Genomic DNA, 288,358 nt, shown 5'->3' with positions numbered 1-288,358 from the left:
ATCCTGTGCTCTAAGCACATATAAAGCGTATTAGGATAATATGGAGAATAGAGACCCAAAGGCATTGGAGAGAAAAAAAGGCAGATAAGCGATTATGAAAGCAGTGGAATTCGAAAGGCTCAAACAAACAATGGCGTGATACACATGCAGAGAAAGGTACAGAATATGAAAGCAGTAAAAGTAGAAAGTATTGTAGCGTCCCAGCCAGGTTGAGGCCTTTTTGGTTTTAAGTGACTGTTCGGTCCGATTGAGGGAGTGTGGAGTACAGCACGGAAGACTGATAGCGGGGTATTGATTGATGTGGTAAGGGGGGGCGAGACGCAGGGGATGAGGGATTGAAGAGGGTGCTAAAAAGTTGTGTTTGGGGTTACGAAGTCAGCGATTGTTCAAGTAAAACTTTTGTGACCCTTTATCATGTCAGTCGCTACAGTATCAAAGAAAAGATAGAAAAGATCGCATTACCGCAAAACAAAAGGTGATTAACCATCAGAACCAGGTGTAATTGAAAAAAGAGCAGGAAAATCGAGGTCAGAAATAAAAGGCAAAGAGTAGACAACAAAGTCTTTTCGCATTCACATCATTCAATGCACAAAACGTGGATATACACAATAATACACCATACGCTATGAGAATCTGTGGTCCTGGAACAGTTAAAGCAACGACAAGTTGAATTTCAAAGAATACACAATTCGGTCAGGTGTATATTTATGATCATGGAGAAGCGATGCAAATTTTAACAGGCAAAAAGAAAGGTAATGTATATATTCCGCGAATAACATTACACACCAAAGGAGATTGTGATATGCCATTCGTATTAAAATGTTTACAGTTTACCGTGAGAAAAGCTTTTGCTATGACAATCAATAAATCACAGGGACAAACATTAGAAAAAGTTGGATTATTTATTAGACAAACAGAAACAATATGTGTCTCCAAAGAATATTGTTTTTAATGAAGTTTTTAAGTAAAAGTGCAAATAATGAAATTGAAACAATTCCAAAGAAAAAAAATGTAAATTGTATATACAATTAACCAAACACAGGGATTGGTGAGCAAAGTGAGCAGGGGGCAAAGCCTCCTAGTCTATTAAAGACTGGTAATAGAATACATTTTAAAATAGTGTTCCTCTCCTTTGTATTTCACTTGCCACAGCATCACCTGCCTTTTATGTATCTGTAGCATTCCTCCTGTACCACTGTCCAGTATCTCTTCAATTCCACCCGGCGGAGTAAATGCGAACATTAATTTTATTTAATTCTTTTCATTTTTATTACTATTTAATTTAATATTGTTTCTTTGTATCAGTATACTGCTGCTGGATTATGTGAATTTCCCCTTGGGATTAATAAAGTATCTATCTATCTATCTATCTATCTATCTATCTATCTATCTATCTATCTATCTATCTATCTATCTATCTATCTATCTATCTATCTTTGCCTGTCTTGACCTCTCTCACCATCTGTGTACATGCAGCATTCTTCCTCCATCTCTGCCAGATATCCTGTGTGTCTCAACCTCTTTTGCTTTTACATGTACCCTCAGTGTTCTTCCTATACCTTTACTCTGTATTCTCAAGTGTCTCAACCTCTCTTGTCTGACACTTCCTCTCTCACATTGCCATAAAGTCTGCTTTACAGACTGTCATTTCGAGGTGCCTTTCTCATCTCCCATTTGCTTTTTGACAACCAATGGTAGGCAGGAGGCCCCCATTACCCTCTGTGAAATTGTCATTTGTATTCTTATGGATATTTGTCACCTTTGAAGGCAACTCGGGTTGCTCCTCATTAGTATTTAGTGACCCAAAGTTGCCCTGTAAATTATTTGCTTTGTTATCACCAAAATACTCCATCTTAAGTTCTTATTTGTAAACATTAAAAAAATATCATCACAATCAGCATTTGAACTTTGCACCACTAAAGTAGGGTGGCACGGTGGTGTAATGGTAGTGCTGCTGCCTCGCAGTTAGGAGATCTGGGTTTGCATGTTCCCCCCATGTCTGCGTGGGTTTCCTCCGGGTGCTCCGGTTTCCTCCCACAGTCCAAAGACATGCAGGTTAGGTGCATTGGCGATCCTAAATTGTGCTTGGTGTGTGTGTGTTCTGCGGTGGGCTGGCTCCCTGCCCAGGATTTGTTCCTGCCTTACGCCCTTTGCTGGCTGGGATTGACTCCAGCAGACCCCCATGACCCTGTGTTAGGATATAGTGGGTTGGAAAATGACTGACTGACCACTAAAGTATCGTGTCATCATCTCTATCATTGAGCCATCAAAGCCAAATTGACCGATTCAATTGATTGTAGGAATGAACACATGTACTAACAAATTGTAAAACTTTATTATATAGCATACTGTCACATTTCACAGTACAGTACTTTCATTTATTTGTGTATTTATTTTGTCCAACATATTCCTCCATAAGCATGTGCTGTACAGCCTCGACTAGGGAAGGCTTTAACTCACAGTGAAAATACAGTATATGACATAAAAATACTAATAACAACAATTATTTTAATAAGGACAATGAACTTTCCATATAACAGAAAATTGGAATAACAAAGCTGAAGTCGTTGTCAACATTTGAATAAGTTAAATTACTGAGGAAGCCTTTTTGCTTATTTTGCACAACATAACCATTAAGGCAGAAATGCCACCGTTATTATTGTATTTCAGGTATCTTCTTTGCAGTCCTCCAATACTTTGCTTCATTAAATTTTTAAATGTTGGCAGCTGCCTCCACCTCATATTCAGTTCAGTAAATAGGATAATCCAATTTACATAGAAAACACAGAACAAACAAACCCAGCAAGTATTTATAAAACGACATTTAAAGGAATAAACGTCTCTCTTTAAACCAGCTTTAGCCTGGGTATTCCTAAATCCTGTGCCTTTCAAAGAAGTCGTATTGTTGTAACTGTGGCTGCCACTAAACACCTGCTCGTGTCCGCTTATTTCTGGTACTTTACGTGTCGGCGCCTTTTAGTCGTTGGGCTGATCAGACCGGAAGTGACGTAGGCAAGCGCCATATTGCGCTTTTACTCGAGGAGGATAGTGCGGCCTACACCGCAAGTCAAAGAAAACATGTAATGGATTTAAATGTTGAAGTAAACTGATTGTAATAAAAAAAAAAAAATACTCAAAGATACAATTACCATGTAGTGTAACAGCGAAAGAAAAAAATACCAGGTATGTTTTCTTATCTATACTTAGTATTTCAGTTTGTTTTAGAAGAAGTGTGCTTTGGGGAAAGACGGACTCGTTTATATTTAAAATTAGAAACAAACAAGCAGTCAGTTTCAGTTAATAGATTTTCTTGTAAAATGCGTTAAGACGAGAATTATGTCATTAAATAAGTTGTTGCCTGTTTTAACACTGAGGCAGATCAGTCATGCAAATGCAATGCGTTTTAAAGTATGGCGTTTTAATGGTAAGCCGTTTTTGTCAGTCGTTGATTGTTCTACAGTTTAAGCCGAGTTTCAGCTACATGTCTGTGGGCTGCTGTGTGCTGGCCACGCGTCCCCGATATTGTCCCCAGTGGGTGACTCTGTATCTGTCACGCATTCCCTATGATGCACGTGGCACAACTTCATTTCTGCAGTTTCTTTAACATTTTTATTTTCAGCAGGAAAGTGTTTAAACAAGACATTTGTGTGATTAGAGAAGGGGTGTCCTTCATTTGAAGCGTATCCCACACGTATAATTGGACGCTTTAATTTTTATTGTGGTATTTTACGTTTCCACTTTTGCACATCCATCTTTCATTTTCACATTTCAAAACAGCAACTCGATTTCATGCTAGGTTCTTTCATAGGTGACATGTTCGTCAGATTTGAGCATCCTTTTCCTCTATATCAGTTTGTCCCATACCCCCCGACAATGTTACTTTAAGTTTGTAGTGTGTAAGTTACGTCTTTTTTAAGACAGCCTTACTATTTTTTTTACTTTATTAGTAACACCAATGATTGCAAGAAAAAGAAGCGTCACAGTACAGTCTGTATTCAATAGGACGTTAGTAACCTCGTAAATGAAACGGGCAATACCATTTTTAGCTTTGCTCTCTCTTTATATTAAAAGCAGAATCAGAAGTATTTAGCACAGGGGTCTTCAACGCCAGTCCCGGAGCGTTACTCTTTCTTAATTAGTGATCAGTTTTGCTGTTAATTTACCATTTTTCCCTCTCATTTTAACTGACTCGTTTTTTTTATGATCCAGTCAATCAGCGCATGCTCCCAGCCTTCTGACTAGTTAATTTTTTTTTTCGTAAATGTGAGCCAAGTGGAGTGAGTTAGGTCAACCCCTAAACCGCCTTTAACCAGTTTCTTTTTTTTTTTTTTTAATTATTATTAATTTTATTGCAATCAAGCTTTTACAAAAAGAAAAATTGAGTTAAGAACGGATCGATCCCCAGCCCTGAGAGAGAGAGCAAGCCAAACGGCGTAAAATGTAAGGCTTGTAAACCTACCTAAATTAATAAATTCTCTGTGCTTCATGACCTTATTTTAAAATGTTACTAATTAGATCCTGTCATGTTTTGAAAAAAGTCTGAACGGATCCTCTGAGTATTTGATCTTTTCCAATTTCAAATAGTATAACACATCAGTTTCCCACTGACTTAAAAGAGGAGAGTTTGAGTTCTTCCAGTTTATCAGAATCAGTCTGTGTGCCAAGAGTGTAGTGAATGCAATCATAATTTGTTTGTCCTTCTCCACTTTAAGCCCCTCTGGAAGAACCCCAAACACAGCTGTTAATGGGTTAGGAGGGATTGTGAGTCCAAGGCTGTCTGAAAGGTAATTAAAAATTTTTGGTCCAGAATGATGTTAATTTGGTGCAGGCCCAGAACATGTGACCCAGTGAGGCTGGGACTTGGTTGCAACGTTCGCAGGTTGGATCATGCCCTGGAAACATTTTGGAGAGTTTTGGTCGAGACAGATGTGCTCGATATATAATTTTGAGTTGTATAATTGTATGCTTTGCGCATATGGGGCTCGAGTGAATTCTCTGCATTGCTATTTTCCACTCCTTTTCAGCATGGATGAGGGTGTAAGATGAGGAAAATCTGGAAGGTTCTGTTTATCAAAGTTCCTGATTTGAAGATAGTGAAAGAAATGTGTAGCTGGAATGTTAAATTTGGAATGTAATTGTTCATAGGATGCAAAGACGTTGTCTATATAAAGATCTCTAAGCAAGTTAATTCCAAATTTTTTCCAGATATTATAAACTGCATATGTTTGTGAAGGTTGAAAGAGGTGGTTCTCTTGCAGAGGTGCCACAGATAAAAGCTTCTCCATCTTAAAATGCTTTCTACATTGGTTCCAGATTTTAAGTGAGTGGAGCACAATTGGGTTATTAGTGTATTGCCGATAACGTGTGTTTATTGGAGCACAGAGCAAGAAAAAGAAAGAAGTACTGCAGGATTTTACTTCTATTGCGGTCCAAGCCTGTGTATGTTCTTCTATTTATGTCCAGGTTCTCTTTGTCTGTATATTTGCTGCCCAGTAATAAAACTGGAAGTTAGGTAGAGCCATGCCGCCTTCTGCCTTTTGTCTTTGTAGGGTTGCTCTTTTGATGCATGGATGTTTTGAATTCCAAATAAATGAGGTTATTGTTGAATCTAATTGCCTAAAAAATGATTTATTAATGTATATTGGAATGTTTTGAAATAAAAAAAAGGAGCTTAGGAAGAATATTCATCTTAACAGTGTTAATTCTTCCAGCTAGTGTGAGATGAAGGGTTGACCATCTATGCAAGTCTTGTTTAATTTTTTCCATGCAGACGGTGAAATTTTGTTGATATAGAGCTTTATGTTTACTTGTGATGTTTACCCTAGGTATTTAAACTGTTCTGCAATGATAAAAGGTAGGTTATCTAATCTAATATTATATGCTTGAGAATTCACTGGAAAGAGTACACTTTTATTCAGATTAATTCTGAGACCAGAGATCTTTTGAAATTCTGTGAGTGCTGCTAAGACTGCAGGCACAGAATTTTCTGGGTCATATATATAAAAAATACCATATCATCTGCATATAATGAGATTTTCTGTTCCAGTCCTTCTCTGCTAATCCCCTTTATCTGATCAGTATTTCGACAATGTATTGCCAGTGGTTCAATGGCAATCGCAAACAGCAGTGGTGATCAAGGGGCATCCTTGTCTAGTGCCACGTTCTAGTTTAAAGTAGTCTGAGCAAATGTTGTTGATGCAAACTGAAGCTTCTGGGTTAGTATACAGTAATTTAATCCATGCACAAATGTTCGGGCCAAACCCAAACTTCTCCAATGTAGTAAAAGGTATTTCCATTCAATCATGTCGAATGCTTTTTCTGCATCCAATGATAATAATATTTCTGGGGTGTTTGATTTAGTTGGTGAGTATATTACATTAAACAGGCGTCGAAGATTTGAAGATAAGTGTCGGCCCCTAATAAATCCAGTTTGGTCTTGTGATATTACAGAGGGGAGCACTTTCTCCATCCTTCTAGCTATGATTTTAGAGAGTATTTTAACGTTGTTATTCAGAAGTGAAATTGGTCTGTATGATGCACATTGTAATAACTTCCTTATTTTGTTTTAGACAAACAGTGATTAGTGCTTGACAAAAGGTTTGAGGAAGAGATTGGTTATCTCTGGCTTCTGTAAATGTTGCTAATAGGAGGGAGCTAGCTGAGCGGAGAATTTCTTGTAAAATTCTGCAGGGTAGCCATCAGGGCCTGCTGCTTTCCCGCCTTGGAGTGACTTTATAGCATCTAGTAATTCTGATAACGCCAGAGGTTTATCAAGTTCCTCCACACTAAAAGCGTATATTTTTGGTATCTGTAATGTATCCAGAAATGCATTAGATTTTGTGTTGTCTTCTTTAAACTCAGTAGTATATAGGGATTTATAGTAGTCTGAAAGTGTGCATCATATTTTTGTGTTCAACGATTTTATCTCGGTTTGTGTGGGTGATTACCGAGATTGCGTTGCGCACTTCTTGCTTGTGAATTTGTTGAGCTAAAAGCTTATTAGCTTCTCTCCATGTTCATAGTAATGATGTCTGGATTTGTAGATTAGTTGTTCAGTTTCTTTAGTTGTCAAGAGGTTTAATTCCGAATGTAGAGCCTGCCTTTTCCTATGTAGAGTCTCGCTTGGTAGTCTGGCGTGTTCATCTATTTTAGTAATTTCGCTTTTTATCTCTGCTACTTTCTTGGGTTTGGATTTATATCTGTGGGAAAGATATGAGATACAGTAATCCCTTGCTATCTCGTGCTTCGACTTTCGCGGCTTCACTCTATCGCGGATTTTATATGAAAGCATAACTAAATATATAACGCAGATTTTTCGCTGCTTCGCGGGTTCTGCGGACAATGTGTCTTTTTACTTCCTGTACATGCTTCCTCAGTTGGTTTGCCCAGTTGCTTTCATACAAGGGACGCTATTGGCGGATGACTGTGAAGCTAACCAATCAGAGCATGCAGTTAAGTTCCTGCGTGCTGAATGCAGTGTTAACCAGGAAGTCTCGTCTCACTCATTCAGCATCAACATTTTTCGCTGGTAAAGAGTTGTGCTCTTTTGTGTTTATATTTGTGCATAGTCACGCCCTTCATTATGGCTCCAAAACGATCTGCTACTCCTTCAGGGGCCGTGCCAAAGCGCAAACGGAAGATGTTAACGATTGCCGAAAAGGTAAACGTTTTGGATTTGTTGAAGGCTACGATTCTTTTTATTTAAAAAGTAGGAAAGGAATATAAGATCTACGGCCGCAGTGTCCTTTTAACCAGGGTGCAAAACGAGTTGTAAGTGGATGTAATAAGGCAGTAGTCTGGATGGAATCTGATTTAGGGATTTGGATTGAAGACTGCCAGAAGAAGAACAACAGCAGTGCTACACAATTGCCTGAAGTGGCTCCTTTGGAAGAGCTGTAACGCTCTCCTTTGTTGTGCAGTAAAATTAAACTCATTGTTATCGGACAAGTCATCGTGTGTCTTTGTTGGTGAGTAACCATAATTAATTTTCTTCTTACAGTACTTAGTACATGTACGTACGTTTAGTGTCACTGTACACACATTTACTGTATACTATTTTTCTTGCATTGTACGTATTTATTGCTGGTGGCCTGTCTCGTAATGGCTGTAACATATGTGATATTGGAGACACTCAATATCTTTAAAATAATATTTAGGTTTTACTGTATATAAACTGTGTTTATATACATAATTTCAATGAATCTTACCTAATATCTAAGAGAATACAAAGGGATTATGCTGTATAACTGTGCGGGGAATATTTATAAACAGTGTGGGAGAGTTTATAAGGGCTTAAAATATATAAAAATAACCATACAAACATATGGTTTCTACTTCGCGGATTTTCACCTATCGTGTGGGGGGGTCTGGAACGCAAACCCCGCGATCGAGGAGGGATTACTGTAATCTGTCCTCTTAAGAAGGCCTTAAGAGTTTCCCAGAGTATTCCTGAAGAGATCTCGGGTGATGTATTTGTCTCTAGAAAGAATTTGATTTGTTTGGATATAAATTCCGTACAATTCTCGTCAGCTAATAGAAGCGGGTTGAGGCGCCATCTGCGGGGTGAGTGTATGGGGCTTAGTAATTTTAGCTCCAAGATCATAGGTGCATGGTCAGAAATAACAGTAGCATCGTATTTGCAAGATTTAATCATAGGCAAGAAGTTATTGTCTATTAAGAAGTAATCAATCCTTGAGTAGCAATGATGTACTGGTGAGTAGAAAGAATATGTTCTTGAATTTGGGTTTAAAAACCTCCAGGGGTCTGATAAGTTGTGATCAGTTATAAACTTTGTAATTATCTTTGCGGTGTTAGATGCCGTTCCCCCTGTGGAGGAAGTCCTATCTAAAAGTGGATTTAGAACACAATTAAAGTCCCCAGCCATTATAACTTTGAGTGTTCAGATTGGGGATGGATGCAAATAAATTTTGTATAAATTCCTTATCATCAACATTAGGTGCATAAACATTTATCAAAATCATTTTACAGTTAGATAAGTCTCCCATGACCATTACATATCTCCCTTCAGGATCCAATACTACATCTGATGCTACAAATGGTACTGTTTTATGTATGAGAATTCCCACACCTCTAGTTTTCTTCGTAAAACTAGAATGGAACATTTGGCCAGTCCAGTCTTTTTGCAGCCGGAACTGATCCTTGCTTAGCAAGTGGGTCTCCTGTTTTAACCCTTTTCTTAATTAGATTCCAATTAATATAACTAAACCTGTTATTTAATTTCATGCCATGGTGTGGACATTCAGTGGACACTGTCAATGTTTTGTGGACCTGAGCAGATTAACATTACTGATGCCATTACCATTTCTTTAGTTTCATATACTGCATGATGAACATGTTAGCTGGCCATGTGTTTGCTTGTTTTGTATCTCATTAATGAAAAAATAATTAAGTGTCTGAGTCTTAAATAGAAAGTCAATTAAAATTAAGGCAAAAAAGTTGAGTAGCGGTAATCACTTGATCACTGATTAAGGAACGGGTTAGAATGAAAACCTCCAGCAACAGTTGCAGTCTAGGACTGGAGTTGGAGACCCCTGGTTAAAAATGACTTACTATACTTTAATTGCAAAACATTTGATCTAATCAGTAATTCAGATTCCATCCATAATTCAAACCAGAGTACAGTATGATTCTGTTTATTTGGTTTATTATGTTGCTTGCTTAATTCTTTTTTTCCTCTCTCTCTTCTGCAAAGGAAGAGGTGAGCTAAAGGAGTAGAATGCAGAATTTCTTTGGAAGTTTTGCTTTTGAGAATTTAAAAATTATAAGTGTATATATTTTTGAGTATTTACTCATTTTACATATTTGGGCATATTGTTTTCAGTTTTTTATTTTGAACTTGGCTTTATGATTTAGATTCATTGTGCATAAAATATTAATAATAAAGAAGCAGTGAGTTATCAATATTTTCCTTTATATAATAATTAATAGTGTTCGTTTTAATGGGCTTTTCACATGACTTTCAGAATTTCTGCCCTCAACGTTTAGCCTGCCATTTATTAATGTTATCCCTGGAAATAACCAGATGATCTGGCTGAGTTGTGATTAATTCTCATTGAACTCCTCGGTCATACATGTGAATAATAATGGACTTTCAGTGTTGAATCATTGTTACAGCTTTCAGTGAAATTGTTTATACCATGAAACCTGTCTTTAAACATTGTTTGTCTTTGTGTATGTTCATTTTAACTGTAAGTGATTAACTATTTCATAGATGTTAATAGTTGTCGTTTGAAGCAACAAAGGGATATGAGCAAAGTGGAGCTTATGGTATTTATCTTTCAGAAAGCATTTGATAAGGTGCCAAATGAGAGGTTGATCATCAAACTAAAAGATGTTCAGGGTGATTACTTGCTTGTCAGTTCCCATAATACAGACGTTGACATATTTTTAAAAACTAAGTGCCAGTCCTAACTGGTCATCGCTTTGGCTGCTGAACATTGCAGTTGTAACTTGTGTAATTGGTAGGTCTGGAAATGGCTTGGCCTTCACCATTTTCAAAATAAAATCAGTGCACTAACTACCTAGATTTTTACGGTATGTTTTTAATATGACGTGTGATCTGAGATTTGTAAGATTTGCATTGGTAACAGATTTTCTTGTGTGGTGTACATTACTATGAAGAATAATTTATTGACCTTTATAGAGTCAAAGAAAGGCATGCTTTATCCTGCTCTGACTTAAGATTTGACTGGTAATTTTTACTGTTTATGCTTTTTTTTTCTAATTTTGAACAGCTAATTCACTGCCAATCATGACCACTGAATCCACATCTAAAGAGTATGAAGCATCGAGCCAAGCATGCAGGATTTTACCAACTGAGGCAAGCCATGTGAGTTAAAATGACACTCCACATTTTTAAACTAATTCAAACTTTGTTCCTCTCAGTACCAAGCCAAATCCCTCATGTGTAATGTAACACAGGTTGAGTATCCGTAATTCAGAATGATTCAGAATCCAAAATTTTTTCAGTACTGACATGATGCCACAAATGGAAGATTACACACCTGAGCCACTTTGAATATCAAATGAAGCACCAAGACACGAAAAACAAGCTTGTTTTAGGGAGCCACAGTTGAAATGTGCGATAAAAGCTGCTCGGGAGGAGAAGCTAGTGTCACATTTGAAAAGTGCTGCACGATACAGTTAAGTGGGAACATTGGTATGAGCAAAACATCAGCCTCTGTTTATTATTAATTATTGTCTTCACCAGACTTCTGTGCATTAGTTACTGTTTTTTTTTAAATATTTTTATGTACAGTAACCTTTTATAAAAACGGCATCATAGCTGGAAACTTAAAGCCTCCTATTGTTTGTACAAGACTGTAAGTTGGACATTTTAAAATGTTTCGCTTGCACTGTCATACCTTTTCAAATTTTTTTTTCTCACTCTGGTAAGACAGAAATTTCCTGTTAAATCTTCAATCTTAAATTTTTTAGCACAGTCTGTAACATCTTCACAGTAATTCTTTTAGAAGCTGAAGCTTTCAGGCTACTGGTTGATGGGCATGTGCTGCACTGCTTAACTTCTCCAGCAGTGTGTAATGTTTTGTTGACACAAAATATGTGTGCATGTTTCTAATGAATACAGTATGAGCTCAAGAGCAGTTATTTAATTTTTTTTTGTTCATTTTGTCTTAAATCAAGAACTAGTAGTAGTCTATTACTGTTGTTGCTAAAGCTTTCTCTGTTAACCTTTTATATTATTTAATCCAGGTTCAACCAAAAGCCTCTCTTCTTAAAATCTTGCGTGCTGCTGGTGCAAAAGAAGATATCTTCACATTGAAGGAGGTAATTTAAACTACAGTTTGAGTCTTTGTCTCCTTAGAAAAAAACTGGAAACTTCTAGTGTTGTGTTTTCATGATTGATAAGAATGAGAGCATACTTGTCAGAAATAATATGTAATGTGCAACTCTTCCAAAATATTAGCACATATAGTAAACCTTGGCAGTCATCCCATCAACTTTTAAAGGCTGCTTAAATCCAAACATTACTCTATTTTTGTAATCCAAAGTAGTCAAACAGGTAGAACCTGTGCAGTTGTTTATACTACAGAGTACTGGTAGGATAAATACTGGTTAGTAGTTCCTGTAGAACTCAACAGAAAAATAAAATGCAGATAAAAAATAATGGTATAATTTAGGGGTACAAAAGAGAGATTATGGTCTTTTATTTGAATTGTGAATTCCTCATTGGTGGTTTTGGGGGACATGTCTTCTAGATCTTTTAAATAATGTATTTCTCCATTTTTACAACCAAATTGATTAAATAGAAGCCTGGAAATGACTGACTTTGCAAACAAAATCTAGCCATATATACATTCATGTGACGTTTGTCTCCAAGCTGATGGACTAGAAGAAAGACTAAGAAAAATGTGAATGAAAGTAATACTCTAATGCCTGGCAACTTCCAGCTAATTTCTCACGGTCTTGTAATCTGTATAATAGAATGTTTGCTTTTTGCATTAAATTTTATTATTATTATTAGCAATAATAGTGTGACAATTATGAATTTATTTAGCTCATTGCCTACTTGAATGCAGCTTAATGTGCTTTGCACAGGATACCAGATTCCTTGAGGTAATATATAAAGATAAAACAAACTTATTAGATTTGGAGTAACTGAAAAGCTGCTAATAATTTTCCCTATTTACTTGAAAAGTGATGGTGATGGTCATTAGCTTATTTTACTTTAACAGTAGCTATAGCAAATTCTGTGTTAAGAAATTTTCTAAAATGAAATGTAACACAGGAGGAAATACAAATTCTCTACATTTAACAATATAAACAGGTGTATTAATCAAGTGTTTTCATTACAGGTTATGCATTACCTTGGACAGTACATTATGCTAAAACAGCTGTATGACCAGCAGAAGCAACACTTGGTACATTGTGACGATGACCCTCTTGGTGATCTTCTGGAAGTTGAAAGCTTCTCTGTCAAAAACCCCAGGTGAGTGCTGTCTCCCCAACCTAGTCTGCTGTGTAGGTCGTTTTAGGTTTATAGCGTTAGGGTCTTTACTTGCCACAGCACATATTTTTCCTATAATTTGCATAGAGCATAGCAAAAGCAGCAGAGACAGTGCAAGGGATACTAAGATAACTGGGTCTGTACAGAATTTTATGAAAAGTCAGTAGCTCCAAAAGCAAATATTTTACGAGGACAAATATGTTAATTTATCCCTGCTATACAAGAGTGCAGTGTCCATTCCAATTTTTCTTCCAAGTCCCCTTTTTGTATCAATCACAACAAATTGAACTTCTTCGCATTTGTTGTAAGTTATAGTTGCTGTTATATTATTGTTACTCATAACAAGCCATAACTAATATCTAAACCATGTAAAGAATACAGCTAAAGTCATACTGAGTCTTGACCATTATCATCAGCTACTCAACACAACAAAGCTAAGTTTTGATTTTGGGAGGTGTGGTGGTTATCTAATACTTGCTCGGTGTAATAATATTCTGACATTGTCAAATCTGTGAGGTGATTTACTGTTAGACTCGCAAAGAATTGCTTGCCATAGTCAATCACATTCTGTTTACCTGACTTATCTGTGCTACAGTTCCTTTACAGTGTAGTTGATCATCTCTACATCATTAAATATTGTTCCTACTATTAGTGTGCTTCTAGCAAACTATGCACATGCCGCCATTGTTTGATATATCCAAGCTGTTGTTTTTGATTTGCACGATCTGCAGACCAAGTGTATTAAATTGCAGTTCTTGACAAGCAATCTCATAAACTACATTAAGCCTCACTTTCTTTGAAGTTTTTTTTTTTTTTCAACATTGTTTCCTTTGGGCATTAAACATGGAAATGGATAAATGGCACACTTTTATTAATTTCATACCCTTTTGACAGTTTTGAGCCTTTGATTTTTGTTGTGTTTTCTTAGTCCAATATTCAGACTGAGAGTTGTTTGCTCAATTTGCATGTTTAGAACAAAAGAAATGATGCATTGTTTTCTGCATCATATCTGAGCCATGCACACTCCAGTAGCAATGTTGGGTTTTTCTAGACTTTATAGGAGTTCAGTTTGTAATTTACTCATTGTGTTGCATGTTAAATGTGACAGCTCTTTCAGAACAATGCCCTTGAAAGCTGCTGATGATAGTTTTAGCCCCTCTCTGCACCGTTGTTACATACCAACATATCTATCACAAATATGCATTTTTTTAATGTCATCAGAAGAATGCATTATGCTTAATTTAAAAAAAACACATCAGATGTGAAATCATGGAGATTCTGGATGTTAAGCATTAAAATATGAATTTGTTTACATAAAAGTTTTCAAAAAACATAAGATTATAGGAATGTATTATATGAAATACTCTTCACACATGATCTTTGGTGGGCTATGGTTTACATGCTTGCAGTCCTGCAGCTACAATAATAAAAGTAAGCAGAATTCACTGCAGTGAATGATAAGATCACAGTGGGTTATTGCTACATTTTGCATATGAAATATAATGTTTAAATACTTGTACAATGCTTGACAATGATTGAATTGTAATGGCACAGATGAAGATAGACATTTCCCTGAACCTTCACATTTGTCAGTTTTTGGCCATGCTGTTTTTTGTGTAATTGAAGATTTTTTTTCTTCATCTGCAAAAACTATATAAATTGTGTCTGAAGTTGTGCATGTAACATTTATATGTAAGTAAACATTTTTGGACATGCTTATTGACAAATGATTTTTTTTTTTAGTCCAATCTATGAGATGTTGAAGAAGAATCTGACTGTGTTAAGTTTTACAGGTAAGTTCTGTACCTTTCTGCTCTTTTTTTTTTTTCTTGTCTTTAAAGGTATACAAAGATTAAATACTGATCACTGAAAATTTGAAACCTTCATTGGTAAAGTATATATCAAAGTTTTCATTTTGGTTTCCATAGGGTTTGTTGTCAGGAAACATTTGGCAATACACAGCTATTTTAACTTTTTTGTGTCTGCCTTTCAGCCAGTTGGACTGTGTTTAGGTAAATTAAAGAAGGAGCATCTTTTATTTGTGTGTGTTCACTAAAAGTTTTCTGTTCAAGTCTGTTTGGTGCCAGAGTCATTTGTATGTGTTTTAATTTACGTGTGAATAAAAAGACACAGTTTTACAATAATGAGCGTTAATTTTAGATTTAAGTTATGCTCACAAGTGGTGGTCTGAATTTTTTTCCTTGAGGAGCGTGTAGAAAAAATGTGTTGCAGTGTTTACTGTTTTTTAACTACACATTATTTGTTAAGACTCAAGTCAGTACATTGGTTAAGGTTAGAGTTGAGTGCAGAAATTGTCGCTTCTGCCTTGGTTGGTTGGCTTTTTGGAACATTTTGTTCAGTTGTATTTAGCATGGTTTGTAGTGTAGTTTACACAGATGACTATAGAAATCAAAGTGTAGTGCAGTATTTCTGTCTTTTTTGAATTTTTTGGTTTCATTTGATATTTATCCATTTTGCATACTAAGAATCCTGTGTCATCCCTCATTTTGTCTCTTTGTTTGCAAATCATTCAAATTTTGCATGTAGGTTGCCACTGGAAAAACTTAATATGGGCTGTATGACATTTCAGAAGCTTCTCTAAGGTTGTAATGGACAAAAACTGCACATTATTGTAAAATGTTAAAAAAAAGTTAAAATCCAGGCTACATGGCAATTTAAAAATGTTTCTTTGGGAATAGTGGTGGTTGTGGCATATGGGATTGGGATCAAAAAAATGTATCACTCTTGATACTGCTAAGTCAGAGTTCACAAAAATTTGCTTGCATGTTGCTGTTAATTTACTTAAAATCTGAACATTAAGGCTTTGACACAAGGGACAGCCAGCAATAACATAAGGGGTCAACATTACTTAAATTAAGCAAAAAAAAAAAAATCCTTCTTAACAGAATATACAAAGGCAAAGGTAGTGTGTTTTTAATTGATTCCTACCTGTATTATGGATACATACTTTATCGGACTCCAAGCTGTTAAACAAATAAACAAAGCTCACTGAGTAAAGACCGTTTTCTTTTAATAGTAAAAACTAGACCAGAATTTTGTTTAATATATTAGCGATACCAGCAAGCATATAAGTATCCTTTTCAGTTTCAAAGTCTGTATTTGCCTTTTACCACACTTAGCAATCTTGTTTCACAAACTTTGATTTGATTTACAGTCATAATATAAACATAATTTATTTGTATGCTTCTAAATAGCTTAATTTTGTTGCCAATGAAATGCAATGTATACTTTGTTGTTCACCAACATGTCTTTACTGTACCCACTTCTACCAAAAAATGAAAAGCATAAGCTGCAGTCCGTACAGTACACGGGATCTGATAATTGTTTAAAAGTTAAACACCTTTCAGGTTTTATCCAGATACTAATTAGGTACTACATTTGTTTTGTTACTACTGCTTTCCAGTTTTTATGTACATAAGTCAGTTAAGATGAATGGCATTGTTAGTAAGATGATGAAAATCTTTGAAATTTAAATTAAGCCAACTTTAAAAGTTGTACCAAGCCCAGTTTCCGCCTGATAAATACCACATACAATATTGCACATTTCACTGCTCATTAAAAATATGGTTTGTTTTTTGGTTATTCTGCAAAAACATATGAAACTGTTACTAATTTCGTTGACTTTTTTTAGTTGCAGAATAGGTTATGAGGTTAAGTTGCAGTCGTGTAGAATACGGTTAGATTATGGTTTTTGCAGTGCCCTAGCCAAAAGTGGTTTTCTAGACATTTTAGAAACGTTTGCCTTCTGCCTAATCTTGTCGGCGAGGTATTCTGTTCCATGGAATAATGTATCTATATACAAAATATGCATGAAAACCCAGTAATAACGGCTAATAAATTGAACTTGCTGTTCAAAGTAAAATGACTATGTGCTTCTGTCTATTAAGCATTCATGTATGCTGTGGTGCCTGTTGATGCTCATTCTGCAAGATACAATTCTAAAAAAACAAATCATGTCCCTTAATGCAGCTGTTAAAACATAGATGACTGTTACATGGCAGTGTGAAGTGTTACCTCAAAGCATGACAGCAACTATAAATTGTCATTTTACTTAAGATAATACATGATGAAAAAAGAACAGTGGAACATCTTTTTGAACTTAAATATATGCCTTCCTAAATAATCAAGTACAGTTATGCTACTTTGCTTGTAATCTTTCTTATTTCCGCATTATGAAACATCAGATATTATTATAGCTGTAGTGTTAGGCAAAGTGGAACATGCTTATGCTACAGTACAAAAACAAACTGGAGAAAGGCCAACTCCTCTTGCTGGTTTAGCTACTTTTTTGAAGCCAGAACAGATAATCTTGAACACAATGTCAGGGGATGGATCGTTGATTTTCTCTAATAATTATTACATAAAATACTTGAGTCAAAGGTTTGACTTAATTTATTTCTTACTGTTATCTTTTGGGTTTAGTATTTTGAGCTTACTTTTCTTATTTCCTATAGTTTAATTTCCATCGAAATTCTTGACTGTCAAATACTGCACACTAAAAATTTAGTTGGAAGAGATCAGTCTCTGAATGTTTGTCATTTGAAGCCAGGTTCAATCACACCATATAGCAGTAACTGTGAACTTAACACAAAAATAAACTGGCACAGAAGTTAAATGCTTCTGTAAATCTTGTGTTTTGGGCTTTCCTATACTCTTCACTAATAGTATAATTGTATTGGTACATTATTATGTGGTTAGAATTATATTGCAGAAACGTAATTTATTTGAAGATATAAATCTATATGTCAGCCTTGCATGGCTTCATTGTCAGGCTCACCAAACCCCTGAGTTTAGGTCAAGCTGATTCAGAGAATGGATGGATGGATAACTTGATTGTGAGACACCAGAAGGTGAAATAAGGTTTACTTTGCTGTTTTAAAACGGATGAACTCAAAGACTAGACCAACAAATGCAGTGTACGTTTATGATGAGTAGTATATGGATAGTCTTCAGTTACTTTATTTATTTTGCTGCTGTCATTGTTTAGTTGAAGAGGATTGGCTGTGTATATGACAGAGTGCTTAGTTTTAAAATTGTACTAGAATAGGAAAGTTGAGTGGATTGATGTGTTTGGTAATGTTAAAGATAGCTGCCACAAGGCAATCTGATGATGTGAAGGATTATGCTGTGAGACGTGTAATTATGGGGAAGGTATTTTTTTTTTCTTTTGTTTCTGTCTCATACGAAATGCAGACGCTGCAAAGACTCTTTCTGTCGCCAAGGATTCAAATCATGAGGCTACGAGTGAAGATCCTGGGCAGGTAAAACCCTAGTATGGTGGTTCAGAGGGGCAGCGTTTTTAACATTTTTCTCCCATAATTTGTTTGTTTACTTTTTATTCCCTGCCAATGAAGATATCATATTGGTACATTTCAGTGTAAAACTGGAAAACTTACTGAATGGTCCGTAGAACCATGTTTAAGGATAACACACAAGAGTTAATAGTTATATACACTAGTAAAATAACATGGATGTTTTTGTTGTTTTTTTTTTTGTGATTGTCACTTGTGGCGAGTACAGAACATTTTCCCTTGCATGTGCTAATTAGTCTTGTCACTAAATAAACCTCTCTGCTCAGCATTAACTGTTTTTTTTTTTCTGGCAGCCTGTATGGTATCTAGTGCCATTTTTATCCTGTATAATAGCAAGAAAGTTTTAACTACATATTTCAGGCATAGTTATACACTGATTAACACATTTGTTCAAGGGTCCTGTGATAAGTTCCAGAACCTGGTCATTCACTTACAAGTTCTTCTACTGTCTGTGTTTTTCTCCAGGTACCCCAGTTTTCCTCCAAAATCTCTCTCAGGCCTTGTTTTATCCCTTCAGCAATACACCATTACTTTGAAACGTGTAAACATACAATTATGTTCTGTGCACTGCCAAGAATTCTATGGAAATGGAGTTTGAAGTGTGTATAAACGTAACGTTTGTAAAATAAGTTTTTCTGATAATATAGTTTGATTTTTTTCCATTTTTGATACTTCATTTAAATCTGCATATAAGTTAGGTCTGGGTGATTATGAAAATAATGATGGGAGACCATAAACGCTGCCCTTCTAGAGCCACCTGTACAGAGTGGCACCTTCTCTGTACCACCCCATTTCCTGGGCTGTTTTGGTGGTGTTTTCTAGAAATTATCTGCAATTCTGCAAGAAAACCACCAGGGGGCCCTAAGATTATGGGGGAAACAGAGTCCCTGTCTCTGTTTTATTTTTCAGAGTTCTCTTCTCTGCTTCGCTCAGACCAGAGGACGTAGCAATTTTCACTCCAGTTACTGACTCTGCAGCATATGTTTCTTTGGACTTTGGTCCTTTCCACTCCCCTTCTGCTTATTTGTGCTGTCTCTTATTCTCTCTCAGTGTTTCTGAAAAACAAGAAAAAATATTAACGGTATGATGTTATCACTTTTAAATAATACAACTCATAATCAGAGGCTAATGCTTAATTTCAGCATTTTTAAATGTCAAATGTATGTACGTGTTAGTCTACTTTTTGTAACCTGTTAAACCGGCATGTTTTGGAGTTTTTGGATTTTGAATATTTGTCTTGCAGATTAGAGTCAAGTTAATTATTTTTAAGATGTTCTCCTGAGAAATTAACTAACACTGAATACTTTAAGTGGTACCTCCATATAGTAAATTTACATTGTAGGTCTTATGATGGACCTAGAATCTTTTTTTTGGACCAGGCCAGCTTATAATTGCTGTCATGCAATTGAGACTCTGGAACATAATCATTATTTAATAAATTAGTACTTTTTATTTTTGGTGATGATTTATGCACAAATCTTTTTTTCTTTCCCTTTGCCTGCACGTGTGGCCCCTTGCTGCTTCACACAAGAGTCAGTGAGCTGGAGTTAAACTGCTGTGTCCTCCGCATTGTTCCTCTTGAGCTTATTTTCATTAATATTGTTCGTCTTTTTCTTCTTTTCCATCTTGACGCAGAGGGGATCACAGATCTTTGTGGATACCTCTGCTCACTTGACATCGGCTGAAATCATTCCACAGCAAGTTATATCACAGCGTAGGTGTAGAGAGTCTGATGGAGGTAAGAGAATTTTTTCAGTTATTGTGGGCATTGAAACACTAGTAACAGTTTTGTTATCAGGAAGCTGCAACACAAACCTAGGAATCTGTTCATTGACAATGTTAATAGAGAATAGTTGTCTTATCTTTTGTGTAACTTACTATTTTTATTATTCATCTAGCATATAAATGTGTTCAGAGTAAATTGAAAAAGAAATGAATGCGATTGGTGCAGTGTTACAGAACAGAATATGCTTCATTTAGGGTCCCATGATGGTCAGCACGAGTCCCAACGTAAAAGGCCAAAGATAGACGTTTCTTTAGAAGAATGGGATTTGTCCGGTTTACCCTGGTGGTTTCTAGGGAATCTCCACTACAGTTACAGCCAGAAGAGCAACGGTTCTACAGATTTACAAACCAATCAGGTACAGACGTTTCTTATTAATGAACTGAAAATTTAATGGGAAGTGGCTTTGCAAACCCATTTTTAGTGGTAACAGAATCCTCCTAAATTGTAAAATTAAAAGTGTAACATTTAAAACGAGTGGCTTTCATATTCTGCATCATTTTAAATGTGTATTGTAGTCTTGCAGACTAGAAAACTGATTTGATTAGTCATACTTCAACTTGTAACCATAACCCTTAGCTGTACAAATCATTTTTAAAATTTTAATGGGTTTATACATCACTTGACTTAATTTTTAATTTACCAGGATGAAGCCACTGTCATAGTGTCGGACGCTACTGATGATCTGTGTTTCCTTAATGACAAAGAATATGATCCAAATGATAAACAGGTGAAGGATAAACAGCTTGCCAAGGACGAGATTGAGGAAGATGTCGGAAAAGAGGCAAGTTCTAAATACTGTATTATTGTTTTAAATTGCGGCTACTCTAATACTTAATGGCCACCTTAGTCACAGGTCTTAATTTCTGTTTGTTGGTCAGAGATTATTTTCCATCTTGTAATAATCCTATATTTTATTATACTCCTTTCCAATTCCTGTATGATCTTTCTGGTTTATATGTGTGAATTAACTCCTTAGAGCAAGTATGTTGGCTTTTCATTCTGTGCCTAATGGGTCTCTTGTATTTTTGTAGAATATGGATAAAAACAGCAGGGTTTGTTGTGTTGCACTTAAACTGCATATCCTCTGCATCGACTGTTAAATTAGCCCTTCGTTAGATTGACAATTACCAAACTGGTCATTTGCAGATAAGTACACAACATCTTTTAGCTGTTCTTGAATGATTAGGCCTGCCCATCCTAATTTGTGCATTTCTTATTATGTACATATTGCACTTTAATACATGTAGATGAAAAATATAGCACAAATGAAATGCTTAGAAAATTAGTAGATAAGTGGATTTATTTAAATTTAAAGATCGGTTGTTAAAAAGTCATTAATTGGTGTTGGAGGGTGGCAACATGTTGAGAGAGTGGCAGCTGGAGTCTGAAAATGTCTTAACTTTAATTTAAACTGCTAAATGTAGAGAATTAATACCGTAGGGTTAGTGAACTGGAAAAGTGTGTTATAAAACCATTTAATGTTGATCTAAAAACAACCCCTTTAACTTTTAAGTTGCCTTTTTACGTCTCAATTCGAGAATTTGCATTCTTTACAGGCTACCTGTTCTACTCTTTACTGACTGTTTGTTACTTTGTACAGGAGGAATCCATTTTTGAAAATGACGTCCAAGACGATACTCAGTACTTCAATACTGATAAAGAACAATTTACAGAGGTGTGTGTGTGTATTCCCCAAGTATTCCTCCTTTCTCTAATTTATATAGAGGCGTAGTCAAAGTACCTAGAAAAAAGCTATATTGCATGCTTCTGAAGTTTCTCTAGTGTCAAATTGAGAAACACTGTCCGTACTATTGGTTGGATTGTATAGAAGTACTACACCTTCCCTTTGTTTCCTGCATGTACGTCTAAAATCTGCTTGTCTCACACTGTTTAAGTACTTCCTAGAGCCTGGGTAAATGTTTTGTTTTATGTGCTGTGATGTGTCCCTCTTAACTTCAAGCTCTCATTAGCTGTTGAAGGTTGCTGGTCTTGAATGTTGTTTGTCAAGCTAAGCCTGCATCTTCCGTAGCCTTTCAGTGGCTCAAGATGTAGCAGGTCACGTACCGCTTGCATCAACACTAACACTCATTACAGTACTCTCTTTTTCCTTAGGATTCTTGGCAGTGCACAGAGTGTCACATGCGCAATTCCTCAGTGCAACGGTACTGTGTACGCTGCTGGGCCCTTCAAAAGAACTGGTTTAAAGACTGCCCACGACTGCTGCGGGCAGTCTCTATTCCAGACATACCAGTCCGTAAAGATGAAGATTGTGGAATAGATATTCCTGACTGCCGCAGAACTGTGTCTGACCCTATTGTTCTTCCCTCACGCATTTCTCATAAACCAGAAGGTTTACACACAGAGCCTCCTGATTCTTCATTAAGTCTTAGCCAAACTTTACTTGGTGATTCCTTCAGCTTGGATATGATAGACGGTACTGAGGGTGACAGCCAGGACCTGTTGGAATTGGATCAAGGATACAAGGATAGACGTGAAGCTATACTGGAACCTTGCAGTTTATGCAGTGCCCGTCCCCGCAATGGTAACATCATCCATGGTCGCACCTCTCACTTGATCACTTGCTTCCCATGTGCCAAGAAACTGCATAAATCACGCAATCCCTGCCCAGGCTGTGGCCAAACCATTCAGAAGGTTATCAAAACATTCATTGCTTAGGCATGATGATGATGATGATGATGATTTTGCACAGTGTTTACCCCATCTCACTTTTCCTGCACTCTGTAATGAAGAGAGTCTTAAAATATATATATTTATGCAAATGTTAATTTTGTAGATACTAAATGATGTAAAATAAAAGGTCAAAAGTTGATATGCTGGAATGATATTTTGAAATTTCTTGGCTTTTTTATTTTAACTTCTAAGTGTATTGATTTACAAGCAGTTGGCACTTGAAGTTTTAAAGACGTGATGACTATTTTTTGAGGAAAACTAAAAGAGTGTGTACTTTATTTTTAAAAGAAACACTGATTTTGCAGTGTTCGTTTTATAATGCCAAGATGTGCTTACTTTTCAACGTCCAGTTGGAATTCACATGAAAATGTGTACTGTAAATGTGTTCAGTTTACTTCTTAATCACTGCCATTTTGTTTTGTTTTTTTATATATATATATTTAATTTGTCATTGTTATGTATTCACATTTAATAAAAAGACAGATTAAAATGGTGGATTCCCCCTTTTTTTAATATATTACTCATGGTTCAAAGGTTTGTCTTTTTCATAGCTCTTTAAGTGAGAGATGATTTTCCACTGAAGAGCTACAGTGCTATGATAAAGTGTTTGCGCCCTTCATGATTTATTTTTTTGTTTGTCACACTTAAATGTTTCAGATCATCAAATTTAAACAGTAGACAAAAACTAAGTAAACGCAAAATGCAGTTTTTAAGTGAATTTTATTTATTAAGGAAAAAAACTATCCACTACATGGCCCTATGTGAAAAAGTAATTGCCCCCCATTGTTAAATCATGAAGTAACTGAGGTTAATCACTTTTTTTTTTTTTTTTAGAAAGCGGAGTTCAATTTCATTAGCCGCATGTTTCCTTAAGAGGCATTAGCTCTCTTGGAAATGTGTTCTTTTGAAATTACGGCACATTAAGTAACCAAACAATATAGTAATATGACAGAAAAGGCGATATCCCTCCCATCGTGATTACGGTGGTACAAGAATCACATGAGAAAAATATACTTTAGCTTACATTTACTGACGGTTGACGCGGTTACAGACGGGAAGCATATGACAAAGACTTTATCCAGGTGGGAATCTGGATCAACACAGTCTGCCATTTTTCGTCACCACGCTGGGAGGTTTTTCGGAACTTTGCCGACATGTACTTCAAAGGGTGGCTGTTGTCCAAGCCTTTTATACTGCTGGTCTTCTCTGTTTCCAAACAAGGGCAGGAAAGGGCTGAACTCTACCTCCACAAAATACAGGAATAGCAAAAATGCCTACATGCCAGTTCTCATTCTCCCAACAAGGAAAGGAGATTTTGTACTGACAGAGGACAGAAATACTGAAATACTGTACTGTGTATAAGGCGACTATACGATCCTCCAGTTGTCTTTGGCTATCTAGTCTATGCTTGGTTGGCAATTCTAAATGCTGAGCCCCTATGTGCCAAACTTAGCATACAAATGTGAATGGAGACTTTTAACAGTGTTGTTCAGGTGTGTGACATAAAATATTAAAGAAAAATTTATTATAACACCACACAGCCAGGCCTGATTACTGCCAGACCCATTGAATCAAGAGATCACTTAAATAGAACCTGTCAGCCAATGTGCAGTAGGCCAAAAGATCCCAAAAAGGAAGACATTATGCCACGATCTGAAGGAATTCAGGAGAAGGTGAGAAACAAAGCAATTGACATCGATCAGCCTGGAAAAGGTTATAAAGCCATTTCTAAAGCTTTGGGACTCCAGTGAACCACAGTGAGAGCCATTATCCACAAATGGAGAAAACAGTAGTGAACCTTTCCAGGAGTGGCCGGCATACAAAAATTACCCCAAGAGCACAGCGACGACTCATCCAACAGGTGACTAAAGAGGCCAGAACAACACTTAAAGAACTGCAGGCCACACCTTTCCTTAGTTAAGGTCAGTGTTCATGACTCAACCATAAGAAAGAGACTGGCATGCATGGCAGAGTTCCAAGGCAAAAACCACTGCTGACCAAAAAGAACATAAAGGCTTGTCTCACTTTTGCCAAAAAAACATCTTGATGATCCCCAAGACTTTTGGGAAAATATTCTGTGGACTGATGAAACAAAAGTTTAACTTTTTGGAAGGTGTGCATCCCCGTTACATCTGGCGTAAAAGTAACACAGCATTTCAGAAAAAGAACATCATACCAACAGTGTGTTGGTAGTGTGATGGTCTGGGACTGCTTTGCTGCTTCAGGACCTGGACGACTTGCTGTGATTCATGGAACCATGAATTATGCTCTCTACCAAAAAATCCTGAAGGAGAATGTCTGGCCATCAGTTTGTGACCTGAAGCTGAAGTGCAGTTGGGTTCTGCAGCAGGACAATGATTCAAAACACACCAGGAAGTCCACCTCTGAATGGCTTAAAAAAACAAAATGAAGGTTTTTGGAGCGGCCTAGTCAAAGTCCTGCCTTAAATCCAATTGAGATGCTGTGGCATAACCCTAAAAAGCGGTTCATGCTCAGAAACCCTCCAATGTGGCTAAATTGAAACAATTCTGCAAAGAAGAGTGGGCCAAAATTCCTCCACAGCGATGTGAAAGAACCATTGCCAGTTATCTGCTGTTGTTGCTGCTGAGGGTGGCACAACCAGTTATTATGTTTAGGGGGCAATTACTTTTTCACACAGGGCCACGTAGGTTTGGGTAGTTTTTTTTTTTCCATAATAATTAAAATCATCACTTAAAAACTGCATTTTGTATTTACTTGGGTTATCTTTGTCTAATATTTAAATTTGTTTGATGATCTGAAACAATTAAGTGTGTCAAACATGCAAAAAAAAATAAATTGAGAAAGGGGCAAATACTTTTTTCATAGCATAGTATGCCACTGCACTTTTTTTGTATTCAGACACATTTGGTGAGCAAGCCCAGTGGGTCTGCAACAGGGGTTCTTAAACTTTTTAATCTGATCACCCAAATTTGAAAATTGGTACCATACTGAGGCCCAAGAAGAGGATCCTTATCATAACGACAGTGGAGTCATAAGCCGCTTTTCCACTGCATAGTACGGCACGACACGGTTCAGTACAGCTCACCTTGGTTCGGCTCAGTTCAGCTCGGTTTGCGTTTTGACTGCAGTTTAGTACCGCTTTAGAGTGGGCGGGATTATTCACGTGTCGTTATAGTTGCGCCGCCTCTACTGCTCGCTCTTCATTTTTTTTAACTTGTCCCTACAGTGTTTGTAAGTCCTATGGTAGCCGTGTGCGGCCAAGAGCTGAGCGACCTCCTGGAAATTTTTCATTCGCGTGCCCATCCAGCTCTCGCTGGATCCGCTCCTCGGCTACCAACGAGAGGAATGTCTGTACTTCCTCAACAGACCACGGAACAGCCATTTTTGGTTAAAACCAGTTCGAACCTTCGCGGGTCTGTTGTGTCTCGTGTCGCAAGTTCAGTGACGCAGTAATGAGGATTTTCTCCGGCCAATCAGTGACCAGCAGAGTTTACACGTCACATTTTGGTAACGGTTCGGCACGCTTGGAACCTCGGCTGAAGTGGTAATAAAAAAAGGACCAGGTACCAGGTACTGTTCCCAGTGGAAAGCCCCGCAAAAGTGAGCTGTACTGAACCGTGTCGTGCCGTACTATGCAGTGGAAAAGCGGCTATACAGAGAAATTTAACAATGGACAGAAAAAGCAAACGTTTTTGTTTCTATTTATGCATATTTCTTGCATGAATATTAATAAAAGAAAAATGTAAACAAGTGTATAAATAAAATAGTTCTCCATTTTCCAAACCTATTTATCCTGAGCTAGGCAGCTGGAGACTATCTCAGCAAGCGAAGGGCACAAGGCAGGAACGATCTCTGAACAGGCTGCATGACCATCAGAGGATGAACACACTAAACAGGGCAACTTTGCATTGCCAATCCAACTAACGTGTAGTATTTGTAATATTCTGATATTTCATTTTTTTTCTTTCAGTTTTTACTAACCTAAACTTTAAATTTTAACCTCTGACAGTTTACTGCCTGCCTTTTCAGCATGTTAGGTCATTCATTGCATTTCAGCTGATTACATTTGAAGAAAAACTGAGTCAGTGTACATTTATGTGCTTGGCAGTCATTTTATGCAAAGTGATACAACCAACAAATTCAACATAATCAAGTAAATGTCAGTCTGGGGACTCATTTACAGGACAAGGTGACAGAATTAATCATAACAAGTGAATAGCTCAGAACAAAACACAAACTAGTTACAATTCTTAGATTGCAAAACTTAATGGCAAATTAGACAAAAATTCCCCAAACGAGAGCCTGCAAACATGTCTTAGCCATATCGAGCGAGTCAGCAATTTGGTTGTAAGGATCTATAGTGGTGGGCGGCACGGTGGCACAGTGGTAGCGCTGCTGCCTCACAGTTAGGAGACCCGGGTTCGCTTTTTCTCCCCGTGTCTGCATGGGTTTCCTCCGGGCGCTCCGGTTTCCTCCCACAGTCCAAAGACATGCTGGTTAGGTGGATTGGCGACTCTAAATTGGCCCTAGTGTGTGCTTGGTGTGTGTCCTGTGGTGGGCTGGCACCCTGCCCAGGATTGGTTCCTGCCTTGTGCCCTGTGTTGGCTGGGATTGGCTCCAGCAGACCCCCATGACCCAGTGTTTGGATTCAGCGGGTTGGAAAATGGATGGATGGATCTATAGTGGTAGGCAAATGTTTGGACACCCTTGCTTAAAATGGCTGCTTTTCTATATATAATCCACCAAGACACCCGACCACGGTAGAAGCGAGGTGGCAGGGGGGTGTGTACAAAGGGTTGGGACGCAACCAGTGGGAGTGTATGAGTCGCACTTAGTGGGAATTCCACGGTTTGCAGCCCGAATGGGGTTCCAACGGCTTACCCACGCCGGGTAGACACACGCTCAATGTCATGCATAATTATGTATTGAATGCTAAACACTTCTGGAAAGACACGGTTGTCTAAAACGGGTTGGTGTGAGAATACAACAGTAAGCAAATGAAAAGATGGAACTCTGGAGAGAGCAAAATACAACACAATAGTGAACCCGCGGCATAACAAACGCCGCCTAATTATTTATTGATGGTTGAACACTTCTGGAAAGACACAGTTGTCTAAAAAGGGAGGGTTTGAGGATACAACAGAGAGTGAATGAAAAGATGGAACTCTGGAGAGAGCAACATATAATTGTCCGTGAGTGAAGAAGACGCATGTTTGTCGCGGATGCGAATTGCTGTATGTAGCATGTAAAACAGTTTGCTATGGTGCACGAGGTCATGCATCGTAAATGAGAAGTCGTTTTTTAAAGATTGCTTACTTCATTGTGTTTTAACCTCAGTTGTAAAGGATTGTTTTAAGGATCCCATGGGATATCCCTCGCAAACCATTTTACACGCTGCATATGGCGATTCACCTCCGCGAGAAACATGCCTCTATGAACAGTCAACGTGGCTCGGAGGTACATGAGGCCTCCACGACAGACAAATATAAATGACACTGTTCTTTCTGTGTCGCGTCCGAATTCGTGGGCGTGGCTCTGCGAGTTGTCGTCGTATCCAATGGTCTTGGAGTTGGTGGGTGTGGCTCCTCCCTGCGCGCCATAGGTGTCTTACTTGTCGGCAGCTTAGTGAATCCACACCCCTTCTGGCGTGTTTTCCATGGGTGTCTTGCCTTTCCATGGGTGTCTTGCCTTAGTGAATTATATATATAGATTTTTGTGTTTAGGGTCTGTGTGCATGCATGTATCTATGTATGTGTGTATTAATCTTAAAGTGCAATAGTAGGCCAACCCGGTAACGAACTTGATGAGTACACTTACCCCTGAAGAAAACAGATAAAGGGTAAGTAAAGGAAAATATCACGATAATACAACCTTCTTCTTCTTCTTGTTCCATCCGCACTGCACTCCGTGGGTTATCCCTGCATCTAGTTTTACCACTGATCCTAGATATTTAAATTTACCCAATCTTTTCAATAGCTCTCCCTGCAGGCTAACTTCTGAATTCTGATCATCATTAAACCTTATATATCCTGTCTTATTCTTATTTATCTTCAATCCTCTGTCTTCCAAAGCCCTTACCCATTCTTCCAACTTCCTTTGCACTTACTCTTTTCTGGTGCTTCACAACACAATGTCATCAGCCAAAAGCGTGCACCAAGGGGATTGGTCTTGTATCCTACGAGTCAATACATCCATAGCCAGATCAAAGACATAAGGACTTAAGGAAGACCCCTGGTGTGTCCCACTCTAACTGGGATCTTGTGTGTTACCCCAGTTCTCACTCCTTCATGCATATCCTGGACAAGTCCTCATATACTTCTCTGGTACTTCTTTCTCTGTCATGTACCTCAAGACCTTTTGATGTAGCCCAGAAGCCTTCTCCAAATCAATAAACACCATATGTTTTTCTTAGTGCTTCTCTATGAGCTGTTTCAAAGGAAAACAGTGCATCAGCTGTTCCTCTCCCTGACATAAAAGCAAACCGCTCCTCCCCTATGGGGGTCTCTTTCCTAAGTCTTCTCTTTTTAAATCTTTCCCAAATTTTCATAGTGTGTGCCATCAGCTTTATCCCTTTATAGTGTCCACAATCCTGAATGTCACTCTTCTGCTTATAAATGGGTACAATCACACTGTTCTTCCATTACTCTGGTGTTCTCTCCTGTTCATAGATCTTATGCATTAGATCCCACAACACATCTGCTCCCTCTTCTACTAAACTCTTCCACACTTCTTTTTTTTTTATCCAGTCCATTTTTCATTTGTTTCAGTGCCTCCCTTATTAAATCCTTCCTTATTTCTGGTACAAGCCCTTCATTTGAGACTCCATCCCCAAATACTACCGTTGGATTTTCTTCATTCAACAGCTTTTCATTGTACCTCTTCCATCTATTCTTGATCCTATCCTGCTTATTCAAGACCACACCTTGCTCATCTTTCACATGCTTTATCTGACTAAAATCCTTCCCAGCCTTGTTCCTAACCTTCATTATTCTAAACATCCTACTCTCTCCAATTTTCCATACACCTCCTGCAAAGCCTGTGCCTTGGCTCTTGCTACTGCCCTCTTGGTCTCCTTGTTTGTCTGTCTGTACATTTCTCTATCTTCCTTCTCCCCTGATTGGTACCATTTCTTACAAACAGATGCATAGAGAATTAATGCAGGAACACACTGCCGGACAAGAACTAAACACCTCTCATCTTGTGACAATGGAAGTGAAAAGCAATTTGTTTTGCATGGAGAAACACAAGATTCACTTCAAATTCAGTTTTGCAGGAAATATTTTGCTCAGCACTAAATGTGATTTATGTTTAAATAATAAAAATTGAGTTGTTTGCAGTTTAGCAGGACCTGATGGCTCTCATACATGCAGCATATAAACTAGATGTTTCTAGAAGGTCCGTATATACTGACAAAATTTTTTGACAAACAGTTCATCATTAATATGTGCTGTATGTACCGCAATGGCCAAAAATATTGGGACCTTTGCACTTTTTCTAAATAGCTTACATTTTAGTCTAAATTAATCAGATTTGTACATACTTCACTATTCATATTATTGAACTTTGGAATTCCATTCAGAAATAAACATATCTTTAATATCAAAAAATGAGACTGACAAAATTATTGACACCCTACACTTAATATTTGGTAGCACAACTACTGGGAAGAATAAGTGCACTGAAGAACTTCCTATAGCTTTCTAAATCTCTCTACTAACAGTTTAATACACACTACTTTTGCAAACTGCTCCAGCTCTCCTGGATTTGAAGGATGCCTTCTCCTAACTGCAGTTTTCAGATCTCTCCACAACTATTCAATGGGATTTAGACCCATTTAGCATTTTGTCTTCAACTATTCCTGAGTCCTTTCTGAATTTTGTTTTGGATTCTTTTCCATTTTCGATGTAGACCCAGGTTTCTGACAGTAGGTTCAATGTTGCACTGCTTGGTAATCTCCCGATTTCATGATGCCCTGCACAGACTCATGACATCCAGCTCCGGTGACAACAAGGCAGCCTCAAAACATGTTTGAGTGTATGAATGATCTTCATTTTGTTTTCAGTAAATAAAGAGTCTTACTTTACCATAAATTAATATTGTCTCATCTCTCCACAGGACATTCTACCAGAAGGATTTTGGTTCATTGAGGTGCATTTTGGGGAACTCCAGTTGGGCTTTCTTATGTTTGTCTGGCAGCAGTAGGCTCCTACCATCCAGCCCCCTTTTAGTGAATTGATGACAAATGGTGGGCCTTGAAACCTTGTGTGTGAAGATCAGCACTTGAATCCGTATGGAAATTGTTTGCAGTTCTTTCATCACAACTCACACAATCCTCTGCAAATCCTGGACCAATTCTTCTCTTGTGTTCACATCCAGAGACATTTTCTACAGTGCAGTGTCCCACAGACGTCTGGATAACCTTGCATTGAGTTAGGGCTGCCAACTGTCCTCATTTTCCCGGAAATGTCCTCATTTTTAATGTGCCATGGACTGTCTGGGAAGAATTTTGCCTCCTAAAATTTGAAAATCTCCATATCCATATCATTGATAAAAACTGAAAGCTGTACACCAATCAGCATTTGTGGAAGTAGTGTGCACACTTTTTTCCCAGAATCTTCACTTCCATTCCGGTAGTAAACAATGCAGATATTGACGAAAATAGTCAATGTCAGTCCAACTTGGCTTTTTCACTTCATCTTTTGCATTCAGCTTTATCTTCTTGTCGAGTAGACAGTTCATTAAAAATGTTGTTCCTTTCCTTAATTATTTGTAATCCTAATTCACCGTAACTAAGTGAATTTATTCAAAATTGAAATTACAATTTCACATTTTCTATGTGAGATTTTATTTTGATTCTTCTTTCAGCAGCTTCATTAGACAAGAAATTTCATACATCCAGGAACAGTCCATCGTATTTAAGTGCGAGTAAGTACTGCTTTGTAATATTTTAATGGAAAATATTGTTATTACCACCCATTGTTTCAAAATGGATTTATAATTGTAATAATTGAGTCAACTATTAAAGTTTCAGTTAATTAAAAAAAAATCACACATTTATTCTCTCATATAAATGCAATATATTTTTAGTTATCAGTTGATCAAGTAATAAATCACTTGGTCAAGTAATTTAATAATATTTTAATAATTCTTTCATTTACATAAATTCAGGAATACCCATTATGATGAAAAGAAAGTGCATCTTCATAGAATACTTGAACAACAAATATCCTTGTTTTTGAAAGGACAGAACAGATTCAATTAAAGGGCTAATGCTCCCAAGATTCAATTTCAATAGCATGCTATGTAAAGATTTCTATTTGTATTTATCCAAGAATCCAGATTAATGTATGTAGATAAATGCAAAAAACTAAATTGAAAAAAGTCAAATTATTTTCTATTTTACTTGAAGTGAATTTACCATGTGTATCATTTTTAAGTTTACCACAGATAAGCTATCCAAATAAGAATAGAAGGAATGAAGTACCCCTCCTCGAACCGCTACCTTATCGTGGTGGAGGGGTTTGCGTGTCCCAATGATCCTAGGAGCTCTGTTGTCTGGGGCTTTATGCTCCTGGTAGGGCCACCCAGGGCAAACTGGTCCTTAGTGAGGCATGAGACAAAAAGCGGTTCAGCAAACCTTCTATGATGAATTTCCCTCGTCCGGATGCGAGTCACCAGGGCCCACCTCTGGAGCCAGGCCTGGAGGTGGGGCTCGATGGCGAGCGCCTGGTGGCTGGGCCTGCACCCATGGGGCTCGGCCGGGCATTGTCCATAAAGGCAACGTGGGTCCCCCTTCCCATTGGCTCACCACCTATGGGAGGGGCCAATGAGGTCGGGTGCAGTGTGAGTTGGGTGGTAGCCGAAGGCGGGGACCTTGGCGGTCCGATCCTCGGCTACAGAAGCTGGCTCTTGGGACAAGGAATGTCACCTCTCTGAAGGGGAAGGAGCCTGATCTAGTGCGCAAGGTTGAGAGGTTTCAACTAGATATAGTCGGGCTCACCTCGACGAACAGTTTGGACTCTGGAACCAATCTCCTTGAGTTGGGCTGGACTCTCTACCACTCTGGAGTTGCCCCCGGTGAGAGGCGCCAAGCAGGTGTGGGCATACATTGCCCCCTGACTTGGAGCCTGTTCATTAGGGTTTACCCCGGTGGACGAGAGGGTAGCCTCCCTCTGCCTTCAGGTGGGGGGACGGGTCGTAACTGTTGTTTGTGCGTATGCGCCGAACTGCAGTTTGGAGTACCCACCCTTTGTGGAGTCCCTGGAGGGGGTGCTAGAGGGCATACAACTCCCTCGTTCTGCTGGGAGACTTCAATGCTCACGTGGGCAATGACAGTGAGACCTGGAAGGGCATGATTGGGAGGAATGGCCCCCCTGATCTGAACCCAAGCGGTGTTTTGTTATTGGACTTCTGTGCTCGTCACGGATTGTCCATAACGAACACCATGTTCAAGCATAGGGGTGTTCATATGTGCACTTGGCACCAGGACACCCTAGGCCTCAGTTTGATGATCGACTTTATGGTTGTGTCATTGGACTTGCGGCCACATGCCTTGGACACTCGGGTGAAGAGAGGGGTGGAGCTGTCAACTGATCACCACCTGGTAGTGAGTAGGCTTCGATGGTGGGGGAGGATGCTGTTCAGGCCTGGTAGGCCCAAACGTGTGGTGAGGGTCTGTTAGGAATGTCTAGTCCCCTGTCAGAAATAGCTTCAACTCCCACCTCCAGCAGAACTTCAACCACATCCCAAGGTGGGGGACAATGAGCCCGAATGGGCCATGTTCTGTGCCTTTATTGTTGAGGCGGCTGACCGGTGCTGTGGCTGTAAGGTGGTCGGTGCCTGTCGTGGCGGCAATCCCCGAACCCGTTGGTGGACACCGGCGGTGAGGGATGCTATCAAGCTGAAAAAGGAGTCCTAATAGGTACCGGCAGGCCAAGCAGAATGCGGCTTTGGTGGTTGCTGAAGCAAAAACTTGGGTGTGGGAGGAGTTTGGGGAGGCCATGGAGAACGACTTCCCGACAGCTTTGAGGAGATTCTGGTCCACCATCTGGCATCTCAGGAGGAGGAAGCAGTGCAGTGTCAAGACTGTATATGGTGGGAATGGTGCGCTGCTGACCTTGACTCGGGATGTTGTGGATCGGTGGGGGGAGTACTTCGAAGACCTCCTCAGTCCCATTAACATGTCTTCCAATGAGAAAGCAGAGCCCAGGGACTCGGAGGTGGGCTCCCCCATCTCTGGGACTGAGGTCACTGAGGTGGTTAAAAACTCCTTGTGGTTGTGGAACAGTGGACCAGCTCTACACCCTTAACAGGGTCCTGGAGGGTGCATGGGAGTTTGCACAACCAGTCTGCATGTGTTTTGTGGACTTGGAAAAGGCATTCGACCGTGTCCCTTGGGGAATCCTGTGGGGGGTACTCCAAGAGTATGGGGTAACGGACCCCCTGATAAGAGCTGTTCGGTCTCTGTACAACCGGTGTCAGAGCTTGGTCCGCATTGCCGGCAGTAAGTCGAACCCCTTTACAGTGAAAGTTGGACTCCGCCAGGGCTGCCCTTTGTCACCGATTATGTTCCTAACTTTTATGGACAGAATTTCTAGGCGCAGCCAGGGTGTTGAGGGGATCCAGTTTGGTGGGCTCAGGATTGGGTCACTGCTTTTTGCAGATGATGTTGTCCTGTTTGCTTCATCAGGCTGTGATCTTCAGCTCTCTCTGAATCGGTTCGCAGTTGAGTGTGAAGCGGCTGGGATGGGAATCAGTACCTCCAAATCCGAGACCATGGTCCTCGTGATCGACAGGCGGATCGGTGTGTCATGATGAAAAAGGAGATGTAAGGCAAAGCTCTCAATTTACCAGTCAATCTACGTTCCTACCCTCACTTATGGTCATGAGCTATGGGTAGTGATGAAAGAACAAGATCGCGAATACAAGCACCTGAAATGAGTTTCCTCCGCAGGGTGTCTGGGCTTTCCCTTAAAGATAAAATGAGAAGCTCAGTCATCCGAAGGGGCTCAGATTAGAGCCGCTGCTCCTCCGCATCGAGAGGAGTCAGATGAGGTGGCTCAGGCATCTGATCAGGATGCCTCCCTGGTGAGGTATTCCAGGCACGTCTAACTGGGAGGAGGCCCCGGGAAAGACCCAGGACACGCTGGCTGACCTGGGAGCACCTCGGGATTCCCCCAGAAGAGCTAGTAGAAGTGGCCAGGGAGAGGGAAGTCTGGTAATCTCTGCTCAAGCTGCTGCCCCTGTGACCTGATCTCGGATAAGCAGATGAGGATGGATGGATGGATGGATGGAATGAAGTATGTTAATTTAAGAGGCTTGACATATTCAACATGGTTAATGGGTTATTAGTTTGCCACTGACTGTGATTATGGCCATATTTGTAGTGATAAACTGTTACTAAAAGTTTCTATCATTTTAAAAAACCATAAGACATTATAAATGTGAATTATGACATCATAGGGAAAGGCGTCCTCAAAAGTCCTCATTTTTAGACCCAAATGTCCTCATTTCCAGAGAAAGAGAGTTGGCAGCCCTAAATAGAGTGGACACAGGGACATTAAGGTGTCCACAGATGGACTTGTAGCTTTGAAAATGTTTGTGCTTTGTTACAATTTTCTGTCTCACCAATTCACTTTTTTCTTTTCCCCTTTTTAGTGTGGTGCACACAGATGCAAAACAGCCCAACAAGGAACAGCTTTTCTTGATTTGAGACTGTTGAGTGTTTGCTTCTTATATTGAAGACACAAACAATGCATCACAATGAGTTTCCTTATAAAATTAATGGAGAATCACCGCCTTGAAATCCGTATACTGTAATTCTTACAACTTTTAAAAGGTGAAAATAATTATGTCCATTCTATTTTTTTATTCATGTGTGGATTAACTTTAAGCAAAATAAATAAATATGTGAATACCACGCCATTTTAATTTCAACAAATGTCTGTAAAAATTAATACATTATTTGAAAAAAGTGCAAAGGTGCCAGTATTTTTGGCCACAGCCAACTTGGTTTAAAGTTACTTGTGGACGCTGTCTTAATATCCCAACAAAGGATTTGTAATTTAATGTTATATATATAAATAATACTGTTCACTAGCATAGTAACATTTATCATTACTGATCAACAACACCTCAGTACAGACAAGTGGGACATTCTCTTAATCTTTATCACCTAATTTGTTGCTGACAGAATGGCAAGTCTGGATATCTCATCTTTGTTCATCAAATGAAAGCCTCTCTTTACTGTGAAGCAATTTTACCTTGAAGTTCACACTATTTAATCTACAATCATCTGGGGGGTGGTAGGATGTCAACATGAATTTGGACAAACAGGCTGACCTTTTTACTTTTTTATTGTGGGTGGTGGCAGCACTTCAAATTCTGAAACCAATATTTAGCCTGTCAAGTGTTGTCAACTTCTGAAAGTGTTTTCTCAGGATTTCTTCCTCATAAACAAGAATGGATTCGATCAAAGATCTGCACGAGTAGCAACAATCAATCTGAAGCAAGTATTCACAAACTGTAATATCCATCTGAATTGACAGATAGATAGAAACCTAAGAAATAACTAACAAAAAAACTCTTCTGAAACACACTCAATAATTACAGTAATAATAGACATCAGTTCTATCTTCATCCTGTGTTCCACTACTACCACCAGCTGGTCCACAGGATGTCCCATAACCGAGCCTGCATTTTAATCAGATTTTTGATTGTTGGAGCTTCTCTTGAAGTGATTTTGCTGGCCCAGCACACCACGGCACTGGCCATCAGAGTTGTATCAGTATTTCAGTATTTTAGTAGAAAAAGATCAGTCAAGGAAAATGTGAAGTCTGGAATCAGGAATAGGAATAGGAATTAAAAAATACCGACAGTGAAATAGCAGATGTGAGGAAGTAGATAACTTCCCAGTGATAGATAGGACTAATGGTGATGGTGCGAGGAACCTCATCAGAACTGGCCGATGTTAAGAGTGGTGTTCCACAGGGGTCAGTGCTAGGGCCGCTACTATTTTTAATATATATAAATGATTTAGATAGGAATATAAGTAACAACCTGGTAAAGTTTTCAGATGATACCAAGATATGTGGATTCGCAGATAAACTGGAATCTCTGAAATCATTATACAGAGACTTCAACAACACATAGGCTTGGGCAGACTTGTGGCAGATGAAATTTGACGTCAGTAAATGTAAATATTACATGTAGGAAGTAGAAATGTTAGGTTTGAATACACAATGTGAGGTCTGAAAACAGAAAATACACCTTATGAGAAGGATTTAGGACTTGTATTGGACTCTATGCTATCGACTTCCAGACAGTGTTCAGAAGACATTAAGAACACAAACAGAATGTTAGGTTATATAGCACCCTGATGTGTGGAGTACAAGTCACAGGAGGTTCTGCTCAACCTTTATAATGCACTGGTGAGGCCTCATCTGGAGTACTGCGTGTAGTTTTGGTCTCCAGGCTACAAAAAGGACATAGCAGCACTAGAAGAGTTCCAGAGAAGAGCAACTAGGCTGATTCAGGGGTAAAGGGGATGAATTATGAAGAAAGATTAGAAGAGCTGAGCCTTTACAGTATAAGCAAAAGAAGATTAAGAGGTGGCATGATTGAAGTGTTTAAAATTCTGAAGGGAATTAGTACAGTGGATCGAGACAGTGACTTTAAAATGAGTTCATCAAGAACAGGGACACAATTGTAAACTTGTTAATGGTAAATTTCACACAAACATGAGGAAGTTTTTCTTTATACAAAGAACGATAGACACTTGGAATAAGCTCAAGTAGCGTGGTAGACAGTAAGAATTTAGAGACTTTCAAAACTGGACTTAATATGTTTTTAGAAGAATTAAGTGAATAGGACTGGCGAGCTTTGTTAGGCTGAATGACCTGTTTTTATTTTTTTTTGTTCTAATATAAAGGATGTCATCTATATACAGTATATAAAATTCTTTTCGCGTTTGAAACGGAAATTACGTATGACCACAGAACATATTATAATACAGGAACTAATCACTTCATTTGTGGACGCCATTGTTATATTGTCTTTATGAATTGTTATTCTTTGTGAAAGAGTTACTTTACTGATATTGAAAAGAAGTAAACACAAACACGCCGATCTATCCCATAGAAGTGCGCCCCACGTCGCTCTCTCCCAGCCCTCCTCTCTGGACTCCAGTGCTGAGCCGTCTGCTGCCAGGCGCGTTCTGACAGAGAAGTTTTATTTATTCGTCCATGTGATTGTCACAGAAACTGCCACATTCTAACTTTTTTTTAATAAACAGTACTTGATAGAAGAAGAGATGAAGAAAACAGCTTTGCGTCTTTCTACTTTTTAACTGCACTGAGCTGTAAACAATGTGAAGATGACACCACTTTCAGTGGCGAGGTGTTGTGAGAACAAAGTAGGCGCTCGGAGGCGCGGAATGTCGGGCTGCTCCGTCAGGTCGAGAACTTCGCAGTTTCGGGCGGCGTCCTCTCTTCTCGCACTGTTTGTGACACTTCGAGTGCCCCGTCGGCTCCTGGGAGATTGGAAATCATTGCGAAAGAGTGTGATCAGTGCCATCGAAGCAAAATTCTCTTTGTAAATTGAGCTGCACGACTACTTACTGTCCCTTAAGGTGAGTTCAGGTCACTAAAACCCCGCATCATTCAAGGCTGCTTTGGTGATGAATTCTTTTAAGAACATGGACGGTTTACATCTAAGAAGATGCACCAACCTCTTTATGCTAAATTTTTTGACTCGGGAATTATTTGGACCTTCTGTCCATTAAGCATGGAAGGGCAGCGTCCACATTTCTCAGAATAATTTTTCTCTTAAATCACAGGCACGTAGTGCAAGGTTGTCAGGCAGAAATAATAATTTCTATACCACAGCAGTCGTGTAGCACCTTTCACAAGGGAACTCCTAACAAGAGATGATCCAAATACATTTAAGCTGCTGTTAGTGCTACTTATCTGTTGTGTTATAGCGCCTTTAAAATGTACTTTACCCGGAAGCACTCCAGTACTGCTCAATGTATCTTTACTTCATACATGTTAATGTTTTACTGTTTAATAATTTATATACTACAGTCTATTTTTTTCCCTTGCACCAAGTGGGCGAAGCCACTGGGTGATCAGCTAGTTACTCATAATAAAGGAGTGCAGTCCCCTAAGAAAAAAAACATTTTTTTCTTTCCTTTCATATATCGTTCCTCTGTGTTACAAGACCAGCCCAGCCTGTCACTGATGTGGACCCCTATAGCAGTGTGCCACTTCCATATCCACTCCCTGAATAGTGACCGGGCATAGGGGCTCTTTGGTATTATTATTATCATTAACCAGTTACTTGGTTTTGCTGATGCTGAGTTTCCAGTAATTCTCAAAGTCCTGTTCCTGTGTCCTCCACTCTGTCTAATCCTCCTCATCAATACACCCCATTAGTGCCGAATCATTAGAGAATTTCTGCAATCGACGTGACCTGCTGCTATATTTATAGTCCGAGATGTACAGGGTGAACATGACAGGACAGTTCCTTATGAAATTGTAAAGGCACTGTGGTATTGACTCATTCATATCCACATAGATTTTGCTGTTTTCAGGAAGTGAAAAACTCAAGAGGCATTCCCTAATTTTACATGATTGTCTCCTGGAAATTCCTCTTACATGTCCGGTTTTTTGTGTGTTTGTTAGATGTGTAACACACTGTGAACATGTAAGAAAACACACTTGTAGTATAACATTAAGGTGCATTCCGAGTCATGGTTAGCTGACTTGAAAGCTGGAGCATTTTTAAATTTTCTAGTCACTTGATCAAAGAGAGAGAGTTATCACAATTTTGTTTATTAAATATTTTTTATCACAATGAATAATATTACTGATAATAAAATGTAATACCGCATGTATGAGTCTTGTGCATAAAATTTGTTTTTTAATACCGTATCATGGGGCTGAAACAGATTCCAAGTCAAGTGATAAAAAGACTGATGTGCTCGTGTTAGATGTGGACACTAAGTGGCTAATTGTAGTTCACATTTGCTTAAATCAGCGGTTCTCAAACTTTCGTATTTCACACCCCCCTCCCCCCTCTTTTCTACCTGGAATAATTCTGCGCCCACTGCATAATATAAGATAGACTAGCAGACCTGGCGCGCTTCGCTGCACGTTTAACCGGCTAGTTTCGGCAGCGGATCGTGGTTTTTCCAATCTAGACGTCCTGTCTTTTTCAGATTATTTTAACCGCCTGGTTTCAGCAGCCAGTCGTCCTTTTGAAAATCTTGAAATCCTGTCTTCTTTAGATTCGTTTAACTGCCTGATTTTGTCAGCGAATCGTTTTCTTTCTAACGTAGAAGTCGTTTCTTGTTGCGGTGGTTTTGGCAGCCAAGCGCTTTTTTTCCAACCTAGAAGACCTCTCTTGGGATCCGTTTAATGGCCTCGTTGATTGCATGTCTTTCAAGGTAGTTTCAATATCCATTTCTTGCACGGAGTTTTCTCCCCTTTTATAAGTGACTGTGTAAGTACCGCGTGTACTAAACAGTAAATTAGTAAAGGAGAAAGGACTAAACACTAAGGAAAAAGAACGGCAAGACCACGCCAGCTGCGGAGCTCAGCTCGGAGCGAAATGATTTGAAGTGAATGAAATGACGTGAATGGGAGGGGAGATGATCACGTGACTCCCCTACCCGCCTTAACTCTTCATCCCTCCACAAACACACAAACACAGTCTCTCGCATCCCAACTCACCTTTATATCTACAGATGAGAATAACCCAAGGTACAACTAACGAAGGTATGATACTCGTGCGGTTTCGCGGTATCCTATCATTTTACTTCCATAAGATTTGCATGTGTTTGGCTAACTTCGGTGAAATATTTGCAATTTATTTTTTTGAAGTGCTTTAATACACTTTAATATATTGGCAGAATCTAATCAGTAATATTTTAAAATAAGCTCATAAAGCACAGAGAATTTATTAATTCAGGTATGTTTACAAGCCTTAAATTTCATGCCGTTTGGCTTGCTCTCTCTCAGGGGTGGGGATCGATTTGTCCTTAACTCAATTTTTCTTTTTGTAAAAACTTGATTGATTTGTATGGATTGCAATAAAATTAGTAATAAAAAAAAAAATAAATAAAGTGCTTTAATAACTCTTAAAATGCCTTGTGTGGTTTTTGGTAGTAATTCTAATCCCAAAAACAAAGAATAAATTATTTATTCTTATTTAATTATTTTTTATGTAAAGAAACGATCAAATATGTTTTAACTTTTAAAAATCTTGTAAACGAGGACACCGATGAAGTCAATCTGCGCGAGACGAACATATTTTCGTCCGACAAATATACGGCTGTTAGTTGTATCATGTAAATAACCCAATACGCAGTCAACTGTTTAACTCAATTTGGCAATATTGGCTACGCTGCCAATGTGGTGCATTCGTGCTGCATTATCACCTGATCTTCTGTTACCCGAATGTTTGCGACAGATACCGATACGTCTCGAACTTTCTGGATTGAAAATACGCGACTATAAAAGCAGCAGCAGCAGCGCCGCCGCTCGTCATAGAAACAAACTTCAACCAAACCTGGGCAGGCTGTGTACTTTAAAGCAGGCACATATTAGTCATTAGATATATGCCTTAGAAATGTTTTATTTTAATTTTAGTTATAATGCATTCGTTGTGATTATATGCTGGCAAATTTAAATTTGAAATAAAAATGTAAAAAATTAATTTTGATGTCTTGTTCATTTATTCGACGCCTCCCTTGTACAACTTCAGTGCACCCCAAGGGGGGTGCGCCCCACAGTTTGAGAACCGCTGGCTTAAATATAAAGTTTTTCTAAGAAGTAGTCAATGGAGATTTAAAGCCTGTGTTGTCTCAGGATAAACTGTTGGTAGAAAGCACCTCCAGTGTCAGAGAAATACTGAATCACTATCATCTTTAGATAATGCAGCTATGAGGCTGTAGCATAACGTGTCACTGAGATGTCCTTCATAAATTTCCACACAGATTAAGCTGCTTTTTTTTACTTTGCTGGACATGAGCATCATGTCACTTACCCATTTCAATTTCAAGGAGCAGAAGTGAAGGACAAGGCGGCACACGGCCGCAGAGATGAGCCATGGGATGGGGTGGAGGAAGAAGAAGACCGTTAGCTTTGAACGAAACCTACTGCTGCATTCTGGTACAATGAAGGTTAGGACTTACAGTACCTTCTATTGTGATGGATAAACAAGCAATTTCATTACTACTGTATTGAGTCAATAACATATCATTATTAGTGTATTGGATATAGCGGGTTGGATAATGGATGGATGGATGATTAAATACATAAATACACAGCTAACACTGAGCCATCCAACCCCAACAACTCCTGAACCCTTCACATCCCTTGTCCTGCCCCGAGGCCCATTTGCTTCAATGGCCCAAACTGCAGGAGGTTTCACTGTTCTGCTGTCAAGATTGTCTATCAAATTATTAAAAGGAAAATAAATATAAAAATATTATACAAGGGGGAGTAACTACTCTCAAGGTAAAATTGAAACAGTGAACTCATTTGGAGGTAAGGTTGCAGAGAATGTTTTCCAGTTTTCATGGAACATTTAAATGTGTACAGTGCACTGCATTTAAGATATCCCAATAAACATTGAACTGTCATTGAATACGTGTGCCAAATTTTAGTTCATGAGGACGGACAGACTGACAGACATGGCTATCACACTGGGTGCTTTCACATTCTACTTTAACGCACCTAAAAACAATTACAAAATATTGGATATCTAAACTCCCATTGAAGAGCGGAAAGGTCTTTTCTCAACTTTCTGTCTTTGTACCCCCAAGAACTTCAAGCTTTTGATATACTGTAATTCCAACTCTTGGTTAATTACTTCAGGCCTTGGTGGTTTTCTTTTTCTTTTAAAACCATTTTCTTTAAAGATCCATTCTCGCCATATCCTGGTATGAAATTATTGGTCATGGCTTCTACCGTCACTAGTAATACACAGTTGTGCTCATCATGCCCAATGTACCTTCATCTTCCTGTTTTTAGCTAAGAGAAGTGGACTTGGTGGTCTTCTGCTGCTGTAAGCCATCTTCTTCACAGTTTCACATGTTACATATTCAGAGATGGCCTTTTGTCATGGAGATCTGTTATCTGACTACTTGTGACTTTATGTGAGCTTGAATGAGTTTGTCTCGTCTTGTATGACCTCTCTCTATCTAAGTCACCAAAGTGTTGCTCACTGGATGTTTTCTGTTTATAAATCTTTCTCTGTAAACTCCAGTGTGTGAAAATCCCAGGAGGACAGGTGCCTCTGTGATGCTGGAACCCTCCATGTCTGACACCAACAGTAAAGTCATTTAGATGACATGTCTCACCCATTCTCATGTTCCGTCAAACTAAACATCTTGACCTTCTGACCTATGGGCACAAGGAAGGAGACAAGAAGTCCATCTCAGTCATTATAGACTCGTGTGGTGATGCCAAGTAATCTAAAAAAGACATCCTTGTCAGAGGACCAGTTCTTTACAAGACCCACTTACACACATTCTTACACTAACAAGGAGCCCGTTCAGAATCACAAATGATCTCACCCCGCTTTGAGATGAGGACAAAACCCCAGTGAAATTATGTGTTTCTTTACTACTGATCGCACCTTCTTGTGTTATGTCCTGAAATCTTCAGAAGATGGAGTCATGGTGTCTTCTTGCAGTTCAGTTACCCTAAAGATGGATTTTGTACAGCTGCGTTTTCAGGTCTCTATTTCTTGTAAATCCACAAGGTGGCACCAAATCTCCACTAAAAATGTTTTCAAAGCCAGACGGCTGGCATACAGAGCTACAGCCAAAATATTTTGGAAACCCCAAAATGTAACTTGAACAATGTTGGAAATATGCTGTTCAGCTACTTTTAAATGTGGTTAAATATTTATATCTCTTTAGTGATGATTTGAAGATGAAGAAGAAGAAGGGTATGAGTGCCACATGTTGTTATGTATGAAGTATAAAGTTTCTCACTTGTCACAGCACTCTTTATTTAAGGTCAGTAAATACAAAACCAACCAAAAAATGTGTGCACTCCTCACACGAGTCACTCAAACACACACTTGTCACTCAGCCATGCATTCATGTGCTTCTTATTACAAACATTAAGTCACCTAACAGTACATCTCTCTCTCTCGCAACAATATGTAACACAATGGCAGCTGCATACAAGAGTAAGGAGCACATCAGGAAAGCTTTGTTGTGTTTTCTGTTTAATAGAAGGAAGTTGTATAATTGAGTATATTCTTGGAGAGTAGTGATGTGTTGCATGTTGGTGGACGTGCAAGTAAGAATTTCACAACAAGAATTTCATGACAATACCACTGCTACTACTACTTCTACTACTGCTGCTACTTTGTACATAGAAGTATACTCAATAAACTAACAACTTCATATACTTAGGGTAGAATCTATAAGCGTATTTTAGATGAGGTGGTATGCTTTGGATTGTGGGCAATTCCTGTTTATCTCCACGAATTGCTCTTGCCATCACTCTAATACATAAATATTGTACCGAATGCACAGACGACGTTACATGATCTGCGGCAACGTATATAATACAGTGACAAACTTACATATGAAACGTTTAATTCAGAGACAATTTTAAATACCCATGATATTTACCATTATGTATAAAATAGTGTCCACTTTCCTGACCTGTGATCCCCAGCAGCATGTGTAATATATGGACAATAGTCCATTCCTATTATGAATAGCAACTGACTGTATATGCTATACTGACACCTCTGCATACTCATGATGTATAGCAGCCTATATAACACTCTCCGTATTGTCGCCTATACAGTATATATCTCACTGTTTTGTATAGCTATTCCCACCAATTATTATTCCCAAACAAATTATATGTGTATGTATGTGTGTGTGCATATATATACAATGTAGATAGGTGTGTGTGTGTGTGTGTGTGTATATATATATATATATATATATATATATATATATATATATATATATATATATATATATATATATACATACATACAAACATACACACAGGTATATATATGTATGTGTCTATATGTGTGTGTATAGCTTTGGTCACTGAGTGCAAGGGAAAAATAATAAAATGTAGTCTATAAGTTATTAAACAGTAAAACATTAACGTTTTAAGAAGTACAGGTACATTGAGCACTACTGGAGTGGTTGCGGGTAAACTACATTTTAAAGACTGTGTAACAAAACAGGTAAGTAACTAACAGCAGCTAAAATGTATATGGATCATCTCTCGGTAGTTGATCCCTTTTGAAAGGCGCTACACGACGGCTGTGGTATAGAAATGACATTTTCTATGTGAACGTTCAAATTTGTGCCTGTGGTAATGTGCCTTACCGGCAATTAAAGAAAATTAGTTTTATGTCCTCTGCAGTGTTAAGAGAGAAAGTCTTTGGTTTGGGATAAAAGGAAAAAAGGTGTAAACAAAGGAAAGTTGCCTTTTTCTTTTATATAGTATAGAGAGATGTGTTCGCTGACGGCATGATCGGCTTTTGGGGACAGTCGCGGTGGGTCTTGTGTAGACTGGTGAGACGTCCCCGCCATTAATCGGCTGTGATGGCACTGTCAGTCCTCCACTCCTGTGCATGTCTTCATAATCCGAGCTGAGGACCTCATAATCGTATACGTGCAAAAGAAAGTGCGAATCGCCTTAATATTATTTTGCCGCGGGGTCCCGTGTTTGCACTTGTCTGGGCTATAGCGCAGGGGGAGGATGAAAAAAATTAAAAGTGCTCACTTTGACTTAAGGCAGAAGCGCAGTCAGCGTCTCAAAGGCCGGCACAGCTATGCACGCGCTGGCTGCTCGACTTTTGCTGGGCAGGAGACCCCAGTTTTTGCAGACACGTTCATGATATCAAAAGTCTCAGCGCTCTTTGGAGGTCATTCATATATATATATATAGCAAAATACCCCGCCTCACAGCGGAGAAGTAGTGTGTTAAAGAAGTAATGAAAAAGAAAAGGAAACCTTTTAATAATAACGTAACATGATTGACATTGTCATGAGTGTTTCTGTCATATATATGCCTGCCTAAATAAGTCACCCTCGCTTTGCTCTTACTTTATTTACCGTTCATTTAATCATGGCTAAGGGCGGAAAAATTATAAAATGGAAGGAGGATGGCCTTACCAAAACAATTATTGATGGTGAATCGATTATTCATAAAGCTTGAATTGGTGATCTGTTTTTCTGTGTTAACCTTATATTTTTTTCATACTTCTTCTCAAACCAAGGGGGTGCGAGGGTAAAATGAATCGAGAAGAAAAGGAAACATTTTAAAAATAACGTAACGCGATTGTCAATGTAACCTTTTCTAAGTAGTGCCTGGAGGATTTAGAGTGTGGAGAAACTGTAGAGACAGCGTGTGTATTAACTTGTGGATTTTTCTGTGAGTATTTGGTGGCAGCATCACAAAGTTGGTTCCTGAAGACTGCGTTAGCTGCGGAGCTCAGCTCACAGCGAAATGAGGTGAATGGGAAGGGAGATGATGACGTGAGTCCCCCACCCGCCTTAACTGTCAATCCCCCCACAAAGACAGTCTCTCGGAATTTGCATAAGCACAGCCCTTCACCAGTAATTTTAACTTAGTTACAAAGTGATCAAAACTCTCTTTTATCCTGCGTCAATAAACTTGTATCCTGCATTACCCGTGGGCATGACAAACGCCAGCAGCAGCCTGTCTATGAGCTTAATTTAAACTTTAGGTTTACACCTTGCTTTGTTTGTGAAGTAGCTGTACTCATGAATACGGTTGTATGTGTGACTCGGTCGCTTCTTATTGTTTCGCTGCCTTCTCAATTGTATAATGCATGTTTTCTTCAGCGCTTTTTGGAGCTCTTCCTGGTTTTCTATGTACTGCGTTGACAGTCACGTGATTACGTGGGAGGCGTGATGATGTCACACGAAACTCTGCCCCCCCCACGACCATCGAGCTCAACTCCATTACATTATATGGAGAAAAATAGCTTCCAGTTATGACCATTACGCGTAGAATTTCGAAATGAAACCTGCCCAACTTTTGTAAGGAAGCTGTAAGGAATGAGCCTGTGAAATGTCAGCCTTCTACCTACACGGGAAGTTGGAGAATTAGTGATGAGTGAGTGAGTCAGTCAGTCAGTCAGTGAGGGCTTTGCCTTTTATTAGTATATATATATATATATATATATATATATATATATACAAACAATATTAAATTAAAGAGTAATAAAAATGCATGTAAAAGCAGACAACAACTTTAAATAATGTTAGCATTTACTCCCCCTCGGTTGGAAATGAAGAGTCGCACAGTGTGGGGGAGGAACGATCTCCTCAGCCTGTCAGTGAAGCTACTCCTCTGCCTGGAGATGATCCTGTTCAGTGGATGCAGTGGATTCTTCATGATTGACAGGAGTTTGCTTAGTGCCCGTCGCTCTGCCACAGATGTTAAACTGTCCAGCTTCATTCCTACAATAGAGCCTGTCTTCCTCACCAGTTTGTCCAGGCATGAGGCGTCCTTCTTCTTTATGCTGCCTCCCCAGCACACCACCACGTAGAAGAGGGCACTCGCCACAACCGTCTGGTAGAACATCTGCAGCATCTTATTGCAGATGTTGAAGGACGCCAACCTTCTCAGAAAGTATAGTCTGCTCTGACCTTTCTTACACAGAGCATCAGTATTGGCAGTCCAGTCCAATTTGTCATCCAGCTGCACTCCCAGATATTTAAAGGTCTGCACCCTCTGCACACAGTCACCTCTGATGATCACGGGGTCCATGAGGGGCCTGGACCTCCTAAAATCCACCACCAGCTCCTTGGTCTTGTTGATGTTAAGGTGTAAGTGGTTTGAGTCGCACCATTTAACAAAGTCTTTGATTAGCTTCCTGTACTCCTCCTCCTGCCCACTCCTGATGCAGCCCACAATAGCAGTGTCATCAGCGAACTTTTGCACGTGGCAGGACTCCGAGTCATATTGGAAGTCTGATGTATATACAGTAGATTGAACAGGACCGGAAAAGTACAGTCCCCTGCGGCGCCCCTGTGTTGCTGACCACAATGTCAGATCTGCAGTCTTTTTAAGTTTGCATGGCTTACGTATTACTGCTGACTATAACAGTGACTGTCCTGCTGTGGCAACCCCTAACGGGAGCAGCCGAAAGAAGAAGAAGGGATATTATAAGTAATATGATTTGTGACTTGTCAGTCAGTTTTATTTTTGTAAGTTTTAACAATTTATCATATCTGTAATCTGTTTTATTGTGTAACTTGCTATGGCTTACTGTGTAATAGTGTCACTCCTGTGAGGATTTGTGAGTGTGACCACTTTATGATGTTCATTTTCTCAGACCTTGTGTAAAACGGGTCGATTGTGTAGTAGTATCCTGTCAGCCGGTCTTGTTGTTTTAATTTGTTACAAATTGAAATTGTTTCATTTTATAGTACAGAACAGTTTCTACTTTCTAGTTTACGTTACATTTTAATCATCTTCTTTCCGAAAGTTTTCTTGGAAAAGTAAGCGCGTCCACATTTTAAATATATTTGTGTATGACTACTACTACCCATACCTCCCATATTCCATCCACACAATTTTTTTATAGTGATTTAAAAAGTGATTACAAATTTCATTAAGAGAGCCGGTTTATTTGTCACCGGCGTGACACCACTGCCCAGCGGCCCCTAGGATTTAGTTGTGAATGAATTACTACGAGTTATGGCAGACAGGAAGGGCTCACCTGAGGAAGCTGCACAGGGGCCTTCATCAAGCCAGCTACACCACTGCTAGTGGGGATTCAGAAAATATTCAGATTTTGGTAACCGTTTAGTTTAAGTACTGCAAAAATTCTCTTTTATGTAGCAAGACCTTAACAAAGGCTTCTTTTGGTCTTCATTGCACTTAGAAAACATCAGTAGATCATCTCTGTGCGGTGTGGCATATTGGCATGATGGTCAGATTGTTAATATGAAGGATTCACAGCTCTTATACTATATATATATATATATATAATCAAGACTACTCCAAAAGTGAAGTTATGTTAGTATAAGTCGCATTGCAGAGAGGAATAAACATTTTACTATTGTTTTATAAGTGATATGAAGACCCAAAGTGGTGGCTCTGAGGCTAGGGATCTGCACTGGCAATCGGAAGGTTGCTGGTTCAAATCCCATAAACGCCAATAGGGATTCTGCTCTGTTGAGCCCTTAACCTGCAATTGCTGAGCGCTTTGAGTAGTGAGAGAAATGCAAAGAATTATTATTAAAGTATTACGTGCATCTTTAATACATCTGCAAACCTTTCTGAAAATGTGTTTTCATTTTGTCATTATAGGAGATTGATGGACAAAATAGCAAATGCATCCAATTAAAATTAAATCTACAACTGTGGAAATATATCTACATGAATATTTACTGGAAATTTTTAAAATACAGTCACACTGAATAATTAGAAGTAAGCTCAGAAATTAGAATGTATAATATGATTAAGCACTGCAGTGGGCTGGCGCCCTGCCCGGGGTTTGTTTCCTGCCTTGCTCCCTGTGTTGGCTAGGATTGGCTCCAGCAGACCCCCGTGACCCTCTTGTTAGGATATAGCGGGTTGGATAATGGATGGATGAATATGATTAAGCACTTCTTTTAATTAAACATCAGTCTTACAAGACGTTATTATTTTTTAAAGTAGATTGTGATCTCACCTCTCTGCGTGTTCTCTGCATGTTCTCTGCATGTTCTCTGCATGTTCTCCCCGTGTCTGCGTGGTTTCCTCCCACAGTCCAAAGACATGCAGGTTAGGTGCATTGGCAATCCTAAATTGTCCCAAGTGTGTGCTTGGTGTGTGTGTGTGTGTGTGTGCACCCTGCCCGGGCTTTGTTTCCTGCCTTGTGCCCTGTGTTGGCTAGGATTGGCTCCAGCAGACCCCCATGACCCTGTGTTAAGATATAGTGGGCTGGATGATGACTGACTGACTGTAATCTCACCAAAACACACTGATATGCACAGAGTCTAACGTGTCACCTCTCCACCAATGTAAAATGACACCCTGAAAGCCAATGCCAAACACTGGGTGGAGGACTGACAGCAAGGAGGTATCACTGAAAACATACCAGATAATGTCTGCAAAATGCCAAGAGGTGCTAAATAATAACATAATGAATAAGGGCCATGGATGGGCATAACCTATTGTGGAGTGGGCTTGACTGAAGGGCAGTCGCACAAAGGTGGCCATTAGGTGTTGTCCATTAGCATAGCAGCCATGTCAAGGTATCTTAATTTCTGTTAAGTTGTGCTTGAAAATGCCTTTTCTGCAGATATGACACGGCTATTTATTATCTTTAATAAAAGTCTAAACTGAAACCAGAAGGCTTTTGGAATGTTTGCAATTTCCTGGCATTTAACATTATTGGTTTGGGATTGTATTCTATGACACAACACAGTAAATTGTGCAGAAAGTAAAGGGGCTGAATACTTTCTGAATGAGCCTTATCTCTGTAATGTTAATTTAGATTAAGCTAAGCAACTTGTAACTGTGTAATATTTAATGACATTTATGTGTACAGCTGACAATATTTATTTATACTGTATTTGTACAAATGAATATTTGCTCAGAGTGTCAATATAAGGGATTACAGTGGTAACTTTATGTAATATCAGTCAACACAAGTCCACGTTCTGCTTTAGTCTTCAGCAAATACCAGTGTTGTCTAATATACCCAACAGCCATACTTGAGTAAAAGTAGAGTTACCCATCTGAGATATTTTCCAAGTAAAAGTTAAATTTGCCCACAAGTAGCCTATTTAAGTAGAAGATATTAATTATACTTCAGTACAGGTAACTGCAGAAATCATCCATTGCTATCCAAAGCAGTTCTGTGGGAAATCTGGAGCCAGTCCTGCAAGGCAGGAATAATCCCTCAAAGGAATGCTAATCCACACACACACACGCACACACTCACACACACGCACACTCACACACACACACACACACACACACACACACACACACACACACACACACACACACACACACACACACACACACACACACACACACACACACACGCACATTGAAGCAAATTTGACATTGCCAGTCTACCTACTATCCATGATTTGGGATTGTGGGGGCAAACATAAGTGCCCAGAGACACAGAGAGACCACACAGGGAGGACCTATGATGATAACCCTGGTGTCCTTGTTGCGGTGTTACCACTGTGGCACCCTCTGTTTTAAATATAATCAAAAAAAATTCTTAGAATCTTTAAATATCACCACATTTTTTTTTGAGTGAGTTGCACTATGGTTACTCAAATAGAAGCCAAGTTACTGCAACTCGAGACAGTGACATTCAGCGTGAGCGAACATCTTAATGATTGTATCTTGATTTAGTGGGGTAGGCAACAGCCCTCCATTATTGAGCTAATCCATTCCTGAAAACTCCTTTGTAAAGTGAATTTTTGTAACGTGAACACCCAATTAGTATTAATTTAAATAGTAAATTTGTATCGTTCCATGTCCTAAAATGACTCCCATTTTTGTTCAGATAACACTAAACTACATGAAACTGACAGAAGTACTTTGTAAACATTAGTCATTAAATCAGTCCTTATTATGACATTGTCCTCCACTAAACAATGCTTAATAAAATGCTTTACCCAAACTTTAGCACTCTAGTCTCTGATTCAAAATTTCAGTTTTGCCTTTTGGTTTCTATTGGGATTTTCCAACTAGTTCATGATCTGATTTGGAGCCATGATGCCCAGGGTAACGTGAGAAGACACACGTGACAGGGCGAGTGACCCACACCAGATGATGGTATAAGTACAACTCGCTGCAGCCTGCAGGTCAGCTCTGCCATGACTATGGTGGCTGAACGCAGCGGATCCAACGTCCAGCCCCAGGCTACCATGAGGTGCACTTGTGTTAGCTACCGCAGCGCACATTTCAAAATTAAACTAGACTTTTCAGGTATGCAAATTTTCCTAAAGGAGGAAAGCCTGTATTTTAGATCATCTCTGTATATATAAAATCCAATGTCTGTCTGTCTGTCTGTCTGTCCACATTTCATGAGAGAACCACTTAACAGATTTTAATCGGGTTTTTTTCTAGAATTTTCTTGAACATTCCGATTGATTTTGCGACTTCTGTGTATAATAGTTCACTTGCAGTACTGATTTATTAGCGTGAATCGGAGAGACACGCAGTGGACCGAGGGGAGGGGGGCATGGCCCACCTCACTCACGGGCCAACCTCAAGGTGTAACTTACTTCCACTTAGCTAGCGAATGAGAGAACTACTTAACGGATTTAGACAGTTTTTTTAATATAATTTGCTTGAACATTCCAGTTGATTTTGCGACTTCTCTCTGTGAGCTACGAATCATACTTCACTTACAGGAGCGATATATTCACACTAATCCGAGACAGAGGCTGCTGGCTGAGGGACGGGGAAGCCGGGCAGGGCCTTCCTCACAGTCCTGTTTAACTACTACGTTGGCGGAGCTGCGGGGGACGGATAGTCTTATATATAGACATCTACGCATGGAAGTGTGTGTGTCTGTCTGTTCGGACCGGATGTGCGAGGCTACAGCATGAAGCTCAAATAAATGAAGTCTGTCACCAAAGTGAAACCAGTGAGGACAGTGAAACTCGCTTAGCCACTAATACACAAGCGAGGTGAGCAAAACGAAACCGCAGAGGAAAGAGAACCTCATTTAGCTGCCGATAGGCAATGGAGGCGACCACTTCGGGGAAACAAAACCGCCAAGGAAAGAGAACCTCACTTAGCCACTAATGCACATGATTGATTGAAGGGCTAGAATCCATGGTTTCTAGTTGAGTATAATATTGTGTGTATCGTGTGTCCTTTTGTTGTCTCATATAACATTGCAGTAACAAATGTGTCTAGCAAAATTTATCAGAGTAAAAGTAGACATTTGAGTTTGAAAATATAGTGAAATAAAAGTAGCCAGAAAATGTTATTCTCAAGAAAAGTAAAAATATTCTCAAAACGCAGTCAAGTACAATACCCACCAATCCTTCCCTGAACCAGTTTCATCCAGTCCTCGCTTGTGGTGTCCAGACTCAAATTGTCCTGAAGTGTCTGAGCACACCAGTGTCCAGCCACAGCTCATTCCTTGCATTTGCCTGACACCTCCACACTGTGGCCGCCTTCCATTTAATGCAGTTTCTCAAACTTACTTCTTCCTTTTCCAAAGAGACATTTTAGATGCATCATGTTATGCTAATGCGGTTACCATTCTTCCAACAAACTGCAGAAAATGGCTGTTTTTGCCTTCACTGCCATGATGTTTCCTGCCCAGATTTATTGACTGCTTCTTCTTTCAATAAGCTCTCTTGCTTTGTTCTTAATGGATACTTAAAAAGTCAATTTATGATGCAAATGATTTCTGCTTCCTATCTAAGTGTGACAAATGTGGAGCCCCTGGCACTTTCACCTTTTCAATCTACAACAACAACAACATTTATTTCTACAGCACATTTTCATTCAAATCATTTAGCTCAAGGTGCTTTATAATATGTTAAAGAAATAGTTACAAGCAAAGAAAAAAAAAGAATAAAAATAATGAATATGTATCCATAATCTAAATGGATTAGTTTTACCAAATGCCAGACTGAGACAGCAAAATGGTTTCCAGCAAATTGAGGAATTTTTAAAAGCTTCTTGAGACTCTTCTGGCAGACTGCAAGTGTAAATGTCTGTGAAGAATGTTTATTTGAAATGGCCATATGAATATAACCACTCACTGGGTACATGATTGATTTATAATCCACAAACAACTCAGTAAGAATCTCGATGGGACTAACGTGCGTCAGGGCCGGGATGTGTGGCCAGTGTGGATGCAAATAACCTGCTGAGGAGGCCAGGAAGAAAGACGAGTGTCTGGCTGTTCTTGTTATTGGAGTGCCAAGAAATTTCAAGTATTGAAGTACACTTTGTTAACCATATTGTGAAGTATGCCAACCTTGTCCCAAAACAAAGTTCTAATAGGTTTATTATTCAAAATAAACACGAGGGAGGGATAAACAGCTGGGGAACTGTTACAGAAAGTACAAAATAAAGAAGAATCTTGAGCCATCGATACGTGTGAAATTGAAACATGGCCGTCCTTTATTTATACCTATAGGTGGGGCCCCCAAGTGCCTTCTTTAAAGCATCATGGCAGACTGAAGACTAACAGAAGAGCTTCCTTTCATCAGCTAGGTTAATTTACATAACACATTTGAACAGTTTTTATTTAATCAGCCTTAGATAAATAGTATCCTCCAGAAATACATCTCTGAATTATGTATTATGTAAAGTCACAAACTTAGTTGAACATATTAAAAGTCCTAGGGTTAAGAAACAAGACTTCACATATTTAAACTGTTATCGGAGAACTAAACACAAAGTTAGATGTTACATACAGTATGTTCTCATTTTCTAATGTAACATATGCGGTGTCGCACTCGTGCGCTTAGAAGGCAGTTAACAAGATTTCTGGTACTAACGCCTCTCTGTCTTTTTCATCAGAACAAAAGAAGAAAAATAATCCCATGACCTCACCACTCAAACATCCAGATTCATAAGATGGCCGCCCAATGTCACTTCCACTTCTGACTCCTGATGATGACGTCACTTCCGTCCACCCATTACGATGTCATCTCCAGCCACATCATTTCTGTCAGCCATATTTTTCCGTATAAAAGCCATGTCACTATTACAATTTGTCAATTGCTTTTTGGGGTTTTTGATTATTTTTTCAAATATTTCTTTGTTACAGTGCATCTGGAAAGTACTCACAGCGCATCACTTTTTCCACATTTTGTTATGTTACAGCCTTATTCTAAAATGGTTTAAATTCATTTTTTTTCCTCAGAATTCTACACACAACACACCCCATAATGACAACGTCAAAAAACTTTACTTGAGGTTTTTGCAAATTTATTAGAAATAAATAAACTGAGAAAGCACATGTACATAAGTATTCACAGCCTTTGCCATGAAGCTCAAAATTGAGCTCAGGTGCATCCTGTTTCCCCTGATCATCGTTGAGATGTTTCTGCAGCTTAATTGGAGTCCACCTGGGGTCAATACAGTTGATTGGACATGATTTAGAAAGGCACACACCTGTCTATATAAGGTCCCACAGTTGACAGTTCATGTCAGAGCACAAACCAAGCATGAAGTCAAAGGAATTGTCTGTAGAGCTCCGAGACAGGATTGTCTCGAGGCACAAATCTGGGGAAGGTTACAGAAAAATCTGCTGCTTTGAAGGTCCCAATGAGCACAGTGGCCTCCATCATCCGTAAGTGTAAGAAGTTCAAAACCACCAGGACTCTTCCTAGAGCTGGCCGGCCATCTAAACTGAGCAATCGGGGGAAGAAGGGCCTTAGTCAGGGAGGTGACCAAGAGCCCGATGGTCACTCTGTCAGAGCTCCAGAGGTCCTCTGTGGAGAGAGGAGAACCTTCCAGAAGGACAACCATCTCTGCAGCAATCCACCAATCAGGCCTATATGGTAGAGTGGCCAGACGGAAGCCACTCCTTAGTAAAAGGCACATGGCAGCCCACCTGGAGTTTGCCAAAAGGCACCTGAAGGACTCTCAGACCATGAGAAACACAATTCTCTGGTCTGATGAGACAAAGATTGAAATCTTTGGTGTGAATGCCAGGCATCACGTTTGGAGGAAACCAGGCACCACTCATCACCAGGCCAATACCATCCCTACAGTGAAGCATGGTGGTGGCAGCATCATGCTGTGGGAATGTTTTTCAGCGGGTGGAACTGGGAGACTAGTCAGGATAAAGGAAAAGATGACTGCAGCAATGTACAGAGACATCCTGGATGAAAACCTGCTCCAGAGCGCTCTTGACCTCAGACTGGGGCGACGGTTCATCTTTCAGCAGGACAACGACCCTAAGCACACAGCCAAGATATCAAAGGAGTGGCTTCAGGACAACTCTGTGAATGTCCTTGAGTGGCCCAGCCAGAGCCCAGACTTGAATCTGATTGAACATCTCTGAAGAGATCTTAAAATGGCTGTGCACCGACGCTTCCCATCCAACCTGATGGAGCTTGAGAGGTGCTGCAAAGAGGAATGGGCGAAACTGGCCAAGGATAGGTGTGCCAAGCTTGTGGCATCATATTCAAAAAGACTTGAGGCTATAATTGCTGCCAAAGGTGCATCGACAAAGGCTGTGAATACTTATGTACAGTACATGTGATTTCTCAGCTTTTTTATTTTTAATAAATTTGCAAAAACCTCAAGTAAACTTTTTTCACATTGTCATTATGGGGTGTGTTGTGTGTAGAATTCTGAGGAAAAAAAATGAATTTAAACCATTTTAGAATAAGGCTGTAACATAACAAAATGTGGAAAAAGTGACGCTGTGAATACTTTCTGGATACTCTGTATGTCCGCTGGACATTATACGGGGACATTCCCCAACTGTTTTTGTTTTGTGGAGAATATTTATTTTATGACAGAGGGAACAAATGAAGTCAGAATGTCTTCATTTAACAAGCAGGTGTTTCAAACACTTTTTTTCTTTTCCCTTACAGAACACAAGCAAGCAAAGTTGTAGACATTGATGCTTCAGTCCGTGTCTACCCAGCGGGGAGGGTGGTCCTCTTACCCACTGCTCAATATGTAGTTCCATATCCATCGAAATAAAAATCCTCCTGCTTATGTCCACAATGAGAAGTCAAGCAAAATTACCTCTTTTATTGGCTAAACTAAACAGATTACAATATGCAAGCTTTTGAGGCAACTCAGGCCCTCAGGCCCCCCATTCTTGGTTGAAGAAAATAAAATAAATAAAATGTGAAAACTTCTGGGTGGTGAGTATTTTGTATTGATACTGTATGAAGTTAAATGTTGTTTCTATAGACAGATAGATAATTAGCACAAAGCTGACTACACACAAGCATATGTTTTGAACACCTAGTGGGCTAATCCAGGACTTTCTGTTTTTGTTTTCAATTCAATATGAAAATATTAATCATGTAAAGGTAATTGTGTTGTCTGCCCTTAAATGTGCTTGAATGTAATAACTCTTCCACAATCATTAAATGAATCAAATTCAAAACTGTCAATTTATTGTATAGAGTTGGAGCGTCATGAAATTCATCATTACATGCTCTGATGATCTTCTTTCCTCGGAAGCAACAAAGAAAAATGTTTTGTGCACTGTGAAATGTCATGGCAGGGCTTTACACCTTTGATGATGTCTTCACGTTGTGTTGTGTCCAGATTGTTAGTATTTGGCTGACACTTTTATCCAAGGTGACTGACAACATTTGGGATACAATTGGTTGTGTTTCTTTTGTTTTTCCGACTGGAGCACAGGCAGGTGGAGAGATTGGCTCAGGGTCACACCGTGACAGAGCGGGATTTGAATCATCAGCCTCAGGGTGTGAAGTCCAAAACCTTAACCTCTACACCGCACTGCCTAAGACCAGGACGTCAGCATATTCACTTTCATAGTTGAACCTGGAAACTATGGAAACGACTCTAGCAAGTTGTGTGGAAGAATAATTTTAGGGTAACATAGCATTCATCTTAAAGAAATAGCAAAATACCAGAAACCAGATAAAGGTCAAGTGAACAACAAAATGAACTGAAAGATGACTAAGAGATGACTAAGAAGTAAGCAGATGTCCTGTAAACCACCAGAATGGACAGTTGTTATATGCAGAGAAATTTCAGGGGTGGTGGCTCAACTCCAGGGTATAAAGAAGAACCAGAATATAATATAACATACTTTTATTTGATATTAGTCATTTGGGTGTAAACCAACGAACCAACCAGAGTCAAATATACAGTGTGAACGCGGCCCGGACACAGACAGGCAGACATGTTGTTTTCCACCACCACACGTTTATTTACAATATTTACAATAAGATCAAGTGCACACAAACAAACCCCAACACAGTCCTGGCCACACAATGCCTTCTCCTTCAGGCCGCCTCCACTCTCTCTCTCCTGCTTTGTCCTGCCTCCACCCGACTCCAGCCTCGAATGAAGGGAGACGGCCCCTTTTATATCATCCCGGACGCCATTTTGGAGCTGTAAGTTTACTCCTATGAGACATTTCCTGAGCTCATAGGGGATCACTTCATTTGGGTGCGTTTAATGTAGGGAAATTTTTGTTTTTGTTAAATATTTTCTTTGCTTCCTGGGTCATCCCAGCGTGGAGTTGGCATGTTCTCCCCATGTCTGCGTGGGTTTCCTTCGGGTACTCCGGTTTCCTCCCACAGTCTAAAGACATGCAGGTTAGGTGCACTGGCGATTCTAAATTGTCCCTAGTGTGTGCTTGGTGTGTGTGTGTGTGTTTGTGTGTGCCCTGCTGTGGGCTGGCATCCTGCCCCGGGTTTGTTTCCTGCCTTGCACCCTGTGTTGGCCGGGATTGGCTCCAGCAGACCCCTGTGACCCTGTAGTTAGGGTATAGTGGTTGGATAATGGATTGATGGATTTTCTATCCATGGTTGTTAAGTTGATCTTAAGGCGTTGTTATCTAATTTGATACGTTTGGAAAAATAATAGAAAAAAAGAGTTGAAAGATCTTGTAGATGTTCATTTAAATAAAGATTGAGTGTGAAGAGTTTGGGGTAAAGAGGGTCAGAGACTGCTTCTGGAGTTCAGGGTCAGCGTGCTGCTACACAGAAGAGACACTTAGTTGTATAAAGAAGGCACGGAGAAGGTCGTGGTGGTTACGGTGGCGCAGTGGTAGCCCTGCTGCCTCTAGGTTCACTTCCCGGGTCCTCCCTCTGTGGAGTTTGCATTAATATGAAATAGCAAAATAAATGAACTTAAAAAAAATTAAAATAGAGACCAGAGACAGAGTCCTGGTTGACCCACACATTTCCAGGGTTTCAAAGCCACTGACTCCAAATAACCACTTGGTGATTCCAGACCTTGAAAATGTAGGTACAGATGACCAATTATGGGAGTGGCACCATTTGTCTCCCCAGACCTCAGAAAGCCAAACATGTTCCATCCATATACAGTATGTGTATCTCTCAGATGGCTGATGCGGTTTTAGTGTTCAGATCTTGTCTTGTGTGGTTGGACATTTGCAGGCAGATAAATCAAGGCTTGGTTAGCACATCTGAACTTTTTGTGGTGTGGACTCTCACCTTTGACTAAAGAATGTTATTATCTAAAATTAGCATTGCATGCTTTCTCAAGCTGTGTCACTCCAAACTATTTGTTTTACGTTTTAAAAGTTTTGCTAGAACTGCCAATCTATCCATACAACCTTCTCTTATCCATCCTGCATAATCTACTTAAGAATTGTTGGGCTAGAGCATACTCTGGCAGCATTTGGCTCCAGGCAGAATGAGAAGGGTGCCAGTCTGTCACCTGGCACACACCCCCACATTCGATCACATGGGACCAGTTTATTGTGATCGAGGACTACCTAATTATCCAATAGCTTTCCTCCATGACATTCTACTTTAAATACCTGTTATGTGATTGCTCTCTTTGTCTGCAGTAATTACACAGAGGCATATCACAGGCCCACTATTTACCATCCATGCCTGAGTACGCACAAAGAGTAAAGGCACATCCATAGGGAGCTGAGCCATTCAGAGGAGGTTGTGAGAGGATGCTGCAGCCAAAGGTCTCCGCTGCTGACAGTGACCTTTTACTCTCCTGGCATCATTATAGTCTAAGTACTGATCACGCCAGCCCACTTGTTACAGGCATCTGGCAGTTACGAGAGATGATGAGAGTGCAGAGAGAGGGAGAACGAGATATGAGGATGTGCTGGATTATAGGTTTCCTTGTGGCAGATGGGCTGGACACCATTTCCTCTTCTGAAGAGAAAAAGAACCCAATGAAAATTGTAGTGGAGTTTAACGTCTGCTGGGCAGAACAGATGGATGGAAACACATTTCTGCCTGGTGGGCAGAACAGATGGCTAGAGACACATTTCTGCCTGGTGGGCAGATGAGAGGGGAAGAGAGTCATTGCTGGCTGGTTGGTAAGAAGACTTGTTACAGTCTGGTGTGCCGAGGATCCAGGGATTTGTTTAATTGTGACAAGCAGAAAAGCTCAGGTATGTATTGCTTTGTGGTGGGCAGAACTGGGGATTTGGGACACCTGCCATTTTGTGCTTACAGCACAGGTGGTCTCTTGTAAGCAAAGTACAGGAAACTGGGAATAGAGTTAAAGGTTACAGAGATGCCTAGCCAATGATGTGAGATCATTGGTTGCTGGTACATGTTATTGTATGTGCTCTGCCTAATGGTACAGCATGGTACAAAGTGACATGATACAGAAATGCCTGATCCTCTTATTAAGAGTAAGGCTAAGGGGGGCAAACAATGAGATTTAAGACCCCCTGCCTAACAGACGGCAGCACAAAGTCTCAGAATGTATGGATATATACCAAGCTACCCCTTTAAGATATCAAGCAGATTTGGCCATTTTAAGGCTCAGGGTGTAGAAAAGGTGACACCACTAGAGGGAGCTTTAACCTTATGTTTAAGGATGAAGTTTAAAGCTGCCGCGTGCCAGAAGTCTCGTGAATTCTCATGGCACAAGTGTCAGGAATATGAGTCAATTTCATAGTCATTTGGACTTCTTCTTCCTTCAGCTGCTCCCGTTAGGGGTTGCCACATCGGATCATCTCCTTCTATATCTTTCTGTCCTCTGCATCTTTTTCTGTTACACCCATCACCTGCACGTCCTCTCTCACCACATCCATAAACCTTCTCTTAGGCCTTCCTCTTTTTCTCTTCCCTGGCAGCTCTATCCTTAGCATCCTTCTCCCAATATACTCAGTATCTCGCCTCTGCACATGTCCAAACCAACTCACCTCTCTGACTTTGTCTCCCAACCGTCCAACTTGAGCTGACCCTCTAATGTACTCATTTCTAATCCTGTCCATCCTTGTCACACCCAATGCATATCTTAGCATTTTTAACTCTGCCACCTCCAGCTCTGTCTCCTGCTTTTTGGTCAGTGCCACCGTCTCCAACCCATATAACATAGCTGGTCTCACTACCGTCCTGTAGACCTTCCCTTTCACTCTTACTGATACCCGTCTGTCACAAATTACTCCTGACACTCTTCTCCACCCATTCCACCCTGCCTGCACTCTCTTTTCACCTCTCTTCCACAATCCCATTACTCTGTACTGTTGATCCCAAGTATTTAAACTCATCCACCTTCGCCAACTCTATTCCCTGCATCCTCACCATTCCACTGACCTCCCTCTCATTTACACACATGTATACTGTCTTGTTCCTACTGACCTTCATTCCTCTCCTCTCTAGAGCATATCTCCACCTCTCCAGGGTCTCCTCAAGCTGCTCCCTACTATCACTACAGATCACAATGTCATCAGCAAACATCACAGTCCATGGGGACTCCTGTCTAATCTCGTCTGTCAACCTGTCCATCACCATTGCAAATAAGAAACTTAGAGCCAATCCCTGATGCAATCCCACCTCCAACTTGAATGCATCCGTCACTCCTACCAGAGACCTCACCACGGTCATACTTCTCTTGTACATATCCTGTACAACTCTTACATACTTCTCTGCCACTCCCGACCTCCTCATACAATACCACAGCTCCTCTCGAGGCACCCTGTCATATGCTTTCTCCAGGTCCACAAAGACACAATGCAACTCCTTCTGGACCTTCTCTAAACTTTTCCATCAACATCCTCAGAGCAAACATCACATCTGTGGTGCTCTTTCTTGGCATGAAACCATACTGCTGCTCACTAATCATCACCTCACTTCTTAACCTAGCTCCCACTACTCTTTCCCATAACTTCATGCTGTGATTCATCAGTGTTATCCCTCTGTATTTACTAATTTCTCTTTTATTTATTTTTACATTTTGTAGGTGACATCTCTGAAACATTTTGAGTAACACATCATTATGATGCCATACGTTTCTAGGGCATGTGAAGCATGGCATGGCAAGTGATGTCTTGGAGATCGTACTACATAGTTATGGGTTTAACTATTTTTCATAGGTAAAACTTCATTTTCAGTTGCAATTCAATTTGCTTTTTGTACTTTGCTTGTTAAATGACTGCCAGCACGTCACCGTCACCAGAACATGGATCCAATGGGAGGAGAGTGCTAGGCCAGCCTATCATCTCAATGTGTAGATCTGGCTTCAACGTAAAGTGTATATAAAATAACTTCAGGGCTCCTAAACGTTTCAATTTGGTTCTTTTTGGTTTAATATTTTGACATAGATTCATCGCTACCTTACCTGATAGAGCTCTGCAGCCATCCTCCATCCTCACTGTATGTTGTCCTTCTTCATGTGGGAGTCTTTTTTCATGTGTACCCAAGCAAGAAGTCATTTGACATACCGTGAGTGGCTTTGCTGTGGGAAAGTGCTCACGTGTGGATGACGGCTGAGAAGTAAACATTGTTGGTAGGTGGAACTAACCAGAGCTGTTAGATCCTAGATAGTTTATCATTTGTTATTTGTTATCTTCAGTGTGAAATGTTAATGGAAAGCATTTTGCACGAGTCTCCTGCACAAAACATTAGTTAAGCCATTGCTCTAGAATGGTAGGTTGGCTGAGAGATGGTGAAAATCACATATCAGCAGTGTCTTAGGCTTTTGTCAGGGTAGAGCTGAGCAGAGTAGTGAGTAGTCAGCGTTTTGTTGTTCATTTTTCATATTCCAGACGTATTTGGCTTTTTAGCAAGCAGCCATCCCACATGCACTTCAGAACAAGTCATCCACCTAATGCTAAGCATTTTCAGGCCTGGCCAGTACTTGGATGGGAGACCAACCATGAAAAGCTTTGGTTGCTGCTAGAAGAGGTGTTGGTGTGGAAACATCCTTCTGATAAAACAGAGGTGCTGACTCTCTGTTTTCATTAAAGATCCTTGGACATTCTTCATAAAGAGTAGGGTGTATCCCGATGTCCTGGCTAAACTGCCCACCCCGACCTAGTCATTCTGGCCCAATAATCATCCCCAGTCTCTAACTGGTTACCTATCTCTCACCACTTCACCACCTGAGAGCTAATGTGTGGTGAGTGTACTGGCACAAAATGGCTGCCATCACATCATCCAGGTGGATGCTACACATTGGTGGTGGTTGAAGTGGCTCCTTGCTCACTTTGTGAAGTGCTTTGAGTAGTGAGGAGAACATTATATAAATGTAAAGAATTATTATTATTATTATTAAAATATAAACTATATAGCCATATTTGACTCTTTCAGCTTAAAGAGGTTTTTTGTAATCTGTGCTATATTTTAATATATGTTTGATTAATATTAGTTTTACTTTTTGTTGTAGTCACGTTGGAATAGGATTTTTTTTTTACCTGTTTCAAAAGCTTCTTTTTTGTTTCTCAATGCAGGTGTTTTTTGCAACCGTGACCTCAATAAACATCTCTATTTTCTTTGTAACATCTGTTTAGTGCCTCTGCTTTCTTTGGGTAAGACTGATCCATTCAGTTTTGAACTGCTGGCAGGGCTCAGTGTCAGTAGACTCTACCCTGTGCTCTGTGACACTTGATTTGTCCATTGATTCTTTAAGCTTTACTGACCCTCCCTGCTTGACATTTCGTGTGGATATCCTGAATAAACCAAACAAAGAAAGCCCACCTTCTCCCTCTACATTTGTCTATGAGACCATTACACCATGACTGAGAGCATATTGGGACGTGAGTACAGAATTGCCACCATACCTGGTCGACTGTAGCTGTTGTTATGGTTTGACCAGGGTTGTTTTCCTGGATTAAGGTTTTGGATGTTTATTTGTTAAATGTCTTTGGTTGTGTTCTGTATATATTTTGTTTAATTAATACGGTGTTACAGGGGGTCCTCAGGTTACAACGTTTCAACATACAACGTTTCGAGTTTACAACGCTCAATCCCATAAAAAGTTAAAAAAATGAGACATGAGAAGGAATAAAGGTAAGGATTTTTTTACACTATTTTTTTCTGTTACTACAGTACAGTGTACAGTACAGTATATTTATGTCCTTTTCCTTTTTCTGAGACTTAGATGTTTTAATGTTCTAGATTATGATTATGCAAATGTGTTAAGATAAGTAAGTGACAGGCTAGGGTGTGTTTCGACTTATACCAAAATTCGGGTTACATCACTGTTGTAGGAACGGAACTGTGTCATAATCCGAGGACCCCCTGTATTTATTTATTTTGTATTGTGTATTATGTTAAGTTTCTAAGTAGTGTTTTTTTGTTATCAACCCCACCCTCTTTATGTGGAGCCAAAGGAGGTGGTGCCACCTAATGATGCCCCAGTAAGAATTTAAGGAGAAGTTGAAGTTCTTATGTTAGTTTCTCCTTTGTTTCGTTTAAATGGATTTGGCTTTATTCAGAATATTACAGTATTTTTGTGTCTTCCCATGACACCATTTTGAAATTTGCACTTGTCACCATTTCTATGGGTTTGTATATGCAGTTGCAATGAAGTGACCTTCAGAGTTACGCATAAAAGATGGTGTCTTTGGCCAAAGGTTTTTCTACTGTTTTTTTCATCACTTCTTTTTCATATTGTGGACATTTACAGTAAATATTTTTGTGACCACTGCAAGCCTGAGTCTCATTACTGGAAGATTCAACCTGTGGGAGATGTCATCAAGTGCGCATCACAAGGCCACATGGGAATATGTATTCTTCATTGTTATTCTGTTGTTGTTTCACAGGAATGGCTTAGCTGTATATGTTTTTAAGATTCCCATTCCTTATTTCACTTTTTACTTTATGTCTCCTGTGATAAGAAGAGACTCCAAACATCATAAAGGTTTGGGGCAGCCACCCGTATAATATGTTTCCTGGCTGCAAAAAAGCTAAGAATAGTAAAACGAGTCCAAAAGAGAACTGCCTTCCGGAGGAAGGGAGTGGGTTTTTATAGTGAGTCTTAAGGAAATGACGGCGTCCTCGGGCCCGGGACAGAAAGTGACATGTTCTGAGCTCAGGCACCAGGTGGAATTTCCTGGGAAAGGTCTGCAGGAGACGTAGAAAGAGAGTCAGTGCACCCAGCCATCCCTGGGTGGATATGTTAATACCATTCTCTAAGCCCTTTAGCTGCCTCCTACTCGCACGTGTGTGACAATACGGAGTATAGAGAAACTATTGTTATCATCCAAAAATTCAATGTCGAGATTTTGTTGAATCTCGAATATTTTAGACCTCCCCGAGTCCAAAAATACCATTTTTGGAATTATGTCTGTGTGTCTATCTGTGTGTGTATGTAAAAATGATAAGCTGAGTACGCTTTCACTTAGGTCAACGAAATTTTGCATACAAGTATTAGGTACAAAACATAGATTTATATTTCCACTAACTTTATTCATGCAGCTGCAGAGTTATTCAACTTCACTTTTATAATAATAGTTCAATATAGTATTAATTTGATCTATCTATCTATCTATCTATCTATCTATCTATCTATCTATCTATCTATCTATCTATCTATCTATCTATCTATCTATCTATCTATATAACAGTAATTCTCTATCTATCTATCTATCTATCTATCTATCTATCTATCTATCTATCTATCTATCTATCTATCTATCTATCTATCTATCTATTGTCACAAAACGAGACATAGACAGATAAAGGTTTGGGGCAGCCACCCGTGTAATCTGGTATCCTGGCTGCAAAAGTCGTTTTTATCAAAATAACCAGCACTGAAGTGCATACAATGGAGTCGAAACGAGACTGAAGAAAAAGGGTTAAAGGGGCAGGTGTTTAAAGGGGAAGACAGGAAGTGAGATCATAAGGATCAAGCAAGTAGTCTTCAACCATTGGATCACAGCCAAACGTGACATCAGAGGGGCCGGAGCTGGTGTGGTCGATTTCCATTGGCTCGGTCCCGGAAGTGATGTCAGGAGAGCCAGCTGGAATCCCCCGGGATGGTCTACAGGCAAAGGAGAAAAAGAGTCAGTGTACTCTGCCACATCCCGGCATGCCTCCGAACTGCCTTCACTCAAGCCCTTTAGCTGCCCCTCATGCGCACGTGTGTGATACTATCTATCTATCTATCTATCTATCTATCTATCTATCTATCTATCTATCTATCTATCTATCTATCTATCTATCTATCTATCTATCTATCGCTCCAGGGCATCACAGATGTCGATGAGCAGACCCAAGATGAGCAATGGAGCTGACAGGGCTGGAGCAGCTACAGTTTATTTTCATTCACCATATTGGAGTTGTGCTGCTGCACCAGTTAGCATATCTCCCAGTTACAGTATCCTGGTTTCCAATCCCAGGCCTGAGGTTTCACATTGTCCAGTTCTGTGCATGCAGGTTAGATGACCGAGTGCTGTAGTGGACTGGCCCAATGTCCAGCGCTATGTCCTCTTTTACACCCTTTGGCTCCCTGTGACACTGAAGTGTGCTCGAGAATGTCATGTTATAGTAGAGGAGGCCTGAAATTTGCCTTCATTTATTAACCTTTTCTTCATAATGTTCTCATAAATAAATGTTCCACTTTCCACTGTAGTTGTTAGGCTAGTGGGCTCACATTTTCGGAGGTCTAATTACAAGCCTATGTTTCAGGCCAGTGTTGAAAGTTGTCAAAAACAGCAAAATGCCTGCCAGCCAAACACACTAACAGACTGGTGACAGATATGTGAAGACGGGCCCATGTGACCCTCTGAGGTGGGTGCTCGTCATCTCTCGCCGCCCCCTTGGCCGTCACTTTCCAGTCCATTAGAGCCAGTCGGGTCTAATTCCTCCTTACAGGTCATGTCATGTTGCCTTGCTGCACACGTACCTTCCCAGCCTGTTTCTTCAGAAAAAATCAATAGGCTGCACTAAAGAGATTTCACAATCAATTTTTCCATCATTATCCTACACAACTGTTTTTCCGGATTCAAAAAAAAAAAAACTATCGAGAAATGAGGGAGCTTCAGCTGCAGTTCACATCAGGAGGAATGTGACACTGGAAAGGACCCTTCAGCTTATGGACGTAGTGGGCTGTCAATAGAGAGACCCCATTAAAGTCAGGAAATCCGGAAGTGACATGGGATGGGAAAATGGAGAGCGATTTCTCTTCTAAATTTCCTTCCCTGCCTTGCTTACTCTATGTAAGTGGGCAGGCGGTCTGGTACAGGACAAGCACACATGCCATAGGAGGCTGGAAAGGACGGTGGTGGTACAGGAACGCTATGGGGGCTATCAATCCATTCCACTCATTGATTTTCATGGGTCTGTTTATTCCAATTCAAGGTCACAACAAGTCAGAACTTGGCAGGAATTAAGCCTGGCAGGAATGCCAATCCATCATAAGGAACAGTCAGGGCATACACCCTCAGGCTGTCATATTGGTAAAAGGAAACCTAATGAGCAAATCTGGCATAAGAGAGGCGAATGCACAAACTCTGAAAAATGAATGGCGAACCCTGGGGGTCGAAGGCACCCATGTGTCACCGCGCTTACCCGTGGTATTGACTTCATTTTCAAACTTGCTGACAGACTCAGAATATCATGATATGTAATTCTGGGCTAACATGGCCTACCAGATGAGAAGTGTGCTGTAAGTAAATGAGAAAGTGATCCTGGAGAAGTGGCTGCTGGAAGCAGAGCTGTTCCTCTTGAGATAGAAGGCTCAGTACGGTGCGGAAAGCAATGGCGCAATACATCTGAAGGGCACAGTCCCTGCCAGTGGACCATCCAGGCAGAGTGGAATTGGGTGAAAAGTCCCATTTGTGATAAAGTGGAAGGTGGGACAGTGGTTTAGCCCTCCTCACCCACAGTTAACGCATGTCCAGTGGGGTAAGCAGGGCTGTCTTTGCTTTGTTTCTCTTCTTTGTTCATTTTATTCTTCCCCTAGTCTTCTATCACTTGTATGTTATGTGGAATAAACAGCATATCATAAACAGCGAAACCATCCATTATCCAATCTGCTATATCTTAACACAGGGTGCAATGCAGGAAACAAATCCTGGGCAGGGTGCCAGCCCACTGCAGGGCACACACACACACCAAGCACACACTAAGGACAATTTTGGATCGCCAATGCACCTAACCTGCATGTCTTTGGACTGTGGGAGGAAACCACACAGACATGGGGAGAACATGTGAGCTCCATGCAGGGAGGACCTGGGAAGCAAACCCATGTCTCCTAACTGCAAGGCAGCAGCAGCACTACCACTGCGCCACCCACAGCTAAACCAACTTTCACAAAAGTTTGCATGTGTTTTGCTGTTGGCTAAATGTTGCATCAGAGAGAGGGCTGGCAAACACAACCGGTGCCGGCTTAGGGACTACAATTTCCATCAGGAGTGTTCTGGGGGTGCTAGGAAGACAAGGCCATCAGCAGCCAAAGCAGAACCTCATTCAGGAGCTCAGGTATGTACAGCGTTTTCTTCTCAACTAGTCTGGGTAACAAGTTTATTGTCATGTTGGGTTAAAGATTTTGCCTACGAGTGCGTCATTTTGTCTCATAGTGGGTTGCTGAATTTCCAAAACGCACTTTTTCCTGACTGATTTTCTTCTGAACCTTTTGCTGTGAAGGTATACTGTCCAAAAGGGGCGTTTTTTTTTCCAAACTCTTAAGGAGCTTTTTCTAGCTCCTTTGAATCCCATCAAAAACTTGCAAACCCCCAAAAACAGCCTTTTAAGTGAATTTCACGGTGGTGAAATTTTATGCAAAATGTCATTTTGAGTCGGCTTCATAAAACTGTATGCGAAAGGAAACTGGGCTGATTTGTTCACCACCACCTATTATTTTGTGACATTACATTGTAAGCAGGTTTATAAGATGGATGGATGGATGGATGGCTATTATACATAACTGGTGGGGCCAGACAAGGACAGCGGCCATTGCTTCGTGTTGGTCAAGCGTGCAGATAGGAGTTTCATTGCAATGTACAAGTGCCAGCAAAGGGAACCTTACACTATTGTACACGAGCATAACTTAACTAAGTGCATTAAAGATAAGCCGACAACAGAGTGAAATGCAATTTTTTGTGCATGTCATGTTGCTGTTCAGAAAATGGTAGAAAGAGAACAACCAAGGAGGTTGTTGGTAACCGACTGTGTGATGGTAGTCCATCAGTTTTATGATGAGAGTTGAGGAGCGGGCGCTGATACAGTGCATTGCCGCACCCACCACACGACAAACCAACTCAGGATCCCAGATTAGGACCCGAGTGCAGCCATGTGGCGGGTGACACCTCAGCACCACACTAGTTCAGATGGAGTGGGAACAGTGTGAGGTTTTTTATGGTGGCTGGAGTGCCACTGTACCCGCAGGTTTTTCCGTGCAGGTTGGAAGGCCTACATGCAGGGCTGGATGCAGATTAACGTCATACCCAGGACGGAGCAATTGAAGGTTATGGGCCTTGCTCAGGGGCCCAACAGAGTAGAGTCACTTTTGGCATTTACGGGATTCGAACTGGCAAACTTCCGATCACCAGTGCAGATCCCTAGCCTCAGAGTCACCACTCTGCCCTTTATGATGAGGCAGTAATAATTTTAGGCTTTGATGCCAACACAACTTTGTGATTTGTACCAATTTTAGGTCAATATAGAATGTATCAACAATGAATCTTCTTTATTTTATTGAATAATGTATCTGGTGATGGCTCCTATAATAATAAGGAGACCTGTAAAGATTTCTATGAACACCAATCCCCTCTGCCCCCCTAATATATTCAAATATTCAACATGCTGTCCAGTTTATTAATCTATTCATGAAGGCACAGTATGCCAGGGCATACAGAGATGTAATGTTTAATGTTCTTACCCATCAAGGAGTTATGGCAGTTCAGAACAAAGCAAAGCATGTTTGGGCCTGGCCAGTACTTGGATGGAAGACCATCCAAGAAAAGCTTGGGTTGCACTTGGAAGAGATGGTCTTGAAGCCATCAATGGGCATCTACACGTGGCATCTGTGTGTGGATCCCAATGCCCAAGTGCACATGAGATGTAAAACTGAGGTCCTGACCCTCTGTGGTCATAAAAAATCCCTGACATCTTTAATAAAAAAGAGTAGGGTGTCCACTGAAGTCCCTCACTGTCATTCTGGCCTCCTTCATCACCTAATGGCCAACGTGTGGTGAGTGTGCTGGTGCAAGAATGGCTGCCATCACATCATTCAGGCGGACACTGCATGTTGCTGCTGCTTGAAACGGCTTCCCTACTGTCTTGAAAAGCACTTTGAGTGTCTGGAAAATCGCTACTGCATATAAATGTAACTGTCTATCTATTTAAACCATTCAGTTTATTAATGTGGCATCAAACATCAATGTGTGTAAGCCAAAGAAGTAGCGTTTCTGATTCCAGCCCAGCAAGGACTTAATGGCAATTATGGAATCCAATCACACACAAGAACACATTCTTAGCTCATGAGAGCAGAGAAATTGATAGAGAGGTCGTGTAGATGATGGATGTGATGCCTGTAGTTCAGCCAGCAACGACAAAAGGGTCAACATTTAAAAACAAAGAAATATGTGGCTTCTTATTTTAACTCATTATACAAAGCATAGCTGTGCTGACTATCTAAGTTGGGTTGAAATCTTAATAATCAATGTATACCTCAGTGTTAACATTTGCAATGCACCGTCTATTGGAATGCATTTTGTAATGAATGTGGTATAAAATACTTTGCATTTATCATTCCCAAAGATGGCATATCACAAACATTTGTACTAATAAAATGTTTTACTACAAATATTTGTGATGTACCATCTGTTGGAATGACAAATGCAATGCAATATGGTTCTGTTATACTGTATATCATTTGGTATGGGATTCGTTAAAGTAGTTTTAATGTTTGTGATGCACCATCTGTTGAAATGACAAATACAATGCATTTTATTACTGCAAATGTTTGTAACGTGCCACCTGTTGAAATGACAAATGTAATACATGTCTCTTTTATATACCATTTAGTATGGGATTCGTAAAAACAGTATTAATGTTGATGCACCATCTGTTTAAATGATAAATGCAATACATTACTGCAAAGGTTTGTGATGCGCCATCTGTTGGAATTGGAAATGCAATATATATATATGTCTATTATATGCCATTTGGTATGGGGTCTGTCAAAGCAGTGTTAAGGTTTGTGCTGCTGCATCTGTTGAAATGACAATGCAATGCATTTTATTATTACAAATGTTTGTCATGTGCCACCTGTTGGAATAAAAGAGACATAGCAACTGGACAGACACACAGCTGCACACACATTTGTCATTTTATTAAGGTGGATACACAGACAGCACTGGTGACATCTGCTAGTTTTTAAATAAACTAATAATTTGGTTGCTGGTGCAATGCCTAGGGGATGCCCGCCTTTACAGATTGCCTAGACTTATACAAACACACACACCTGGAGTGAGAATACCAACCATCCAGTGCCGGTCGATGAGTGGCAAGGTCACCAAATCCCAGGCAGTTTGACTGATCAGCACTCTGCACATCACCACCCTTCTCTGTGGCTGTTTAACATTTTTATGGCGGCTCTCCATTTTCTCCTTTCATTCCAGTGCTGATTGTCATTTTGTTAAAGGCTTTCACAAGTAGTAGGAGGATTAAGCTGCCCATCTGTTTCACAAAAAGGATGAATGTAAATGACAGACGACTTTTCTTTGCAATTTATCATGGTCATTAAAATACATATATACAGTAAATACAGAATACATACTTTATACATATATACACAAATATAAAGTATATAGTTATATACTGTATATATACAAGACATATACTGTATACAGTATTTAACAACTCCCACGTCTTCTCCAAAAAAACACGTATAAGGGAGCACAAAACAGAAACGTCCCCCTGTGACATCCAGAGTGGAGTTTGGGGTACTGGGAGGATTGGACTGACATGTGATGGGCTCAGGCCCTACCATCAACTGCAGTGTGGGACCCTCAGTAAGTCGGGCCAGTGATTTGAATTTATACACTAATAAACCTATGGTTTTGTTTTTCTTGTAAACGGTTAACCATTAAAGGCGCTACGTAAGAATGGTTAGTTTATAGGCTTATAAGTTTATTATTGTCACATATAAAGAGTACAGTGAAATTCTTCCTTGCATGTGCTAATCAACGTGCAACACTTCCTTGCTGTTTGATCCTGGTCACATTTTTATTTTTGTAAAGTGCCCATTTGACTTGGTCAGATTCCTGCAAGCTGTGGTAATGAAAAATATATCACGTTGTCATTTTGTGTTAAAAACTATAACTCTTTGTTACTCCGTCTATTTAATTCCTGAACCTGCTTCGTGCATTAACAGGTTAATGGTGACTTGGAATTTATTACTTATTGTTTTTATTTGGTTGACGCCTTTATCCAAGGCAAGTTACATCATTTTTGAGAGAATGGTTGGCTACATTCCTATTGGCCCTCTAATTGGAGCACAGGTGGGTGAAGTGACATGCCCATGCTCACATAGTGGTGTCAGAAGTAGGACTTGAACCCACGACCTAAGTGTTCAAAGCCTTAACCACTATGCAACACTGTCCACATTTATCCTGGTAGCATCCTGATAACGGCAGTTACCAATTGCTGGACAGGATGTCAAGATAATGCTCACAGAGAAATGCCCACCAGATCAATTTAGTGTCACCAGGCATGTCTTTAGAATACTGAAAGAAGCGGAAGTTTCTGGAGAAAACTGACACAGATATGTGTGAAATCCACACAGACAGTGATTTGACAAAAATGTTATGAAGCAACCGCAATAACTACTACACCAGTTCCGAGTTTGTTTCCCCAAGTGTTCAAATAATAGGTGCACAGAAAACAACAGGTATGACGATTGTTTATGTCTGTTCATTTAAATAAAGTTCTGTATTTGCTCATCATGGTGCTGTAGAGTGGTAACATGTTACATGTTTGTCAGACACACAAGTAAGAATTTCAATGCACCCTGGACGTACTATTACAATATCTTTATGTTAACATTCTCCAAATTTGGTCCAAGTTCTTGCCAGGTTATGCAATATTTAGCCATAGGGTGGCAGCAGATAATACAAAAGCATCTTGACCACTTTTGAGGCACTCAACCATTCAGTGAGGAGGTCCAGTTCTGCTCCATCAATGTGTGTCAGTGTGCTCCTCAGTGTTTGACTCTTGGCCTGCATAGATCCTCTGTCTTAAAGTAGTCTTAACCTTTGTCCTGTCTGATCCTTCTTTCACAGCCACTTCTTTACACGTGTTTCACTTGCATACAATACGGTACAATTTATTTTTGTATAGCCCAAAATCACACAAGAAGTGCCGCTTCTAAGGTGATGTGCCTCATCATGTAAGATTTCTAGTTCCCTACAAAACATTTTGTCCTAAACTTCTTACAACCCCAGGACCTCACAGCTGTGTTGTTTTCTATTTATTGCCTGCAGCTTTACTCCAAACTAACAGTTCTACCACCTAAGCACCATGTGCTCACCTCTAAAGCTTGAATGGCAACATCCTTTGCATTCTCACAGTGGCAGGTTTCAGTTTTCAAAAGTGGCCACTTCTTCATAACCCCCCCGAGACCCCAGCAACCATTTACTCATCCCCAGAAGCTTAATTTTAATTTTCTTTTTGATCTTAGCAGCCTTGCCAATGTACAGTCTTGTCAAGCATCAGCATTGAGCCTTTGTTTAATTTAATAGAGAGGCTTGTTGGGGGATTGGAAATGGTGTACACTAGGGTGGGCTTTCTGTTTGGTTTTAAAAAAACTAAAAGAAATGTAGACAATGTAAATTTGGCAAACTTTATTATGGGGCAAAGTAAATTAGCCATTTGGAAAACCAGAAAGTATAAAATTGTAGGGAGTGGTTTGCAAGATCCAATTACGTTTTTTAAAATACTGTGCATTAGTCGCATTTTGATTGATTTTAATTTTTACAAATCCACAAAGAATCTTGACAAGTTTAAAACAATATGGTGTGTGAATAGTGTACTATGCGATTGTAATAATGAGGAACTGCGATTTATTTTTTAGGGTTTTTTTTTGGTTCAGTTGTGTTTTTTCAAAAAAAATAAAATTGAACATGAAAATGTATTTATAATAATATAATGTGTACGTTGTATATTTGACTGATTTTTTTTTGTCAATAAAGTTTGTTTTTAAAAATATCTATCTATCTATCTATCTATCTATTCTATCTATCTATCTATCTATCTATCTATCTATCTATCTATCTATCTAAAGGAGATAGTTACAACTGGCATACACAGTAGCTGTAAATTCTTTCAATAGTTAGCATCAATTGGGAACCCAGATACTGGGATTGAGGAGTGTAGCTCCAAAAATGGCTCATGAAGTGGACTATTTTAGTTTATCTCTCTTTACAAAGGACAATGAAAGGAGAAATGATCAGACAGAAGTTGCAGTGGGGATAGCCTCATGAAATGGCAGCTTTCATTTAGCAGTTTTATTACAGGTTTATAAAGGTACCACCATGATGATGAGACCAATGAAGGTGGGTCTTATTTAGAAATTTGGCAGTTCTTTTTCCTGCTCTCACCACTTTAGCAAGTTACTACCATAGAACCTGTCACTCTTCCTCAACGAAGGAATAATCATTCTTAAAGAAATACTCCACACAAAAATATTTCTTTCATATGTTACTTATCCCATGTAGTTTGTATTGGTGGCAAAGAACAATTTTTAATCTCATGTTTCCATGGAAAATGGAGATAAAAATGTTTCTGATAGAACAGAAGTCTATGGTGACCAGCGTTGGACAACAGCAAACAACCTTAAAATGTTCACGAAAAAAAAAATTCACATTACTTGTGTTACATAATTCACATGTGCAGACATCCAGTTCCAGGCTCACAACAACCCAAAAACTTGAATTTTTACTAAAATATTGTTAAATTGATTGATTGTATTGTTATCCTGTTTTCTTGTTTATTATGTTTCTACTGCTGTATGCATCTATATTTCATCTTGGGATTAATAAAGTTTATCTAACCTAATCTAAAAAACGTTTCCAGAAAACAGTTTTGTGAACTAAAACAGAATGCACTTCAATGTGAACGAGGATTTAATTGCACCCCCCTCATTAAACATGTATTCCTGTTGTTACACACGTGCGAGTAGGGGGATGTTGTGTGGACCAAGTAAAGGTAATTCCACGCCAGGCCAGGCGGGGGGTTAGGGGAGCAGAGTGCACTAAACCTTCTCCTGTTATCTCTTCAGACCAGTTCTGAACCAAGAACGTCACTTCCTGTTCCGGTGCCCAGAAGAACATCACTTCCGGTTCCGGCGCCTAGAAGAATGTCACTCCCGGTTCCGGTGCCAAGACTAATGCCAGGAGAACATCACTTCCGGTCACCCTACATCAATTCCGGTGACCATACATCACTTTCTGTATGAACACTTAAAACCACCATCTTTTACAACCTTGATCAGTTCTGTTTTGGACTCCATACTATTATCATCTCAATTTGAACTTAAACAATCCTTTGCAGCTAGGAATATTATGTGGTGGCTGCCCCAAACCTTTTTCTACGTGTGTCAAGTCTCTTCATTTTACAGTGGCATAGCTGGCAGGATGATGGCCTCCTGGAGAGAACGGAGGGTAAATATTAACCTAAGCTCGACACATGCTCATAGTCCAACAAAATATCAGATGGGTAAGTACCGCTCCCGAGTTGCCGAGTGGGCGTCAGTTGGGGCATGTCGGGGAAAGCTTGAGTATGTTTCGACCCATCATCATGTTAAAGGTCTGGGGAAAAATAGCCCCGGGAACCACAGACTAGAGCCAAGTGCGTCAGGGGACACCCTGGGTTCTTATTATGGCCTCCTGGGTGTGGGGACTGCCCCATCATATCCCACGAAGGGCAAGCCCTTTAATAAAGATGGGAGAAGACCAGGCTGGCAGATGAGAAACATAATGGCCTGGACATTTAACCCTGCTAAGGCAACCAAGAAACAGGCCGTGGCTTTATAGGGTGAGGTGGTTGGTTGGCTACAACCCCATGAAAAATCCAGCCACCAAATAGCGGAGCAGGTGGTCTGCGCTTTATTGCTCCGAAGCCTACCCGGGAAAATTGCCTAGTCGGCTTGGGAATATACTGATATTGTCTCGCTAATCGAGACAATAGATCACATGAAGGCGGAAACCGGCTTGGGAGGGTCAGAATGGGACTTGGGTGAACCTGGGCATGCTTGCGTCCCTAATACAGAGTTCCATGGCTATAATTCGAAGCATATTCGGGTGGACCCTGAGATGCGCCAGCAGGCCCTGTGAAGCAACGAAGGGGTCTGTGGAATGATGTGGGAGGAGGCATGGTGCGCTCTCGCTAATCCACTGGCTTGTTCGCATATGGGAGAAGTGCTAGTAAATGGAATTAAAGTAATTGCTTTATTTGATTCCGGCAGTAACATTTCTATTGTTGCCTGCCATCTAACATTACTGCGACAATGGTGTAAGAATAAGACCTGCATTACCTATATTCACGGGGACGTCCGGTATTACCGATCTGCCAACTGTTATATATGTCAGGACGGCACAGTGAAAAGAACTTTGAAGAGAGAGTTCAAGAGGGCGTGAACCCGCCGAGAGGTAAACGGGTGGGGTCTGCCCGGAGGATTCAACCCGGCGGGCCACACGGGTCGGCCGTCCCTGTGTCGGCAGATCCCTCCGCCCCCTCCATCCCCATCCCTCTGTGGTCGGGTGTGCGGGGTGGGGCGTGAGACTGCCGCCCGGTCGGGCTCGGCCCCTGCTAGGCGCAGTTCCTCCCCGGTGGTGCCCCGTGACTGGCTCCGGGTCGGCAGGGAAGGGCCAGGGGGAGAAGGTGTTAGAGCACCCCCCAGCTGCGAGCTGCCCGCCGCGCCCTGCCCGGTACCTCCCGTTCTGGCGCCTAGAAGAACGTCACTCCTGGTTCCGGCGTCAAGACTAATGCCAGGAGAACATCACCCTAGATCACTTCTGGTGACCATACATCACTTCCTGTATGACCACTTAAAACCTCCATCTTTTACAACCTTGATCAGTTCTGTTTTGGACTCTGTACTATTATCATCTCAATTTGAACTTAAAGAATCCTTTGCAACTAGGAATATTATGCGGGGGGCTGCCCCAAACCATTGTCTACGGGTGTCGAGTCTCTTCATTTTACATTATTACTGGAGCACCTCGGGATTATATGATGGCAGGCTGTGAAAGTTTTCCAAGTCAGTTGACCTTCTGCTTGGTGAACAAGTCTGTGGCATATTCTTCTCTTTAACTTTTACTCTTTTGTTGTTCTTGTCTCTCCGTGAACTTAGTGTCAGTATGATAAGAAAAGCGATATTACCCAATGAATACACTGTTACAAGGCTGGACTGTTGACCTTTGAATTGTGGGGTCTTCAGTTTAAGTGCTCTGTTTGTGTCTGAGAGCTCTCCATTTTCATTCATAAAGTCATTTTCCAGAAGTAACTTATTTAACAATATTTTACTCAAAATACTTGCATTAGGGACATCATAATCATACTACTGAATGACTTCACACGTGGTATACAGAACATGACTAACATGACATTTTTTCATGGTTGTTTTTATAATGTTTTTGTGCAATGTTGGTAACATTAGAATTTTCTTTTATCAGAAATTTGCTTATCTTCATTCTACATGAAAACATAAGATTACATTTTTTTCTTCACCATCACTATAAATGATATGAAGTGACATATAAGAAACCATTATTTTTGTTTAAGTTTTCCTTTCACATAAACTGAAATCTTATGGAGGCAGACATGCTTACAACAAGTTAGTTGCTATGCTGCCACACAGGTTTACTTAGAAGGTTCATTTCACTCTTAGCGCTACTGATGCTTGATCCTGACTCCTTATCACAATATTGTCTGGCATCCCAAAGGCCGTGCCTTTCATCATTGCCATTACCAAGGTGAGACATTGTCCTGGTAGATTTACATTCATTCTTAATTAAGTGCCACTCATAATATTGTAAACCTTCATACCATCTTTTAGCACCATGTCCTGACCCAGGATTTCAAAAAGATACGATTCGGGTCAAGAAGGGTGCAACTGGCTAGTAAATGATCACTCTGTGACCAGCTAGCCCTCATTGCCATGTCTGAGCAACTCACGTGTTTGATGTCAGTTAGCTTTGTGGCTCCTTAGTTTGCCCGTTCAGCTCTGTGGGTTGGCAGTGTGACTTACTCCACCAATGCCCGAAATTACAGCAGATATATTTTGTAATGGAAGAGCAGTCCATAGATACACATAAATGAAAAACAGCTGAAAATATAAAAAGCAATGGTTTCATTGAAAACTATAAACAGGCAAGTAAGGAATAAACAATGGAAAAACAGAAAACTTTTAAAATATATAACCAATCAGAACCTTCACTGTGGCCTTAGGCTCCTGTAGTTGATACATTCTGACACCACAAACCAGACCTCTCCCTCACCTATCCCTCCATTTTCCAGTATGTCTGGTGTCTTCTCTCAGTTCACCACCTGGCTGAGAACATCTGATGGTCACTTCTGGCCCTCTAATGTTCCCAAGATCAATGACTTCATGTTTAAAAGCTGCAGTGGGGTTCCACCAGTGGCCACCATCCAACGCTAAGGAAACACGCGGGCATCCTGCGGTATTCTGTGTCTACTTACAGCCATAAGTAAGAGAGATCAAGGGCCCTGTGCTGCTCTTGAGGTCCACAATGGTTACGTGGACATCTTTTATGACCCCCACTCCCTCTCTCTGCCTATTTCACTCCTTATGGTCCTCCACACAGAGACCCCCTTGAATCTGTTTGACCAAATCCCATGACAACTTGGACAATGGGCCACAAACTATAAAGTGTACATGAGATTTGCTAGTCATAATGTAACGACTCCCATTTCATCAAAAAGATAAATAACAACCAAGCCTAGTCATTCATTCCAAAAACCTTTTTTAATAATTGCTCAAAATAGAATTTAACACACAATCATCATCTAAATTTTCCTTGAAAGAGAGCAGGACATTGAGTTAGGAAATCCAGAATCTTTTATTTACAGCCATTAGATAGAAAATGTGGAGCAGAGAGCTGGAGGCTGGAACTAAGAGACAGAGACACACTGACCACATCATTTACAAAATAAAACAATGCAGGGACATGTTGGCACCAGGGACGTCACGCTGGGACATGTCGGCACCAGGAACATTGGTATAAAGAAGGAGCCGGCGTGGGGACGAGTCTGCTTGCCGGGCCGTGGCGTCCAATCTGCCTTTCATCATGCCGTCTGCTTTAGCTTCTTCTCTGGTTAAGCTTACACAGTGGCTGCCTTAATGACCTTTTTTATACCAGCTACTGAATTCCCTTCATTTTAAAAATCCATTTGTGTTAATGTTATGGGTTCTTTTGAGAGATGTAAAACAAAGACAAAAAAAAAACACACAATGCCCCAAGAGACTTTGCTCGAAGCGTGTAAAGATGGAGCCTAGAAAATAGAAACACAAAGAACAGAAGCCAAAAGCCTATAGAAATAAGTGCTGGGATCAAGAAAAAAAGTAAAATAAAGACAACAACACCTGACAGTCAATCCCGTAATTCAATATCGGCCTTATGTCCGGAAAAGCACACTATATAAATTTCTCCTTTCTCTTATCACTTTGAAAATCATCAATTAATATTGGACTTTCAGCTAATGGATCAGAGTAACTATGAGGTTGTCAGCCCATTTGCAGTGCCATTCCTTTTGTGTTTTCCTCTTAGTTGTCTTCCCCATTATCTAGCCAGTCCTGAAATCACACAGACGCTACCCATCCTTTATCAAGCTGGCGTAATCTAATAAAGGGTTGCAGGCAGGAAACAACCCTAGATAGGCGCACTCACCCTAGATGGGCCAATTTAGTGTCACCAATTAACCTAACCTGCAGTAAGAAACAGGAGAGGCCTGGCCTGGCACATCTTCATATAAACACTGGTGTGTCCATCCTTCCACTTTAGAAAAACATTTTGAATTAAGTCAGAAAAAATTTATCAAATGGCCTTCCGATCTGAAGGGCTGCTTGTCATGAGTTGACACTCAGATGAGGACAAGATGGAAAAAAGTAAAGGCAGTGGATGATGAACAGGATGGTCACCCTCCACATTCAATAGTTTTCTGCAGTCAGAGTGGACAAGGTATAACCAAATGAGACTATGGTGGAGTGTAGAGGGCAAAGAGCACGTCTTGGTTGTCCACACAGTTCATGTCATACTGGCAGCCATCTAAATTCTTTTGTTCACACTTACAATTCAAACATGTTTTGGCTGCCAGATCCCAACAGTAGGTGCACTTCTCCCTACAGTGCCACAACTTACCTTGAGTCAAGACTTGCACTGTCCTCCATAAATGAAGCTCAGGGAGATTCAAAAGCACACCTTTTAAACCCTCATGAACAGACACACCAGGGTGGTCCAGCTAAATTCAGGGTGTGAACACCAGAGCCTTTCTTGGTCTTTTTCCAGTTCTCAAGGACCACGAGATAGCAAAGCCATACTACTCAGATTTTAAATGACCACCTTCCCTGCCCATATAGAAACATGATGAAGCACAGCAAAATTGTGCCAAGTTGCGTGGCCTTTAACAAGTGTCACAACATGCTGGTCCTTGGCGGCGCCTGGGAAACGTCCTGACTGACCTGTTAGCCATCTTTCCAACAGGCTCTAATCCCTGATGTTGGAGTAATGGAAGATGGATGTGTCACTAGCAAATCAAAGGACATCTACACGCTAGAAATTTCAGAAAGGAACTCAGCAACCATCTTCATCCACTCACCAAAATCCAGCCAGGTAATCGTTTGGATGCGTCTCTCACTGCACTGTTTTTTCCCCTCTTTGTTCCTTTTAATCATAATAATAAACCTCACGTCTCACAGTCCATCCCATTATACCCTATGCACAAGAGCTATATATTTTTATATATATATGTATAAATATATATATATATATATATAAAGTTTTTCATGGCCAATTTCTTCATATGTTCTATCAATAAAAAAGTAAAATATAATGGCGCCTTTCTTCAGAATAATGTTTGTTCAGATGGACTCCTTCTAAAGTGAAGACTTTAGTTCTTTGTCACTCGCTCACAGACATGTTTATTTGTTTTTTTTTTTTTTTTTTTTTTTAACATCATCATATCAGCTTTGCCCAACTCATGAAGCTTCCGACTTGTTGTTCTGGTCAATAGAGATGTCCTTTTGGATCCTGTCACAAGTGTCACTCATTTTGGTGTCTTGTGCTGCATTCTGCCGCTCTGTTGGTGGTGGTGGTATGACCATGTGACAATCTGTGCTGGTGGAGTATAGCGGGCCGATGAGGGGCTTCTTTGGTCGTTCTATGTTTGGATCTGGCTCCTTAAATGCGGCCGGCATTTCCCCTTGACAGGCCTTGACAGCTAGCAGCAAGAGCAGAGCAAAAGCTGTCAGAAGAATGGCTGGAGTTAGATCAGGTGAAACGGGTGGGGCTGGGGCCTCTTTAGTCCTGAGGTATAGACAAGAGGTGTCGTTTGGACCAAGGTGGAGGCACACTTTATACAAAGTATCAGGCTGCAAGTGGGTGAGGTTGAATCCTTGGGTTCCTGCAAGGAGCCGAGTGCTGTGTAGATGGTTGTCCTCTAGACTTCCATTTGCGAGCCAAGAGAGCTTTGCAGATGGCACATTGCGATCGATGAACCATGATACTAGGGCATAACGAGAGGAGACCTCTTGTACTTCCATCTTTATGCTGCTGCTCATTCTCTTGTTGCTTACTGACAGGGTCTTTCTATAGCCATCCACTTTCACATTCACGCTGCGGGTATCTGCCCCCACGAGATTATGGGCCACACAAGTGTACAGGCCGGCATCATCTTGTACGACTCCATAGATTTCCAGAGTCCCTTCAGAATGGACCTGAAATCGTCCAACACTTGTAGAGGATGCGAGTTTGAGACCTGTCGGAGTGACCCAGTAGATGCTAGGTTCTGGTTCTGCTAATGCTCGACAGTGAAGAGTCAGGCTACCCCCTGGCCTCACCCGTATGTGAGAAGGGAAGGTTCCTGGAGCAATCAGAGGTAAGCAGCTGTCAGCCATTTCTCGAAAAGAGACTTCCTTCAATTTCCGAGACTTCAGCTCAGGTGGCTCAGAGCAAAATGTAGACTGGGGTTCGATGAAACGAACAGGTCTGTCGTCTTCTGCTCCAACCCAGCGAATCAGGCAGTCACAGCGTATTGGGTTGGTGTGCAAACTAATTTCCTGAAGGCTTGGTAAGGAGTGTATGGTCTGTCGGTGTAAGGCGCTCAAAGCATTGCTGTTCAGCATTAGGCTCTCCATGCTAGACAGATGCTGGAAGGCCCTTGGGTGGACATACGACAGGCGTGGATTATTGGTTATCTCCAGCTTTGTTAGCTCTGGCAAGTTCTCCAAGGCAAAGTACTCTATAGACACTAGCTCATCCATATTGTTAAGTCCAAGTTCTTTAAGATGAAGCATATTCTTAAAATCTCCAGGTAAGATCAACTGGATTGGGTTTTTGTTCAGGTCTAGAAACTTTAACCCTGGAACTTTCTCTAAGGCTTTTTTGGGTACTTTTGTAAGACGGTTGTCATAAAATGAAATGCTCTCTAAATTTGCCAGCCCTTCCAATGCCCATTCAGAAAGTTCCTTGAGGCCCATCCCAGCAAGTACAAGGCTGCGCAAGGAAAACAGGGGTTTGAAGTTCAGGTCTTGAATAACTTCTACTGGATTGCCTCCTATCATCAGAACCTCCAGTTGCGGTAGAGCATGAAACCAGCGGCGGTCAATGGAGCGAAGTCGATTGGAGTTGAGGTGAAGTCTTAAAAGGTTGTCCAAGCCTGAAAAGGCTCCCGGTGAAATGTTCCTCAGCTGATTGTGGTTGAGGTATAACTCCTGCAAACCTGGCAGACCCACGAAAGCTGAATCTGGCAGGTGCTTCAGTTGGTTCTCTTCTAGATGCAGACTCAACAACCTAGGCATGTTACTTATTCTCAGGTGACGAGCACTGAGAAAGCTGTTTTGAGAGAGATCTAGTTCAGTCAAGTTGGTGAGGCCCTGGAGCTCTGCTTCATCCAGCGAGCTTATCCGATTGCTTTGCAGACGAAGAGTCTGGGTCTCAGCAGGAAGGGCAGCAGGAAGGTGTGACAGAAGAAGGTCATTGCAGTCCACAGTGGGAGCTTCCCGGTAGACCGATCGAGGGGAATACCAGGGTTTAATCTGACACACACACTGGTATGGACAAGGTACTTTCCAGGGCACAGATTGGATGACCAATGCTCTGGCAAAACTCAAGACCAGGTAGGCTTGCAGCACTCTTTTTGCTTCTTTCATTTTTTTTATTTTTTAATTTCAATATAAATTAAAAGACCTGCATATATCGGAATTAATTTGTATACAGGTCTGCTTTTTCACTTGAATTGTCCAGACTGCTTTGTTTAAAATATTTTGTTCAAATATTCAGCTGACTGCTCTAGAGTCTGGTTGTTATGCTAAAACCACAGTGTACTAGGCACACACTGATATCCGGCTGCTCTTTTGGAGTTCCTTTTCAATTCACTGAAGTGACTTTTCTCTGCACTGTCAAACACAGAACTGTCAGATGCACTTTGATCTCTTTGATTCAAGGTTATTTCTGGAGTCTTGTAAAGTGTAAACTGTTGGTGAGGTTGTCACACAAATCTGTGTTTACTAAAGCACATAGAATAATACTGAAGAAAAAAACGTGTAAAATATTCTAATGGCGACATCCAATCATACGCTCCAATTATTTCAGCGGTCTTATGTGGAGCTCAGGTGAAAGCAGACATTTGCACGAGCACATTGTGTCCAGCTTGGGAAGCTCTATCATCACCCTGTCTTGGTGACCCCCTCAGGCTCTTTGTGCTGTTTTAAATCTCGTGGCTTTATGCAGGCTTTGACATCACTCAGCTCATGAACACACCTAGGAAAAAATGGAAGAAAACATAGCTGGTTAGAATCTTGTATCATGTTAAAATCAAAGCACTTAAAATTGTAAAAAAATGATATATGCAAACACACAAAGTCAGACAGTTGCACCACGTGAGAGGAATATATTTCAAAAAAGTCAAAAGCTCATCCGGTATAAACATTAATACACAGTAATACCTCTGTTTATGAATCATCTGAGAATGAAGCTACTTTATAACGAGTTGGCATAAAACATGCCATTGTGCTCATGCAACTTCAATACACATACTGTACATAGAATAGTCGTAATCTGTCCTTGATATTGTGCAAACTGCACTGGGGAAGTTACACATAAGTGCTTAGTTAGCTCACATGTACTGCAGTTTAAAAAATATTTTTATAAAGCATTATGATTACATATTTTGATTTGTCAACTGTCTTCAGTAACATCCAGTCATCTCTGTTTAGGTGTAAGCTCAAGAGATACACAGGTGGATGAGCTGATGGTACCCAGGATAATGGACAATCTGTCAGACAGACTACAGTTTGTGAGGTTCAAGGACTGTGAGCAACACTAGAGCACCGCAATCAACGGTCCGTTACTCTTACACCTCAGACTATAAATATAACACCAGATGATGTCATTTCTCAGATGATGCTGCACTTATTGGGGTTTATTGATAAGGAAGATGAGATAGAGAATAGGAGCTGGGTGGAGAACTTTGAGAACTGTCTACAACTCAACATCAGCAAAAACAAAAAACTGGTTACTGACTTTCACTGCACCAAACATCCTCTATGCCTGGTCATTATTCAGGAGGAGAATGTAGAGGTGGTTCACTCCTACAAGTACTTGAGGGTCCACATCAATGACAGGTTGGTCTCAGGACACAGAGGAACTATGTAAGAAAGGGCAGTGCATGCTCTTTTTCCTTAGGAGACTGTGTTCCTTTAATATGGGAAGTGACAACTCTATGATGGCCAGTGCTATCATCTGTACTGTGGTGTAATGAGCTGGTAACATCACTTTAAGAGAGGCCCACTAAATCAACATGCTAATTAAAAAAGCAGACTTAGTTATGTGACACACTCCGGACCCCCTGGTGGTAGTAGCAAGGGAAAAAATTAAAACAATACTATGTGTTATCATGAACAAAGCTGCACATCCACTAAGTGACACAATAACACTGAGGTCGTTCAGTCCACAATTTATACAGCAGAAGTGTGCCAGGAAACACTACTTGGGAGATTTTATAATCAACAGCAATACGCCTGCATAGTGCCTCACAATGAAAGTGACTGCCAAGACAGAGGTTTTCTATCTTTTTAATTTTCTTTCTTTATAGTCATTCTGGTGTATATTCAGACTATAGTCTATTTATTTATCTATCTGTCTATCTATCTATCATATGGTGCCTTATTTATCTATCTATGTAAGAGCTATTGTAAAAATTCAAATCTCCGCGTTTTAAATACACAAGATAGCATCCATTATTTATTCTCTTGTTTCCACAGCTTGTAATCTCACATTTATGAATTATAATCTGATTCATATTACTTATTACCTTCAACCATTGATATTCCATCAGGTTTTCCTTGGCATTACTTTGAGTAGGACAGAGAAGACTACTCTATCCCAAGCAATTGTTTCGGGCTTCTCAAAGGGAGGTGGCAGGAGCTACTGTGTCAGCAAAAATATAGAATTTCTCCAGCACTCTTTCCCCTGCAACTATGCCCAGTCTTGACCAAAGCCTTTTTTGAATAGGTTATACTTAAGAGTGAGTGACACAGAGAATAAATTAAAAAGTCAAGGAAAAGAACAGATAGGCTAGGCTTGTCACTAAAAGTTCTGATATCTGTCCAAAAAGGCTAGAGAGTGCTCAATGTCAGGACAACAAAAGTCAAAACAAAGTTAAAAAATAATGCAAAAATGCTCAGGCTGCTAACTTTCTTCCACTACAGACTTTAATTTGTTTGGCAGCAAACAGGATATGCTTTTTCAGCATGCGTGATGACTTCATCACATTTTATAAAAGGAGATATTTTTGTGAAAATCAGGATAGAAACAGGATAAAGTGACCAGAATGTAATACATTTCAGTGTTTTAGCAAAACACATTTGCAAAAACTAAAGCTGTTAGTTTTAGGACAAATGTGGCAATGGACTGGGGTAAGCTTTAAAGTGTGGAATCAGTTGAGGAGCAGCGGAGCAGGCTTATGTAAAATGCAGAACAAGTTCATCCTGGAATTTAAAAGCAGTAAGAAAAAATTCATTTAACTTTATTCTTCAATGCTGAACAAACAAAGAATGGACTGTTACCTAAACAACATAAATATTTGAACTCAAAAACTCCTTCTCAAAGCTAACAAGTGAATAAATGGATACATAAGTAAAAAGACAAACAGGCAGCTGCATGTTGCAAATTATTTGCCATTATTAATGCAGGGTAATTAAACTAGTTGTTATTTGCTGGTCTATTATTGTTTTATTTGACTAAATCTTTTATTGTGCAATAATAATTAAGGCTAATACAGGGATAGTTTCTTGCAATTGACAAGTTAACAGATTTCTTTACATTTTAATTAATAGCTGGTGAATAAAAGCACACCATGGGAATTGTTTATTATTCCGAGAGATCGTCTCATTCACTGCCAGCTCCTGTCAATAACAGCCCCTCGGATTGCACAGGCACTGATTCCAAATCAATACACTTACAGTATTTACTAAAACTCTGCCACTCTGCAAATCAAGCAGTGCTTCTTTAATGAGGAGGTACTTTTTGTTTGGTGAAATCCTCTGTCGGGTTATAGATGGACAGCCACATGAGAAATTAGCAGAATGCAGGCGGCTACAATTCAGGGCAAATCAGATAATCGCTGCATGCTGGTGCAATGCAAAACAGACTCGAGCTGGGGGTCCAGTGAGGTTAGCCTGGCTCTGCAGAATATAAAGAGTCTCTGAGCACCGTATCGGATACAATGTGGCTTTGGAGCCTAAAATGATTTGGTCTCTAAACGTAAAGGGTCATGAAAGGGATTGATCCATCTCCATTGCTACATCATCCCATGTGTTTTCTAGCCTGCACAGGACAGAATCACTTCTGCTCAAACTCTAACATCCTTCTGAAAGCCAAGGCGAGTCAGGGGCTTGTTTGGGCAGAGTGAGTGCTTATGGGAAAAAGAAAGGAAGGGCTGTAGGTTTGAAGAGCCTGCTGAACTGATTGCTCTGTCTTGTTTGGACAGTGTTGATAAGGTTAGAGGAACGATTTAAAGCTGCAGTGCTGCAGAAATGTTCTAAATATTGCAAGACAATTTCAATACAATTCAACACAATGCATCCTGTTAGAATAAAAACTGTAACATCAAAGGCTAAAATAAATGCCACTTAAATAGGCTTACATTAAGATGTGCGTATTGAATGATGACACTAAAAAGTTCTCTAAATTTGACTTCTTGTTGAAAAACTCTCCAACTTCAAGCATTGTGTGGATGGTAATTTTGCATTCTCTGAATATATTGATGTTGATAGATAGATAGATAGATAGATAGATAGATAGATAGATAGATAGATAGATAGATAGATAGATAGATAGATCTTTATTTGTCCCCATTAATGCATATATTTATGTATATATATTCCTAATATAACTTTATAGATTCAAATTTTACTTCAGTTTGGCATTCTATAAGATAGATAGATAGATAGATAGATAGATAGATAGATAGATAGATAGATAGATAGGACAAACCCCTGGTTGAGCTGTCTGTCTTTCAAAGGGCACACACTCCCACAATCATTTATATAATAAAAGTTTACAGTTCCCGTCATGTAATTGGTTGTCTTTTAAACAACTGCAAGCCTTTTGAGTGTTTGGAGCTTGGGAATTTGTGTCCGATAAACTGAAACGAAAAATGACAAAAATTTGCTAGAACAAGAATGCATTAATAGTTATCCTATAATTTAACCAACGACTCTGTTAACTTCCCTGCACATCCTAGAACATTTCTTCCAACATTATTAGAAACACTATTTATTTATTTATTTTACTTTGGGCCACTATAGTTATGCATTTTGCTTTACTTTCTTGGTATTTGTTCACTTGATGTATTGTTTACTTTGCGTTTTATATAACTTAATGGCATTTGCAATTTTTTAGCATTATATTTTGTGTTTATGCAATGCCATCTAGATGTCACATCAATAATGCAGAAGCCGTTACATATAAATAAGGAGTTCTTGCATCTCAGAATTATCCCTCCGTGGACAAACAGAAGACTTTCTTGTGGCTCATGGTAGTTCAAGTCAGGAAAGCTAATTTTGGTGTTTTGATGTTGACTTTGTATTCCTGACTATTACTTTGTCTCTCCTTTTTAATCTTCGGCTCGGTTTAATTTTGAATTCTCAGTTTTGACCCCCATTTAACTTAGTGTTGGGGTTTACTGTTTATTTCCTAGCCCTTGCTGCTCTAACAGTAACTAAGGCTAATTCTCACAGATTGCATACGTTGGTTGTTTGTTTTGCTGTCAGTTTCAAACAATGTGATGAAATGCTTCAGTCCTCATACACCTGAATAAGACAGCTGTAATCCCAGCTAATGGGCAGGTGTTACTAGTAAAGTGCTGAAAAGGAAATTAAAATCTAACATGGGTGGGGCATTATGGGCAGCAATATGACAGATGTATTTAAAGCCCTTGCCAATATTTTTAGTCAAAGTGGGTATAAGATATAATACACAGTCATACATCTGCATGACGCAGTATATCAAATAGTCAAACAAACTCAGCTTTAACCTGTCTTATGTATCACTTTGACATAACAAGCTGTCATTAACGTAGGCTTTTATTAAGATCAACAAGCCCTTGTTAGAATAGCAGATGAACATTGGCTTCTAAGACAAGTCACTGCGCCTTGCAGCGTTAACAGCACAAAGCATCAGAATGGCATCTTTTGATCTCAGTATAACCACTCTGTGTCCTATGAGTAATCCTGTGGTTGAGGGCTACATTCAGTCAGCTTGGGGATGACACATCTTGCCCTTCCAGTGTAATATCAAGTGTCAGTGATAGGATCACAGAGCTGTTGGCATGCCCACCTGCTCTCTGCTGACAGCTGGGATCATCAGAAGCTTGCCTTCTAGCCAGTGGTATACAGGCCACTTGATCAGTTTACAAAGGAAGGCCAAACCAATAAGTATAAGCATGACATTTCAAAAAGTGTGTCATTTATGCACATACAGAATGGATGGATACAGATAAAGTGAGAAACAAAGGTGGGCTTACCTTATACATACAATTCTCCTCTCTTTAATCCAACTCACAAGAGCACTATAACCTCTTTGCTTCTTCTAACCTTCCTGAGATCTACCCTCCATTATAATACTTCCCAAATTATGTTCACAGCTCCTTGTTATCTGGCATTTCATGTGTGGACTTATTGACCCCCAATAGTCATCCAACATTAGAATCCTTCTCATCTCTTTTTCTGAAACCACCTTTCCTGGAGAGGAACATACTGGCAACAGGCCAAGGCCGGTCAGCCCAGAATTCCCTGTGTACAGCCTCAAAGTCCAGCTTTTCCTGGGGTATTCCAAGAGATATAATCCATCCAGTGTTTTGTGGGTTTGTTGCAGAGTCTCCACCCAGTAGAACATGCTTGAAGTAGCTCTGAGAAAGCCACTCGGGAAGCATCATTATGACATGTCTTAACCACCTTAACTGGCTCCTCTCGGTCCAGAGGAGCACCAACTCTACTCCTAGGATCTCTCAAATCACTGGGTCAGCCATCCTGAGGAGATACCTAATTTCTGTTGCCTGCACTCCTGATTTCATTCTTTTTTGCCATTAACCACAACTCATGACCATAGGTAAGAACAGGGCTGAATATTGAGAGTTTTGCCTTTAGCCTCAGCTCCTGCTTTACCATCATTGCCCTGTACATTGCCTGAAGAGTATCTGCTGCCACTTCAATCCTCGCCTGTCACATTCCTTATTTCCATCATTTGTGAATAACATCTGGAGATACTTGAACTCCTCCATTAAGGGCAGTTGTTTTTCTCTCACAAAGAGCAATCCACTCTTTTCTTTAGAGATAACCATGAGCTCAGACTTGAAGGTGCTGATCCTCGTCCCAGCTACTTGAAATGTGGCAGCAAATCACTTGAAAACATGCAGAAGGTCATGGTTAGCCTTCTTAGAACTACAATGTTCTAGCCATAAGAGGAACAGCCTTTACTTTTGATTTGCTCTTAACAGCATGAAAGTTCTAGACTAATTCCGCAAGAATTTTTCATTGATTTGAAACTTTTATTGTATCTACATGCAATTTAAGTATTATTTGTGACACTAGCATGTCGTTTAAAACACACATTATAAAATTATCAAAATTATGTTTTTCCATCTTAAAAATGTTGGACGCTTAAGACATTTTTTAAATATGCAAGATACTTAGAAACTAATTCATCCATTAATTTCTAGTAAGACTGACTACTGCAATGCGCTATTCACTGGCTGTTCAAATGGTTCTTTATGTAGCTTTAGGTAATTTAAAATGCTGCTGCATGAATTAGTACAAGAACAAAACAATATGAACACATAACTCCAGTTTTCAAGTCCTTACACAGGCTACCAGTTAAGCTTAGGTCTGATTTCAAAATCTTCCTTTTAACTCATAAATTCTTAAACGGTCAAGGCCCTGCTTACTTCTTCAAGCTTATCATTACTTACAAACCAGAGTGCACATTGAGATCTGATGATGCCTGCCCCTAAGATTTAATAAAATAACAGTGGGAGGTCGAGCTTTCAGTTTCAGTGCCCTGAAGCTGTGGAATGATCTGTCCAGTAATATAAGAGATGTCCCTTCAATCTCAACTTTTAAATCCAGGATGAAGACTCACTAGTTTAGTCTAGCTACCATGACTAGTGCCACTGATTAGATGAGCATACTGCATCTCTGCTCGCTGGTCATTTCTACACAAGTAATGCAATATTTATAAACTGTTACTAACCGTTCTCTATTCTGATGATGAGAAAAGCCTATCAATTTTAGGAGTATTAGCAAACAGTTAACATGAATTCAAATGAGGAAGGCTGTGGTTTCACTAATATGCTGGAACTCTAAGAGGAAGCAGAAAAAGTCTACTGTCTTCCTTCGGGATGTTGAAGAGTGATATGTGTGTACCTCCGCACCATATGCTTGACTTGATACCCTTTGGCACTAAAAGTCACTCTGAACCTGCAACACAAGTTTGCTAGTTCTTTGACAGCATTTATGCCCGCTGTGCAAACAACTGCTTTAATAAAGAGCGAGATTTGTCTTTGTGAGGCTGAGTGGTCAACTCTAGGTCCTGTGACACATGTCACCCATACAGATGCAATACTGGGATGAAGAGAGGCTTTCACACCTCAAGAAACTGGGAGCCCTAGAAGATCTAAGCAGTAGAAGTTCAGGTTGTCACAGTGTATACATCAATTCATTCCACTATTTATAGAGACATGGGGCCCTTTATGGCCAACAGCTCAATTATTATGATTCCATTCACAGCACCCATTATGTTGCCATCACCAACTCTTCTGGACTGGTGCCTAGACTATCACAGACTGATACTGGGTCATTTTTTGCAGATGTGGTACCTTGAACTAGCAGTACTTGTATTGTACAGTGATGGGGTTTTATCTATTTCTAATAACACAATGTGCCCATTTCTAGTTACTATTTCGTTCCTTTACTGTGGTGTTGAATTCTTCATGTTAATTTATATTAAAGGTTAAGTATAAGAGGTTTTGGGTTTTTTTACCATTAGTGTAGAATTTTTAAATTGCTCATGATGATCACACACACAGCAAAAACCACAGTTTGGATGATGCGTTGCTTTGGCAGGAATGGGCATAACATGTAGCAAATGCATCAAGTCAAAATTTGAGGGCTTGTTGGAGGTAAGCTATTCAATAGCTTCTTTTTCTTCTTTCTTGTAAGGGCCAAGTGTGTGACTCGACATTTGCGTGATAGACATATGTGCGCCGACAAAATAGCACTGATTAAAACGCACCGTCAAAATTGTGCCGACAAAATCGTGAAAGTTTCATTTAATATGAATTACTAGTTTAAAGCATATATAATAATGTTTATTTTAGAAGTCAATATTATGAGACGCGGCATGCCATCAGCACGGCACGCAGATAGTCCTTAAGATCACGCCCTGCATATGTAGGAAGAATTGCAGCAAGGGCGTCCCACTCTCTTGGCCTCTCTCGCGATTTTGTCGTGCCGATTTTGTCGGCGCGCATTTGTCGAAAACCAGTTAGCGGGTTTGTCGGTGCTCATTTGTCTGTCACGGTTTTGTCTGGGCGCATATGTCTATCGCGCTTTTGTTGGTGAACCGGCCAAGTGATGCCACTTTGAGGACCACTGCTTCAGACAACCTCCCAAATCTGTAGCTCAGCTCTTTTTTAATAAGGTGAAGGAACGTCTTTAGCCTTCAGGGTGAAGTGACATGAGCAGTGTGAGTTCAATACTAAACCAGTGCAGTGGTTCACTGTCAATATTCCTACATTTTTTGAACATTTTATTATCCTTATACCAATTTTGAATATTAAGCCTTTAGGCTTTATGTAAATGATGTTAGAACTACTGTATATTAATATCTTTGTCCATCCAGTATTTGAAAAGCAAGAACTAGCACTATATGAGACAGCACTTATTGACTAAAACAAACAGTGTAAGAATTTTATATTAAGCAAAGGAAGTGAAACAAGTCATGGATGGACCGAATGAATCATCTCTTGATAATAAACCACTTAAAACCCTTATTTCTTAATCTAAAGACTTTAAACCAAACTAAACATATCAGGGAAACATTGATTATATGGTAGGAACCAGCACTGGACAGGACACCAGTACGTTAACTAGAAACACTAACTGCACCGTCAATTTTAAATCATCCAGTTTCCCTTTCACACATGTTTTGAGATTTGAGAGGAAAACAGGAGTATATGAACAAACACTCAGGCAGGAATGAGGAGAATGTGCAAATTCAAAGAAGACAGCAACCAGAAATTGCCCATTTTTTGTTATCTTACATTTGAGGAACATGTGTGAAGTTTGCTGATTTGTTTTTTTATCCTGTACATTATGAAGTAAAATCCATAAAACACTGTTGGGGGCTTTGAAAAAAACTACTTGATTTATAAATCCACACCTATCCTGACACTGAAAATTTTAAATGAAATGACTGAAACTGAATTGTCATATTGGATAGCCTTAGATGGGTACCAGAACCCTTTAACCTTCATCATCCTCATCATAAATGTGACTATATAAAATACGGTTTGATTAAGAGCAGAGTAGAGTCAGACAGGGACAAGGGTGTTTAGTATGACTCAACTCATATGCAAATGCAGGGAGACGGAGGGTGACGGATAAACAAGCAAATTATGAATGTTTCCAGAGTGCCATACGGAGGGTTATTTATTTTTTTAATGAGATGTGACAGCAGACTTGAGGTACTGACTGCCCAAGTATGCTCAACGTTGCTTTCTTTGCCTTGGATTCTTCGAAAAGCCCTCATTTACACAACATCATTTTTATCCCTGAGATCACTGACAGCCAGCAGCAGGTCTGCAGTAGGCAGGGACAGGCAGACACAGGTGGCGAGATGTCTTCTGGAATCATTTCCTGAACACTTAGCATGAAACACTGCCCTGCTATGAGCCACTTTTAACATGAGGTGAATAGGAATATTTCCCGGAACACTGTGCTTTGCGTGATAAATAATTTATTTCCAATATTTCTCTCTAATCTCCATCCCCATCTCTCCTGTATGGCTGGATAAATACAGAGGGGCCTTAAAACAGATGAAGATATATACAGCAGAAATAATTTTTGTCTCTTCCTTTTACAGCTTGTGTTTCTATTCATTTGGAGCCTGTAAACAAGGAGCTTGCTCTTCACCTTCTATCTGGCTTGCCGAGCAGCTCAATAAAGGCTGTGGTTGACATTAGAGTACAAGTGACAATGGAGTGTGTATGCCTTTCTAAAACAACCTGCAGTATGTGAACAGCAGGGCCATATACCATTCAAGGGTAAGCCTCCTGAATCTGTGATGGTCATGTATTTTTTTAATTTTTAAAAAGATAGTTTACCTTCTATTACTGATAGGACTTCCACCAGTCTCCAGTTATTTTTTCTTTAGAATTTTAATAAGCAATTGCCTTTATCCAAAGCTACTTACTTAAAAGTCGCAAATCAAACTGACTCTCTACTTCTCTAGTTGGAATTTTGGCAAATATGCTTAATTTCTGTCACTCATCTGGAGTTTCAGTGGTGGAGAATGAAATGGCCACCTTCTTTGGACACTGCTAATAGTCTAATAATTGTCTAACATGTTAACTAATTTCAGTGATGTCATCATAGCATCATTTTGTTTGAGAACATGATGTCATCAAATAAATGGTATATTGAAGACAGAGTAGTTTTGTTGCCCCCCATCTGTGATAAACACTTTGAAAAACAAATATGTTTAGCAGTTTTTTTTTATTTATTTTGACTTTGTTGTAAGAATTTTTCAGATTTGGACTATCAATATTTTTTTTGATTTCCTCCAGGTAGTTTTGCCAGCACCTCTTCAATTTAAAGTAGACAACTAACCTAACATATACATGTCTTTTGAATTAGGGAGGGAGAAACCTACATGGACACCAATGAAAAAGAAACTAATGTTTACTTTTGACAATATCGAAGAGAACTGGTCATGCAGGTCATGTTGTGCCTGTAAAGAACTTCTAGATATATGTTTTGACAGACTGCTTTTTTATCTATTGAGTAGCAGAGAACATTCATCCAAGTCAAAAAGGGTTCAGTATATCATAGTCTCTAAACAAAATCAAAGCTGTAATACGATTTCTTTTGAAAGTAGACTTGCTTAGACCTTCCCTTTATTTTCTAACAGAAAAGGGCAATTATATTTTATATACCAAAGCCATGATCTGAAATACCACGTGACACGTTCATCACATGCCTAGCAAGCATGTAGAAGTATAGCAGTCAGATGCAAAACAATGGCAGCTACAAAGAAAATAAGGAACAAATCAGGAACAAAAAGTGGTTGTACGTTTTCAGTTTCTCATTATGAAATTATGGAGAGCAGATTGTTGTGCAAATCCACTATCAATTTAAAACTGAAATTAAACACAATAACATGTACTTTCTATAGAAGAGTATTTGGGCCACAGAGAAGAAAAAATAATAGGGTCACAGTGAAAAAAAAGGGTCTATTTTGTGATTAGAAGTCAACATTTGAACTTTAATCTCGAAACTCTTACTTTAATCTCACAGCTTTTTTAATGATTAAAGATGAAATTTCAACTTTAACCTTAAAATTTCCACTTTAATCTTCTAGTTATATTTCATCATTAAAATAGAACATTGTAAACTTCATCAGTAAGGGGGTCATATCCCTGGTGCTCCCTGCCTGAAGTTTGCATGTTTTCCTGGTATGTTTCCTTAATGTGCTTAGGTTTCCTTCCAAAGACATGCAGGTTAGGTAATTTGGTGATGATAATTTAACACTATTGTGTATGTGTGTGTGTGTGTGTGTGTGTGTGTGTGTGCTTGCATTCTTCCTTCAATAAACTGGCAACCATTCCAGGGGTTGTTTCTGTTTCGTGTACAATGCTTGTTGGGAAAGGCGTGACTGTGGATGGATAGATGGAATAATTTAACATGTATAATGAAGATTTTTCACTGTTCCTTAAGAATTTTGTACACTCATTGTTCTAAGTTTATAGCTAGTTTTACTTTCACAAAGATGTTCATTGTGTGGTTATGTGGAAAAGAAAATGGAAGAATAGGACCTGGGGTTTGGCATGTTTGATAGAGACAGTACGCCTTCAATAAAGAATGCCTGCCCAGAGTAACATCCATTGAAATAAGAGTTCATGTCTCCAACCACAACCTCAGGAACCTAGCATTTACACATTACACATTATTTCAATTAAATCTTTGGGATATCCATTCATACATCCACCCTCTTGGAGCCTTGTCACACCTGCCACAAAAGTTCTCTGCATTGAATATACAGCTGTTTTTGTAATCACGTTTTAGAGATATTGTGGCAAGGTGTCCTGGGAATTTAATGTATGTTCTTCTGGATGGGCTTTCTTTATTACAGTCATACTGTGTCTATTAAACGTTCCAACACCCAATTCCCATGCTCCTGTTTTCTTTCTTCAGAGAGCTGTAATATCATGAATTTAATGTATTTTGTGTGTGATTGCTGCCTGCTACTCGTCTCAGAGCAAGAAGAAGCCTGTTTAAGAAGAACATTGCGATTAGCGAATGGGCCTGTGAGCAAATTTCGAAATAAAATTTAATCACAAAATAGACCTTTTCTTTTTTTTCACTGCGTTCCCAATTTTTTTTTCTCTGTGGTCCTAATATTCTTCCATAACTTTCTGAATCTACTGAAATGTGTAAAAACAATAAAATGAAAGTAAAAAAAATAATTGAGTGTGACATGGAGGTCGTTCAAGTACCATTACCTGTTGGCAACACAGGAAATTTACATGGTGTCCCTGTGTCATGTTTTCTCTCACAGTTCAAAGCTATGTTGACTCCAAAGTGACCCCTGTGAGAGAGGGACTAAGTCTGTCCCTTTTCCTGTTGTTGCTATGATCTTGATCAGGAACAGAATGAGGGTGAATGGATAAATGTCTAGGAATAAGCAAATTAATAATTTTTAAACCCCTTTTCACTTATTTAGTCATTTATAACTAAATACTAGGTGGGGCGTGATAGACATATTTTAACTTTTCTCTCAATGTTTTCAGTTCTCAGAAAGAAATGCCATTTCTCTATTCTGAAAACAACACTCTTCTCCTTCAGTTCTATTTGTTGATTATTGCATGGTGAGCGATTCCAAGCCTGCACTTTGATTAGAAGAAATAACAGGAATGTAGTTAGCGTGTCATGCACATGTGTAGTCAGAGATGCTTTAGATCAGGGGTATCCAACTCAAGGTGCACAGGCTGAATACAACCATTTGAGCTTTTTAAAGTGGTCCTTATCATTCAAAATATGTTACATATGGCCTGCTAGTACTGCTGGCTCTATCAAAAGACTCCCTTTAACATTCATTTCATATATAGATTATATCCATATATATTTTAACTGGATTACTTTTATACCTCAATTTAAAAGGTGTCTCTAGTGTCTGCTCATATTTATTTGTGTTGCTCAGCGCCATAGCTGCTGAAGTGTAGTTAGACTGGAAACTGACCCAGCAAGAAAACGTTAAAAGAAGGTGAAATACCCTACTTCCATAAAGAATTGGTTCTCGGGCAGGTCACCAGATGCTATCCCTTTCTGGGCAACCCATTTATATTATTTTGGTCCCAGAAGAGGTGGTGCTACTGATACCTGGTGGTGTTGGGGCTAGGCGTGTAGAAGCAAATGAGATATACACTTAGCCACAGCCGTGGGATAAACCAGCTTACCTGAGCCATTTAGCAGATCTCAAAGTGAGCATGCATGACAACAGAAACAATAGCTGTATCTGTTTGTTATAGTAGAGATGAGATAATATACGAGACAGCCTCATTCCCTTTATCAAATGCATCTGGTGAAAGGTTGTGCAGCACACTTACTGTAAAAGAGTCAAAAACTACATACATTCCAGCTCACCAGCATTTAACAAGTTCAGTAGATTTTGTGATTAAACAATCTGTAGTACAAAAAATGTTTTGATGAAGTAGTCAAAACTTGAGCAAAAGAAATGTATGTATTTATTTAAAGAGCTTATGTTAAAAAGCAAAATTTTTCCCTGGGGACAAAAAAACTTCCATTTATCTGTCTATCTAAAGGACATGCACGGACAAAGCACTGTTAAACTACTCAACTTTTAAGCAATTTGCAGTTGTAGTCTGAATTTACATAACTTTTGCGACTGGTGGACAGTTCTATCTATCTATCTATCTATCTATCTATCTATCTATCTATCTATCAAAAAGGCTTTATACTGTGTTCAATATTTCAGTGTGTATCATACTTTAAAATTGGTATCACAAAAAACTACTTGATAAGTAAAATTCATATTTATAATTAGAGCTCAAGAAACAGGAATAACTGAGTACAGTATAAAAAACACCTGTAAAATACATTAAGTTAATACATAGTGAAAACTGTAGCACAATTAATGATTATATAAAACAAATAAATTAATGTATATTTACATTTAAGCAGTGTTTTAGCTGTCAGTATCAATGAATTGTTTCAATATGCAGTAATATTATGGATAATTATTTCCATGATTTCCATAGATTCACAATGACTTAAAATATGTAAAGCCTGTAAAAATAATGAAATACAAAAATATAGAATCCAAGCATTATTATAAATTTCTGAAGAACCTCACACAGATTGGATTAGATAAAGTTTGTCAATCAAAAGGGGAAATTCACATGCATGCAGCAGCAGAAACATATAAAACAAGGACACTGACTCACAGGACTAATAACATAGCCAATCAATCAATCAATCAATGTATATTTTGCATAAGTTTCAAACTGAACTTAAAAAAGTATGTTGGGAATAAGCATTGAATTGCAGTAAGCGGAAAAGACTCCTGGGGTGCTTCTTAGCTTCTCCTGGAGGGGATGGATGGGATTTTTCATGATGCCATTCAATTTTGTCACCATCCCCTAACACTCTGAAATATTTTAATGAATGGAGCAACAAATAAAAGAATCCTGTTATAATTTGTTTACCACTAAACAAATGGCTTCCAAGCCAGAATTAGCAGCTTAGCCAAATACTGTTCTTTAACTGATATAATCTGTACTAATAAAAGGCAAAGCCCTCACTGACTCACTCACTCACTGACTCACTCACTCACTGACTCATCACTAATTCTCCAAGTTCCCGTGTAGGTAGAAGGCTGAAATTTGGCAGGCTCATTCCTTGCAGCTTACTTACAAAAGTTGGGCAGGTTTCATTTCGAAATTCTACACATAATGGTCATAACTGGAAGCTGTTTTTCTCCATTTACTGTAATGGAGTTGAGCTCGAAAGCTGTGGGGGGCGGAGTTTCGTGTGACATCATCACGCCTCCCACGTAATCATGCAGTACGTAGAAAACCAGGAAGAGCTCCAAAAAGCGCTGAAGAAAACATGCATTATATAATTGAGAAGGCAGCGAAACAATAAGAAGCAAGCGAGTGACATATACAACCATATTCATGAGTGCTGCTACTTCGGAAACAAAGCACGGTGTAAACCTAAAGTTTAAATTAAGTTCATAGACAGGCTGCCGCTGGCATTTGTAATTTAGTGCCTGCCCATATAAGGCCGTCCCGTCAGCGGCAATCCAATAGAAACACTGCCGCTAAATATTCACGGGTGAAGGACTGTGCTTATGCAAACGATTCGCGGGTGAAGGGCTGTGCTTATGCAAACGAAGATGAGATGGTCAGGGATACACTAGTGTTTGGCACAAACTCAGCGAAAGTGCGAGAAAAATGTTTAAGTGCCGGGTCGCGGAAGACACGCACAGGAGCAGAGGAGCGACAATGCCATCCCGGCCGGTTAATGGCAGGGCTGTCTCTCCAGTCTACACGAGACCCGCTGCGACGCTCCCCAAAAGGCACTCATATCGTCAGCGAAGACGTCTCTCTACACTTTGTAAAAGAAAAAGGCAAGTTTCCGTTCTTTACACCTTTTTTCCTTTTATCCCAAAATACAGCCTTTCTCTCCTAACACTGCAGAGGACACAAAGCAAAATTTCTTTAATTGCTGGTAATGCCGGTAAGGCACATTACCACAGGCAGAAATGTGGACGTTCACATAGAAAATGTAATTTCTATACCGCAGCCGTCGCGTAGCGCCTTTCAAAAGGGATCTACTACCGGGAGATGATCCATATACATTTTAGCTGCTGTTAGTACTACTTACCTGTTGTGTTATACCGTCTTTAAAATGTAGTTTAACCGACGCGCGCGTAGCTGTGCCGGCCTTTGAGACGCTGACTGCGCTTCTGCCTTAAATGAAAGTAAGCACCTTTAATTTTTTACTCCTTCCCCTGAGCTGTAGCCCAGACAACTGCAAACACGGGATCTCTTTTCTAGACCGCGGCAAACTAATATTATTACCACAGGCAGAAATTTGGACGTTCACATAGAAAATGTAATTTCTATACAACAGCCGTCCTGTAGCATCTTTCAAAAGGGATCTACTACCGACAGATGATCCATATACATTTTAGCTGCTGTTAGTACTACTTGCCTGTTGTGTTATACCATCTTTAAAATGTTGTTTACCCGAAACCACTCCAGTAGTGCTCAATGTATCTTTACTTCTCAAAACGTTAATGTTTTACTGTTTAATAACTTATAGACTACATTTTATTTTTTTCCCTTGCATTTAGTGAGCGAAGCCAATCGGTAATCAGCTATATATATATATATCCCTGCGTGGAGTTTGCATGCTCTCCCCGTGTCTGCGTGGGTTTCCTCCGGGCACTCCGGTTTCCTCCCACAATCCAAAGACATGCAGGTTAGGTGGATTGGCGATTCTGAATTGGCCCTAGTGTGTGCTTGGTGTGTGGGTGTGTTTGTGCATGTCCTGCGGTGGGTTGGCACCCTGCTCAGGATTGGTTCCTGCCTTGTGCCCTGTGTTGGCTGGGATTGGCTCCAGCAGACCCCCGTGACCCTGTGTTCGGATTCAGCGGGTTAGAAAATGGATGGATGGATGGGTATATGACAACAACACTCATAACAGTGACAAAACAATTACATTGACAATCATGTTACGTTATTTTTAAAATGTTTCCTTTTCTTTTTCATAACTTCTTTAACACAATACTTCTCCGCTGCGAAGCATAGGTATTTTGCTAGTTTAATCTAATATTAACAATGATGGAATTGTAGGTAATTACTGTATTAATTTTATCTGATATAAACAGTACAGTGTACTGTTTTTGATGGTTGCCCAATTGGAATTATAGTTAATTAATTGGCAAAATTTCTTTACTATGGCAGCATTTCTCCAACTCAGTCCAGGTTACTCCATGTGGCTGCAAGTGTCTATTTCCACCACTTCAACAACACTGAATGCAGAAAGGCTACAACTACTTTAGACTCAGTCCTACTAATGTGTTCACTAGTCAATAATGGAGAATGAAAAAGCTAAAAAAAGTGAATAAATAAACAATTCCTATGTAACATACATAAATGGTTCTTCAATTCTAATAAAACAATTATAGAACTTAGTTTTATTATTTGACCCTAAAACATAAAAATTGGAAAATAACAGCTTGCTTCATTAGGCTAGGAGTCCAATTAAAAATTACAAATTGGTTGGAACAAAAACCATAAAATGCAAACATGATATACATAAAAGGTAATACCTAAAAAAATAATGATAAAAAGGAAAAAATAACTATAAGCACATAAGACAAAGAGACCATTTAGTCTTTTGAGCTCATCCATTTAGTTAATGGTTAAGCAGTCCCAATATCTCATCCAGATATTTCTGAAAGGTTGTCTAAGTTACTATTGTAAAGACATGGCTTGGAAGACTTTTGGAATAACGAAATGCTTTCTGGCTTCAGTCTTAAATGCACCTCCCTTTAATTTCCACAGGTGAGCTCGCATACATGATTCACTGCTTAGTAGAAAGAATTTGGCTGGATTTACTTTACCAATCACTTTGAGAATTGTGAAGACTTGGATTAGGTCCCCACACAGTCTCCTCTGATTGAGAGTAAACAGGTTTAAATTCTTCAACCCTATCCAACCAAACCTTTCAATCATTACTTATTGCTATAACCTGACATGTAACATGATAAACAGAAAGAATTTGAATAACCAAAAATTTAGGAAAGTTTCTTTGATTCACTAACGGCACAGTGGTACAAATTTTAACACTGTTCCTTCATGTAGCCACTGTCATGGTTTGAATTCTGTGTCCAGCTGTCATCTGTGATGCTGCATATTCTCCATCTGCCTGTACTGGTTTTCCTTCCAAATCCCTAAAGGTGTGCTGGTTTGGTTAAATGGTGACTGCAAACTTGCTAAGCACCTTGTCAAAGGCTGTTACCTGGCTTGTGTCAAGTGCTGCTAGGATAGGCTCTGTTTGACACTGAGGTGGATTAAACAAGTCTTCGAATGTTGTGCTCTGTGCTTCATTAATAAGATGCTAGCCAACTTTGATAAACCCAGTTGAGCAGCTGTAGGTGAGTTTGTCAATTCAAAAAAAGGAGCGCAGTGAGCGGCACAGACTGCTCCTCCCTCTATTTATATGCTGTACAGTATGTGTTTCTGATAGAGTAATACTATGACCAATGAAGTTCACTTACAAAAGTTCTGATTCAAAACTCATAAACCCCAAGTCATGAGAATGATGCTCAAAAAAAAAACTGAGTAAATAAAGGATGGCCTATCTTGGTTCTGGTGTGCCACTGTGGCAGTAGACTTTTGCTGCAAGCAGTTTCTTAATTAGAAATCAATTCTGCTGGTTAATGGAACATGTCATTTAATCAGACGTTCTGCTCCATTGTCATTCTGCCGTGTCAGAAATTCCTGTCAGCGTGTATTTTACTTATCTGGGAAAATCAACAAAATGCTTCATGGACTGGAGAGAATTAGAACCTTTAATCCAATCTTTTTTTTTTTAACTTTTTGTTTCAAATAAGAACTACTTAATGATGAACACCCACAGGGTTTGAAATTTGAATGTTAAATTGCAGTAAAAGTGGAATTAGAAAAGAAATTACCCATTCATAAGGCAGAATCCAACCCTTAATAAGGATACCAGACCATCCCTGGCCAAGCTGGAGTTACCAGAACACTTAACATTCAAGGCTTTATGATATGGAAAGGCAACCTGAACACTCAAGAAAAAACTTGCACAGAAGTGACGACAGCGTGGAGACCCACATAGTGCCTATGCCGTTACTTGAAAGCAAGACTCTGGAGCTGTGTGGTAGCAGAAAAACTGCACAACATCCTACTCTACGAAATTAAAACTAGTATAATTTAATCAAGTGCCCTTAACTAATTTTGTGGATTTGCCGAAAAAGTATTGTTAAAAACTAACTGGCAGGACTTTCTTCTGTGACAGAATGAGAACAGGTACCAGCCTTCTAATTCAATAAAACATTTGATATTCAGCAAAAAGTTGTTTCTAACTACAATGCTACCAAAAACTTTAACCACTGTGTCCTGCTAGAAGCTGAATTTGAGACCCTCTCTCTAGAGAAACCCTGTTGACCACTTGCTGCTGATTGCTTCCTGGCACAGGAGGATGATGTATGATAAATCAAGTGCCATTGCCACTGCAAAGGATGCCCCGTGTGAAAGAAAAGATCTTCACCACTAGATAAATGCTACAGTTGGTAGGCGGCTTTAATGAAACCAGTAGGACATTTATCTGTGGTTCACACATCTTCAATTAAACAATCTTTTCATTGATAACTATTGCTGAATGAATGAATGAATGAAACTTCAATGCTAAGTGAAGTATGTGCAAAAGAACTTTGTGTTGTTATAACAGCCATAAATATAACAATAGTAATATAAAACAGACAACAATCACCACAACAGCATATGCAAATTACACAATGTTGGTCTCTTTACATATTTGCTCTATCACCATATGTCACAAAATCAATGGAGTTTATTTTTTGGAGTTAAGCAAGAAATTATATAGACCATAACACATATACAGTAATACTATCATATACTCTCATTTTGCAAATTATTATGAATGCTATACAAATACAGATCTTCCTTTTGTTCTGAAAACAGCCTCAATCCTTCGTGATTTTGGATGCATTCCTTTGAGATTCTGGATCATATTGATATGACTGCATCACACTATTTCTGCACAGCTGTCAGCTGCAAGTTCATGCTTTGAATGTCCTGTTCTACCACTTTCTAAACGTGTTCTGTTTAATTCAGATTTGTGAACTGTGAAGGACACTGAAGAACCCTGAACCTATTGTCATATTCATGAAAACAGTTTGAGACAACTATTGCTTACTGACACGATGCATTAACATGCAAGAAATATCCATTAGAAGATGAGTAAATTATGGCAATGAAGGGATGCACATGGTCTGCAACAATACTCACATAAGCCATGGCATTTAGGTGATGACTGATATAAACAGGTCTAAAGTGTGCCAAGAAAACTTTCCCCGCACAATTACACCACCACCACCACCACCAACCTGGGCAGCTTGTCTTTCCAGGGAGTTTAAAACAACCAGCCGCTCTTAGCTGTGTAAACTATCACATTATTCATGAGGATCCTGTAGAACAAAGTAGCCATTCAAAGGAGGACAGAATCACAATTAAATAAATATCCTCTACAGCAGGATGACAGAGTTTACAACAATCGATTGACTGATTCACACGTACACCACCTTGTACTTTAAAAGTTATCTCAAAGTACTTACAACTGACATATGTTTGCCGTAAGACTCACGACAAGATAAGTGACTCGCTAAAGGTCACCTGGTTAGCCCTTTGAGTTGAGCACCTTGGATTCATATAGACATTCTAATTGCACTGAGAGCCAATGAAGCTTCTCATTCTGTACCGTACACAACTTGGAGGAAGCTGGATTTACTTTATGGCACTTTGTCTTCCCTTAATTTGCAGAAGCTTCTTAAGTACTGAAACCTGAATGCTGTGATGGAAAGGGAGAGAATGGTGTGAACATTTCTGTGCACTAATGAGGTCACAGTTGAAAAGGAGATGCTGTAGTGGTTATCGGTGGCTTAAATTTGAAGCAACTTTGCGTGGGCAGTGTTTATAGCCTTTCCATTAAGGGTCTGTGTATAAAGAGAATTTGGAATGTGTTTTAATGTATTTTATTATGTGAGTTTGTCATGTTTAGGACAAAGCGTGGTAAACCTGATGTGTCTTGAAGATCACTGTTAACACTGTTATCAGCATTTAAGCTGAAACTTTGGAAATAAACTTGAACACAGAAAGAAGGAAAGTAAGAAAGAAAGAAAGACCTACCAGTTCCTCAAGTTTTTATTGTATTTCTCCTTAAACAGGTATCATCAAATTAATTTTTTAATCTCAATTCCCAGATATTGAGATGTTCAATCAATGTGTAAAGTGAACTGAGGAGCCACATAAGCAGTGTTCACTCTGAGTGGATAGATTTGAATCCCCAGCCCTACCCCCTAACCACCTTAGCTTACTGGCGAGGTCAAGATGGCCCTTTAAAATTCCACCCCATGCCTCCCGCTTCTAATGAAATGTGCTCCTTGCAGCTAATGCCTTCTTTTTGCAGATTCCTTAAAGTACACAGATAAGCCGTATAATTTGAATGCTTCCTGGGTCGTTTGAGGCCATTTAAAAAAATTGAAAAACAAGGGCATGACGTTATGTCAATTCTATTTCTATCATGCATGCACTTCTCTTAAGCAAATTGTTATTATTTTTTTTGTTCTCATTGATTTATTTTATTTAAGACAGTATTCTTAAAAAAGGTCCCAGGTTTTAAATGTGTTCCTTTGACTCATAATAGGAGGTGAACAACTGTCAAGTCAATTGCTTACGGAATATAATTCTGAAAGGGATCTTTTGTTCTACCGCTGCTTGCTAGGGTCCCATTGTTGACACTGAAACCATAATGCTACAGAGCGGAAATAATGAAAAGACTGATTGCAAAGCATTTTAAAACAAATGTGGTGAACGTCAAGGAATGTCATTGCACTTGCCCCTGTATGCTTTTTAGTCTGTAATGAGCTTCTATTTATGAGGTCAGTGCTTGCTTATAATAATGCCTTTTCCATTGTGCCTCTTATCATCTAAGCGTTCACTTTCGTGTCTGTCAGGCCAAGCATGTGTTAAATGTGGATTCACCTACTGTAGTTCCAGAGCTCTGATTTATTTTTTACTCTTTAAACAGAAACATTTATCTATGGAGTTGTTTCCATCATCTAAAATTCAGTCTGGCACAAGGCAAGTTGAAATTGTGAGTATGTTATCTTATTGGTGTAACAGAACAGTCATTGTGAAAATGCCATTTTAATAACTTTTACTAATCTACAGTATGTTTACATTTTTGTTATTTTTGGCTGTTTTGTTGATGGCATTCTGTTATTAACTTAAACACTTGGAATTATGGAGCTTTGAGTTGTTACTACTGTCTGTGTGACATGTGATGCATGAACTGCGTGACGTAAGAGTCACTGCTGCCATGCTATAAAAGTGTCAATGTACTATAAAAAGTATATGAATAGTATGAAAATAAAAAAAAAAACAAAGAGAGACTTGTGCTAAAGCAACTAATGAATATATATATATATTGTCTGATTGTAGTTTTGATTTGGTTTTTGTACAGACTCAGAAGAGACTGTAAAGAATTGAACAAATCTGTCAGAAGATGGGACATAGTCAAAATTCAAGCTGAGGTTGTAACCGAGAATCAAACTGATCTGTCATCTCGTAGGTCTTTGCCAGAAATAGGGTCTGAAAGCTAAGAAACTGTACAAAAGGAATCATATACTAACACTTTAGACTTTTAACCCAGTCGCAGATAATCTGGAAATGTATCTGCTGATCTTTATAATGTCACACAACAGACGTCATATGCTGCTCATTCTGGGGTCATTTTTGGATTGACTGCCATGAAAGTTAAAGATGTGCTAATGCAATGTAGTGGTGCCCACACCAAGACAAAGTGACATTGTTAAATAAATGGTAAAAATTCAAAATAAAGACTTCCAAAAATATAGCAATGTTATAATTCAAATGTAAAAATCCCCAAAATTGACCATATAAATCTTTGAAAAACACATTCAAAAAGGTACAAAAAATTGATGAAAAATGCCAATCATGACAGTTTTGTTCTTTGACTTCAAATTTAGTGTAGCCCTTTTCTTTGGTGATCATCTTAGCATTTTGTGTATTGACCTTAACAATCTACTTAACTATTCTTTTCTAAACCCCTACAGAAAGACCTCCCTTATTTTTTTTATTTTATAAACAAACTGTTTAAGAGGAATAACATAATATTTTTTAGGACACAATATTGACAAAACTTTCAAAACTGTGATTTCTGCTTTCACTTCTAATAAAAGTTTGCTCGACAGACTGATCCTCACTTGTCCAAAGTCAACAACTTCTATTTAGCATTTTTAATTGTTCTGCCACCTAAGAAGCACCTAACTAACTCATAACTCACTCTTTTTACATGGAAACAACTTTCTAGCTGGTCACATGATGGCTGTCCTCCTAAACTGCCCTCTCTTGGCACCAGCTGTTACAGTTCAGCCAAGGGTCATCTCCTGGCTTATGTTTAAATTCATTTTTATTGTCTTTTTGGTTCATGTTTTATCCTTTTAGTATTATTGCTTATGTTTATATTATTATTTGTTACATTATTTTTCTTTTGTCAGTTTTGACTATTTTTTAGATTCAATGTGCTAGAGTATTTCCTGCCTTGTTCCTTGTATTTTGTGGGCAGTTCCCTAAGAGATAGGACCACCTGTATGTTTCTGGTGAGGGACTACTCTCAGTCTTATTAAATCCATTGCAGTACATTGTATATATAGGGTGGTCCAGATCTAATTATGCTATTTTCATTACGCTATAACTTATTAAGTTTATTACAGAGAAAATCACCCGAAAAATCCTGGACCATCGAGAATTGTGGAAACTGACGACATGAAGAATTGTCTTCGTGATTAATTGGGATCGTCCCCGCATAAATCAAAGTCATCCAGACGATCTGGATCTGCATAATTAGATCTTGTACTTGGTGTTGATGAGTTCTCCTCTTTATGTTAATTGATACTCTTTATATTTTCTTTCTTTTTTAATTTTTTGGCAGTGTATATGGATTTTTGACTTCTGTTTAATGTATTGGGACTTGGGTACTGTGGATTGCCTTTCTAGCCAAATGGTTTTTGCCTTGTTTGGCACTTTTGAGCTTTTGTTCTTTATTATAATGAATCTTTTGATCATAAAAGTTCTTTGTTGCCCTTTTTGTGATCACCTGGGGGTTTACGGGGATCCTTCTTGTGGACTTTCACTTTATTTTTGTGATATTTATTGTTGTTTCAGCTCCCAGTTTTCATGCCTCCTCCTGTTGAAGCACGCAGATAGAGTTTGAGGCATGGCTAAACTAAGGTAGGCTATGCTGGCCAGACTAGTGAAGATCCTGGTCTAGTTCTGGGCAGAATCTGGGAGGCCTCACCTATTTTGTTTTAGAGGAAACTACAATGAAAACACCAGGGGCCTCATGTATAAATGGTGCGTACGCAAAGAAATGTTGCGTACGAACGTTTCAACGTAAGAAAATAAAAAGACACAGTAAGAAAATAAAATAAGTCAACATTAATTAACATAGAATAAGAGTAAGGTCCAATGGCCAGGGTGGACAGAAAAAAAAAAAAAACGGCTGGAGAAAAAAATAAAATCTGTAGGAATTCCAGACCATTAGACTGCCCAGTCCCCTCTGTAAACAGGTAAAAGACCTGTTTGATGACAACAGTCAAACCAAGTAACTCTGATTAAAATGCCTATCACTCATGCTGTGTTTTATGAGTAATTAGCCTGTAGCATTCTCTTAACATATTAAGACTGTCTGCCCCCAGGATTCTATTGGCATTGTGACTTGTATCACTCCTACTGGAGCTCATTTCCACCTTAATGTCCTGTTGTACTCTCCTGTAGTCTGTGATATAACATGCTGGATGTGCTAGCACATTTATAGTATGTTATATCATAATACGTGTCACTGATACTTCATTACAAACTCACAATCTAACATCACACCGATATTTGTTAATCATTATTAACTAATTACAGACATTACTACAGTACTGTGTAAAGAAGCAGTGAAACTGAACAGCTGTACATCCTGTCAAGGAACTACGGTACATGTATTAACGCAACCTGTGGAGCTCGCTCTACTGTATACGAGCAAAAACTGAAACCAAATTCCCTGAGAATAACTGGGCTCCAGATTTACAAACTAAATACATGCTTTTAATTAATGCACCAATAGACTACACATCTATGTGGTTTTTCATTTGTTTTGAGAAAAGAAATAACCATATGAGGTGATAAATGTTTAATGGCAGTTTTGAATTGACTGCTATTTATATTTCATAAGCCATGTTATGAGGGTTAGGAAGTAGACAGAAATTCAAAATTCTATGGTTAAATAAGTGAATAGTGTTTAATTGACGTGGTTAGAGCTGATCTTCAACTATTACCCCTTCAGGGTTTTGTTAAGCATCCTGTCTCATCTAATTCAGATGTAGGGTTTCAACAATTAACCCCTTAATTACTACTCCTGTCCTCAGGCTGTATATGCAGACTATCCCATTCCTTTTCTGCAATTACGATTGTGTGGAGAAAGCTGCAAGTGCTTTTTTCTTTCTTTCTTTCTTTATTTTAGGAAGAGCTGTAGGGGGCCCTCTAGAGGAATCTGGCAATTAGCTCAGTGTGTTTTATTAATTTGCTTAGCAAAGCACTCACATAAAGATAGCATGTTGTCAAGATGTGCAGAGTAATGAGCAGCTTCACCCCTCCAGAAGGAAAAAAAGCTCTGCAATTAGTACACCTAAGATGTCATCTGTCTCTACAGAAGCCTTCCTTTTATCCAGAGGTGATTCACTAGAGGCTGGGGGCTCAGTGTCTTTCATTACAATGGTATTTTGAAGCTCTGAATCCTAACACCTTACAGGAGTTGTTTTTTCTCTCTGGGGAATGGTTGCTAAGGGCTGGAATGGTCTGCATGGAAAAGGTGGATACACACCAATTATGAATCTGTTTGATCGATTAGCATTATGTTACAAATTAATGTGTGAAGCAGAGAGTAGGCAAAGGGCAATCTGTGCTGATGTGTTGCCATGGATGTCTATTTATGTAGAAGTTAGACTCAGAGGCTATAGAACTGGACTGTGAGGTACCAGGCTCTTTCACCAGTAGCTGTTATGATCTTATTCTGGTATATATTTTTTAGGAGACTTGTTAGTTAAATTTTGGTGCATTTTATTCTAGTCAATTAGGGTTTTCAAGTACAAGGATTTAGTTTCACCAGAAATCAAGTATTTTGACTTCTGAAATTTTATTTTGTACTGTTTTGACGGAATTTTGTTTTAGTTTTGGGTGCCATTAATTTGTGAACTCGCAGTTAAGACGCAGTTCTCAGGGGTGTCCTCAAAGGTTGTGACCTTTGACATTATTTCAATTAATATTATTTCCTCATCCTCAGATGGTAGATAGAATAAACTCTTGTTTGTGAATTGTCTTCTTTTATATTTACCAGGTTTTGACCTTTTTCTTGGTACTGTCAACTATGATTTTTGTTTAATCGTCTGGTTTTGTCAATTTAATTGTTTTTTGTTCTCACGATTATGATTCTAACTTTCTTGTTTGACTACACCTCATCTGTCTTTCAGCTAGTTTTCACTAGTAATACACTAACTCAGATTTTGACCACAGCAAGTCACTTACCTTGGCAAAGATTCAATTATATATATACAGTATATATATATATATATATATACACACATATATATAAAATCCAACATCTGTCTGTCTGCTTTTCATGACAGAACTACTTAACAGATTTAGTTTTTTTTTCTATAATTTATTTGAACATTCCTGTTGATTTTGTGACTTGTGTTATCGCAGTAAGCATCATAGTTTGGTTGTGCCACCAATTTATTTCCACAAATCCAGATGACAGGTTGTGGGCCATAAGGAGGGGGAAGAGGGACCTCAGGAGTAGGGAGGTGGGCGGGGCTATACTCATTCATGCGCCAGCCTCCATTCAAGTCGCTGTACCTCTCCCACATGTTGGAGCATACCTTGCCCCCGCTTAGCTAGTGAGACCTGTTTGTTCAGCAAACATTATCATCTAGGGATTATTACATAGTAACATTTGACGTTTTTGAGAGAGAGATCACAGCTACGTGTGTTTTAGAGGGTACCTGCTCATTGGCAGAGATATCAAGGCCACATGCTCTTCTCACCACACAGGGAACGCTCTCCCATCAGAGCTGAACATGATCAGATACAGTGGCAATGTTTGACGTTACAGCCTACAGAGATATCTTGCCAACTTTTTACATTTTTGGCAAAGAGATCACAGCCACATTCTTCACCTGACAGAAAAAACAAAAATATTATATATCAAGAGGCCCTCAGATATGAAAGCTACCAATATAAATTGTTCTCAATACAAATTATTACATTTTTTTTTTTTTATTGATTTTTAAAGTCTGTTCTGTTACACTACTATGTGGGCGGAGCCGCAGGGGACTGCTAGTATATGCAACCTGATTGCATAATTAGGAACCAGCCCTTGCCAATAACAGATCTTCTTTAATTTTATGGCTTTTTAGTATTTCATTCTTCAATGTCAGATCATTTTTATATTGTAATTTTTTTTTTCCTTTCCAGCATTATCATTCAAATGATTTGTAGCCTTAGTATTTCTCAGTCCACTTTTTTCAGTTCAGTTTCCTTCCAATTATATTATTAAATCAGATAGTTCATTATGAATAAACACAGTCGTCAATGAGAAACAGGTTAGATGGACATCTACTGGTTTCTTTGTAATTTGCATCTTATTGCTAATGGGGAGCAGTTAAACAATCAATTATGGGTGGGGAATATTAATAAGTGGGACAATTAAAATGAAGCACAGAAATGTTGCTTGAGCAATAAGTGCTTCATCAGCAATACTTGACTTCTCATTAAAAACTGGGTTAGCACAAAGACCTGCAGCCACTATGGCTCTCCAGGACCAACTTTACTGCTAATGAATTCAGAGCTGCCTGATCTTCAGAATTCTGTAGGATTTCTGACCAGAGCTCTTGCACCATATGCCTTCACTATGTCACTATTTCATATTGCTTTCGTCCCGTGTTAGCAGAGCAAGCTTTTCCATCTGCTGCTAAAGCTGGTTAAACATGTACAGTTTAAATTTTGTTTCTCAATCCTGAATACTGAAGCTGCCTGCATACCTTCAGAAACTCAGGCCTGGAATAATCTGAATGACTAATCCATGGTCTTTATTATGAAGCTTGTACCTGATGAACACAACAGCAACAGGAACTATAATGTCTTCTTAATTCCTGTAAGACTGATGCTGTTACGAATCTTACCTTAAAGCGGGTGATACATTACACCTACTGGTGTATGCACTAAGTTTAGTAGTCTAAGATTCTGTCATTAATTTTAGAACCTGCTTAAACAGATCAGGGTCCTAGCAGCATTAGATAGAAGGGAGGCACCAATTCCAGACCGGTAGCCAATGCACCACACAGCACCAGCCTTGAGACTCACTTAGACTGTTCACCTGGTGGTCTATATCTGCTGAAGAGTTTACTCAGGCTAAAACTCACCCTTTTCTCCCCAAAAAGATTAAAGAGCAGTGCTCTCTACCACTGTACCAAATGAGTTTTTCAATAGTGTAGCCTCCGGAGACAGATGTTCTGTAATCCCAATATTGTGAATTCAGGTCCTACAACTACAGCTGTCTCAGGAAGGACAAGTAGCTGAGAAGCAGTGTCACACTTTATGAATTCCTGAGCAGAGATGGAAACACATAAATCTGAGGACGTTCTAAGAAAGCAGGAGTACCTAGATAAAAACATCCATGGGCAAGAGTAGAATGAGAAAACTGAAGAGAGACTTTGTCCTGGACCTGAGTTTCGAACAATTACATTGCATTTACCATGACACTGCTTTATTTCAGTCAATATGGTCCTGTTTAGTATAATAAAACACCACCTATGTTTGAATTAAAAGAACAACGGCATAACTATGCATGTAAAATATCTTTCTATCTATTAATTATATACTGCCTCTCACATCTATTTATTATATTGTGCCATTCATATTTTTCTATCTATCTATCTGGTCATTCCACATGCTCTTCTGCTCCTCATCATAATGTTAATGCACATCTTAGCCTGTCCAGTACCAGCCCCATAGGACAAATCCAGCCTCCTTCTTCTTCTTTTGGCTGCTCCCGTTAACATTGCATATGTGGTGCTTTTTCTTGGCATGAAACCATACTGCTGCTCACTAATCATCACCTCACTTCTTAACCTAGCTTCCACTACTCTTTCCCATAACTTCATGCTGTGGCTCATCAATTTTATTCTCCTGTAGTTACTGCAGTCCTGCACATCCCCCTTATTCTTAGATATCACCACCAGTACACTTCTTCTCCACTCCTCAGGCATCCTCTCAGTTTCAAAGATTCCATTAAACAATCTGGTTAAAAACTCCACTGCCATCTCTCTCAGACACCTCCTTGCTTCCACAGGTATGTCATCTGGACCAACGGCCTTTCCATTTTTCATCCTCTTCATAGCTGTCCTTACTTCCTCCTTGCTAATCCATTGCTCTTACTGATTCACTATCTCCACATCATCCAACCTCTTCTCTCTCTGTTTGTCTTCATTCATCAGCCTCTCAAAGTACTCTTTCCATCTGCTCAACACACTCTCCTCGCTTGTGAGTATGTTTCCATCTTTATCCTTTATCACTCTAACCTGCTGCACATCTTTCCCAGCTTGGTTCCTCTGTCTAGCCAATCGGTACAGGTCCTTTTCTTCCTCCTTAGTGTCTAACCTCTCATACAACTCATCATACGCCTTTTCTTTAGCTTTCGCCACCTCTCTCTTCACCTTGTGCTTTATTTCCTTGTACTCTTGACTACTCTCTGCATCTTTCTGACTATCCCACTTCTTCTTTGCAATCCTCTTCCTCTGTATAGTCTCCTGTATTTCTTCATTCCACCACCCTTACTACATCTGCTGTAGTTTCCCAGCTGTCTGGTAACTCTTCACTGCCACCCAGTGCCTGTCTCACCTCTTCCCTAAACTCAATCTTGCAGTCTTCCTTTTTCAGCTTCCACCATTTGATCCTTGGCCCTCACTATCTTCCTCTTATTGATCTCCAACGTCCTCCTACAGACCACTATTCTATGCTGCTTATCTACACTTTCTCCTGCCACCACTTTGCAGTCTTCAATCTCCTTCAGATCAACTCTTCTGCAATGGATGTAATCTACCTGTGTGCATCTTCCTCCACTCTTGTATGTAACCCTATGATCCTCTCTCTTCTTAAAATATACATTCACCACAGCCATGACCATTCCTTTTGGCAAAATCCACTATCCTCTGACCTTCTTCATTCCTCTCCTTGACACCATACCTACCCATCACTTCCTCGTCTCCACTATTCCCTTCACCAACATGCCCATTGAAATCCACTCCAATCACCACTTTCTGTCCCTTGGGTACACTGTTCATCACTTCATCCAACTTACTCCAAAATTCTTCCTTCTCACCCATTGCCCACCCAACTTGCGGTGAATATGCACTAACAACATTCATCATCACACCTTCGATTTCCAGCTTCATAATCATTACTCTGCCTGACACTCTTTTCACCTCCAAAACACTGTTGACATACTGTTCCTTCAGAATAACTCCTACCCCATTTCTCCTCCCATCCACACCATGATAGAACAATTTGATTCCACCTCCAATCCACATGGCCTTACTCCCGTTCATTTAGTCTCTTGCACGCACAATATATCAACCTTCCTTCTCTCCATCATATATGCTAACTCTCTCCCCTTACCAGTCATACTGCCAACATTCAAAGTTCCTACCCTCAGTTCCACTCTCTTTACTTTCCTCCTCTCCTCCTGCCTCCGGACACGTCTCCCCACTATTCTTCTCCTTCATCGGCCAACAGTAGCCTATTTTCCGCCAGCACCCTGTTGGCTAACAGTACTGGTGGCGGTCATTGTTAACCCGGGGCTTGACCAACCCGGTATGGAAATTTGTATTGTTGTCCACATATTGATTTGGCAAAATTTTACACCAGATGCCTTTCCTGACGTAACCCACCCCTTTTATCCGGGCTTGGGACTGGCACGAAGAAACACACTGGTTTGTACATCCCCTGTCGCTGGGGATGCTATAATGTATTATATTCTTTCCACCATGCTACCTAATCTGATGCCAGCTTTCCCATTTTTACTGTGTTTCAAAACTTCAGCCCAAGACATCCATAGTCCCCTTATTCTTCCCATAACTTTACATATACATATGGAAGGGAACAGGTGCACAAATTTTATACTATACTTATCTCTGAATTTCCCAATCCTCTGCCAAGTTGCCCAGTTCCCCATTCTGCTAAAGCTTACACCAACACCATAATATCTGCACCCCCACCTCTGTAATATTCCAATAATGTGGTCTTCTGTCTACCAAATAACACATCCATAACATAAGTCAAATCCAAATCTTATTCTGCCTCTGTTAATAGAGTGCCCAGTCCTTGGCCACTTCCACTGTATTCCATAAATCTACATCATACAATCACTAGTTCTCTGATTTTTCTCATGTCTTGCATCCCAGTTTATGACTTAGCACACCCATAGAGCCATTCCCACTTTAATTCTATTCTATTATATACTTGCAGCCAGTCTGCCCAGTCCTATGCACTGGGCAGGCTTACCTTACCTGGGAACAAATTCACATTATAAGATTCACAGACCCCCACATTCTTAAAACATAACTCATCCCCCAACCTGTCTTGTGCTCTACCTACAGGACACATCCAACCTAAATTTTATTCTATCTTTATGATCTGGATACCTTTGGTGGCATCTCCAAGCTGCTTTGCCCCATTGCCTCAGAGGCAACTCATATGCCCACTATCTACGGGTCCTGATAGACTTGCTGGCGAGTACACACCCAGGACAGATGAGCTCCAGCAGCCAGGAGACATATCCAAAGTGCTCTAACATGGCAGAGCTGCCTTTATGCCTAAAATCGCTCTCGCTTATCTATAGTTAATGTACCATGGACATGAACATGAAATAGTGCGTTGACGATTATCCAATCATAGAAAACCTAAAACAATGCTCTCTGCCAATAAATGTGGGAGTGTCTGAGGCACATAGAGTTGCATCCACAGTAAAATCTTGAAGCAACGAATTAAAGGTCTGCCTCAAGTCACCTGCTTGGCAAAATATCAAGGGCTTACATAGACTCTCATTGGGCTTGTGTCCTTCACTCTGGAAATATAGGTATTCATACAGAATTTCTATATTTTTATTCACACAAAAATTAAACAAATGCAAGTCGGAACCAGTTTTTACTTGAATGTTGACATGCATTGACATGTTGCACATTGTGCAAATAATGAAATTTATTTCATGATTATTTCACATTACCTAATTCATTTAAGTAGAGTTTTTAAAATATTTGGAGTGGGGTGATCCCCAGCATCCTGCATTACAAACCAGCCTGCTGGGAAGTGAGACAGTTACCTGAAATGGCAACTTCATGAATGTGTTATTTGTTTGGGTGGGTTCTATTCAACACTGCCAGGTGTTGTGCTATAGATTCCTGGGTTAATTACAGTAGTGCACAGGCTCTTTATTAGTTAAGAATTATATAGTGAAGTTTTGCAAGACAATTGTCAAGTCAGTGCTGGCAACCTTGGGTACAAGGCAGGGAATATCCCTTCGCAGAGCATTGTTAATTCTCATTAAGTATGTAATATGCTAGATTATTCACTGAATCTACAATTTTAAGTTTGTGTCACTTGTATGACTTTGATGTGTGCTGGCTAGAGCAAAGGAATTATGTTGTAATGGCTAAAGTGCTGTGCTTTAATACTAAAGGCTAACTGTGATCCTCTGCAAATCATTTAACCTGCCTGCTCTCCAAGTATAAAAGACATCTGTAAACGAGGGCTATCAACTCGGATCATGTAGGCCTGCAGTGACTGCAGGTTTTTCGCTCCAGCTGCGTTCAAAACCAGTTACTGCTGCTAATAGAACATATTTATTTTGCCTTCATTTTAATCGACTTACCATTTAAGTTTCAGAGTCATTAATTGTTTTTTTTCCTTAATCAGCAGTCCGGCAATAATGAGTTGCCAAAGTTTAACAGATGACCAGCTAACTTGATTCCATTTGTAGCTAGGTGTCATTCATATAAAATGTATTAAAATATTTACAAATTAAGACAGTGAGTGGAACGAAAAATTTTCTGTTCTGGATTTTTAGGATTTTGGTTTGACACTCCTGCTGTCAACTGTTGTAATACATCTTGTAAACTGCCTTGAATAAAGATGTCAGCCTAATCTGCAAAAACAATAACAGAAAATGGTAATGATTAAGTATTTTAATGAATGTACCCAAAATAACATTTCTGACCATAGGAAGATTTGACCAGATTAAAAAAAACAATCAAGATCAAGACAGACATCACAGCAGAATATTTTTTGGGGGTAGAGCAGCTCGTCTTATTTTTAAAGTCAAATGACACCTGTCACCTTTCTGTGAATGGTGGATGGTGCTTTAAAGAGATTGACAGGTTATGAGAAACATAATAAATATAAAGACAAGTAGAACAATTGGCAGTAAGGGCAAAAATAAAAAGAGATGCTGCATGTGTGTGTGCCACTGTGTGCATTTTTAAAATCTTCACTTGATCTATTGCTGATTGACAATAAAATGAAATCAGCAAACTGATTTAAAACAGAGACAGTATTATGCTGGGAAGTGGTCTCTTTAGTGTGGACAACTGTCACATACTTAGGATTTTCAAGTGTGGGCTTGTACATCAGCACCTAATTTCATCACTGCTCCACAATTTATAGTAAGAAGCAGTAGTAATACTTAGAGTGTAGACTTGGGGGGCAGACATGATTCTCAAATTGGGGACACCTCGCCAAAATATTTAGTAGTGAATAGTGGAGAAATCCACCACTGAATACAGGGGGTTCTTCATAAAAACCCATCCTTAATTACTTCCAGTGTGTGTACTTTAAATGGCTGGGTTTATAGTGTCCTACAAAGCAAAAAAATATATAAAAAAAATATTTAAACAAATATATGTAAAATAACTATGATAAGACAGTGAGAGCAAAAGAAAGTGAGCAAATGCCTTTAACCTGACTGAAAATAAAAAAAAGCTACAATTGCTGTTATCAATTCAGGAGCTCAGCAGCACAAGGTAACTGAAACTTAATGATTAATAATTTGAATTTTGCAATGACCACACTCACAGAAGAGATAGACAGACATGCATATAGATATGTAGACAACTGCAGGTTCTTGAGTAGTGCTACTGTTGGCCATGATATCTTTCTATCATTTTGACTATTGCACTGCATGCTCCAGCAATTGTCATATAACATAAAAAACAGCAGAGTTAAGCATTGTGGTCTATGGATACACTATGTTAAAATCCTGCGGCTACATTCTGGCATATTATGTTTGCATTTCTAATTAGACAGTAATGTTAACTTACTTTAGTAATTAATTCTGAATAAGTCAGACGGTGGATGCTGTGCAGACTTGTCTGTAGTTGTGCTGGGGTGGTGTTTATCCTTATGCACATTTACTGATTCAGGTGATTTGAATGCTGAAATATTTATCTCAAGTGGCTCTTCGTTATTAGCTGTCTTGACTCAGTCCTATTGACTGGTTGTGACACAGCATTTACTTTGAATGCAGATTTTGCAATTCATATTTTTCAAACCTAGCTCCAAGTTCTTTTAACCTTTTATTGACTCTGACACTGTCATCAAAATTGAACAAATTAGGTTTATCCCTTGCAACGGGTTAAGTTTATTTTTAACACATGTAATTTATTCTCCATGCACACAACAATGATTTATATGTGTAATAGGGGTCTTTTCAGTAGTCATTTTTGGCTGTAGACAGTATACCATAATCAGAGGCTGGGCCTCTCTCGGATCACCATTTTTCTTTGCAGTTCAAAATCACCGTTCCCACTTTGAGCACCGCCTTCATGAAGCATTGCATTGGTTTAGAAATGTGACACTTAAAGATATATATAATTGTTCGCACCAATTTTTAATTACAATTAACTCATGGTTGTATCCATACATATATATTATATGTTTGAGTCTTTGAATGCAAACTAGGAGTTTAGTCATACAGTATCTTATAGAGCCTGCCAAAACATGACATACTAGAGAAGTCACATCTCAGCATACTGCCATTATAGACAAAGCCAGGTGCTGGTGAGCTTAGCTACCACATCTCAGTTACCTGTGCTGCAACTGAGTGGATAGCCAAATTTTTTTTTTTTTTTGGTGGCAACAGCTTGTGGAAAATAGTGCTATAAATAGACAGTCTATAGTTATGGCATCAAGAAAAAGGAATAAAGCTGAAGATGTTTTGAAATAACTAGATTTGTTACAAAGATAAATATTTTGATGATAATAACAGTGAACCTGTAGGTTCTCGTACTGTTGCAGATAGCTTCTCCGAAGGTGTCTCTTCACTACAAGACGACCAACTTGTCACGACTGTTAAGACAGCTCTACATTCTGCCACCCATTATGCACAAACAGTCACAAACTACAAAATGTGTTGTATTCAACAAGCCTGGAAAGCACAAAGTAAAGCGATATATTTGTGGTAAATGTTCATCTAAGCCTGCGCTATGGGTGGTGCCATGCTTCTAGGACTCTCATTCAAATGTAGACTTTTAGTCATTTTGCTGGTGAAAATAAAGTAATTAACAGTGTCTTTACATTTTTGATAGAGTTACCGTTGATAATTAAGCTTTTGCTTTCTAATATAATTCTCTACATTTTTTATGAGTTTTGATTGAGTTCATTATCATATATGTGCAGACCTGTACCGCAGCATCCTAGTAATAAATGGTCCAGCAGTCACTGTGTTAACAGAGTAAACCTTTCTGGTCCTTGCCTCTTGTTGCTAAACAATGTATTCCAGGTTGAACTTTGCTTTACCTTAAGAGATGGCATTATTTTCTGATCCATTAATTATTATTCAGATACCTATTTAAAAGCTTGGATTGTTGTACACCTATTTATAAAAACACTGTGCTTCATACATCATACGCACGTGCTGGCTCCATTGTACAGGCTTCCAGCTCACTTCAGAGTGGTGCAGTGATTAATGTTAAAGATGTGCACTTCAACCAAATCAGGTTCAGTTCCAGGCCCTGACTGTTATTTATGTGGAGTGACGGTGTCATTTTAAAGATTTTTTTATTTTTGGGTGATATGGCTTAATTGGTTAAAACATATTTTTAATAAGCAGGTCATTCTAGGATCAAGTATTAACAATATGTCCCAGAGTGTGTTTTTTATAAAATTTACCAGAAATGGCAACTTATTTTTCAAATGCTACATTACTTTGTAAAAACTGTGTATCCAAACTAATAGAAAAACATTTTAAGAAATGAGTACAGTATATATATTATTATATTAAGGAAAAAGGCAGCCTTCAAGAATAACTAACATATTTCCCAAAACACTTCCAAGCATGTTAAGCAAGTCTCATTCTGTTCTTTTCCAGTTTCAGGCTAAAGTAGGCATCAATAACTCATTGCAGCACAGTTTATTGCCTTATTCATAAAACCAATCCAGACAAATTAGCAATTGATTAGAGTCTATTCTCAATATAGGCAGGTTTTAATTGGCCCCAGAAGAGACCACATATGGTTCATGTGTTTTAAAGTAATGGCCAAAGGTCTTTGACGGACTCTTGTCTAGAGTTCAATAATTAACCCAGGGTGTTTATGTATGACAAAGCCTATTGATCATTTTTCTTGTTTTTTTTTTTTATAGGTAGCATTGTATTGATTTCTAGTAATATACACATATGTTTAAAGAAAATGGCTAAATCAAGGCATTCCCTTTTTCAGCTTCAACCAGGATCCATGTGTAGTGGAGTCTGGGCAGTCTCGTGGCCTGGGACCCCTACAGATTTTGTTTATTTTTTCTCCAGCCGTCTGGACTTTTTTTTTTGTTTTGTCTGTCCTCCCTGGCCATCGGACCTTACTTTTATTCTATGTTAATTCTTCATCACTTTGAGCTACATCATTTGTATGAAAACATGCTATATAAATAAACGTTGTTGTTGTAGTAATTCTTAGTTTCAGTTATTCAGAATATTATTTATGAGTATTCTGAAATATAGATAGATAGATCTTTATTTGTTCCCACGGTTAAATTCTGATGGTTTGAACATTTTTTTAAATGTTAAAACTGTGATTTCGTTAGTGCTATTTTGTATTTTTATTTTATTGTAAGTACTGCCATGTTCTTGATAGCAATAATGTTACGTTGCCAGTCATGTGGTTGCTGGCCTAGAGACAAATAATAACATTATTATGCAAACCTTTAAATGACTTGTTTACGCATTCATCTGAAAAATTTCCTATTTTAAAAGAGATTCCCATTTAGCGTTTCTGTCTTGGCAACAAGTCTGTTTCGAGTATTTACATTTACCAGTCATTTCTAAATTTTGCCAATCCTTGCTGTCATAATACTATGAATGCCGTAGGCACTCTGTTAGGCTCACACTATGTTTATTCCACCCTCTTCTATTACATGCTGTATGCAAAATCAAATAAAAGTTAACCTGAACTGCTATCTTGAGTCATAATTGCCAAGAGAGACCATAACCATGCATCCTGTTTTTGTCACACTGCTCTTAAGATGAGTCTGTCCACTAAGTGTGATTAACAAGATTTGTAATCTGCCATTTGTGGAATTCACCTATGAAACCTGAAAAAAATTGGGAGCCCTTTAAATATCAAATTACTGAGAAATTTTAAATTATTGTGGAAATTCTCTAAGCATTCTTATCTGATTGTTACCAAAGACATACCTTTCCTAACTTTCTTATTATCCATTGCTTTTTGTTAAAATAAATAAAAGTTTCTCATTTAAGATTTTTATTTGTTTTTGCAGAGATGTTAAAACTTCCTTGTATTCCAATATATGATGGCCTTAAACCAGTAGCTTCCCATTTTAATCACATTTATGTAGACCAACACTCATTGTTCTCTGTTAGTGGATCTACATTCAATGAGAAAGCCAAAGCAGTTATTAGTGCTGGTCACAAGCATAACAACTTTGTCCAAATTCAAGGAAGGGAAGAATAAGCTATTTATATTTTATAATTTGCCCTTTATTACGTGGTACAGAGATTAGTGATGTTGTAGTAGACTCAAATTACAGCTTGAGGAGTTTGTACATTCTTCCTGTGCTTGCCTACTGAGTATTCTGAGTGTCTAGTGAATTGGCTGTGTGAATGTAACTTGTTGTTGACTGGTGCCCCATTTAAGCTGGTTCCTGCTTTGTGCTCGATACTCCTGGAACAGATACTGGTTTCCCTTGGTGCTGAATTGTATAGTTGGAGTAGTAAATAAATAGATAAATCTTCACATTTCACTTATATCTTTATCCAAAACAACTTACAACATCTGAGACACAATTGGTTACACTTGCTTTTTTTTTTCATTTGGAGCATAGGTGGATGAAGTGATTTGTTCATGGTCACATAGTATACATAAGCAGGATTTGAACCCACATCCACAGGGATTGAGTGGCAAAGGTTTAACCACTAAGCCACACTACCTTCCTTTTATAGTGAGCAATGTCACAAAGAGTCTGGCAACCAAGTCAATTAAACAACACACTGCATATAGATAATGGCAGATGGGTACAATGTAATAAAGTAATATACTGTAAACGAGGTATCAAAAAGGCAAATTTAAAACGAAAGGTCAAATTAACTGTTTCAGATCAAAAGTAATCAAGATAAATTATGTTGCCCGACTTGATTGGAATTTTAGGAGTCCAGAAATGTTATACACAGAATTAGGAACCGACCTCTAGACGGGGAACCATAAGGCCAAATGAGAATTCATCAGGATTGAAAACTGAGGCTTCGGAACTGCGAGAGAAACAACGTATTCACAAGATCATATACAGTTGAGTATCAGACGGCAGCTTTGTAGCAGAGAATGTAAAAATCCAAACATGGCAACATTAGCTCCACAAATCTCATTGTTTTACCTGGTAAAACTTAAGCAAACTTTACTTGCATGTTTTAACGTTTCTTCTAAAAAGACTCAACAAACCCTCTGTTCTACAGCCCATTCATTTCAGCCAAAAAAGGACTATCTAAATGGCCTTAGTGGATATGTAAATAACTCTTAATTTGTAAAGAAGATTCTCCTTAGTGTTTTGCATGACAGACTGTTACCACATCTTAGTTTTGTAGTCAGAGGAATGCAGCCCTCACAGCACTTATCTCCTTAAATGCTTCTCTGTGCCCAGCTGCTTGGCATTATCATGCTTTGTTACCTGAGGTGGGATTTCCTCAGAATATGTAATCTGTTCTGATGGCACTATTTACTAGCCAATCGAATGCATCTTCTGCACAGTACCATTGCCCGGCAGGTGGAAAATGACTGGCATATTAATTCACTTGTACAAATCTGAGCCACCCAGTTTAAACAGGCATTAAAATGAAAATACAGAACTAGTAAGCATATCTGAAGCATGGAAGGTAGTCTTATTCCTGCAAGCCAGTGCCATATCTTCAATTCAAGACAGACAGGACTTCTGATGAAGATAGATGCAGAAATGAGCAGTACAGACAAACCTCCCTCCCATGTGATCGGCGTATTCTCATTACTATAAGAGCAGACAGCTAGCGATACTGCATTATTAATAAGACAGAGTAGTGCGGGTTAAGGGTGTAAGCTTGGTCTGCTTCAAGACATATAAAGGCTCACATGCATAAATTTGATTTTGTGAAGAAAAAATCTCTAAAAAAGAAAGAAATTCATTATGACATGGATTCAAGAGGACAAGTTGGCCTTTTTTTTAGCATTTTTTCAACATTCTAGATGCTTAGTTTGGCGGTACAAAGGCTAGGTTATGGGATAAAAACTGTACACTATGAAACAGTAATCTCTGGCTGATCAGATTTTAAAAATATTATTGTGGTAATGTGGGATAAATATTGTCAAAATCTAATTTTTAAATAATTCTTAGTTTCTCCTATGTAGAAAAGGAAACATTCCAAGGACCGAGTACCATAAATACAGTTACAGGTGTCTAAATTTAAGCATCGAAGCCCTGTAAAACAGGTGTTTATTTCTGGGTATACAGTATCTATGTTTGATCTTTTAATCAAAAGAAGGGATTTTGATGGATTTTCTTTGTAAGAGAAGCATGTACTTGGGAATCTCTTAAATTTCTATTTCTCCGTTTGGCTGCCATTATTAACTGAAGAATGCAAACGTGATTTTAAAGAAGATTAAATGTAAGTTTGTCCTGATTTCAATAGGGGAACACCAACGGGAATTCGACCAGGTCCAACAGATTACTTTCACTTGATATATCAAATTGAATATGAATGTCACTGTTGGGGTTAGGGTTTAGATTAGGAATGATGGTAGGGCTACGGTTAGGAATAGAGTTGGGGGTATTGAATTTGACATGGACATTCAGTCTCATAACGAAAAAGTGAGTAAAGAGAAAAAAGTCTGTCTATCTATCTATCTATCTATCTATCTATCTATCTATCTATCTATCCATCCATCCATCCATCCATCCATCCATCCATCCATCCATGGAGTCTATCACCAAAATAAATATTTCTCTAAATAAATAAATGGAATTGTCTAGGTGCGTCCATAAAAATACAACCAAATAAATCTTTTTTATTTTTTATCTCTTTGTGCTTCTTTGCTATCTATTATTTTTTACTATCTACTATTAATTCATTTTTAAGAATGATTAGAATTAGGTTTAGGTATATAAAGCTTTGAAATAGTAAGCTATTTATAAGACTCTCCTTTCCATGTGTTTATTAGATGAGTGATTGCACTCTCCAACCTACTCTTATTTTCACTTCATTTTTTCACCCCATGTTTTGTCTTCTTTATTTCTTTTTCATTCATAAGTTATTATTCTGAAGGTTGAGATCAGGGTTAATAAGTCTGAAAATAAGAAGATAGGTTAACTTAAAAGAGGAAAGTAATCAAAGCTAAAATTCAAGAAAAAAAAGGGATGAGAAGTCATCAGCAACATATTGCAAAAATCAAAATCTTTATTCGGTTTTCTAAGCCTTGTCAAATAATCAAAAGTAAAATCTAGTTTAGAATTGAAGTTAAAATTCTAAAAACACAATGATAATAGAATGTCTAGAAAACTGGTAATTGAACCAAATCATATATGGGTCTTTTATCTGTTATATGGGTCTGTTATTCAGTATATCATAGTTTGCCCAAATAAAGGCAATATTTACATGTAAGAGGTGAAAACCGGGAAAAAGAACAGAAGAACCAAAGAAACTCTTTCTATAAGAAGACAGTTTACAAAATGTAAGGAATTCCCTATGTGGAAATTGTATTATCAAAGATTAGTGCTTAGTGCCTCACAGCTAGTATGTCAAAAGTATAGCATTTATCTTGGAGGCTGAAGACTATGATGCCTCGATAAGGTATTGTCTCCACCTTCCATACATTGCTGAAGATGGGCATCAGCCAAAACTCTCCCCCAATACCCAGTGCTATCAGTGTTTGCCCAGTTTTTAATCAGAGCAGATTGCGTTTCAACTGGGTTTAAAAGGATGGATGGGTAAAATATGTCCTTTATCTCAAACATTTAATGATAGTATACATTATTTTGTGCTGAAATTGAGTTTTTGCCTGCAAAATGTGTGTTTTGATCTATTAATTTTTATTCTCATGATGGAAGCTTTGAGATCCATCTTTTCACAGTTGTCAGCACTTCGTCTTCACTGTATGAGATGCCCAAGTTTGAACTTCAGCCTGATCATTATTTTTTCATAAATGACTTATCATCTAAAGGATGGCACAGTGCATAATGTTGGTGCCTGGCTGAACCAACGTCTTTCCTTTAGCCTTAAATATTTTTCCAGGTGTTCTAGTTTTCCTTCCACATCCCCAAAGATTTTTGTGTTATGTTAAATGTCCACAGTGTGAGATGAGTGTGTGTGTTTGTGTGTGTTTCAGTGCTGCAGTGGAGTGGACAGATGCACTATTCTGGATGGTTCCTGCCTTATGTTAAGTGCTTTGGCTCTCTATGACCCTGAACTGGATTAACGAAGTTTGAAAAAGAATGCATATGTATGTTGTCCTTTCCCTCTTTACATTGGACAAATTCACGTTATTACAGAATTATATCATTAGATTATTGTTATTATTGTTGCATTAAAATGTAGATGTAATTCTTAATTTCTGAACAAAAATACAAATTAGTACATATTCACATTTTATAAATTACACGTGCTACATTTGACTTGAGCACATACAAATTATATGGAAGGAATTTTTGCTTAAATTCATATGCTATGAACGGAATGCACCATATTTGAGCAAAATGCTAATTTTGTAGAATTTTGCACATTATGTGGCTTGAATTCACTCTCTGGATAAAATGCCTTTCTGAGGTTTGCTGCAGTCTCCATAAAACTCTGATCCTGTAGTCAGGCGTTGTCTACCTTTGAATCTGCTCAGTCAATATTAGCTTCTTGCTTATCTGTGCCCTGAATCATCATGAAATTTTAAAAGGTAACATAAAGAGTTTTTTATAAGCTGTATTATGTCTCAGACAGCCCTTTTGGGGGTCATTTAGTCTGAGATTACCTTTATTCATTCTGTCAGACGTCTGTAGCATATTTATAGGTGGCACAAAGACTATACGGGAGAATTAAGCAAGGCACGCATGGCTACTTGGATTAGATTTAATCTGCTGTCACAGATCATGACAGAATGGTGCCACCTTAAACAAATCTGCTTCTTAAAGATTTCTGACAGACAGACCGGGTTGGGGGGGTTGAGGGAGATTGGAGTTGTTGGTGGCTACAGGGGACAAATAGAAAGCACATTTGTGCTTCAATAAAGCATTTTCAGTAGGACAGAATTTCAAAAACAATTATGAAAATGAGGACTGTACTAGTTGGTTCATACATACTAGTAAATTTAACACCCTGCAAAGGAAATTATATTGTTTTATTACTATTACTATCATTATTTAAAACATTTTGCTTCTAATTGGGATGTCATGATGGTGCAATAGCAGGTGTTGCTGCCTCACAGCTCTTGGGTCTTCTGTTCAGATCCCAGCTTGATCAATGTCTTTATGGAATTTGAATATTTTACTCTTGGCTGCAGGTAAAATTAATTGGAAAACTCTAAATTGACTCCACATAAAAGAGTGTGGCATGAAATGGAATGGCATGGCATCCTGTCCCAGCTTACTTTGCATCTTGTTGACAGTGCTGCCAGGATAGGCTCCTGCACCCCAAGGATTGTATTAAAAGAGTGAGAGAGAGCAAGAGAGGCTGGGAGCATGCACTGATACAGCACATTGCTGTACCCACCACACGATGAACCACCTCAGGATCCCAAATTAGATCCCGAGAGCAGCCGTGCAATGGATGACACCTCAGCACCACACTAGTCTGAATCGAATGGAACATTATGAAGTTTTTACTGTGGCTGAAATGCCAATCCTGCAACCAACCCTGCTACACAACAAATTTCAAATTTTCTTATTTCAATTTTCTGGATGAAAGTATTGTGAGCTCACCTCATTTTGACAACTGGGGGGTGTAGGGATACTGTTTAGACAAGGTGTGTTTGGCCACAATCCCTGCCCATCTTTGTCTTTTTCTTATTCTCGCATGTTACAATAAACTTGAGACACTGCACAAATAAGACTATCTCTTGCTTGTGTGGTCCAAAACACCTGCTTTCCTTCTTTCTGGTGATAAGGAGTGTATTGCTTTTTATCTGAGCACTAATTATCTGTTAACTTCGACAATCATCAATAAAATTAAACTTGTTTAATTATATGTTAACAAACTGTAGCGTGCTATAACTTAGTTTCTGGGATTGGAGGTCAAGGTTGTGTATTACAATTGTCCACGACTCACAAAAGATATGTAAATTAAGATTACAACTGCAAATTGCTTGAAAGTTGAGTAGTTTCACAGTGCTGTGTTCATGCACGTCCTGTAGATAGAGAGATAGAACTTTTTTTGTCCCCAGTGGGAAATTTGAATTTTAACAGAAGCTCTTTAAATAAATAAATACAGAAATCGGTAGATAAGTAAGTAAATAGATAAATATAAACACACTTTGTTCTGAACACAGGCTGGAATGACTATAAAGCAAGAAAATTCAAAAGAAAAAAAAAGTTCTGACTTAGCTGTCACAGTCCCAGTGAGACATTATGCAGACATGTTGCTGCTGGTATAAAGGAGCCCCCGTAGTGTTTTTTGACACATTTCTGCTGAATAATTCGTTGGCTGAAAGTCCTCAGTGTTACTGTGTCAGAGAGAGGATGTGCAGCATTGTTAATAACTATAACTAAACTGAGCTTGCTTTTTTAATTAGCCCGTTGATTCAGTGGGCCTCTCTTGAGGTGATGTTACCAGCCTAGCACACCACAGTGCAGAAAAGCGCACTGCACATCACAGATTTATAGAAAATGTGAAGGAAGTCACTTTCCACATTAAAGGAACCTATAATGTCACATATATAGACATGAGAGCATGGTGATTTTCTTACAGGGTCTGGCAGAAGGAGACATGAGGAAACGTTTAAGGATGTGCTGCTCATTTCCAGTCTTATTGTGGAGGATGAAGAATCACAAGAAAACTGATGTCACTTCCACTACAAAACCTGCTCTTCTGGTTGAACAATATAAATCAAGTCTTGTCACAGGAAGATGGCATTCATTTGTGAAAGAGTCCTCAATGAGCTCAACTCCAGAAGCCTTTTTTCAGCTTGTTCCTTTGACTGCCATTTCACCTTTTGCCATATTAAATGGGTTACCTGACTAAGACCTCAACCATTTTTTATGTTGACTTTGTGCATTATTTCACTGCATACAGTACTGTATATATATATGGATTGGATCATTCTCGTCATAAGTACAGAGTAAAATTACAATCTCAAATCACATATGACATTATTAATCTCTATCAAAAAATAAGGTACACCCTACTCTGTGTCCTCAGAAACACCCAGCACAGAAAATAAACCAAACCTGGACAGAATGCCAGATGATCTTGATTCACAGCCAATTTGGAATTAACCTAATGAGCAACTTAACATTTCCACTGCATCCACAAAACACAAGAGAAAATGGAAAGTAAACACTGATAAAAAATGAGATTAGAAAATAGGTTTCTGGAGTTGGGCAGAAGCACTGCTAATTACTTTGTCATGTCATATGCTATTTGTAACAAAGAGGGTTCACTACTACATCTCCAGACCTTTCAAAAGAAATGGAGACAAATCTACTTATTTTTTGAATACCTGCATTATTAACTTTTATGAGCCAATGAGTTAATCCCATTCAGAAAGAAGCTGTTTTTTTCAGCCTTCATTCATGAAAAAAACTGGACCCCAGAAATTACACTGAATTTTACTATGGCGGTATATATAGTAGTCTTTAACCTGCATGGATTCCTAAGTATTCTGTAGTCCTCATGACCCCATCAATCCTCATCTACTAGCAGTCAGAGCACTAAAGTGCAGCTTCATGAAACCAGGTCACCTCCAGAACCTGTGCCTCCCTGTTTAGCTATTGTCAGATCAAATCTATAGAAGTGAAATCACCTTATGGTATTCCCTTCAGATAGACAACTCAGTCCAGCAGATTAACAATTGTGCCATTCTGGTAGGTATAAATTAAACCTGTTATGTACAACAATCAGGCCACCTTTTAGATGACATTTTCCTACAGTGGAGGTTGGGTTTTGACCCCTTACACAAAATAATCTCCCACAAAAGCAGTTCACGCCAGTGAATGTGGGAGTGCATAAAACAAGTCTTTCAATTGATTAAGAGGTGGTGGTGGTGGTGCTGTGTACGTCCTACTGATTCATTAAGATTTAGAGACCTGCACTGAATTATGATAAATTATGCATCGCTGTGAATGACTTAATTATGACTAATGACTCATTATCAGCGAGGGTTTTGCCTAATGTGGGTCACAGAGACAAAGATTTTTCTAAGCGTTTATGTTTATTGCAGCATGTGGAAAACCGACAAAGACAGAATGCGTTTTACTCAGTTTTTCACAGTGGGAATGGTATAATAAGCTTTTTTGTTGTTTTTTTTTTTTAATTATAGAAGCAGATATGTAAAGTCTAGTCTTTCAGCACTCAAACAGGCTAGGTAACATCAGCATGCTTTGTTTATTAATTTTCTTTAGATCTTGAATCCTATCAACCCACAAGAACCCAATACTAAATTATTCCCTGTGTTATTGCAGCATCTCTATATGGTTTGCTTGTAGGCTTAAAACAGCAAGGTTGTAGCATGATGGTGCAGAAGTGGGTACTGTTGCTACCTCACCGCTACAGAGGGCTGGATCCAAATCCTGGACATTGTCATGGACTATAGGGAGTTCATCTGTTCTTATGAAAAAACTAGTTTTCCACACATATCTCAGTAAAGATGCATATTAGGCTATTGGTAAATTTAAATCCATGTTGTTGTGAGTGTGTGACAGTGCCCTGTAATGAAATAGTGCCCTATCCATGTTTAGAGGCCCCAGCTTTGGAATAGCCTTCCTCCAAACACTCAGGGCTTAGACACTGTATCAATATTTAAGTGTGATTAAAAAATACATTCATTTAGTCAAGTGCATAGTTAATTATTCCATGTCACTTTCCCTGAGATCACTACACAAGCACATGTATGTCAAAACCCTTCTAACACATCAAAGTGCAAGAAAAAGTGGGAGCTGGGCCATACAGAAGTTTGGCTGATTGGAAGATGGTGATGTTGCCTTTCTGTTGTTGCTTCCTTAGCAGTGGTGTATAGCTCCTTATGTCACTGAAGGGCTGCTGACCTAGGCTGCCATCTCAGTTCTCTAATAGCCAGGGATACCAGAGCCAACCAAGTATTGTACTCAAAAATATTAATCTTATGGAATGAATGGTCAACTCAAACGTTACTAACATACTCAGCCTTTATTCTCTCAAACTATCCTGGAATCTGCACTCTTGGGATCTTTTTAGAACATGCCAACCTATCCACCCGGGAGTGTGTGTTAAAGAACAGTGCAATTGCCAAAACCAGCAAAAGTCTCTTCTCAGCTCATCCCATCACAGACTTACAACTAAAACAATACAACGTCTAAGTGATGTAAACTATAACTAATATCTAGCTTTGAGAAGAGGACTACTTGCTGTCTTGTACTTACCTTATTTTTTGACAAACATTGCATGCCCAGCCTACCTAGAAAGGGGTTTCTCTTTGAACTGCTTCTCCCAAGATTGCTTCATTTTTTTGCTTCAAAGCTTTTATTTTTTTTCTTGTCTTCTTAATGATTCAAAGCTGAGGGGCTATCAGTTAAACAATGCCTGTTAATGCCCATTGATGCATTTTTGTGTGTTTTTATGCTATATAATGTACACTGATCAGCCACCTGTCTAATATTGTGTAGGTCCTCCTGATGCCGGTAAAAGTGCTGTCCTGTCCTGTTGTGACCTGTCGAGCACAAACTCCACAAAACCTGTAAAGTTGTCTTGTGGTATCTGGCACTACGACATTAGCATTAGATCTTTTTAAGTCCTGTAAGTTGCAAGGTGAGGACTTCATAGATTGGACTTGTTTATCCAGAGCATCTCGTAGATGCTTGGATTAAGATCTAGAGAATTTGGAGGCCAAGTCAACAACTTGAACTCTTTGTCATGTTCTTCAAACCATTCTGGAACATTTTTTTGCAGTGTGACAGGTCACATTATCCTGCTAAAAGAGGCTACAGTAATTAGAGAATACTTTTGCAATGAATTACGTTGTCTACAGCAGTCTGTAGGTAGGTATTACGTATCAAAGTAACATGAACATAAATGCAAATCGTTTCCCAGCAGAACACTGCCCGGAGCATCACACAGACACTGCCAACTTGATTTCTTCCCATAGTGCATCCTGCTGCCATTTCTTCTCCAGGTAAATAACGCACATGTACCCAGCTATCCACATGATCTAAAAAAAAAGTGACTCATCAGACCAGACCCTTTGTTCCATTGCTCCACGGTCAGGTTTTGATACTCATGTGCCCATTGTTGGTGTTTTTGACAGCAGACAAGGGTCAACATGCAAACTCAGACTGGTCTGTAGCTAATACACAGAGACATCTTTCTCTTACAGCCAGACTTAAGTTTTTCAGCTGTCGGTCCTACAGTAGCTCTTCTGTGGGATTGGACCACACAGGCTAGTCTTCTCTCACATCAATGAGCCTTGGGTACCCATGAGCCTGTCACCAGTTCACCAGTTGTCCTTCCCTTGGCCATTTTGGTTGGTACTAACCTCTAATTACTGAGAGCACCCTACAAGGCCTGCCATTTTGTAGATGTTCTGTTCCAATCATCTAGCCATCTACAATTTGGCCTTTGTCAAAGTTGCTTAGATCCTTACACTTCCTCATTTGTCCTGCTTCCACATCACCTTCAAGAACTGACTGTTCACTTGCTGCTTAATATATTCCACCCTTTGACATGTGACATTGTAATGAGATAACAAATATTTTTTCTTACCTGTTGGTGGTTTTAATGTTGAGGCTGATTTGTAAAAATAAATTGTTGCTGTTGTTTAGTTCCTTTAATTTGCCTGAAGTCACTTTGAATTCAACAAAGAAACATGAATGGAACAGCAATGTCCCTCTATACTTTTTCCAATACAGTCTCACACAGTTCTAAAGCCTGTTTAGGCACCTGCTAATGTAAGGCCTGAAATAATTTTGGAGGAGATACCAAGTTTATTATATTATACACACAGTCACTCCAGGCAACTATTGAATAGTCAGTGAAGCCAGCACAATGGCTGTAGACTGTGGACATAAACCAGAGTTTCTGGAGGAAACCGCTGGAAAATCACATTCCAGAAGTAGTTGTACCTGTGACGTGACCACTTGAGGCAAATGTGAACACATTCTTTAAATGAAAACTATAATCTCAGGAAATCCTATTTAAAGTTTATTCAAGAATTCATTAAGAATTATTTTAAATGATATACAAATGATACATGATATATCCTGAGACACCATTTTTTCCTGTCAATTTATGATCTTGTGTGTTGCACCTATGCCATTACTAGATCACACATAAAGTGTGAAACACATGACATCACCGAATCAATGGTATAAAGGTCAGTGTTTTTCTTGTTTTCCAAGATCATGGATATCCTCAGTGTTTTCCCTTTTCTTTTTTTATTATTTGTGTTAATTCAGAATCTACTTGAGTACAAATTAGGGTTTCGATTTGGTTTTGACTTTGAGTGTTTGACTTTCTGCTTACAAATGTATGCCCATTTTCGACTACAATTCATCTTTTAGTACTTTAAAATCACTGCCATGTCAACCATTACATGCAGTTCACTGCCAAAGGATTGTGGGAGATCAGAAATCGTGTTTCAGACTTGGGCCATTACATTAATTGTATAAGTGAATTTGCAGAAGATAAACAAACAAAAGTGCAGAAAAACAGGGCAATTTCAATCTTTGATAGATGTTCTACAAAGTAACTCACTTGTGTGCTCACCTAAAGAAACACTTTTGAGCTACTCCTCTCTAATGATACTGTGTCTGTGATGATTTAGATACACTTGTGCTGTTAAAAATCTTGTTACTTTTGCTTTATTAGAACATTATGCATATTTGTATAATAATTAACAGACATATGCAATTATGTTATTTTTCAAGCTGTGTTACAACTTTAATTTATAATGGAGCTAAAGAGGGGCTACGCCAGCATACATTTATAAAAAGAAACGAGTCTAATGTATCCAATGAAGGCACAACTGCTTGTTGTGTCCCTAATTTTCTTTTCTGATTATCTTCAAGCATGGCATTAAACTTTACTTATTTTTTTCATTAAACAAAAAACATGTCAATTTTTAAACCCTATTTTTCTAACACAGAACCTCAGTCTGTCTGTTTTTAAAATGCAGCTCTTAAAGCAGGGTCTGTCTCTGTTTGGATGCCGGTCCACCAAAATACTCAATCCACCACGCACTCACACCAATAATCAATTTATTTACATTATTCAAGCTAACAAGCAGGTCTTTGGGAATGAAGAAAAACCACACAAGGCACTGAAGGACCGGGCACTTTTAACAAAGACAGTAGTTAGGCTGTATATAATAAACCCAGGTCACTGAAACTGTGAGAAGGCAGCACTAAATACTGCACCACATGGCAACCTTTATCTTCATCAATTCACCATTCAATTTTCTTGACCTACAGTAGATTAAGAAAGTATTCATACCACTTCACTGTTTTCACACGTTGTTATGTTGCAGCCTATACTAATACAGTACACCCCCAAAATTCGTGGGGGTTACGTTCCTAGAGCACCCGCGAAATGTGAAAAACCGTGACTTTTGGATGTGGTTAAAAAATGCCTTTTAAATGCCTATTTTTATAGTTTCAACCCTAAATACAGTATGCCCCCAAAGCACTTTAATTTTGTTGCAAACTCAGCTTAATACATTAATACATTACCTAAAAACAGAATCTAAAGTTAAAACTGTATACTGTACAGTACTGTACTGTTATGTCTCCTGTGGTGCTAGAATGTAAAATAACAATGTTACCTCTATACGTACTGTAATTCATGCAAGTGCGTTTTCTTTGGTATGCGCTGTAGTTTTCTTTGTTATAAGTAGAGTAAATACATAATAATTTAATTTAATTAAAATACAGTAAAATGTATGGGTACTCACCAATGATGAATGATATTGATGATGATGATGAAGTAGCTGTGCAGTACGATGCACAGGATTTAAAACTCCTCGGGTGGTGCCTCTTCTTCAGGCGCTTCAGGAGGAGTCATATCTTTGTACAGGTCTTCTTCTGGTGGGGTTTCGTGCTGGCTTTTCTTTATAGGTTTCAGGAACATTATGATGGGAAGTTGCTACCTTGTCTCCTGTAGCGAACTGCTGGTACAATTTCCGTGCTTTCTCAGGGATGATGTTACCGTCCAAGGGGATATTCTTCCTGCAGTTGGTGATCCACAGTGCCAAGGCAGATTCCATCCTGACGATATTTTTATTCCTTACGGTCGTTACCTTTTTGGCACTATCACAGAAACTTACAGATAGGGTACTGCAGATTGCTGCTTCGTTCTTCTTTATGTAGCATACGGTGCTTTCATTAATGCCATAGTGGCGCGCAACAGCAGCATAACTTTTTAGTTCCTGGAGCAAATCCAGTAGTTCAACCTTCTCCTGAAGTGTTTTAAACTTCTTCTGGCACTTAGGCTCAGTTCCAGAATCCTTAGAAGGTGCAGGACGATTCAACGACATCGTGTGCGTTAAAGAATAACAAAACAATAACAAAATGGAAAACACGAGGATACTCAGCTAGAGACGCGTCACAAAGCTGCAGTCAGTCATCAGCAAGGAGAAATGAATAATGCCCTTGGATTCGCTACTTTCACCATTCCACACCACGCTTTCCTCAGAGGTGGTAAACCCACTCACCAGGAGACGCGTCACATGGCAGCAGTCAATCAACAGCAAGGAGAAATGAATAACGCTCTCGAATTGGCTACTTTCACCATCCCAAAACGCATTTCCATCAGCGATTGCTTCCTGTTCTCTCTACAGTACAGTATTGCCACGAAAAATGCCATAAAAAATTGCAGAGGGTATTTGTGCTTTCCACTAACAATTAATAGTTAGGTTCTAAGAAAAAATCCGCGAACGACTAAGTCCGCAAACCCTGAACCGTGACTTTGCGGGGATCTACTATACCATTTAAATTATTTTTTTCCTCACATCAAGCAATATCCTAAACAACAAAGTGAAAACAGTGTTTTAAAAATAATTATCAAATATAGTACAATTTAGTATTAATTAAAAATGGAAATATCTCATTTATTCAGTACTTTGAAGAACAGCATGAAGTCTTCTTGGGTATGTGGAGATGAGCCTCACACATCTGGATTTGGAAATTTTCTGCTGTTTTTCTCTTTAGAGCCTCAAGGAAACCGCCAGTAGACAGCTATTTTCAGGTCAACACAGAAATGTTTGATTCAGTTAAAGTCTGGTCTCTGGTCGAGCCACTTAAGAACATGCACAGAGTTAACCCTAAACTACTCCTGTGATGTCTTTGCTTTCTGCTAAGAGGTCACTGTCCTGTTGGAAGGTGAACCTTTGCCCCAGTGTGAGGTCCAACATGCTCTGCACACGGTTTCATTAAGGTTGTCTCGGTATGTTGCTCCATTCATATTGTTCTAATCTCTTCCGTTGAAAAACAACCCCACAACATGATGCTGCCACCACCATGCTTCAGTTCTGTAATGGTTTTGTGTGCTAATCTTGGTTTTATCTGACCGAAGAATGCTGTTTCTCACAGTTTGAGCGTCCTTTAGGTTCCTTTTTACAAACTCCAAGTGGGCTTCCACATATCTTTTGCTGAGGAGAGACCAAGATCAATGTTGCAGTAGTGGCTGTTCTTGTGGAAGTTTCTCCCATCTCCACAGAAATTCTCTGGAGCTCAGACAGAGTGACCATCTATAGACCTTCTACAGACAGATGTGTGCCTTTCCAAATCATGTCTAATCAAATGAAATGACCACAGGTGTGCTCCAAACAATGTGTAGAAAAATATCAATAAAGATCAATATGAATGTCTGAATATCTATGCCAATGTGATATTTCAGTTTTTTATTGGGTAATGAATTTGCAACATATTTCTAAAATCCTGTTCTCACTTTGTCTTTCTGGAGTATTGAATGCTCTTTGACTTGGGGGAAAAATAAATAATTTTAGCACAAGGCTGCAACATAACAAAATTTGAAAAAGTGAATACTTTGTGAATCCACTGTACTTATTCCAGTTTAGGCTCAATGGGTGCCAGAGTCCATCCCAGGAGCATAGAAAGAGATAGAAAATGGGACTCTAGTTCATCACAAGAAACACTGATGTGCACATTAAACCATCAATGTAACATGTATGTTTTTGTGATGTGTCTCCAAAAAAATGCACACAAATATGGGAAGACTATGTAAACTGGCCAGGCTGGTGTTTTCAGCATCAATTATTACTAGAAAGCCTTTGTAAAAGTTATGCTAATGCTTTCTTAAATTCTAACCAGAAAAGGAGCTACATAAAATTAACTTTGCCTTTACTTGTCTACTCGGATGTCTTTTAAGAATAACCAATAACAAAATCAGCTTGTCCCTGTTTCCCTACTAGTGAATCAATATAGCTGCCTGTAAAGAATATAAATTAACATATTATTCTTGTGCTTTTTAACAAATTATTTCATGAAATGACGTATACATGTCAAGAGATTTAACTAGTGTCCATTTAGCCCATTGCTATCTTTGAAGTCCTTCCCCATAATGGAATACGCACAGCATGCAAAAATAATTAGGGAGTGTCATTTTTTTGCCTCTAAATGTTTACTCAGCCTGGCATCGAGTATTCCTCTTGATGGCGCTTCATGTTAGCTGCGCATTCATGTCTTGTAGGAGCGAAACAGCGGTTGGGGGGTTGCCATGGTGACTGATGAATTCCGACAAGTGTGTGCAGAATCGCTTCTCTGAAATCTGCCTGCAAGTCCGCCTCTGCTCACCACTCTCTATTGGGTCAGGGCGGCTGTCACGGAGAGGTGGGTTTTCATAAATAGCTCTTTTCTTCCTTATTGGAAATGAAGCTTTGTGCACCTGAACCCTTTCCTAAAGTCTATACCACTCAGCTGGAAAGTCAAAAGCCACGTTCACCAATCTCTGATGCTTCTGTTATAGAAGGCGAGAGGGAGACTGGTGATTATTAGCTGTCCCAATGATGATCAGACATGGGTATGCATCACATCATTTTATTACTAAAGGAATATAAATACAGAGCAGACTAAAAATGTAAATACCTACCGCCAGTAACCATATACGTAGGCAGACTACATGCACTAGACTGGCATGCCTGCAGGAACATTCAGCACGCAGGTGTTAAAACATCAGGTGTGGCCTACTTGTATGATCAGAACTAAATAGACAAAGAAAAAACAATGAAGCAGCCCCTACTAAAATATTTTTGGTTTGGTTTTCACTATTGTATGTGGATAAATAAATTCTTAAAAATTTTTCATGCAAAAGCCTGCTACATTACAGCAAGAGTAATGATGCCCACATTCTACCACAACAAAAGTTGCTAATATGTCTGGTGTATTAAAAAGTGTGAGAGGAGTGCAGTGCAAATTCAATCTCAAAGATGCTTCCGGGCAAAGACAACAAAAGTATTTCAAAAGTTTCAATTGGAAACGTATCAGTCTGTTATGTTAAAATGATGGCACTGCTCCCAACAGATAATGACGGGAACTGCTCCAGCTGCAACCTTTTATGTCACCTTTGTGTCCAGTCCACATTGAAATTGTAAATATAAAATTTGCAGTTTGATCTTAGCTCAGGGAAAGCCAGGTCTGGTGTAAAGAGAAGACTTGGTATTTGTTAAAATAGCATATTTGTTACAGTTATTGTGGATAGATCTTTTTGTGGTATGTAAAGATGGTGTAGGAGGCCATGGTTAGTGCTGGCATCACGAGAATTAGTCAGTACCAGAGGTGGGTAGTAACAAGTTACATTTACTATGTTACATTTACTTGAGTAACTTTTTAAAAACATTGTACTTCTAAGAGTAGTTTTACTGCACCATACTTTTTACTTTTACTTGAGTACATTTGTGAAGAAGAAACGCTACTCTTACTCCACTACATTGGGCAACACTCGACTTGTTACTTTTTTCCATTTATATATCATATTTTTGCCAGAGAGAAGTCGCCAGTGGATCTACTGCATGTCTGTTTCACCAATCAGACGTAGCAACAATAATCACATGACTACGTTCTACAAATCAGACTTAGTAACAATAATCACATGACTCCGTTTCACCAATCACACATAGCCATTCAGTCACATGACCACACACAAACTTCCTGCATCTGCAGCCTGCGAGAGACTCCTGTTCACTGCTAAACGGTCACAGCTTCACTACAAGAACCTTGAGAAGCTTAACCATCACTTCACTGAGTGAAGAACAAACACGTTTTAACCAAACATGCACAGATAGTCATGGTAAAGTGAGACTTCTTGTACATGCACAAGCTGCCTTGTTCTAATGTTATTTTCTATCAGCTGTGCTATTTGGAGGGCAAGTGTGTGACGATACCGGTCCCCTACAGACTCCCTCTTTCCACATGGGAGTCTGCTGAACCCACACCGTAAATAGTTATGACTGAGATGAGCTGACATTTGAGGATAATTCACTGATGAGGCCAGAGGATGGTGGAAAATGTCCTCAAGTGCTTTTATTAAGCATCAGTCAAAACAAAAGTAAAATCAAATAAAGTGTCAATGGTGCAGTGTTCTAAAAACAGTACATATATAAATCCATAAAAATCATTGTGAAAAGTAAAGATAAAAAAAAATTAAAAATCTGTTAAAAATCTGAGGTTAAAATATAGACTAACTCCTCCTGATCTCAGCCCACCTCCTTCTCAGCTGACTTCCATCTTGGCTCTTTTCTTTTCTCCTTTTCTTTGATTCCCCCGTTCTTTTTTTTTGTGCTGACCCGTATATATACACTCCTGTCTCCGTGGGCCTTAATCACATGCTGCAGGAAGTCAATGAAGCAATTGAGGATGATCGCACCCACACGTGCAATTGTGCCGATGGAGAGTGACACGGCTTTATGGATTTGAAACTGGCCTGAGTTTTTTTTTTTTTGAAGCCGTGGAACCACTACACAACGAAGTGAATATACAGTATTATACTGTCAGTGTACAGTATATCTTGTCACTGTAAGTAGTTTGCACTGTTCAAACATACATGTTACCTACTGTAGGTATAGGCTTCAAAAGCTTTGTTGTGAAAAACTGAGATTTGGAACTTTGGGTTATTTGTGGACCTTTATTTTGTAAAGATGTTATTTATCTGTACTCATTTTTTTTATTTTATTATTTGGAAATAGCAGAATTTGCACATTATTTTATATTTTTGTCTGTCTTATTACAACATTTCTGAAAAATAAATCATTCATTATGTTCAAACAGTTAGTCAGTACTTGAGAAGTCTTTTCAGCAAATACTTTTTACTCTTCAGTAATTTTTTGGATGGCTACTTTTTACTTCCACTTGAGTAATATTATTTTGAAGTAATTCTACTCTTACTTGAGTACAACTTTTGGCTACTCTACCCACCTCTGGTCAGTACCAGAGAAAATCAGGCTGTAAGAGAAGAGGATTACACTGGCAATATACTTTCTTACAATTGTGCCAGGGGTATTAATGTTATAGTGGAAGGACTGTCATGGTGTTATCTTTGCTCAACAGGGAGACAGGCCCCTGTCCTTAAACTGTGTGATCCAAACATTGAAATGCTGACTGAATTCAACCATGTTACTGCTTAAGGTGATATGTTACATCATCCTGGTTAATGTCTATTAACTCAGCTTAATTCACTATGTTACCAACACTCTGAGCAATCATTCTTCCCTAGAATGCTGGTGACTCCAACCAGGGAACTTTGTAGGGAATAAACTTCTATTAGCTTGTTCCATATCAATGCCTTTAAAGGTAACCCTGTGGTATAATTGGGCAGATCTGACCACATCTTACTGCCACCTAAAAGCCTGTTATTGACAGCAGCAGCTCTCTTATTATCTAATCCTGAGGTTCTTATGCGTGTTTAGGGGATTGTTGTTTATGATCTATATATATTGTGATGGAAACTGGAGTGTCAGTGAGCCCCAAACCGCCAAACACAATCACAAAAAGAGTCCTGGATTCAAATAATGGTGTGTTTATTATACACATTTCTTCACAAAGTTGCAAAAGCATACAAACAAAATTTCTCTCTCCCTCTTTCTCGCTCCACAATACCTCTCTTCTTCTCACAGCATTGCCCTCCTCCAGTCGAATGCTGCTGTGCGTCCTCCCAGCTCTGACTCACCTAGATAAGGAAGAGCGGTCCCTTTTATTGAGGACCTTAGAGCACTGCCAGTGTCAGGCTCACTCCCCAATGGAAGTGCATCTCCGTGCAGTGCCCCCTTGTGTCAGGGATGTGGATCTAAAAAAGAAAGGGAAACCACACTGGAACAGTAGCACTGCTTTGATGCTGGGTGCCGCCAGTCTGCAAACCCGAGTGCAGAACTTGCATACGCCAGGGTATGAGCTACTGTGGAAATGTGCATGGCTTTACGCCAAGTTTAGGTTTTATACATTGCGATTTGAGTGTAGAAACATTTTTGTGTGTACGCACTGTTTATACATGAGGCTCCTGGTTGGGGTGCTCGTCCATCTGTGTACCTCCTACAATAATGCTAAAAGGTTGTCAGTTTATCATGCAAAAACTTGCTAAATACTGGGCCTTGAAACTTGATCGTGGTCTTAATCGTGATATTATGCCATGATATGTATAACACAATCAATGAACTGGACTAGCGAGTAATCTTGGATATGAAATTGGGCTTTGGGTCCAAGTGGCCAGTGGCAAGTGGAGGTGCAGTAGTACATTGTGGCTGACAGGGAAAGAACAGCTGCACAGGCATACTGTATTACCAACATGAAAAGAACCACAGGAAAGCAACTTGAAAAAGGTGATTAGATTATAGGAGGAAAAATATTTTTGATTTCAAATATATATTTAGATTGTATTTGATATCGAATTTGGCTTGTAGTGCACCTGAGATTAGTTCTGGGCCAGGGTTTAAAAACCCTTCTGACCCTAAAGCCAGTGAACACAGATTTAGAAGGAAAGCTGGACACTGCACAGGAGATCAGTGGTAGGGGAGCAACTGTACAGAATGTGAGAATGGAGTCTTGTGTGTCTACTGTGTGTCTTGTCTGTTTACTGACTTTATTGTAGGTAATCACGCTAGATAACACAGCCAGAATACAACAATCCTACAGCTGTTAGTGAGTGCCTACAGAGTCCCAGTAGATGTATTGTTGTCTTGTGTATTTGTTAATCTTGGCACATCATATCAAAATCGTCTCTTGTATTTATTATCACATACTATTACAATTACATATAAACTATTTAAAGCCACCTTGGGCTGCCTCAAGATATTCAGGGTTTGGAGAAGTCTTCATGATAACCCCCTGAGGGATCATGAGGAAAGTCTTAGAGAAAAAAGGACACCACAAACATCAGACACAAGTTTAATTAATACCTTTTCATACTATGCTGATGAGTAGCACAGTGAAATATATAATATTCAAGTAACGATGATTTATTTACCCCCAGTAAACCAATTAAAGTAAGAAAAATCAGGAGTGGTCTCCCTTAGACTTTCTCTTATACTCAGATATGGGGAGTAAACCGTAACACAATGATTATATTTTTATATTATGTACATTATAGAACCATCAACAACAAATCAAATAAAATTAGTAATATATTGAACAATTATTATAAAAGTAAAGTTGAATATATCGGATTCTGCAGCTGCATGAATTAAAGGTAAAGTACCACTTCCAGTTAATGGAAATAGCCCAAAATTTGATAGAAATCTATGTTTTGTACCTAAAATTTGAATGCAAAATTTGGTTGACCTATGTGAAAACATACTCTTCTTATCGTGTTTACATACACAAACACACATAGACAGACAAACAAACATAATTCCAAAAATGGTATTTTCAGACACAGGGAGGTCTAAAACATCGAGATTCATCAAAACCTCGAAACAGAATTTTTGAAGGATTCCAATACTTTCCCTATACTTTGTATACGAGATAGTAAAAATATCAGAAGTTTGAATGCTTTTACTGACAATCACACACAATTCTGGCCAATATAAGTCTTACTCATATTGGCTTTTTATTTTTAGCACTCAGCACATTACACCTGTTGGCAAAGAAGCTCTTTAACATGTCTTTCAGTGTGAAAATGGTCAGAAATCCAATTCTGGGGTTCTTGCACGCTAATGAGCCACAATCAGTGATTTCAGAGGTCCACGTTAGGCAGACTTCAAAAACTTAAAAGGCTGAACACTTATCCTTCTATCCATCCATCCATCCATCCATCTTCTGATTTGCTTAATCCAAATAAAGGTCAGCATTTGTCGCAAGCCTGGAAATAATCCTGAATGGGACAACATATTTCAAGTATATTTATATATATTAAAATAAAATTGCATCCCATCCCAAGCCCAAAAACAATTCTAGGGCTTAATAATTGATAGATAACCTATACTGATCCTCCTCTAATTTTCTCAACATGGTCTAAAATGCAAGAGTCTTTTGATCTTACACAGACTGTGCCCCTAGCTGCTCTTCTGACTATCAATCAGTCAGGGTTATTGTATGCAGTGAGCACCATTACAAGTTGTTTTATAAAGAACAAGGTGCTAATAAAACAGCACGCCTATTTTTACTAATTGGGCAATTAAGCGATAATCTCATTTATGGTTTTAAAACACTGCAGGTTGCTCTTTCCAAGAGGTCACATGCATAAAATAATGAAGAACAATGTAACTGCTTATATAGCTGAACAGGATTTTGACACTGCTTGGGTTACTTAATTGTGGAGTTTAGACATTACAGGCAGAAGCAGACACACGCTGGCTGTCCAGGGTGCACATACTAATTTGATCCTAAAAAGCTGGCATAATGCAAATGGAAGAGAGTGCACTTATTTGCTTTTTTAATTAATGTGTCACACACATTCATATTCATCTGCAGGAGGATATCACAAAACAAAGAAATACAGTACAGTTGAAAATACGGTTCTGTTCTAACACATTTTATTTATCATTATTAGTATAAAATGTTTTTTATTGTCAAGGCTTAAAACACATTATTATTACAGTGGGTCTTTGGGTTACGACACAGTTCCGTTCCTACAACAGGGATGTAACCCGAATTTTGGTGTAAGTCGAAACACACCCTAGCCTACACACTGGGAGGCACACTGTACTATGCTAACACATTTGCAAAATCATAATCTAGAACATAAACACACAACTAAGCCACAGAAAAGGGAAAAGGACATAAATATACTGTACTGTACACTGTACTGTAGTAACAAAAAAAATGAGTGTAAAAAAAAATCCTTACCTTTACTCCTTCTCACGTCTCAAATTTTTTTAGGTTTTTACGGGAGTAAGCGTTGTAAACTCGAAACGTCGTATGTCAAGACTTTGTACCCGAGGACCCCCTGTATTATTATTATAATACTAGCAAAATACCCGCACTTCGCAGCGGCGAAGTACTGCATTAAAATTTTTATTAAGAAGAAAATTAAACCTTTTTAAACTGTGGGAAAATATGCCAATAATTATTTGTTAAGGATCTCTTTGTATACCACGTTGTCAGTTCGGCCCTCCGGTTGTAATATGACCAAGCTGTGCGCTAAGCTTACTCTTGAGCATGTAACTTACAGTTGGCCATGTGAACAGTAATCTTGTCTCAAATCTCACAGCTTGGATTGCTGCTGTCATAATCGGTTTGAGTTTCATGGTTTGTTTCAATTACGACAGTATTTGCAGGACTTGTGTTGAAGAGACATTCGGCATCTGTCAAGCGTTGTTAAGCATACAACCGATTTCATCGATAACTTCACATCCAGCTTTTGAGAGTTTAAACATTCATAAACATCAAAGTGTCCACTACTGAAATCGTCACCTGTCAATCTAAGATGTTTAAGAGGCATTGGCGGTTGTCGAAAGGTGTAAAATATTTGGCCATTTCGGTACACTTGAAAGCGACAACCGAACAATTCAGCGGCAGCCATCAACTCACATGCAGAACCATAGGTGAAGGGCTTAAGCATTTCACTCTTCTAGTGCTCCTGTGTAGTATAATTATCTCCTGTACCGTCATCAGTCCACACCTTGAACCTGTCCCAGTCATTCAATACATAAGACACAATGTTCCTCCGGATATCAAGAGTGAGCCTGATATGGCCGTGCAATATGTAACAAAGAGAATGGAAAAGGTAGGTGGTATCTCCGGGCATGGAAACCACTTGGTAAGTGACAGTTCTTTGATCGATGGTGACCACCTCAATAGACATGTTAATGGGGGTACGGTTGGAATGATAAAGGAAATGGGTACCTGAACAATGTAAAGTAAGTCTAAAATACCTACACAATAACTATAATCGTAATAAATGAACAATAAAACAGCGGAGAAGCCGTGGATTAAATAAAAAGGTGGAAGTTATCAGTAGGGAGACGTGAATCCCGTGGCGAAGCAAGGAAGGGAATGTAGAGACCGGAGCAACGGATGGCCTTATATAGGCAGGCAGCCAACAACGTGGGAGGTGTTGGGATGGGGGACCCAACGCCGCCTCACACGGTGATCAAGCTGCAGGCTATGGACGTATATATAGTAGTAGTAGTATTAAGTAGGATTCAGTTAGCGTTGGGAACCCGTGTACCAAATTTCTTGAAGATGGGCCCATAAGTAACAAAGACTGTTGAAAATTTCAATATGGCGGCTGACAGTGGCATCATACCACTGAAATAAGTACGTACATTGGTTTCGGGTTAGCGCAGGGAAGCCGCCTACCAAATTTCGAGAAGATGGGGCCATAAATAAGAAAGTTCAACATGGCGGACGTTGTTGACCGTTATGACCATTACGCGTAGAATTTCGAAATGAAACCTGCTTAATTATAGTAAGTAAGGTGTAAGGAATGAGCCTGCCAAATTTCAACCTTCTACCTACACGGGAAGTTGGAGAATTATTGACGCTTGGAAAATTCAATATGGCGGCCGACAATGGCGTCATACCACCGAAATAAGTACGTACATCGGTTTTGGTTAGCGCAGGGAAGCCACCTACCAAATTTCGTGAAGATGGGGCCATAAATAAGAAAGTTCAACATGGCGGACGTTGTCGACCGTTATCGACCGTTATGACCGTTACATGTAGAATTTCGAAATGAAACCTGCTTAACTTTTGTAAGTAAGCTGTAAGGAATAAGCCTGCCAAATTTCAGCTTTGTACCTACATGGGAAGTTGGAGAATTAGTGATGAGTCAGTGAGTCAGTGAGTCAGTCAGTCAGTGAGGGCTTTGCCTTTTATTAGTATAGATAAAGTCTTTCCCTAATCAAGCCTTAACACACATTTTACTATAATGTGCATTTTTCACGTTTAAAGCTCATGACATATTATTATTATTATTATTATTATTACTGTTTGACTTTTTAACAGTTTATGGGTTCTTCGTTTTACATTTTATATTCTGTGGATTGCATTGTGACTATTTATCAAGTGAAACAGATAAAACTGTGAATGCTTCAAAAGTGGTGGAAATTTTAATTTATAGAGCAGTAAAAGCTTTTCTGTTTCCTCACAGGTGTTTGAATACCCTCGCGTGTAAGAATATTCCTTATACAAGGCACCTCTTTAATTAAATATTTACATAATAACAGTGAAAGCTTGACAAGACAGCATTACAGGGCTGCTGTTGTTGCTGCATAGCTTCTTGGTTTGCTGCTGCTGTTGCTGCCACTTGGTGGCAGAGGCACTATTAGATGTTTTGCCTGAAAGTTACAGAATGACTAAAATGATCATTTGGAAGGGCTGTTTTGTAATAGGAGGACTGGTATACGCTGTACATCAACAATGGAAAGGCTTTTCTTTTTCATTAAATAAGGAAAATGCTTTAATTTGAAAAAAAAAATTGAAAATGTGGTTTGGCATCACTGCCTGGGGACGTAACTTACATTAGCAGTACGTATGAGGTAAGCTGATTACAGAGCTTACTCAGATTAAAAGAAATGGAAATAAAAAGCCCTCGCAGAAGATCCGAGAGGAAGCACTGGAATGAAACATTTGAGATATGGCCTTCATGTCGACGCTGGAAGGCATTGGCATTGAAGCACCTTTGTTTGTCAAACAATGCTAACTCCCTCATGCTGAACAACCACAGGTCACTGCACATGTGGGCCTCAGTGTGCAGTGGTTAATGCATGACTACAGTGCAGCTACAGATTAATTCTGTTTTAATTTTTTTATAGCTTTGTTTAAGCTTAGTCTTAAGGGTTCCTCCTTCTTTTAATAAACCATCATGAGAAATGTGATAATGTGATAATTCTTACATTTTTAATAGGAACACACTAAGTGCTGCATGATGTTGTGTGATGACTCGTTTATCTGACTACGTGAGCATAACAAATTCACTCCTTTTCTGCTCAATTAGTCTTACTCTGCCGTGAAATGGTGAATTAATTTCCCTGTCTTTATAACCCTTGCAAGTCTCAGGCTATTCTCAGAACTTTAATGTGTTTATAAATAAACAATATGAATAATGCTGTTGCGGTGGATAACACTGCTGCCTCACGACTCCCGGGTCTTAGGTTCAAATTCACATTTACCATTCATTTCCATGTTTTTTCAAGTCCACACATGTTTTCTCTCTGTGTTCAATTCCCTTTCACAATCCAAAGATGTGTGTGTAAATGAATGAGGTTAAAATGTGTCTCTTAAAGAGTTAAGTATGAATTAGTGTGCATTAGTGTGCTCTGTCTAGCAGTCGGCGTTTGCTTTATGCCAGAGACAGCTGACTCTGTATTTAGAATAGGTGAGTTTAGAAAATAAATGAGGATTAAGTTAAAGAAGGTGTGTCAAAATGTGAGGAAATTTATATCTCTGTTTTAACCAATTAAACATTTCCTTTTTGCATCTGGAAAACACTCCTTTGATGTTTAAAACTACAGTGTGTGATTCAATAACTGCAAAACCCAAAATTTCAGCCTTCCATCACCCTCAGCAGTTTAACTTCTCAGTGTATTCAACAACTTTAATTGTGCAACACCATTACCTGACTCATAATATTAGCATTTTATCTTCTACAGGTAAACCAGTTCAGTTTCAACAGATCAACAGCTTGACATGTTCAAAAACATCAAAAGATTTTTGACAGCACATGAACTTTATTGTTTTATTACTGATCCTTATCCATAGATCAACAGTTTATTTTTTTCAGCAGTTTGCCCACTATGACAGTTTAATACACTTAAGAGTTCCTTTGTGTCAACATTTTATTTAAAAAATGGTCATCTTTAATATTGAATCTAGGTAGCATTTCAAGATGTCCACCAGGTCATCAGGACCACTGAAAGCTAAACAAGATGAACCATTTGTCCTTTTTCATCTAACTTGACAACTGAGCAAACCATAAACAATCATTTCAACATGTCACCTAGAATCATCATGTTAATGATACCCACAGTTTAAAAGCAAGAGTCCACCAACTGTACCTTCTCATTATAGTTAAAAGTATAACAGCAGCAACTTCAAGAGTTCAAAACCAATCTGAGAGTTGAACAAGTTCAACATCTGTCCATCGTCTTTTCATCTGTCAGGAGTCAACAGGTATGCAGTTGTGCTTATTTGAACTATAGTGACAGAGAGAGCCAAACAGTACATGATGTTACCTTAGTAAGCGCTGGCACTAACCTCACTAGTGAAAAGGAAACAGGGGCCAGAAAAAGTGATCAACATGGTTCTTCTTCATTCCTCCAAAACTATGAGGCCGGAGATTGCCATATTGCTAAATTGCATAAAAAAGCAGACAAAGACCACATACTAAAAATCAGAACAAAATCTGATGTGCCAAGCACATAACTTTCTCTACAGTTACAACATGCACACAGTATATCTGAGTTTACAAGAAATGTGTGAGATGTAATACCTCTTTAAAAGCTTAATTTCTGAATTTTGGAGTGAATCCAAACTTCACAAAAACTTACATAAGTACAATTTGATGAATGTTCTGAGCCACACTTTAGTTGAGTTGTTATCGGCTTTAAAAGCTTTGAACTTTAAATGTTGGAGGCAAAACACTTGAATCTCTACCAAATATTTATTGCAAATACACAAACATATATTTCCAAAAATGCCCAAAATATTATAAAAACATAAATGTAACCAATGTAAATCAATTTTTCACAAAAACAATGCTTCATCCATATATAAAGTTTAGAAAAAGGAGGAAAGAAAAATAATAAACAAAGAAACAGTAAGCAAAAAGCACACAGGAGGAAACATACAAGAAATCACAACCCTTCTGGGAACTTCACAAAGATGGCATTTAGGAATTCCAAGAAACATCTGAAGAAACTGGCAGCTTACTTGCTACCAGTGCTTAAAGTGATACAGTGAAACTCAATTGAAGAGATGAGATTGTAAGGGGGGGGGGCTCTCTGTGAATGTTCAAGTGGCAGGATACGGCAACATTCCTTTGAAGATCATAGTTAGTGATTGTCCGTGAAGATTCATGAAAAGGACTATAAAGAAGAGATGTCTCAGTGCCCCCAGAAACAACCCACTCTGCCAAGATGATAACAGTTAAAGAAGTAATGCAGACTTCTTTTTCTTTTTGTCTGATCACCATCGAGCATTCTTCTTGTTAGGGTAGACCTAGTACTTTCTTCACATTTACGAATATCCTTTCAATTACCCACTGGTGGCAGTACTCACTGGTTAGCTACAGAAAGGTAGTCTATGTTGAAACTGGAAGAGTTGCTGGTACTGTGTGATGCTGAGTACTGGCCCACTTAAGCACTGCTTGACACCATCTGCCTTTTTAATTGTTAATCGCTGGAACATGCCACTGAGAACACGGCAGAATTTCTGAGCACGTAGGCTCACAGGGTGTGCACACAAGCCTTGTAGCTGGGGTTGTGATGCTGCAAAAAATATGGACGGTAGCTGTAAAACACTAGTAGCATATAGTGAGTAAATAGATAAAGACCGGGCAAACACTGGTAGTTGTGAAGCATTATATCATCAGGAATTTACAAGTTTTGTTTCACCTGAATTTACTTAACCATGTTAGATTTTGATCTTCATAATATCTATTTTTATACTGCTTCTTCAATTCAAGTTTGAGGAAGCCAACAAACACAAGGCAGAGCCCAAGCCAAGAATGCACACCAGTTCATCATGGAGGAACACAGATGCAATCATAGAAACAATACTGGGGTGACCAAGCAACCCTGAGATCTTGACGACATGCTTAATAGACACTGAGCCTCTCACTGTGAGTTTACAATGTTGCGTGCAATATTGGTAAACCAGATCTATCCATAACCAAGACTGTTTAACCCTAGTGGTATGCTGATGTTGTGCAGAACACAAGCAGGCATGGGATTTGAAACTAGGATGCGGGACCTCTAAAGCAGCAGCAGCACCATTTACCTGTGCACCACCCACAAGCAGTTAAATGTTCATATGAAAAGTAATGAGAAAAGAAATGTCAAAATAATATGAAATACTGCCTAAGCCATGACAGTTGCTGTGTCATTGTGCAGCACTGCACTGATAAAGTGTTGTGAATGTGTACCTCTAAAAATGAACAGTAGACTATATGTCTACCTGGGTGTTCAAATGTCCACAACTAAATAAAAGGATAATACAGTAGATTAAGGTCTTTATGATCCTGAATTTAACTGAGCAGGTCTGATTTAAAAGTTTTAAACTATGAAAAAGCACGTTAACTTTGGCATGTAGTTTGTTCCATATTTTAGAGATGTTTGCTTCTATTTCTCAGGCCTGGCATTTTCATGTACACTTCATAAATGCATCTCAGGAACTGTCATGTACTATAAATATATTGGATTTGAAAGCATGTCTTTTTCTTTTTATAGCTTTTTGGTCTGTTAGAAAGAATGCTGACATACATAAGGGTGCCTCAGTGGAGAGTGGATGGCTAGACCGTGAATATAAGTTGACTGTGCATTTTACAATTGAAATTTACACCTTTTTCAGTGGAGTTAACTACACAGCACTTGGCGGATTTTGCCAGTTAGAGTGATATACACAACAGCTCTTCCCTATTTGACTTTCTTATTCAAAACTAAATAAAGTTTGTCTAAAGCATGGCCAAAAAGGTTTAAAACTCACTTTATTATGTCTACTTATTCATTTTCTAAACCAGTTAATCCAAGTTTAGGATTTGCATAGCTATCAACAAATACTGGACCAAACTGCAAAGAAAAGCAGGGGTCCAAGGCTGAGCTTAAAACCTATCGTGACTCAAAAAAAAAAAAATTAACCTGTATGTTTCACTTTTGAAGGCATCACATACTGTAAATATGTTATGAATCAGCAGTTTCCATGTGGTATAGTAACATGACACCTAATGAACCTCTGGTACATCTAATGGTCCTCCGGTCTCCAACAAGAAGACCAGCATTTGGGTGCTTTGAGCATAAATCCTACTTGTGTGATGTGGTTATGAAGCTCTGCTACTCTACTTGTTTGAATTATTTATTATGGTTAGCAAAGCTCCTTTCTTGTTTCATTCAGCAGATGACAGAATTTCTACTTCAGCGCCACAAGTGTGTTGTTTTTTCTTTGTCAAGTCCTGCCTCTCACTCCATGAGAAAGAGAGTGCTTTTCTCCCACCAGGATCTTGCAGGGTTGTTCTCTCACTTTCTTCCCATTGTGGAGCATGATGCTTTACAACAGTAGGGCAGCTCTCATTTCAGCTTTTCATAGTTGGTTTTGTAACTGTTTCCTGCAGTGTATGTTAATTAGCATGTAGTCTTTCCTGTGGCTGGGAGCTATTTTATTTATGCTCACATGAAAGCACTGCTTATTTGAAATGAATACTTAGATTCTGGTTCGAAATCTTAGACGTGCTGTGGTTGCAGCAGACTTCAGCAGGAAGCCTGAGCCCCATCGGCCGCCCTAGCGTGCGCGCAAGGGCGTATAATCGCCGCACCATCGGTCCCGCTCTCGGCGTGTGTTTTGTTCTCATTAAAGCTTCTGCCTGCTGCCTTTCTCTTTCTCTCTGATGGATGAAGTCTGATTGTACCGTTGCCCTCCATGGTAAATGCTCACTTTACCGACTGCAGTCTTGGCTGCTGTGTGCTTTAGTGATGAGAGGTTATCTCACCATGTCGTTATACGTTAACATTGGAAGGCTTCATTTAAATTTTTGTTGCACAAGACCACCTGTGGCGCATGTTGGTAACAAAGCAGGGAAGTTGTATGCTGCCAATGGCTGTCCTATGGAGAAGAAGGAAAATAGGCACTTTTGACTTGGTTATCAATTCAGTATACAAACTTAAAAGAAGGATTGCAGAGGCCAAAATTAAACTAAAGCTTTGTGCGTCAGAACAAAAAGTATTCCCGCTGTAAAATCTTCCCATCAAAGTTCTCTTTCAGTATTAACTGTTGCTCTTTCCCATGTCTTAACCTTTATATCTAAGCATTGCTTTACTGGTTGATGACTAGAATATGAACAAATATAAACTAAGATGCACTGTCTTCAACCTGTCACATTAAACAATCCCTGAAAAAGACACTATGCCACTCAGTAGCTATCATGCAGCCACATCATTTTTTTCTTGAAAGGGAGATGATGATTTAATCCATGAAAGACTCTTGGATTGAAGTTTTCTCTTACTGCCTTGCCACTACATTATGACTCCATGTGCAGGAAGCTGTGAAACTTCTGAACTGCCAGGTCTTTGTCTGTATTGCTTGCTACAGGAAAACAAAAATATTTCGAAGCAACCATGATGCACTTGAAACTGCCTGCCTGTTTAACCAGGACGTCCTAACGTCTGTGCCAGCAAATTCAAGTTAGAAAATGAGATAATGTATAATATTTAACTTTATATTTTTGTTCTCTGATAAAAGTTTACATATAAGATGTCTTATTTCTTTTAAACAAGTATCCATCCATGACACTTATTATTTTTAAATATTTTTGTAAATTTACGCAATCTATACTAATAAAAGGCAAAGCCCTCACTTACTCACTCACTCACTCACTCACTGACTCACTCATCACTAATTCTCCAACTTCCCGTGTGGGAAGAAGGCTGAAATTTGGCAGGCTTATTCCTTACAGCTTGCTTACAAAAGTTAAGCAGGTTTCATTTCGAAATTTTACATGTAACGGATGAGCCACAGGTGTTCCCGGCATTCCTCCTCTGGCCACGCCCCAGTGTGGCGGAAGTGCCGGCTGTCCTCCCGGCAGCTCTCTGGGCGCCGTCCTAATTCCCCCCAGCACTTCCGCCACACCAGGAAGCATTGGGGAGCCTCCTGGCAGTGACCACGGGCCCCTACAGGGTGGAGCTTCAATGCCCTGTACCTGTGGCCACCAGAGCAACCAGGAAGGCGGCCCCCACGTGATCCAGGGTGGGCTTAGACCCACATCTGGTCCCTCACGGCGTCCCGGCCGGGTCGTTGCCCCTGGCATCCCTGACAATACATATATACGTCCATAGCCTGCAGCTCGGTCACCGTGTGAGGCGGCGTTGGGTCCCCCATCCCAATGCCTCCCAAGTTGTTGGCTGCCTGCCTATATAAGGCCGTCCGTCACTTCAGTCTCTACATTCCCATCTTTGCTTCGCCATGGGATTCACGTCTCCCTGCTGATAACTGCAGCCTTTTTATTTGATCCACGGCTCCTCCGCTGTTTTATTGTTCGTTTATTACGATTATAGTTATTATGTAGGTATTTTTGACTTACTTTACATTGTTCAGGTACCCATTTCCTTTATCATTCCACCCGAGGTGATCACCATCGATCAAAGAACTGTCACTTACCGAGTGGTTCCCATGCCCGGAGATAGCACCTGCCTTTTCCATTCTCTGTGTTACATATTGCACGGCCATATCAGGCTCACTCTTGATATCCGGAGGAACATTGTGTCTTATGTAGTGAATGACTGGGACAGGTTCAAGCTTTGGACTGATGACGGTACAGGAGATAATTATACTACACAAGAGCACTATAAGAGTTTAATGCTTAAGCCCTTCACCTATGGTTCTGCATGTGAGTTGATGGCTGCCGCTGAATTGTTCGGTTGTCGTTTTCAAGTGTACCGAAATGGCCAAATATTTTACACCTTTTGACAACCGCCAATGCCTCTTAAACATCTTAGATTGACAGGTGACGATTTCAGTAGTGGACACTTTGATGTTTATGAATGTTTCAACTCTCAAAAGCTGGATGTGAAGTTATCGATGAAACAGGTTGTTTCATCGGTTTCACCGGTTGCTTAAAATGCTTGACAGATGCCGAATGCCACTTGAACACAACAAGTCCTACAAATACTTTTGTAATTGAAACAAACCATGAAACTCAAACCGATTATGACAGCAGCAATCAAAGCTGTGAAATCTGAAACAAGATTACTGTTCACATGGCCAACTGTACATTGCATGCTCAAGAGTAAGCTCAGCGTACAGTTTGGTCATATTACAACCGGAGGGCCGAACTGACAACGTGGTATACAAAGAGATCCTTAACAAATAATAATTGGTATATTTTCCCTCAGTTTAAAAAGGTTTAATTTTCTTCTTAATAAAAATTTTAAGGCAGTACTTCGCCGCTGCGAAGCGCGGGTATTTTGCTAGTACTAAATAAGGATGTGGGTTTCTGGACTTCACCATTTATCTTTATGCTGACTGGTACTTTGAAATGTTATGTAATCATTATATGCAAATGAACCTAGCTGATTAAAGGAAGCTTTCTATTAGATTTCTTCAGTCTACCATGCTGCATTAACAAGAGGATGTGGGACTCTACCAGTAGTAAGAGTTCATATATAATAATGACTCAAAGACCATTTTTTTAACTAAGCATTTTCCATAACACCTTTGTGGATTTTTCCAACTATCTCTCAACATGTGCATGTTGGATTGATTAGCAATTCAGAATTGACTCAACAGTATTTTTTAAGTGTGACCTGCGATGGACAAGTGCCTAGTGCTGGTTCCTGTTTTCTGCCTGGTGCTATGAAGATAGGTTCTGTCTTTCTGTGACCCATTACTGAAGTAAGTGAATTGAAGAATATATACAGTATCTGTATGTAAATGATGTATTCTTTGCCGAAGCAGAATCCTGTGGAGTTTCAAAAACGGCCATAGGTATAGACCAGCTCTTTCCCAATGTCTCCTCATATAAAATGGCTGAGAGAGTTAATTGGATTGTTAGTAAACCACAGTAATAATAGTAACGCCAACAGTTCTTATTCTTTTCTTAAAATGCTGACAATTTTCACATGGATGTAGTTTTAAGGGGGCGGCACGGTGGCGCAGCGCTGTTAGGAGACCTGGGTTTGCTTCCCGGGTCCGCCCTGCATGGAGTTTGCATATTCTCCCTGTGTCTGTGTGGGTTTCCTCCGGGTACTCCGGTTTCCTCCCACAGTCCAAAGACATGCAGGTTAGGTAGATTGGTGATTCTAAATTGTCCCTAATGTGTGTGTGTCCTGCGATGGGTTGGCGCCCTACCAGGGATTGGTTCCAGCCTTGCGCCCTGTGTTGGCTGGGATTGGCTCCAGCTGAACCCTCTGACCCTGTGTTCAGATTCAACAGGTTGGAAAATGGATGGATGGATGTAGTTTTAAGGGTCAGATGAATTGCCCTCTTCATTTCTGGCATTACAATAGCAAGGAACAGCGAGTGGAAATTAACTATTGACCATCTAGAGTTGGATAACTGCTGGGTTATTATGGGTGAAGATGAACCTCAAGTTCAATGGCCATACGTATATTAATGCATTAAAACTCTTAGATATCTCCCACAGAAATGTGGTAGGTGTACAATACAAACTAAAGCGAAAAAAGACAATGAATGCAACATCAGAATGTGGGAGAAAAGTGACTGTGCAGTATGGCTGTGGTCTTCAAAAATATTGGTGTCTTATATATGTCCTAAAAAGAAGAGAGATATCTATGCTTTGAGGTCCAGAGCTAAATAGTGTGAGGGATTGCCAGCCGTGTATCCCGGCCAACAACCCCAAACCGCCAGATGGAGCCATCCCTGCAACATGGAAGGGCCCCAAATTCCAGCAGGGCATCATTGAATTTGGAGTTTTTCACCACAGCCTTGCTGGATACCACCGGAGGACGCTGCAGGGAGGCCCAGGGACTTATACTTTCCTTATAGCCCGGAAGTATTTCACAATAGCGGAAACAGAAGAAATGATATACTTCTGGGCTGAAGAAAAAAAGAAGATTACCCGACCCGGAACTGAGGGCTCAGAAACACTTCCGGGTCGAGGAGTATAAAGGACTGTGGGAGATCCCAGACAGACGAGCTGAGTTGGGAGGCAGGGTGGCTAAGCGTCTGGGAGTTTGGAGGATTGGATTATTGTATTGTTTATTGAGTATTTGGGAGTGGAGGGTGCTTTGTGCACTTATTTATAATAATAAATATTATTATTGGACTTTTACCTGGTGTCTGACGTGGTGTCTCAGGGTACAAGGGTGCGAGAGAGCTGTAATCTGTCACAATAGGTACCCCACTAGTATGTAATTCAATCTGTGACTGGACACTCCACTGTGTACCTGTAGAGGTAGGTGAGCATAGACAGGGACATTAGGGCTTTGTTCAGATGCTAGCAGAAATATGTTGTATTTCCTTCTGGTGATGACTCCTAGAAATATAAAACTACTGATTCACTCCACAACATCCCTTCAGATGCTGGAAATATAAAATTGCTGATTCACTCCACAACATCCCTTCAGATGCTTATGAAAGAGAGGCTTGTGCAGGAACCATCCTTGATGATCAACTATCAGCAAATTTAGTTACGGGTCTGGAGCTATTCCTACCCATCAGGTCAACAGTGAGCAAGGGTTACATCAGTGTTCAGCCCACTACCTTACTGGGGCTCTTGTATTTAGGATCACTGTGGAGGAAGTAATGTTGATAATCTAAACATGCTGAGGTCTTCCAGTTAGAAATTCCAAAATCCAACTGCACACAGTGGTGCTACATCCTGAATTTAGCTTAGTAATCAGATACATGTATGATGGAACAACAACATTAAAGCTGTAATTTATAAATAGTACTATGTAGTTGTGACAGGATAATACAGTATAAGGTGCAATGGTTGTGAGCTGGTTGTGATCATGGCAAACTGTAGGTGGTCAAAACTATCTAGAAAATTCTTTTTAATATGTTCTAGCACCAGTCTCTCAAAGCATATGCATCACAACAGAATCAAAGGGCTCCGAGGTCCAGTCTCTGTTTCTCTTGTTTCCTTGTCCTAATCAATTTGTATACTATTGTACATTCTTAATATGGCCAAATACAAGTCAGTCCCCTTCTGGATGTGACCCAGATAACTGTACTTTTTCAGTCTATGCAAAAATTAGAAAATGAATGACTCAGCCCACTCGGCTTTCTAAAAGGAAGTAAAACTGAAAAGAATGATTCAAACATGCTAGGCTTGCATTGATTTTCTTTGTGCTATTGGAAGAAAATGAAGTTCCCTAGATGATGAGTGGGGTCAGAGTCAGATTGTATTCACCTATAGGGTGTTTGGGAGGGGTTGGTATTTGTTGTTGAAGAAGTCTTACAAGATTCTTATGTGAAATTGAGATGACCCACAGTTCTTGCTAATGCTTTACTTGTGTCCTTTTCTTCTTCCCTCCTGGTTTTTACACTTAACATTTCCTTCCTCTCTCTTTGCTTCCTATTTCTTTTTCTTGCATTCACAGTAGTAATTTGACCCATTCTCTGCATGTGCTTGCCATTTTTCTACCGGCTAACGTTTTTTCTACAAATAAGTTTAGTTTTGTCACATTCCGAAACAACTTTTGTGTGTTTTGAATAATTCATCTGCTCTCCCCCTAATTTTATATAATTAACATATTTGCATATTGCTTTATTAAAGTATTTGATGGACTAGTGCCCTATCCAGAGATTATTCCTGCCTTGTGTCCTATATTTGCTGAAGTAGGCTCCAGCTTCCCCACGTTCCTGCTCGGGATAAAGCGGGTTTAGAAGATGTATGGATGGAATATATTATGTGTGAATGAAGAAGGACTGCAAGGTTAGAGAGAGGGACCGAGCTCCCCAAGTATGTTGCCCTGGGTGGTCTCCCCCCAAACCAATAACTGGCCCTAGTTATGAGGCTTACCAAAAACAGCAATGTGCCACTCGCTTATGTTTCTGTCAAACAGCATCAGCACTGACGTACATGTCTTATGAACTCTGCATGTTTCATCAAATGTACCCATCTGTGCTTTTCTTTTTCTCTTGTTTTAATTTTCCCAATATAAAATGATTACTAACATTACATAAGGTGCCCCTTTTAAGAACAATTAAATCTTTTCAAGGCTTAGTGTTCCATTATACAGTATAATGGTCCTTGCAGGGCCACCACACAGAAAGTTCCTGCAACTGTCCTTTGGTGTGGGATGGTAACATTACTGCATCACTCAGGCTCATTTTATAACTCTGTTACAAAATCTGTATAACTCCTCTTTGCCTTAAAAATAAGGGCAACAGTAAAGAGGCCTTTCTTAAAGGAAACAAAGAAGGAAAGAGCAATTCCAGCATGTTAGACTTGCAAATGAGTTCACACAGCTACTGAGGCCAAAGAACATATTAAGATCCTTCTTGTGAGAGGACTCTTTTGAAAGAATAAAGCCTCTAGTTAAAAAGAATAGCTGACAATGTGATTACTGGTAATTATCTGAAAAATAATATTGCTTTGATTTTTCAGCAGCCAACAGATAAGTAAGGATTTTTTTTTCTATTTTGCTCTAGAACGATCATACATGTTACACTTTGCACTCCTACGTTATATTCAAAAAGATATGCTTCATTCTAATTTGAAATAAGACATTTCTTTGTACTCATATTCTACTGTAAATTAGTCTGGCATTATAGAGATTCTTGTAATGCAGCTAAGCTCTTTTCACCCAAGAACTGACCAGTACAAGTCTTTAAGTCAAATGGAACTAGCGGACCAAAATAATGTGTCAGGGGACGTGGAATATTATTATTTTTTTATTGTTTTCTCATGATAACAGAATAATTTTCTTGAGATCTCAAAAAATGAAACTTAACCTTTTCTCCTGACAAGCTTACTAACACATGACAACAATTGATAACAATTAATGGTAACTAGTGTTATATGGACACAAATGTAATGTAAAGTATTTGCATCATGCATTTCATTCAGTGGTGTTATCATTATGGAAGATTTTTTACATCAAACAGCTACAGCTAATGTAGTCACATTTGCAGTACTGGGATCTGATTACTTCTGGGCAGGCCCACTATACTCACTAACACCTCTAATGGAGTAAGCTGCAACAATTACAGTATAGGTTTACTATTATGGCATAATGAAATCAATTTACTCTGATGCCAAAGGACAAGAGCTTATCATACAGTAGCTGCCCATATGCAAAATATAATATAGCCCCCTTTGGTCTTCAGAGTGCTCTGCATCTTCTTTAAAGAATGCCCCAGGGTTCAAACATGACTGTACTTCATACACAAGATCTCTAGTGACTCACAATCTAGTCATCAAATGGTATCCAGTAAGGTATATGTTAATCTTCTGCATAATTATCTTTCAGAAACTTTTAGTTTTCTCTCAAGAAAATCCTTTTTCGTTACTTTGAGAAAATAAAGTTTCATTTACTTGAGAAAACAATTCCATTAACTCAAGAAAAAAAATACAAAAAAACTAATGATATTGTAAATAATCTCTCAGCTTCTGTACATTACTGGAGAGGCAATAAAGTATCTAATATTGTTAGTCAACTGGAATATGACTAACAATATTAGATACTTTATTACAAAGCATTTCTTGTTTTTTGTTTTTTGTTCCTGACCCAGCAGTTAATAAACAGAGGTAGGGTGAATTAAAGAAAGTAAACCAAATGACTCAATATGCAAGTTCTCTGTTAGGTGCATTTTCATGCTAAACAGCACTTGATTTCATAATGTTATAATAAAGGGTTGCAAGATACTAGGTATGAGGCAAATACCAACAATTTGGAAGATTCCACTTCTATGCTTGTCACATGCATCCACACTCATTTACAAAAAAAGTTGATTCAGATACAACTTAACAAACAGGGGTAATGCATAACATATGGATGGTCATTTGTTTCCAAGATTATGGCAATGTCAGGCACTAGAGCTAACTACTGCTCCATCATACCACTCTAGTGCATTTCTAAAAATTAAATATAAAATACAGTTTTTTTAAGTTTCAACATGGAAATCAGATTTAACTGATACACCAATACATAAATGCAGTTAAAACATTTTTGGAACTTTGTTACTTTGTACAGGGAGGCATAGTCAAATCAAACAGCATCAGTTGCGAGGCAGGAAGCAAACTTGAAATGACCATCAATCTACTGTAATGCACACATACACTGGGGTCATTTTGAGTTACCAATCAAAATAACAACATTTCTTTAGACTTTTGGAGGAAATTAGAGTTTCTTGACTAAACACACACAAACCCAGGGAGAATATGCAAGCGCCACAATGAGAAATCAAACACTGGGCTAGGAACCAAAGGGCCATGAAAGTACATGTACTCCTACCTTAACATTGTGCTGCAATTTACTCAGCTCCACTTAATCATTTTTAGTTCCCACAACTTAAAAAACATACTGAGATCATATTATTAAAGCCTCCTCAAATAAGCATAATCCAGTCCTTTTCAACACAATCTCCCAGGGTGTTTCACCATTATATAATTACCTTGGTCATGCCTTCACCTATCATTTTAATATCCAAAGATGAGGGATCTTTGGGGTCAAGTAATGAATGGAAGGGAGGGTAATGTTCTCTATAAGTAAGCATCTTTTCTTTCTTTTTCTCCTTTTTTCATCTACTGAAACTGCAGTCAGGGTAAGAAGCGGAGCCTCTTTTCCTTATTGGGATCCCTATGTATTGATCTGCTTGAACGTGATGAATGACCCCATCTCTCCATGGTGCTGACTGATACACTAAACCAACTCCTCATGCTCAATCTAGCCCAGGAAACATATGGTTCAGGCAATGGAGTTTAACTTTGATTAACTGATTCTTGTTGCCCAGTGCTGCAGACTGCCAGCCAGCAGACATTTTTTAGAATGCAGCTTGTTTATTTGGCCTCTCTTTCTCAGACCGAGTGCTACCTCAGCAGAAACTGTATGACAAAGTTAGCCTACAATCACCTAGTTTCTTTAAAAAATTTACATTACACAAGTTTTATTTTATATAGTGCAATTCATAGAATACAGCTTCTTGTACAACAGTGTTTTCAGAGAAGTATACCAAATACACATGCAAATTAAGAAAGTTGCTTCAGGTTTTGTAGTGACACATTGTCTGAAGCCATTGGACTGACAAAAAGTAGACACAGGAATTTTGGCCCATGTCAACTCAAAATTAGCTAGTGGTGGACCTCTTCTCTTGGCATCCCATGTCATGCCATCCCACTGATTCTCTTTCAGACTGAAATCTGGTCACTGTAAATGCCACTACATTAAGCTACACTCCCTGCTATCCTGTTTTTCTTAACTTTATGGCACATAGCATTAACCTACTGAAAAATCACACTGTTGCAATGAAAGGATGTACTTGATGTGTAAGTATCCAGATATCTCAACAGCTCTGTAATAATACCCATTACTCTCCCAGAATCCACCAGTGCTGAAATTATCGGATCTGTTTAATGTGTTTTCACTTTTAATTTTGTATTGTTCAGTTTTTAAATTTAATATTGTGTTTTAATCTTGTCAGACCTGTAAATTGCTTGATATTGGTACATACTGTGCCTAGCTGGGGTTGCAGTCTCCATCTATGGACTGGCTGAAGTATGCCTTGCTGCTTGTGATCAGAAAAATCCCCTAAAGATGAACATACAATTGGCAATGACCTCACTGTAGAACTGTGAAATAAATGCACTGGTCTATGGACTTTTGTTTGTATATTGAACTAAAAATTACAGTTGAACAAAAGTTAAACAGACCTTCTTTAGTAAAATATTTTATTGTTTTTAACATCTCTGGTTACTGAGGAGGAATGTATTGTTTTTAGTATTGCTGAAATTCTGGAAGAATGCATTCTTAGGAAGCATCAACCCCTTGGTAGATATAATACTCTTGATGTACATTTATAAAATGTAATTAATTAATCAAATGATTCCACATGCAGCTGACTCATGGATAGAGCATTCTGGGTTTGATGTCTTTAGATCAACTGGGTCTTATGTGAGTTTGTGCATAAATTAAGCCACTGATGGGCTAGCACATGGTCCAGGGCTGTTTCCTGTTTTGTCCCCTGTGGTCACCCAAAACCATGTAATGGATTAAGCAGATTGGGAAATGTAAGATTGATTATCCACTCTTTAACGTGGAAGAATGATAGAGGTTTATAAAATTACTCTCAATTTCACATATAATCATTCACTGTGTACAAAATTACCTTACACACTTAAAATGAATCAATTCAATAAACACAGAAATAACTTGCTCATACAAGTGAACAACTGGTAGAACTGCCATGAGTCACCTTCTGGTAACATGCTGAAAATGTCACAAATGAAGCTTAAAATTTTATTGTATTTAAGCAGTACATTCTGGTGGTTAAAGCAATGGACCATACAGTGCAAGATTAGCAACTTAATTCCTGCCTTTTCTTCACTAAGAGACCCTGAGCACTTCACTTGTCGGATCTTCAATTGTTAAAGCAAATGCATGAAATCCCTGTACTTGTATAGCATTATGTGATGGAGCCTGCTGTATGTACTAAGGTCCATCCATCTGCTTTCTGTACCCACTTTGTCGAGTTTATTGTTTTGGGGGTCAGTTTATTCTTGAGTAGCACCTGAGTACTGGTTCAGAGTGCTTATGCATTTTAACAATTATAATGCCTTAAGAATAAAGTGCAAAACCTCATTTGCACTCATAAACATGTTTATTTTTAAATATAACAAAATCACATCATATAAAGTACAAAGTGTAAGACGTGGGCAAAAGGAATGTCAATAATAAATACAATGTGGGAGACTCTGTGCTACAGGAAGCAACCTCTGAAAAGGATTTAGGTTATTATGTTGACACGAATTTTAATCACTTCAGTAATGTGCAGAAACTATTAAAAAGGTAAATAAAATGTTAGGTTATAACATAAAAACTGCTGAATGTAAATCAAGGGGTGTTATGCTCAGACTATATAATGTACTAGTGAGATGGCATCTGGAGTTTTGTGTGCAGTTCTGGTCATCACAGTACAAGAAAGATATAGCAGTACTTGAAGCACTTGAAGAGGAGAACAACCATTTGTCTCCCAAGATTTAAGGACATGTCCTACTCTGACAGACTCAGGAAATAAAACCTGTTTAGAATCGAGCAGAGGAGACTATGTGGGGACCTAATCCAGGTATTCAAAATTCTCAAACACACTGATAAAAGTATATTCCACCAAATGCTTTCAACTTAATGTCAAATCACATACTCAAGGATGCCAGTGGAAATTAAGGGGGTGCATTGAGGACTGAAGCCAGAAAGCACTCCTTTATGGAAAGAGTTGTGGGTATTTGGAACAAACTATCAAGAGAAATGTAGTTGAAGCAGAAACCTTGACAACCATTAAGAAGTGTCTGGATAAGAAATTGGGACAGCTTACCTACTGGCCAAACAAACAAACCTGATATTATTAACAGTCTCCTATCATTTGTCAAATTACTTATATTCTGTTTTTCAGTATATGAACTAAGATATACCCAGTCAACAACAGGTGAGAGAACAGAAGAGAAGAGGACATGATAGGACAGCAAAAACAGTAGTTAACAGCATTTATGAACAGGAGGAACCTCTGACGATCCTTTACAGCCGATGACTCAGAGTCACCTAATTTTTACGATATACTGTAAGAGGAGCACCCGAGTGCCTTGAGCAAATTCATGCTGACATGGGTAGAGAATGTGCAAACTCCACAAACACAAGCCATTTTTCAAATTTGGCATCCTTGAGTACAAATCCTTATGTCACCCTCTATAGAAAGGTGCTTCATAAATTCACGCGTTTGTGGCAGTTTATGTGGTACAGGGGAATTGAATGTTGAACCACAAGGTAGATACTTCAACCCTTGCATTCCATTCAATTGTGAAAGCTCCAAGTGATAAAATGCATTTGAACAAACTGTTCTATAGCTTACAAACAAGAAGGCACAACTAAAAAAATCATACTTTAGTTTGCATAGTTTAAACTTCAACTGAAACACCTGAATGTCAATCAATTCTCCTGCTTCTACTTCAACTATATTGAATAATAAAATAACAATCTGAAATCTGCTTACTCTAATTTAGGGTTGAAGAAGCCTAGATCTTCTTGTACCAGCTTCTAGATCAATGTAGGAGCAAACCATAGGTAAAATAATTATACTGTATAGCATGTAAATAACAGCACTGCATCTTGATCTTAAGTATTTGTCTCTGCCAAATGGGCACCTCTAATTGACATTTATTTTATAGCTAATGCTATCAGAATCAGAAGAGCAAAGTAAAATTCTATCATTCTGTAGTGGGAGATGAAGTAACTCACTCTAGGTAACATGATTAATCAGCCATAGCAAATGAACCAATATCCTTGTAGTCCCAGCCCAATACCTTAACCCACAATATACCTTTAAAAACTTGCCATTCTATTTAAACACCAATAACTTTGATTTTTCTTTTTGCAGCAGCAGCAGATAAAAAATATCCAAATGAGCAGTTGCTAGCATCTCCGTGGAAGACTTACTATAAAGTGGAAACGCAATCAAGATTTCTCAGTGCTCCACCTGCTCCCCCCAGGTGTCTGCTGATTTTCACGTTCGCTGAGCTCATTAATACCCTTTGGGGGCATAATAACAAGCTCGACTACATGTGCAAAGCCATCGATTTGCATTTGACGTCTTGCCACTGAGCATAGGACTTGTCATAATGGTCTCCATCTCCATTTTGGTCAAGATGACAGCTGTGAATCCAGCAGGCGTTGGAAAACAGCACAGTTTAATCAGCTGTTGCTCTGGCAGAGCCTCTCTGATGCTGCATATCCTTCAGCTGGCATGTAAGCAGGCCCATTGAGAATGGCCAGCATGTAGACCTGTTTGATCAGTGTAGGAATACAAGAAAGATAAATGAGCCTGCACATGTTCTTGTGCAACACTTGACTGTGGGATAAGGGATGGTTGACATATATTTTACTCCACAGTGTTGGGAGGAGGGAGAGAGACAGAATAAGATAGAGTAACCATGAGCAGAAGACAGAGTTCAGCTGAGAGCCTCCTAAATAAAGCCCCATGGTGATAAGAATCTCTATGGTGGATGTCTTGACTGGTTTGCGTCACATGCGTTCACTGAAGCTTTAGTGAGTCGAGCTCCTCTTAATAGCAGCCACCCTCCCTGTCCCCAGACATCCTGCCGACACTGACAGTCGGCCTCTAGAGGGTAATTAAGGCTCAGTGAGATAACAAGAAGCGGCACAGTTGCACTGATCTGGGGCTGTGCCTGACAAGCTTGCAGCCTACAGCTGCCCCAGGGCAGAAGCGGCCATTGCTTCTAATTAGCTTTTAATTAAAAGAATATGTAGTGTCCCCATGGCTAAGCAAGAAAAGCCTTTATTTGGGGGGGTTGTTTGGGCGGTTGCCAGTTCCAAGCCATTTTCATTCTTTCTTTTACTAATAGTCATCTAAAGAAACACACTTCTACTGGCCATAAAGGAGGAAATACTAGTTAAGTTAAATGAGGCACAGAAAGTACGGGGAAAGCAGGTGCATCCATGACAGTGTAGTTATTGAATTAATGAAGCTCAGGGTGTGAATATTGGGACACATTTGGAAATAATTTCAGCAATAGACAGACTAAAATGCTGTTTCATAAGGGGCTCAGAGGAAAGGATGACATCAGCAAAGGAAAATGATGATCAGCAGTGCATCCTCCGAGAGTGTGAAATCTGAGTATTAGTTTAATGAAAAAGGCGAAAGTTTTCAGAATCTCTAAACTGACTGCAAATTTTGACCTAGGCTATGAGGAAGCTATGTCACCATGAATTATCTGGCAAGACCTTATGTGAGTAGAACAAAATGACTGAGATTCAGCAAACAAGCGCCTCATCACACTAGGACAATAATGAGATAAAGGCTTACTAATCATTGAAAATTAGCAATGTGGTCATATGGGTAATTTTTCACCATGTTCTCCCCAAACAGACCTGGGATTCACCAAAACAAGCCAATAAGCCATAACACTCAGCTTCAAAAATGACAGTTTAAGGCCATTCTGGAATTACAAACATTGCAACTTCTTGGCATGTTTTACTTGTAACTTACTTGTTTACCTTAGTTGGCGATGTTAACACAACTGACTACTTTTTTAATGTTCACTTCCATCCACTTTTTCCCATTTGGTTTAGTACCACAATGATTACATTTCCTTCCATTGAGCACACAGAATCATCCAGAGCTTACAGACCATGGGAGTAGAGTGTGAATATCAGTAGTGGGGGTCTGCTTATGAAAGGCAGGTACATTTGAAATGAAGATCCACCTCTCCCCCTTATCCAATGGTCAAGAATCCTGTCTTTAATTCAAAGGTGCTGTATTGTGGAAGTATGCCTTTCCTGTTTATCTTCTTCTACTTCTTGTTTTACTTTTGGTTGGCAAACAACAGCTTGGTGCATTATGGAGTGTGGACCAGAATGCTCTAATTACAACTTTCTCTCACTCAACTTGCCATCCTTCAGGAACTGTAATATACACCGATAGCATACATCCCCTGATTTCTTCTGCAAATATCTTCCAAAATAAGATCAACTTTCAGTTTTGTTTATATTGAGTTTTTTGGAAGCAAGTATTAATAGTACTTTAGCAAAAAATGCATGCATTTTGAACATTCTGACAATAAAAAAAATGTTGTGGATTATATGACATGAGATACAGTATGTGAGAATTGTTATCATTTGCCTTTGTCCAAAGTTAGTCATTGTTTGTTCCCATTCAATTTGAATCTTCACTGTGTCCTTTCTCCATGCAAATGTGAAATGAATATTTTTTTCATGGCCACCACTACAAACTACATGAGGTAAGTAACATTTAAAAAAATATTTTTCGGTGGAGTACTCCTTTAATATTGGAAAAAGTGATGTGAGAAAAGGCTAAAAGGACAAAAGATTGAATAGACAGATTCATATTTTTTAATAAACAATACTGGCTTGTTTCTGCCTTCTTTCCAGAACGTTTGCTCTCCATTTTCCCTAAAATTACATGGATGGATGAATTTTACTTAAGGCTAACTGTTCCATCCATACATGGTTTAAAGGCTCTTGACATAGATTCAAATGCACTGTATTGTGAGAGTAACTGCCTAACTGCTCATGATCTTATAACGGCAAAGTGCAGGTTCTGAATGTGGATGGACAATTATTGGTTCTTTCCTTGCATCTAGATACTGTATCTCAAATTCTAAATGATCAATTTTCGTTGTGATGACCTTCATCAAGGTAATTTTGTAAATTTTTCTTTAAGACAATTAAACATTCAAGTTTATTTGAATCTTTACCATTTTTCTACTGCCCTGTATGATGGTGTAATTCACACTTAAATTCACATCTCCATTAAAGCACTCTTGGATGTATGTTGCCAAGAGGAAGGAACAATCCGAAAGAACTTCTGCTCCAAAGAAACAAACCCACTTCACCTCCTGTCCATCGCCCCATTGTTCGCTGAAAGTGGTTTTATTATGCAGTGTGTACCATAGATCATTGAAACGGCTTGTACTTCAATGGTAGAGATAAGTGAAACAAAGGCGCAAGTCAGCCAGGAACAAGAAAGCAGAGATATAATTCCCACAAGTATAGAAAATAAATCCAAGACTCTGTGGTAGAAAAAGACACAGTTTTCAGGAGGGGGAGTGGCATATGAGTGGCTATTAGACTTTCACTAAAGTTCATGCTGTGATTTCCATGTGTAAGGCAAGCTGGCCAAAAGTGAGTTAAAGAATGCCATGAGGAGACCTGCAGTCATACCAGAGGTGATGCTGAAGGTGTGTTAAATCATAGCTGAGCAAAGTGTAATTGTTTTCCCGATCAGTTAATGGATTTTGGTGATGCTAGAGGGGTATATACTTCCTCACTCAGAGTATAGCCAGTCACTGTTAGCTTAATGTTTCATGCTTTGGGTTTACACCTAGAATTAAATTATATTATGAGGTAAACAAACATGGGAAGAATGGATGAGGTGGGTCAGTCTTTACCAATTCTGAATAAAATTGCACAGATAGATATTTAACAGGTTGTAATCTCTTCACTCTTATATTTTAATTTAATTGCTCTTTATTTATATAAACTATCACACAACTCCTGGGGCCTGAGTTTAATTCCAGGGATGGTCTCACTGGGTATGAAATTGGCACACATGTTCCACAACTATGCCTGGGTTTTCTTAGGGTATTTCATCATCTTTCCATGTTTGCACAAAGGCTTGTGAAGTGGACGGTCAGTTAAACAATGGTCTGGCAGATATGAGTGTGAGAGTGTGTGTATGAGGAGACAGAGATCCTGTTTGGGTATTTTTCAATGATGGTAGGGAAAAGCAGGTTTAGACGATGATAGATATATTCTGAACAACATTACAGAAGATTTTTATGTACAGCACCACATATTTAACAGTATTCATATAATTACTATGGTCCACCTGAGACATTATTTCAAGCCCATTGTCTCCTTAGCCACCTGGCCACATTCCCAGGCCTACAATACTTTATGATGCTTCTTATTGCTAAAAGGTACAATAATAACAGCATGACTACATATGGAGACAATGATCTCTGAGTCATATCTGATCTGGTTGGCTTTCCTTAATTAGAGAGGCATGACAAACGCAGCTGGCCTTACTGCAGGCTCTATGACCAGTATTTCTAATTATCACAATTATGGTAGATAGGTGATGTATATAGGAAAGTCATACATTTGCATCTAAGAATTAACATAGTACAGAGTGAGAGGGCAGACACCAAAGATTATGCTGCTGTGATGCAACCATAAAAGTCTTCATGGTCTGACGGGCTCAGAGCTTTCAAGATTTATAACTCTTCTTTCATTTAGTATTGACTGGTACGGTCTTTCAAGGGAGAATCTCCAATATCTCTGATAGGTCTGAAGACTGATTGTCAGAAGATAATGTAAAAACTAAAGGCTATGAAGAGCAGGCACAGCAGGAAGATTTTACACAATGCCGGCCTGTCTCTGCATTTTTTAACATTTATGCTGCAAAATGTTAGAAGATTGTGTCTAACTGACAGATAAATAACTGTAATACATTTGGATTCCACAGTTGTGGGCATTTTAATCATAAAAAAGAGGAAAACAAACCAGTGAGTCTCAAACCTTTTTTAGATAAATGGACAGGTCTATTATCATTGGATAGTTCCTTGCGTGTTTTGAAAGTGAAGAGCTACATTCAGAAAGTTTGGAAAATGAATGTATGGTTTGTCCATCTGTAAACCACATGTACAGCTTTTTAGGTATCACCCTTCAGTTAGATCTAATCGAATTTTTTCTGAAGTGTACCTTGAAGTGGTCTCCTTGTAACCTTCAAATCTCAACTAAGCCTAACTTTGAACACATAATGTGAACAGCAATTGATGATCTACTGTTCTTGACACATTTTTTCCCTGTTACTTTATTTTGTGACATAATTCATTGAGGTAGCCACACCCTGAATGAGAGTTTCACATGGCGTAAATGCACTAAACAGTTACCTGAGCTAATTGATTATGTACTACATGTAGATGCTTGCCAAGGAGCATGACTTATATTACCAGATTATAGACCATATTAGGTTCATTGAAAAATGCACTTTAAACATTGCCATCCTCCTGTAATTTTCATAAATGTTATGAGTATATTGAGAATGGGCTGCTGACTATTCAAAACCCAGCCAACAACATTCCGGAGGCAAAAAAAGGTAGTTAATTGGGCAGAAGATATGGAAGATGGCAATCTGGTGCAAGTGCCATAATTACTGAAATAAGAATTTGGACAGTTCAGTAAGCACTGAACTATATAAGCATCTGATTCTGTCTTAGTGTACAGTGATAGTTTACTTAGATGGGCTTACTACAATCGTAAAAATAAAAAAGGATGGCTTTGACTACAAGGGGCATACTAACAACTAAGAAGTGAAAAATTATCAACAGGCCCAGTAAAACCTGTTTCGATGAAAGTTACTCAGGTTCCAACCAAAACAGAAAATTGCCATGATCTAACATTGAGTTTTGTGGCTGTGAAGACCTATGGTGTGTTTACAAGCTATATGAAATATCCCTTAATATAAGTTTACCAACATCAGAATCAAAATCAAAATCTAAACTGTTGTTGAAAAGGTTCATATCTTCATCAGGCAATAATTATTTTCAGGACGATAATGCATTACATCACAAGGCAAGGGACATCCAAGTTTATGTTTGCAAAAAACAAGGAGAAATTTACAATACTTTAAAACTTCATTGACTTTGTAAATTTTTTCATGCAACCTTCTATACTTAGTGAAATTGTCCATGTACCCACTTAACCCACTTAGTGAAATTCATCTTGTAGCCCCACACTTCCAGTAGATACAATACAATACAATTCAATTTATTTTTTGTATAGCCCAAAATCACACAAGGAGTGCCGCAATGGGCTTTAACAGACCCCCCCCTTTTGACAGCCCCCAGCCTTGACTCTCTAAGAATACAAGGAAAAACTCTCAGAAAAACCCTTGTAAGGAAAAAATGGAAGAAACCTTGGGAAGGGCAGTTGAAAGAGAGACCCCTTTCCAGGTGGGTTGGGTGTGCAGTGGGTGTCAAAGAAAAAGGGGGTAAATACAATACAATACACAGAATACAGCCCAGGTAATCCTCAGTATAATATATTACTGCAATAGAAATATTACAAGTACAGAGCAGAATTCAACAGTAGATGATATTACATAATACAATTTGGATTTATTCAGAATTATGATTTCACCATATAAATAAAATAGGAGAAATTCACTATATACTCCATCTCTGCCATAACCTTAGAAATTCTACATGTAGCTCCACTCCTTCACCGAATTAAATTTACTATTTAGCTTTATCCACACTAAATTAAATTTCCTATGTGGCTTCTTATCCAATAGGCACATTTCTGAATTAACACTTAACTAATTTGTCCATGCAACCTCTTCACAAGTGAAATTTACTTTGAGGCACCCCATTAAGTGAAATATGTAGTGTAACTCCATCTATTCACTGAGTTAAAATTTACACGTAGGACCCCTCACTAGATGGAACTCACCATGAAGCGCCTTCCCAACTAGTGGAAGATCACCATGTAATCTTGATTTCTATTAGCTGAAATTCATTAGGCAGTCCTTCCTCAACCAAGTAAAATTCTTTATTAGAACATTAGAACAATCGAGACAAGATCAAGTCATTCAGCCAAACTAAAAAAACATCAAGTCTACTTTTGAAAGTTCCTAAAGTCCTACTGTCTACCACACTACTTGGTAGCTTATTCTAAGTGTCTATGGTTCTCTGTGTAAAGAAAAAGTTCCTAATATTTCTGCAAAATTTACCCTTAACAAGATTCCAACTGTGTCTCTGTGTTCTTGATGAACTCAATTTTGAATAACAGTCTCAATTAAATGTATTAATTCTCTTCATAAGTTTAAACACTTCAATCATGTCTCCTCTTAATCTTCTTTTGCTTAAATTAAAAAGGCTCAGCTATTTTAGTCTTTCTTCATAATGCATCCCCTTTAGCCCTGGAATCAGCCTAGTCACTCTTCTCTGGACTTTTTCTAGTACACAGTACTCCAGATGAGGCCTCACCAGTGCTTTATAAAGCTTGAGCATAACATCCTTTGACTTGTACTCCACACATCGTGATATATAACCTAGCATTCTGTTAGCCTTCTTAATGGCTTCCGAACACAGTCTGGAAGTTGATAGTGTAGAGTCAACCATGACTACAAAATCCTTGTTATAAGGTGTACTTTTGATTTTGAGAACTCCTATTGTAAATTCAAACCTAACATTTTTACTTCCTATATATAATACACTAGCAAAATACCCGTGCTTCGCAGTGGAGAAGTAGTGTGTTAAAGAAGTAATGAAAAAGAAAAGGAAACATTTTAATAATAACGTAACATGATTGACAATGTAATTGTGTTGTCAATGTCATGAGTGTTGCTGGCATATATATATATATATATATATATATATATATATATATACACACACATATAAACATATATATACACATCATATATATATATATATATATATATATACATATACATATATACATATAAATTGCAATGAGTCTTTTACAGCACTCTGGAGGAATTTTGGCCCACTCATCTTTGCAGAATTGTTGTAATTCAGCTTTATTTGAGGGTTTTCTAGCATGAACCACCTTTTTAAGGTCATGCCATAGCATCTCAATTGGATTCAGGTCAGGACTTTGACTAGGCCACTCCAAAGTCTTCATTTTGTTTTTCTTCAGCCATTCAGAGGTGGATTTACTGGTGTGTTTTGGGTCATTGTCCTGTTGCAGCACCCAAGATCGCTTCAGCTTGAGTTGACGAACAGATGGCCGGACATTCTCCTTCAAGATTTTTTGGTGGACAGTAGAATTCATGGTTCCATCTATCACAGCAAGCCTTCCAGGTCCTGAAGCAGCAAAACAACCCCAGACCATCACACTACCACCACCATATTTTACTGTTGGTATGATGTTCTTTTACTGAAATGCTGTGTTCCTTTTACGCCAGATGTAACAGGACATTTGCCTTCCAAAAAGTTCAACTTTTGTCTCATCAGTGCACAAGGTATTTTCCCAAAAGTCTTGGCAATCATTGAGATGTTTCTTAGCAAAATTGAAATGAGCCCTAATGTTCTTTTTGCTTAATAGTGGTTTGCATCTTGGAAATCTGCCATGCAGGCCGTTTTTGCCCAGTCTATTTCTTATGGTGGAGTCGTGAACACTGACCTTAATTGAGGCAAGTGAGGCCTGCAGTTCTTTAGACGTTGTCCTGGGGTCTTTTGTGACCTCTCGGATGAGTCGTCTCTGCGCTCTTGGGGTAATTTTGGTCGGCCGGCCACTCCTGGGAAGGTTCACCACTGTTCCATGTTTTTGCCATTTGTGGGTAATGGCTCTTACTGTGGTTCGCTGGAGTCCCAAAGCTTTAGAAATGGCTTTATAACCTTTACCAGACTGATAGATCTCAATTACTTCTGTTCTCATTTGTTCCTGAATTTCTTTGTGTCTTTGTCTAGCTTTTGAGGTGCTTTTGGTCTACTTCTCTGTGTCAGGCAGCTCCTATTTAAGTGATTTCTTGATTGAAACAGGTGTGGCAGTAATCAGGCCTGGGGGTGACTACGGAAATTGAAATCAGGTGTGATACACCACAGTTAGGTTATTTTTTAACAAGGGGGCAATTACTTTTTCACAATGGGCCATGTAGGTTTGGATTTTTTCTCCCTAAATAATAAAAGCATCATTTAAAAACTGCATTTTGTGTTTACTTGTGTTATATTGGACTAATGGTTAAATGTGTTTGATGATCAGAAACATTTTGTGTGACAAACATGCAAAAGAATAAGAAATCAGGAAGGGGGCAAATAGTTTTTCACACCACTGTATATACATACATATACACATATACAAATATAGACATATATATTCATATATACAAATATATATATATATACACACACATACATACTGTATATATATACATATACATATACATATATACATGTATACACATATATATATACACACACACACACATATATATACAAATCTACATACTGTATATATCTACATATATATATATTAGGGGTGGGACTCGATTAAAAAAATTAATCTAATTAATTAGAGGCTGTGTAATAATTAATCTTGATTAATCGTATGTAATCACACATGAAAATTCGCCCCAAATCGCAAATGTTTTTTTAATTTAAAAGGGTTTTAGTAGAATCAAATAATAGACATGGACATGAATATTGTAAACTCGAGCTCTTTTAATTTCTGAAAAAATGCTTTTAAACTGCATTTCAATTCAAAACAGAAACAAAAATATCATCCCTGATTGGGCAGACTTTTTTTCAGAATGGTATTGTCTTTAAATAATAATAACCAAAATTTCAACATAAAGTGCAGTTTTTCTTCTTAAAAAAATAAGTCAGAAACATAAAAGGTAATTTGACCAGCTTCATCTTTAAACTCTGAGTAACCTTAGCCAAAATTATTTTGTACATTAGGCTAAAACAGTGTGATCATTGAACATTTTGTAATTAGAATTACTAACGGTCAAGATGATGAAGTCCAATGATCCCCAGTAAGAGCCACAAAGTCCGGTTTCTGTAATGCATCTAATTTTGCTTGCTTTTCAGTGTGCACAAAACCATGCTTTTATCAAGGCTTCCGTTGGGTAGTCTTTTGAAATGAAATTTGCCTCCGATCAGTCGTAGGAACGCGCTTTATTCCACCTCTAACATTTCTGTAGCTCTGATGTGTGCATCAATGTCATCGATGTACCAGGAAATCATGCACTGACAAAAGTTCCCCTTTGCTTGGAATTGAAAGTGTGATTAAATGCGTTATTTTTTTAACGCGTTATGGAGTACATGCATCGAAGCTTCTCAGCTGTGCTTGTGCTAAGAAAAGGAAACATTTTAAAAATAACGTAACATAATTCTGTGTTAACCGCATATTTTTTCATACGTCTCAAACCAAGGGGATGCAAAGATAAAATGAATCAGCAAGCGCACGTACATACTCAGTGCATCCCCTCTCGGGAATCGAACCTCAGATGTCGGCGCTAGAAGCAAAGCCTCTACCATTGCACCACGGCGTGTGACTTGTCTATTTGAGAGTATGTAGATCGTGGTATATATATACATATATACATATATATATATATACATATATATATATATATATACATATATATATATATACCCGCTTCACAGCGAGAAGTAGTGTGTTAAAGAAGTTATGAAAAAGAAAAGGGAACATTTTAAAAATAACGTAACATGATTGTCAATATACAGTGATTGTTTTGTGAGTGTTGCTGTCATCAAGGATTTGATTATCATTATTTCTTTCAATCAGGTTCGTATTTGTAGGATGTGTTGTGTTCAAGTTACATTCCGTGTTTGTCAATCGTTATAAAGATGACAGGTTTCATTCATTGATTCGTTTCTTACTGCATCAATAAATAGCTCGTCTTCCTCTTTATCTGGGACGTGACACACTGCATGCACAGGTTTTTTTTACACTGTCTTCCTTTAGCGGGACATTGACTTTTTCCACCGTGTGCTTTGTTTCCGCAGTAGCTGCACTTATGAATATGCTTGTATGTATCAGACGCTTCATATTTTTTTGCTGCCTTCTCAATTGTGTAATTCGGTTTTGTTCAGCACTTTTTGGAACTGTTGCTTTTGTCTGTGCACCGCGCCAGTTCACGTGAGCCGCCGGTGTACATGCATCAAGTTTCCCAGCTGTGCAGGTGCCATCTCGCAATGTCCACGGCTGTATTAAATGTTAGCTAAGACCCGGCACTTAAAAGTTTCTCTCGCAGTTTCGCTGAGTTTGTGCCAAACACCACCCTGACCATCTCATCTTCCTCTGCATAAGCACAGTTCTTCACCCGTGAATATTTAGCGGCAGTGTTTCCATTGGATTGCCGCTGACGGACGGCCTTATATGGGCAGGCACTAAATTACCACGGGCATCGAGCAGAAGTCTATTATAGTATATGGACGAAAAAATAGGTTCCAGTTATGACCATTACGCGTAGAATTTCGAAATGAAACCTGCCCAGCATTTGTAAGTAAGCTGTAAGGAATGAGCCTGCCAAATTTCAGCCTTCTACCTACACGGGAAGTTGGAGAATTAGTGATGAGTCAGTGAGTCAGTCAGTGAGTGAGTGAGTGAGTGAGTCAGTGAGGGCTTTGCCTTTTATTAGTATAGATTTACTGAAATTAAATTTCATTTGCTATAAATCTGCCCATGCTTATAATGCTGTGCAAGTCCCTCTGTAATGATACAACGTTGCAATGATACAACGGATTCCAGATTATCTGTCAGTCCACCTACTTTAGTATCATCTGAAAACATAGACTAGCTTGCTACTTCTATTCCTATCCAAATCATTTACATATATTAAAAATTGTGACCCCTGTGGAATACCTCTCTTAACGTCAGACAATCCTGGTAAGGTTCCTTGCATCATCTCCCTCTGTTTCCTGTGTTTGAGCCAATTTTGCACCCATCTACAAACATCACCCTGAACTCCTACTTCATTTAGTTTGATGCCCAACCTCTCATGTAGCACCTTATAAAATGCTTTCTGAAAACTCAGATAAATAATATCATATACTCCTGTTTGATTATACTCTTTAGTTGCTTCCTTATAGAATTCCAGAATGTTAGTAAAACATGACCTCCCTCGTCTGAACCTATGTTGTTTAGTAAAATTCCTCTTCTCTTGCCAGATGTTGCTCAATCTTGTCCTGAATAATTCCTACCATTTATTTTCTTATGACACATTCATGTAGATGTTCTGTAGATGTTCTGTCTTCCATGTAAAATTTTCTATGTAGATCTTAACTCTTCTGATGTAAATTCTCAATTTGGTTCACCCAGCACTAAAAAGAAAGTCACCAAGTGAACACCATATTATTCATTTCTCTATCACATGGAATTCACTATGAAGACCCTTGCCTTCAGTAACTGAAATTTACTACAAAGCACACACACACCCATATGAAATTCTAAATTAAGTTTTCTCTCACCCAGTTTGACTTTTGGTGCCCATCCATAGTTTGCTTCTCCCATGTGAATATGTATTCATAACTTTAATCTTTCTTTAGATCGTGAAGCAGAAATTAAACTCCATTTTTCCTCACCTCATACAGAGTATGCACAAGTTTGAATTCATGTATTTAATATTCATTTCCAAGTGTCTAAAAAATGTAATTACCATAAAATTAAGTGTGCCTTTTAAAAATGCTGTGTAAATACTAAACCATTAATAATAAGTGTAATAACAGGAGGAAGGAGAACATAAAACTTGGCACTTAAACTATATAATGTAAAAAGGCAATGAGCTGGATGTGCAGAAAAAATTAATACATCATCTTTATAGCATGAGGACTCCTCGCTGTGGAGGCCTGGAGCAAACAAACAGAGATGTACAAGACACTGAGAGGCGACTAGACACTGAAGCTCAAGAACAGAAGTTGGGAAATCATGGAATTGCACGGGACATTCCTTCATCCTCCAAGTGTCTGAGAATGGAGAGGATGATGGCGATGAACAGTTTAGCAGAATGTGTCTGTGCTGTTTATCAAACTAAAGTAGAGTCATGAAAGGTGATATGCATAGTTCCACAGTGAGAGGCATTTTGCCAAAATGATCTTGTATAAGACTTTAGTTCAAGAAAAAACACAACAAAACATTTAAAAATGACTGACTTCTAACAGCTCACAAATTTACCCCCACTTTAATTTTCTATACACTGCTTTGATTGGATTTTTATGTTAGTTGATGGCTTTGCATTTCTGAAATATGCAGTCTGTTCATCTGTCTATTATCAAATCCTTTTAACAGAGTTAAGGGCTGGGAAACTGGAACTTACAGAAGCAACATCAGGAGCATGGCTGGAACCAGCCTGATGGAGCACGCTCGTGCACACACTCATGTAAAGCCAGTTCAAAATCACGTATCAACTGAATGAAGAACACTTTAGAATGTGTTAAGAAAACAAGACTAATGGTGAAACCTATGCAGTCACAGGAAATATGTGTAAACTCCACATAGGCAGTGACAGAACGCTATGCCAAACTCAGGGCTCTGAAAGTGTGAGGAGGCATCACTAACCACTGTTCTACCATGCTTTTCAGGTGTCATTAAAATTAATTGAAGTTTACATTTCATTTCATTTCACTTATGAATTAGTATTTACTTTGCTAATTTTTGTGTCACTATGCATCACTGCATAGGGAAATAAGGGTAAACAATCACCAAAACCACTTCATTACCCCAAGCAGTTCTTTTTTCCTCTTCACCTAATTTTTTCAGAATGGTGTTAAGATACTGTATTAGGGTCCAGTGAACCTAATTCAGTGCAGTACATGGCATAACTTTACTATCTGTTGAGTGCAATGTGGAGTCACCCAGAATCTTTAAACAGCAGAAAAAACAAAATACCCCTAAAATGACAACCCCGGAACCAGACATGAACCCATGCTTCTGATGCTGCGTATCAGTACCCTACAAGTTGGCCTTGTCACTCAGGATCTTGCATCCAAATAAATATTTTACATGTGATCGTTTCCCTCTTAATAAAGCCGTTTCAGACGACATTAAGTGATCATGAGTTTGCTCTCTCTGCCTATTGCAGCTGGCTTTGGACACTAAAATCCCACTGGTGTGCCAGTAACAGTTACCACTGTGGATAATTTAAAATGATGTGGCAGGATTTTCATACTAGACTTGACCACCACTCTGCACTACTGACTACTCACAATGTGCACCAGATTAATGTTGTGTCAGCTAATACTGTGTAGAAAAGCAATATTAATGTGTGTGTGAATGGCATTGGGATGACAAATAGCATGAAGAGTACCAACACCAAGTAATATTATTAAAGCTGCTTAGACCAATTCAGAGTCTATGCCAGAAGCATAGGGTATAAAAGAGGAACCAGCTCTAGACTGTGTATCAGTCCATGGCAAAGACCACTAACTCACACTTCTAGCCCACTTTAGAGTTACCAATCAGTATAACAGCGCGATGAAACAGGCTTTCAAAATTGATGGTGGGATGAATAAATGTTTTATTTATATCTGCCTAAACGTGGATTGTAGAGATGCTGTACATTTTTCTGTAAACACAAGACTTGCCGAAAAATATTTTTACACAAATTTTCTTGCGTATAAAAGCCACTTTTTTGTACATTATAGCCTGATTACCTACAGGAGCTACACAGTTTGTTCCACTTTTGAATAATATTGCTGGTTTGCAAGTTGACGACAAGCATAGCAGTCTGATGGATGCTCTTCAGTACACATCTAAGTGATTCAAAACAACCCAGATTTTTTATTGCAAAAAATGAGAATAATTAAGAGGAAAGAAAGGGTAACTCAACAAATATTTCTTCTTTCTTTTCTATGCGTGAGACAGATGGCTCCTCAGATCTCTCTGTGTTGATATGCAAATGTTAGCAGTTCAGGAATAATTACCAAAAGGGAACAAACACAGCGGCTAATTCATCATCAAGGATAGAAATCTCAGCGCATACGCATTGTTCTCCAAAGGGAGACGCTCCTGGCGCATGTGGCCACATCTCCTGATACTGTCACCAGGACTTTCAGAGTTCTGTAAGAATCTCAGCATTGCTCCTTTATCTCTCACACACATAAATACAAGAGCTGTTGTTCTTTTTTTTCTTACTTACTTTCCTTTTGCCAAAAAAAGTTCTAAAACTGAGGAAAACTACACTTTGTAATTACATGGCCGGAAATATAGACTGTTAGGTTAAGCATTGGCCTGTTATAAGTGACTGTATGTGAGTGTGTTCAGCAATAAATTGGTATCCAGCCAAGTTCTTGCATGTGCGCAATGCACCCAAGTCTCCCTCTCCTAGTGACGTCAATGGCAAAATGTGTTCATAAAAAGGATAAATGGATGAAACTGGACATGTCAAGTGCCTACTCCTTTACATGATTTTGTATAGTTACACTTTATACATGGAAATTCACTCAAAAGAGGCCCCGAATATTCTGTAATAACTCTTGCTAGGACGATGCAATCCGGACGAAACAATGTGCAATGTGCTCCTCAATATATGGAACTTCGAACAAGCTGGGATGCCCCTGTGTTGGAGCGATGAGATATGCACCGGACGACCATTGCAGCATTTAACCTCCATTTGCTTCTTTTGGGTGCATGGTGCAAACCAATTGGGTTACCAATTCTTTTAAGCAATGTCAGAATCAACTGGATCATTATGAGTCAACGGAAGGTTACTTCCAGCAAGATGGAGCAACATGTCACACTTTGGCAAGGAGCATGGCAGAAATTTAATCCATCTTTGGCAACAGTGTAATTTCAAAAGGGCTTTGGCCACCACGGTCGCCGGATCTGACAGCACCAGACTTCTTCCTTTGGGGTATGCTCAAAGGAGAAGTCTATCGGAACAAGCCTCGTACTGTGGATGATTTGAAAGAAAACATCCAACGTGAATTTGCTGCCATTTTCCCAAGATGCTTTCCAAATACGATCAGGAACATGGAGTGCCACATTGAAATGTGTCTGGCAGAAACCGAAAACCACTTCCAGCATCGCATTAATGCAATCGATTACACATACATCAAGGTATGCAGCGTATTTTTTTGGTTCAGACTGCTTCATCATAAAGGGGAGCTACAACATAATATTCAGGGCCTCTTTCGAGTGAATCTCCCAATACATTGGATAAGTAAATAAAAAAGTCAAGTCAGATATAACATATACTGAAGACAATGAAATTTGTGAAGATGCGAGCAGCTAACAAAGCTATTATAGTATGTGTTAAAAGATCAAACAAATGATCTCCAAACAATTTCACTGGAAGAAGACGGTTAATCCCAGCCATGGATGATTATAGAAGCTGACAAAGAGACCTACGGCAAACAAATGACAAAAGTTAAAATCCAATAGCCAAGCAGTACACATTTACTGACACAGAGATGTTGCCTTATGCATTGATATTCACAAGCCACACTATCCTTTTTACAATTAGGCACTCCAGCTAAAATGCACAATCACATCAGACAGCACGCCAATGCAACGAGAACAGCATCTCCTTCAGACGCATTACGGCTTCTGTTGCATCATTGCAATTGTCATTCCAATGCCCTGCTTGTCAAGCTGTCATTGTTATTCTATTATCTCCACTGTCATTCCAATGCCGTTTTTGTGTCCCCTCTTTTTGTTGCTCTGTCATCAAAAACCCATCACATTTCCCTGTCATTATTTTTCCATCATATGCCTTTCAAAGAAATTTAATGCTATCAGATAGTGTGGGGTTTTATTAGCGAAGCCTGTTTCATCACCTTAAACTGCAATTTTATTATACTGTGGTTGCATGATCCAGCATCAATTAGCAAAAGGACACAGAAAATAAAATACCAACAAAATAAAATGTGTCTGCCTCCACTGAGCTCTACTAGTCCTTATACTAAGCTCTACTAGTCCTTATGTCATAACCGTTTTTTTTATTGTATTTCCATTTCAATTTCTAGAGAATAAAAAATTTAAAAATGCACATTTTGTATTTAACCTGCCAGGCAAAGATACAAAAATCTTAGAATATCGCTTCAATTATGGTTCACATTATGACACATCTCCATTACTGCTGTAATTAACAACGCGATCAGTGTTCTCAAAGAGGAGATGCATGTGAATATGAAGTGAGTTGTTTTAATACATGCTTGTTCTCTCCACTCACTACTGTACTGTACATCTCACCGCTTTGATGCCCAGGGCTGCCATGGCTTTGAAAAAGAAAAAAAAAATGTAAGCAGCAGAATATTAAAACAGCTGGCATATGCAAAATATTAGGGCTGGCAGCATATTGGTGTGCGTGCAGAAAAGGCAGGTGCAAATGTAAAATAAAAGAAGAATGCTGAATGGTAATAAAAATAGTTCATCACTCCTGACTATAAGTTTGATAATGTTGTGGTATACAGAAGAAGTTTATTTCCTATCATCTTACTTTAAATGTATGGATACACAAGAAATAGTTGTGCTTGTATAAATAATCCACATACGTTACTTCAGTAGTAAAACAAAATTGAGAATCTGACCACAATTTGTTGCTTTTGTGGCATTTTGCTTTGATATTTATCCCATAAGGTTGAGCAGCATAGAAATTGCCCTTTAGAGATTTAGTTCCTGTTCCAGAGCTGCAACTGTTGTAACAAACAAAAGAGCTTCTTGAACATCGCATTTCTTTATATACAGTGTGCACAAACACTGGGACAGACTCTGGCTCCATGCAATCATGTACATTAAAACTATTAAAGCACAATTATTACATAATCTAAATAAATTAAAGTGAAATAGGCATATATGCTGTTTTCTGAAGGTGCAAAGGAGGAGAAGCAAAGCAGAAACCAGCAGTGAAACAAACCACATCACAAACACTTGCATGTGAGAGATAACAATAATCCAGAGTGTAAACTGAGCAAAAAACACAAGGGATGTGTATGCAAAACCCAAACAGATAGAAATCAACCTAGTAATGGGGTGCAGTATTTTTATGGGAATCAGTGACCATCTCACACATCTGACACCTCACCAACGAGACTCTCACAATTTGGGGCAGAATGAAAATTCTAGCTCTGCCCTCTACAAGGAAGGTGAATATTTGCCCACCTATTCAGTGCACATTCCACATCTGGAAGCAGACTCACTTCGCTCAAGCACTGCTACTTAATACTGCTAGGATAGTCTCCAGATTGCTACAGTCCTGTACTGGAATAAGTGAGTTTAGGAGATATATGGATAGATTTTATACAGATATCTTACATTATTTAGAAATTAGCCAAGAAGATTTGATTAACTTAATCAAAAAAAATGAAGGTGACATTGTCATGTGTGGTACATAGGCTAGCTCATCTGCTGCTCCTCAAGCACTTACACTTTATAGTTTACATGTTCATTTTACAGTGCACATTAGGTATTCAGTGTAGCGTAGCAGCTAAGATGCTGGACCTTAAATATAAAGTTTGAGAGTTCCATTTCCACCTTCAAATCACTGAGTGACCCTGTGGCAGTTAATAATCGATCTGCAGCATTACTGCCAGATACAGATTGGTGTTCATATTGTAGATACAAAGTATGAAGGTACTACACAAATTATGTAATTTTTGTATACAATTAAACAAAGGACAGAATGGATTCATTTGTTTACACCTTTGGCATATTTTGTTGCCTGTACTGTTGTCAGTACTTTATAATGTCTTGCTGCGTTACATCACAGAAAACCAACTTTTTTACCACCCATCCATTTTCTTACTGTAACCATTTCACAGTTCAGGGGAGCAACATTAAGCAAACAGCAGGAACCAATACTCCAGTCTAGTATTGGACTACACCGGGCAAACAGCATTAAACAGCGGGTCACAGCGCCATTTGTTAGGATGTAAGAGACAACTCATTAGAAAATGTACAGGACATGGAAACTCAACAAAGCAATCCACTAGACTAGGAACAGAAAACTGATTCTTGGAACTGTGAGACAGCAGCACTGGCCACGAAGACAAAAGAATGAATATTATTGGTATGACTAATTAATTAAGGAATACCCTCTATAGCAGGGGTCCCCAACTCTGGTCCTGGAGTGCTCCAGTGGATGCAGGTTTTCATTCTAACCCTTTTCTTAATTAGTGACCTGTTTTTGCTCCCAATTAACCTCTTTTCAATTTTATTTGAGTTGCCCTTGAAGACTCAGACCCCTTAATTGATTCTTTTTCCTTAATTAGCAGCCAAACAATAAGATACAAAATAAACCAAAACATGACCAGCAAAACATGACCAACATTGTTGATCATACAATATCTGACAATAAAGAAAGGTGAAGGTCTCAGGAATGTTAATCTGCCCAGGTCCCCAAAACATTTGAACAGAGCTCTTAGAAAAGAGAAAATAAACAATTTTGGACATGCCTGCTAAGGCACAATGAGAGCAGCAACAAGCCAAGTATAATTAAAGAACGGGTTTAATTAACAAGAATCAGCACCTGATTAAAAAACTGGTTGGAGTGAAATTAGTTGGTGTTTGAGGCCCTGACTTAGTTTGTCTCCTGTTGGCTCACTCACTTCACGCTTCATTTCTGTTTGCATGCCATTTAAGAAAAGACATGAAGCAATTCAGAGGAACGATGAAGAATTCAGGGGAACAAATCTTAAAAAACAAGTCAATTAAAATGAATTCAAGATAAATTCATTAGCAACAAAAACAAGTTGCTAATTAAGAAAAGTGTTAGGATGAAAACCTGCAGCTACTGAGGCCCTCCATCACTGAAGTTGGAGACTCCTGCTCTACAGGTAGATGCTGTTTGTAATAGTTGTAATTGTAAACATGGTATGTAACAGCAAATCCCTTTAAGTGACAATAGTTTGCTTGGTTTTGAACTTGAATATAATATAGATAATACAGATAATCTAAACATGCTGTAGATAATGGAGGATTCAGATTAACTCCCTATAAGTTAAAGATAATGGTATACTTGAAATTAGAGCTCTGTGTAACTGTAGAATAGCCCATAGATTAAAGTTAGACATCTAGAAAGAAACATGAACTGTTAGACAGATAAGCATTAAGGGCATATTATTTTCTGAATGTTAGGTACATTATGTTCATTATGTATATACATGCGGTGAATAAGATAAAATATATAAAGCTTAACAAATGTAACCTAGATACTTAAGCCTCAAGTAGAATAACAAAAGTTTTCATTTTTCCCCTTTTTTGAGTGTATTATCAACTATTTTCCCTTCCTTTTTGTGTGAACTATTTGCTTTGAACTTCACTAAATCCTTAAAAGGAAGACACTTGGACTGTGTTGCTTTTTATATATGGCGTGCCATACTAGTGCTGAAATGCTGACCTAGTAGCTGCATTTGAACTATTTTGAAGTATTTGATAAGCAAGCACATGACAATTACATTAAATGTGTCACAAATTATTAGGTAACATGACTGAAGGTTTTTAAAACTATGAAACGAAATACTATGTGGATCCAGGCTAGTACCTTAAAATTAGTTCTTCAACAAGAACACAAGGACACATTTTTTTAAGAATAATGCACAAAGATTAGATTAGTTTTTCTTTACATAGAGAACCACAGACACATGGAATAAGCAACTAAGTACTGTGATAATGGGTAGGACATAGGGGACCTTTAAACTTTGACTTGATATTATTTTGAAGGAATTAGGTGGATACCACTGGCAAGTGTTCTCAAGCAAAATGTTCTGTTCATGTCAATTTTTCTAAAGTTGGAATTTTTGAAGTGAACAAAAGTTTGTTCAGAACAGTTTCAGACTTCCAGTGCAGATGACAATACTCGGCATGTTGAGGCTATGATCGAGAACAACAGATTGAAACTGTTATGCAACTTTAAATTACAGATGAGCTTACTTGATTGTTTTCACCATCTTGGGTGGAAGAAAAGGTGTGCCCAACTTGGCTTTTCAGTATGGTAAAGCAACCTACAGCTGCATAAGAGGAATTTCTTTTATCACAGAAACAGCAATATTGACGGACAGATGGATCAAGTGCATTGAAAATGGTAACTTCATTAAAAAATACATAATTTTTTATTTCAATCATCAAATCAGAAAAAAATTAAAAATGTATTCTTTCTTTTCATTCACCCATGTATATACAGTGAAAAGATAACAAAAATTAAAAACACCTTCTTATGATAGAGTACTACATTGATATAATGCCTTTGAACTGTCACTCTCAGTCTTCGCTTGTTTTCTACAAGTAAACCAGCAAAATACACATACATATACTGAACAATACTGTGCCATCTATCCATTAACTAACTCCCTTAATCCAACTGAGTTTGAGGGGCTGCTGTCTGTACTAAGAAACAAGGGCGCAATGCAGAAGCCAGCCTTCAAATGCATGTCAGTTCATCACACACCATGCTCATGCAATCGTCCACACTCGCACATGAGCAGCAATTTGGTATGCTCAATTTGTTGCCAACCCCAGATTGAAAGACCCTGACAAACATATACAAAATAAGTCAAAATAAAAATGTTTTATTGTCATCTTTTATACTCAATGCTGACACTTGCATATCTGAAAAGCAAGTAATATCCCCTCCGCTGGTATTTCCCCACTTTGCTGCCCAAATAAGTGCATTTTGACCACTTGGGACAACTCATCATACGTTTCTCTTCAGAATATAAGATGTTTATAACTATGAATGGTGCCAGAGCTGTTTACCCTTAGGATGGAGCACCTCTTTTTGCAGGCTTTACTCAGGGAATTGACTGTTTGTATTCTCCGTACGTAATCCATATACTGTATGTTAGATGACTGTTCTTGAAGGAATCCAATGAAAATGATATATAACAGGAAGAAGAACAAATGTGTATTATTGCTATTAGATGTTTAATAAGATATAACTAGCTGTGCTACCCATCTAAGACAGTTGAAGTCTAAGTAATCAATGTATTCCTCAGAATTAACGTTTGCTGCGCACCATTCAATGCATATGTCTTCGTTATATGGGAATTGTAAAAGTAGTGCTGTTTGTGATGTGCCATCTATTGGAGTGACAAATGCGATGCATTTTACTACTAAAAAAGTTTGTGATGCACTATCTTTAGCAATAATAGAGACACAGCAACTGGATGGACACACAAACAGACACAGAGACATTTATCCTTTCATTAAGGTGGATAATGGTTTAGTGATGTGAAGGACATGTAGTGTAAAGTGCTAATAAAATTGTGTAACCTGGTATTGTACCACTGTAAATGGCCCTGTTTGATATAGTACAATCTATTTTCCTTTTAAACAGATAACTATGCACATGTTATATTTAACAACTAAGAAAAAGGCTTATAAGTGCTATGAACTGCTAATCTGCAGAACCTCATACTGAAGATCTGTCTCAACCCAAATTTGAGTTTGCCTCTAATAGTGGGCTGAGACCCTTCCCAGTGTTTTGTGCCAACTCCTACTGGGCTTCAGTTCCTTCCCAGTCAATACTGGCTAATATAAAGTGAGTCTAAAATATGGGTGGCTGTGTGGTGTGCTGCCAAATATTTTATTCAATTTGCACATTCCTTCAGATAAAAGCATAAATCATTTGCCTCAGCACAAACCATAAACTGGCAGGATGCTTATCGTACATTTTTGTAAATGTTAAAACTGGGCAAGCCATGCATTTGGCACAAGCCAGACAGTGAGGGAGTTTAAAGCACCTCCAGATGAGAAGATGGCTTGGCCTAGAAAGCTAAATAAACAACCATGTCTGTCTGGCTGTGGTTTTTGCTCATTTGTTGGTGCCTAGCATAATTCCAGCTGAGCTGTGTCCATCAACCGTATCTGTTTGTGATGCTCAATGCCTATGGACAGTATGTGGCCAGCTTCAGTAGCACCCACTCTTTTTCTGTTCTTAATAAAGTGGGCTTGCATTTGAATACAGTATAGTAGCACACTAAATTGGCTCATGGATTGATTGCTTGGAATCATTTTTCTACTTCTTGACTGCAGTTTTAAAGTGAATTCTTTCCAGCTGGACCCACATTTAAATATTACAAAAGACAGATGCAGAGACATCAGATGGAATCCACCCTGACAAGCAGACTGGAAAAACTGGCATATATATACAGCAGCTGGCGACAATTTGCTTGTTTTCTTTGCAAAATTTCCTCTCATATTTGAACCTGCCAGCCTGAACATGATCTTCATTTTCTAAATTTTCGCTTTGTTGATAGCATATTCTGGATTTAGCAAGATACTGACAACAAATCAAAAAAGAATTTCTGCCGGCCACATCCTTCTAGATGTGCGCTTTTATAAATTGGGCAGCCCTGGGTTACTGCAAGAAATACAGGAATCTTCAGCATAAACATATACCACTGCAATCTGATTAAGAGATCTCCCTAGTGTTTTGTGTATGTAACACTATTAGACATCCATTTGTTTTTAGGCTGAGGACGAGGAAAGCCAATGGAAAAGGATGAGATACATAAGGTTTCAATCACAAGGTGATGTAAGAGGATGTTCTTCTGAGGAAGATGCAAACCTATAAAAACTGGCAAAATATGCATCAAGCATCGCAAAAGCGGGTGTGGCTTCCTGGTTCTATCTTTATAGACTTTCTTAGGGTTCGGGGTTGGGGAGCCAAAATTACATGCAGTTTCCATACCTGCTTCTGTAGATTTGCAGGAACCATAAATAAATAAGTAATATTCCATGTTTGATTGCAGCTATGTCAATTTTCACCAGACAGTAGTGTGGCATCACTTAACCCGCCTGTGTTCCTGTTCCATAAATATTACAAACAACTAAAGTATAGTTCTAAAATTATAAAGTTCCTTGGGAAGTTGTACTCTACTAAGGCACTATGTAAATTATATGTTGCTTGTCTGCAGCTGCCACAATACCTTTAAACCAATACTATCCTTCCTCTATTCTGTTTCTCTTCTCTATATCAGGATGTGACACTTGGTGCTACTGTGTTACTGCCAGCTGTTCTACTGCATGCAGAAAATTCATCTCAGTTAAAAGAGTGTTGGAATCATCGGATGGGAAGATTCTCTCATCAGATTCCACTGTAGAAAACCCAGGATCTGGTAGGTGGACTGTGACTTCCTTTTGTATGATTTTAGTCTCCATCGTTGTCAGCTCCAAATTTAATGAATTAATTAACGGACAGAATTTGTTGGTTTAAATTTATACTTAATCAGTTCTGCTTTGTTCTTTGTGTGTTTTAACAATTCTGCATTTAAATGTGAACCTGTTCTGAATTTAGTAATTAGTATAATCTATACTTTTATCCTTCCATCCATTCATTATCCAACCTGTTTATATCCTAACTACAAGGTCACAGGGGTCTGCTGGAGCCAATCCCAGCCAACACAAGGCACAAGGCCGGAAACAACAGGGCGCCAGACCACCGCAGTCTATACTTGTATTTTAAATGAAAATTGCTCACATTGCTCTGCGTCTGCACTCAGTGAAGAGTGCTATAAAAAAATTAAGTTGTATTGTATTGTATGGCACAAAGTATGCTTGGATTTCTGTCTCTGTACAACAACATCATTTCGTTAATGAGGTTGCCTTAACTTAAAAAAGCCCCATACTGTATAATAACCTTGTTTTAACTCCACTGCTCAATCCCTTCCCATAATGTGTTACTACCAAATTTTCCCTTGGCTTCTCACCTTTCCCCCAGCAGCCCCTTGAAATGGTACTGCTCTATGCCAACATTACTGCATTGATCTAAGATCACAGATCAGCACCCTCTGAATGGTTTCAACATTAATAGTCACTCATTTGTAGTCTATCTTGTAAAATAGTCATTCCACCCAATTTATCAGCTTAGTGACCTGAATATTTAAAATCCTGCAGCCTTGTCTCCCCTATATTAAATGACACTTAGCATTAGAATAAAACAATGACCTGAACATTTGTTAGAAAAGTAAAATAAATAACAAAACACTGCACAAAACCGATACTGCACAAAGGAGAAAAAACAAGGAGCATTTTACAAAGCCTCCATCCATTAATTTTCTGAAATAATGTATCCATATAGAATCATTGGGAGGAAGGGACTATCCCAAATACATGTAGTGCTAGACAGCAACCAACTCTGAAATCGAAAAACTAATCCACACACACAACTATATTGCCTCATACAGGGCCATTTGAGAGCTAGAAATTAATCTGATAATGGGGTGGTCTATGGGATGTGAAAGAAAACCAGATTAACTAACACTGGAAAAACATGTAAGCTCCACATAGAGAGTAACAGCCAGGAATGAATCCAGATCACTACATGTAAGAAGCAGCAGCACAAAACACAGAGCTACCATGCAGCCAATGCTACAAAAGAATCAAGACAGAATTTCCATAAAATATAAGAAAAAGGTTATCATAGGTAGATTAATAATAATTTTACATTTCACATGGCTTCTTAGAAGAGACAAATGTAGTACATTACAAAGGAGTAAAAAAACACCTTGAATATTTATAAACGGGTGAGCAGTTATATTGCTCACATTGTTTTATAGCACATTTGATACTGAGGACCATTAGGAAACATTTTACAAAGCAATCAAGAGCAATTTTATGAAAAGTCTGAGGAAATGATATGCTGAATAGTCATACAGTAATTATAAGCAGAAATGCAATGATGTATTTAAATTTTATATAGCATCTTTCAGTGTATTCTGTGATAGACAGGGAACCTGTTCAGTGCCCGTTCCTGTCTTGTACCCAGTGCTGCCTGGACACGATCAGGTTCTCTACAACTATATAGCTGGGTTTAGATGGTTCAGGCAATATATGAACAGATGCATTTACAATCTTAACAGTGCCTCAAAGCACTAGCAAATTCAGTAATAAAAAAGTAATAAAACACAACATTTACCCAAAAGAAATATCCAATAGTGCAATTTTTTTCACTGTTTTTCATACTGCTCGGCATGACAATATTTATAATGGGCAATAACTCATTGTACTCAACACCCATAGATGATGTGAAAAATAAAAATGTTGCAAAACACATTTTATATTACATTGTCAATCCATCCATCCATCATCTCCACCTGCATTGTCTAATTCAGTGTGGGGGAGACAGAATCCTGTTCTGCTAATGGGGTGTCAGTCTAAAGCATGGCCACCTCACATGTCCACTCATGCTTACAAACACTACTGCCACCAATTTATTTTCAGTATGTACCAGAAAAGTGTGAAGGAAACCCCACAAACTCCACACAGACAGTGACCGGATTAGACTTTGAATACATTCTCCTGGATCTGCAAGGAAGCAGTGCCAAACACTGTGTGACACTCTAGTGCTCACTTTTCTTCTATGCAGCGCCATGCAAAATGAGGACTATTATGAAGTATGCATAAAAGTAATGGCACAATACTACTTATAAAAAAAAATTCCACCCAAACAAATTATATGTATATTTTTATATGTTACTTACCCCATGTGGCTTTTAACTGATCAAGAGTCCCATCTTAATTTGAAAAGCTCATTCTCATGTGAATGTATTTCCTAAGCATGCACTGCTCTAACTTAATGGTCTGCCTTCTACTATAAGAGGAGCCCCTTCAGTCTCAGCTTTTAAATCCCAGCTGAAGATTCACTACTTCAGTTTAGCATGTCCTGACTAGAGCTGCCGATTAGCTGTGCATACTGCATCTCTGTTGTTAGCCATTAGTACTAAAAAATAGGAAATTTATATTAATTAATATAATATATATGTTCTATTCTGTTTTTTTTTTTTGTCAGGACCCTCATGTGGCACTGCTCTACTGCCAAGTTGTTTGCCTGCCTAAGCAAAAATCATCTCATATAAAGGTACACTGAAATCATTGGGTGTAAGGGTTCTTTGATCAGACTTTCTGGCCCAGTACTGACTCAGCTGTGGAATGGCTAGTGGGGGGAGGCGGCTAGTTGCCCTAGGTCTCCAGGAATTTGACTTTGTCTGGCTTATCTTGCTACTTTTTTACAATCTGACCTTGGGTCTATAATTAACTGATTGACCGATATTGCTGTTTTTCATTTATGGTAATTGGTTTGTACTTTGTTTTTTCATGTATTTTAAAAAATCTGTATCTTTATATGTGATAGTTCTATATTTAGTGAGTGCTATAATCTATTCTTGCATTTTTCCTTGAGAGTTGTAGAGGCACTCTGCACCTGCACTCAATGAGGAGTTCTCTGCAAGAACAAAGTATTTTGTATTATTGTATTGTATTTCTGAGGTTGCAATAATAGATTGGCCATATAGCTCTGTGAAGAGGATTGCTTGTGTTCTGCTTTTTGTGTTGTATTTACCCCATTTTCTGACATCCATTATACACCAAACCTACCTGGAGGAGGTCTCTCTAAATTACCTCTCCCAAGATTTATTCCATTTTTTCCCCAACAAGGGTTTTTTGGGGGTTTCTTCTTGTCTTCTTAGAGAGTCAAGGCAGGCTGACAAAAATCAGGGCCTGCTTGAAGCATCCCTTATGTGATTTTGGGCTATACAAGAAATAAATTGTTGTTGTATTTATTTAACAGTATAATTTAACAAATTTGCATTTGTTTTACATGTTGCAAGCATACGACTTGATGACTTGATGGGTGAATTATGCAACATATGCAACATAAGATTTTTTCACAGATGTTTTTATATTGCTTGCTGTGGTCCTTCATTGGTCTCAACTGACATTCATTCCATGAAAAAGCATAAAGATTTTTCTTTCCATCACTATAAACTTCATGAGGTAAGCAATATATGAAAAAGTATCATTTTTTTGTAGAGTAGTTGGAAGTAAAACACTGCATGGGTAACGTAAACAAGTGAATTATTACACCTAAAATTCTTAATAGGTCCTTTCCTAGTGCAAACCATCATGAATTGAAATATAACATATTTAGGATGTCCATTAAATAAAAAGACTGAGAAATAAAGTCACCCTAAAATTACATTTTGCTTTAATATAAGAATGTTATAACAGATTGGATAAATCTCTGGACTATAGGTCACAATGCTGACGGCTTACTGACTTATTGGTTGGGCTTAAGGTTTAGAAACAGGGAAACAAATCTCCTAAGTATAATTATTTAAAAGTCACATTGGATAAAACCATAACAAAATACATAATAGTTTGTCATTACTTGTGTAGCTTGTGTAACCTGATCTTGAAACTCTGAGGCTGAATCAGGTGCTGGAATTGATCTGATTGACTAGTACTGCGCAAGTTGTTTAATGTGAATTTATATGCTTGTATGGATTTATTTTTATATTGAAATGACCTAATTACTGGTAGAAATATTTCCATAATGCATAGTATTTCCTGTAGTTAAATTGTTCCTGTATCAGATCACATTCATACCACATGCAAACTGCTCCAGGGTTTGTTTATTATCACACCAAGGCCACCATTTCCAAAGGGCCTCAGCACAGTTGTTTTGCTCTGCACCAGCATGAGATTGGGATGTTCACATCTACTTAAACGAACTGGACTACAGGGGCAATCGCTCCAGAGTTCAAAAAAACTGCCCTGAACACACTAGGTGTGAAAATGTCTTTAGTATCAAAAAACAAATGATCGCCATAATTAAACTAAACATAATGTTTGTTGAGATTGCTTAACAGTTTGCTATTGCAAGGTCTTTTCTTTGTTATCCAAAATTTAGACCCGATTTAAGCCCACCACAATCTTCAATAATTGTAGAGTGATGATGTCATCCCTCACATTGTTGTATGTTCATTTGACAAGAAAAAATGTTGTTGCCTTCAACAATGTAACCGTAAAATGGTAAGGCTGATCAAAAAGTATTTCAAGAAAATATTAGCGTAATGACTACATGAAAGCAATGAAGAAAAACTGACAACAGCAAAAAAACACCTGCAATATTTCAAAAATTAAACAAAATAAATTATATTAATAATAACTAATGATTCCTGATAGGCATGGCATTTTAACCCGGGATGGAGGAACTTTGACACCCAGTAAAATCCTTAACTAGTTAAATATTTATAATAATATCAATAAGATTTTAGTAACACATTAAACATCAACTGTGCAGTGGAGACTTTTACACTCAAAGATTACAGTAAACAATCTGCTAAAACAACAAACAATAATTGCAAAATATAAGTGGCAACATTGTTACAGTTAATTATGATTTTCTCATTTCTCTCTTTTAACTGCATTAATGCTGCTGTGTGTACTTTTCATTTACCACAAAATGTGGTATTGCAACATTTTTTCTGGTATCTGCACTTGACCTATGCATGACCAATATATTGATTTATTTATATTTTTAAGCAGTATAACAGTGTCTACTTTTATCAGTTTTAATTCTAAAACTTCAATGTACATGTTGGCACGGCTGCAGTGGCACAACTCATTCCTGGTTCAATTGCGCATTTTCTGTCCATGTTATGATTTCATCTGCTTTGTAAATCTTGACTGGCAACACCCAAAAGTGTCAAAAAAAGGACCGAAAAAGACAAAAAGTTCAAACTAAAACAAAGACAGGATGGAGGGAGCAATCCAGCTATTAATCAGAGTGCCTCCCAGCTCAGTTTGTGGAGGGACACGCTGCAGTAAAAGCTTGGCACTCCACTGCAGTCATTTATCACCCCAGTACAAGGCTATTAGTATGATGACAAAACTCCCTGTTGTGGACTGGGTGAAGCCAGCGTCTCCCTGCCTGTGATTTAACTCTGGAAAGTGCAACCCTTACTCCATCAGATTCCCTTCCAACTTCTTCACCTCCATCTGACAAGTGGTCACAAAATATACAAGAGCTGGACTGGTATTTCAAAGCTGTACACATAACAGTTGGAGAGATGCACTGAAAATTTCCACTGTGAAGGCCAAGACATGGCATGCTGACATTTCAAGACTTAGCAGCCACACAGTAATATATAGGCTTCTGTAAAAGATACAGGAGTTGTGCCAGTGTGACATCTCTTAAGCTGTATTAAATGCAATTTTATGATGGCAAATTTTACAAAGCTGTTACATCACAGCTTCAGGGACCTGCATTCGATTCCCAGCTGGGTCACTTTCAGTGTGAAGTCAGCACATTCATCAAGTGTCTAAGTATGATTTCCCTGCCACATCCAAGAGACAGACATGCTACTTTGAATGAAGTATTTGTGACTGTACCCTTTGATGGGTCATCATTTCTTGTTGGTCCTTTCTACTTTGAAAATGCCCAGTTCTCCATTACATCATAAATGAAGATGCTATTGAGAAACTGGATGTCTTTTATTATCTGTCACACAGATATAAGAGGCAGTTCTACAAGGACAGCCACAAGGGTTCTAAAGAGATCATTCCTGACCATCAGCGTTGCCAAAAAATTTAGCTCATGGACAACTTAAATAAGAAATATGCCCAAAATATTACCTAATACCTGACACACTGGAAAGATGGTTTAGGGGGGTGTCAGAGCGAGAGGGTTAGGTACATACCATCAAAGCCCACGAGAGGTACCCCTTTTGAGTTATTTCAGAGGGAAAGAATGGATATATACTATTACACAACAGGGTGAGAGCCCCTCACAGGCATTTTATAAAGAACATATACACGTGTGAATAGAAGGGAATAAAAAGTAATTTAAAATGCAGCACAGTAGCCCAAAATACTGCTTTGTTTTTAAAAGAGTATCCCAATTTTTTCCTATGGACAACGATCAAACATAGTCGAATTGGTGTGGGGTCTGGGGAACAGGGAACCTGGCAACATTGCTGATCATGAAAGTGATCACCACAATGTCTGCAGAAGTGGTTCATGGACGAAGCTTACATTTTTTTTTCAGACAGTCTCTAAATGAGTTTGTAAGGGCAAGTGTCACCAAGTTCCTGAATAGCTGAAGTAGTGGGTTAAAAATACGGGGTGTTAAAAGAAGTATGGAGGTTGGGAAGTGGGCCAGCCACGCAAATTATAAATAGGGTGAATTATCTAGTTTGGCTAGGCACTAGGATTTGCTACTTTTTATTTAAGAAGTTATGTTTTTGTAAATGTTAGCCTCCTTGGCATTATTCTGAAAAAGGAGGTCAAATAGTGCCCTCTTATGAACACAGTCAAGTCTGTACATCCATCCATATTATATTTTTTATAAAGTTGACTGCAAACAGTGGATGCAAAAGCAATAATTAAATTACATTTAAAAAGTTGTCTTTTCACTCTTCCTAGCCTCGTTACACTGATACTAACAGATATTTTGTCAAAGTAGATTCTAGATGTCTCCTCTTATAAAGCTTACATTCATGTGTATTTTCATTGAATAAACAAATTATTTAATTTATATAGATGAAGAGTCAAATTTTGTAAAGAACGGCAATGCCTTTTAGCAGCAGCTGAGCATGTTATGACAATTTAGGTTGCACATTTCCTAAATAATGTGACTGAATATCAATGGACCACCTGAACCCTTCATCCAGTCATTTGGGTGCAAATTGCATGCAAGTACACTCCAAGAGCAAAGTGGGAATGAGGCACGGATAGGTCATAAGAGTAACATGCACCTGCAATTACCTCAGCTTCAGTGTAGCTATTATGACAGTAATCCTTTTTCTAAAATGCTCCAAAGTTTTGGGAAGGAGTTCCCAGAAATGCAAGCAAAAAAGAAATCATGCTGCATATCTTGAAAACTAATGTCAGGTTCCACATCGTGAAGGTAGCAAGTAAAAAAGATGCATAAAAAGGGTTGCTGAAAAAACTCAAAATTCATTTATGTTTGTTCTTATTTCTGTTAGTTCTTATTTATAAAAGTACCTACAGAAATGTGTTTACAGTACTCCATCATTATGTTTAGAAGTTAAATACGGTGTCCCACAAGACTTAGTACTCAGACCTTTACTGTTTTCACTTTACATGCTTCCACTGGACACTAGAACATTCATTTTCACCTGTATGCAGACAACACCCAATTATATCTTTCTTTAAGACCAAATGATGGTTCTCTGATGGTTCTCCCTCCTCTGTTTGGAGGGAATGATGCAGACCACAACAACATCCTATTAATCTTTAACTCTGTTGTTATCACCATTATTTTTACTGTATCAGCACTTAATTTAGGTGTCATCTTTGATACTAGCATGTCCCCTAAAATACACATTACAAAACTATCCAAAACATGTTTTTTCCATCTTAAAAATTGAAAATAAGAGATTTTCTAAATATGCATGATAATGGGAATTAGTTATGTGTTTATTTCTAGTAGGATTGATTACTGTTATTCACTGGCTGTTCAAATGATTCTTTTTTACAGCTTTCAGTTAATTAAAAATGTTACGTCAAAAATTATTACGAGAACCAGTCAGTATAAACACAAAACTCCAGTTCCCAAGTCCTTGCACTGGCTCCCAGTTTAGCTAAGGTCTGATTTAACTAATTTAACTAATAATGCCATAAATGACAATGGATCTGCTTATTATCTGGACTTAACATTACTTACAAACCAAAGCGTACACTGGGATCTCAAGATCCGGGCCTACTTATGAGTACAAAGTTTAATAACATAAAACAAAAGTTGAGCTTTTCTTTATAGGGCTCAGAAGCCATGAAATGATCTGCCTGCTAATATATGAGATGCCCCTTTGGTATAAGCATTGAAATCCAGCCTGGAGACTCACTACTTTAGTCTAGCATACCCTGACTAGAGCTGCTGAATAACTGCACATACTGCATTTCTGTTTGTTGTCATTTGTACAGAAATACAAGTTGTACAATATTGATACATTATTGCTAACCCTCCTCTATTCTGTTTCTCTTCTCCGTATCTTGATGTGACACTGCTCTTCTGATAAACTGTTTTCCTGTGGAAAGAAAAGCCATCCCAGATATTTGAAGCACTGGAATTATCAGAGGGAAATATTCTTTCATCAAATTGGAAGGATAGCATGGACTCTGCTATAGTATGCCAAAGAGGTGGTGGGTGGCTAGTTGGCGGAGGTCTCCAGGACTAAGACTGTGTCTGACTTTGTGTTTGACCTTCTCTTCTATAATTGACCTTGGACCCCCAGAGATGTATCTTCTCTAGGGATGCTGCTGACTGGAGTTTCTCTTTTCCTCTTCTCTGTTGTTAACTGGCCATAATCCAACAATTAATTAAGGGGCAGATATTTTTGCCTTCTATTTGGGTTAATCACTTTCTATGTTATTTTCTGTATGTTTAAACAAATCTGTATCTTTATGTGTACTAATTATATATATATATATATATATATATATAGTAATTTGTAAAATCTATACTTGCACTCTACCTAAAAACTTGTTACAGTGATCTACGTCTGCACTCAGTGAAGAGAGCTTTACAAAATAAACTGAATTGAATTCTGCACAAATTCAGACTTCTCTGAAGTCTGGTATCCAGGATGAAAAACATGGCCTGTTCATTTAAATGCTTTAATCAGGACTAAGCCCACTTTTATCCATCCATCTATCCATTCATCCATCCATCCAACCCATTAAAGGGTTGTGCCTGGAGAAAATTAACATAAATATATGGAGAATAAGCAGACTCTATTTACCAGGACATAACATGAACACAGGTTGCTTAAGCTATAATGCAGTATATTACTGACTGTGCCACACTTAGCACAATTCTTATAAACATTCAAAGAAGAGATTTTCTGCAACTGTATCTTGTGGATAGGTGCTGTCCTGTTTAAGGAAGGTTTTCAGCCTTACTCAAAAAGATATACCATAGCCGTCACCTCCCGATACGTCCATCTCAGATGAAGATTTACAAGAGCAATGATGAATGGCAATTTGCGCACTTCTTATAGAGCTTGTATTGCTTGAAAAATGATTCATTTTGGTAATTTCTGTATCATGTTTCATATAAACTGAGTCTAAGGGTATGCTGGCTTAGCCTAACCACATAGCTCTTTTGGAACGTGAGGCTGCATCAATTACAGGAGATCCCCACGAGGGCCTACCATGCTCAACTTATTTTTACATGGAACTCTTTTGGCTGGCAGTCAGTAAGGAAGGGGAAGCTCTGCAGTTTTAATTTGACTTTAAGCTTTTTTGGCTTCAGCCAGCGTTACAGGTGTGAACTGTGTCAAGTAAGTAATCTTGCAGTAAGATCACCAATGAGCAGATTAAATATTAGGTCTAAAGTCCATGACTTACTAATATTGGCAGGGTGCAGCAACCACAGATAAAAAAGCATGTAAAAAGCTTCTAGAAACCCTTCTTGGCATATGGGCTTATACTATAATTAAAGGGAGTTACAGCATATCCTAAAAGTTGGCAGGGCTTTAACTTAGTAATGGGAACTTAAATTGAAATCTAACAGTTCTTCTAAAGCTAGTTTTTCCACTACAATGGTAAGAGGAAACAGAGAAAAATTCATAGAAGTAGGGCAAACCTCAACATTGATTAGCTGAACCCTGAAAAACTTGTGAACCTTGTCCCACACAATGATTGGTTCACACATGAAAATAAACATTTCAAACATTTATAAAATGTTATGATAATACCTTGAATATGAATAGATGTATGCAAATTCTAAGGGCATACATTTTTCTACAGCTATAAATCAATTAACCCACTCTTTTTTATAGTGATGGTGGTGATAATCTATAAGCTTATTATTTCAGTTTTACTCAGTAATTTAGTAAAATGTACTCTTGTTATGTACTACATATTGTTTTTATAATAACTGTGGTAAGCTCTGCTTTGTTATTAAGTGTTGATTCACAGCCCTTTATTAAGTTATCTGCCCCAGCACTATAATGGGACCACTGAGTGGGTATATCACCATAAATGACTGAGCTGGTATTGGCGTTCATTGCATTTTGCCAGTGAAGTCAACATTTGCTTTTGTCATGGTGCACCATTGAAAGAAAGATGAAATCTGTGGAAATTATTATTTTTTTATCATACTGTGCCAGCTGGCTTTAGCTCAGTATAATTACTGCTCCATTTCATTACTATTATTTAGATGCACTGAAAACCTAAATTTAAAAAGATGTGCATATTTCTATGTACATTTTGTGTTTAGCATGGTGTTGCATGTAATTTCATGTCTTGTATGCTTTCTTTATGTTACACAATAGCTCTAAATGAGGTAGCACAATGGCACTGCTCCTAGCCAGGTCATTGTCTGACTGAACTTTTATATATTTTTTTCTCAACAAGTACTCTGGACATATTTTCAACCTTGCCTTCAATGCTGAGTAGACTCTAGCTCCCTCCACTCTTAAAACTGGGTTGTACAGTTGGCCAAAGTTAATGGATAGATTTGCAAATAAATACTTTCTCTGGGCTTGTTCATTCAAGTAAACTATGTAGTAATAGGTTTCACATAAATTTAATACAACTTTAATTGCATTCTGCTGTTGTATTAGGCTACAAATGAGCAGTCATAAACATTCACATTATGTCAGGTTAGTGAGCTACATCTTCCAAATTTAACAAATGCAGAGGCTAATTGATAATTACTACATGAAATTGTCATCACTTTTGAAGTACTATAAAAATCACAATTTAGCCTATATGTTAAATATTTTTTCCTACCTGCATTACTATATAATAGAACGAATAAGAACAAATGAATATTAACTATGAATACCTGCTTGTATATTCCATATATATATATAAACTTCAAAAATCAATAAACAAGACAGGTATCGCTAGCGAAGCGGATGCAAGGTACGCTCCAACACGTGGTCAAAGGAACAGCGATTCGAATGGACGCTGGCGCATGAGTGAGGAGGGCCCCACTCCTGACGTCACGATTCCCTTTCCCCTTGACCCGCAGCCTCTGTCTTGGATTAGAGCGAATAAATCGCTCCTGCAAGCGATCTATGATATTTAGCGTAATGAGAGAAATTAAAAAATCTTGCGGAATGTTCAAGCAAATTATATAAAAAACCCGATCTAAATCCATTAAGTAGTTCTCTCATGAAAAGTGGACAGTCATACAGACAGACAGACTTTGGATTTTATATAGAGAGAGATTAACGATTCATGCCATACTAAACTGCAAGGCTCCCAGCTAATATCACTTACCAGTTTGTAGTTTGGTATGTTGACTTCATAAGCTGTAGCAAACCTAATTGACAGTTGGGCAGAAGAGTTGCTAGAATAATGTATGAAACATGCTTTAATTTGAGATCACTGCCTAAAACATTCTGCTGTTTATTAGAAGTACTCACAGGGCTAAGACAATGGCCCATGTCACCCCGCTCTGGCACTATCACATGCTATATTACTTAATCTCCTATACTGTCTATGTGCATGTGTGCGTATATGTGAGATCTATCTGCTTTTGTGTCTCTAAGTTTCTCTCAATCTGGATATCCATCTATCTTTCAGTTTATTCCTATAATCACCGTGTTCAATGGCCATTGTTAGAAGACTGCAGGCACTGAAGCAGTGCACCTGTCAATTCCCATCAGTGCTAATACTTTCAATTGGGCTGCACTCCTTGCACAAGAAAATAAATTGTTACAATGTCTTCAACACAGCCAGCTGTCGATAATAAACATAATGCATTGCAGATTTGTTTAGGACAGGGAAGAACTGCTCAAGTGCAGAGATATTCAGCAGCAGCATTAGGCCATAGTAGCATTTCAGTCACAATCAAATGGATCTTGAATTAAGCATATGCCTACTGGCACTTTTGCAATTCATTAAATTAAATGTAAGGTTGTAGTTAAATGTTATTCTGCCCATTTACTGAATCTGTTTAATCTAATTTACTGGCTTATGGGGAGCTGGATCTCAGTAACAGTAAGCGCAAAGCAAAAATCAACAATGGACAATACAGACCAAGTTCACAACAGAGGATGCTCACATACTCACACTTACAAAAAAAAATAAAAACATACCACAGATACTACAGTTTTTGGTACTGATAAAGCAAAACAAAGAGTGTGTTAACATGCACATACATAACTGCATTAACGTGAATAACCCAGTTAAGTTCTCCTCTGAAGTTCTCCTTTGTCAAAATGCTCTGACATCATTAAACTGAAAAAAAGAGTTAAATGTCATCATCATCAACCATGAATCTGAAAATAGGCATGACACCCTTTGATCATTTTCTTATTTTCCTATATAATACGCTACCGTGGCTGTCCATTTGTCTGTCCACGATTTTAAATCACCTGTAGCTCGCAAACCGTTTGAACTATACACCTTAGATTTGGTACACATATACTATGTGATGATTACAATCCGCTTTCGGGGTAATAATTGACCTCCAAGGTTATTCCTCTTTTTATTTTTTTTTTTATTTTATTGTAGAATCAACTCTCAGCAGCGTGCAGCAAGGAGGCCATGCGGTGCATGTGTATGGGCGCCATTCTCATCCCTACCACCTTTGCCATCACTCCCCCTAACTCTTCATATCTTAAATCATTCTTGAGGCAGATTGAAGACTTAAGTGCCAGCTTAAGTGAAAAATTAATTGCAACACAAACAGTGTTTTAACGTGAAACAGTTAAACAGTTTTAACGTGAAAAGATGCCTAGGAAAGAAGAGAAGGTGGAGGGTGGAGAAAAGAAGAGCTGCTCAGGAAGCAGCAAGTGCACCAACCTCTGAGCAAATGAATGCTAAACGTACAGAGACCATGCTCAAGTCAAGTGTATTCACTGCACATTATCATGCAGTGCGCCAATACTAGTGTTTTATAAATAAGGTTGGTCAAATGGATGTTTTTGTTTTTAGGCATCTGTTTCTAGAATTCATGCAGAAAACTCTTTTCTGCTTGGCTTTGTTATTGAGCCCTGTAAAGGATCCAGTACCTGTGCTCCTTGGTTTACACACTGTGCAGCTTGAATAATAATAACGCAGGTGTTTTTACTTCAATAAGATAAGTATTACGTTATGTTACCCGTTACTTTAAAAAGTAATTGGACTACATAATGGCCATTTCTTTTAATAAGCTACCCTACTGCTCTCAAGATTGTGTTGCTGAGTTTAGCACTGTACGTTCAGCTCACCAACATAAATTTTACCAATTTATGAAATACTGAGACAGATTGTTTCAGCCAAGCGAAGAAATATTGCAATCGCCAAAACATTTCCCTCTAAAAATTAATGATGTGGATGCTTCTATGTGGCTGCAGGAAATGTGTGCAAAGCAAGTTCCTGCACAGGCTAGCAGAGCGCAAAGGACATGCACAGGATCCTTTACAATAATCATATTTATTTGGCGGAGAAATCTTCCTCTGTTTACCAGGTTTCTCAGAGGCCAATACCCTGATTTCCCTAAACAGTATAAAGGTTTAAATGACATTTATGAAATCAGGTTTCTTTGAATAATCTTAGATGTTTATTTTATGCCTTCGGCTTTGGTTTATTAGCTGAAAAAAATGACATTCCAAATTTTCAGATATTTATTTTCCAAAAAAAATTTAATATTACGGAAAATGTTTGCATTTTGGAAAAGAAAATAACATATTAAGTAAAAGAGTACATTTTAGGTACACACTGGATTACTTAAATAAGGATAAAAAATAATAACTAAGAAACAACGATATAATTAGTTGATTAAACCAAACTAAATTATTGACACAGTAACTGGTGTAGAAAAAATCAAACTAGGTTAAGGACATGTAAACTTAAAAGAGTGAGGGTGTTGTAGATGTGACACTCTAACCTTAAAACCATCAATTCCTACAGTGTGGTACGAGTGAGCATAATAATAAGACACAAAGTGGTCATCCTACATTAGCAAAGACTCTGAGGTCTCTCCCAAACAGAAATTTCACAGCAGGCAGAAGATGTGCTATCCAAGCTCTTCTGAAGAAGGAAATGAGCATACCTGCGGACCAGAAAAGCAATGGTCAGACACAGAAACTGAGTGCAGCAGACAAGAGATATATCAATCTGATGTCTGTTCAAAATGTGTGCACTGGAAGCCAAGTACACCCTTCTACAGTTTTTTCTGAAGTTTTTTTAATGGAACAGTTGCTCCCAAAAAGTCAGTCATCTGGAGGGGAAACAAGGACTGGTGTTCTGAATGATGACATTAAGTGCACTAGACTGGTAATTCAAAATGTCAATTTTTTAGTTCAAAAAGGATACAGTTTGTCTGTAGAAGAGCTGGGGAGCACTATATGGAGCCAACAGTGCATTGGAAGTTGTTGTTGTGGCTGCATTTCTACAAATTAATTTGGTGATCTAGTCAGAGTCAATACAATTCCAAATGCTCAGAAGTACAAGTAGAAACTTCTTCCATCACATAGCACCATCTGGGAGGCTTCTGATCAGACTTCACTTCGTTCTGCAGCAGAGCAATGACACCGGACCTATGTCTATATCCAAATAATTTGAACCCTATTACTGCATGTGTAGAACTATTTGTAAATGAACAATATCCCAGACAGTTGCCAGTCTTTATAGAAGGTGGCTTCCCAACAAATTCATCCAAAGAAAAAACTATATGATACTGCCATAAATCACAAAGAGCCCAAATGTGAATTCCAGAGTGTCTGCAGTGTCTTTCAATGTTACAAATGTTAAAGTTGATGACTGTACTTTCATAAAGAGTCTAAACAAGTATGGATTCCATGGAAGGACAGCCAGGCAAACCCATGGTAACATGGCTCAGGTTTGCAAATTTGCATTCGAATTCGAATAAACCACAAGACTTCTAAAACAATGTTTGCTGAAAACTTTGCTCATTGCCATGCAGACCATTTCTGGCAGAAGCCAAACACAACATATTTGCAAAATGCTAACTGTTAAAGCATGGAAGTAAAGGGATAATGATGTGGGGATGCCACAGAACCCAGATTTCTTGCAGTCATTGTAAAATTCCTTTTTATGGCAGAGTATCATTTAGGAAAATGTGAGGGCCTTCTGTTAGACTGCTAAAATGTGGACACAACTGGATAATGCAACAGGTCAATGATCCTCAGCACATCAGCAAACCTACACCCGAAAGGCTGAAAAAGAAAAACAAGTTTTTATTTTTTTGCAATGGCCACAGTGCAGATCCCAGCTCAATGGTGACATGGGTAAGGGACCTGTGCACGAATAAATGCCATAAAACATAAATGAACTAATGCAGTGCTGTAAGAAAGAATGCAAAAAAACATATTCCAACACTGAGGATGAGGCTAGAATTAGATAGATAGATACTTTATTAATCCCAAGGGGAAATTCACATACTCTAGCAGCAGCATACTGATAAAAATAAACAATATTAAATTAAAGAGTGATAAAAATGCAGGTATAACAGACAATAACTTTGTATAATGTTAATAATAATAATAATAATAATAATTAATATTAATGCTAATACTTTCATTTTCTTATATGGCTTATCAGACTACCTTTTTATTGAACAAATAATAAAAAAAGTAAAATCTGTTATGCGTTGTTTTTTCTACCACTAAAATGTATCTAATTTTAGGACTTGACCAGCACTAGCTGATTGTAAGGTTTTTTTTGCAATGTAAAACCACTGAAATAAAAGAAGGTGTGTGCACATTTTTACATCACTTTATAGACTTCTTGGAATTTATTTATTTTAATTACTTTACATTTGTAAACCTGTATAGCCCTCTGATGCTAAGTAATGGCAAATGTGCAATACAAGCATAATATTAATTGAAATGGGTTTTCTTTGGACTGTAAGATTTAAGTAGATTGATAATGTCAGAAACGTTAGCTTTGAGAGCATAACGCCAACAGAACAGAAGTTGTCTGTTCTACATCATCTATATTTTCACACACTTAATTTACAGCTAGGGTATAATTTTACCATTTGACTTAAGGGAAGAGATGGCATTTTGTTGTGAGCAACATATTCCTGCAATCATGTGTATATTTCAAATGAGCCAAAAGCAGGTATTAAGCTCTGCGTATGTAGTTTGCATTTATTGCTGTTAGGAGTAAAAAAAAGTTGAATACATTAATACTAGCAGTACACCATATGTGTTGAGATTCCCATTAAACTCTACGGTGAATTCAATAATGGTGGCTGTAGCTTTTCTTCTGTAGAATTTAACAGACTTTGATTCTGCATGACTTTTCAATTTCAACTGACTCCATCTTTCATTTGAAGGATGATCTAAATTTTAATTATACTGATATGTTGCAATATATGCATATGTAAAATGACTTGTGTAGTAAGCAGGTGTCCAATTATTTTTATATTTGTTTCCTATTGAGTGACATTCAAAGTAAAAGTAAATTTAATACACCAAATAATATTATTAAAAACTATTTGCAGATATTCTGGTGGTAGTCATTTTTTGTCGGATTTGATACCTGTCTACCCTTAAGGTAATAAAAAAGATAAACAATAGATTTGCGATATTTGAGTTTTGCTGCATAAAAGTTAGGTGAACCGGAGGCACTGAATACTGCACATGCATGAACGTATGAACTACTTTGGAGTTTAACCCATAACATTGTTAGTTTAAGAGATAAGACAACAATTATACCTTACTTGTTAAGCACCTGAAGATAAATCTTTGACTTGGTGTATGTGCAATAAGACTGGACTTAAAAAATAAAGTAAAATAAAGACAAAGGTAGTGTGGCCTAGTGGCTATGGTGCTGAACTATAGAAAGCATAGTTTCTGGCTTATTTTCCTCTGCTGAGACATTTTGTGACCTCAAGTGAGTAACTTAACCTCTCAGTGTTTCTTTGATCCAGTATGTTATATTATGTATCTTATATCAAGTGACTGTTTGGTGCTATGTATGGAATCATTTAAATTCAGGGTATGCTGTTTTCCAAGTATGGGGTTATTTAGCTGTTCTACAACAACAAGCAAACTGTACTTAATTTTATTCTCCTAATCTTCATACATGCAGATAACATAAAATGTTGGTTGGCTCATTATTTATTTTGTTTATTTTTTGTTTTGCTGCTTCAGAGAGACTATCTGCGTTGCTTACACATTATATGAACTGACTTTGTTATGATCTGTCTAAATGTACCATTCACTCAGCATACCCTCAGTCCATGCCAATCTCTTTCTCATCTCCTTTTGCAAATCATTTTGAAATACAAAGGCATGGCCAACAGTCGGTTATTATTTGTGGAGCTAATTAAAAGCATTGCTCCTTTAGGGAAACAATTAACTTCTTGCCTTACTCGGTCTGATGCACGCTGCAAACCGAAAATTATAAGAAATTCAAACCGTAAAACAAGTTTTTCATGCTGTTGTATCTATCTGGTCCATTGCTATCAAATACTGACTGCCGACATTTTAACTGTCTTCAGTTTGTTCTTTGTCAAGCCAAAATGAAAGTCCTGAATAAATATTTCACAGTTTCTAAGATGAACATTTAAAGATAAGCATAAATGGGAAAATTTGAGATACAAATGAATAAAAAGCAGGACAAATAGAATATATAGACACACATGAGTCAGCCTGTAAAAACCTATAGATGGTCTTGTGATTAAGCCTGGTAACTTTAATGAAGGCCAACTTGTAATTACTCAACAGGAGCTCTCACTGAAATTTAGTATCAGGAACACTGTTAGGACACTTGGAAAGTCATCAGATAATGCTGCTTTTGACATTAATTGTACTGGCCTGTCTTAAATACACAGGAATGAAGCTTTTTGTTGTATTAATTGCATACAGTTTCATTGAAACTGACTTTTTACTCTTTTTTAGCCTTAACAATGATCTGCTCTAAATGTTCGCATAATGCTATGACCACTGTGACTTCCATTGAGTATACTGCTTCTAATCACGAGTATAGTCATGCAACACCCAATTGCACTGGGCTAACAGAGAAGAATCCCAGATCATGCAAGAAGCCCAAGCTGATAAGATAACTAGAGGCAGACTGTTGATATAATTACTGTGGCTGTTACATGGTGCAACTTAATGGTAGAGATGGTGGCACTCAAAATAAATCAGCGCAAGCTCAGGTGTGCGCATTTCATGGCAATATTTCGGCCAAACCAACTGAGCAAGAAGTATATGGTATCAACTATTATGTCAGACGATGTCCACAGTTTAACTCATTAAAAGACAACACATGAAAATTTCATAAATCTGTTTTTTGCTTTAAAGTTCAACAATTTAAATTCCCACATTACTCATTACCCATTCATGCATTTTTCCATTTACTGAACCTTCTATGTATCCATTCATTGTAAATTTATAATTCAATTACAAGGTTGGGGGTTACTACAGTCTATCCTGGCTGTGGTGGATGCAGGGCAGGAATTAATGAGGGGTGACATTCCATCACAGAGCACACTTATGCACTCACCCATATAAGACCTATTTTGAGTATTCAATTAGCGTAACACTGATGACCTTGGGATGTGTAATGAAAACTGGACTATCCTGAGGAAATCTACCCAGATATGAACAGAATGTGTAAACTCTACATTGACAGCTGTAGTTCACTGAGCTCATGGCAAGAATCAACACTGAACAGCAGATCAGTCCCTCAAAAAGCAACATAACAAATTAAAACTTTCTCAAATATCAAGACACCTCACTCAGGGATACATTTTGATCTTCTTAACCATGTAATCTCTTGCTCTGCTACCTCATTTTTGTTTTAAGGTGACAGTACCGTAGGTTTGACTCGGGTACCTTTTAGTTGCTTATGCTTCTGCTAACCCCACTTCTACGGTACTTATGTTCTTTTGTTCACAAATTCTATGTCTTTCACATTTCTATTGTAACTCACAGACTTTACAAGAAAATATATATTTTTAATTACAAGTTGTACTGCTATGGCAGGCACTGACAGTTTATAGGTTTTATAAGATTATTATTGTTTATATGTGCTTATCAAAATGTAACATGCTGCCATAATCTGACACCATGATTAATAAGTATAACAACCATTAAGTCAAAACTTTTTTTTCCTTTACAACACACAAATGAAAAAATTTCACCTGTTCTCGCACGGTAAATACTTCACTATAAATTTTCAGTAAGTTACTGATTACATTGCCTTCACAGTATTTTACTGTATAACATTAATGTATATTACAACAAAAACACAATTCTAAACAGTGACGTCATAGAAACTGAGCCACAAAATTAATGTGATGTAACAGTGTGCTGCTGTTGAATTACAGTAATATCCTGATTTTTTTATGTTAACCTTAAAAGTACTGCAATTAAGTAGCCAGTAATTAATTGTAAATTTACTAAAACAGTTTCCGTTAAAGACATTGCGAAAAACAACTCTGTAACCTGACAGTTAACCAGACTAGCAATTCAGGTACCTGCCATTTTGCCATCAGACACAGGAGGTCCCTAAAGTCCTTCTCCTGTCCCCCTCATTACTTGGACACTTATTCCTTGTGTCCATGGTTCTCTGTGTCAATGAAAACTTTGTAAAATCAAACAGTTTCCATCCACTGCCCTGTAGTCAGGATTTCACTTTTAATTATCTTCTTACCCCACAGAGAAGTGACAGTCTGAAAATATGCAACTGAAAATGCAACGTGGACCAGTCCAAATACAATAATACAGTAATTTGCTACATTTTTCATCACAGTATTTTATTGTGAAAAATAACATTTAACTTCTGTGAAATGCTGGAAGTTTTTTTACAGTGCATGTTTTTTACATTACACCTCTCACCTTTTGCTGTATCTTTCTCCTTCTACCATCTTCAAGTCATGATCTGAACTATAAGATGGCTCATATCTCCAATCATGGAAGTTACTATAAAAATGGAGACTAACAGAAAGTATGTGTTTCAAATTCGTCTTGTAGAACTGTGGGCACATCTTGCTTTTATAATGAACATCTCCCTATGTTCAAATGTGTTTGCATACTCTCTAGGTTTCTTTCTCTCACACTCTCTGTGTATATCACAGTGGAATAACTGAGCTCATCTGATGGCATTCTATTTCTCCTTTCCCTCTTAAGAGGCCTGGCACGAGGACAATAAAACAGAATTGCCCTTGTGCAACTTTTCTCCTATTACTTCTTAGCCCTCCTTCCATTTTTCTCTTTAATTTGTGGCACCTATTTTATTCTTACCCTACTCTCTTTGTAGTTTCTCATGCCACTCCTCACAATCCACTGGTCATATTCATGGGTCCTGAGCATAACAGCTCAGTTAATCCAACTCCTTGGCGTTATTTGAAGGACCTAAATAGATGAAACCTACTGTTACTAATGCATTTTATATACGTTTCAGTCTGTAACTTATTTTTTGTACTGTATTTTTGTCAGTTGTTCCAAGGAGACACTCCATTGTAGTATGTACACATTCTGGTGTAGCTACACAGTTCTTTCCTGGATGTCATATCATATTTTTCTTCTTCTTCAAATTACATTTTTCTTCTTTTCAGTAAAAGAGTGTGAGTTTCCATTACTATAAGTTTTTTTCTGTACATTCTGATATATTGACATTTTGCAAGAACTTGAATGTACTGGAATTTCAAAGGAAAGTGAGCCAGTGTTACAGATAGATAACAGCTAGCTGCAGACCCTTGAATTCTGATCAACAGTACTCCGCCTAGCAAAGTAGTACCCTGTATCAGGGATGCCAGGGGCGACGACCTGGCCGGGACGCCCTGAAGGACCAGAAGAGGGTCTATGCCCGCCCTGGATCACGTGGGGGCCGCCACCCTGGTTGCTTTGGGGGCCACAGGTAGAGGGCTTGGAAGCCCAACCCTGTAGAGGCCCGTGGTCACCGCCAGGGGGTGCCCCAATGCCTTGGGAACCCTGGACCTCAGCACTTCTGCCACACCAGGAAGTGCTGGGGGGAAGAGAAGCAGGGGACACCCTTGGACCATCCGGGAGAACAGCCGGCACTTCCGCCACACTGGGGCGTGTCAGCGGGAGATTGCCGGGGAGCACCTGGAGCACATCCGGGTGCAGATAAAAGGGGCTGCCTCCCTTCATTCGAGGCTGGAGTCGGGTGGAGGCAGGACAAGGCAAGAGAAGAGAGAGTAGCGGCCCGAAGAAAGGCAAGGTGTTGTTTGGCCAGGACTTTGGGGACTGAAGGGGTTGTGTGCACTTGACATTTGTAAATAGTTTGTAAAATAAACGTGTGGTGGTGACTTTCAATATGTTTGCCTGTCTGTGTCCGAGCCATTTCCACACCTGTAAAGAACATAGCCAGGATATGCATATTGGAGGCTGATCTTGTATAATATACCATTGTTTGCCCATTCTTTCAGCACTCCCATTTAACCCCATATCTGAAAAAACACTTTATTCCATTGATGAAAAAAGCAAAAAACAAATGAAAGTCAGTAATTCTGAAGATGACAGAAGCCTGTACATCTGACTTTGAGGATGTGCAAGCCTCATCCTTTACTGTCAGATTTCCTAAAACCAAAAATGGTGTCATGCAGTAAGTCATGTCCCATTCTGTTTGCCTTACCCAACTTTCACCCTACTGTCTTTCACAGTGTTTGGCCACTGGCCACTAAAGTTGTGATTTAAAGTGAGTGAACATGCAAAAAGCCTGTTGCCAGACAGTACAGCTCTGATTTCATTTGAAAGAGGCAATCAAGACAAATCAAAGCAAAAAGCTGAGACATGCAACCCAGGATGCTGTTGAAATTTGCAGGAATGATTCATTTCCACATGCCTGCCTTGGAGAAGGCTGTCTCCCACAGTTAATGTGTCTTTGCTATTGTCTATGTTTCAGTCCAGCATTGTTAATTAAGTTCAATACATAACAAAGAAACATGACTTTTGGGGAATTAGAAAGACAACAGCATATTTCAAGGCAATGTAGCTAAAATGCTTTTATATAAACAGTATTCAGGAGTGCTCATAAAAATACTTTCACAAAAAAGCAGTTCTTTAATGACTGTGTTTTGACTTTCTATAGTCTTTTTACAAGAATACAATTTAGAGATATAGCAACATTGTGTGTTTTTGCATTATGTACCTGTCATATCTAATATAATGAGCTGTTTGTAGCCACTGAACATCCATTTTAGGCCAATAGATTAATTTCCTTTTTAGACAAAATTGTGACATATGTGATAAATGGGTGCCCTATGATGAAATGCAATCTCACTCAGAGCAACTCTCTGCTCATTGGTGCTGTGATAGTCTCTATGTGCTAGTGATCCTTATAAATAAATGTAGCATGAATCAAATGTTTTATTTAAATTTGATTTTACAATTAACAGTTTTTAGGGCAGTATTGTAGTATACCAGTTAGCACTCCTACCTCACATCCCCAGAGTTATGGTTTCTGAGGATATGGTTGCTGACTGTAGGGAGTGTGAAAGATATCCCTGTAACTTTGTGGGCTTTTCTTCTGAGTACTTTGGTTTTAATACTGTGTCACATTATGTGAATTTTCCAGAGATTTCAGACATACTCTGATTTTATGTAATCTTAGAGAATTGGAGGCATTCTGCAGTGTGCTCATGTGAAAGCCGGTCACATAATGTGACATGCCCAGTAACTCACACCAACTAGTATGTGAAACAGGTACTAGAATCAAACAGGTTAATTCTGTCATTAGTCATAGGGACGGGCTCTATGTACATGAAAGCAGATAGCCAATGAAAGTACAATTCATAATGCAGTGATGGGAATAAAGAACCCAGGTGTTTTAGACCTCATAAACAGAAGGGGAGTTCATCTGTCTGATGTTCTATGTACTATGACAGAATAGGAAAAGAAAAAAAGGGCAGAGATTTTTTTGAACTCGCTGTACCCGTTAACGTTTTGTACAGCACCACCTCCATCAGACACCATGTTATTGGCAGTCAAAAATAAGGTCGAGTACAGCTGTGTTGGAATGTCGGCACTTAGTTGGTAAATTAGACATGCCCAGTGATTTTCTGTCACTTAAACTGACATGGTCCAGCATCAGCAACAAGAAATCACGTAATATGACATCAGCTTTACACACACAACCCAAACATGTGAAATACCTGATAGACTGCTGTCCCTTCCATGGCTGATTCTTACCTTGTGCCTAATGCTGCCTCTTCATCCTTGAAGGGGATTGAACAGATAAAATAATGGATGGATGGATAGATAAAATAAAATGTCCCAGCAAGCATTCTGTAAATAACCAATTCTACTTTGGTGGAGTGGTGGCTCTGAGGCTAGGGATCTGCACTGGCAATCGGAAGGTTGCTGGTTCGAACCCCATTAATGCCAATAGGGACTCTGCTCTGTTGGGCCCTTGAGCAAGGCCCTTAACCTGCAATTGCTAAGCGCTTTCAGTAGTGAGAAAAGCGCTATATAAGTGCAAAGAATTATTATTATTATTACTTTAAAAAGTGCCTTTCTGTGTTAAGCAACATCTCAAGGCACTTCGCAGCAGACCACATTAATTGAAGCATTTATGCATAAACATTCATTCATTGATTTGGGGAAATGTTTAAATTCTGGACTACAGTAAGGCACAGTATATCTTTACACCAAATCCAGGACAGTTCACTGAAGAGCATATTCACACAATTTAGCATTATTCATCAACTTAACTTGCTGGCCTTTAAGAGAAAAACCAGAGTAGTTGGAGAAAACACACAACATGTAAAGAATGTAGAAACCACACAGACCGGATCAGGCCTGGGATTTTATCCTGGAATTCTGGACCTATAAGCAGCACTAACTATAGCACCACCAAGCTTTCCAGTTTACATATGGATTGTGTACAATTAGAGTGAAGGTAGGTTAGCCACTTATTTAGGCTCCTAACATGAGGCAGTGCTGGAAAATGAAATAACAATTACATATTAATTTTGATGTACCTTTAAGATGTTATCTTTCTAGCATGCTAGATAAGCACACACTCAACTTTTAAAGAATAATTTATATTGCATATTTCTATTCGATAATGACTGATAAAAAAAGCACTTATCTATCTTCAGAGAGATGCCTCAAATGGCTTTCCATATGGGGTCTAAATTTCTTTTTCATAACACAGGATCAATACATGCAGCCTCGTTTAAAAGTTCATAAAAAATGGTCTGTCACTACTGTCACAGACAATACCATCCTATACTTGACAAGGAAATTGAGTTTCCACCTTTTTACTTGCCTGATGCACTAGGTTTCAAATGGGTTATTGGGCAACAATACTGGCTCTGCTGCAGTAGATATTAACTCTTATCAGTGCATTCAACATTAATTCATAGAATGGTTTTCTGTCCACAATATGGTTGTATATGGTCAACTGCATTAACTGCTAATGCATTAGGAAAAAGCACAATCAGAAGACTGAAGAACTGTTAAAATAGTAAGAGCCAAAAATGAAGCCATCTAATGAGGCCAGTACTATATGTTGAGCGCAGATGTCAAAAGTAGAGCAAACTAGACTCTCAGATAGATAGATACAGTAGATTTCAACATCCATTGGGGATAAAGTGGTTGTGGACAAGCAGTGTCGAATTATTTACTATATGTGTTGCCAAGTGTTCAAATTTCCGTCATATTCACCTTTGCAATGGGAAATGGTCTTATGATCAGATTTCTGGTCCAAAAGATTTGACAGCATTGTTTTTTATGTAAAGCCTTTACAAAAGCAGCAAAAAAGCGCTGTTAGAAGAGAAGCTCCCAACCTTTGTGCAAAAGCTATCACAGAATCTCAGTGATTTTGTGTTTGAGTTCCAGGCATTGTGCCTTAAGTGGCATTCTGACATTTGCGATGAAGAGATATTGCGATGTGTCCTTGATGCATATGACCCTTGGGTGGCTGCTACTCTGACAGGGGTTGTAAAATCCATGGATGAGTCGGTGAAGCTAGGGTCCCAAGGGGAATAGGACAGGGTGGCCATCGGGTTAGTGGGTCTTGCAAGGGTGCCATAACTCGGGAGGACCCCTGCCCCAACCATGAAGGAAAGCCGCAGCAGAAACCCTGTGCCGATGTTACCTTGGTGCAAGTCACCTTGCCACTCGTAGTGGTGCCTGTGAAAGTGGGAGGTGTCACAGGAGAGGCAATCGTAAATACCGGCAGCACTTATTCCTTTATGAAATACAACCTGTGGGAAAAGCTTTAAGTGCCCCATGAGCAGCTAAAGGAATGTTGGTTGGTTAGCATGCACTGAGAGCACATTGCCATACCCACCACACAACAAACCGACTGGTTTGGGACCCAAGTGAAGCAGGTGTCAGATCAGAACCACACTGGAACAGTGTGGGGTTTTTGATGGTGGCTGGAGTGCCAATCCTGCCACCAAACACCGTTTTCCCTGTAAATTGGAGGATCTGCTTGCAGGGTTGGATGTAGATTAATGTCATACTGAGGATGAAGCAATTGCAGGTAAACGGCCTTGCTCAAGGGCAGAGCAGAGTCACTTCTGGCATTTATGGGATTTGAACCAACAACCTCAGAGCCACCACTCCATCCGACGCAAAGGGCAGGGTGCCCTTGAGACTCTATTTACATGAGACACACTGGGAAACAGAGGTATACGTTCTGGAAGGCGACCACCTTTCAAGTCCCTTATTACTCGGAATGAACTGACTAATGTCAGTAGGGCTTACCATCCACCTGTCACGGTTGGGGTTGCCAGGGGTGATGTCCATCGGTTTGGGAAGAAGGCTCATAGTGATCTGGTTAGGCCTAATGTGAATTATTGCCTCACACAAGTAGAAAAAGAGTCTGGCCCAGAAGAGAAATCCATTCTTGAATAGCCAGAGCCCATCCAACCAATGCTTAGGAAATGGTACTTGGTGTAGACAGACAAACTGGGATGAAATGAGGTGGTGTGTCACCACGGCCACACAGCTGGCCCAGGCCCCATGCAAGACGGAGCCTATAGAGTGTTAACTCTCAAAAGAAGTATAATAAAGTAGTGGATTGACCAGATGTTGCCAGATGAGGTAATTGAGCTTTCCACCTCACCGTGGGTTAGTCCTGTGGTGCTCATTCAAAATCCCGCTGGGACCTACTGACTCTGTATGGACTAACGGGGAGCTGAACAAGAAGACCTTACATAATGCCTACCCCATGCCCCACGTACATGACATCCTGGAACTATTCCATGGGGATGCAGTATTCAACTCCCTGGATCTGAAATCTGGGTATTGGCAGGTGAGGATGGGAAAGAATAGCATCAAGAAGACCACTGTCATCACCCCAGAGGGATTATTTCAGTTTCTGGTGATGCCCTTTTATTGAAAAATGCAGGGGCACCATTCCAAATTCTTATGGAGCAGGTCATCCGGAGGCTCATTGAAAAAAATTGTTTTGTATATATCGATGACATTGTGTTCTCCCCATCTGTCCAACAACATCTCAAGGACCTCAAGAAAATCTTCCAGTGACTTAACAAGGCTCATCTCACATTAAATATCAAGTATAGATTTCTGCAAAACCAGGTTACCTTTCTCGGCCATGTGGTGTGAGCAGACCCAAAGAAAGTTAAGCCTATTGTGGACTAAAAAGTCTCCAGCGCTTCATGGATATGGCTAGTTGGTTCCACAAGTTTGTTCAGGGATCCGCTGCCATCACAGCTCTGCTGTTCCAACTGCTGAGGTAGGGGTCCCCTTGGAAGTGGATGCATGCATGCCAGAACTCTTTTGAAGCATTGAAAAATGCCTTGTCATCGCCACCAGTCCTGGCACAGCCACATCCAACAATGACTTTTCAGGTCCACAAAGACGCAAGTGACCTTGGGCTCGGTGCCATCCTCTCCCAAATGAATCGTGGGTGGAAAGAATGGTGGCCTATGCCTCACAATCACTGAAATGTGCTGTGTACAAATATTCCATCACTGAGAAGTAATGCCTCCCTGTCATGTGGGTAATTTAGAAGTGGTGCCATTTCCTGGAAGGGACAAGTTTTAAAGTCTACACGAACCACCGGGCTCTGACCTGGGCATTCAATTGCCCGAAGACCATGTCTACACTAACCAGGTGGGCATTGTGATTTCAACAGATTACATTCAAGGTGTGTCATCCCAGCTCAGTGACTGAAGAATTATAGAAACAATGGGGAGTGGTTGAATCGCACTGAGCGGATGAACCAGACCCTGAAGGCCATGATTGCATCCTTCATTGAAGGATTAGATTAAATGGCTGCCTGAACTCTGGTTTTTGTTACAGGCATGACCACTGCATTGTTAGCTTTAACCAGATAGCTTACTGGTCCTTTAGAAAGGATGCTTGGTCACGATACGCCCAAATCAGATAATCCATTCACTATCAACTCCAAACCATTCACCACAATTCACAACAGGTGAATGGCAGGATAACAGCCTAGTCCAGAAAACCTCGTTCATACAACCTGTGCCTATTATAAGCCTACTAAGTTCTCGGTTAGTGGGAAATGAGCTTCAACAGGTAGTCACCTGAAATGGTTTTATTTCAGGTGACTACCTGTTGAAGCTCATCGAGAGAATGCCAAGAGTGTGCAAAGCAGTAATCAGAGCAAAGGGTGGATATTTTGAAGAAACTAGAATATAAAACATTTTTTCAGTTATTTCACCTTTTTTTGTTAAGTACATAACTCCACATGTGTTCATTCATAGTTTTGTTGCCTTCAGTGAGAATCTACCAATGTAAATGGTCATGAAAATAAAGAAAACACATTGAATGAGGAGGTGTGTCCAAACTTTTGGCCTGTACTGTATAACTTGAAACAGCTGTTCCAATGAAAAAGGTTATTACATTTATTTGTACATCTGAACCTACTTGTTTTCTGCCCCTCTTGTTCTGTCAATGCCTTTTACTGGACAATAGTGTTTTAACTTATTGTTTGCTCTATGGTTATTTTTGTTTAATTTTGTTTAATAAAGCTGGAACCATAACAGTTTTGCTTAAGATCCTAATGGGATTAACTGTTATACTCGCACAGAACCCTACTGGCAAGCAATGCAAAAGGAGAAATATCTCTAAACAGCATTTCATACCATTATAAACTGGTTAATAGATCCTGCTAGTATAAGCTGAGCGTAGTATACAGTAAGCTTTTCCTCTGTCTCACTATAAAAACATTACTGCATAGCCTGTCTTTTTATTGTATTTTTATGATCTTCTTGCTGCTATGTGTTCTTCAAAATCACAATCCAAGTATCCTACATTTTTTTTATTATTGTTCCCTTTAACAGAAAAGCTAAGAAGCTTCATTTATTGCAGATTTGTGAGTAATTTACACTAATTTATCCTAACATTTTAAAAACTTATTTATCCTGGATACAATTCTAAGGAGAGTCATTCACAAAATTAATCAAGATCATTAAATCATAATTCAGTCTTTGCACAAGTTAATTTATGCTTATAACAATTCAAACATCACAGTAGTTAAGTACTGTATATAAAACTCAGATATATCCTCTGCCGAAAGAACACTGCAGTTCATCCAATGCAGATTTGGTCTGAGAGCATTGTAGAATGATACAGTGTTGTTGGAGGTAAGCTGATGCACAAATCAGTGTATTCATGTTAAGAGGAAGCTGCCTTTTATTTAACTTAAAGGAAATGCGACCAATACATGACGAAAGTCAACCAATAAACACACAGTGGAAAAGCTGATGCCTTCCTAGAACATGGCAGTTGGATGGTTGTTAATCTGTCAGTTATAGTAACAGCCACAATGTACCTAAAATGAACACTGTCTTTTCAGGCTAAGCTTTGCAATTATCGTAAGTAGGCCACAACTCAAGTTTAAGAGAGATATTCCGAGAGTTCCTGCCCATGACAGATGTTTGATGGCTTTTCATGTAATTTGTGATTAAACCTTAGGGAGAGCTATAGGAGAATGGACTACACATGCTAGCACACACAATATTGGATTATGAGGAGGTCAACTTTGATTTTTCCCAGTTCAGTGATAACTGGTATAAGGCAGAAGTTTCACACTTAGTTCTAGATGGCTGTAGTGGCTGCAGGTTTTCATTCTAGCTGCTTGCTTAAATAGTAGCCAGTTACTGATTTTAATAGAGCATTCTTCGTTGCCTACATTTTAACTGATTCACTTGGTAAAATTCCAAATCCTAAATTACTTATTTCTTCCTTAACCAGCTGCCACTTAACAATAAGTACTGAACTATTTCAACATCCCCCCAGTGCAATGGCAAATGTAATTGCTACACGTTTTTACTGCCACCAGTTTTAGAACTAGACTTCAATTTTAACTGTTAATGATATGTCATGTTATATTCTAAACCTGGGAGGCATATGGAGGTGGGGAGGGTGGAGTCTATCCCAGCTAGCATAGGGCACAAGGTAGGAAAAAACCCCACACATGGCCCCAGTCCATCATAAAGCAAATACATACACAAACACGCACACCAGGGCCAACTGATCGTCACAGTTTCACCCAACCTTCATGTCCTTGGACAGTAGGAGGAAACTCCACACTGGGAGGACCCGGGAATAGAACCCTGGTCTCCTCACTGTAAGGTCTCCTCTGACAATGATATGTGCTACTTTATATATTTAATTATATAGCCTGGCAGTCTAAATGTGTTCCATTAGTGGTATAATCTGGCTACCAATTTAAAAAGTAGCCAGAATGAAAACCTGTAGCCACTGTGGCCCTCCAAGAACTGCTCTAAGGGTTTGGCCTTAAGTGAGAAGATATTTTGGCATAGTGGAATATTGTTAGGCTAGCCAAGAAACACATTTTGTCCCCACATAATTCATTATCAGTCATAGACAAGCCTCTCATATGTCCACATGCAGCACAACATCCATTCTCAAGGATGGATCTGCATCCTTCACCTAATCCACTTATACAAACATTTTAGTCTTACATAGGCTGATTGATATCTCGGCAGCATTGGAAGCAAGGCAGCAATCAAGTCCATTGCTTACACACTCATTGCACACACCTACACTCACTGAACCTCTAACTAATTAGAGTTGGCAGTCCATGATAGGTGACAGGGAGACTGTTGTACTTGAGGTAAAACCCGTGCAGACATGAAGCACAGACACTAATTCAAATCCCCATGCGGACACCATGCACAGACACTGACTCAATGCCAATGCTCTGAAGGGTTCTGTAATGCAGTGGCACTAACCACTGTGCTACAGTGCTGCCCTCTGGCTGGAATAAAAAATAGAATCTAAAGTAAATAATTTGGCAAATATTAATAAGAATATTACATTCTAATAACTTAAAATGTTACTATGAATTTAAACTAAAGCTTAACTACTCTGACAAAAATGGATTGCAAAGGGAGCTAAAGATACAAGGAAGACTGAATTGACAATATTATCTTAGCAGGCATCTCTACAAATAGTTGTACTCATCAGAAGAGTAGAATAATTGTGATCAGAACAAAGATATCTGCAAAACAAGCTTCTACATCCCTTTAGCTTAAATTTCCCAAAATAATACCAAGTCAAGATTTGAAGGTCGATAATATCCTACTACTCACCACACTATTTGGCAATTTATTTCATATGTATATGGTTCTATGCATGAAGAAAAACTTTCTAGTATTTGTGTGAAATTTGCCATTAGCATGTTTCCAACTGTGTCCCAGTGTTCTGATTGAAAAGAAAAGTAACTGTTTCTGTTTTTATTAATAAAACTTGTAGATGCCTCAGAGGACAGTTGGGTGTCCATAATGGAAGGATGGACTAAATGGGGGCAATACCCGGCCGGAACACCTTATGGTTTCTGTCTTGATTGGGAGGACCGAAGGTTGCAGGAACCGGCAAGAGAGGACAGCAGGCAACAGTTCATCCCCCACTATAATAGGAGGCAATGTCCCTCATATTGTGTCCCAGTTCAGACACCTGCAGGGCTGCGTGGGAGCTGGAGTCCAAAGGTGCAGCCCTGTAGGGGTCCCTGGTGGATAATAGAGGGTGCTGCCAAGGGGAGACCTCCCTGGCTTTCTTAGGACTCAGAAGTGCTTCCAACTGGCCACATCATTGAAAGTCCTCCTGGGTCCAGCATAAAAGGAGCCCACTTCCATAGCTCGAGGAGTCACAGCTGGGAGCAGAGATGGCAACACTCAACTGAAGGAGTAGCAATGTGGAGAGAGAGAAAGAGAAAGAAGAACAGACCTGATATAATTGTTATACAAAGGTTTCTGTGTAATAAAAACCCTTTGTTTTGAATCTGGGACTGTGTTGAGTTTGTGTTTGGGGCTCAGTGATGCCTCCTAGCTTTCACAAACTTAATAATACCTCAGTCTCATTTTAAATGTTGGAAATTGAGAAATGGGATTCTGAAATGTATTTCTCAAATATTAACTGAGTTTTTATTACATGTTTCCCACTGACCTTAATGTAATTCTATGCAAATGACATATTACTGCTATACACATTGACTGCAAAGGTTTTTAAAAGTATGTGAAACACTGAACCAATGTCATATTTTAGCAGCTGCTTGTACTAAGTGTTTTATTCATTAGCGAGTTTATAATTTTTCGCCCACTATTTTTTTTTATTTAACACTTTATAATGCCTTTGTCTCTTTGTACATTGCAAGGAAACTGTAAAATTTTAATTATAGCCATGTATTTTTGTTCTCCGTGTGCTCTGTGTGTGCTTCGATTTTTTCAGGTAAATATGTTAATTGACAATTATGTTAATTGTCTCTTCACATTGTAGTGCTTATGTAAGTGGGGTTTATTTGTTTTTATACTATTTATGCATTATTTTTCTTATCTAATTTTCAATTTGTTTTTTCTTTCCGTGCATCTACTTTGTTGACATCTTATAAAGCACTTTGAGCTATATCATTTGTATTAAGATATGCTAGAGAAATAAATGTTGTTGCTATATGTTCTGCTACAGCTGGCCACTGCATCAAAAAGGGGCCTAATTCACCAAAGATGATATTAACTTTCTGAGTGACATGCTTTAGTAACAGTAAAGACTTTTATATAATATGACAATTGCACGGCTACTTGTTATAAGTTTACCATTCAGGCACTACTTGCATCCACCTGAACAACAAATGAAGTAAACATTTATGACTAAAAAGACTAGACAGAAGTCAAGCCAAATATAGCTGTTTCATTTTCTTTATGTTATCTTAGAGCTTTTAGCACATAAATCTATTTATCAAGACTGGACATTTTAAACACCTGGGTAAATGGTATATCCTGAGCCAACTAATTGACAATTCCATCCTGAACTGAAAACTATGGGCTACTGCTTCCCAACCCTTTTGATGGACAAAAACATATGGATCTTGAATAACAGTCCTGCAACCTGTTCTTCAGGGTAGGACAGAACAATAGCTGAAGTCTGGGCAGTAAACACCATAGGTTGGTCCTCTCTTAAACTAGAATCTGTAACTTTCCAGATCCAAGTCCTTGTGAGGAAACTGAAAATATGATACTTAGCATGCAAAGCTAAATGAACATTCATGTAATTCATGAAGTTAAAATCTGAAGTTTTAACTGGAATCTTTATGTTTATCACAGCACAGGTCGATTTAAAATTGGTTAATCAGTTAGAGACAAAGAGTAAAGATAAGAATAGAAAGTTCATTCTGGGTTGAGGTCATCAGTTCAATCTAACTATTACTCTTTCTACTTTACAGTATAGGAATACTGCTGAAGCACTAAGAATAATTCTAAGTGAAATGAGGAACCTTTCAAACTAAAGGGCCATCTGTTCTTTTTTTTTTTACTTGTTAGATGGACCCTAAAGAAGGAAAGGTAATCAATCAATAATAATCAATCAATCAATAAATAAACCAATAAGGGTATGCTTAGAATGTGTAAGGCACAGATAAGACTGCATCTGGAGTACTTTGTGCACTTCTATGTAGCAAGCTACAAAAAGTATATAGTAGCACAAAACACTGTTCAGAAGATCAAACAAGTTTTTGTTCTATTGTTGCAGACTAAGGGAATTAAAATCCATCTATTATGTGCAGAGAAGACTCATGAAGGTCTTCAACATACTCAAAACCATCAATAAAGTCAATCCATCAGAATTCTTCCAGATAATTAATGAATCATATATTCAAGACACTAAGGAGACAAAGAAGTAGCACATTTAAAACTGAAACTAAGAATGACTTTTTCCACAGAAAAAGTTATGGGCATCTTAGTTGAAGTGTACACCCTGGTAACCTTTAAAGCATATCCGGACAAGATACTGGATCAACTAACTCACTTATCAGCTAACCAAAAAACTCTGACTGAATGATCTTCTTCTTTTTGTTCAAGTCTAGCATTCATATTCTCATGTAGGCGGATCTACTCTTTGACTCAAATCTACAACACTGCACTCACTAGTCCTTGTAATAAAAGTAAAAATAAAGTAACTTAGCCATCCAAACGTAATTCATGCTTCTGGATCCTGGGAAGTTATAGTCATTCTTTCTCACCATCCCTTAATACTTAAAGTAACAAACTCACACAGTTACCACTTCCCATGGCAGCAGAAGAGGTTTTGGGAATAATGATTGCAGTAGGTTAATCTTCTCTTGGATTTAATCCAGTAATTTAACACTAGGCTGGAGAATTTGCATCTTAGCTTGCTACTCTCTAAAGGAATGGTTCTGCCATATGGGTAACTATGCAATTAGTCTTCTTCAGCATGAGTTAATGTGATACTGTTGAATTCTAGTCCAGGCTTCTCAACTTAATTTTTCCATCTGTGACAGAAGTCCACTTCTGACACCAACATAAGAGGCTAACTCTCCAGTAACTGTAAATTGATCCTCCTTCAAGGCTCAGATCTATGATGTTCATTTACCTAGCTCTCATGATGAGTGAAACCAACAAATAGATTAGCCTCCTGAGCAAAAGGATGATTCCTTCAGGCTGGAAAACCGCTGCTTTCTTCATTTTCTGGTGGTGTTTTTCCTATACATCTCTAGCCAACAGTTACACTTCTCCTTGCTTAGGTAAGATATCCAAAGTTTACAGTTTCTCACCTCTAACAACAGTATGGTAGGTTTGGGAGTATCCCCCAAGCACTGTAATTTAAGACTTCTTACAGAGCAGTATAATCCTTAATGGGCTTAAAACTATGACTTTACTCTTTCTAGCCCTTGTAAAGAACTGGGGCCTCATGTATAATGCCGTGCGTAGAACTCGCACTATAACATGGCGTGAGCACAAAAGCCGAAATGTGCTTACGCACAGAAAAATCCAGATGCAGGAATCTGTGCGTACTCCAACTACCACGTTCTTCCGCTACATAAATCCCGATCAGCGTGAAAACTAACGCTCGTGCACGCGCTTTATGTTACGCCCCAACTCCTCCCAGAATTACGCCTCTTTGAATATTCAAATCAATATAAATCGCCCTTAAACTCAGCCTTCTGTGAAAAGACAATGGGAAAAGCACGGGGGAAAATATAAGAATTTTATTGAATACCAAGTGGAGGCAAAGGAAAAACATACTATTTGTTCAAATAAACCGTGGTATAATCAGCAAAAGGAAGTTGATCGAGTGACATAGCGTGTTGGAGAAACTTGAAAGCTCACGTTCACAAAATCGCACAGTGCCAGAGATAAAAAAGAAGTCACATATGAAAGTCGCCGTGAAAAGGCGAATTGTAGCCCACTGTCTGAGTGTCATATGAAAGCTTATTAGGGTACAGAGAAAAAAAGGCACACAGTGGGGAAAAAGCACGAAATGTCAACTTCAATCTCAACATTTCCACTTTAATCACGTAGTTTATTTTGTCATTAAAGTAGAACATCATAAACTTCATCTTAAAATCGTTTAATTAACCAGTTTCTCAAATCACATCGTAATTAAAGTAGCACATTAAATGCTTTGTTTGTATTTGATCTTCTATGTGCCTATGTGTGTGAATCACTACTTGCTTCTTAAACCGGCTCTCTTCCTCTAACTGGACACAGAATCCATTACATTCGTGATATTACAGCTCTCTGAATAACTAAAATACTGAGATGCATACGTGATATCATTTTCATGATGATAGGAGTTAAAACACGTTATTAAACATGTGTTTCACTTCGATTAAATAATTTATTGCAGCAGTACTTAGGGGCGGCTCTAGGCTTGTGGTGGCACTGGGCAGAGGAAGAATCGGTGACTCCTTCGCCCGCCAATGTCAGTATGGTAGGATGGCCACGTCCATTGCAGACACTCCATAGCCACCTCGTGCTCATGACACAAGCATTTAACTTTTGCCGAAATTTGTCGCTGCGTTTTTAGCTGTGTTGTTATTTTCTCTTTCTGTTTTATATTCAATATACATTGGCGTAGCCGTCACTGCAGTCAGTGCTTTTCTTTCCCCAAGTAACCGATCGCCACACAATCAGCTCTGTAATAGAAGTTAAGCCATCTGTAAGCTTAGCGCCGATTCTTCAAAACATTTAAGGAACATTGAAATATCTTCGTAGTACATGTTTAATTATTCTATCCTTAACGACACTCCCAGTGAAGAATTTAGAGTATTTAAATGAAGGTAAAGTTTTATCTGTATAATTTAATAAACATATTTTGCTACATTTCATCTTAAAAATGATATCGTCATCATATGTAAATACGCGCTTTATAAAGTGGCTCAGGTTGTGCGATATTATAACTATAGTGCAAGTTTACAGTGAGGTGATTGTACTTATAAGTACAAGCAGTTCTACAAGGAGCAATTGATTGAGTGCATTTAAAGTTCTTGGGATGAAACTGTTTCTGAACCGCGAAGTCTGTACAGGAAAGGCTTTAAAACGTTTTGAAGCTGTATACCGATAATTCTCTTTCCGATCAGCTGCTGCTGTGATTCACACTCAGATACAGTGATATAAATACTCCGAGTGGTGCAGTGAGAGAAATATGAAAAAAGATGATCCGCTATGGCAACTCCTAACGGGAGGAGCTGAAAGAAGAAGAAGAAGAAGGAGAAGTGAGAGAAACAACACTAAAGCAGTTATGGTATTTGGAATACTATGGCTCTTCCCTGGACCATTATATTGTTACAAGTTAATTACAATCAGATGCGTTACACTAATAAACAATATGCTGTTAGTTTCAGTGTGTTTATAAAACCGCGTCAGGAAAATAAGGTGTAACCACACATGAACAGTGGCATTGCTTTGACGCTGGGTGCCGCCAGTCTGCAAAACCGAGCGGAGAACTTGCGTATGACAAGGCATGAGGTACTGTGGAAAAGTGCGTGGCTTTACGGCTAGTGTAGGTTTTATACATCGCGATTTGAACGTGGAAAAGTTCTTACGCAACATTTCTGTGCGTACGCACCATTTATACATGAGGCCCCTGATGTTCTATGCCCAGAACACCATTTATAGCTCAAATCTGAACTTCACTATATTATGCAAATATTACTTTGTGCTGACATGAATGCAAGACAGAAGCATTTTAACCTAAATTCACATTAAAAGGTACTGTATCTTACCTTAAGAATCATCTATTTTTTTTGTTTTCCTCCAGGTATTCTGCTTTTCCTATTATATCCCCAATGATGTGCAGTTACAGTTACCTGGAAACTCTTAATTTGCCCTTGTGTGAGTGACTGTGAGCATACTGTATGTATGTGTGTCCTGATACTGACTGGGACCCTGATAAGGGTTGTTTCTTTCTTTGCACTCAGTGCCCCAAGGATTGGCTATAATCTGCCACAGGCTTAAAATGGCTTATCCAAGTTTTAGAATATGCATATTTCATTTTGTAGGTATCTTTTAGATGATTTTCAAGTATTTAAAATTACTCATACAGGACATTCCTCCCTCTCTATCATAACAAAACCACACCTGAAATTAAATCAATGCCTAAAACTACTGACTTAAGTTGTCATTATTGCCAGATTTAAATTTTTGATGAACAACATGCTCATTCTTTTCTGGCATGCTCCAGGTCCCCATGACTCTGCATTGGAGTTTAGAAAATGGTATGGTATGGTATGTCTCTCTCTTATTAAAAAAAAAATCCTGGGAGAGAAGGACAGGAGACAAGACATGATCTTCATGTTAAGATCACGGAAGACACTTAAAAGACCCACGAGACGAAAGAGATTGGCCATGGAGCGTCTCGCGATGACGTAGACCACGGGCAGCAAAACACTCAGTCATGTAAAGGGTGCACACACAGATCCAGGGATCTCAGCACATATAAAGTGCATAAGGACAATACGTAATTAATGAAATGTCGATGACTAAGCGAAGAAGAAAGCAGTGTGGAGAAAAGAGACTCAAAAGAGTTGGAGAGAAATAAGAGCAAAAAAGAAAAAGAATAATCTAGGTGCAAATTCAGAAAATAAGGAAAGTAATTATCAGCCCGGAACAAGTGGAACTGAAAAAAAGCATGTCCAATCGGGCTCAGAATTAAAAGACAGAGAGTAAAAGACAAAGTAGAACTTCATAAAGACGTTCACAAATGTTGGTGCTATGCACATGCAAAGCAGGTTAGAGATTATGAAAGAAGTGGAATTTGAAAGGCTCAAAAAAAGAATGGCGCAATACACATGTGGAGAAAGTTAAAGAATATGAAAGCAGGAAAATCAGAAACTATAAAAAAAGAAAGTAAACGGAAATTATTACTCGAAAAAGGGAAAATAATCACCATGGACCAGGTGTAATTGGAAAAAAAAGCAGGACAAAGAGAGGTCAGAAATAAAAGACAGAGTAGAAAACAATGTAAAATGTCATAAAGAGGTTAAAAAACGTAGGTGCGAAACTCATGCAGACCAAGTTACAGAATATGAAAGCAGAAAAAAATGACAGTGTCAAAACAAAGAAAGTAAACATCGCCTCAGCACAAAAAAAGAGAAATTATTACTCGGAGAAATAATGAAAAGGCGAATACAGATCAAATATATGGACATAAGTGATATGTCATAAGTATGTAAATATTTTAAGGCTTTAAAGTTTAAGTCAGAGAATTTCAAAAACGTGGTTTACCTCACATGCATTTATTGGTTACTTTGCAAAAAAAATTATTAACTGCTGATGATGTAGATCGTTTTGTCTGTGCTAAAATTCCAAACAGAGAAACCTATCCTGAATTATGGTACAAAGTCATTAAACACATGTCTCACTGACCTCATTTAAAAGATTCCAAATATTGTTTTTACAGAAGTTCTGAAATAAAAGTGAAACTAATGAAATAACAACAATTCAAAGAAAAACAAAACCTTAGAAGGGTGTATCCGGAAAACCAAACACGGGGGTTGGTGAGCGAAGCGAGCAGGAGGCGAAGCCCCCTAGTTTATTTAAATGAAATTTGGAGAACCCTTAGATAGCTCAACTGCATTACCTTCTTTTCTGTTTAAAAAATAAAAGATCTTCAAGACTTTCATTCATCTACCGAGCAACAAAAACATCCTTCCAGCTTCATATTCAGCAAAAAACTGTAAACCATTAAAAAGCTGGAGTTTGAAAGGTATAGGTGAATTATAACTTGGTGTCAGGGATTAATATGCTAGCATCTGCTAAAAAACCTTCCCCTCCTCCCTGCCACCACCTTCTGTCTCCAAGTGTATGATTTGGCACTACAGCACAGCAGCATTCATATACCACTAGAAGAAAAGATGGTTAGTGGCATGCCATAAATCTGAGCTGTGCTCTGCCCCAGTTTATAACACTACCAGGGGGTTAGGTGAAGAGCTTCACTCAAAACCAGGACTGGGGTGAGTCATAGCAACACTTCCACTAAGAATCCACTTTAGCAATTGTTACTTTCCATTGTTCCCTTGATGTGTAGAACAGGAAATGTGACTTTGATATTTTTTATGCTCACAGTCATTTTTCTTTTTGTGTTGTTGGCTTGCCAATAATTTTGTTATTTGGTTTCATCATCTCTTAATTGTTGTTTAACAATGTGTGAGCTGAAATTATTTAGTTATGTCACTACTTTGCAAAAAACAATCAAATACACACCTTGAGAGTCCACAAATTCACTGTTGTATGTAACCTAACAGGACAGACTACTGCGCATGCGCAAAGCAAGCACATAGTGGTGCATGGTCATGGCACCACAAGTGAAGCTAGCATAGCTGCCTAAAAATGAACGAGCAAATTGCTCCTGGGGATAAAACAGCCTCGCAATTTCAATTGTCAGAGTTAATTGCAAGATGTGGATCATCCTTGCTCAGGTGGTTTGGTTTTGATAAGACTGATGTTGCTCAAAAGACAGCAATCTGCAGACTATGTCGGAAATCGGTTGCTGTTAAGAATAGTTCAACAACTAACTTGTTCCATCATCTGCAAACTAACTTCCGCACAGAATATGATGAATACAAAAAGCTTCAGGAGTCAGATGTCTAAAACAGGTCTAAGTAACCAAAGATACAAAAACAAAAGCACAATTAGCAAACTTTAGTGGATTCATTCTGCAAAAAAGTATCATAAGACAAGAAAAGTAACAGGTGGCATGACATAACAAACACCGTCCCCAATTACATTACAAAAGATATGGTGCCTGAATACTTTAGACCCAAGATGTGCACTGAATGGCAAAAAATATTTCAGTCAAACAGCTCTGCCTAAATTGTATGATCTATGTCACTAAACAACTAACATGCATTAACTGCAGAAGGTTTCACATTTTGCCACAACAATGGATTTATGGTCAAGGCCAACAGCCAAGTCATACCTCTCCTTGACAGTGGGCTTCATCAACAAAACCTTGCAACTGCAAAGCAACTGTCTGCAAACATCCTACTTGCCAGAAGACAACACAGGCGACATCATTGCACAATGTCTGAAAAATGCGATGGCGTCATGGTCACTGTGAGAAGACTTCATGATTTGCATGAAAACAGACAGCAAGGCAAATGTTGTTGTTGCTCTATGGATTAACAATTGGTAGAGGCTTCCTTGTTTTGGACATAGGCTTCTTATTGCCATGGCTGAGTAATTTGGGTTCCTCTATAAAATACAATTTAAGTGAAACTGATCTGTATGAAGCCCAGTAAGTGTCAGGCAAAAAAAAAAAAATCAGTTTGAAAAAATCTGTTCAGACAAATTATTAATCAATTTGGACGAGTTGGATTATTTTTATTTCCGTAAGAATCTCGGGCATAGACTATCGGGCATGTTTTATTTTGCAAGCCATCTTGGTTGGGGGTCCTCAATTCCAAAGAACATTTTGTCTTTTGTGTTGTAAATGTGTCGATCAACACAAGCAGCAAGCAGCCTGCTATCCCATCCCCCCGCCCACTGCCGAGTTCAATTCGCAAAGGAGGTTCTCACTGCTCAGTGTTTATCTTGGAGTGAAATGCTAGAGTTATAGAGGGAAAATAATATATCATCATTTGGAATACATATATTTCATGTGTTTTGCGTGTCTACAACAATCTATGTAAACACATTGTTAAAACAGAAATTGGTGAACCTTGTAAAAAAAGTACTCATGCATCCCTGCCTGAAGCAGCCCTTCTGAAAGGGCTTTCAGCACTGGAGAAAATGTTGTAACATGTAACCATGCTGCAAAGCCAGATGCTATGGACAGACTGGTGATTCTGTCACACAAATTGAAGCTTCCTCAGTAGAATTTTACAATTGTTTTATTTTTTCTGATATCTTTTTGCAATATGGGACAAAATCAGAAGTTAGTAATTTGTTTACAATGTTATAGGTTTGAGTTTTTTGTATCTTTGTGCAATATATGACAGAACTTGTTTATAATTGCTACAGTTTTTCCTGAGTAGTATTTGACAGAACTTTGATTTTTACACTATAGTACATTATGTATTTTTTGTTCTTGCTTGTGTTCTGCATAATTCGCCTTAAAGGAGAGCAGTTTATGTTTATCCAAACTGTAATGTTCATACCCTGTAATTCAGTTATGATTAGTAGTTTATTCCCTTGGGGTTCATATCTTGTTTACATTACGAGTAACCGTCTGTTTAAAATACTCTCATTATAATAGTTTTTTTGTGGTTAGTGCCATTTTATTTTCTGTAAATTCTGTAGGCCAGTTTGAAATGGTTTACTCATACTTGCACTGTTTGATGTCAGTAATATTTTGACTGTTTTTCATGTTTTTATGTTACTTTACTTCAGTCTTGAATAAATAAATAAGACCTGTTTTCCTTAACTGTTGTTTCCATTAATCTCATTATTAAGCTACAATTACTATCCCATTCATAAGACCAAGCAAGATCAATAAGACTTTTACAAACATGTTTTTAAAGGATGCAAAATATCATCTAATTATTGTTATCTCTATAGTCCCAAAAAATATTGAGATACAATCTTTTGCCAATATTTCACACCCCTAGTGGACAACATTAGATGCCACTGCAGCATATAGCTCAGGGTGATGGTAGGGTGATGGTAAGCTTTCTTCAACATTTTGAAATAGGCGTTAAGCTCAGATATAAAAATTGGGTGAAGAAACACAGTGTATGAGCTTGACTATGACGTAAATGGAGGGATGGATGGTGCATACCTATACATCATTAGAAATACAGAAAATAAAGAAATAGTAACAAGTCTTTCAAGGCTTCAAATAAAGCTTGCAGGTTTATCCTGCTTTCTTGTGTGCTTGGAGGAGAACTAAGATTAAGAATTATGATGTGCATGAGTTCAAGTTTGTCAAATACTGATTTAAACCTTAAATCTACCTAATCATTTTCTGAGACCATTTATTCAGTTTCTTATGACAAAGTTAAGACTGCTATCTGCTGGTATGGAGTGACTGTAATCTATCAGCATACAGTTCTATGGCTAAACTGACATGATCAAGAACTATATATCTCCGGGGTGCAGATTCACTCACACATTAAGCAGGTTGTGCTGTTCTTTGATTCACGATTCATGCTGCAATATGTTCGCAGCTAATCGACAGTCATGTAATGTGCTAAGTGAAATCCCTTAGGAATTGTCTACAATCATTGGAAAGGACCAGGTGTGAGATCAGCCTTAAGGCCACAGATGACAGCAGTATTTTCAGATAAAAAGAATTTTCTCTTGTTTATATTTCTGCAGTCATTATATAAAAGTTTTTTTTTTATTTCACCTTATACAATTTCTTATATCAGGAATTTGTTAGTTTTCACATACTGCTTGGGATCAGAGTGCAGGGTCAGCCATTGTACAGCGCCCCTGGAGCAATTGAAGGTTAAGGGCCTTGCTTAAGGGCCCAGCAGAGTAGGATCTCTTTTGGCAGTGACAGGGATTTGAACTGGCAACCTTTGGGATACCAGTGCAGATCCTTAGCCTCAGAGCCACCACTCCGCCCCTAAAAGTTGGACTTTTTATTTGTAAAAAAACAAGAAGTACTCCAGAAATGTGCTAATAAAAGCACTATTATACTGTACTAGGTGATTTAACCTCCCATGGACACAAACAGTTAGGCACAGCACTGATACCATCAACTGTAAGTGTTGACTTTAATTGTGTGTTCATTAAATCCCTTTACTTAAAATGACTTACAAGATAAGCACACATTTAAAACTATTTATCTATATAATCTATCTCTGCAATTTGTTCAAGGTAAACTTATGGTTTTGGGCCACATCCTTAGATGCTATACCTTACTTCCATAGGGGTTCTGATTTTAAGTTGTAAATGTCATAGATACTTAGGGCACCCTAATCACCTGATCACTGTCCTTTAACACTATTAAGTCAAATATACTTTTTGCCATTCTTTATGCTTCATCACATCTCTTTGCTGAAACAACTTTTCATGGTAAATGTTTTGGTGGCAGCAGGCCAAGCTGAATAACCCAGACTTCCCTATCCCCAGTTACATATTCCAGCTCTTCCTGGGGAATTCCCAGGCATTCACCAGTCAGTGGAGAGATATGTAGTTACTCTAGCATGTCCTAAGTTTGCCGTAGGGTCTCTCCTCAATCAGACGTGCATGGAGCAGCTCAGGGGTTGGGAGGGCCTGCTGGATATCTTTACAACATGCCCTAGCCACCTCAACTGTCTCCTCTCAAACTGGAAGAGCTGTGACTTACTTTAAGGCTCTCCCGAATGATGCAGGAGGAACAACAATCTGTCCTAGCAATGGAACAGTACAAGGCTGCAATTGACACTCTGAGCCTCTTACACTATCATAGTGTCAGCCCAGCCACTCAAAGAAACCTTAATTCTGCTGCTTGTACTCACAATCTCATTCTTTTTCTCATCACCCACAGCTTATGAACATAGGTGAGAACGATGTAAATCAAGCGGTAAACCAAGAGTTTTTTCTTTAGACTCCACTTTTGCTTCAGTTCAGCCACTTCACACTTGGCAGTAAACTGCTCTCTTTAGATTCAGCCCTCACTTCACCACCACAGACCAGTACAGCGTCTGCATAATAGTGCCAGTCCATTTGTCAATTTTATGTTCCCTTATCTCATCACTCATGAATACAATTACAAAATTCTTAAACCCTAAGGGCAGTCCTTCCCCTTCGTCAGGAGTAAGCAATCAAACAAGGAGGTGCTTTTCCTACTTCCAGCCATTTAACACATGGCAGTGAATTGTTTGAGTGTGTGCCACAAGTCACACTAAGAAAAGGCACAACATTATCTGCACAATGCAACAATGCCATCCCTTGCCTCTCCAACTAGACACTCTCACATCCTCAGCTGGTCCTTGATATCCTGTCCGTGAAAACCACTAACAGGAATAGCAACAGTGAACAGATTCAACTCTAATGGCAAGTCTCACTGCATTCACTTTAGGAATACAGTATATACTGTAGCAAACAAGAGCAGCCCTGATACCTTATGTTCCTGCAGTGCCTCCCACAACACATGTCGAGGGACATGGTCATGGCTTTTTCCAAATCTACAAAATACATGTGGTCTGGGTTACCATACTCCTATAGACCCTCCAGCAACTGCACCACAAAGAAGAACTGGTCTTTTGTTCCATGGCCAGGACAGAATCCACAATGACCCTCCTCAACAATCAGATGTGAGTCTTTCCATCAGTTACATTCCCTTGCATGTAACTTACCTGAGAGGCTGAGGAGTTAATTCTGCACTTGTTGGTTTACTGTATAATTGCATTTTATTAATTTACTAGGGGGCTCCGCCTCCTGCTCGCTTCGCTCGCCAACCCCCAGGTATGGTTAACCAGAAATGCAATTTAAAGAGATTGTTTTTTTCATGGGAATTGTTACATATGCGTTATGTTCACTTTTACTTTAAAACGTCAGTAAAAACAATATTTGGAATGAACTTTTCTTCAAGATCGCATTGAATTTTGATTCCTTGTTTGGTCTTACATTGTGATAACGCAACATATAACTGCCCGTGAGTGAATATCGCTTCTTTCTCTCTTATAAATAAGAGAACTTTTTAGAATGTTTGTCCTTGTGATTTGTTAATTGTCATTGCAAAAGCTATTCTCATGGGAAACTGTAAATGGTCTAATATGAATGGCATATCAAGATCTCCTTTTGTGTCTAATGTTATTTACGGAATATGCACTACATTACCCTTCTTGTTGCCTGTTAAATTTTTACATATTAGAATTGTTTCACCAATTTTCAATACAACAAATCTTGTCCCATTGCATAGCTCATCACTCATACATAAATTATGCAATACCATCATGATGCATCCTTCTTTCAACAGTAATTCGGCCAGTGGAAGAGCAGACGGTGTTAACGGTTGTGCTGTTATCTCCTTTGAACGATTCCCATTATTGTAAAGCATCAACTTCACCCGTCATAATTAAATACACAAAGAAGTGTCTTAATTTGCCAGGCATCATTACAAAAGTGGCATCAGACATCATTTCAAACATACAGTCGTCTGATTTACATAACCCAGCTGCTCGTGCCACTTCCTGAAAGGTACCATACGTAGTTACATCTATAGTTAGAACATCTTTATACGACGTTGTTCCTTTCAATTCAAGTAACAACAATTTTAAATGAAACCGTTCAAAATCTTTTGGTGATACAATATTTAATCAAGCAACGTTTTTGAAATAAATATTTCTTAGATGCCACACTCTTGTTTCTTTCTGCCATGTGTAATGTTGAGGAATTTGTGCATACTTATATGCTTTTGCATTTAGTCTGCTTTATTAACTTCAAAATAAGTCAATAATTTTGTATTTCTATTTTTCACTACTTTTAAAGCTTCTGCCTCTTCGCCCTCTTTAAATTGAATCATATTCTGATCTGGTAAATGAATCGGTAATAATTCAAAAGAATGACTTTGACCGTGCATTGGCAATTCCATTAAATGCCACCCGCTTTCCAATTTACTGACGTGATTTGACCGAACACCATTTCTAGTTCTTTCAATAAAAATAAGGCTTTCTGATAAAATAATCTACTTACAAAAGTGGGAATATCTAGAGACGATGTAGCATTGTTCTCAAGAATCTGCGGATTTCTGGCCATTGTAGATTACATGTCACTGTAATAAATAAATCTGGCCGACCAATAGTTCGGGATATTGCCATAATATTGATATAACTGTTGCAATGTTCTTGGACTACCTTGATATGCTGATGGTAATATTACTGCTTTACCTATTCTGAATTTGTCTGAACTATTGATATTTGAATTTTGAACATGATCAATGAGACCTTGCATATGTTCAGTTCAAATTTTTGCTTGATTCAATTTAATAAAGAAGAGATGGTTAGCTTTGACTTTTAGATACGCATTAATAATGCAATGTTGCGATTGACATTGAGATGACAGAATTGGGTTAAATACATTGGAATGTATTGCTAATTTTGACCCAAAATATTGAGTGGGTAATATTTGTTTTTCAGAATGCATTTGTTTCATATTGTATGACCATCCTGTTTTGCTTTTCTGGGAAAAGCAAAGGAAAGAGTAATGGATCGGAATGTGGCAATTTATTTGACAAAAATGACGAATTGTGCTTTGATTTTGGAATATCTACTCTGTCTTTGATATCTCCGTCTTTCGAAATTATTATCGCTGACAATTAGTCACATTTTGGTTTATTATAAATGCGACTGTGATCTTTTGGAGTCATATAGAAATTCAAGAAAATTTCTTTGTCCATGTTTTGCAGATAAATTTCATGTCAAGTGGGATACTTTTGGGCGTATGGATTTGTATCCATTATTGGCTGTATAATTTCTATTACATCCGATCGTTTACTCTTTTGATTCTATGTTGCATCACTTCTCCCTGATCATAAATATTCTTCAAAATTAAACTTGTCATAGTTTTAAGTGTTGCGGAAATTAAACATGTCATAGTTTTAAGTGTTGCGGGACCACAGATTCTCGTAGCTTATGGTCCATTATTGTGTAACTCTACGTTTTATGCATTGAATGATGAGAACGCAAAAAGATTATTGTAGACGCGTATATTTTGCCTGTAGTGTTTGCGGATTTCATTTTCACCAAACAACAAATCTTTTAATTCTCGCACATATGCCTCTTCATTGGAAAGCAATACTACTTTTTCCTGATGGCAACACAATGTACAAACTTTAAAACCTTACAAAATCTACATACTTCTGACATATCACCTATATCCATATATTCAATCTCTTTTTGCTGTTTTGTTATTTCACCGAGTAATAATTTCCATTTGTTAGAGCTAATGCAATGTTTACTCTCATTACTTTAGAATTTTACTACTTTCATAAGCTTTAACTTGCTTTGCACGTGTATCGAGCCAAACTTACTTCTTCAGTTAGTCGTTGCTTACTTACCTTATTTTCAGAATTTGCACATAGATTATTATTGTTCGGTTTTGCATTTTTTTGGGCATTCTTTTCTCTCCAACACTTTTGAGTCTCCTTTCAAAACGCTGCTCTTTCTTCTTCACTTAATCGTTTTTGAAGTTCTAACCGACAACTGAGAGCTTAGGGATGACTGAGATGACCGAGATCTTGTTTGAAAATGTTTGTAAGTAGAGCGTGACTTGCAGAGGTCACCGTCTCGTGGGACTAGACCGTGTCGTGGGACGTGAAAGTGTCTCTCTTAAGTGTCTCTCTGTCTCTCTTCAAATCTGTCCTCTTCATGTCTCTCTTCAAAAGATCATGTCTCATCGCCAAAAAGTCTCATCCCAAGTTTTTTTTTTATAATAGATTTTGTTTACTATTGCCATTTTTCTTTTTAGGCATTTCTTATTGTTGTCACTGACAGTACAAGTTTGACAGTACAAGACTTTAAGACAACACATCTGGTATCAAAGTAAGACAAAGGTTCACATATTGCACAACCAACATTCACACTCACAGCATCCTTCCCAGCATGCACCTAAACAAATGGTCTCCACATCTTCAGCTTATAACAACTATGAACATGTTGTAGCGAATACTATTATGGTTACATCTGCACATTAATGTCTAAGATATGCATATCTTTGAGTGCTATCACTGATACCCTGCATGTCTTATATGCTCAATTTTTCACTTTTTTATATGAGTAAATTAGAAACTATGAGACAGACTAGCTCCACAGCATTTTTCAATAGCCAGGAGGTCTGACTATAGTGAAGCTAAAGCACTTTATATTCTTAGATTTCAAAGATGTGAGAATGAGAGGCATTTTGTTTTTCTATAAGCCCTGTGGGTCAGGCCAGTTTGAATGATGAGTGCAAGAGTGGCTCTCCACATACTCTACTTGTCCCAGACACCAGACCTCAGATCAGTTATACTCTTATGGGAGATTTTAAGACAAGAACCAATATAGCATTTTCAGCCACTATAATAAAAACACCATGATAGAATGATGTATCGTCCCTCCAATACAGTTCAAGGCCATTCTATAATCTACGTTAAAGCATAATAATATTGTACAAAAGTCTTATAGTGGCCCAGTGCTGCATTACATCAATTTACGTATGTATATGTTTGACATTTTGACATTCAGTGATAAACAAAAACTATTGGGATTTCCCAAAATATACTTAGGCTTGTCTAATCAAATATCACAGTTTTACCAAGCATTTAGTGTATTTTGAAAAACACCTTTTTCAGGGCAAAATGTTAAAAGAAAAGATGGCATATTGAAACACAGACTGCATGATGTGTCCTAGTAAACATGCAACCTTTTTACTATATTTGCATTATCAAAAATGCATGCAGAAAGTATCCTCATAAATTTGCAACCTTTCTGCTTATAGTCAGACAATTAGTGTTATTACACACTGTGTCCATTGACTTGCACTGCTTTATCGTTTGTCACTTTTCACTTCTCTTTTTTCTACATAATGGTGACAAGGGAATCCTGCTCAGCTCCCTTTCTAAAGCAACTATTCACACATTTTACTGAATAAATGGCAATCAATATATAGAAGCAAAGCATCAGTAACACAATTTTTTTAAACTAGTGTTGAACATCTCTCACACACGTGTGCACATGGGAATAGATAGCTTAAGTACTCTGGTGATAGTAAATACCAAATCAGGGGTTGGTGTGTTCTAATGCATTCACTCTTCCTCTCTCTGCAGGATGTTGATGGAAGTTCCAACACTGACTTCTGTTATTCCCATCTTGGACCCAAAACTTCCTGCCTGGAACTAATATGTACAGCCATTTTGAGTCAGTTCAATTCTGAGCTCACATCTATAAGGATCTGCAAGTTGTTGCATGTTTTTCATTTATGTCTTCTTTCAATTATACAGGTATACCATGGAATAATGTATCAGTCTTGATGATTACCATGGTAAGAGAAATAAATACATGGAACATAATCTATGTGAACTAAAACATAATATTTTCTGTATCATGTTCACACCTGAAACTGCAGGTAATTAAAAAAAACATTTTTTTCAGTTGTTTTCTATTACAATAGACACTTTTTTATCTTTTCAGTGGGATTGTATGTTTATTTGAAAAAAACAGCTTTTTCAGCAATATATAGATATACTTTAACATGTTCAGGATTTCCTAAACTCCAGTCTATGCAAAAAATGATTATTTATTTAATTTTAGGCTTAGCTGGCTGAGTAGTCGCCGACTTAACGTTATGTTTATCCATCCACTCATCCATTTTCCAACTTGCTGAATCCAAACACAGGGTCACGGGGGTCTGCTGGAGCCAATCCCAGCCAACACAGGGCACAAGGCAGGAACCAATCCTGTGCACGGTGCCAACCCACTGCAGGACACACACAAACACACCAAGCACACACTAGGGCCAATTTAAAATCGCCAATCCACTTAACCTGCATGTCTTTGGACTGTGGGAGGAAACTGGAGCGCCCGGAGGAAACCCACGCAGACACAGGGAGAACATGCAAACTCCACGCAGGGAGGACCCGGGAAGCAAAAACAGGTCTCCTAACTGTGAGGCAGGAGCGCTACCACTTCACCACCGTGCTGCTCAACATTATGTTTACTACCAGACAAATAAGTTAAAAACATTCATTTTTTTCAGCCATAAGAAAATGTTACTACATGTAAGAGAAACATGTAAACACCAAAACGTCAACATAAATACAGCAGAAAAGGTATGTCAAGTGTCCACTACTATACTGATGCAGATTTAGTACATGTACTTCGTGTGATATGTTTTGAAACTGTCACCAGCACACTGCCTGAGATCGCAATCAGAACAACAGAAGCATGTTTCTTTGCACTCTTATCTTCTAATATCTTTTCTGTTGTTTGAGGATGATAAGAGCAGAATGTCAGTGCCTGATCCATACAACATAAGGACACACTCGTTATGTTATTGTAAACTACCAAAGTGCAAGGCTAATGACTTTCACATTCCCCCGAAACACTGACAGTTGCTGCATTGTAAATTGGGGGGCTAGCATCTTTCTTGTCATTCTAGTTGATCATAATCATTTTTGCCTTTTTGCCATGCACCTGCTTGCATCCCACTACAGCATTAAACGAATGAGCTCACCAGGTCATCATGGCGGCCATATGAATTACTTTCACTATCTGTGTCAACATTTGATGACCAACTCACGTTGTAATCTCTATCAGTTATTTCAATAAATTTAGTTACAGTCAGTTCTAAAAGTGACTTAATAGTTTTTCATTTGCATAACATTTTGTTTTAGTTGAAGGCCCACTCAAGAATATCGATGAGTTACCTTAGAGTGGCAAAATGCACAAAAATATTAATGATTTCTTGCAGCATGATGCTATTTCATCCACTAGATGGCAGCACAATAGCATCCCAAGTGTTATTTGGGCTTAAAATTGTTTAGCGGATCATTACACGTCACCCTAAGTCTAAAACGGGAATAACCCGTTTACACAGAATTCTGAGCCTGAGACACATTCAGGGTTAACGCCAAGGAGGTTAATCATGGTGCTTCATAATACGTCCAAGACAGTTGTTTAAATCCTGGCTTGATCACAGTCCATACGGAGTTTGAAAGTTTTTCTCTGAGATGCACAGGTTTTCTTCATAGCTGATCTAAAATGCATACATAGGCAACTTTAAATTAGCCTTGTAGGACTGAATGTGTGTATGTGTGTGTGTTTGTGTGTGTCTATATATGCCTGTGTGTCCTTCATCAGACAGGTGTCCTGTACAGAGATGATTCCAAACGCTGCCAAAATAGGCTCTTGTCTGCACATCTTTGAATTTGAAGATGTTGCAACTGATCAAAAGGTAGTCAGATTATAAGATAAACTTGTTTTACTCAATTAAATGTATAGTATTGCTTAACTTGCTAACTTGTAATCATTAATTTTCAACTCTGACAACACTATTACTGCTGCCTTTTCCTATTGCCGCTACAATTAACTACAATCTGCCTCTCCAAATTGCACTCAGGCTTCCCATGCTCTGTAGTCATCTTCAGGAGCTTTCTTCTTAGCTTTATTTTTTCTGAGAAAATCTCCATAACATAATCATTTACCAAGACCGTTTTTCAGAAGAACTGACACTCATTGATCACAAACAGTTCAGAATTACATTTATTTCAGCAGTGTTGCCTTATTATGATTATAAAGGCTAAGCTGCTGGACTCTAAAACTACAAAGTTACTTGCTATTGTTTCCACTTCTATTTCACTGTGTGATGCTTCTGTCTGTGCTGCAAATGAAACAAAATTCATGTACATATTATATTATGGTCCTGTGTATGTAAAGCACCTTTTGATGGTACTCCTTAAAGAAAGGCACCACAGAAAATAAAGGATTTTTGTTTATTTATTTAGCTAATATGTTTATTTAGTCTAAGTCTAAAAACTCAAGAGTGTTAACAGAGAAACATAAAGGAAATGATATAAGCCCTAAGACAGAGGTGTTATGTGAAGTTAAAGTAAACTACAGGTGGATACATTACAGAATCACTGTTTTTATCACATATAAAAAGCCAACAACTAATAAATAGCAAGTGACCAGGGCCTTGTTGATCCTGTGGAAGTCCTTGATTATAAGACAAAATAGACTGCACTTAAAGTAATCATTTCAGATTAATAGTGTGCTGAACTGCAGAAATCCTTAATGTCATTTATTGATTATGCATATTTTAATTATCTCTCAACTTCCAAAACAGACTTTGTATGTCGTATTCAGTGTTCAGCGTGCTGTGGCTTTTGAAAAATAGATTTAATTGCTCAGTAGTGAATTTATGATATGGGTACTATATTCAGCATACACATAATACAGCAAAGCAAGGTAAAAATATATTAGTAATAATGAGAACCACACATTTTTAATTTAATTCAAAGGAAGCTAAATAAATTTGCAGACATTTTTATCAGGGAGAAATGAAATAAAAAATTGTGACACTTCATAATAAAGTCTTGAATTTGAATTATGCAACACAGGGATTATTTTAAATACTGAAGCACCTTGTAACGGTTTTAAGCAAATGACTAGAGGACACCAGAGTTTAGAGGGAATGGAGAATTCCACATTTACTAAGAGACATTCTGTGAACAGTGAGTCAGGATGAAGTAGTACCGTAGTTCAGTTAATAGTATAGTTAGAGAATGTTCAACAAATAGTTCCATAAATGCAATTTTAGTAACTGGAATGACATTAGTTCCAATTAGAAAAGGAATTGGAATGAAAAGACCTAGGTAAGGAAGTCAATGCCTCATTGATTGATTTATATTATTATTACAATATTCTGTATTTGTTAATGCCTCTGCATAAGACAGCGTAACTTTGGATTCCTTACAGTTGCATTTTTCACTATTAGAGGCAGGTTAAGGGACTTGTTCTGGAACACACAGTGAATGGAAACCATTATTTGATCTGACACCACCCTGGTTTTAAGTTGAGTTATTCTATCCACTATTCCAGTTTGCTTGGTTCACATTAACAGTAAAATCAAATAATAGAAGGGATATTTTTTAAAGAAAAGAACAAGAAAATTAATAAAATATCGTTTAGATGTACATTCACTTGTATACTTCAGTAAAAATAATTAGAAAAGCAGCCATTCTGGTAATTTCCTTGTTCTGCTGCAATACAAACTTAGCAAGACTGAGGAGACCACCACAGCAAGCTAGATGTAACACCACACTACCTTCCTGCACAAGGAAATTTACTTAGATCTGTAACAGGCTCCATACAGTGAATAATGATGAATAGATGGTAACAGATTCTTGAAATACCAATGTGTCATAATTTTAAAAGGACTCTCACTGCATACATCCAGAAATGCAGGCTATTTCTAGGCTTTCTTAATGTTAGTGTCCTACTTGGTGACCTACCATACATTACATTTCACTTTTTTCTACATAAGAGGAAGTTTTACAAAGCACAAAGAACCAACATCATATGCAAAGAACCATTCCCTTTCTCTTCAAAAAACTGTTCATACTCTATATTCTATATATTTTATATGTAATTATGAATGAATGTAAAATAGCATATAGAATCTCCAAGTCCATGGGTTATAATACAGAGACAGACTTTGTAACGTGGGTTATGATCACCAAAAACTTCCCCATTTCCATCTCCCCAAGTGACTACAGTATTACTGAAGTGCTGACAATATACAGTATAAAAGAGCCAATAACACCTAACTAACTTATGATCTAAAAGTGCTATCTTTATTTCTAAAGAGTAAAAAACATTTTAAATAAATGTATAAGGGAGCAAAGGCATGTCTAAGTGAAAATTAATAAAAGTCTAATAAATAATTTCTCATGCAAGTGTTAGTTAAAAGTAAATGACTAGCTAAGGCATAGTGTAATAGCAATTCCCTAAACTAAAGCGTGACCCAGATTTTTTTTCCCTGACTATTAGCTCTACCTGACAAGAGTGCCAGATGGAAAAGCGGATTTAACCCAATCTGCGCCAGATTAGGCAGTTTAGAGACAAACATACCCCTAAGGCAATAACATGCAATGTCTGTCTATAAGTGTCCTAAAACACAGACAAAGAGGTTAAATAAAAAGCAAGAAGAACTACAAAATAAAACTTATTTCTTTCATCATTCTATCCACTACACAGACAGCAAAAACAGCACTCTTCCTAATACAATCCCCATGGTACATGGCAGGTGCATGAAGACCAAAGAGACCATTATCAGTGATAAGCCTAATGGTACAGAAGGCTGAAAGATGTTTGCAACTCTGGCAGTGACAAATGAGCCCAGTGCAACGAGCTGGAAAAAAGAGGAGCATTGTGCGACCCCTCCAGTTTACAGTCCCCATTGCTTTGCTAATGTTAAATATACTTAAATTATCATCTATACACTGGTGTTAAGTAGATTTGGAACTTCTCTGGGCCTGAAAATGCCTTATTGGTCCCACAGTTTCCAAGAAGCACACACGAACTGATGAAAGACAATTCTCAACCTGAATGTCTTTTTTTTTAAACCAGCTCCCAAGTGTCAAGATTAAAATTAAAGTTTTGAAGTTTGGCAATTTGCAACACAAAAACTTCACCCATGTTTTGCCTACAGAACTAATCACTTCTAAAAGAAGGAATTAATTAGATTTCACTATAACCTGTCCTATATATGCTACAAAACAAAACTATTTTTGTGTCTGGAATGCTTCCTATAAGACTTTAAGTACTAAGGGGAGCTTAACAAAATAAAATATGGCAAAATAATAACATGCATTACATAACTAGTCAGTTCAGGAACTTGGGGAAAATGCAGGAATACAGCCCTGGACAGTTCAATGTATGGCTCAACAACTCAAGCAAATGTTCCAGGCCACCACAACCTTCAACTGGACCAAGCAGGACTAAGAATGTTTTATAATGTATTTTTATTGTATTATCGTCTACAGTGTATATTATAATAGGAAAACGTCTGGCTAGCATGTAAATTCTAAGCTGTTCTATTTGGTGTGTCTGCGTATAGCAGTTTGAATGTGAATGCAAAAAAAAATTAGAGATTATATCTTTCTCTAAACTGAATTTTTAATATTTTTTTAAATTGGTTAACTGAGCAGGCAATCAGTTTTAGGATCTCAGCAATTCAAAAAAAGGTTTCTTTTTAGGTAGGAATAGCATTAAGTGAGCAGCATGAGAATTTCATTTTCTGAGCTGACTTTCTTCATTATTGAAAAGGAGACACGAAGCAGGAGCCTACCAAGGCAACAGAATTTAAGCCTGGATGGGATGCCAGCCTCTTAAAATTGCAAACATAGACATTGGACCCAAGCACTGGCAGTAACCTGATATAAAACTGAACCCAGGTCACAGTATTTGTCAACAGCAACACCAACTACTGTACGACTCACATTAAACATAGATACAATATATTGTATTTACCTTGTCTGATTGTCCCTTCTTGTTTCTCTTGATTTTCATTCTTATTTGCTGCCGTAAGCAAAATTCATTTCTAAACAAAGTGATAACACCAAGTGGTATTCACAAGGCCATTAGCAAATCTGATTAACATGTGCATGCCTACATTAAAGTAATCATTCTGGTTTTCTTTTTTTTTTGAGCAAAGACTGACTTAATATTTAATATGGATTTAACAGAGCTAGTGATAAATTCCTCCAGCATTTTTCATAAAGAGAAAAAATAATAACTGAAGTAAGCTTAAAATATAACATGAGTTTTGATGTTGTTGCTTTAGAAGTAATTAATAAAGTTAAAGAATTAACATGTAAAAATATATGTGTAAAAAGATGCCTTCATTAAAACTGGAAATAGTGCAGATTCCCATGGAGCATCCTGCGCGGTCGAAGTTTTGAGCCCCAGCCTGGCCAGAGGCACAGGCACGATTCCGAAAGTATTGTTTCCTGCACTGCTCAGCTAGAAGCAGAGAAATTAAAGTTCTTGCTTTTTAAAAGAGAAAAAGAGTTGCATTTTAATTAGAGTCAATTCCATGTCCAAAAGTTATCGTCGTAAATACAGACTTTAAATACTGAATGTAATTAGGTATCCTGTACATTTGAGATAAATCGTTCAAAGTAAGAGCATGGATTTTAAATGTATCATTTCAAGGCCCCAAAGGGAGCTGATTCTGCTGCTTTCCGGGAGTTAAGAGCCCATATTGCATAGCAGTTTTTATTTGTTTCTTTCACGTCTATTTTAAAATGGAAAAGAAATGTCTGTGTTCACTTTGTAATATGTTAAAAGCATCAAAAAATGTTTTTTTTTATTGTTAATCTACCTGCATCACTTATTTCTTATCACTGTTACACTTTAAACTGTTTGTTACTTTCATCCTTTTGCTCTTAATGGATTTATGAAGTTAAAAATGGGTGCATGGGAAGACTTTATTAAATACAATTAACTTTAATTCTAATTAATTGCAATAAAAGGAAATTAAACAGAAAACCCACATGACAGTCCACTCAGTCTCGGTCTCTGTAACCCAGAGTCACTTATACTATCACAGTTTTTATTTCTAACATCAGGAAATATATTTTCTAGTACTGAAAAGATCACTGGAACAGCCCTTTTTAAACAGAGGAGTTATTTAAAAATATTTTTTTAAAGTAGCGTAGACTTCTGAGCAAGACATTCCAAAAATGCTTCCACTTTAATTCCAGTTGCTTGATTACTCAGTGACCATTTATGAATAAGTATAGTCAAACAGAAACAAATGTCATTTTTGTGTGCTTTCAGTAATGTCATCACCTAAAAATTCAATCATATTTTGCACCCATCTTTTTCCAATACATGATTTTGGACATCAAAGCCCCTTTGTAAAAGAAATTAGCCATGGATGGGATGACAGGCCATTGCAGGATGCATCACATCAGGCCACTGTTAAGCCCAACATTTTAAGTCTATCACCTACTTAGACTAGAAACACCTCTGCTCTAAATGACATGTTCATTCAATCCCACTATTTACTTAGTGTGTGACCCTTATTAAGTCACGTATACTGTCAAAGAACCAACTGCAGATATATGGTGTGAAAAATAGCCCGGCCACAGACAGACACGACAATGCAGTGTCCACCACACACACGTTTACCCACCACACACACATTTATTTACAGAACCACTACTATTTACATGTATTCACACAGTCCTTGGTTCCTTCGGCTGCCTCCACTACTGTCTTGCAAGCTCCTTTCTTCTCTCACCTGACTCCGGCTCCCTGATTGGAGTGAGGCGGTCCCTTTTATCCTGTCCTGGATATGCTCCAGGTACCTGATGATGGACTTCCGGCAGCACTCCCCAGTGTGGTGGAAGTGCTGCCCTTGCACCTGGAAGCACTCCGGGCTTAAGCCATCCCTGGTCTTTCAGCACTTCCTGGTGTCCCGGAAGTGCTGTCCCCGAGAGATCAAGGAACGGCCGGGTACCCAGGGAAAAGAAGTGCTGTTCTCCTTGTTCCTCCTTCCTCCAGGAATCCCGGCGGGGCAGGGTTCCTGACCGTCTTTCACAATGGGCAAGTATCTAATGTGAAAGAAAAGTATCTTGTTCACTGGCATAATATAAAAACAACCTTTGATTTCACAAAATGTTGCCTAGTGGCCAAAGCACTGGACAATAAATTGTATCACGGCCAAATTAGAGCCACTAGTATATCTGACCTTTGGGATTAGGCAAAAAGGTAGTGTATCTGGAGAAAGAGAAGAGTCTTTAAATTCCACAAACACCAGGATTTGAGTTGATCAGGAAAATTTGTGAAAGCATTTTTTGTAGCAAATATGCTGTGATCACTAGAGAACTTGTTTGGCAAATATTTTCCTAGAAATTCACTTTACGATAGACTTTGACAAATGTTTATTTTTCCAGCACATCATAATTCTTTTTAAGGCCAGAGTGACGTCACAGAACTTTAGCAGCCATGTGCAAAACTTTCATGCATGCCTACTGTAAGATCATTGTGCATCTGTTTCATACAAGGGCAATGTCACAGTCCTCCAGCTGGATTTCTATCCGCATGTGCTAAAAAAATATATATATATATACAGGAGTACACTTAATTGACCATAATGAATCCTGCCACTGTATATATAGCACTTATTCCTGTGTAGTACCACATGGCTAATTTGCATGTAAATTTAACCGTCTCAAAACAAGCCTTAAAGGAGCTCTCCCCATTCTCTCAAAATGAGATCCAATTAAATAATAATAATAATGAATGATTTATTATCATTTAGAAGGTGTTCCTTTCTTCTTGATGGAAGAAAAAAGTGCAAAGCATCTGCACAGATACTGTACATAGAAAAAAGGACATTCCAGCTGTGCCTGACACAGAACAAGCTAGTCCCAAGCTGCTGCTTTGTGGCAATGCCAACGTGTGCTATAATGTAAGAATTCTGTCAATGCAATGATTTATATTTTATTTACTTATTGTTAGTTTGAGGCCATACACTGTATTAAGTTTGAGGTATTCATTCCATCTGCTTCTTTTGCTGTTTCAGGCACAGTGGCGTAGTGGCTCACACTCCTGATTTATAACTCAGAGCCCATATCTATAAAGTGTCTGAGAATTACTCCTAGGAATTGCACTAAAAGTCACACTAGGGTAACAATTCATCATACCTTACAGTAAGACATAAGAAGTATTTACAGCACGTCCTTGTCCCAGTCCCTTCTAAGAATAGGACTGCATGTCTGAGAGTGAATGGTTTCACGATATTATGATACACCTTGCTGTAAAATGCCACTCATGATGACATTTTGTAGTTTTCTGATATTAATATTGAGGCATCACCACAAAGGTAATAATAATAACATTATTCAGAGTAATAGGAGGGGGAGAAGAAGAAGATGAAGAAGAAGAAGAAGTACAAGAAGAAAACGAAAAAAATTACAAGGTAAGGTAATGTGTTAAGCTACATATAAGTGTTGCCACTTGATCACAACAGTGTCAAGACTAATACAGTAAAAAAACAGTAACTTGGAAAAACAAAGATGCACATACCAAATGGCAGTTAAACCTGATAACAGGTATGTTTATTTAACAATGAATGATCCATGACCGTACTTTCAGAAGAATCACCTTCCAGCTCATGGCCACAAAAAGAATCTTGTAAAGTAACAGTCACTGAAACTAAGCATGGCTAAAAGTAGCGACTGCTCTTCCAGTGTTCCATTCATCTTCCAAAGTCACTTATCGTGTCCCTCTCTATGATCCTCCCTTATTTTCTGTGAGGGTCTATTTATCTAATGCCCCGGGAGACTCTGCTTGTCTTCTTAAACCTTCCATTGTAAAATGTAACATGAATGTTCTAGGTGTTTGTTGAATGCAAAGTTCAGCATTGCTGTGTGACGTGTCACTGTCAATCATCCATCCATCCACATTTATCTTCAGGGTAAGTATGCTGGCTATTAAAGTACAATGTGCTTCCATGACCACCTGTGTGTTGATTTTGTGACACCACTTTTGATTCACATTTGCATGCTCATTCGCACTTGGGGTAAGGCTCTATTTGTGCATGCAGATTTGCAAGAAAGCAGATTATTTTAATATTACCTCATGTGAACTGGTGTGGAAACTGCATTATTACCTGTTGTAAGAGCATTTAAAGTTTGCTGCAAAATTTACAAAATGGTTGGTTGTGACATACTGTACCTAAATTGCAAGGCTGTAGTTTCCACATAATGTTACCAACACTTCACCACATTGACGGAGTTACCAAGCAACATACAAGATTTGTTAAGAATATTTTTGTTATCTTTTTGCAAGTTCACTGCTGTCAAGGGTTTCTAAAACATTTAGCCTCTGCCTAAATGCCATCTTCTGACAGCTGCTAGTGAGTTAGAATAGCTCTCAAGCTCTCCTAAATCCTGATGAAATTAAGAATAGTTTCCTAAATTAGAATAATTGATAAAATGCTTTTACTCCAACTACTAAGATTAGGACAAAATTTGTGTCACTCTGAGAATTTTGAGTCAGTTATGAATGTTTTCCTACTCTGAGACACTTGATAAATACAGGCACCAATCACATTTATGGCCACAAAAACCAGTCTAGCATAGCTGTAAGATGCTTCCCTATTCCTCAAAGACACTTAAAAGACCATTGCACCATTTGAATGCACTCAAAACTAGGTCAGCTCCAACTTCCCCATTGACTTTGATGCATTTCGCAGAGTTTAGGGAAGTTTCCGAACATTTCCATGATTTCACTGAACACATGGCGAAACAAATGCCACAGGGTATGAACACAAGGTCTGGAGCTGTTAGACAGTTGTGCTAACTATATTTTCATTACAAGGAATAAATCTAAAAGGCTCTAGTGAATAGCCCCAGTAGCTCCATTTATTGTATATTATTTGCTCTTTTAGTTTGAAAATGCCATCCATTGAGCTTTAATTTGGGGGTGATTTTATACAGTATTTCACAAAAAATTCCAGACTCTTTCTTAGCAATGTGCATGTCTGTTGACGTTGCAACATAGAGCTTTTTTGGTTTTTTTATCTTTTTGCAGTCTGCTAGTACATGTCTATTCAATACTACTTGTGAATTCCATATCCTTTTAACATCATCACTATCCTGAAGAAGGATAGTATAAAAGTTACTGATTTTATATTTCAGTTGCCAAAATGTAAACATTGATAGGCCCATCTCTGTATTCTTTCTCTACAAGTATTAGATAATCAAAAATCTGGTGCTGCTATTTGCAGAATGTATAAGCTTGGTTTTGTATAACAACAATAAATAATTTCCTCTCTTTATCTATGTTTCCATATATGAGCCACATAAATGAATGTCTTTCCTTAATGTACTTTTTTTTTTTTCAATTCTCTTTCATACTTCATATTGTCACACACATGTGAGGAGGAAATGTGTTAAGAGCTTCAGACTGGAAATCATAATGGCGACATAGTAAGGTGAAACACAACTAGCCTGAACGAGCCTGAAAATTCCACTGCCTAATTATTATTTTTCTTTGTTTTGGTTAGTAGCACTGCTGAGCTAATAAACAGAGATCTCCAGAAGACTCCATAATACAACAACATTTATTTATTGAGCTTCTTTAAAAAGCAAAATTTCTTCCTGGTGACAAATATCTATCTATCTATCTATCTATCTATCTATCTATCTATCTATCTATCTATCTATCTATCTATCTGTCTGTCTGTCTGTCTGTCTGTCTGTCTGTCTGTCTGTCTGTCTGTCTGTCTAATCTAGAGCTAGTAATAATAATAATAATTAAAAAAAATTTTACTTGAAGTCATCCATCCATTTTCTAACCTGCTCACCCATGCCAGGGTTAGCAGGGTCCATTTTCAGCAAGGTGGGAATTCAGCCAAGACCGGGGGTCTCAGGGCCCATTTACACACACCCACACTCCCTAAAACCAAATGGCCACTGCCCCCCGCGCCATCCCAGGTCTGATTTCTTTACTGTCAAGAACATTTTCTTGATATTTCACTTGACACTAAGAAAATAGAAATAGATGCAACATGTTAAAGTGTGAAAACTGTGTCAAAATGTCTGAGAAACATAGTTGTTATGTAAATTATGAAAATATTAGTGCTGCAGGACTTAGCAACAAACTAGCAGAATATCAACAATGGAAGATTAATCTGAAAGGTTAACAACTGATTAGAAATGCAAGAGCTGAATGTAGGAAAGGTTAAGCTTTAAGCTTCAGATGGGATCATAGCAAAAGAGATAAAGAATCATCAAAAAATGCCTGAAAATAATAAAATATGCTGCAACAAGTAATTTCTATCTATCATCATACACATCAGTGAAGAATTTTGTGGCCTGCATCAACTAAGTATTCACAGTTTAATAAAAGAAAATGGCTGACGAGAACATGAGATTTTGACAAAGTGCTGTGACTGGAGTTTCTTTGTCCAGGAAAAAATCCCCAGGGTTGACATTCATACACACATATACTACTGTCATAGTGGCATGTACTACAAAAAAGTGTCAGGTGATACGTTCTACAGATGTGAATATAGGTACTGACAATTAGCCATGCAATGGTCGCCTACAAGGTTGGCTTTACCAAGATAAAAAACTGCAACTGAAATCAAGTAATCCAGAAAGCAATGCATCACCATTTACATAAAGTTGGAAAAAAAGTTATAACCCGAGAGGATCTTCAAGTGTCTAGAGCCATTTCAATAATGCATCATACAAAATGTGAATTTTGTAGGAGAACAGGTTTAAGGGAATAGACAGAGGTATACAGATTCATTGGCATGTAATGATTTTGTATTTATACTGCTATTGCATTGTAAACTTCATATGCTCATTATTTTTAGAACATCCTTCATAAGTACAAGCATCTTCAAAGGACATCTGAACATCACTAGACATGGGGGAGCTTTAGACTATCTTGAAAATTTCATTCCACAGCATTAGATGAAAAACTGATAGGCATGTTTAATGCGTCTAGACAAAAGGAAACACTTTTTATAAACTGTAATGGAAACAGAATGGATAAATCAGAGAGACCAGATGCTGGAAATAGTGAGGAGCAGAACTAGAGATCAGTGTGGGCATTTTGAATTAGATAACAGCAGCAACTGAAAACCATTACTGTGAAACAAGCAGAGGAGTAGTGTGGGAGTAGTAAGGTATTTACGTATATTTTGGATGACTTGAATACGTCGGATAGTAGTTGCTGATATTCTAACCAAAATGGAGTTGCAGTGGTCCCAAGATAGAGAGAATAAAAAACTGATGAAGAAGTTGAGTGCGATGCACAGTGAGTAAGGCATAGACTTTACGTGGCTTGTGAAGACAGAAGTGAAAGGGCCAGGTTAGTAAGGACAGCTTTTGTTAGCAACTGAGAGAGGCATCAGCTATATGTATATCTGGGACAAAATTAATGTGTAGTTGAAACTGCAACAGGGAGAAGCAGGTTAAGCCTAGTAAAAAGTTTTCTGCTTAGTACTGGCAGCAAGTAGAATTAGAAAATCTTGAAATACATAAAACCTCAGAAGCCATTTAAACCTGAAAATGCAGGATTTCAGCAATGTTTGCAAAATGTTTTTCAGCATCTGATAAACAAATGTGATAAATACTGGTTTAAATAAATTTTGAGATGGAGAAGATGACAATGTGATAATAAGACATTATTTTGGTTGAAAGAAATATATATATATATTTCACATAATTCCATCACTCCTGAATTCAGTTTCTCAGGGGCGTTTCTTTCTGTTTCTTTCTTAATGAGAATCTATTGAAGGCAGTATACAAAATATTTTAAAAATCAATATCAAAATAGCCACCCAAGAAAAAGAATAGAATAAAATAAAATAAAGCCTTGCATATTGGAGCCTAAAACTATTACCAAACTGTAGGCTAACAACGCTCATTTCAAATGAATAGGACTCAAAATGTTAAAACAATGTCCAAGTTATTCTAAACAATGCTCAAAAGGTATGGGGTCTCAAACGAACTACATACATAAAATGAAAGCTTCATACTATCTTGTAGTGGCCCCTTGATTAACAACACTCTGTAATCACACTAATTCTGTCATTTTTTAAGGGAAATTAGTGATACTTGCTGAAATGGACATCTGATCTGTTGGGGAACTGTAGTCATCGCCTACAATGACAAAAAAGCCAGAAGCATGAACAGATTGATGTAGCACCCTCCTACCATTTCCTACCGTTACACTGCATCACTGGAACCAGGCAGAGTTTTTAAACAACTCTCGCAGGCACAATGGGACATTTCACGTTATTTTAAAAAAATGATGTTTTTTTCCATTATAAAGAACTTAGATGGTAATATTATGAAATAGCAGAAGCAGTGAGAAGTTGTGAGGGGTGGCACCCATGGCATTAAAGGCTCCCTGCTTATTAAAACAGTAGCTAAGCTTACAGTCCATTGTAGCCACTTAGAATAACTCCTCCCAAAAATTATATTTTTTAATTGTTATTTACTCCATGTGGTTTGTAGTGAGGGCGGCACGGAGGTAGTGCTGCTGCCTCGCAGTTAGGAGACCCACGTTCACTTCCCGGGTATTCCCTGCGTGGAGTTTGCATGTTCTCCCAGTGTCTGTGTGGGTTTCCTCCCATGCAGGTTAGGTGGATTGGTGATTCCAAATATGTTTGTGTGTGTCCTGCAGGTGGTTGGCACCCTGCCCGGGATTGGTTCCTGCCTTGTTGCCTGGGATTGGCTCCAGCAGACCCCCATGACCCTGTGTTTGAAATCAGCGGGTTGGAAAATGAATGGATGGTTTGTAGTGATTCCACTGAAAATGTGCAAAATACATGCATTTTTTTGCTAAAATATTGTTAAATTGATTCCTACAGTAAAACAAAATTAGCCCACAACCCAGAATCCTTTCACACAGGGTCATGTTTTGAGTATACGAGTTGAGGACTTAATGTAGATTAAGCAAAACGAGAAACATGACATTTTCTTCATGAATATTTTTCAATTGTTCAGCTGTTGTCAGGCATTAGTCTCCAGCCACTTATATTGATGAAAAAAATCAGGTTAGCTCCGATCTGCATGAAAATATGAGAATGTACATGTTTCTTGATCATCACTACAAACTAGACTGGCTGAGTTGCATTGAAAAAAATATAATTTTGCATGGAGTATTACTTTAATGGGGCCTCTCAGTTACACTTGCTGAGTGAAAATGCCTTCTTGGCCTTAGAAGACAAAAGGCAGTGGAAACAGTCCTAGACTTCGCCAGGCTATAGACCCCCAACACCCTAATTTACTATCATCCTGCATCTGAATTCAAATCATTAGTGTGACCACTCATAAAGTTAACACATTGCTATCTTTTTGCCCATGGAATTTCTCTGACAGGTTCTACAGACCTCACACATTCTGTAAGATTAATGAATAGGAAATGTACTATATTTTAATAAATGGAGCAAATGATGCTCATGATACATTGTTTTGTGGCAAAGTAAAGCTTTAGAGTCTTTTCTGGTTCATGTGATGTCTCTGTAGGGTTTTCATCAGCTCCTCGTGATAATTTAATCTTCTGTTTATTGTCTGACATCTTGATCAATTACAAACCGCTTGTTCTGTGAAATTACAAAACTCGACATAAGCGTTACGCGAAGAAATGTGCAAAAGGAGCCGATATTCAATTTGCTCTATGTAGTTCTACTTGGATCTGCTTTTGCTTAATTTCCTATTTAAGTTACATTAATAGTTTAGGGCTAACCAGCAAAGCAAGGAAGAAAAGGCAACTGAATTAAAATGAGAGCTCCATGAGTGCAGGATTAAAAAAAAACAAGGTCAAGATAATCAATCAATTATAGCATACTTCACATAGTACAACTTCCAAAGGTGCTTTACAAAGCAAACAAGTGTACAATTCAGCACCTAAGCTCGGCATCTGGTTATCTCTTTCATTATAAAGTCCTTCTGTCTTTGGATTATATGGCAGGCCAACACGTTTCAGTTCCAACCAACATTGACAGTGTGAAGTTTATTTCCCAGGTTAGTTATGGAACATAATTTACTTTTCAAAATTGACTTGACTCTCTATAACATAACAATATTTTGTTCAAAATGTTAATCTCAATGACACATGTGCCTTATATTTATTTTTCCTAATGACAGTCGTGATAACATGCTTAGCAGGACAGACTTAAATGTTAAAGCGTACTCAAAATGTTTTTCAAATTTCAAATAAAAATACATATTTCTTTGCATAGAAGGTTTTATATATGACGGAAATATAATGGTGTCTCCCTTTCAACCCGCTCCTCAAAAAAGCCAACAGGTGCAGAAAACCGATCACAGTGCTCAAGGCTGGTCACACCCTTCCAGTCAAGGCTCAATAAAAACCCAATATTCACCAGGAAAGTTGTCTGCTTTTTGGACCAGAACGGGACCTGAAGCAGGCTCCTATACTAATTGTAAACCTCCCTAAGAGGAACCCTTTTCTTTTTAGCCAGCCAATGTGACATTATTTTCTGTTGTTAGTGCCAATAAGCACAGTTCTTGTTTGTTGCTTTGTGCCAATTAAAAGAGGAAACCTAGTTGGAGTCTCAACATTTCAAAGTGGCTTGTGTAATTCTATTCACAAAATATACATATATATATACGGTTATATTAATTGCATATACATTTCCTTATGCACAAGGTTATATAGTATATATGTTGTGAGATAAAGAACCTATTTGAATGGCATCAAGCAGAAGGAAGGAAGCAACCCTGAAATACATTACACTTTAACCATTCCATCTTCTGACCCTGCTTAACTCAGTTTTGGGGTTACAAGAAACCAGAGATTATCCCAGCAGTACTACATCTATAGGGTAAGTGTCTATTGCTGGCCTTACAGTATATTACCCTTGCCAATAAAGAATGTAAATTAATAGAACTGGCTTTTTAAGCCTGCTATATTATTAAACTAATGAAGGCTCTTTAAGGGGTTGACACAGTGAATAGTGATACTGCCTCACTCAGTTCAGTTCAGTTCTCAGCCTAGTTTGCCTCTCATTGGACTTTAAAGATATATATTTTTTATTTTTTCACACAGTCTACAGGTTTTCTTCTCCTCTTCTTCTTCTCTTCTTCTTCTTTTGGCTGCTCCTATTAGGGGTCGCCACAGCAGATAATCTTTTTCCATATCTTCCTGTCGTCTGCATCTAGCTCTGTTTTACCCACCACCTGAGCATCCTCTCTCACCACATTTATAAATCTCCTCTAAGACCTTCCTCTTTTCATCTTACCTGGCAGCTCCATCCTTAACATCCTTCTTCCAATATACTCAGCATCTCTCACCTTCACATGTTCAAACCAACACAATCTCACCTCTCTGACTTTGTCTCCCAACCGTTCAACCTGAGCTGACCTTCTAATGTACTCATTTCTAATTCTGTCCATCCTCGTCACACCCAATGCAAATCTTAGCATCTTCAACTCTGCCACCTACAGCTCTGCCTCCTGTTTATTGGTCAATGCCACCGTCTCCAAGCCATACAACATAGCTGGTCTCACTACTGTCTTGTAGACCTTCCCTTTCACATTTGTCACAAATCACTTCTGACACTCTTCTCCACCCACTCTAGCCTTCCTGCACTCTCTTCTCCACCTCTCTTCCACAATCCCCTTTACTCTGTACTGTTGTTCCCAAGAATTTAAACTTCTCCACCTTTGCAAACTCTGCTCTCTGCATCCTCACCATTCCTCTGACCTCCCTCTCATTTAAACACATGTATTCTGTCTTGTTCCTACTGACCTTTATTCCTCTCCTCCCTAGAGCATATCTCCACCTCTCCAGGTTCTCCTCAACCTGCTCCCTACTCTCGCTACATATCACAATGTCATCTACAAACATCATAGTCCATGGGGACTCCTAACTAATCTCATCTGTCAACCTGTCCATCACCATTGCAAATAAGAAAGGGTTCAGAGCCAATCCCTGATGTAATCCCATCTCTATCTTGAATGCATCATACTGCAGACCTCACCACTGTCACTCTTCCCTCATACATATCATGGACCACTCTTACATACTTCACTGCCACTGCTAACTTCCTCATACAACACCACAACTCCTCTCTAGGTCCACAAAGACACAAAGCAACTCCTTCTATCCTTCTCTATACTTCTCCATCAACACTCTCAGAGCAAACATCACATCTGTAGTGCTCTTTTTCGGCATGCAACCACACTACTGTTCACTAACCATGACCTTCCTTCTTAACTTAGCTGCCACTACTCTTTCCCATAACTTCATGCTGTGGCTCATCAATTTTTTCGGCTCATCAGTTTTTTTCCTCTGTAGTGACTAAACCTAATGCACATCCCCCTTATTCTTAAAGATTGGAAGTAGTACTTCTTCTCCACTCTTCAGCCCTCTCACTTTCCAAGATTGCGTTAAACAATTTGGTTAAAAATTTCACTGACATTATCTCTTAAACAAGTCCATGTTTCCACAGGTATGTCACCTGGACCAACCTCTTTTCCATTCTTCATCCTCTTCATAGCTGTCCTTACTTCCTCCTTGCTAACCTGTTGCACTGCCTGATTCACTGTCTCCACGTCATCCAACCTTTTCTCTCCCTCATTCTTTTTCATTCATCAACTTGTCAAAGTACTCTTTGCATCTGCTCAACACACTCTCGTCACCTGTAAGTACATTTCCATCCTTATCCTTTATCACCATAACCTTCTGCACATCTTTACTAGCTCGGTCTCTCAGTCTAACCAATCCTGTCCTCCTTCCTTTGTCCAGATGTCACACCAAGTACACTTCTACCTGTCTCTCTTAACACTTCTGCTGTAATAGCTCAGCTGTATGGTAACTCTCCACTACCACCCAGTGCTGTCTTACATTCTCCCTGAACTGAACCTTGCAGTCCTCCTTTTTCAACTTACACCATTTGATCCTTAACTTTACCCTCTCTCTCTCCTCTTCTTGATATCTAACGTCATCCTACAGACCACCGTCCTATGCTGCCTAACAATGCTTTCCCCTGCAGCCACTTTGGAGTCTCCAGTCTCCTCCAGACTGACCCTCCTGCAAAGGATATAATCTACTTGTGTGTGTCTTCCTCTACTCTTATATGTCTCCCTGCATTCATCTTTTTTTCTTAAAATACAGTACATATTCACCAAACCCATGCCCAGCCTTTTCGCAATCCATTATCATCTGACTTTCTTCTTTCCTCTCCTTGACACTATACCTACTTATCAACCTCCTCATCCTCTCTGTTCCCTTCAGCAACACATCCATTGAAAATCTGCTCCAATCACCACTCTCTCTCTATCTTGGGTACACTCTCTACCACTTCATCCAACTCACTCTAGAAATCTTCTTACTCATCCATCGCACGCCCAGCTTGCGGGATGTGTGCACTAACAACATTCATCATCACGCCTTCAATTTCTAGCTTCATAATCATCACTCTGTCTGACAATTTTTTCTCCTCCAAAACACTCTTGACATACTTACTATTCCTTCAGGATAACCCCTACCCCATTTATCCTCCCATCCACAACATAATAGAACAATTTGACCCCACCTTGGATACACCTAGCCTTACTCCCCATCCATCTGGTCTCTTAAATGAACAATATATCAACTTTCCTTCTCTCCATCAAATCAGCTAACTCTCTCTCCTTACCAGTCATACTGTCAACATTCAAAGTTCCTACCCTCACTTCCACTATCTTTACCTTCCTCCTCTCTCCTTGTCTCCGGGAACGCATTCCCTTTCTTTTTCTTCTTCAATCAACAGTAGCCCAATTTCCTCCAGCACCCTGTTGGCTAACAGTACTGGTGGCAGCCATTGCTAACCCGGGCATCGACTGATCTGGTATGGATCCGTCTTGTTGTCTGTATATTGATCTGGCAAAATTTTACACCGGATACCCTTTCTGACGTAATCCTCCCCATTTATCCAGGCTTGGGAATGGCATAAAGAAACACACTGGCTTGTGCATCCCCTGTGGCTAACAACCTAAAAATGTGCATTAATCATTGATTAGCACATTCAAAAACATATGACAATAGTGACCCTATTGCAGGTAAATTGGTGACTAAATGGTCACACTCTGAGACAGGTGTGGTTTCTCATGAGAGCTGGCCCCTGCCTTGTGCCCAGTGCTTAGACAGACATATGTGGGTATATAAAGAATGTGATACAATATAATTAATCAAGTGTGACATTTACATTTCTATGGTAATGAGTCATTGTTGGTTACTGGTTTTAAAAAAGAAATGTCATGTTAAGAAGTAAAATTCTAAAATTAAAAATGCTAAAAATGCTGTGCTTTGAGCACAGTTTTCTTTTTAATTAATTAAAAACACAATGTATTGAGTTATATTTAGTTTTGTTGTACAGTGCAAGTGAGTGTGGGGCACATTGCCCTGGATTGATTCTTGCCTCCCTGAGCCTGGGACAAGTAGGCTTAAAAAATAGATGAATTGACATAATTTAAAATTTGTTATAGCATATAAACAGTGCACTGTCTGACAAAATGTCACAGAAGTTAATGCCCTTGTCTCAGAGGCAAACAGAGATGAGTTTGATTCCCATCCCAGTCATTTTATTTATGGAGTTTCCACGTTTTCTTGAATGTTGGCACAGACATTTATCATCCACAGAAGTGTTCAGTCCACTCCAGTTTTGCCTCATATCCCAATCACATGCAAGTTTGTGTAACTGGTGACTTCAAATTGGCCCAGAGTGATTATTATTAGTCTATAATAAAAAAGTGAGGTGAAAAAATCTATGGATGGATAAATAACTAAATCTGTATTTTAAGATAAAATGCATAACAAGATTAAATGGTATACATATGATCATATAAACTGTAAATTCATTTTCTGAATTACTTTTTACATGTTATGCAGTAATACTGAAATGTTTACCATTTTGGTAGAGAAAACTGGAAAACATGAAAAAAAAAATGATATAGGGAGAACATGAAAACTTTGCACAAATGGAGAGCAGGACAAGGATTACACCAAGGTCCCTGCAAGTGTGAAACAGCAGCACTAATCACTGTGGCACATTTCTTAAAATAACAAACTTTTCACATTTAAGAGTCACGTAACCCTGAACACAAGGCAGGAAGCAGTCCCAGACAGGGTGCCAGTCCACTACGTGCTCTACACATACTGTATCCTTTTCATTTATTTGGAATTATGCCTTCATTATGTTTGTACATTCAGTTTCTGACAGAATGGAAAGCATATGTAAGAAACTTGTGAAAGAAGAAGAAAACTTTAAATATGATAGGGTAAGGTTTTCTGCTTTTCGATACTGTGGCTGTGTTTTAGATTAGTCCTCTACATTGCATGTTTAATATAATAGTACTTCTTTGGATCTTATTAAAGACTGATAAACCATCTGAGACATATGAAGAAAGTACTGGAAAATCCAATACAATAAGAAAAAAGGTATTTGTGTAATGGAGCTTGGCTAAATTGATCAAAGAATAACTTAAGATGAAATGACCGAATAATCTTATTGTTTTTTCATTACTGGGTAAATTGTTTGTAGATTTTTACCATTAAAGATTTTATAGTTGGGCGGAAGGGAGCTTTGTGTTTGCTCTGAATTCTTCTGTCTTCTATTACACTGAGACAAGAAAATGAATGCACCCCCCTACTCATACAATTACAAGCACAAAGCTACCACCTTCAGAAATTTGACAATACACAGCTGATTCAACTGGAAAACATACAGCTTCTTTACAAACTGCAAGCGCCTTGGCAAGTGAAGCGGAGATGTGACTGAGGTGTATAGAATATCTTACAATTATATCATTCATTTTAAATGCGTGTGCATAAGCCAGGTATAGAGGACAGGAACAGAAAGCCATTAAAGGAGTGAAATTAGAATATATTTATGAGAGGAATCAAAGTGAAGGTGCATCAGCTCGTTTTCTCAGAAGCTTTTTTCACAGCATAGCTGGGATTGTGACAGCAGGCTGGAAATAATTTAAAGGCACTGACTGAATGGGCCTTCTACTTTAGAATTTTGCTGATGCTTCTTGTCCTGTGTTGAAGGTTTCAGGAAGGTTAAAATTTGTAAAGTGCATTAAAGCAGGCTTTCCATTTGTCCTAATCGTCTGCAAAGCATTAAATAAATTAGAATTTTAGACTAATCCTTATTGGAAGTAGATTGCAGGAGACTATCTTGAGTTTAGTTATCTCTATTGCAAAATCTATAAATCTGTACGATTTTTTTTATTCACATTTACAATATAAAGTGAATCAGATATTTTAAGGTGCACTGTGAGATCTGTGCAGCTTAGCGAGAGTGGTTTGACCAGCTGGGTATTTCTGGATGCCAACTATAAGAGCTGACCACATGGGAAAGAAACAGCCAATGAAACTGTGCTTTGCCAGTTGGGAGCAAAGAGTTGGCTTTCTGCCTTACTTTAAGGTCTGCCAAATTACTCAGGAACCTTCTACTGCCGGGTCTGTCGGTCTAATTAATGGTTACATCACCAAGAGTAATGGGAATGGTAATTAACCCTCTGGCTGAATTTGCAATTCAGGGAAGAGGTGTTGCCAAATTCCATGGTGATGCCAGGGGGTTGACCTCAGATGATGACATGCTACAGCACCAAAGTGCAGGTGTTTTGCATTACAAGCTTGGCCAACACAAATCACAGAGTTTTGATTTGCATATTCCTACTTGAGTTTCTGTGCGATTCCATAGGTTATGACTTTTAATAAGCTATAATCAATATAAAATAATCTCTGAAACAAACTCGAAGGCACCACTGGACTTCACTAACTTTTCTTTTAAGTGGAATTCTCTGTTCAGATCACCTCCTAGACATAACTTGCGTACATATTCTTAAATCTATGTAACCAATTCAGTGTCACAGGAGGGCTGGACCTATCCCAGTAGCACCATGCATGAGACAAATTGCCCAAACTGATATGTCCATCCATCGTCACTCTCACACATGTACACACACTCACACTCAAATCGAGCCAATTTAGAATAAATAACCCAACTTTCAGATGTGGGAGGATGGTCTCAAACAGTGTTATTATTGTTTATTTTGCCAATGCTTTACCAGCACACCAAACCAAGCTCAAATCCAGAGGTGAACTTAGACTAACTTGTTATCTTCAAACTAGATCAGTGCTACATAGAATATTCAGTCAGAAGAAAATATTGAGTGAGGGTATACAGCAGTACGGTGTGGTGCCATCATTTTCAAAAAATTAAAAAGCGATGAAACTTTGTAAACAATGACATACTGTAATAGCCATTCATACACCAAATGTCAATGTGAAATCTTGTACAAGAACTACTGTGACAGTGACACAAATTACTCACGATATAAGAAGACCAGCTGAATATGTGCAAAACATTTTGCATGATGACATTAATGGAGGCTGTTTACTGAGATCAAATGATGGTTAAATTTCACTACACTTGAACAAAGAAAAGGCTACTTAGTTTATACAAACATATTCAGCTCTCTCTTAGCATAAACAAGGATCTTTAATCAAGGTTCTGATAAAAATGTTAATGTATGGATATTTTTAAAAGTTTAACCATTCATTTTTTATGAAAGAACTACAAATTATTAAAGTGTTATACATCAATATAAAGTGCTAGTGTGCAGAATATACAGGTCTTAAGGGAGCAAGACAAGAACAAGCATAACTTTTTAATTCATCTACTTTCAATAAAATATACTAACACCTTTTTTGCAAGCAATAAATAAACTTCTGGAAAACTCAAGAGTAATAAGCAATGATTATCACAAGAAATAAAAACAATACTACATCTGTTGCAAAATAACACATGTTGAACCTAATAGAAATTCTTACTGGAAATCACTGCACAGAACACAGACACTTCATAGCAACTGATGCCAAGACAGCAGGGCACAACAAGTATGACACTCCATCACCATGCATATAGTTATAAATAGTGAATGACTTACAAAGATGTATATACTTTTTCAATCAATCAACATTTATTTATATAGCACATATTCATACAAAAAAATGTAGCTCAAAGTGCTTTACAAAATGAATAGAAAAATAGAAGACACAATAAAAAATAAACATAACTCAACATTAATTAACATAGAATAAGTAAGGTCCGATGGCCAGGGTGGACAGAAAAAACAAAAAAAAAACTCCAAGGGCTGTAGAATATAGCGATATATGTCCATATTTTTGCATACCAGTTTCATTTTCACATAGACATAATTTTAATCATGTGATTTTATTGGAGTTTAAATATATTCAGATAGTTTGGAAAGCAGATAAAGGATGATGCTGTTTGCTAAAATCAAATTACAATATAAAATGTAAACAGCACGGCTACCATGGCAGCTACATGACAAACATCATGTGTTGTAGCAGGTCACTGGTGTTGGCAACAAACAGAAGCAAATGGCAGACCATATGAGCATTTTTTCAAGTTCTCCATATATATTAAAAGTTATTTCTTTACATTTCCAAATATATTTTCTCAAATTTGTAATGAGTTTTTAGTTTCTTAAAATGATGCATACCTTTTTTACACCATGTATATAAACAAAAAAGTATAATCAAGGAGGTTGCATGTTTTTTGTGTCACCTTATACACTGTTAAAACTAACAGTTCTTTACATGAAAAAACAACCACCTGTGCACACAAAGTCAGGACTCTTCCAAAGACATAGGTTTAATATAAATCAGTGAAAAATTCACGCATAAAGACAAAAGTCAATGGCTGACATGAATATTTAACTCCATAGAACACAGCATTGGGAAGCAGGTGTGACAATAACTCAGATTTTTACCTAAATGGAAGGATAGAGGATAGAAGGGTTTGACTTTCTTATCTTTGCCCTGTTTTTTTTTTTTCAAAATTGGACCATATAGGACATTCTGAGGTTAAAATTCGTATATTTTCTGGTGATCTACTATGGGCACAGCTCCACAAAACCAAGGATGTTTGGTAAACAACCATTAAAACCGATCCTCATGTTACACTCTTCATACACAAAAAAAGCAGCAGCAAATCTCTAGAGGACTTCCTGATGTGATGGCGTGAAACCCATTAAATGCAAATGCTATCTGCAGCTGTGGGGTCAAGGCATGGAGGAGTTGGCAAGTGGCATTCTAGTAAACCTGTTAATATGCCGGTGCAGTTCTGCTTTTGGACAGGTTAGCTCAACTGGCCAGTCCAAAAGTCTCACAATGGAGCTTGGCACAAACCCTTGGTAGGAGATAGGGAATGCTTGACTTCTAGGTAACTGATGCCAACAGCCGGAAACCACCTGAGATCCTGTGGCATGTTTTGAACGCCGGAGCAGTTTAACTAAGCAATTTAGGCAAATAGAAGACACATGGCTGGTTATGCTGTAAATAGCATTTCTCATTTCTAAATGACGGAAGATTGGCGTTTCCAAAAAATATTCAGCAAAAAGAGAACATTTCACCGTGTTTGTGTGGAGTATTTGCTTCTCCAGTATTTCACATTAATGCACAGACCTGTGCGCAACACCCCCCACCCCCTCCCACATTCTCACCAATATGAACACCCACACACTTTTCGCACAGCAGCAGAGCGCTGGGATAAAGATACCCGTTGAAGAGGGGTATACAACGCAAAGTCCGTTCACTCACTGCAAAACCCCTACTGTGGACAGGCCAGCATCAGCCCATCCAAACGGGTACAAGCCCACCCAGCATCACCTAGACATGCAGACTCCTGCAACGTGCAACGCGCGTACGTCGAGAAGCAGCAGCAGGCTGCGCGTTCACTTCTGTCCACACGGCGAGGTGAGTGCAACACCAGCTACTTCGCTGAGTGCAACCTGTCACACGCTGACTGGAAATCAAACACGCAACACGAGCGCTGCAGGGGGCTTCATGCTAAAAGAAAATGAAAGATTTTTTCATAGAGTTTGCACCCTGGCCTGCCTGATAAATGTCATTGGCTCCCCTGTCCAAAACAAACCAGTCTGGAAGCAAGAGTGAAAAAGCCTGCGGTGCTGAAAAGGGCACCCAAACCCACATTCTAGTGCTGTTATGACGCCTGTAACCCCCCGCCCCCAACCCCACCAAGTTAAATGACTAAAAAAGACACAAACTTACTAGAGATGCCGCTTGCCTCCTTCGCCTCCTCTACCAATTTGGCTCTCTCCGACTGAGCATCTGTACGTCTGCCAGGCTGCGGGGAAATAACCCGAGAAAGAAAAGCAGTGGGTGGAGAGGTGGTGGTGCTGCCGCCGCTGCTGCTGCTGCTGTTGCTGCTGCTACTTGTGATCGTGATGGTGAGTTCTGGTAAGGCGGGGGTGAAGCAAATAATGTGGGGGCAAACACGACCAACAAAAAAAGAAGGAGAAATCCTCTTTTTTAGTGTTTTGAGATGCTCTGCTGGCAGCTGTGAGCAAAAGCTCATCCTCTCCGTGCCCGCCTCTCTTTCTCTCTCGGAGTGCCCCCACCTCCCTCGTCTCTCTCTCTCTCTGCTGTTGTTAGTTCCAGGCTCTGTTGAGCAGGAGAGAGAGAGAATTCATCGGAGGGATTTTTTTTCTTGCCCCTCGCGAGTCTGGCCCCTCCCATTGCCTCCCACCTTCGCTTTTCTCGTTCACATATGCGAAGCCTGCAATCTCCGTGTCACTTACCCCTTGCTCTCTCGGCGGCTCTAATTGCAGCTTGGGCGATCCGACACACTCCGTTGGGATTTGCAATTTCTACCGAGACCACGGGCGGACTGCATGCACGAGGGCAGACGCAAGTGATGATGCAAAAAAAGTGCAGAGAGCCTTGGCATAAACTAAAGAGTTGCAAAGAGAATGGGGACTGGGCGGTAAGGGGTGGTCTTGATGTTGAATGAATTTTTTAAGTGTTTGCATGTTAATCCTGTAACCCTGAAAGGCTATCTCCACGGTGCACTCCCACATGGCAGACCAGGTAAGAAGAAAGTGACAGAACGCCGTCCTTGTTTATGATAATTGTGAGTCAGTGGACGTCCAATTGAAAGGAACAAACAAGTGTCTGCCTGGTACTCAGGGCCTAGGGTGAAATACCCACCTGAAAGGTGAATGAAAGTACACAAAACATAAAATGCAGAACATCTGAGGCATTGACAGGGATGTGATGAGCTGTGTAAAATGCCATGGCATTAGTCAAGCCATCAGTCACAAGTGTAATCCCCTGCTCAGACAGAGGACACCCAATCGGTTTGTAGTCACCCACTGAATGGACATTATCAGAGTTCATTAGATCCGTAGAAATGGACTTGTAGAGCCCACCGCCAGGATTAGAAGGTTATTATCAATGATTTAATGAGTGATAGAAGAGCATTAAGAGTTTTACTGTGAAACATAGTTAATTCAGTGCACAAATGAATGGCACATATACAAAATGTACCAGTTAAGTACATGGTATTGTATTTTCCAAGAAATGTTCAATCATTTTTTTACTCTTTTAATTACAATCAGAGGGAGCAGAGCTGAACTTGGCAGCACCGAACCAATCTTGCAATGGACTATAACAGAAATAACTATCCATTCATTTGCTAACCCATTTATACAGATCAGGGTTTAAGGATACCAGTACAGTGGATTCAGAAAGTTTTCAGACCTTTTCACTTTCTGCACATTTTATTGTATTGTAGATTTAATTATAAATGAATAGATTTGCAACTTTTGCTCACCAATCAGCTCTCTGTAACTCATAATGACAAAATGAAGACATGTTTTTAGAAACGTTTACAAAAGCATTTAAAATCAAAAACTGAAATCTCTCATATTCAGATCCTTTGGTGTGACACTTCACATTGTGGTCAGGTACATCCTGTTTGCTTTAAGTATCCTTGAGATGTGTCTTGAACTTGGTTGGTGAAAACAGAATTGATTGGACATCCTTTAGAAGGGCACACAGCTGTGTATATAAGGTTCCAAAATTCACCCTGTGTGTCAGAACAAAACTCTCTGTAGACCTCTATGAGATAGATAGATAGATAGATAGATAGATAGATAGATAGATAGATAGATAGATAGATAGATAGATAGATAGATAGATAGATAGATAGATAGATAGATAGATAGATAGATAGATAGATAGATAGATAGACAAAAAATAATGTAGTGAGGCACGGATGAGGCCAGGGGTATAACAACATTTCTAAAGCTTTTTAGTGTTCCCATGAGCTCAGTGACCTCAATAATTGTGAAATGCTAGAGGTTTAGAACCATCAGGACTTCTCCATGAATTGTCCATCTGGACAAACTGAGTAACCAAGCAAGAAAGGACTTGGTCGGGAAGGTCACTAAAATCCCAAAGGTCTCTCTAACAGAGCTTCAGAAGTCCTCTGCTGAGATGGGATAACCTGTAAGAAGGATAACCATCTCAGAAGCACTCTTTCAAATCAAAGTGGCTAACTTCCACTTCAAGTTGGCCAAACAGCATTTAAAGGACTCTGAGAGAATGAGGAAAATATTCTCTGGTCTGATGAACCATAAATGTAACTTTTTGGGTAGAACTTCAAGCACTATGTATGACAAAGACCTGGCATTGCTAATCTCCAGCCTAATACCATCCCTAAAGTGAAGCATGGTGGTGGCAGCATCATGCTATCGGGGTGCTTATTAGTGGCAAGGACAAAGAGATTGGTCAAAATTTAGGAAAGGGAGAATGTAACTAAATACAGTGAGGTCCTGGAAGAAGACTTGCTCCAGAATGCACACTACTGCAGAGCTGGGTAACAGTGCATATTTCAGTACATCGATGGCCCAAAACATATAGCCAAGGCACTGCTAGAGTGCCTTCAGGACAAGTCTTTGAATGTTACTGAGTGGCCCAGCCAAAACCCAGACGTAAATCTCATAGAACATCTGTGGAAATACCTGAAGGTGGCAGTTTACAGATGCTTCCCATCCAATCTAATGGAGCTTGGGAGGATCTGTCACAGAGAATAGGATAAATTGCTCAAATCCAGATGTGCAAAGCTTTTAGACACAAAGACTCAAAGCCATAATTGCTGCCAAAGGTGCTTCTACAAAGTAGTTAATTAAGGGATTGAATACTTCTATGAATGAGAGATTTCAGTTTTTAATTTTTGATAAATTTACAAACATTCCTGTTTTCATGTTTGTCATTATGGGTTATTTTGTGTAGGCTAATGAGCAAAAATGGCACATTTTCTATTTAAAATTAAATCTACAACAGAATAAACTTTGCAGAACATGAAGGGGACTGAATTCTTTCTGAGTTCACTATATTTTAGCAGTATAAGATGCAAGACAAAAAATAATGGAGTCGATACCAGTTTATAAAAGGATATGTTCATATGGGCCAGTTGAGAGGCACCAATTAACCTAACATGAACACCTTTGGAAAGTTGGGGAAAACCCCAAAACATGGGGAAAACATACCAGCTCCATACAGGAGGAATCCAAAATTCTTGTGTTGTCAGTTAGCAGCACTAAGCACTGCATCGTCGTGCCAGTCCCTCCCAGGAATTTGCTATTCTCATCTATTAAAACAAAGAGTGGTTAAGATTAGGTTGATACCTTATAAAAATACCTTATAAAAAAAGTTGCATGTTAAAAAATATTGTGCTGCATGTTATACTTCCATGAAATCAAAAGATTTTGTCATGTAGTGTCCTTATAGAATAAATTCATCTTTATACACTTTGCATTTGTGACACAGTCAAGTCTTGAAGCTGATTGAGTAAGTGGAGGGAATCAAATCAGTGACTTTGTGGTTTAAAGTTCAGTGCATCATTGTGGTTAAATACACTGCATGTTAAAAAACAGTTAAGTTGAAGACTCCAAAAATCTGCTGTGTCAAATCTTATTATGTATCTCACGCTTAAAGCAATTCAAACTTATAGAGCTGTTTTTGACATTTCTATAAATGCTTGAACCTTCTTCCTAATAGTCACTTTATCACTGATAATAAACTTTCCAGTGGACTGAGTGGTGCTCCACTATCCCATTCTTGTGAGACTACCAAGCATTGATAACATACACTCACTTAACTGAAAAAAAAACAAAATAAATCAGCAGGAATGGATATAGACAGTAGCAGGTCTTTCGTGACAGGCTATTTGAGTCAATAACTGTTCTATTTTTCCTGTTTCTGAAATCAGTCTGAAATTTACAAATACTATGTCAGTATGTGTTTTGCATTTTTAATATGTTTCACCCACCTACATTCTGTTTAAAAGAACCAAGGTGTCATGCATTACCAAAAGAGAATTAGAACAGTTAAAAACAAAACATTTCTTTGCCATACAGAGCTTATTTTCCTACAGTCTCAAGAAATGGGTCTTACTGGAACTAGTTGCCTCCAAATGTCAGATAGGCCCCATTCATCTCAGCATTTAAATAAATAATCTGTGAGTGGAAGTGCCCTGTGATGGGGCAGGCCCATCCATTGGCTGCTTAGCACTTTGTTCCCAATGCTGCAGTACTGGATGTGGCTCAACACAACCCAGATTGGATTAGGAGTTTAGACAATGGATGGATAGATGGCTGAAAACTCATTATTTTCTGTTTGCAGATGCAGCTCAAGTTTGTAATTTTGCTTTTTAAGTAATTAACCTATAATTTTGATTGGCTGTTAAATCTTTTCACTTACTATACCTTGGTATGACTGTTCATGGCAAGGCAAGGACTCAGTGCCGCACATTAATGGTGTTCTATTATAACTGTTGCATATAAGTGGTCCTGAATGAGCAGTAGATCTATAAACACTTCTTTGTGTTTTGCTGTTCCTTTTAGGGGTCACCACAGTGGATCATTTGTTTCCATAGTTTCCTGTCCTCTGCATCTTGCTCTATCACACACACCACCCGCATGTCTTCTCTCATCACCTCCATAAACTTCCTCTTAGGCCTTCCTCTTTTTCTGTTGCCTGGAGGCTTTAATCTTAGCATCTCCAAATTAACACAATCTTACCACTCTGTCTTTGACTGCAATCCTTCCAACGTGAGCTGACCCTCTAATGTACTTATTTCTAACCCTGTTCATCCTCGTCATCTAAGACCTTCCTCTTTTCGTCTTACCTGGCAGCTCAATTCTTAACATCTTTCTTCCAATATATTCAGCATCTCTCCTCTTCACATGTTCAAACCAATACAATCTCGCCTCTCTGACTTTGTCTCCCAACTGTTCAACCTGGACTGACCTTCTAATGTACTTATTTCTAATTCTGCCCATCCTCATCACACCCAATGCAAATCTTAACATCTTTTATTCTGCCACTTTCAGCTCTGTCTCCTGTCTTATGGTTAGTGCCACCATCTCCAACCCATATAACACAGCTGGTCTCCCTACCATCTTGTAGACCTTCCCTTTTACTCCTGCTGGTACCCATCTGTCATAAATCACTCCTGAGTTCTCTTCTTCATCTCTCTTCCACATTCTCCAATACTCTGTACTGTTGATCCCAAGCATTTCAACTCATTCACCTTCACCAACTCTACTGCCAGCATCTTCACCATTCCGCTGACCTCCCTCTCATTCACTCACGTGTATTCTGTCTTGGTCCTACTGACCTTAATTCCTCTCCTCTCTAATGCATATCTCCACCTCTCCAGGGTCTCCTCAACCTGCTCCCTACTCTCATTACAGCCCACAATATCATCCGCAAACATCATTGTCCATGGGGGCTCCTGTCTAATCTCATCTGTCAACTTGTCCATCACCATTGCAAATAAGAAAGGGCTCTTAGCCGATCCATGATGTAATCCCACCTCCACCTTGAACACATCCATCACTCCTACTGCAGACCTCACAATTGTCACACTTCAATCGTACATATCCTATGCCACTCTTAGATACTTCTCTGCCACTCCCAATTCCCCTTCAAACAATACCACAACTCCTCTCTAGGCACCCTGTCATATGCTTTCTCTAAGTCCACAAAGACACAATGCTACTCCTTCTGGCCTTCTCTAAACCTCTCCATCAATATCCTCAGAGCAAACATTGCATCTGTAGTGCTCTTTCCTGCATTGAACTCATACTGCTGTTCACAAACATCACTTCCTTTTTTTAACGTAGCCCCCACTACTCTTTCCCATAGCTTCATGCTGTGGCTGATCTATTTTATCCCTCAGTATTTAACTGCAGCTCTGCACATCACCCTTTTTCTTAAAAATTGATACCAGTACACTTCTTCTCCACTCCCCAGGCATCCTCTCACTTTCCAAGATTGCATTAAACAATCTGGTTAAAAACTCCACTACCATCTCTCAGTTGAGGCCTGGGTTAACAATTGCCGCCACCAGTACTGTTAGCCAACAAGGTGCTGGAGGAAATTGGGCTACTGTTGGCCAATAAAAAAGAAGATAAGGTAAATGTGTACAAAAGCAGGAGGAGAGGAGGAAGGTAGGAGAGTGGAAGTGAGGGGTAGGAACTTTGCATGTTGCTGTCTCACTGGTAAAGAGAGAGAGGAGTTAGCTGATATTATGGAGAGAAGGAAGGATAATATACTGTACATGCCAGAGTATAGGTTTAAGGGGAGTAAGTCCAGGTGTATCAGAGGTGGAGTCAAATTATTCTACCATGGTGTGGATGGGAAGAGAATTGAATTAGAGGTTATCCTGAAGGAACAGTACGTCAAGAGTGTTTTGGAAGTTTAAAGAGTTTTAGACAGAGTGATGATTATGAAGCTGGAAATTGAAGGTGTGATAATGAATGTTTTTATTGCACACGTCCCGCAAGTTGGGTGAGTGATGTATGAGAAGGAAGATTTCTGGAGTGAAGTTGAATGAAGTAGTGGAGAGTGTACCCAAGGGAGAAAGAGTGGTGATTGGAGTTGATTTCAATGGATGTGTTGGTGAAGGGAACAGAGGAAATGAGGAGGTGATGGGTAGGTAAGTTGTCAAGGAGAGAAATACAGAAGGTCAGATGATAGTGGATTTTGCGAAAAGGATAGGCATTGTGGTGGTTAATATGTATTTAAAGAAGAGGAAGGAAGATGCACACAGATGGATTATATCCTATGCAGGAGAGTCAGTCTGAAGGAGCATGGAGACTGCAAAGTGGTGGCAGGGGAAAGTGGAGTTAAGGAACATAGGATAGTAGTCTGTAGAATGATTTTGGAGATTGGTGCAATGGTGGAAGTTGAAAAATGAAGACTGTAAGGTGGAGTTTAGGGAGGAGAAAAGACAGGCACCATGTGGCAGTGAAGAGTTACCAGATAGCTGGGCAACTGTGATGATGCCTTTTGGGAGCTCTGAACCGGACACCGTTGGTAATGTTACCGATGAGCTAGACAGTGAGGCACAACAATGAAGCAAGGGGATAGTGAAAAAAGTGCAACGTGCTTTTATTAAAACAACAAAACTCAAAACAGTGTTCAAATAAATAGTGCAGTGTCTCTTAAAAATCTTCAAATAAATAATCCAATAAAACGCTGTGAACTGTGGAAGTTAAAAACAATAAATAAATAACGAGGTAAAAACAATGGCTGGAAGCAGTCTTTTTTAAAACAAATCCTGGTGCCTTTCTACTGGTGACTCCCCTGCTTCTCCCATCCAGGTTATGCACCAAGGGAGCCACCCTACCTGCAGCTGACCTTCTTTCTGCCTTCTTCTGCTGGTCTGTTCGCCTCGCCGATCCCTGGCTCCGGTGGGTTTCATCTGACCGTGACTTGGGCTGCCCAGCGACCAGGGCGCTCACGCTGGGGCTTTCACATCTCGCTTATGTGGCGAGCCATCTTCCTTCTGGTCACTCCGGCTCCTCATTGCTCACTGCTCAGCTGCACCTTCGCTCGTTCACACATCTGCTTTCTCCTCCCTGCTTCCTCCCTGCTTCCTGCCTTCTTCTCCTTCTAACCTCCGTTCATTCCCTTCTTCTAGCCACCTTGCGCTTCTATTTATTACAGAGACGTGGATCGGTGTGGCAATTAGCAGCTCTTGGCATCAATTACGGATGCGGACGACTCCTCGCCTATGCACTTAAGTGAGGACCGTCCGCATCACGAAACATGCAGGAACCGCTCCGGCCACACATACCACACCCCCTCTCTAAGCCGCAAGTGCAGCGATTATTTATTTTAAAAAGTGGCCTTTTTGACGTGAGCTGTGGACCCGCTACACCACAGCAACTACAGCAGAATTGGTAAGGGAGACAGCTAGAAGGGTGCTTGGTGTGACATTTGGACAGAGGAAGGAAGGAAACCTGGTGGTGGAATGGAGAAGTACAGGAGAGATACAGAGTACAGAGGAAGAGGTTGGTTAAGAAGAAGTGGGAGAATCAGAGAGAAAGTAGGCAGAAGTACAAGGAGATAAGGCATAGGGTGAAGACAGAGGTGGCAAAGGCTAAAACTTCAAATACAATGAAATATCAAAGCCATTTTTATACGGCAAATTACTTATGATACCATTGTGTACATGATTAGAAGTACAGCTCAGATACACATGCAGAATACACAATAATCAATATTTGGTGCATCCATGGTAACTACTGGTGGTCCCTGGAATACTAGTTATCATTCGATCCTGTCCTGGCGAACAAATATGACAAATATGTGAGCCAGTAAAGGTGCAGTGGTCATCCAGGAACAGTAAGATATTTCATGCCGTATATGATTGAGTATTGTCCTGTTTGAATATGACACAAAGGATCCTCTGTTGATTGTTCATCACCTCTTGTGTTGTATCGCTGGTGGGCCAAGGTACTGCCAATGTGTTTGAAACAGGAACAGGAGTGGAACCCAATGGTACCCAAAACATAACACCTAGGGCCTGCATAATGCAGTGCGTAGAATTCGCACTATAACATGACGTACAGTAAGCACAAAAGCCGAAATGTGATTATGCACAGAAAAATCCAGATGCATAAATCTGTGCATTCGCCCACTTCCGCGTTCTTCCGCTCCATAAATCCCGATCAGCATAAAAGGTAACGCACATGCATGCGCCTTCTGTCCCACCCCGCCTCCTCCCAGAATTACGCCTCTTTGAATATACAAATCAATATAAATAGCCCTTAAGCTCAGTGTTCTGTGAAAAGGCAATGGCAAAAGCAAGAGGGAAAATATAAGAATTTCAGCAAATACTGGAGTGGAGGCAAAGAAAAACATACTATTTGTTGGTTTAAACCGTGGTATAATCAACAAAAGGAAGTTGATCGAGTGACATAGCATGTTGGAGATACTTGAAAGCTCAAATTCACAAAGTCACACAGTGCCCGAAATAAAAAAGAAGTCACATATCAAAGTTGGCGTGAAAAGCCGAGACGTAGCCCACCATCTCAGTGTCATATGAAAGCTTATTAGGGTACAGAGAAAAAAAAAGGCACACAATAGGAAAAAAGCACGAAATGTCAACTTCAATCTCGAAATTTCCACTTTAATCACATAGTTTATTTTGTCATTAAAGTAGAACATCATAAAATTCATCTTAAAATTGTTTAATTTATTAGTTTCTCAAATCCCATCGTAACTAAAGTAGCACATTAAATGCTTTTTTTGTATTTGATCTTTTGCTCTATGTGTGTGAATCACTATGTGCTTACGCTTTGTCTTTCTCCGATTGTCTTTCTCCGACTGGACATGGAATCCATTACACTTGTGATATTACAGCTCTCTGAATAATTAAAATATTAAGATGTATGTGATATCTTTTTCATGATGATAGGAGTTAAAGCATGTGATTAAACAGGGGAACACAGTGCGTTATTGTGTGTGACCTTCGATGAAATTATTGTAGCAGTACTGTCTCTTTCAAACGTACTAATCTCCAATTCCTGTCCTTACTTTTCTTTCTCCAAATACCCAATCGCCACACAATCAGCTCTGTAATAGACGTTAAGCCACCTGTAAGCTTATAACGACGATTCTTCAAAACTTTTAAGGAACATTGAAATATCTTTGTAGTACATGTTTAATTATTCTATCCATCTATCTTTCCAGTGTCGCGTCAGCCCCAGAAAGAATACAGCACAAGGTAGGATCAATCCGTGAGGGAACCGTGTCCTCACATGTTTAATTATTAACCATACAGATTATTTAAATGAAGTTAAAGTTTTATCTATATAATATAATCAACATATTTTACTGCATTTCATCTTAACTCTTTGAGGGCTGAATATTTTTTCCAAAAAAACAGTTTCTGAAAAGCAATGGCTTCACACAGAAAACGCCTGTTGCTGCATGCTCTGACTGCCAGTTTGCCAAGAATATGCGGCCAGGCTGTTTTTGCATGGCTGGGACACGGTCGCAGTGCGTTGCAATGTGGTTTCTACCTCTTATCATTGTTAAGTGGCAGTCCTCCCTGGCCAACATTGTCAGTACAACAATTAGCTGGGAACCAATCATCTGAAGCTAAAACCTCATATTCGTTTTGAATCACTTGTATCAAAATCGGAGTCTGACAAGTCATAGTTCAGTTCAGAGATAACAGGCAAAATGTCGTCCACGGAGTATTTTGCTTGATGCATTCGCTTTGATCTTTCACCAGATGTCAGTGCCATTTTTGCCATTGTTTGTGCCTTGCTACTCATGCGAGCGCAGGAAATCTCGGTCTGACCAATGAATCTAAGTTTCCTTCTAGCAACGAGAGTCCAACTAAAACATAACGGTTGGTTTTGTCACAGTTTACAGTCGATTACCATCATCAACTCCTCCTTTTGACAAAAGTCAACATCAGCCCTGAAAGAGTTAAAAATGATATCGTCATCATATGTAAATACACACTTTATAAAGTGGTGCAGGTTGTGCAATATTATAACTAGTGTAAGTTTACAGTGAGGTGATTGTTCTTATAAGTACTGTACAAACAGTTCTACAAGAAGCACTTGATAGACTGATTGATTGTTTAACGTTCTTGGGATGAAACTGTTTCTGAACTGCGAGGTCTGTACAGGAAAGTCTCTGAAGCATTTTGCTGTGGCTGAAGCAGCATGTGCTTGATGCTGTATACCGATAATTCTCTTTCCAATTATCTGCTGTGACTCCCCACTCAGATACAGTGATATAACTACTCTGAGTTGTGCAGTGAGAGTAATATGGAAAAAGATGATCCGCTGTGGCAACACCTAACCGGAGCTGCTGAAAGAAGAAAAAAAAGGTGCAGTGAGAGTAACACCGCTAAAGCAGTTATGGTATTTGGAATACTATGGCTATTCCCTGGACCATTATATTGTTACAGGTTAATTACAATCAGATGCATTACACTAATAAATAATATGCAGTTAGTTTCACTGTATTTATAAAGCCGCGTCAGGAAAATAAAGAGTAACCACACAGGAACAGTAGCATTGCTTTGAAGCTGAGTGCCGCCAGTCTGCAAAACCAAGCGGAAAACGTGCGTACAACAGGGTATGAGCTACCGTGGAAATGTGCGTGGCTTTACGCCAAGTGTAGGTTTTATACATCGCGATTTGAACGTGGAAACGTTCTTATGCAACATTTCTGTGCATACGCACCGTTTATGCATGAGGCCCCAGGTGCTTAGCCTGGTGGTGCAAAATATATTGTAGCCATGCCTGGCTTGTGAGGTTGGTTCTTTTTATTCATATAAAAGTAACTACAGCATTCTTAATTTGAGTTGGATTCCCTGTTAGTCTTGGACAAACTGTCCTTCTGCTGTCGCTGCTTCTATTTAAACTCCCCCAGTAACATATCACCAGAAGAAACAGCCTTTTTCTTGATCTTCTTGAAATGGATCGGTTTCCTTGTTCCTCCATTGACCTTTCTGAGCTTGTCTAGGCCAACACCCCTACAACTCTTTAAAGGAAAAACAGAACAGGATCTGAGGCATCTGGAGTTCTCATGAACCCTCATAGTTGTTGCCCCTGTGCTCCTGGCTCTGGTTGCAATTTGAGGTAGAGTGAACTGTGAGAAATGTATATATATATATTTATTTTTAATCTTGTGTTCTATTTTAATTTATTTAAAGTAAAATAATGTTAATGTAATAAAGTAAAAGTACGTTTTATAAGAATAAACTTTATTGGACTGATTCAAAGTTCTGCTTCTAATCCTTCAATAATCTCAGTAGTTTGAACATCAAATTTACATATTTCTTTCTTTTTCAGGCTGGTATGCCAATCCATAAAATAATTATACATGAAAGTGGAAGCCTTAATTTAACACATTGCAGCAATGGATGCATTAGAATACAATACAGAATACTTGTAAATTCTGTGGAATGGGACATAAAAGTAAAATTTTATTATTACTACTAGCAAAATACCCACGGTTCGCAGCGGAGAAGTAGTGTGTTAAAGAAGTTATGAAAAAGAAAATGAAAAATTGTAAAAATAACGTAACATGATTGTCAAAGTTAATTGTTTTGTGACTGTTATGAGTGTCGCTGTCATCAAGGATTTGATTATCATTATTTCTTTCAATCAGGTTCGTATTTGGAGGATGTGTTGTGTTCAAGTTATATTCCGTGTTTGTCAACCGTTGTAAAGATAACAGGTTTCATTCATCGAAGTGTTCACTACCCAAATCGGTACTCGTGAATCTAAAATGTTTAACAGGCATTCCCGGTATTAAGTTGTGGATTTGCCTGCGAATATTTTGCGGCAGCGTGTTACACCTTGCTTTCCTATTGATATGTCTACAAAGGCTTGTTCAGCGTCAGAGGGTTGTTCCTTTCTTACTGCATCAATAAACAGCTTGTCTTCCTCTTTATCTGAGACATCACACACTGCATGCATGGGTTTACCTTTCCCAGTCCTGCAAACTTTAGCGAAGGGGTTCAATTTAGCACATTTTTTACACTGTCTTCCTATGGGTGGACATTGACTTTTTCCACCGTGTGCTTTGTTTCCACAGTACCTGCACTTATGAATATGCTTTTATGCGTCACACGCTTCATATTCTTTTGCTACCTTCTCAATTGTGTAATGCATTTTTTGTTCAGCGCTCTTTGGAGCTCTTGCTTTCTCTGTGTGTATTGTGTTCACAGTCAGTTCACGTGAGCCGCTCGGAGTACATGCATCGAAGGTTTTCAGCTGTAGTTGTGCTATCTCCATTGCGATTTTGCAATGTCCACGGCTTTATTTAATGTTAATTCAGACCCGGCACTTAAAAGTTTCTCTCGCACTTTCGCTGAGTTTGTGCCAAACACTATTCTATCCCTGACCATCTCATCTTTGTTTGCATAAGCACAGTCCTTTACCAGCAATTTTAAATCCATTACAAAGTGATCAAAAGTCTTGTTTATACCCTGCGTCCTCTCATTAAACTTGTATCTCGCGAATATCGTATTCGTCTTAGTGATGACAAACGCCAGCGGCAGTGTGTCTATGAACTTAATTTAAAGTTAAGCTTTACACCTTGCTTTCCTATTCGTTTGCATAAGCACAGTCCTTCACCAGCAATTTTAACTCTGTTACAGCAATTTTAACTCCGTTACAAAGTGATCAAAAGTCTCATTTATACCCTGCGTCTTCTCATTAAACTTGTATCTCACGGATATCGTATACGTGGTAGGCATGACAAACGCCGGCAGCAGCGTGTCTATGAACTTAATTTAAACTTAAGGTTTACGCCGTGCTTTGTTTCCGCAGTAGCTGTACTTATGAATATGCTTGCATACGTCACTGGCTTCATATTCTTTTGCTGCCTTCTCAATTGTGTAATGCGTTTTTTGTTCAGCGCTCTTTGGAGCTCTAGCTTGTTCTCTGCGTACTGCATTCACAGTCAGTTCACATGAGCCGCTTGGAGTACATGCATCGAAGGTTCTCAGCTGTGCTTGTGCTATCTCGTGCGATCTTGTGTTAGCTAAGACCCGGCACTTAAAAGTATCTCTCGCACTTTCGCTGAGTTTGCGCCAAACAGTAGTCTATCGCTGACCATCTCATCTTCGTTTGCATAAGCAAAGTCCTTCACCCGTGAATATTTAGCGGCAGCGTGTCTATTGGATTGCTGCTGACGGACGGCCTTATATGGGCAGGCACTCAATTACGTGGGAGGCGTGACGATGAGGGACACAACTCCGCCTCACACAGCGACCGAGCTGCAGGCTATGGCCGTATATATGTATGTAAGTAGGTTCCAGTTATGACCGTTACGCGTAGAATTTCAAAATGAAACCTGCCTAACTTTTGTAAGTAAGCTGTAAGGAATGAGCCTGCCAAATTTCAGCCTTCTACCTACATGGGAAGTTGGAGAATTAGTGATGAGTCAGTCAGTGAGTCAGTCAGTCAGTCAGTCAGTGAGGGCTTTGCCTTTTATTAGTATAGATTCTGGGAGGCACAATGTGGCAGCATGGATTTGATTCCATGTACAGTTTGATTTGCCTCCCACATTGCTAATATACTGTAAAGTCAGTATGTTTGTTTAGTTTGTGACACTGATTTGGCCTAATATGGGCGAGTGCAGATTTGTGTATGAGATAATCTAGCACTCAGTTTTACACCGGCAAACCATGGCCACCAGAGACATCACAGACCTGGTGAAAGGGAAAGCTTGATAGAACACTGAGAAAAAGGGAATTGAGAAAGACATGTTAAGATGAAGAGCTGTGAATTTAGACCTGGTGGAAAGTATTATTGTAGTGCTTTCCCCTTGTGATCTACTTTGTGTTGTAAAGGAAATACATCATTTTTGATAATTCTAATCTCCTTTGGCATTATTCTAGCTACGGACAGATGCAATGAGTGGTCTCCTATCACACAAGGTATTAAGAAATGCATCAGTCTTCTTGGTACCACACTGAAATATTCTCCAGTGATATTTAGTATATGTATCTGTCTTATCCTTGTCATCTGAATCACTACTCATATATACTAGAGAAGTAGCCATAGTATGTATTTTTATTCTTTTAATCTATTAAAAAATGTTTAGAGTAAGGTTAGTGAATAGTCTCATACATCATGTTAACCTTTCCTTTCTAGGTTCAGATATGAAATACAATAAGAAAGTCACATAGATATATAGGAGTGCATCACATACATACTGCTGTCTGGTTATGGTTGTTGCTTATCGGGGATGTTTCATGTGGCTAAAGCGTCTTGTCACGATAGATTTATAATGGCCACCCAAAGCTCATTCAAACAAATTTTAGGCTTTGGCCCTAAACTCTTATAATTTGTATACTATCTTGATTTAACAGGTTGTCATAATATCAATATATCTTTTTAATGGGTAACTTGAACTTGAATTGGTCAAAAGGACCCAGGCAGACACTGAGATGGCAGATTATTTAGCCTGTTAAGATCTGTTGAAGCCCACCTTCATCCTGTGCCGACAGTCTTTAACCATAGTCTGTTTCCATGTATGTTATCCTTGGTCTATTTGTGGCTGTATAGTATTCTGAAAGAGTTGCAGCATATTGGTCAGCCTCAGGAATTTTCAAAGTGGAAATTGTGATAACTTTTAAAAGTATCATCTAGGTGAAATGTTGAGGCAAATTTGATATTAGTCTTCCAAATAAGTTTGATGGGCTGAATGGTCTCATCTCATTCATCAGACTCCTAACATTTTATGCAACATGTTGGTAAGCTGGTATCCTTGTTACACTTGAGTAAAAGATATTGCAAGGAAAATTTCCATGACGGTGCATCAATCACAACATGCTGCTCTTATGCTGCTCCTAAGCTTTTGTTTAAATACATTGTCAAACATGTAAGTATAATGTGCCTTTTTGGGACCAATTTTAATTGAAAACAGCAGGCAAGGCTCTAGTATTGGGTCCGGGTAGGCCTATGCCTACTGTTATATATTCTTATTTTCTGTATATGTTTAAACACAACCAAATTCCACAGGGTGATGAATAACAGGAACACTTTATTTTACAAAACTGAATCAACCGCAAACGCTATTATCCTTCTCACACACGTGTCTCTCTATCGCTTCTTACACACACACACTGCTCTAAACTCCACACCCCCTTATTTATATTACACATGCGCACACAACCATGCCCTTTACCATATAATAACATTTACAAATGAAGATGTATACATAACACCTACCCACTTTGTTCATTGGCACACCTAGTGTTTGTAGCTTAACTCTTTTATTAATTTTGTTTTAATACAGCTAAGCCTATACAGCAAATACATTTTAACATACATCTCTTTTGATTACAATATCAATGCATTATAAATCTACACAGCAAAATTACCGTTTGTTTACTTTATCATTATATGAATTGCATTAATGAAAAATACCTGAAAAGTGTATACTGTATATGGATAGTGATTTTACAGCATAGATCTATCTAGGTGTAGAAAATAAGACTCTAAATTTTATTAATCACAGCCACAGAAAACATGTGACTTTAACATCAGGAGGCTATCAGTTAGTAACTTAATGAATTTACTAGTTGTATATTTGGAGAAAAATCTGAATAAGGCCTGGTAAACATGAACAATGTCTCAACAAACAACCATTACGGTTTTATGACCAATGGTAACATAAGCAATGGGTTTTCTGCCAGGCTACTATTGAGTTACCTGGAACTTCTACAAACACTCCACTACCAAATGCCTAAAGTTCAGAGAAGGCCACTGAATTGTTTAATATTTATGAATCATTAGTTCAATCAGAGCTAAACTTTCAAACTTCTGATGCTGCTGATAAGACATGGAGCTTTGCCTCTCATTGATACAATTATTATGTTTGATTTTATTTATCTATTATTTTCTTTCTATGTGGTTTATCTTTTTCTCTAATATTTCTTTTACTTTGTGAATGAGAACCCAAAGGGGCAGTAAAACCCCTTGCATCGCTGCTGGAAGACCATAAAAAGCAGGCTAAGAAGTGAGCCCTATGTAGTTCATTGAGTGGGTTCCTTGGAGACATTTGTGAGTATTGTTTATATGATTTACTGTTTTTTTTTTCACTTTTTGCTTCTGTTTATTGGATTTTATTGTTGGAATGTCTTTTTGGGACGTGTTCACCTTAGTTTTTAGGCAACTACTTCCTTTTTGCTCTTTTGAGTAATTTTTTTTTCTTTTAACTATCCACTTTAATAAAGCTTCTTTGGGGGTTTATGGCCAATCTCCCTCTTGTTGGGTTTGAACTTCATTTTTTTGTGACATTCGTTGTACCTGAACTTTAAAAGACTAATTTTATTGGGTGTTTTTGTAGGCCTCACATTTTTTTGCTATTTTGGTGCCAGAATCATAACACAGATACAGTACTTGGCAGAAATACAGGTTATTAAATTATACAATTTTTACATTTTGGTCATAACCTCATGGAGGACAGATTCACTTATACATTTACAAACTGGATAGTGATAAGAGGTGAAGCACAATTTGAAATAAATAATCGAGTCGTAAAGCATGCATGTTCTGAACGGCTGCAGGTGCGCATGTGAGTGTGCACACACCATTCCAAGGTTGATTGGAGAGCTTGGCTGATCACACATTCAAATGCAAATGTGAGTGGGTCAAGCAGGTGCCACATTCGCATATAGTAGGTAGAAGACAGCACCTGCACTCAGTTGGCAGTATAAAAGGATCCTGCACGGTAGAGAAGGAAAAAGAGCGAATCAAAAATAATAGACAGAGGCCTGTGAATAAGCACAGTATCGGGTGCCTGAGAACCAGCAAGAGAGACAGAAGCAGTAGGTAGCCTTACAGAGATACAAATGATTGGCACTCCATGAGGTGGATCATTACCCAATGATTAAACAGAGGAGCAGGTACGATGATTGTGGAGTCCTCCTTAAGGATCCAATGAGCAAGAGACTAAGAGGAAGATGGAACATGAGAGGACAGCCGACTACAAACGGTCTAGCAGACAATGACGCAGGTAGTCAAGATGAAGGTCGGAAAGGAGAAGCTGAGCAAGCCATGGGGTGAGCTGGGGAAGCAGGAGAGAAAAAGTTAGGCTCTGATAGAAGAGTGAAAAAGAAGAGCAAGGACCTGAGGACTGTGGCATTTTATTCTGGTTTGATCCTCAACTCACAATCTGTTCACTTGGATTTTAAGGATTATTTACTTATTTATTTATGGATACTGAACACTTTACTTGGGTTTTAATACAAAGTAAAAACACTTGAAGCACTTAGCACCAATGACTTGCTGACTGTGTGTGTCCTCATTTGCCAGGCTCATCCTCAGGTATATTATCAACAGTTTCAGGTTCAAGTGGTTTCTGGAAGCAGCCAGGGAGCATGCAGCTAACCCGCACCGTCACATGAAGTTGAATGCATCAGGCATGTTCAAAACATGAGTTAGGTAAAACTAACAGGGTAATGCATTGTAAATGCACAAATTATAAACAGTGTCAAAAACACTTTGCTGCCTTTTATATAATGTCACTGGTCAAAATTATGACTAATGTAATTTTGCCATTTGTGGTTTGTGATAGGCTGGTATTTTGTATGTTTTATCAAAAAGCAGGCAGTCAGTTTATTATCACGTTTATAAATGGATTTAAATTAGTGTAAACAAAAATCATTTAAAACAAAAAAATAATGACCCCATTTACATTGGTATGACTGGAGTGTGGCCACAGTCCCTCACCTGTTTTCCTTTTCCATCCTAAGATATGAAAACAACATATTGGAAAATGAGCATTGACCTCTCTGCAAACCCTGCCTCTAGCTTTGTCTCTTCCAGTCTAATGTTTTAAAAATCCAACGTGCTTTCAAGATGGCGTCAGATGTAAATGACTGCAGAGGAATGTGCATTGGTGGTTCCCAACTCTGCAAATTACTGTTTTTTTTCTTTTTTTAGACAGAGAAATGGCTGTTAAACATAGTTTCCTCCCAGCTCCGTGGCTGCATTACATTTAGCAAGTGGGCAGTTCTTGACAAGGACTCCTTTTGTTCTTGCACTGGATTCTGGTAGTTCTGTTGTACCTTGGTTGTTATGTTCATATAGCGAGAGCATATACATAAAGAACAATTGCTGCCATCATGCAACTCTCCATGTCAGATATCATTTCTACAACTAATCCTTAAAACTAACATAAGGCAACAGATGCACTTCTACTGCTGCCTTTAATTATTGTAGCCACTTGTCATGGCGCAACTGTACCCACTTGTCATAGCCCAAACTTCATTTTAAAGGCTTGTTGGAGCTTTAGGAGAGATAAAGTGTCCAGGATATTTGCACAATATCCCTGCAACTCCTTTAAGGACTTTACTAGTGATGGCTCCAACACCGCTGATGGGTCTCTGACATCCTGAAAGGAAAAGGCAATGTGTCTCTCATTCTGATTTTGTCCTCAATGTATTCTGGGCATTAAATGAGGCTTTCCTAGGGACCCTAACACTTAAGCAGCTTCTCTTGACTTATTTTACAGTATTTAATGACAAGTTATAAAATATATGCATGGCTTGCATTTGGGGACTCTATTAATGTTTTTTTAAAGTTGGTGCACTTTAATACTTTTATTTACTTCATCAAAGACAGAGCTATTACATTTTTATTCATTAAATATTATGCATGAGTCATGTTCAAAAATCAGAGAATGTAGTAGAATGTAATGACATATATTAGTAGAGTACGAAAAAACAAGTCAATATCACAGGCTCAAGTAGGCTCCTGCTGGCTGGAATTGCTTTCATAGACAATAGATTACAACTCAGTTGTTTTGAAAATTGCATCACTTGATGTATTATTGCTTATTTGTTGGTTATGGAGGGTCTCTTACTAATTGGAGCTCTTATTTCTGAAACAAAAAATTTTTGAAAGAAATACATGATTGAGACATAACATCTATGTTGAAGTTTGGTGAAGTTTCAATAACTTGTATCTAACTGTCGGGAGGAACTATCAAATGTCTAAACTCAGAAAAAATAGAAGTTCATATAACCTCTCAGAAGATAAATTGGAAAAAGAAAATGAATCAGAAATTAGATAGCACAGAATGTTCTTCTCTTTTAAGACAGATGATGTTGAAATTATACCAATACTTTTTATCTGGGTATTTTTTAAAAATGAATACATTTTTATACTGCTCAATATGTGAGATATTTTAGCTTAAGTTGAACTTATGTGCGCCAAATTTTTGAAAAATCAGTCAACTGAAAGACATGTTGTTTCATTTGGCCATATACTGTATATAGTGATAACGACAAGAAGAGAATCTTTCTCATATTTTTATGAACACATCTAACGAGGCCTGCCAAGTCCTTTCTTTCACAACCACGGGTTTGCTTGGATGTTAGTTATTCATTAACTCTTAAGTTATATCTGTGTGAAATAATGCCCCATCACTAATGTTTTAGCTTCCTGTTTTAAAAAAGTGTCTTGGTTATACTGGTGAGTTGTGATCACAGCATCTGTAAGCCGCAGACATAAGTCTTGTCATTCATGTGTGTCTGATTTGCCTTGTGGGCTCATCTGGGCATTAACCCTCCAGGACATGAGAGGGCGTGATTGCTTTTTTTTACCGTGTCCTGTTCGGCTGTGAAGCAATCAGAATTGATGTCTGAATGCTGGCAACTAGCCTTACAGTTTTTCTCTCAGGTGGAGCGTTACAGCTTCTGCTGACGTCACGCCTGATACCAAAACTTTATTAAAAATATTTTCAGATGTTTTTAAGATTCGAACCGGACACGGAGACAAAAGTGAAAGAAAAGAAGAGAGAGAAGGAAGAGATGGAGGTAAAGGGGGAAGGGGGGGTTTTCGTATAGAATAAACAATAAATGAACCAGAATCCGCTTCTAGACCTGCAGAAAGAGAGGGGGAAAAAAAAAAAACCACAAGATAAAAACATTGCTGCATCAGCTACATGAAGATATATAAAAGTAAAAATGTTTTCTGACAATCATACAGTAATTATTACTAAGGCATTTAGGGCCAACCACAACCTTAGGTCATGTGCTGAAGTTGTCCAAGTCATACTTATGAAATCACCATGTGAGCACCTGTGTGCATACGCACGCTTGTATGTGTAAGGTTTCTCTATAGGAGCATCCAATAGTGAGTGTGAAGGGCCACAGACCTGCCCCCAAAAACGTGCGGAAGATGGAGGGAGTTCCAAGCCCAGAGATCAAGAGGTCACCCCAGAGCGCGGAGACCCCAGGGAGGCCGTCACCAGAGAAGCCCCAACCCCCCACTCGAGAGGCGCAGAGAATCACCCCAGGGTCCACAACCAGCAGCCGGCAGAGTCCCGGGAGATATCTACAGCAAGAACTCAGGCCCGCCCACAGCCGCTCACCCCCGAGTCGGCGACCCACCCCGCCGAGGACCCAACAGAGCCCAGGGAACCAGATCTCACCAGGCAGCCACCGGGAGCGACCAGACAGATGCTTAAGGCAGGGGGAGGGTAGGCAAAGATGTTGTAGTATTGCCAGATGTCCCAGGAGAGGGGAGGAGTCCAAAACCCCAACTGACATATACAGTCACACACAAACACAGTCATACACTCCCTCCCTCATGCTCTCATATACACATACAACCCAAGACTTACAAGGATGTACGCCAGACACCCATTCACACTCCCCATACACACCCTACTAACTCTGGTCCCGGTGCTGCCGTACCTGAGATACAACCATTCCCGGACGCCAGAGCTAGCCCCGTTCCGCAGGGGTAATAGTGAGCAGGCACCCCCGTCCAACGCAGAGCAAAGCAACCCACCACTCCAGACCACAGGCAGACGGCCAGCTCCCACTCCTAGCCTCCAGCCCCGGGCAGCTAACTGAGAACAGAGGTGTAATAAGACCTCTAGTCTCCCTCGGCCTGCTCTAATATGCATGATTGCTGATGGTAACATCTCCCTTTTCTCTCACTGCCATGAGAAATTACCCTTGGATGGAAACAGAGTCCGCCCCCTGTGGTCCCTCCATTATAAAAACAAGATGCTCCCAGCATGGTACAGCTCAGTCGGGAGAGGGCAGGCTGATGACTGGAAGTCCTACCAGTAATTGAAGCACTCAAGAAAAGATTAAAAAACCTTTTAATTTTTAGTTAGCCTACTTTTCATTTTGCTTTATTGAACGTGCCATTGAGACCTTGCTTTTGTTTAAGATCTTTGTATATATTAAAAGGGATGACCTGGTTGGTGCTCCATCACTTCCTCAATGGCAAGTGTACTCCCTTGCTCAACGTTCTTCACTTCTCTGTTATTCTCACTTTACAAAATGTATTGAAGTCAAATATGAAAAAGAGAAACTGAACTAGTTTTGATTGGATTATAATAGTGCAATGGTCTTTAAAGTGTCCTGGATTGCTGGGGAAATGTCAACCAACTATGCTGGACCAATTATTGTGGTCAAAAATGTGACCTGTGCAGTGAGACATCAGTACTAACCACTGCACTATGGTGCTTCTCTGTAATAAAATTAATAAATTATATATCAGAACAGTAACATTTCATGCAGACAGTGGCAGTCAGGAAGCAATTCACTAAGGCTTGTACCCCAGTTCCAATAGCAGGAAGTAACCTCTGTATATCAAGATGTAATTCAAATGCCTGAAATTGGAATGTGCTTGTCAACAAAACCTTTACTGTATGGACAGAAAAATCACGACTGAGTAATATTTCAGTTTATTTCTCAGGTGCCTGTGTTTTTTGACAATAATTCACCTGCCATTTCACACAGGAAGAATCCTTTCTGAAAATAAAATGGCCCTGATCATACAAGATCAGCATATTGTTACTGACCAATCACTTTTGCTTTAAAAAAGTCGTTTAACAACGAAGCGATACAAACCTAGTAAAGTTCCTGAGTTGGTAATGTCTCTACTGAATTACAGACTCAGAGATCAATATGACTGGTAGACAATAAAAAGCCCAGTATGAGAGAATTTTGAATGCCGTATTGAAGGTATTCATTATAAGCACATTGTATTGGAGCAAGATATGTTTTGTGGTATAGACATTAAGAGTAAAATTCACCTAAATTTCATTATAAATTGACCCATCCTGGGCAATAAAAGGAAAAAATAAAAAGTTCCAACAATCGGCACACATTTGTTCAGCACAAAATGTAGAAAATATTTCTTAAATTATAAAATTGAATAAAATTGTTCATATTCAGTATCTGGTTTTGATTATGCTTGTTTTTTATCAGACAAAATCAAAACCAGATAGTAAACCATGTAGTGTAGTAAGCTTCTTCTAACATATTCAAATCCATTAAGTCTACAGTTCTGTCTGATTGTGACACAAAACTAGCTATTTAACCATACCATCTCTATATATATAACATCCAACATCTCTATGTCTTTCTGTAAGTATGTCTGTCTGTCCGCTTTTCATGAGAGAACTACTTAACGGATTTAGATCGTGTTTTTTTCTATATTTTGATGGATGATTCCAGTTGATTTGTCAACTTCTCTCATTGCTCTAAGCATCATAGTTCGCTTGCAGCAGCAATTTATTTGCAAGAATCTGAGACAGAGACTGCAGGGTGAGGGGGGGTGGGGGTGGAACCTCAGGAGTAGGGAACCAGGCAGGGCCATCCTCACTCACGTGCCAACATCTGTTTCAATCGGTCTGCCACTCACCACATGTTTGAGCATACCTTGCCTCCGCTAATCTAGTGATACCTGTATGTTCAGGAGATAGTATCATTTAGAGATTGTTAAGGAGTAATGTTTGACGTTTTTGATAGAGATCAGAGCTATGTGTGTTTTAGAGGATACCTGCTCATTGGCAGACATATCACAGCCATGGGCTTTTCTCCCCCTCCCCCGGGGGACGCTCTCCCATCAGAGGTATATACAATCAGATTCAGTGGCAACGTTTCACGTTGGAGCGTACCTGCCTTACGCTTGGGCAGACATACCTTACCAAATTTTTACATTTTTGGCAAAGAGATCACAGCTACATTCTCACCCCTGATAGCAAAACCAAAAATATTGTAAATGAAGAGGCCCTTGTATATGAAAGCTATCAATATAAATTCTTCTCAATACAAATGACATTTTTTAAAAAAAAATTTACTGATTTTTAAAGTTTGTCCTGTTTCACTACTATGCAGGCAGAGCCATGGGGGACAGCTAGTAATTACTAAAACTAACACTGAAACATAATATAAAAGTAAAATATATATCTTTGTGAAATAAAAACTAAATTAAAACAAAAATACATGATGAAGCAAAACTAAAACTAAACTGAATTTCTAAGTAAGGTTAGAAAAAGTATAGAAATAAAGACTAATATAAAAAGGCAAAACTATAATAACCTTGCACACAAGGCCATACAAAAACATTACCTTTAACAACAAATACATTTCCAATTTAGTTCTGCATGTGTTCAAATGTATTTGCAAGTGTTTAACTTGTTTTTATAGACTTTTTAGTCTACTATAGGATCAGCATTATACAAGGTGAGACACTAAAATAACTGGATAGGTAAAAAAATATATATTTATTGATGAATTACACCATTCTAAGCATTGTCACCTTCTATGTACTCCCCCTCCCGGTCTCTACACCACCCCATACGTATCTTCCATTGATTGAAACATTGCTAGAAGTCTTCTTGCTTGAGGCTCTTCAACAGGCTTGCCGTTTTTGTCTTCACTTCATCCATTGAAAAAAAATGTGTTCACTTCAGGTCACTTTTGATTTTTCAGAACAAATAAAAATCACAGGGAGCGAATAGGGAGGATGATAGAGGACAGGAATGTTTTTGTCAGTCAAAAACTACTTTATGGAAAGAGAAAATTTGCAAAAAATTTGATGTTGATTCCCTATTCAGTTTTTTCACCCGACATTATCGTGGCAATTTGTATAATGATTGTTGTGCAAATACAATGGTACCTAAATCCGTTCCAGATCCTTGGACTTATACAAAACAGGACTTATACCAAAAAATTTTTCCCATAAGAAATAATGGGAAAATGATTAATTCGTTCCCATGAAAAAAAAATCCTATTGTTATTGGCATATTATTCATTGATGGGGTTGTATAAAATAATTTAAACACTGCTTAATACTAAAATACATAAATACAAAAGCAATTAGATGAAATAAATGAAAATGACTTGTCCGATAACAATGAGTTTAATTTTACTGCACAACAAACGAGAGCATTACAGCTCTTCCAAAGGAGCCTCTTCAGGCGATTGTGAAGCACTGCCGTTGTTCTTCTTCTGGCAGTCTTCAATCCAAATCCCTAAAGCAGATTCCATCCAGACCACTGCCTTATTACATCCACTTACAACTCGTTTTGCACCCTGGTTAAAAGGACACTGCGGCCATAGATCTTATATTCCTTTCCTATTTTTTAAATAAAAAGAATCGTAGCCTTCAACAAATCCAAAACGTTTATCTCTTCGGCAATCATTAACATCTTCCGTTTGCACTTGGGCACGGCCCCTGAAGCAGTAGCAGATCGTTTTGGAGCCATAATGAAGGGCTTGACTATGCACAAAGATAAACACAAAAGATAAACACAGCGAAACACGTTGATGCTGAATGAGCGAGACGAGACTTCCTAGTTAACACTGCATTCAGCACGCAGGAACTTAACTGCGTGCTCTGATTGGTTAGTTTCTCAGTCATCTGCCAATAGCGTCCCTTGTATGAAATCAACTGGGCAAACCAACTGAGGAAGCATGTACAGGAAGTAAAAAGACACATTGTCCACAGAACCCTGAAGCAGTGAAAAATCGCGTTATATATTTAGTTATGCTTTCATATAAAATCCACGATA

The 288,358-nt window shown here is 38.6% G+C and overlaps 2 protein-coding genes and 1 long non-coding RNA gene across 4 annotated transcripts; 2 read left to right on the top strand and 1 right to left on the bottom strand.

Annotated features, from left to right (window-relative positions):
* Window positions 1-2,995: 2,995 nt before the first annotated feature.
* Window positions 2,996-22,947, top strand: mdm4 (MDM4 regulator of p53). Its single transcript, XM_039749114.1, has 11 exons — window positions 2,996-3,183; window positions 10,755-10,849; window positions 11,734-11,808; window positions 12,837-12,970; window positions 14,732-14,781; window positions 18,203-18,270; window positions 19,957-20,059; window positions 20,302-20,462; window positions 20,751-20,888; window positions 21,708-21,782; window positions 22,220-22,947. The coding sequence occupies exons 2-11, from the start codon at window positions 10,772-10,774 to the stop codon at window positions 22,781-22,783; spliced, it is 1,446 nt and encodes a 481-aa protein (XP_039605048.1). The 5' UTR covers window positions 2,996-3,183; window positions 10,755-10,771; the 3' UTR covers window positions 22,784-22,947.
* Window positions 22,948-31,604: 8,657 nt separating this feature from the next.
* LOC120526897 lies at window positions 31,605-35,699 on the top strand. Its single transcript, XR_005633224.1, has 2 exons — window positions 31,605-31,705; window positions 35,438-35,699. It is a non-coding gene; the product is annotated as an uncharacterized LOC120526897 (long non-coding RNA).
* A 42,912-nt stretch (window positions 35,700-78,611) lies between these two features.
* lrrn2 (leucine rich repeat neuronal 2) lies at window positions 78,612-263,500 on the bottom strand. Of its 2 annotated transcripts, none has more exons than XM_039749113.1 (2): window positions 263,485-263,500; window positions 78,612-83,641 (listed from the first exon to the last, which is right to left on the bottom strand). In XM_039749113.1, the coding sequence occupies exon 2, from the start codon at window positions 83,029-83,031 to the stop codon at window positions 80,860-80,862; it is 2,172 nt and encodes a 723-aa protein (XP_039605047.1). In that variant the 5' UTR covers window positions 83,032-83,641; window positions 263,485-263,500; the 3' UTR covers window positions 78,612-80,859. The 2 variants fall into 2 exon arrangements, with proteins under 2 accessions (XP_039605047.1, XP_039605046.1); XM_039749112.1 differs by lacking the exon at window positions 263,485-263,500 and adding an exon at window positions 262,955-263,351.
* Between the last annotated feature and the right edge of the window lie 24,858 nt (window positions 263,501-288,358).

The sequence above is a fragment of the Polypterus senegalus genome, chromosome 3 (assembly GCF_016835505.1).
Source record: "Polypterus senegalus isolate Bchr_013 chromosome 3, ASM1683550v1, whole genome shotgun sequence".
Classification (NCBI taxonomy): domain Eukaryota; kingdom Metazoa; phylum Chordata; class Cladistia; order Polypteriformes; family Polypteridae; genus Polypterus; species Polypterus senegalus.
This window is presented reverse-complemented; position numbering and strand designations above follow the sequence as displayed.

Excerpts from the sequence above, each read along its gene's own strand:
- mdm4 (XM_039749114.1), top strand. The coding sequence starts at position 10,772 with ATGACCACTGAATCCACATCTAAAGAGTATGAAGCATCGAGCCAAGCA. Across the intron at positions 20,060-20,301 it reads GTGTAGAGAGTCTGATGGAG|GGTCCCATGATGGTCAGCAC; the intron begins GTAAGAGAATTT and ends TGCTTCATTTAG. Across the intron at positions 20,889-21,707 it reads AGGAAGATGTCGGAAAAGAG|GAGGAATCCATTTTTGAAAA; the intron begins GCAAGTTCTAAA and ends TACTTTGTACAG.
- lrrn2 (XM_039749113.1), bottom strand. The coding sequence starts at position 83,031 with ATGAAAGAAGCAAAAAGAGTGCTGCAAGCCTACCTGGTCTTGAGTTTT.